Source organism: Emys orbicularis, chromosome 2, assembly GCF_028017835.1.
Source record: "Emys orbicularis isolate rEmyOrb1 chromosome 2, rEmyOrb1.hap1, whole genome shotgun sequence".
NCBI lineage: Eukaryota > Metazoa > Chordata > Testudines > Emydidae > Emys > Emys orbicularis.
The window spans coordinates 234,298,796-234,544,631 of record NC_088684.1 but is presented as its reverse complement, the minus strand read 5'-3'; the positions used below and the strand labels follow the sequence as shown (position 1 = coordinate 234,544,631).

Sequence of the window (245,836 nt, the reverse complement as noted above, 5' to 3'; positions counted from 1 at the left end):
AAAATGAGACTTCTCAAAAATATGTTTTACCAAAAGGTAACCAAACATCCAAAGCATGGTTCCCAAGGTCACTGTACTCTTTCTGTACTAAACACCAGAACTGGGTTAGTGTGGAGTCTTTAAACTTCATTTGCAGACCTTGGTCTTAGGATGGCTCAAGAAGATTTTCTTGCTGACTGGCAGAGAGGTTACTGCTGCTAACATCTGACCAAATGAATGGGTTTCTTACCCAGTCGAGTTGAGCTAAGTTGTGTTGAATGTTGGGGCAATATTGTTACCCTAAAATTTTAGACGCCAATTATGTTACCTACAATAGCACTTTTAATTTCTTAAAAGGGTAACCAGGTTTGTGGTCTGCCCTAAAGGAATTGCCAGGGTGTTACCAGGGGACTTGTCTCTGACCCACAGAGGGCTCCCCAGGGCAAGCTAGTCTTGCTACCCCCTAAAAGGACACGGATACAGCCTGCCGCTCAAGGATAGACACACAAGCAGTAATTCTTCGAAAACAAAAGAATTGTTTATTTAAAAGATAAGTGGTTACAATGTATTTAATGAAGCAAGAAAGAATACATAGAATATAGTAAAAATGCAATAAAATTACATTTAAAACATCATAATTAAAGCAATGCAATTAAATAAAAGACACAGACTGCTTACAGTATTTACACACACAAAGAATACAGCAGCTTCAGTGTAACATGTATATAAAGATCCCGCACACACAAAGGTTTTTAGTCTTAGTGTTACAATCTAATCCTGTACTTAATGTAAGATATGCGGTCTCTATATACACATATGAGAAATCATTGTCACATAACATTTAACATAAAATCTTTACTTAACATTAACACTTAACATTTAACATCCTGTAAGCGCTGGCCACGCGGTTACAAGAGGGGAAGGGAAGATCTCACTCAAGACACGGGCATCCAGCTTTATTTACAGACAAACCCATACACTCTTAAATATTAGATAGAAAAGAAGATCAGACTTATACTTCTTATTAAAAATTTCCCTGTGATTCGTCTATTGGTCCTTCTGATTTGTCTGAATTTAGAGAGCACAGTTTTCACAGCTTGCTGTTTCACTGCTCAGTCGGGCCACGGACGCAGTGGTGGCTGCTGCTCGTTTGTTGCTGCTGGTAAGATAGCTGCTGGCAGGCAGTTGCTCATTGCTACGACAGCCTTGGAATTCTGCTGCTGTAGCTGCTTTTCAGGTAGCTGCTTTCCAGGCTGTTCCGTTCTTCTTTTCAAGCAGCTTCCGTATTTCAGTTTCAGCCTGCTGGCTGAACCCACTATAAACCCACTATTTTCAGCCTATTAGCTGGAAGCCTCCTATAGTTTCAGCCTGCTGGCTGAACCCACTACAAACTCAGCCTGCTGGCTGTCAGCCTTATATACTGTTTGCTCTCTCAAGGTCAGCTCCTCTCAGCCAATCAGCTGCTAGTTTTTCAGCTCCTCCCTATGACATCATACCTATTTTTAGGTAGGAAAGCTCCTCCCCTGATGCCATCTTGGATTCTAGTCCTTTCTAAGCTCCTCCCTCTGACGCCATCTTGTTTGCTAAACTTTCCACAACCTAATTTTGAACTACGTCATCCCTGTCTCTCCCATTTTGATTAGCCATGTTGGATTTTCTAAATTTAAATTATCATTAATTTCTACTTAATTAGAGCCTTAATCTTAAAACGAACTACTATTTTATGCTAACCAAAGTGTCCTGATACTGTCACCACCTTAATTATATCAATTGGGAAAAGTGAATTTTTGCGATATTTAAACCTCTTCTGAGGTTTTTCTGTAAACCTCTATTGAGATATTGAAGGTATTTCAGAACATTCAAAGCAGAATCTCTCGCTACAATATGACTTGAACTCAGAGGTCAAGTGAGCAAAATGATCTACTATTATATCTTTAATTTTGCTCTGCTCAATTTCTCCTGTGCTGAAATCAGTGACGTACATGAAGCAGTGGAAAACAGGTAAAGTCTTTGTCTCCACATTTGGACTTCCAGAATTCAGTTTTCTTGATAAAAGCATTCACTTTGTCATAGAGATTCAGAATGTTAGTGTCACGGCCTTGCATGGACAAATTTAGAGAATTCAGTTTGCTAAGTGTATCTGCGAGGTAGGCAAGTTGAGGTAACCACACAGTATTCTCAAAACTTCAACTATTTCTACAAAAGTACACAATGCTTCATATGCTGTCTCCCTTGTAGCAAAATCAAAGAAGCCATCCACTATTGCAGAAGATCTGATTCTGCCTGCCGCTGTGGCGCTTGCAGAAAACATGCTTGATAAAAAAGCAGTTTATACTCTCAAGAAAGTACCCTTATCAAATGACACTGTATGTCATAGAATTGAAGAAATGGCTGAGGAAATGAGGGAATGAATGATCAGAATGAAACGCGTGAACTTGTGTATAATTCAGACAGTGTGTCAAGTACTTTCCGTCATGAACGCAACAGTATGAAGTGAAGCAACAGTAGCTGATGTTCTCACTCCATCTCTACGCAAACAATGCAAAACAGGTGAGCATTGAGGGGCCTGGACTTGATAAAGAGACAATTTTGACACTCATTTGAAACTTCATGCAGTTAAGAACTCATCTTGTTTGAAGCAACCTCTCTGTGTATGATAGAGTGCACCCACTGCACGGAAAGATTTTCTTTCCTGATCCTAGCTACAAGTCCATTCACTCTCTTGGTCATTGCAGCAGCCCTCTCAGTGCAGATGACTTTGCATGAATTCCAACTCGGAAGAAAAAGTCAGTTTAAAAATGTCCTCTCCGATTGAGTTTGCCTTTAAACTTTTGCAAAACAGTATGTGCTTGTTGATACCAATTTCAGGGTATCGAACATAAGTAATCAGCTGAGCTTCTCCACCAATATTCGTGACTCATCAAGCTGAAGGGCAAATGTTTTTGCCATTTTAAGTTTCTCTACAAGTTGAGAGAAAAATTCCTCAGCCATTTCTTCAATTCTACGACACACAGTGTCATTTGATAAGAGTACTTTCTTGAGAGTATCAACTGCTTTTTTAACAAGCACCACAACAGCAGGCAGAATCAGATATTTTGCAATAGTGTACAGCTTTGATTTTGCTATAAGAAGGGAGATAGCATGTGAAGCTTCATGTGCTTTTGTAGAACTAGTTGAAGCTTTTTTCATTTTAAGCTGGCAAATCTGGAACTTGGAAACCTTTCTTTGAAAAAGTTCTGCCAGTTTACCCACATGCACAGGGTGTTTTATCTTCAAATGTTGTTGCAAATATGCCAGCTTCATCCTGTTATTTAATAGACTTCTCCACAAAGGAAACACAAAGTTTGAGGTGGATCGCTATTTGTAGCTGTGAATCCAAAAGCAACATATTCCTCGCAGAACTGATGGAGTTTTTGCAGTCATTTTCAATTTCTTACAAATTTTACTGTCGCCACTACCATTGCTTCCATCACCTTGTTTTAAAAATCTGTCCATTTTTACATTGGAACTGCATACACACCATGAAAACTTCAACCTCATTAATGTGCTTGCATGCATCAGTAAATGACATAAAACGCATGTTTAATACAGTGTGTATATGCACGTTGTTACTGTATAGTATAATATAATATATAGAGCAGTATAAACTAGTCATTGTACAAAATTTTAGTTTGTACGGACTTCGCTAATGCTTTTTACGTAAAACTAGCAAATATCTAGATGAGTTGACATACCCCCTGGAAGACCTCTACGTACCCCTGGTTGAGAACCACTGCGCTAGAAGATACACAAGTTAGACTGACCTGCATAATGTACAAGTTATGATGAGATGCTATGAATGCATTAAGCTTGAAAAAATGAAAATATTTCTCCTAGCATGTGCTATATTGTTAACAGTATTTTGGGGGTTTAAAATTATAACATTTCCTATTGTCCAGAAATCACTTTTGTGTTTGGTTCATCTTCTGAGTATTAAACACTTGCTCACTTTTTCCTGGACACTGAAAAGTAAAGTAGCTAAACTTTATGCTGACTAACCATAACACAACAATGGGTATGTGTGAGTAGGGTGACCAGACAGCAAGTGTGAAAAATTGGGACGGGGTGGGGGTAATAGGAGCCTATATAAGAAAAAGACCCAAAAATCGGGACTGTCCCTATAAAATCGGGACATCTGGTCACCCTATGTGTGAGTGAGTTAGAGATGTTGCTAAATTTGTAAGGTACATGAATATATTAGTTTACTTTTATCTTTATAATAGTCGAATAGCTAGGAGGTGAATGTGTGCATGCATGGATAGTAAACAAAAAATGTTCATGTACACAATCATATTACTGATGTACCAAGACTTAATCAAAAGGAAATATTCCTGCATTATGAGATGTATTGAAAACTGGCACATATATCTCTACCTGGATGGTGGTGATTATTAATAAATGTATATTTTTTAAAATATACATTTGCTCACTCTAAAAATTATTCTGTATCTGTAACTTCTATCTATATTAAGCAGTTCATGAGGTACCATAAAATTGTGTGTTATTGAGGAAATACTGTGTTCATCCTGTGAATGATAGCTTTTTGCTAGAATGCAATCAGAATGTCATGAACCACAAATTATTCCATGGCAGGATGGAAAAAAATTGATGCTTTCTTTTAAAAGATCAAAAAGAAAAAATTGGATTTTTTAATTTAAATTAAATGCCTGTTGATTTTTAAAATATCTATTTAAATTTGAAATAGACCTTAGCATAGGTCGTCAAACTTATTATCTATTAAAATAATTTAAATACAAAAATAATAAGTAGTTCATGTTTGCTGCCAACTTTTAAAGAAAATCAAACCACTGAACTGGTGGTAATCACTGGCGAAGCACCTGGAACCAAAGTCTGTTTATGGGCTAACACAGCAGTTTTGACAGCAGTAGCCTCTTCTGCAGGTGCAGAAACAATATTTTATTTATTTCAGTTTATTCAACTAGTTCAGTTCAGTTACTAGTTCACTCATAATTAAAAAACCAATTGGGAGTTGAAAACCAGGAAAGGTTGTTTTCTTCTTCCAACTTAGGAATAAAGACTAGGTGTCAGGATGAGATCTACTAGTTCTAAAATCTTGAAGAACAAAGTGACCGAAACTATCAGTTCAATTCCAATTTTAAATGCAAAACATATTTTGATAAACTTTTTTCTTACGCGTGTAGCACATTTGATGTAGTTTTATTTAATATTTAAAAAAATTTGGTTTTGTGCATCTTTAATTTAATTAGAATATCCATCCAAATACATCTTGAAACAAATCACAAGTAAAATAATCATCTAGTAAATAAGAAATGCCTCATTCACCATTTTCTAACATAATAAAAAATGTAAAAATTAAGAATCTGAGCAAATGTATGTTAAGCTGTATAATTGCTTAAATAAATATGCGTAGATATAATGTATCCTCCTGGTTAGCAAAACACACACCAGTTTAGTGTAAAGGCTATATTTAGTTGCAAATCAACATGTTTTAATGGTTACCAGCCAATAAGAATCAATCTTTCTTTAGGGAAAATAACTAAAAAGTACACGTGCAAAACACAATTAAAATAGATTATTTAAATAAAGGTTTCCTGATTACTGATTTAAATCGCTTTGATATAAATCAATCCACCTGTTTCATAGATGGACTAATTTAAGTAAACACCAAACTAAACTTTAATGCAAATACTTCGGGTGCATAACTGATTAGTTGATAATAGCTCTGTTCTTTAAAAGTTATATTATTGATTCAATTAAGTTTCTAAATATTGTGACAAGCCAGAGTCTGTTTATGGTTCAGTGTGGTAAACCATAATAGAACCTGTCAAGTTATATGTATTTTATGAAGGGCTTTTAAAATGTTCAGTATAAAATAAAAGAATGTGAAATTAGAGCAGTATCATAAATTGACACCGGCAAGGAAATTCAGCCTTATGGGCAACATAGTATGATTGGTTTTTTCCCTTGTGCAGTGTTCTCAGATCAGAATTTCTCTATGTGTATTGAGGTGCAAGAATTGTGTGGAACAGGATGGCAAGTCAACCTTAACTTTGAATTTCTGTGCTTAAAGACACTGTCAAGGATTGTGAAGGCTCAAAATTTGACCTATTTTTTCCTGCTCGTTGCATGCTATCCTAATTGTCTTTTCAAATCAAACTTCAGTGCTTTTATTGTACAAATTGCCTGATGCTTAGCACTCAAGAGCTGTCCTAGGTTTCCAGGATGGTGATGCAAATATGAAATAGAAAAATGTTTTATGAAATATGAAAAATGCCTGGCTGGGTCCTTTTTAAAGTTTGTGTCCATACTGTTCCTTATTTTAGCTACCGCAAAGACAATGTGGTCTGGTGGGTCGGGCACTAGACTGGCAATCAGGAGATCTGGGTTCTTTTCCCAGCTCTGCTCTTGACCTGCTGTATAACCTTGCCTATGTCAGTTCCACTCTCTGTGCCTCTGTTTCCCCTCCACACTTTGTCTTGCTCATTTAGACTGTAAGCTTTTAGAAACCAAGACTGTTTCTCACTGTGTCTACATAGTGCCTACTGCAATACAGCCCCCAGCTCAGGTGGTGCCTCTAGGCACTACTGTAATACAGATATAAGGCTAGATTCTAAACTCAGTGTGGTACATAGGGGGTTTTGCCTCAAAACCCAGTTGAGAAATCCAGTGGGGAACATACATGCACCTGTTCAAAGGCAGGTTCATGCTTCTGCAATTAGAACTGTGGCCCATTCATTAAATCCTGGAGAGATTATTTAAGTATAATTTATACCGCCAAATTCAGTGTTGAAAATGTCAGGTCCTACTTGTTTTTAAAAGGGATATTTTGGTATGTGAGTTCATAACAGGAGTGGTGGTGAACATGTCCATCACCATGAGGAATCATACCCCACCATTTTTCAGCATAGAGAATTCCCAAGTAAGTCAGTGGGTGTCGTCTGTAAGAAATTATTTGCAATATGTTGTCTTTTATGTCATTTGCAGTATGTTGTACTTCTATTCAAGTTTTAGTTTAACTGTACAAAATAAGAAAAGCATCTTGACTAAAGGCATTCTGTAAAGTAAGTAGTTCCATTTCTGTTAAGTAAACCCACCTATAAACAGTTAATTACTTTTGTAGTGGGCAGTATTTATATTCTATGGGGCAAATTCTACTCAGAAGTAAATGTGAAATCATACATGTACATTAGAAGGAAAGATTTTTGGTACTCATAATTTTTAACTTCCATGCTAGTGGGCATGGATTCCCCTTCCTTTGCTGCTAATGTAAGATTGGGTCCTCAAGCGTGAAAGTTACATTGGCTATGGGGACACTTTCTCCTGTACTCTCTTTTCTTTTTAATAAGTCTCTGCCAGCTGTTATCCAGGCTCAAGGACAGGATAGTTGGGCACCTCCAAGGCTGACCTAAATATTGCTCCATAAGATACCCAACAGGTAGTTCTCTAGCACATGAAGAATAGTAAAGCTTTCTCCAGAATCCAAGTGGCTTTTCTGTACTATCTGACCTCTCAAATAAGGCATAGAGCGGGTGTCACAAGATTCCTTTTAACACTGGGTTTTGTTGGGTGGCAGTATATTGGCCAGTACAATGCAGTTTTGAACAAGTGTCTATTCTGTTTCAAAACGCAGTCCAGGACATGATACAGTGTTTATCATGTACAAAATATTACTTCCATAGACTTTTTCTTGACTTTTAAAAATGCATGTTGAGTATATCCTTCTCCCACAAATCTTACACTTCGTATGTATAATCTTTTTATATATTGTGGTATAGTAAGGGGACCCACCATTACTGAAGGAGTCTAAAATCTGGAGTTTCTTTGTCAGGGATTGTGCTAAGAAATTCAAGATTTTGGTCAAGTTAAACTCTGATTTACATTTATATTAAATATCTCTCTGTCACCTTGAATTAAGATTTGACTTACCTCGTGTGTTTTCACAAGTGGCTTTTTCTTTTGGATGTTAACGTGCATGCTTTTTGTGTAACTTATTAAATTTTAAAACTGGACTTTGTACTTGTGAGTTTTAAAAATTGTTCTCTTCTGATGTATATAGGTCTCAGCAGTGCAAAAAACAAAACTAAGAAAACCTTGTCGTTGCCACATTAACCAACTGTTGAGTTATATTTTCTAAAGCAAGACTGTGAAAATAACTTAGCAATTAAACTTTTGCCTAAGAAACACGATATTATGGAACAGGTCCAACAAATGGAACCTGTTAGTATTATATCTTTACATGGATAAAATCAGCTTACATGTCGGACTATGTTTTTAATCATTTTGTATTCAAAGATCCCCCCCATTATCATGTTGTCTTTTACACCGTTATCTTTCATGCCATGCATAGTCCAGCATAAAAATATTAATGTACAAATATGTGAAATTCTGTTAATTCGCAACAAAATATTTTTGTATATAATAAAATAAAGATTTAATATTGGGGAAAATGTAGTCTTTTTTCATGATGTTCGCTATACTGTGACTTTTAACCAAATAGTAAAGTTGACAAGATTAGACCACACTACACATTAGGTCCTACCTCAATAAATCCCTAACTAGAGCCATCTTATTCTCTTAAGTGCAGAAATTCCTCTGGTGTTGCAAGTGCACTGTCTGTCAACCAATGCACTTAATCAGTATACCCAGGGCCGGTGCTACCATTAAGGCAAACTAGGCGGTTGCCTAGGGTGCCAAGATTTGGGGGCGCCAAAAAGCGGTGCCCCCAATTTTTTTTTTTTTTTACAGCGTTCCTGGGCTGGGCTGCCGGCGGCGCGCTGACACGTGCAGCTCAGACTCCCTCTCCCAGCGCAGCAGCCGTTCCACTTCTCCCGCCTCCCAGGCTTGCGGCGCCAATCAGTTGTTTGACGCCGCAAGCCTGGGAGGGGAGGAGAATTAGAACGGGGGCGGCGTGCTCGGGGAGGAGGCAGAGCAGAGGTGAGCTGGGGTGGGGAGCTGCCGCATGGCTCCCTGGGGGGGGAGCTGCCGCGGGGGGGGGGGGGGGTGCCTCAGGGCAGTGGGGGGAGCTGCCGCAGGGCTGGGGAGGGGGGGGCGCAAGGTGGAAGTTTCGCCTAGGGCACGAAACTTCCTTGCACAGGCCCTGAGTATACCTAGAAATTCTGCTACAGTATTCTGGCAGACATTTTACAAACCAAGGCCCTGTGACCTGATCAGCACCAGTTAATCTTTTTGCCTGGGCAGAATCCCAATAAAGTCAAAGGGGTTACACATGGACTCAGAGATCCATCCACGTGGATCAGATTGCCAGTTTGAGTCCTAAGCACATAAATGTAGTAGTTTTCCTTAGTTACTAAAAATCAGTTTTAACATTCACTCCATGTGAAGTATGATACTGTTCTCAGAAGTGGGCAAGGAAAAAAGGCCAGATGTAAAAATGAAATGAAAGTCTTTGGTTCTACAGAAATGGCTTGAATCTATTTCTTCAAACAGATATTTTAAAGTTTCTATGTTTGTGTCTAAAACAGTAGCAGTGGTCCTAAAGTTCGCCTCTTACCACTTCCACTGGAAATTATATGGGAAACTAGTTTAGACATGGCCTATCCAAAACACTCTCTCGGAGGCCAGCAGGCAACTTTCCAATAAGGTAATTAACTTGAAAGTCATAACGTAGAGAATATATTGGTGGGATGTATGCTTTAAGTTTAAAAATATTTGGCGGAAAATACCCTGGGTTCTTGAATATCCACAAGCAGTTTGGTGCTTGTGTAACACCACAATCTATTCTAAATTTTTTGGGACAACCATTCTATTCCTTCCATATATTCCAATGGAAACATTTTTTCCCTCTAGAGATTGTGTTTTGGCAGGTCTTCTGGGTCTTGTGCTCTTACAGCACAAAAACATCCTATCACCTGTGGGTGAACACTTTTCACAAAATGATCACTATATCTGACCTCTCAGTCCTCATGCTCAAAGGAAATCTACACACTTAAATTCTTGTGCTCTTTACAGCACAAGAAAGGTAGAACTCTGCAAGTGACCCTCATCCTTTCCCTGTTTCTAGTGGTTGTGTGCACCACTCAGGACTCTAACCACTGTTCTTAGGCAACAAAACTACTGGAAGTTTCTTCCTTAGTGAAGGAACTTCTTCCCAGTCTTCCAAGAGCAGTGTCTGGTCAAGATTTTTTAGGCACTTTTCTCAGTTTGCCTTTGCCTGGCCTTGCCAGCACCAGCATTTGCAGTACTTTGTAGTTCCATCTTATATCAGGGTTTTGGTGAGTTGTCACCTTGCCTTGGTGCTTCTGTGTCTGTGTTTTGAGAACACTGGTGCCTTAGTGCCTGTACTTGGGCTCCTTCATGAAACATTTAATAAAGCCTCAGTTTTCTCTGTGGCTTCAGAGTTTTGGGCTTCAAAACTGCCTGCCTCAAGTATAGCTTATTTTTTAGGATTATAGAGAGATGAGGTGGGTGAGATAATTTCTTTTATTGGACCAACTTCTGTTGGTGAGAGAGACTAGTTTTCCAGCTACTCAGAGCTCTTCCTCAGGTCTGGGAAAGGTACTCAGAGTGCCACCGCTAAATACAGGGTCAAACAGAAAGTTTAGTACAAATAGTTAGCACATATTCTAAGGAACCATTCAAGGCGAAGTGGCCTGTTAACACTCCTGTAGTCATAGGACAAAAGCGGGGTGGGTGGGGGGATGGGCAGGGCAGAATAGTAGGTTACAGATTGTTGTATTAAGCCATAAATATAGTTCTTTAAGACTATGATTTCAGTGTCTAGCAAAGATATGAATTTAAGTTCCCAGGCTCATCTTTTGAAAGTGTTGGATAGGTTTCCTTTGAGGATGAGGACTGATACAGTCAGATATGGAGTGATCACTTTGTGAAAAGTAACAAAGAGTCCTGTGTCACCTTAAAGACTAATAGATGTATTGGAGCATAAGCTTTCGTGGGTGTCATGCGTCTGACGAAGTGGGCATTCACCCACGAAAGCTTATGCTCCAATACATCTGTTAGTTTTTAAGGTGCCACGGGACTCTTTGTTGCTTTTTACAGATCCAGACTAACACGGCTACCCCTCTGATACCTGATTTGTGAAAAGTGTTCACCCACATGTGATAGGGTGTTTTTGTCTTTTATCATTTTTCTGTGTCCCTTTTAAGCCTGGAACTTCTTGCTGTATATTGAGGTAGTACTGCTGTCTAAGCCTTGACTCTTGAAATTGAGTGTACTAAGCTCTGCCTTATCCAATGAGGTATTTTGTCCTTAGAAGAAATGATGGATAATGGTGCAGGGAGGAGACTAACCTGGGAATATTTAGTAGCAGTGCAAGTTAAAGAACCTGGCCAAGTCAGACCTGGTCATCTCTGAAGCTGGCTGAAAGGTTGCAGTGCTTCCATTGAGCTTTCCCCTAACCCTATGACATAAGTTGCCAGATCTCTGGGTGCCATTGGACTTTTTTTGTGTGCCCACATCAATGGCTAAGTCCTTGAATTTTGCTCTCTTGATGTGCAGAAATTGGCCCCAACACCAGTATTCCCAGCACCAAGGGTCTTTGACAAAGGTGTAGTCCATACTGACTGTGCTTATCAAGGATACAGCCGTGTGGATAACCTTTTCAGAGCCACTCACTTGTGTGCTCAAAATAAGTGAACCAGAATGATACTTTTGATGCCATTGGTAGAGGCAACTTTTCCAGAGTTTGTCAGCCAGATTTTTGAGTCCATGCCAGTCCAGGAATTTACAAGAGCTGTAGATGAGATACCTGGGCCAGGAAACACCTTCCAGTAGGGTGGCTGGAATCTTGCATCCTACTTCGGACTAGCTGCCGAAGGCATTGTGGCAGACAGCTTCATTCTACATCCCTGTCTAAAAGGCAAGAAGATGTAGTCTTCCTACCTCTATCTAAAGGGGAAAGGATGGCCTAGTGCATCAGTTCTCAACCAGGGGTCTGGGGCTCCCTGGGGGGCTGTGAGGAGGTTTCAGGGGGTCTTCCAAAATAAACCAGAGAGCAGGGCCAGCGTTAGATTCACTGGGGCCCAGGGCAGAAAGCCAAAGCCTGACTAACTTAGCTTTGCGGGGGCCCCGGGCAATTGCTCTGCTTGCTACCCCCCTAACGCTGGCCCTGGCTTTTAATCTACTGAAAAACAGTGGGGCACAGCTAGGTCATGGAATTTTTATAGCATGTGGTGGGCGGGGCCTCAAAGAGGAAAAGATTGAGAACCTCTGGTCTAGTGATTAGGCTACTAGCCTACAACTCAGGAGACCCATGTTCAATTCCTGACTCTGCCACAGACTTTGTGTGACATGGGGCATTAGTCTCTTTGCCTCACTTCTCTATCTGTAAAATGAGGTAATCGCATCCCTTCACAGGGATATTGTGAGGATAAATGCATTCAAAGACTGTGAGGCACTCAGAGAGCATAGTGATGGGAGCATAGACGTACCATAGATATTTCCCACACCCTCTTCTGCCATCAGAGCTTGGTGCCTAATTCACTGTGATTAGAGCGGGGAAATAGGACAGACCCACTACAATGTGTCCCAAATTCCTGAATTTTGGTAGTGAGAGTCATTTGAAGGGTTTACCCATCTATGGTTTAAACCCTCTAAGCTGTGAATAATAATACCTTCTAGTTCCTTACCCAGTACTAACACAAGGTGTCTGATTTTAAATTTACATAGACAGCTAAAGATGTAGTGGGATTTTCAAAAGGCCCTAGATGCCTAAACCATAAAAAGCAATGCGAGTTAGGGCATTTTGAAAAGCTGACTAGGTGCCTATCTGCATCTTTAGGTGCCTAAATACCACTAGAAATCTGGCCCTAGGAGCTTACAAATTTGGTACACAAGGCCACAAATCTGGCTCAGCATCAGTTCTGGGTTAGCTATTGGTACAGGAAACTTGACTGGGGGGGGGGGGAGGGCGGGCAGGAGCAGGAAGCTGCTGCCTCAGCTATTGGTATAACCAAAGAAAATTTGGGAAGAACATGCCTTCAACCTCTAGTTCTACCTGTAGCCTCAACATTGGAGTTGCAGGCCTCTGTGTTCCACCAGCAGCTTCAGAAACAGCTTTAGTAGCCATGATCTATGAAAGAATCCTATACCTAATCTCTAAAAAGGTTCTATCTGCAGAACAGGAAAGAGATAAAAGCTGGCTTGCATTCTCTTAGGTCTGTCCTGTGTCTTGAAGAGTTGGAGGAGGCAGGAAGAAGGTGACAGCAGCAGCTGTAAGTTCTCTGGTGTCTGCAGCTGTTAGGAGGTTCCTCTGAGCTGTTAGCTATTCTTGTGAGACTTTTTTAATGCCAACTCCCACCCCCTTCCTGTACCTTCCATCTCCCTTGTAAGGGTGAAAGGGAAAGGAAGAGAGCTGCTAGCTGCAGCTCTGTTAAGAGTGCAGGATAGGCTCAATTACATGGGCCTCCATCAACACCTAGAAATGAATCTTACACATGTCCAGAGTAAACCTTATCCTTGTGCAAGCTGAAGTCCCTCCAAGGCTCTACTGACCTTAGTCAGCTTTGTTCGGGACTTAAGGAGTAGGAGTACTTGTGGCACCTTAGAGACTAACAAATTTATTTGAGCATAAGCTTTGCTCAAATAAATTTGTTAGTCTCTAAGGTGCCACAAGTACTCCTGTTTTTTTGTTTGTTTGTTTTTGTTTTTTTGCTGATACAAACTAACACGGCTGCTACTCTGAAACATGACTTAAGGAGTCAAGTATCAGGGGGTAGCCGTGTTAGTCTGTATCTACAAAAACAACAAGGAGTCTGGTGGCACCTTAAAGACTAACGGATGTATTTGGGCATAAGCTTTCGTGAGTAAAAACCTCACTTCTTCGGATGCATAGAGAAGTGAGGTTTTTACTCACGAAAGCTTATGCCCAAATACATCTGTTAGTCTTTAAGGTGCCACCAGACTCCTTGTTGTTTTTGACTTAAGGAGTGTTTCAGAAAGTCCAAAGTGACCCAAACATGATGGGAAGGGGTGGCAGATACATTGGCCTACTTCAGGTCATTCATCCTTAGGCAGGAAAGCTTTGGAAGAGTGGGGCTGCATCTCTTGGTGTGGCCAGAGCAAGGGGTGGGGCAAAGGGTATGGAAAGTGGTTCGCTAAGTCTGTGTTCTGGAACCCTTGAAGAAAAGACATGGAACGCTTTTGCTTCTGCTGTGGAGGGCAAGCACCCGGGGCAATGAGATGTTGCTCCCACTGAAACCAGCTGCTGCCATAGAAGCCAGCTTTCCAAATGGAGCCTCTCCCTCTCCCCACCCAAAGGGCAGCACAAGGAGAGGGGGAGAGCAGCAGCTGAAGTGGTGGGTGGAGCACAGCAAACTCCTCCTGGAATGCTCCCCTCCCACCTCCTCTGCAGCGACTCATGAGACAGTCTTTTGATTGGTTGCCAGGTGAGGACTTCCCTGTCTGTTCCCTCACCTCTCTATGCCTCCTGCAGCATCCCTCGCACAACCTCCCGCAGTTACCCCTTCACATGCGATGGGAGGAGCTGTTACCTGTGCTTTTTCTGAGTCACAGAGCTCCCAGCCTGCTGTAAGCAGAGTGGGTCAAAGCTGCGCTCAGTTAACGGCTTTCTCCCCACCTTCTCCAAACCTAACCGAGAACATTGAAGGGCCTTGAGGAGTAGGGAGTGGTTGTTGGCTGAAGGAGATCCGCTCAGTTCTGCTCTGCCTACTGCTGCTGCAGCTGGGGAGTGGGAAGAAACCTAGGCAGAGGAACACCGCTCCTTTCTACCTGCCCCCAAACAGAGCAGGGGCCCTGGAGGAGGAAGAGAGACAGAACTGCAGGATTCTCATAGACTTTAAGGTCAGAAGGGACCATTATGATCATCTAGTCTGACCTCCTGCATGATGCAGGCCACAAAAGCTGACCTGCCCACTCTTGGAATAATTCTCTCCCTTGACTCAGCTGTTGAAGTCCCCAAATCATGATTTAAAGACTTCAAGTCGCAGAGAATCCTCCAGCAATCGACCCCTGCCCCATGCTGCGGAGGAAGGCGAAAAACCTCCAGGGCCTCTGCCAATCTACCCTGGAGGAAAATTCCTTCCCGACCCCAAATATGGCGATCAGCTGAACCCCGAGCATGCGAGCAAGATTCTCCAGCCAGACCCTCCGGAAAAAAGTTCTCTGTAGTAACTTTTAATATCCCATCATTGATCATTGTTACTAATTACCAGCGATGGCACATTATTGACCTATTGACTAAAATCACGTTATCCCATCAATTCTTAGGATTCTTAGGACAATTCCCAGTCCTACCCCTCTTTCAGCAACCCCTCCCTCTCAGCTACTCCCTTCCTTCTGATTCCCCACTCTGGTGCAGGAAGGAGGAGTTTACTGGTGGGAGTTGGGCTTCTGCCTCCAATCCAAGGGGCTGCAGCCTTGTCTAGACTAGAATTTAAGGTGCGATATTTGCACCTGTTCACTAATGTGCTGATGTGTTTTGAAAGCATAGTGTAGACAAGCACATTGCCTGTAGCATGCTAAATTGCTTGAGTTACAGCCAAGGTGAGTGCCCAATCCATTTTAGCTACCTCATGCAGCCATTACACGTTAAATACTAATTTAGACAAGTCCTAAAACTTTGGCTAGGGTGCCAGCCCTGCTGTTTGGGAGCTACTACAGAACAGCCCCAGCTTCATTCTGCTGCTCCTGCTTCCATCCATCCATCCTTCCTTCAACCCTCTTTGCTAGCATTTGTAAAAGGAACAGCTGGCAGCAGAAGGGACTTCAAAATCCAGCTGCTGCTGCTTCTCCTGGAGCTGCTTCCCTCAGAATGATCCCTAACTCGGGAAGGGGCTCCAGGCTCCCCATCACCCAGGTGGGTGGCTGTGGCTGCTGAAGAGGGGGAGTCAATGGGGGGGTCAGGGACACTCCCCCTTTCCTTGAGGTATATCCTAGCAGAGCTAGGGGGAAGATCCTGACCTTTCCCCCTTGGGGATCTTCTTAGCAACTGATGGAAAGCTGCACAGAAGAAGCCAAGTGCAGTGCACCAGTTTTAGTCCTGTGCAAAACCTAGGAACTATGAGCACCCCGGCACCTTTCTGTTAGCTATTTACATATAGGCATGTATCACGTGTATTAAGGCAGGGAGCAGTGGCCCCTTTGACACGAGTTGTCAAAGGAAAGTTGGAAAGGCAGCAGCAGGAACAGTTATGGTAGCCATGAGCCTCAGGAGGAGCACAGCTCTTCTCCTGCTTTCTTAACCTTCACCTCGGGGGTCCTGGTCACCCCATGGCTGCTGCTCCCCCTCCCTTCCACTGCTCTAGCAGCTCTTGTCTCCTCTTGGCCATGGGCTAGTTACACGGTGAGAGCCCTGTTGCAGTGACACAGCAGTATTTCCAACCTCTTCCCCTGAAACATTATGAAATTAGCCCCAAAAGCTTAAGGTTTTTTTTAAAAAGATGCTAGACCAAAACACACTATCCTCTTGAGCTCCTAGTGCCCATCCCCAGTGTGTGTGGGACAATTACAGTGCTACTACAGCTCACAAATTCACAGTGAAAAATGTGTTCCCCCACCCCCAGTGTAGGAGCTCTTACGGGAAGACCCAGCTGTGGTCAAATGACAAAAATTGGTACATGGTACTGTCTGATCTCTTTTCCACAAAATTCCCATGAAGGCCATACCCCCCACCACCACATCTGCCCATTTCCTTGCCTAGCAATTAATTACACAGCCCCCATGTAAATCTGTGCTCCTAATTGCCATATCAATAGTGTCCAAGCCCTTACATCTGTCCCAGTCTTCAGCCCATCAACTTTGCCGCCCCATGACGGCACCAATTCTAACCACCCTCCCCCTACACACACACTCAAATAACCCATGTCTGCCCCCAGCACTTCCACCTCTACTCCTCCTGCAGTTGTGGAGCCTCTTCTCAGCCGCCCCTGCTCTCAGGCATGGGAGGAGAGCAGGGAACTCTTCATTTCCCCCTTCCTGTCCCCCTCCCACACATATCCTTCTGCAGATTTTTTTTTGGGGGGGGGTCCAGCTCTCCAGTGGCAGGGGGAAGAGGGCAGGGCCAGAGCCCCCCCCTGGCACTGCTGGGCTCTGTCTCCCTTTCCCCTCCTACTAGTGTTGTGTGGGTTAATCCCTCCTCCCCTCCTCAGACACTTCTGTGGCTCCTGAGAGGTGGAAGGCAAACTTGGTCTAGTAGCCCTGGTTGGCTACTCTTTTTCCCAGGAGGCAAGGAAATGGGACTGGTCACCTGCGAGCTTCCAGCCATGGCTAGGCGTTATGGCAGGAATTTTCACACTTAGTGAGGCTGGCTCCAGCAGTGGCCAAACCCCTGTTCGGCGAATGGGTCGCATGGCATAGCCAAGCACAGCCCCAGCACTAGGGTTGCCAGGCGTCCGGTTTTTGACCGGAATGCCTGGTCAAAATGGGACCCTGGTGGCTCTGGTCAACACCGCTGACCAGACTGCTAAAAGTCCAGTTGGCAGCGCAGCAGGGCTAAGGCAGGCTCCCTGCAGCCGCTATGTCCAGCTCTTAGGCTCAGGGGTGACCATGGGGGATCTGTGCGCTGCTCCACCCTGAGCTGCGGGGGGGTGGCACCTGTGGGCGTGGGCAGCACGCAGAGACCCCTCCGCCTAAGTGCTGGACATGCTGGTCGCTTCCAGGAGCTGCCTGAGGTAAGTGCTGCCTGGCCGGAGCCGGCACCCCTCACCTCTTCCTGAACCCCTTACCCTAGGTTAGAACCCCCTCCCGCACTCCTAACCCCGCATCCCCGGCCCCAGCCCAGAGCCCGCACCCCCAGCCCTCACCCCCTCCCACACCCCAACCCACTGCCCCAGCCTGGTGAGACTGAGTGAGGGGGGGGGGAGAGCGAGTGACCGGGGGGGGGGGGGAGAAATGGAATGAGCGGGGGCAGGGCCTCAGGGAAGGGGCAAGGGTTTCTGACTGTGACCAGTGTTTCACCCATGTCCGTCTTTGACATTCAGGAGGCTGCTGGGTGGGGGCTTGTGCAGGAAAATAGGCCTGGCAGTGGCAACACTGTGGGCTCCACCATCCCTGCCCCACCCGGCACCCCCCCACTCCCTAAGCCAACACCTCCCGCCCCATGGCACCACCCACCCAGAGCCAGAACCACCGTCCCCCACACCCCATGCCCTCCCCCGCAGAGCCAGCACCTCCCTCCCCCATGGCACCACCCACCAAGCGCCACTGCCAGCACCACCATCCCCCACCAGAGCCAGCCCCTCCCTTCTCCAAGGGCCTGCCCCTCCCTCCTCCCATTGCACCCTCTCCAGAGCCAGCCCCTCCCTCCCCCACAGCCCCTTCCCCCCAAGCCAGCCCCTCCCTCCCCCACACATCTCCAGAGCCAACATCCCTCCCAGTGCCAATTGGGGGGGGGGGTTACCATGGGGGGGGCAGGAGGTGCTGGCTCTGGGGTGGGGGGGTGCCATGGAGGAGAGAGGGACTGGCCCTGGAGTAGGAGGCAAAGGAGAGGGAGGTGCTGGCTCGGGGGGGGGGGGGGGCGCCATGGGGGATGCAGAGGAGCCGGCTGTGCGGGGGCTAGTTGTGGGGAGGGGCTGGTGGTGCCTGGGCACAGTGTTACCACTGCCAGGCATTTTTCCTGCACATCCCCCCTCCGCCCCCGAGCCAGTACCTTCCCCCTTTCCAGAGCCAGCACAGCCTCCCCCAGGGCACCCCCAGAGGCCCCTAATCCAAGGGGCAAGGCCACTAGCTTGAGGGGCCAAAGCCTGGCACCTTCTGACTGGCGCCATCCTGCTGGCTCCAGCTGGGCCTGTGGACATCTCACACCCTAACAGGCGTCCTCTGGGAGGGAGCCTCAACGTGCAGGTGTAGCAAGCTGGCCTACCCCTGGGACTCCCGCGTCTAGGCAGCAGGGCTTCACTGCCCCCCCACCCCCGCCTATAACAAGATGGCGCTGATCGGGCTCAATAGGGCCCAAGGCTTAGGCCTCTCAAACGGGCATGGCAGCTGCCATGCTCCTGAAGATGGTAGCTTAGTTTGGGAAGGCGGGAGAATGACCCTCCTGGGTGGTGCCCTGAAGAACAAAGTGTGTGTGTGGGGGGGGGGCGGCGGAAGGACACTGGCCACTTCACGCTGGGCTGGGGAGGGGCAGGAACCGTGCTGGCTAGGCTGAGTTTACACATGAGGGTTGGGTGTCACATGGGCAGGATGGCGGCTGGGGAGAGGGGGGAGCACTGCAGGGTAGGGGGAGAGGTGTGTGTGGTAGTTGGCAGGCGTCACAAGCATCTGGCAAGAGGTGCTTCCTCCCCCAACTCATTCAGTAAAAGTTAATCCCCTGGCTAATAGTGCTGCTGCCACCTAAGAGGCCATATGGTGCCTAGCTGGTGGGGATCTTCCTACACCCCATAGCACATGGCAGAGGAGCTTGGGCAGCTGCTGGCTGGCAGGGGTAGTGGTGCCTCTCTGGGTCTGCCCACATGCTGCCTGTTGGTGCAGGAGGTGCCCATGGGCGGTGTGTATAGTAGGCTGGGAGAGGCTGTGCCTTCCCAAACAGTCCAGCATGGCCCTGCACACACTCTGTCCAGAAGCCCCCTCCCTGCTTGCCCTTCCCCCTTGGCCCCAGCCCAGGCAGGCTGGTTGCTCATCTTCACGGCAGCGTGCTGGGGCTGGGGCTAGGATAGCCGTGGCTGGGATTTGGGGTGGCTGGGGCTGTGCCGCCCAGCCCCCGGGGGGGGGGGGGGAGATGCGGGGAGCTGCCAGTGCTGGGGCTGCCTGCCCTGTGCTTGAGGGGGAAGGCAGGGCTTGCAGCCATGGGATGTGTGTGGCTCTAGGCTCCAGCAGGGCAAGGAGAGGCAGGGTCGACTGGGGGCGAGCCTCCCTGAGCCAGCAGCAAACCCACTGCCCATGGAGGTGCTGGATAGCTGTCTCTGGAGCAGTGCTATGGGGGATGGAGGGGGCAGGTGCTGCCTCTGGGGTGGGGGGTGTGTGGCATGGGGCGGGGAGGTGTTGGCTTTGGGGGGGTGCCATGGGGGAGGTAGGTGTTGGCTTGGGAGGGGTGTGTCATGAGGGAAGGAGGTACTGGCTCATGGGGTGGGGGTGCTACAGGGGCAGGAGGTGCTGGCTCTGGAGCGTGCCATGGGGGGGAAGGCGGTGCTGAGGAGGAGTTGTTGCTGGGGGGGAAGGGATGCTGCTGCGGAGCTGGCTCTGAGGGGTCTGGTTGTGGGGAGGAGATGGCAGTGCCCAGGGAATGGTGTTTCCTCTGCCAGGCCTTTTTTCCTGTGCAGGCCCCACCCAGCAGCCCCAACTGCACCACCCTCTCCCAGCAGTGCCCAAGGCAGAGTGGGGCCAGGAGGGCTCAATCCCAGCCATTGAGCCATAGCAAAGGGCCCAGTCCAGCCTGCTAGTAAGGAGGGAGCAAGGTGGTGCACAGAAGCAGATCAAGTTTGTGGTGCAGGATCACATGTGGTAAGGCCTCCCACAGCTGACTCCAGCCCTAAGGCCCCCCCTCCCCCACACACACTTGATTTGTCACATGCTCCTAGGTTGTAGGGGCCCTAGCTTATGGAGCTGATCCAACAGTTTCAGGAGCAAGGCACTATATCAGGGATTGGCAACCTTTGCCAACACGGCTCACCAGGATAAGCACTCTGGTGGGCCAATTTGTTTGCCTGCCGCGTCCACAGGTTCGGCCGAGCACAGCTCCCACTGGCCGTGGTTCGCCGCTCCAGGCCAATGGGGGCGGCGGGAAGCGGCGTGGGCTGAGGAATGTGCTGACCGCTGCTTCCCGCCACCCTCATTGGCCTGGAAAGGTGAACCGCGGCCAGTGGGAGCCGCGATCGGCCGAACCTGCAGACGCAGCAGATAAACAAACTGACCGTCCAGGGTGCTTACCCTGGCGAGCCGTGTTGCCAAAGGTTGCCAATCCCTGCACTATATGGTGTGACCTTCACCCCTGCTTGAGGCGCCAAGTGGCACCACTGGTAGTGGGGAACATCTAAAGACCATTGCTGGGGGGCTTGGGAGGAGGGAGTCAAAGCAGTGCAGAAGGGACATTGGAGGGGAGGGCAGTTGGAGACAGGTGAGGGGAAGTAGGTAGGGTTGCCAGGCGTCTGGTTTTTGACCGGAACTCCCAGTTGGAAAGGGACCCTGGTGGCTCCAGTCAGCTAAAAGTCCAGTCAGCAGCACAGTGGGGCTAAGGCAGGCTCCCTGCCTGCCTTCGCTTCGCACAGCTCCCGGAAGCAGCCATCCAAAGTCCTGAGATAAAAGTGGGCATGCCTGGTCCTGTCCTGAGATGCCACCCCCTACCCTAGATGTATTGACTTGAGCTTTATTTGTGGCCCCATGGGAGGAGCCTCACACATGTTCATTCAACTTTGCTGCTATCCCGTTTTGTCTTCTTTTGAAGGGTCCTCCCGAAGGCACAGGACCCCAGTGGCAGATAACCAGTAACATATAGGAAAAGGTCCTTGCTCCCAGATAAGAGCCATTTCCTGCTCTCCTTTCAGTTCCATTACCCCAGCAATTCTGAGTTTGTGAAGAAATGAGGTTCTTAACCACGAAAGCTTATGCTCCCAATACTTCTGTTAGTCTTAAAGGTGCCACAGGACCCTCTGTACTAGTATGGTGGCTCCTGAAGTGTCAATAGAAGAATTCTGGGTAGAAAGTTTATGCAAGTCTCTCTCTTTAGCCAGATTTCCCTCTGTTCACCAATAGATGGGGGCAGAAAGCTCCTTCCATTCTGGAGCAGAGCTGTGGCCATTCTACTCTAGGTATGCCTACACAGCATTTTAGCTCATGGGGTAGAGGCTCATGCACAAAGCTCCAGAGGTCCCTGGTTTGATCCCGCCCACTGACAACCAAGGTCTGTCGGTATTACAAGTGCCACACCCAGAAGGTGTGTGGGTTACACAAGGAAACAGTGAGACAAACGGCAGCATTTTGGAGCCAGCAGGAGCAAGCTTCCCAGCCGGCTCAACAGACTTGGGTTAGCAAGGCTTGCACTAGTGCTCTAAAAGTAGCTGTGTAGACAGGGCCTTGAATCCACAGCTCAGACTGGAACTCCAGGCTCTGAAGCCTAGGGAAGGGGGCATCTGGGGAAGAAGAGGGACTCGGCCCTCATAAAATCCATCAGTCTAACACTCCCTGAACAAAATACTGTACGCAGGTTTATCCCATTTAAAAGATAGGATTTTAGTCAAATGGGAACTAGTGCCACAGACTCTAACTGCTCAAGAGACTTACTACGTCCACAATGGGAACAAAATGAGAGATTATAAATTACGCTTCTGTTTTCACATCAAATGTTTAATTCAAACAGTTGATAACTTACACTGTTACAATGAAAATGCTTTCAAAGAGTTAGTGGTTGGCAGTTAATATTTAACCTACTTTTGCTGCTTATTAGACAAAAAGGGACTTCTGCCACTCCACTTTTTCCACTTACACGTAAACACATGACTACAGTAAATGATAGTGTGTGTCTGTAATAAGGTAATTACGTGGCCTTTGCCACCACAGAAGCTGAGCAGCTCACAATCTTAATGTACGTATCCTCTCAGCATCCTGTGAGGTAGGGCAGTGTTTTCTCGGTTTTACAGATGGGGAATGGAGGCACAGAGCCCGGGGACCAGATTTTTAAAGGTATTTAGGTGCCCAAAGATGCAGATAGGCACCTCATGGGATTTCCAAAAGCTCCAAAGCAGTTTAGGCACCTAATGGCCATTTAAATCTTAGCTTGTAAATCCCTTGGTGTCAATCTGTAATTTTAGTCACCTAAATTATCTTTGATAATCTGGCCCTAAATGACCCACTCAAAGACACATAGAAAGGGAGCAGGGAATGGAACCCCAATCTCCTTAATCCCAGGCTAGCACCCTAACTACTGAACCATTCTTCCTGCCTAGGCACACTTCCACAATGCTGCCCTTGTTCACTTTACGATCCACTATGTGCAGTATAAGAACATGATCCTCAGTCTTTTAACTGAAATCTTCCCAAACCAACATTTGCAATTATTTGCACTGTATTTTTAGAGCACAGCGACATTTTATCTCCATTCACATGGTGAGGAAAAAAAACCCAATTAGGACTGAAGAGGACAGATAGCAAAGTAATGCACTGAGAATAAACACTTTACTTTTATTAAAAAACCACCACACTGAAGAGGTCAGAAGGGTAGAACAAGTGTTTGTCTGGACTGTACCAGGGTGAAGCACATACATACACATCAAAAGGAACCATTACATTTTTAAGGGAGAGCTTAGGGTGCAATTTAAGCATAGCATGCTGCTGAAACTTGCTAACTTGCACAAAAAGTGATCAGCAAAGATGCTGTAGTGAGGTCTAATCACTAATTTGATTAGTTTTAGGAAAGTAAATGAGAGACATGGAGTATTTGCTATACTGTGGAGTATTGCCATAAATCAATCTAAACTACTATTGACAAAATAAACGCCTGATTCTGCAAGGTGCTGAGTTGAGTAGTACTTGAGGGCGCTCTGCAGGACCAGGCCCTAAATGAACAAAGAACATGCTGGGATGCGGTGCCCTTGTATTTTTCATGTTCATTTACTCACCCACTTGGTTACAAAATTCAGTGATTTGCAGTTGTCTCCCAGGAATACGAGTGTGAATTAGCAGGATTCTTAGCACTGAAAATCTGGCATTTATTAGTGCAGTATTTCAGCTATTATTCTAGGTTTTTCTTTTTTCCTCCGATGGTCCCACCTAAGGCATAAAATCCATACAATGCAATATAAAGAATGAATGGGAAAAAGCTGGGTTCTTTCATGGTTACAGCTTTCACTGAAGACTCCATCATTTCGAGGTTAATGTTTGATAGGGCGAACAGCCTTTGCACTATGTGAAATCTTCCTGTGTCAGTGAGAGGGGCCAGGGCAGGATCTCTCAGTGTCAAAGTGCCATCAGCTGAAGCGACATGAGGCTGTATTTATATAGACAGAAAGAGATGTTAAAGCTATTTTCAGAGAGTACAGTTTCTGACATCATACAACTTTGCTCTCTGCAGTAAAACTCAGGGGGCTCAGGTTCTGATTTAATTTGTAGCATATTCTGACCTCTCCTTTATTTAATGACAGATACAATCAGCCAGAGCCTACAAACTTCTCACAGTCACCAGGACTGACCTCTAAACACTAAGGTAGTCCACTCCCTTTTGGATTACTTACCAAACAACACAAGGCAGGGATTATTTGTATATCACAGCAAGCACGCAACAGAGCCAGTGTGTAGTCAGACAATTCTGAGGAAGGAGATATAAAAAAGGAGAAGAGTTAGATCTCTAAAGCAGGCTGGTTGCTAAAAAGGAGACAGCTTGTTCATATACATTCCTACAAAGCCTACACACAGAGTTACAAAATTCCATTGCTGGGCAGTGACAAGACCCACTGCTTCTCTTGAGTGCTGTCCTGATTAGCATAAAGTGCTCTGGAGACCAACACAAACCCACCACTGAAGGCAATTATCATGTGTTCTATTGAGCCCTGTCAGCATGCTCTGTGCTGCATATCCATAAGAGGCAAATCTAGCCCCTTCCTTGTGCATGTACAGGCTCTCGAAGCAGCCTTCCAAGGGGAGCAGTGGGGGGCAAAAAACCTAACTGGCTTCAAGACTGAGCTTGATAAGTTTATAGAAGGGATGGTCTGATGACATTGCCTACAATGGCATGTAGCTGATCTACTACTGCTAGCAGCAAATATCTTCAAGGGCTAGTGATGGGACACTAGATGGGGAGGGCTCTGAGTTACTACAGAAAATTCTTTCCCAGCTATCTGGCTGGTGGGTCTTGCCCACATGCGCAGGGTCTAACTCATCGCCATATTTGAGGTCGGGAAGGAATTTTCTCCCAGGTCTGATTGGCAGAGACTCTGGGGGGGTTTTCCACCTTCCTCTGCAGCATAGGTCACAGGTCACTTGCAGATCTAAACTAGTGCAAATGGGTTCTCTGTAACTTGAAGTCTTGAACTCATGATTTGAGGACTTCAGTAACTCAGCCAGAGATTAGGGGTCTATTACAGGAGTGGGTGGTCAAGGTTCTATGGCCTGGACGGTGCAGGGGGTCAGACTAGATGATCATGATGGTCCCTTCTGGCCTTACAACCTTTGAGACTATGTGGGGGGAAATGGATACTAGGAGCTGCACTGTGTACATTCTCCATGTGTTGCAAAGTCCTGTTCTGCGTGAACTCCCTGAGCAGCAGCATACCGGGCAGTGCAAGTAGGTTGGCAGAGGGGTGGAGCCAGGAGGGCCATGTAAGCCTTTGGGTGCTAAAGGCAGCTTTCCAGCCTGGGTAGGAGAATTTCTCTCCTTGTCTCCTGCCTATCCTAGTGCCAGACATGGTATTCGGTCTGGGTGCTGGACAGAGGATTTGGGCCTAAAGAAAGACAGGGTCCCTGCCCCAACATTAATATGAGACACAGACTGTACAATCCATATCATTATAATTCCCAATGGAAAACAGCTACAAAGCAGCTTTCTGGTTACTGATACTGCTTCAGGTATACATGAATGTCAGATCTAGATACGTCCAGAGCCAGGTTACATTTCATTAACTGTACATTACTTTTAATAGAGTCTGACAAGTATCATCAGTGGGTCTGTTTTGTTCAATTTCTTTTGAATCTCTGCAACTGGATCACGCTTTCAAAATGTCTCTTATCTTCCATAAACTGGTGCCATGTACAGTTGCATGGAAACTGACCTTCCACTGTACAGTGCTACATATTTACCCAATACCACACTTCACTGCCTCTCAACACCTGCCTTAATGGAATGAAGATTTTTATGAGAAAAAGTTGGATTTGCAGGTGGCTTTTAATTAATACTATAGTGCCAATTTCATTGTGAGGGTGGCATTCATTTACATTTATGTTTAATTTCCTTTTTCTGTGGCAGCAAAATAACCCTCTAATTACAGATCTACATGTTAAAGTATTTTTGCTAAATATGGTATGTACTTTAACATAAGCCACACATTCAGCAAATGCATTGTAGGTGCTGGCTTCCTTGTAACCCTGAGACACTAGATATGAAGGATTCTGATTGCACAATGAGAACAGGAATTCATTTACAAAACTGAGTGAAAAGGTTTGGCTTCAATGAAAACTCAAACCAAATGATTTCCAGGGAATGTTACATTTTACTTGTAAAATATGCAGTGAAGGGGGTTTGAATTTAATTCTTAGCCTGAATCATAAAGTGCTTTCTTCTCTATCCACCCTAGCCCCATAAAACTGAAACCGAAATCAATACATGTACTGACGCTACCCAGCTGTTACAATTTACCTACAAAATAAAAATTCCTGCTGTACACAAAAGAGGAGTTTAAGTGGGAAAGCTGCAACTATCTCCATTGTACCTGCCACTGCACTGATCAGGATGTGAGCAGCTGAGAAGAGTCCCTTATAATGAAGTTGGTCTTTCTGCAACAACAGCTCATTCTGTAAACTGTACCCGACCAGCTGCAAGAAGTCGGTTATGTTTTGCTGCTGTGGAGGTTTCAATTCCTTCAGGTCCGTGAAATCTGGCTCCTCTCCTGTGCAAATACTATCTAACTGGAAAGAGGAAAAGATACAACATTATTAGGTTCTCACATTTTAAACTAGACAGAGAAACAAGCCCTGATCTTCCTCTCACTGAAATCAACAAAAAACTTGTTAATACTTATAAAAGAAGTGTTTGAATAGAGGGACGTGTTAGCTCTATTTTTAATGTTATTTTTAGAAGGAAAAAAAAGTTCCATCCTCTTACCACCTCCTCCAGTGCAGTCACCATTTCTTCATGATGCAAGAGCTCATAAAATATTTTATTTAAAGCTCCTTGCTTGTCTTCTGGAAGCTTCACAAAGGGTTGGAACTGCATCTTTAACAGCAACAGATCTTTCCAAGAAAGAAACACAATGTTAAAAACTTATGACTCTTACAAATGCCAGTATATGCAATTAAAATTCTGTAATTAACCACTAATCTCTAGAATTCATAATGAAATGTTAGTAAAAAACACACCTGTAACCAAATTTGTCCTAATGACCTTTGCAAATTAATGAAGTGTCAGTGCAAACTGAGAGAAAAATAAATACTGTTATTAGGAATCAATATTCAGTTTTAAGATTTCAATATTTTATACTGTTTTTCACATGAAAGCTGTTCATGATTCCCAATAGGATGTTCGTTTTTAGAACCAAGTAGTCTTACTTCTCAACCAGAATATTTTATTCCTGAACTGCTTCATGTTACGGTAAAACATCATGAATAACTAAGGCTGATGGTATTGTTCATACTTCAAATTAAAATCTCAGACAGTAACACTATTTCTTACTGTCCTCATATATTTCATCACAGGCTTTACATGATTTACACCTCTTTCGCCTTTGACCAAAAAAACATATGTTTAATTAGCTTCAAGAGGATCTCTCTGTTTTACATAATATTTAATCTATTACAGTATGTAGTTTAGAAACTCAACTACAGTTTATTAGATTCCTTTTCCTGCAATGCAAACATGGCATTAAGCCAAGATGTTTTATGAGTAGCAAATCATCAACATTCCAGCTGTGAGTTCCAGTCAACAGAACTTTAGGGCTTGGGTTTTTTTATCCCTGAGGATGCCTGATGTTACTTTTAAAGCCATACCACTACATGTAACACTTGTCAACAAACAAATGATCTTTAAAGATGCCTATTTCACATCAATAATTATAAGATATTGAAAAACAATTTTACTATAGGTAGTGTCTCTACATATGGTTCAACCAAATAATTATACAAATACTAGAACAGCATGATGGGAGGAAAAGTGGGATGGGTCAAATACCTGCCCCAAATTATTCCAATATAAAAGTTTTGGAAAGCATTTCAATGAATAGGGTAGGTTAATCAAAAAGAAACCGAATGACAATTCTTTAACTAAGACAGGCACAGAGGGTATTAAGAAAGAACAGTGCAACACAGAGTCCTTCACAAAAAAATGTTATCCCTACAAAGAGATAGATTTATTTCTCTTAAGCAAGTCTACACTAGAGAAGAATAGGATTTATTCTAGTACAATAAAATGGCTATTTTGGTCAATTAATTTACTGACTAAACTGTGAACTCAGGGCCAAATTCAGAGGTGACAACTGGTAAATCACACCTTGGAATGTGGAAGTGGGTGTAAAGGCAGGACTACAGGAGGAACTGACAGGAGGTAATATAAAGGGGGATGGGGCCTCCTTTATTTTACACCTTCTTACTCCTTCCTGTTTGTTATTTTTCTTGGTACAACCATACCCTTCCACTCCCTAGCCACTTAAATCAATTTACCAACATGTAATTCACACTGCCATTTAGCTCACATCTGAGTTTAGTCCTAGTGTTCAACTCTGATTTTTTCCAGGTTTCTCAGAACTCAGAGAGGTTCAGGAAGAAAAAACAGCAACTTTGTATTTCTGGAGATGTCAAATAACCTTCCCCGAGAAGCTTTACTAAGATAATGTTTTCACATCATGTGTCAAATATTCTCAATGAACATTTTTCAGTGCCAACATAAATTATTAATCTTGTGCAGTTTAGCAGGGATATAACAAAACTGATGCAAAACCAAAATTGTATAAGGTTATATTTATGACAAAGGGTAACAATATGTTCCTAGGAGATATATATTCATTCCAGAAGTACCATATCTTCCTGTTTTTTTTAAGTGATCACCACGGAGTTATTGCTAGTGGCTATTAAAACAGGACAGCTTAATTTCTATGTACTATTTTGGAAGAATACCTCCTTCTGTTATCTTGCTTAAGACTCTGTAGTGTAATTAAATAAATAGTTTCTGGTAATACCTTGTTTCAGTACACTTAAGGAAGCACCACTGGGAATGATGTTTCTATCTCCAGAGTGCCTGTCACTATCCACAGCGTCTGGCTGATATAGAAAGGAAGAGTCTCTAAACGGTAAAGAATATGGATAAGATGAGCCTTCTGTGTTTTCTCTTTCAAAACCTCCTTCTTGCTCATCTAGCAGGCAGAATTCTGTATTAGAAACAAGTGAATAAATAAATAAATAAAACCACATGAGTGTACAGAAGCAAATATTAATGATAGTACTTTCAATGTAGGCGTTAGAAACATGGACTCAGGAAGGCTATGTATCCAATTTCTTGTAGCTGGAAAAAAATGGTTAACAGTCACTGTCTACATGAACTACTGTACATTATATGTTGTTGCAGGTTTAGAACAGTGCTGTGCACAGATCTGCCTTGATGTAAATAGGTACTAACTACAGAACTTGAGACAAGATTTTGTGGATGCATTTAATAATCTGTTCAGCAAATACCAAGAAAAGAAGCAACCTGCTAAATTAGAACAGCAATGCTCCTTGTGGACAATGAAAACCTGCATACTGTATATGAAGGAAGGATCTATAGATGTCTCACATTATCTATAAACTACTAGATGTTATATACAGTGGCCCAGATCACCCCTTCCTGTAGGAAATCCCCGTGAAAGAGCTACAGGTCAGAAAAACTCCATGAGCATCCCTCAGAGCTTTGCCCTGGTCCTTCTATCAGTGGGCTTCCCTGCTTTTGGAAGGCTGCAAGTCCATCCCTAAGCCCCATAGATCAGTGGGAGGCCAGGTCCATGCCAGCTCAGTAGCAGCCTGGCTCCCCCAGAGTTGCATCACTAGGGTCTTCCTCTGGCCATGGATGCTTCCAGAACAACTCTTCAAGGGAGACACCCACTGTGGAGGAGACTCCCTGGGAAAGGAAATACAGCTTTGAGCTGCATTACGTTTCCTGTCTAGTCTCTGTGAGTTCACGATGGGCTGATGTGCATCCTTTACCCCACCCAATGTCGGGTTGCCACCTCCCTGTCCCCAGCCAGATTTCTATATGGGGTACTGGAAAGGAGGTGGGAGAAGTGCCACAGAAGGCACTGATCCACCCTTCTGTGAAGGAGAGGGGACATTCGTGTGCTGAGGATCCCTTCTCCACTCAATTCAGAGGGTACAATCTGGCTCATCATATAGAAGACTATTGCTAGAAACAGAGTACTGTCTACCCATCAATGTTCAGCTTTACAGTTCTTCACAAACAGTAATTACACTGAGAGTTAAGCAAGTTTCATTTTACAGATGGGGAAACCGAGGCAGAGATTAAGGACACAAAGGGAGCCACTGTCAGAGCCAGGATTAGAATGTACAAGTTTGTAACTTCCAGACCTATGCTCAGACCATTAGGCCATGCCCTAAAGAATAATATATGTAAACTAATCCAAGACCCTGTATGTTATTACAAAATTTAACGGCCCAAAAAGATATTGAACCATATACTATCCATGGCATTTTGTAGCAAAACAAATGGGTAGACGAAAAAAAGGAAGTCCGTTTTAAAATAGTATGTGACAGAGAGGAAAGTCCAAAAGTAAACAGGTATTTCAAAGGGCGAGGGGGAAAAGAAATCTCTGCTTTTTTCCCCTCTTTCTGTAGCAATCTTTCAGAAAGCTGCTGTCACCTGTAAAACAACGTAAAGAGGAAAGCAAGTTCTAGAGGAACAGAAAGATTAACACAAATAAAAGCCTTTCCCAGCAAGGGCAGCAGCCAAGGCATTACTGACTAAGGAGTATAGTCTTGTCTCAATGTGCTTGTGTTACTTCCATTACTGTTAATGAGATTTACATACGCACAACTGAAGGGAGAAGCTATCACAAAAAAACAAAACAAAACAAAACCCCACATCACACACTAACTGCCCTTTATGGGAGAATGAGGCCAGTGACTGAAATACATACACAGCATCATGTGAAAATAAGTGAGGTAGTCACAACTGTCAAATCCCATAACAGATCTGGATTCAAAAGCAAACAAGGCTATGAAAGTTTGTATTGTTACTATTGTTCATTATTTTTATAGCACATTACATTTGCATGACCCTTTATAGAGGTGGGGGTGAGGGCAGGGAGGATTGGAAAGTCAAAATATCATAATGCCATTATATAAAATCAATGCTGCACCCTCTCCTAGAACACAGTGATCAGTTCTTGTCACCTTATCTCAAACATGCTGGTAGAAACAGAAGAGATCCAGAGATGGGCAATGAAAATGATGAGAAGCAGAGAGATTAAGATGATTAAGGGGAGACATGTCAAAGATATATAAAACAATGAATGGTACAAAGCAAATCAGCCAGGTGCTACTATTTATCCTCTCTCGTAACACAAGAACAAGGGGACATAATGAAATCAAAAGGCAAAAAAACAAAAAATTAAACCCTTTAAAAGAGTTTTTACATTCAGTGCATAATTAACCTGTGGAACACACAGAGACACACAAAATCACTGTGGTAAAGGGTTCAGCAGGATTCAGAGAAGGATTAGACATTTTTATAGCTAAGACCCTCCGTCGTCATGTTTTTATTTATATATACACACACCTCTACCTCAATATAACGCTGTCCTCAGGAGCCAAAAAAAATCTTACTGCATTATAGGTGAAACCGCGTTATATTGAACTTGCTTTAATCCACTGGAGTGCGCAGCCCCTCCCCCCTGGAGCACTGCTTTACCGCGTTATATCCGAATTCGAGTTATATCGGGTCGCATTATATCAAGGTATATATATTTTAATGAGAGAGAGAGAGAGACAGACAGACAGACAGACAGACAGACAGACAGACACACTTAGGGCATAAGCCAACCACTGACAAATGAGAACAAAACAAAAAACTCATGTGCAGGTTATTCCATAATTATCATCCATTATGGGATCCTGCCATGTTCCTCTGAAGCAGCTGGTACTGGCCACTATCAGAGGCAGGACATTGGACTAGATGGACCTCTGGTCTTACCCAGTATGGTAATTCTTCTATTCCTAACCAGACATTAATTCCACTCTTACTCTTACTGAAGAGTACCTTACTCTGCAATTAGTCCCACTGGTTTCCCTGCCCACTGAAAGGAAGGGAAGGGATGGATGATAACTACAACAAATACAAATATTTAAAAAAAAAAAAAAAAAAAAAAAAAAAAACCCAGACACTAGACATATGTTGTTTATGAGGTCCAACAAATAAAGGCAACATGAGACATATGTTGTTTGTGAAGATGGAAAGATTAGATAATTAAAATGAAAATAGGGTCAGGCAGCAGTGAAGAAAGACATCAGTGAATGCACACACACACACACACTATTCCCAGGGAGAGATTCCCAGCTACAAACTTTTACTAAATAATATTTTAATACACATTGTTAGCCTGTCTTATTAACACCGGATACAGCAAGCAGTGTAGTTAACTGGGAAATGCAGTTCATTTCTGAAAATTGACTATAAAATGTACAGCCTTAGGGAATTTTCCTGTTCATCGCATCTCGACGACTTTAGGCCAAATACATTTTGTTTACAAATAATAAAAAATAAAATAAAAATTATTATTACTGCCAGTCCTACAAACTCATCAGGAGATTCAAAAGTCAGTCTAGATTTCAGCTGGTCATCATCTCCTGTAACAGACCCAAATGAAATGCGTTGTAGATTTACATTTCAATTGCACCTTAAGGACATCTACAGTTCATCTCGGATGCACTTAAACTTTTCTAACTCCCTGCACTGCACACCCAACCTGGGTTCTTTCCTTCTTGCACATTATAATCAGTAACCTCACGTGGATCATCACTACAAATCCCAGACCCATAAGAAGGAAGAGCCCAGATGGAATGTCCAGAGCAGGGAGTTACAAAACAACAAACCAAAAAACCCAGCAAACCAAACCAAAATCCCCAACCCCAATGTATTTTTACTTGTAATCTCAGCGAATTTGATCTGAGTAACCAAGAGACAAAGACTGAACATGGCAAGGACATTTTTAGGGTCACTTTTCTGAGCTGATCTATATTAATTTGAATGTAAATCAGTAAAGTTCATGAACTACCAGCCTCACAATTTATTTCTTCATCATTTTTTCTAATCAAATGTTTTACAGACAGACAATATTTGATTGACTGTATCGTATTCTGGATCTGATTGACTGTTGCCCTGCATCTTATGTAGCTATTTATAATAGTGAAAAGGGAGTGCGAAGAGTGTATAAAATGCTACTAAATCAAAATACACCTCTACCTCGATATAACGCTATCCTCGGGAGCCAAAAAAATCTTACCGCATTATAGGTGAAACTATGTTATATCGAACTTGCTTTGATCCACCAGAGTGTGCAGCCCCGCCCCCCCGGAGCACTGCTTTACCGTGTTATATCCGAATTCGTGTTATATCGGGTCACGTTATATCGGGGTAGAGGTATAGTAGCAGCATTTTATGCCCATTTTGCACTGGTGTAAATGACAATGCAAGATGCAGGGCAATGAAGAACCAGGTGCTGTAAGCCTGCAGGTGAATGAAAGGCTTTACTTGAGGAGGTGGCTCTTTTCCATATCAGAGCTACATGTAAAAGAAAATGGACATCGTACTTACCGAACTGACCATCACGCTTTATATACAGTTCAATTACGCCATAGGCAATCGTGGTGGGGGCAGGAATCTCTAACACCACATTGGAATCCTTTCTCACATTCCCATTTTCGCTCACTGAAACCTGAGGGACATATTCATCCACTGTTTATTTGATTCAAGTACAGAGCAGCTTGCACACAAAATGAACTTCAAGGTAACACCATAAATTAGATTAGGAAAAGAATTAGCTCAATTCTCCACTGTGCCCGAGTTAGGGTGACCAGATGTCTCAATTTTATAGGGACAGTCCTGATTTTGGGGGTCTTTTTCTTATATAGGCTCCTATTACCCCCACCCCGTCCCAATTTTTCACATTTGCTGTCTGGTCACCCTAGCCCGAGTCAAGATCACATGTGATATTAGATGTCTGCGAACAATTATGCCAGCAAAGCTCTCCGTGTCGGAGCTCTGCCCTGTGGCAGGAGACAAGAGCAGCTCCTCAACCCTCAGCCTCCCAGCCCCAGCGTGTGCAGGGGGCAGCTTTCACTTATGCTCCTGGTGTAAAGTCCCATGACACCAGTGGAAAACTGGTCCTCGCTTTGCCATACTGCTGCTGCGCCCTGCCCACCCATCCTGACACCCCTCCTGCTCATCCCCACCCTCTTTACAACCAGGCAGCACAAGAGCTGGTGGAGCAGGTTAGCAGAGCTAGCTCTGCCAGCTTTATGCCAGTGGAGGATCCCCCTACAGTGGGGATTTGTCGGTAGTTCGGATGATTTTGCCTCAGTTTGTTAGACAGTCATTTCAGAAGCACTTGTAATGCACCTGAAGAAAAATGGTAAACAATTAGGATTCTAGTACTCCATGGAGCTGGGTGACATGGCAAAACCTGGTTTCCAAATAGTCACTTGAATTTTTAAACGAATTGGCTTCAGCTGTGCTCTTGCCCCTTTAATGTGCCATTTCTTTTAACACTGAATCACAGGTCAAGAGTATTCATGGAAACCAGGTTCGAGATTCACACCAGAAGAGCCTGCACTCTCAACTAACTAGGGAACTCTACTGATCAGTGACAACTAAACAATGTATCAAATACTTGTGGTCCACAAGTTGTGGAGAACTATTTGCAACAGATACAGTTTAAAATATTGACAAAAATTGCCAAATACTTTAAAATAATGAATACATATGAGGAAACTGATCTGTTCTCAGAAAATTCATATGGAGGAAAAAGGGCTAAATTAATTCGATAACGTTCACTGCCAATTATGTGCTTAGCTCTAGCAGTTAGAGAAGGAACAGATCTATTAGATCAATTATTAAATCAAGGGCAGGATATGGTCAGTTATAATATGGTTTGTCCAAAATCAGGAGGAAAAAAAAAAGTGGAAATTTTTTCAATTATTGTTTAATACCATAACTGAGGTTTTGAAGACATCTAATGATGTTGAAGAAATATTTGTGTGTGCTGCATGGTTGGTGGGTTGTTTTGTTTTTTACCTTTACAATTTTTGTATGGAGTCCCACCACGCCACCATATTTTGCTTCTGTCTGAATATGTTCAGATACCAAACACTTTTGAGTTGTTACTATCTTTACTGTCAAGATACACAGTACCTCATGTTTTCTTCCTAGTACTTGTTGCAGTAAATTATTGTTTAGATTTATTGTTCTGAAATAAAAAAAAAAAAAAAAGTATTAATAGCATAAACACTGCAGCTGATAAAACAACAAACAGTCTTCTTAATTGTATGCCCAGCAATCTTTGTAAGAAGCTTTTATTGTAAAGTATGAATGGTTTCAGTATGAGTATCCTCCTCAAATTATGATGTTCTTTTTTGTTATCTGGTAGCAGCACGACTGTAATTATCAGTTTGGAACAATTTAAATCCCACAATATTTAGTGAATTCTTGGTTCATCATTTCCAGCAAAAATGTCAGTCAAGGCAATTGTTTAGTTATTTTTTTGTTTAAAACAAAGCCAAATAACTTCAGACAAATATAAGACTCCTTTGTGATTTGAAAACAAATCAACTGATCTTGCAAACATAAGGGGATATCCTCAGCTGGTGGGTCAGTTGTCACTGACTTCAACGGAGCTATGACAAGTTACACCAGCTGAGAATCTGCCCCACTAGCTTCAGAGTCTATTGCTGACTAACAAGCATAGCCCCATTGAAGTAACTGAGTCACAGAATAGCCAATTCCCAAATAAGGACTGCAGTAAGTACCAAAAAAAGATATTTGTGGTCCATCCAGTGGCATGCCTAAGGGTGTAAGATTGAAATTATTGGCTAGTAGACAAGGATGTCTAATTATACGCAAAAAAAAAAAAAAAAAAAACACATTAAAAGAAAATTATTAAGGTTGCAAAGTCAAGCACTCAAATGCTAGAAAATACCAGAATTAATTTGCCTCCCCAGCCTCCCAGTCCCACCTCCAACAATCTCCTTGTCCCAATCTACTCCTTTTCCTCCCCCGCCCCACCCCGCTTGGTATTTTGTCCCCTCTGCATTTGAATCAGACAGCTTCCTCCTCCACGCTGTCTGGGTGCCAGCAGGGGTGAGATATCATTGAGAGCACAGGAGAGACTGGCTCCACCCTGGCACAGAGCAGCCGTTACAGGGGCAGTCCAACTTTGGACCATGGCTGGACCATGCTATGTCACTCTGTGTTGATGGTACATGCACGGTCTGGTCAACACTAGTAGCTGCGAGAGGTTCAAGCATGCTCAATGAGAAAAGAATCTTCCAAGATTTTAGCTGTAATGCTCTAGCAAGTCTCAACTGAGCATGTCTGAACTGCAATTTTTCAAAAGCTTATAACTTGGATAGTTTTATCAGGGGATAGCAAAAGGCACATCCTTGACACAAAGATCACCCTCCTGCAAATTTCAAGTCCCTGCTCCAAAGCATGGGGGCAACTACAACTTTTCTAAGAAAAGGACACCAGAATTTTTTAAAATGGGCAAAACAAGATGATCTTTTTCCTTAGCCTTGTTCTCAGAAACAACGCAACTGTTTTGGCTAAAAATGTTCAAAAAAATTCCGCTTGAGACAGATCTCCAACATGGAAAATTTCAGACCAATCAGTTAAAGTTTGGCAAAGTTATAAACAACTGAAAACAGGTCTTATAATAGGACGTTATCAGGCAACCTTAATAAGAAGTCATGCTCCCAACCCCACCTATAATAACTAATTACCTCCGTTTTCTAATCTTGCTATTAATAAGTCAGTTTTAGTGTCTAGTCAGACTCATGGCTGGTAAACTGGGATCACAACTAACCAAGTACTTTACATGGTGGAAGTAGATAACATTTCATAGATTTTAAGGACAGAAGAGACTGTTAAAATCATCCAGTCTGACCTCCTGCATAACACAAGTCACAGAACCTCACCCAATCATTTCTGTATTGAGTCCATAACTTTATTTCAGTGATGGCATACATCTTTTAGAAAGGAAATCCAGTTTTGACTTAAAAAGGACTTCAAGAAATGGAGAATGCTTCCGGTCCCTAGAAAGTTGTTTCAATGGTTAATTACCCCTCACGATTAAAAATGCATGCTTTATTTCTAGCATGAATTTGTTGAGCCTCAAGCTCTTGCGTGGACTAAAAGGATACCCCGATTTTATTCCGTGTCAGTTCCAATGCACCTGTGAAGGTCAAGGATATATTTTTAAAAAATCAATTACCAGAACTGTCATATTCAAAAGATTGGGGGGGGGGGGGAGGAACATTAAGAGGGAGGAGCGATTCTGCCCCCTTTACTCATGTTGAGTAGCACCTTAATATGTCCCCAATTTAGCAAATCACCTCAACTCAGCAAAGCACTTAAGCATGTCCTTAAGTCCCACTGAAGTAAGATGCTATTCAACATGAGAAAGGGTACCAGAATCGTGCCCTAAAAATATCAAAAGACCACAAGATTTTTCTAAGAAATGATTACATACTTCATTACCACATCTTCTGGGGTCTATGATAAAGGATTCAGTCCTGTCAGTGAAGTTAAAGGAACTTTTAACTGTATTCCATCAACTAAAATGTGTAAATTATACCAACCTTTTTCAAAATACTCATCTGAGGTTCCTAAAAGAGATGTCAGACCTTCTATTAACAGACAGCTCTAGCAAGATAGCTAAAAGATTAAAAGATTGCTATCCTTGACAGGAGTTATTTAATCCTCTCTTCTCCATTCTACTGTAAATGGGGTATTCAGAGGGGTTAAACTATAATGCCCAGAAAATACAATACAAAGACATGTTCTGCCTCAGATTCATTTAAACCAATCTAGCTTCTTCCTCCCCGCCCCCCTTCAATTAAAAAAGTTTAGACACCCCAGTTTCTGGAGCTTCAGAAGTTACACAGACAGCACAACATCAGATGGAAGTCAGCTTGGTTCTTTTATTTTCTTTAAAAAACAAAAAAAGAACCCCTCCCCCCAAAAAACTCCCCACACCTTCAGACAATTTTTGATCTGTGTGGAATTTAGAAACCTCTAACTGTTTCTGTGAAAGCTCAGTCATTCAGAAAGAACTGTCTAGAAACCCTAAACATTGTGCAGATGAGGAAAAATATATTATAAAACAATGCACCCAAACATTCCTGAGATTTTTGGGGGCTTTTTTTTTTTTTTTTTTTTTACAAAGCTTAGTTTTATATCTGAAAGGTCAGGCTCTGAAATCCAAGAATTTTCACATGGCAACAAACACCGCTGTTCTTGGAAGCTCCCACTGACATGCAAAACTGGGGCTACTGAGCAGCATAGTAACTATCAGAGATTACACTTTCCATATTATTACTACTATAATTAAGCTTTATGCAGTGTTCAGAAGCGTACTAGGCATCTTGAAGATCTACAGCAAGATGGGTCCATGCTTCAAAGAACTTGCAAGAGGCAACATAAGGACCAACAGGGATGCAACACAAGAACATTTCCCCCAGGCGCTCTTGTTTTCATTCCACCTATTTTGTGCCTATTTTAGGTGGTTACAAACTTACAGGACATGCTCCATTCTATCCAGTTATAGGAAAAGAAAAGAGAATGTAGAAAAATACAATCAGATTAATTTGGTACCAGAAATAGTACTAACTCAAGAAGTACTTCAAAACCTGCTTAAATTTTGTTAAAAATAATGGCCCTGCAGAGTTCAGTTTCATCTACTGCAATGGAGTTAATCTGGCTCAAATCCTCTTATACCCTTTGACTCTGAAGTACAGCTAACCAACTAAGAGTCCTGTGTCAAAAATGAAGCCTCCTATTCTCAGGTCCCAATTCCATTGACTCCAACAGGACATACACTAAATGCTTTCCTGAATATGGTCCCCGTACACTAGCGGCCTCCCTCCTGTCCTCACTGATTTTAATGTGATCAGGATTGGGAGTGTAAAAACATATCTATAATGGCAATGATTAATTTTGAAACAAGTCTCTTAAGGACAACACAGTTAAATGACTTCCCACAGAGACACACCACTCAGTTTATTTTCAAACAGCTATAATATAAACATCTTAGCCCCCAGTCCTGCATGGTGATCTGCGTGGGCAGATTGCTGAAGTCCTGGGGTGCTGTCAACTGCTCACGTGGATCACAATGCAGGATTGGAGCCCTAGAGAACACTGTGCTATTTTGGATGGAAGAAAAAAAAAAAAAAAAAAAAAAACTAAATCAAACGTTTAATAAACCTCATCAGGTGAAGTAAATGAATAGCCATCTTATCTTAATTATCTTCAAGGACACAACCTAACAAGGCAAAGGCGGGGGACAGTGTCCACCATGCATCAGAGAATTCCAATGACTAAGGGCAAGTCTACACTACAATCTAAGGCTTGGTCTACACTAACCCCCCAAGTCGAACTAAGGTACGCAAATTCAGCTACGTTAATAATGTAGCTGAATTCGACATACCTTAGTTCGAACTTACCGCGGTTCAGACGCGGTCCACACGTGGCAGGCAGGCTCCCCGTCGACTCCGCGGTACTCCTCTCGCTGAGCTGGAGTACCGCAGTCGACGGCGAGCACTTCCTGGTTCGACTTATCGCGTCCAGACCAGACGCGATAAGTCGAACCCAGAACTTCGATCCCCAGCCGCCGAACTAGCGGCTGGGTGTAGACCAGCCCTAAGTCAACCTAAGTTAGGTCCACTTATAGGCACTGCAGTAATTACTGCAGCGGCTGATGTCCACACTACCCTCCTTCTGTTGTGGTGTGAGTCCACACCAGGAGCGCTTCCATCGACTGAAGAGGGGAAGTGTGTATGGGGGGGTGAGAGCCAGGGCGCTCAGCTCCACACAGCTCCCTGCTGGGAGCTTCTTGCCTTCGGCGGAGAAATCTGTACCTGGAGTCCCAGGACCCTGGGGGGCAGCAGGGCTCCCGGTGGGGAGCTTGAGTGGCAGCCCAAGCCTGTCTTGTAGTTGAGACCTGACAGCAGCCAGGCTGGGGAGCTGGGAGCTCCCCGGCCCTGAAATTGACAAGACAGCCAACAGCTGATGTAAGAAACAGCGTTCATGTCACCCTAACTACACTGACATAAGCCCTACGCCTCTCCTGGAGGTGGAGTTATGATATTGGTGTAGTAGGGCACTTACATCGGCGGGAGCAAGGCTGTAGTGTAGACACTGACATAGGTCGACATAAGCTGCCTTGTGTCGACCTAACTTTGTAGTATAGGCCAAGCCTAAGACACCTCATTCGCTCAGTTTTACCTTAGCCTTGTACTATGAGCATAGTTAACATGAGACGCGGGAAGGGCTAGATTAAATGACTGAGGATGCATACAAATGGAGTTGCAGTTTTTATTTCACAAATCGTATTTTAATGCTCTTATTTATTGTATGCAACATATCACTCTTCTAATCACTTTCACATTCTATTTTACATGCATTATCATTGATCTGGGTTAACTTCCTATCACTCCACTGCATTCCTTTTCAAACTCTTTAAAGGTAAGCTGAAATGCCTTACAAAAGAAACATTATAAAACACATTTGAAATGCTGGATACCTCAAATCAGAGATACAGAATTTGAAGTAAATGTATGTATGTGTGTTGTAAGTTAAAAGATGAAGTGAAAGTTTTTATAAAACTCAGTGATGTTCTATGGCAATGAGTTCCATGGTTTAATTATACATTGTGTAATAAAAACGTGCTTTTATCAATTTTAAACTTACTTGGACTGATCCTGCCCCCAATGAAGTCAACAGCAAAACTCCCATTGACTTGAAAGACAGTGGGCATGATCCTGCTCCCATTGTCTTTCAATTTTACTGGATGTTCTCCTCTTCTTGTATTATAAGAAAGTGCTCCTATTTACCCTGAATACTCTCTCTCTGCTGCAGAACAGAGGCAGCAAAGAGAAAAATAGAGAAGCCAATAAAAGGAAGGAGCACGACAGGCAGATACAAATCTAGAGAAACAAACCTAGAGCCACCAGCTGAGTGGCCTCCTCAGGTCCCCTGCAGCCAGAGTTTCCTCAGGAGGGCTAGGACCACTCTTCCATCCAATCCTACCTAGATTTTCCAGGGGAATGAGATGAAAGGCCCAATCCTGCAAACTCTTTATGCTAAGTACTCAGCTAGTTGCTGGGCGTTCCAAACAGAGAGGGTTTGCAACGTTGGGCCCTTAGGCACACTCACTGATGGGCAACCTCCTATCTTCTAGCACCACATATTTCTGCTCACCATTTTAAATCACCCACACTGCTGAAGAACCGTTTCCATATGTGAACAGATTCCTAGCTGTACCAATCACAAATGGATGCTATCCCGCCCCCCACCCCCCAATAAATGTATCTACTTCTTCACTTTATAAAAACGCATTTCTCTGACCTACTCAACAGAAATGTGCTAGTCTGTTCAATCTTCTCCACCTCACTTATAAAGCACAATAGCCTATTTCTTCTATTCAAACACTGCCTCCTACTTTACAATGTCAACTCTTGCACAGCTTTATTCCTTCTCAGAACAAAAGTCTGTATAGCCTGGTGTCAGACAGCAGAGAACACCAGTCTAATCCACTGTCACATTCCACCAAACACAGTTCCATATTAGTTCCTTTATTAAGCCATTTAAAATCAGTTTTCCGAGTGATTTCTTACCATCACACCATAAACACAATACTTACTATAATCTCCTTAAATACAGTATTTCACAGTTCCCCTAAAGAGACACCAGGCAATTACTCTATACCACATCTTCCCTGAGAGTACTAAAGACTTATGACAGGTTTCAGAGTAGCAGCCGGGTTAGTCTGTATCCGCAAAAATAACAGGAGTACTTGTGGCACCTTAGAGACTAACAAATTTATTAGAGCATAAGCTTTCGTGGGCTACAACCCACTTCTTCGGATGCATATAGAGTGAACCATATATTGAGGAGATATATATACACACACATACAGAGAGCATGAACAGGTGGGAGTTGTCTTACCAACTCTGAGAGGCCAATTAAGTAAGAGGAAAAAAACTTTTGAAGTGATAATCAAGATGGCTCAGTACAGACAGTTTGATAAGAAGCAAGTGTGAAAATACTTACAAGGGGAGATAGATTCAATGTTTGTAATGGCTCAGCCATTCCCAATCCCTATTTAGCCCTGAGTTGATTGTGTCTAGTTTGCATATCAATTCCAGCTCAGCAGTCTCTCGTTGGAGTCTGTTTTTGAAGTTTTTCTGTTTTAAGATAGCCACCCGCAGGTCTGTCAAAGAATGGCCAGACAGGTTAAAGTGTTCTCCCACTGGTTTTTGAGTATTATGATTCCTGATGTCAGATTTGTGTCCATTAATTCTTTTGCGTAGAGACTGTCCGGTTTGGCCAATGTACATGGCAGAGGGGCATTGCTGGCACATGATGGCATATATCACATTGGTAGATGTGCAGGTGAACGAGCCACAGATGGTATGGCTGATGTGATTAGGCCCTATGATGGTGTCACTTGAATAGATATGTGGACAGAGTTGGCATCGGGCTTTGTTACAAGGATAGGTTCCTGGGTCAGTGTTTTTGTTCAATGATGTGTGGTTGCTGGTGAGTATTTGCTTTAGGTTGGGGGGTTGTCTGTAAGCGAGGACAGGTCTGTCTCCCAAGATCTGTGAGAGTAAAGGATCATCTTTCAGGATAGGTTGTAGATCTCTGATGATGCGCTGGAGAGGTTTTAGTTGGGGGCTGAAGGTGACAGCTAGTGGTGTTCTGTTATTTTCTTTGTTGGCCCTGTCTTGTAGGAGGTGACTTCTGGGTACTCGTCTGGCTCTGTCAATCTGTTTTTTCACTTCAGCAGGTGGGTATTGTAGTTTTAAGAATGCTTGATAGAGATCTTGTAGGTGCTTGTCTCTATCTGAGGGATTGGAGCAAATGCGGTTATATCTTAGAGCTTGGCTGTAGACAATGGATCGTGTGGTGTGTCCTGGATGGAAGCTGGAGGCATGTAGGTAAGTGTAGCGGTCAGTAGGTTTCCGGTACAGGGTGGTATTTATGTGACCATCGCTTATTAGCACAGTAGTGTCCAGGAAATGGACCGCTTGTGTGGATTGATCTAGGCTGAGGTTGATGGTGGGATGGAAATTATTGAAATCATGGTGGAATTCCTCAAGGGCTTCTTTTCCATGGGTCCAGATGATGAAGATGTCATCAATGTAGCGCAAGTAGAGTAGGGGCGTTAGGGGACGAGAGTTCAAAAGGGGGACAGTGCTCCTGAATTTTCTATACAACTTCCCGTACTCCATTTTCTCACACACACACACACACACACACACACACACACACACACACACACACACACACACACACACACACACACACCCCTGATTGTATGCAATTCTGAGTGGTGACATTTTAGGAGTTCACTTAAGCCATGTAATACTACTGATTGAAATCGACACTGAACAGATAACTGGCCCAGGTATCTTACCAGCCTCTAAGTATTTCAACAGTGCTCAAAAACGTGTTAGGTGCTTTAAAGAACAAATACAAACACACAGTCCCTGCCTTGATGAGATTACAATTTAACTTCATGCATTACTTGACAAGTGGGGGGGAGGAAGGACAAGATTAACAGCAATAAAACCCCCACCATTACTCAGTTTAGGCTTATGTATATATGTTATCTGCTAATTAACTCACTGCATAAGCAATAAAGTGAATTTTAAGGTAGAGTATACCAGAACATATTTCAATTTGGGCCTGGTTCTTTTAAAATATCTTCATAAATGATTTAGATAATGACATGGACAGAACATATATAAAGTTTGCAGACGATACCACACTAGGAGGGGTTGCGAGTGCTTTGGAGGATAGGGTTAAAATTCAAAATGATCTAAACAAACTGGAGAAATGGTCCGAAGTAAATAGGAAGGAACAATCTATTGCACATGTACAAAATGGGAAATGATTGCATAAAGAGGAGTACTACAGAAAGGGATCTGGGGGGCTATAGCGGGTCACAAGCTAAATGAGTCAACAGCATAACACTGTTGCAAAAAAAAAAAAAAAAAAAAAAAAAAAAGGGGGTAGACATCATTCTGGGATGTATTAGCAGGAGTGCTGGAAGCAAGTAATTCTTCCACTCTACTCCACACTGATTAGGCCTCAGCTGGAGTATTGTGTCCAGTTCTGGGCACCACATTTCAGGAAGGATGTGGACAAATTGGAGAAAGTCCAGAGAAGAGCAACAAAAATGATTGAAGGTCTAGAAAACGACCTATGAAGAAAAAAAAAATTGAAAAAATTAGGTTTGTTTAGCCTGGAGAAGAGAAGACAGAGGGGACATCATAACAGTTTTCAAGTACATAAAAGGTTGTTACAAAGAGGAGGGTGAAAAATTGTTCTTGTTAACCTCTGAGGATGGGACAAGCAGCAATGGGCTTGAATTGCAGCAAGGGGGGGTTTAGGTTGGACATTAGGAGAAACTTCCTGTCAGGGCGATTAATCACTTTGGAACAAATTGCCTAGGGAGGTTGTGGAATCTCCCTCATTGGAGGTTTTTAAGAACAGATTAGACAAACACCTGTCAGGGACGGTCTAGCACTATTACTTAGTCCTGCCTTGAGTGCAGGGGATTGGACTAGATGACCTATTGAGGTCCCTTCCAGTCCTACACGTCTATGATGGTATAAAACAAAACAACAATTATGATTGATCTTATTTTCTAACAAATTGATTAGTAGTAGAGCCTCATTTATTCACCCTAAGCAGCTGCAAGACAGTGAATTACTGCATTTTGTGAATTAACGACTTAGTTCAGCAAACACAGCAAAAAAGAGCAAGGATAACGTATCACAAAATGTGCTTTGTTCATATATTTGACAAGAGCATTTTAATTTTAATTATTTTGATACTTCATATTATGTTAACAGATGTTGTGTGGCATATTTTGTAAAAGTAATGATATTTTACTTACGCGGGACCTTACACCACACCATTCAGCTGTTAAAGTCTTGCTAAAAAGGGGATACACCATAGGTTTTTGTAATTTAATTATGAGCTTCACTCCGGTTCTCCTCTAGAAGGTACATATAAGGGGAGGGAAGCTGATTTTACACCACACAGCACAGTATCACATTCTGTACATTGAGGACAAATTATTTTTTAAACTTTATTTAAACTTTTGAATTATATCACAATTCAAGTAATGCAAAACAAGTACTGCATTTTTGCAAAGAAACATAATTAGAATATACATTAAAAATGAACAAAATAATTACAGATCCAGCAAACCTGGATAACAGTCATTTTATTAGGTGAAATCAAGTAAACATGCTTAAAATCAAATCCTCAGTTTGAAGGTCACCAGTGTTTCTTAATGTGATCACCTAATGTTCTATGAGCAAGATAATAGGTAGATGCTGAAGAGAAATGTGTGTCACATCATGAAATAACTAACATACAAATACAGGAAATTTCAATTTTAAAAGAACTGCCACAGCCTCAGTATGGTAAATTCTACGGGCCATACTGCTTATGACCTCCTGAGGTCCCCTCCAACCCTGATATTCTATGACCAGGGTCACAGGAAAAACTGCAAATTAATCTTGTTCTGTAATCTCCCAACTCCTAGTGAAACTAGGACTGGCTGGAATATTGGCAATATATTTTGTATCATAAGCGTTAATAAATTATGAAGTGTCTTTTCTAGAGAAAATGAGCCAGATGCTTGGGTGCAATGCAGGCATATTGCACTGGCATACTTCCAGTGCAAAATCTGCATAAACAATCCAGTGAGACTCATATACAGAGCATATTATCTTCAGAAAATTAAGGGCCTCAATAACTGGTTTCTGAGTCTAACAAACCAAGGATTCTGCAGTCCCATGTGCGTTCCCACACTTCAGAAGCCAAATATATATTTTTACTAGATTAGGGCTTGTATTAATTTAATACACTACATGTACAAACATGAGGTCTATCATTGGGATCTTAATTTTCATTTTAGATATTCACAGATTGGTGTCTACTTTATGACCATCCCAAGTGGAATACAGATAATGTTTGTAAATGCGGTTTAATTACTGTGAAGATTGTGAGCCCACAGACATTGGATTAACTTCAGAACATTTCCATTTGCTATGGGAGAGTTGCCTGTTCTAATGGAGCAGCTAACTAGCTTTTTCAAAACTCATCTTTTCCAGCGGATACTAGGCATGATCTAGTGTGTCACTGTCATGCTATCTACTCTAAATCTTGAGATTTTTCTTTATACTATATATAAATTCATTTTTGAATCATGGCACACACATTTGCCATGATATTTATGTTTTTAATCAGGAAATTTACTAGGAAAGTAATAAGGTGCCTTTCAGCAGAGCAAGTTTGATGGCTGTTTGTAAAGACTCATGACAAGTAGAACAGCAGGCAATTGTTACTGTGAGAAATTGATTACTTTTAGAACATCTGTTTAAAGGAAATGTACAGAGCTTTAGACAACTATTATGCAGCTAGCGAAAAAACTAATTCTTCCATCTCATTTCTACACCTGCCACCTCTCATCATCATCAGAGCATTAGCAACGGTTGTTAAAGTATGTTACACTGAATCCGATAGATTAAGGGCTTGATCCTACCACATGCTGAGTACCCTCGACTCCCATATGATTCATGCCCCAATCCTGCAAGGCAAAGGGCACAAGATTCCCACTGAAGTAAGTTGGGTTCCACGAAGGGGTCTGTCCATGGACAACTCATTGTAGTATGAGGCCCTTATATGGGATTTCGGGGCACGCAGAGATTGGCAGGAGGTGCTCTGTACATTATGGAACTGAGCCCCTGACTTCAGAAGTCTATTTTTCTCAGGTTATAAGTGAGTTTGTATTAGTGATAGGAAAGTGCTGTAAAATGTTTTCTTTGATTATTCATTTAATTTTTAAATGAGTTATTGTTGACATGTTTCTTTCCTTTTGTATTTCATGCCTATTAAATTTGTGCAATCAAGTTTTACTAGCGTGAACACTCAGAGAACGGATTTTAAAGCTTGCTTACTAGAATACTGGGTATTTGAAGTTTGGTTTCCATGAGCATTTGCACTAGACATCTGGTGAAGAAAATCCTCAAATGTTCTAGTTTGTAAACAATCAATATACATTAAAAGAAAAGTATTCTTACTGGATCCATCAAGACTGACAATCCTTACACAAGACTTACAACCCAAGAAACTGCCTGATTCTATTCCATATCTTTGGCATTCCCTTTTCCTCTCCCATGGTTCATTACTCCCACTGATTACAACCTGTCTAAACTCAGGCTCCAATCCTGCACCAACCACAAAACAAGCAGATCCCTGCACCCACACAGAGCCCACAGAGGGAGGATTTGGCACCAAGTTAAACATGTAAATTCAGTGTAAAAATAAGCCACTTGAAGATATTTTTAAAATATCTTCATTCTTCCTTTTTAAAAACTTTACATGGATGGCAAAAAATAAACCCTCATACCTTCCCTTGAGGTCTTTCATAAGCTGCTGCAAATCAGCCTCCTGCTTTTTTAGGTTTCCAAATGAAGACTGGCTTTCTACAAAGCCTTTTCCTCCAGCACCCAGGTTGATCTTTCCAAATGAAGTTTCAATACTTCCTCTGACAAAGTCTTCAAATTTCCCCTCATATTTCACAAAGTCAGACTCAACAACAACTTGGAAAAAAACCACAATAAAAAAAATGATTAATGCAGACTTGAAAACAATAGATCCTGAAACAGTAGCAGGATGTGATTGAAAAATAGAAGCTTGTGGAAAATATAAACAGGTAAATAAAGTCACATAGAAGAGTTAACTGGCCTACAACCCTTATTTACTATTTTTCATTTTGGCATTTTAAGGAAATGTATGATGATTATAGTATTGAGTTCAAATCCTATGAGAGGTTTATAAAGTACCCTAGAGATTTTTTCCTGCCATACACAGAATTAATACACAACTCAACTACCTATGTTTTCAGCTTTTTATTTTCCATTATCTTGGTTTGTCTTATCAGGGCCTGAGCCAAAACCCACTGAAGCCAATGGAAAGGCTCCCATTGATTTAAATGGGCTTTGGATCATGGCCTCTATGCCAAAAACATAACACACTCTAGGCACAGAACTCAACAGTTCCCAATTTTATGTGCAAGTTATAAACACAGATCACTCCAGATTACTTATATTGGACAGTCATATCTGCCTAGAGATACTGACCTTGTCCATGCTATTACCCTTTCCAATGTTAGTCTAGAAATGGTGTAACTCAATGGTGGGAACAACTCGAGGAAACACAAGTACAGACACTCCACACAGGAGATGACGACATGGGGATAAAAATGCCTGAGCTCTGTCTACACAAGCACTTCCACTGTTGCTACCCCCCAGCAGATTTTCATTGGTACACATTAGCATAAACCAGTATCAGAATCAGGCCCAGACTCCTTCACTTGCTGGTCACTCAATCAAATCTACGTTTAGTCACCTGTGACCAAAGGTCTTCAGTTTTGGCAGAGATGCCAAGGAATAAGCAGACAGGAAGACTGAGCTCTCCCTTGTATACAATTGGAGCTGGACTTTCCAAGTCAGGGTTGATAAATATTGGGGGGGCCTGTGAGAAAGCTTGCATTCCTGCTACCTGCGCTGTTTCTGTTTTGGGGATCAATGTACAATCTTGTTCTCCACATCTGAAACAAACATTTTAAAAAAATGTATTATAAAAAGCGCAGACAGCCGGCAAGACTGATTTGCCCCAAATTCATCATTTGCCCCAGGACTTGAGGATTATGAGATGCATCTCACCTCACCGTGGAGGGGCAAGAGGTAACTGCTGAGCATATCACAGTGCGCTCTCACCTAGAGTGCACTATGACTGCACAGTATTACCACACACCGGAGCCTGACAGTGACTCTGAAAGAGCTCTTCAGAATGTCAAGCCATAAAATAATATAATTTAACAACACTGTCATTTGGAGTCTCCAGCATTCAATCACACTACTCTCACTGGACAAGGCATTTCACTTTTTAACTAACATTTTATTAGTATTGTTATTAACTAAATGACAAGTCAAGTATAGAAAAGATCAAACCATTTCATATTTAAAAGTGCTGAATATTTCAGAGCCAAAAGAAACCCTGCAGTAACATGCTGTAAGAACTTTCTTTAATAATGGTTAGAACAGATTGTACTTTGCATTCTTCTTATCTACTGTAATGTCATACAAGTATAGTTTTACCTGGTTTTATAGGTTTGTCTTCAGTAAGCACATCATTCAGCGTGACTGTCAAGAAATGGTACTTCGGTTTCTGCCAGCACCACAATTTCTTCTTCTTTGTTACTAAGTTCAGAAGCTGTAATTTATCTGAGTCATTCAAGCGGGATACAGGGATCAAGTCACCGCCAGTGTCAGTCTCTCTCACAAATTTTTTTGTTGCTTTTGCAAACATCTTGTGGAATCGTTTAATACCTGAAAGAACAAATCCCCTTTAAAAGTATAATTGGAAGGTATCTGTGCTTAGTTGTCCCCTTTAAAGAAGCTTAGAGTTTTAGAGTTAACATGAGAATGTCAGTATTAGTATCTCTTTTTGTTTAAGGGCCTACCTCTACCCAAATCAGTTTATTTCACAAGATTTTTCTAAAAGTGAAACCATACAGAGGAAACAGTGAAAATGACTACATAAAGTTTATAAACAAAGGAAAATATTTTTCTCCCATCTCGGTTTTTATATGCCCATGTGTTACTTGTACCAACAGTTAAGTAAAATATTTTCAGAATGAAAGATTTTTAACTTGACAGTGTTCTTTTAAATCCGACTGCTAACGCTGAAGAGTTCAAGTTGAAATGTAAAATGTCTTATTTGTCCATTTCTTTTCTTTGAAGCTGTATATTCACACAATCTTTATTAATTATCTGTTCTGTTCCACACAGATATTAGATTTGTCAATTCGAGATGCAGACCAGGATAGGGGAGGACAGACTTCAAAGCAAGGACAGACACTCCATGAGCATCGGTGAATATTGACAGAAAAGATATAGAAGAAAAATACTGAGGGGAGCTTGGCCATAGAGCTCGTTTCATTTTTAATAGAGGGAAAGAAGAAAATATCTTTACAGACAGAAACCTGCCCTTCTGTTAACTCTCCCAAAATTCCATTTCAGATAATACTTCACACAGTGTTAACCAATTGATGTTCAGGTATTTTCTCATGAGACCCCTGTGGCCTATTCTTAGTTCTATATTTAAGCAAGGTTAGTAAAAGGTACTTCCTGACTACACAAAAAATGGAAGGAATTTTAACAAAAATGTTTTAAAGTCAAACAATATTTTACCTAAAGGTCTCAGCACTTTCATTATAAACTGCTATTGCAATGTACTTGAGGCACAGTCCAAAGCCCAATGGGAATACTTCCACTAACTTCAGTGGCTGGTGGATCAATTCCTTAGCTCTACATTTGTTCAGATTCTTGCATTCTCAAACTTCCACTCACATCCCCAGTTTTAGGCTCAATGAAAATTTAAAAATGACATCCATATGTACAAATATGGGAATACATTTTCAGAACATTTTAAAAAAAGACAATTGTTCAACTCCATTTATATTTGGAAGGGAAGACCAACCAACAACAAACAGGCAGGGTTTCCCCCATAGACTTCTACTATGGTGAAGCTGACTTCTGGAACTAACCTGACAAATTATTTGTAGTGGAGGAGGAATACCAGAGAAATTCTCACTCCCTGCTAAAGTATCTGTTACCTGTTTCTAAATGTCCAATGACTTCTCATCCCCAAGGAACATATTCTTCTTCTCCTCTCTCTCAGTACACACACATACACCTGTGGTTGGCATATCCTTTACTCATTATGCTGAAATGGAATCAATCAGGTCTGCATAGGCAGACCCTTCTACATATGAAGAGGGCCACTGACTTCAAAAAAAGAGGTTAATGCAGAAAGGAGGTTCACCAGTCACACAGATACAATTGCAGAAATGGATCCTAAAAATGACACATCATTTACCTCAGTCTACTCTACAGCACCCTCATCTTCTAGGAATTTCAGAAGTCATAGAATCATAGACTAAGGTCAGAAGGGACCATTATGATAGTCTAGTCTGACCTCCTGCACAACGTAGGCCACAGAATCTCACCCACCCACTCCTGTATCAAACCCCTAACCTATGTCTGAGCTACTGAAGTCCTCAAATCGTGGTTTAAAGACTTCAAGGTGCAGCAAGTGCCCGTGACCCGCGCTGCAGAGGAAGGCGAAAAACCCCCAGGGCCTCTGCCAATCTGATCTGGAGGAAAATTCCTTCCCGACCCCAAATATGGCGATCAGCTAAATCCTGGGCATGTGGGCAAGACTCACCAGCCAGACACCCAGGAAAGAATTCGCTGTAGTAACTCAGATCCCACCCCATCTAACATCCCATCACAGGCCATTGGGCATATTTACCGCTAGTAGTCAAAGATCAATTAATTGCCAAAATTAGGCTATCCCATCATACCATCCCCTCCATAAACTTATCAAGCTTAGTCTTGAAGCCAGATATGTCTTTTGCCCCCACTGCTCCCCTTGGAAGGCTGTTCCAGAACTTCACTCCGCTGGTTAGAAACCTTTGCCTAATTTCAAGTCTAAACTTCCTGATGGCCAGTTTACATCCATTTGTTCTTGTGTCCACATTGGTACTGATCTTAAATAATTCCTCTCCCTCCCTGGTATTTATTCCTCTGATATATTTATAGAGAGCAATCATATCTCCCCTCAGCCTTCTTTTGGTTAGGCTAAACAAGCCAAGCTCTTTAAGGCCACGGCTACACTGGCGCTTTACAGCGCTGCAACTTTCTCGCTCAGGGGTGTGAAAAAACACTCCCCTGAGCGCAGCAAGTTACAGTGCTGTAAAGCGCCAGTGTAAACAGTGCCCCAGCGCTGTAAGCTAATCCCCTCGTGGAGGTGGAGTACCAGCGCTCCCGCAGCAGAGCTTTGAAGTTCTGAGTGTAGCCACGGCCTACGTCTCCTTTCATAAGGCAGACTTTCCATTCCTCGGATCATCCTAGTAGCCCTTCTCTGTACCTGTTCCAGTTTGAATTCATCCTTCTTAAACCTGGGAGACCAGAACTGCACACAGTATTCCAGATGAGGTCTCACCAGTGCCTTGTATAACGGTACTAACACCTCCTTATCTCTACTGGAAATACCTTGCCTGATGCATCCCAAGACCGCATTAGCTTTTTTCACGGTCATATCACATTGGGGGCTCAGTCATCCTGTGATCAACCAATACTCCGAGGTCTATCTCCTCCTCTGTTACTTCCACCTGATGCGTCCCCAGCTTATAACAAAAATTCTTGTTAGTAATCCCTAAATGCATGACCTTGCAGTTTTCACTATTAAATTTCATCTTTTACTATTACTCCAGTTTACAAGGTCATCCAGATCTTCCTGTATGATATCACGGTCTTTCTCTGTATGAGCAATACCTCCCAGCTTTGTGTCATCTACAAACTTTATTAGCACATTCCCACTTTTTGTGCCAAGGTCAGTAATAAAAAGATTAAATAAGATTGGTCCCAAAACCGATCCCTGAGGATTTCCACTAGTAACCTCCCTCCAGCCTGACAGTTCACCTTTCAGTACAACCCATTGTAGTCTTGCCTTTAATCAGTTCCTTATCTACCTTTCAATTTTCATATTGATCCCCATCTTTTCCAATTTAGCTAATAATTCCCAATGTGGAACCGTATCAAATGCCTTACTGAAATCGAGGTAAATTAGATCCACTGCATTTCCTTTGTCTAAAAAAAATCTGTTACTTCTCAAAAAAGGAGATCAGGTTGGTTTGGCACGATCTACCTTTTGTAAAACCATGTTGTATTTTGTCCCAATTACCATTAACCTCAATGTCCTTAACTACTTTCTCCTTCAAAAAGTCTCTAGATTAACCTGAATCTCAATAGAAGAATCTAGAACAGCTTTCTGTTAAGATTAGTTTCTGCTACATGAAGGCATTATCTTGTTTTTTCAATTCAAATTTTAAACCTATTAATCATAGAAATATCATTGTCTCCTTGAACTTGATGCCAACTAATCCTACATACCCTTTTCACAGACTTCCATTCAGATAAAATTGTTTCAAAGGGACACTTCTAGTCTTAATGGTAAAACAATGTTCTACTGGGTTTCCTAAAAAACTTTAGGTGTGCTGGGAGGGGGGGACTGTCAGGCAGGGTACTAAGCATTGAGAGGACATTACCTTTGAATTTTCTTACTTTGGAGGTTTATGTTAGACCAGGGCTTGGATTGACAGAACTAGAGGGAAAGCTATTCCCCGTGTCTAAATGAAACAAATTATTGTAGACTGATGAAAGAAATCAGCAGAGAAGTGGAGGGGTGTTTTGCTTGCTTAACTGGGGACTTGAGCTAAGCCTTTAAAATGAGTTTGCATGTGGGATAGGGAGGGGACAGTGTTTAATAAGAATATCACTAAAAAGATGCAGAGGAAAACGATGTCAGCTACACTCAGTCCCCCCCCGCCCCCCGATGGACACCTCATTATTCTTTGGAGTAGAGATTATCTTTTTTTTCTGTATTTGTGCAATGCCTATCACAGTGTGGTTCTGGTCCATGACTAGGGCTTGTAGGGCCACAATAAATGACTAGGGCCACAATAAATAAATAAATAAAACAATCTAGTTAAATAAACATCTCCCTGTACTTCATAATATTTGTAAACATTTACTGCAATTCCATAGCTATATGTTTAGGAACATTACCCCAGTAATCTGTATTTAGGAATATTAATTCTACAGGAACATTTTACAAGGGGCAAAGAGGATTGTGAAAGTGAGTACATTTCACTCTGGGCAGCAAAACAGGAAGTTTCACGAAAGTTACCCAGTATTTCCCATTTGTCAGTATATTAAAATGTAACTACAAAAAAAATCAGTTTTGACTAAAGGACAAAATTGCTCAAAGCCTTAGGCAGCTCGAGGAGGAAGGCTGACGTTGAGGATGAGAGCAATACTACAAAATGTTAGAACATTGATTACAAATTCAAGTTGTTAAGTAAATACGTCATAGGAGGGTCCTTGTGTACCAAACAAGTCTGAACAAGTAGCTTGACAGTCCAAAGAGCTGTTAGATTTTATATTTAGTGAAGGACTGCAACAGAGGAGATATCCTTTAAATTCTAATGGAGCCTGAGTATATACTGAATTATACTGAGAAACAAGTAAAGAGAGTAGGTAGCAACAAGCAGCATATACATTTTATTACCCTTTTATAGCAAAATTTGGAACTTATTTTCATGGCCTTATTTTTCTGGATAACTTAAATTTTTAAAAACCATAAAAGCAAATGCCGAAACGTTAGTGTGGGAATTATTTTGGGGAAGTTCTAAACACAGGTCAGACTGGGTCATCACAATGGTCCATTCAGGCTTTGGAAAAAGTTCATGCAGTTATTCAGCCCTCAAAGGAATTAATTTCAGGCCCTCCTCCCTGCAATCCTTGGAAACACAGGCACATTATTTAGCAGCACTGAAAAGATGATTGTTTCCAATTCTGTTTTCCTCTATGGGCTGGTCTACACTGCATTCACTATAGCAGTATAATTAAAGCAGTAAAAAAAAAAAAAATCCCTAGCGTGGACAGAGTTGACACTGGATTAAATTGCTTATGCTAGTACAGTTCATCCCTTTATAGGCAGGGGAATCAGTGGTGCAAGGTATCCCTAGAACTATTTCAGTTACAACAACAACAAAATCACACCCCTAACCCCCCCCCCCCCACCCCACTTAGGCCTTAGGGTGTGTCTACACAGCAGCTTGCCGTTTTAACCCTGGGGCGTGGATACACACACCCGTGGTTAGCTAGACTGACCCCAGCCCGTCTGAAATCACCCTCAGGGCATCCAGACACGAAGTCGCACGGATGGAACTAAAGCCCCGCTAAAAGCAGCCGGCGTCGGAGGGAGAAACCGAGGGGGACCGAGGCTCGGACCAGCCGCTCCTCGCCCCGGGGACGCGCTGCCGAACAAAGGGAGAGAGCGGGACGGGGGAGGGCGAGTGCGCCGGGGGGGCGCTGGGTGGAGCCTTTGCAGCGCCCTCGGGAAGACGCGGGGCAGCGGCTCCCCTTCGCCTTCCCGGCATGCCGGGGCCGCCACCGTCTCGTACTCACCAGCACGCCCGTGGCTCGCCCGGCCGCAGCCTGCCCCGCGGAGGACGATGCTCGCTGCGCTCTCTAGCCCATTGGCTGGTGCCTGCGCCGCCCAGCACAGCCTCACTCGTGAGCTGAGTTCGCCGAGCCTCGGCAGCGGGGCTGGAAAGGCGAGACTGGCGTGGCCGGGGGGGTATTATCAGCTGCTTGCACGCACACACCTGGGAGGGGGGTGGCTCCCTGGCTGCGGGGGGTGTGTGTGAAGAGACAGGCGGCAGCACGCTCCGTGGGAGGGCAAGGGCGGGCAGGCAAGGAAGCTTCTTGCCTGGGGTTGTGGCAAAGCGAGCAGCTGAAACGGGAAGGGAAACACCAGCTGCAGAAGAGGCCGAAACGGTCCTTCCCATCATGGTTTCTCTCTGCACGCCAGGGGAAGCGGCTGTGAAGCGCTGGGAGTCCAGAGCAAGTCTGACTGCACCGAACCTGCCAAACCAGCGACTTCCCCTGCCACGTTCTGGCGGAGCGTTTCCTATGGCATGTGCCTCAGCAGCGCACAATTCCACAAGGGCGGTGACAGTCTGCAGAGGCGCTGAGAAGGAGGCACCCTGTGAACTAGCGTCGCCAACCCAGCTCCAGGATTGTCCTGGGGTCTCCAGGAATTAAAGATTAATTTTGAATTAAAGATTATGTCATGTGATGAAACCTCCAGCAATAGTCCAACCAGAATTGGCAACCCTAGTGTGAACACCCGGGTAATGGAGCCAAGGTAGTAGTTCCACCAGATCAGTAAGGCCCCAATCCTACAAACATGCTCATGCGAAACTTTATTATTGGAGTAACCCCTAGAGTTAAGCACATGAGGAAATGTTTGCAGGATCGGGCCTAAGGCCTGGTCTAAAATTACATCAACCTACCTACAATTCTCAAGGCTGTGAAAGATTTCCCACCCTGTTTGACAAAGTTAGATTGACCTAACCACCCACTGTAGATGCAGTTAGGGGTTTGTCTTCACTATGGGGAGATCCACAGTGCTGCAATCGATGCAGTGTTGATTTAGTGGCTCTAGTGAAGACCTGGAGGGCCACGAAAATGATCAGGGGGCTGGGGCACATGACTTATGAGGAGAGGCTGAGGGAACTGGGCTTATTTAGTCTGCAGAAGAGAAGAGTGAGGGGGGATTTGATAGCCGCCTTCAACTACCTGAAGGGGGGTTCCAAAGAGGATGAAGCTCGGCTGTTCTCAACGGCGGCAGATGACAGAACAAGGAGCAATGGTCTCAAGTTGCAGTGGGGGAGGTCTAGGTTGGATATTAGGAAAAACTGTTTCACTAGGAGGGTGGTGAAGCACTGGAATGGGTTACCTAGGGAGGTAGTGAAATCTCCATCCTTAGAGGTTTTTAACGCTTGGCTTGACAAAGCCCTGGCTAGGATGATTTAGTTGGGGTTGGTCCTGCTTTCAGCAGGGGTTGGACTAGATGACTTCCTGAGGTCTCTTCCAACCCTAATCTTCTATGATGCTATGAAATAAATAGTATTCTATTATTATTTAATAGTGCAATTAATCACAATTAATTTTTTTGATCACACAATTAATCACAATTAACTTTTTTAATTGCTTGACAGCCCTATTATTTTCATTCCTTGCCATTCAGGAAACAATATAACTGTGTTTGTAACATAAATTAACATGAAAGGTGCTTCCATCAAATTAAAAAAATGCCATGTTAACGAGGCATTACACACGCACAAAAAATGTAATGTTTTGCGCTTATGTAGTGCTTTTTGTCTATAGCTCTTAACGTTTTTAATAAGGATGGGAAACATCATTATTCACATAGTATAGATAATTGTATTGTATTGGATAATTCTGGGGACTAGAATTGCCTCTAAGGCTTTAGCTTCACTGACACAAAGGTGGTATTTTTACAGCAAGATAATTAGTATCTCGCTGTAAAATCCAAAGTGGATACAAGGCACTTGTAGGTGTGTTTTTATTTAGGGATAATAACTAATGTGTATGAGCTATCCCACTGTAAAACCTCAGTGGAGACGAGGCACTTTAATTTTATTATGAAGTAGATGAAGCAAGGTCAGCCAAAGGCCGGGTGGATAGTACTGACCTCCCCTAACTACCTCCCGCTATACTTTTTTTTTTTTTTTTTTTACCCAGTTAGATACCTCCTGATAAACACTATAAGTGCCTTGTCTCCACTGAAGATTTTACAGTGAGGTAACTATTGTGTGTGTTAGTTACCTTGCTGTAAAAACAGACAAAACCAAAAAAACCAAAAAAAAAACCCACCACCTTTGTCTCATCAGTGAGGACAAAGTCTAAGTCACCTATTCAAATCTGGCTCATGTCACTAGTGACCAAAAATCTGCTGGAGGTTCAGTGCCAATATAAAATGAGTTTGGTGGCATCTGCCCCAGTTCTCCAGGTTGTCTACAACTCAAAAGATGTCATCACAATTGGCATTTTTGTCATACTTAGCAGAGTCCAAGGACTGAATGACTCATGGGGACTGAATTACCCTCCTATTCTGACAACAAGGAGTCTGGTGGCACCTTAAAGACTAACAGATTTATTTGGGCATAAGCTTTCGTGGGTAAAAACCTCACTTCTTCGGATGCATAGAGTGAAAGTTACAGATGCAGACATTATATACTGACACATGGAGAGAAGGGAGTTACTTCGCAAGTGGAGAACCAGTGTTGACAGGGCCAATTCAATCAGGGTGGAGGTAGTCCACTCCCACTAATAGATGAGGAGGTGTCAATTCCAGGAGAGGAAAAGCTGCTTCTGTAATGAGCCAGCCACTCCCAGTCCCTGTTCAAGCCCAGATTAATGGTGTTGAATTTGCAAATGAATTTTAGTTCTGCTGTTTCTCTTTGAAGTCTGTTTCTGAAGTTTTTTTGTTCAATGATAGTGACTTTTAAATCTGTAATAGAATGACCAGGGAGATTGAAGTGTTCACTTACTGGCTTATGTATGTTACCATTCCTGATGTCCGATTTGTGTCCATTTATTCTTTTGCGGAGGGACTGTCCGGTTTGGCCAATGTACATGGCAGAGGGGCATTGCTGGCACATGATGGCATATATAACATTAGTGGATGTGCAGGTGAATGTGCCCTTGATGGTGTGGCTGATGTGGTTGGGTCCTCTGATGGTGTCGCCAGAGTAGATATGGGGACAGAGTAGGCAACGAGGTTTGCTACAGGGATTGGTTCCTGGGTTGGTGTTTCTGTGGTGTGGTGTGTAGTTGCTGGTGAGTATTTGCTTCAGGTTGGGGGGTTGTCTGTAAGCGAGGACTGGCCTGCCTCCCAAGGTCTGTGAGAGTGAAGGATCATTTTCCAGGATAGGTTGTAGTTCGTGGGGATAATGCGCTGGAGAGGTAAAAAATCCATTGCAATCAACATACTACACTGACTATGGTGAGAGACTGTGCCACACACTCTCAAAGAAACTGAGGAACCACCTGATCAGCATCCTGTACAGCAGACAGGAGAAGATCAAGAATGAGCTCTCAGAACTGGAGACTCTCATACAATACCAACCTTCCACACAAACTTCCACGTGGCTGGACTTTACAAAAATGAGACAAGCCATTTACAATGCACACTTCACTTCTCTACAGAGGAAAAAGGACAGTAAGCTATCTAAACTCCTACCTGCCACAGGGAGCTACAACAGTGGTACCCTCAACTCATCTAACAACATTGTCAATCTTTCCAACCACACACTTAGCCCAGCAGAAGAGTCTATCCTATCTCTCTTTCTGTCCCACCATCCCCACGAACATGATACAGTTCTGCGGTGATCTGGAAGCCTACTTTCATCATCTCCGACTGAAGGAATATTTTCAATGCACCACTGAACAGTGCACTGACCCACAGGAACCCTCCTACCAACACTACAAGAAGAAGAACTCTGCGTGGACTCCTCCTGACGGTCGAAATGACAGACTGGACCTCTACATAGAGTGCTTCTGCAGATGTGCACAGGCTGAAATTGTGGACAAACAACATCACTTGTCCCATAACCTCAGCCGTACAGAACGCAATGCCATCCACAGCCTCAGAAACAACTCTGACATTATCATCAAAGGGGCTGACAAAGGAGGTGCTGTAGTCATAATGAACAGGTCGGATTATGAACAGGAGGCTGCCAGGCAACTCTCCAAGACCACATTCTACAGGCCACTATCCTCTGATCCCACTGAGGAATACCAAAAGAAACTACACCATCTGCTCAAGAAATTCCCAGCTACAGTACGGGAACAAATCTACATGGACACCCCCCCAGAACCCCGACCAGGGGTATTCTATCTGCTACCCAAGATCCATAAACCCGGAAACCCTGGACGCCCCATCATCTCAGGCATTGGCACTCTTACAGCAGGATTATCTGGCTATTTGGACTCTCTTTTCAGACTCTACGCTACCAGCACTCCCAGCTATCTTCGAGGCACCACCGACTTCCTGAGGAAACTACAATGCATTGGTGTTCTTCCTGAAAACAGCATCCTGGCCACCATGGATGTAGAAGCACTTTACACCAATATTCCACATGAGGATGGACTACAAGCTGTCAGGAACAGTATCCCTGATGAGGCCACAGCACGCCTGGTGGCTGAGCTTTGTGACTTTGTCCTCACCCACAACCACTTCAGATTTGGGGACAACTTATACCTTCAAGTCAGTGGCACTGCTATGGGTACCCTCATGGCCCCACAGTATGCCAACATTTTTATGGCTGACTTAGAACAACGCTTCCTCAGCTCTCGTCCCCTAGTGCCCCTCCTCTACTTGCGCTACATTGATGACATCTTCATCATATGGACCCACGGAAAGGAGACCCTTGAAGAATTCCACCTGGACTTCAACAATTTCCACCCCACCATCAACCTCAGCCTGGACCAGTCCACACAAGAGATCCACTTCCTGGACACTACAGTGCAAATAAGTGATGGTCACATAAACACCACCCTATACCGGAAACCTACTGACCGCTATACGTACCTACATGCCTCCAGCTTCCATCCAAGACACATCACACGATCCATTGTCTACAGCCAAGCCCTAAGATACAACCGAATTTGCTCCAACCCCTCAGACAGAGACAAACACCTACAAGATCTTTATCAAGCATTCGTAAAACTACAATACCCACCTGGGGAAGTGAGGAAACAGATTGTCAGAGCAAGACGGGTACCCAGAAATCACCTACAACAGGACAGGCCCAACAAGGACAATAACAGAACACCACTGGCCATCACATACAGCCCCCAGCTAAAACCTCTCCAGCGCATTATCCATGATCTACAACCTATCCTGGAAAATGATCCTTCACTCTCACAGTCCTTGGGAGGCAGGCCAGTCCTCGCTTACAGACAGTCCCCCAACCTGAAGCAAATACTCACCAGCAGCTACACACCACACCACAGAAACACCAACCCAGGAACCAATCCCTGTAGCAAACCTCGTTGCCTACTCTGTCCCCATATCTACTCTGGCGACACCATCAGAGGACCCAACCACATCAGCCACACCATCAAGGGCTCATTCACCTGCATATCCACTAATGTTATATATGCCATCATGTGCCAGCAATGCCCCTCTGCCATGTACATTGGCCAAACCGGACAGTCCCTCCGCAAAAGAATAAATGGACACAAATCGGACATCAGGAATGGTAACATACATAAGCCAGTAAGTGAACACTTCAGTCTCCCTGGTCATTCTATTACAGATTTAAAAGTCACTATCATTGACAAAAAAACTTCAGAAACAGACTTCAAAGAGAAACAGCAGAACTAAAATTCATTTGCAAATTTAACACCATTAATCTGGGCTTGAATAGGGACTGGGAGTGGCTGGCTCATTACAGAAGCAGCTTTTCCTCTCCTGGAATTGACACCTCCTCATCCATTATTGGGAGTGGACTACATCCACCCTGATTGAATTGGCCCTGTCAACACTGGTTCTCCACTTGCGAAGTAACTCCCTGCTCTCCATGTGTCAGTATATAATGCCTGCATCTGTAACTTTCACTCTATGCATCCGAAGAAGTGAGGTTTTTACCCACGAAAGCTTATGCCCAAATAAATCTGTTAGTCTTTAAGGTGCCACCAGACTCCTTGTTGTTTTTGTAGATACAGACTAACACGGCTACCCCCTGATACTTGCCTCCTATTCTGAGATGTAGTCCTTCCGTAACATGCTGGAGGCTGGTTTTGTCAGGATGGCTTGGGGAAGCCTGTTCTGCTACTTACTTTGCTTGTTCAGTTTCCAGTGCAGTCCAACTGACACCTTTCATAAGAATTAAGATAGAAATCAATTTCCTAACATAAATTTAGGTCCAATCCCCAATCTAGCTCCAAATCTGGAGCCACATGATATAAAACAAGATGCAAGTAAATAAAAAACCATATAAAATGTAGCAGGGGGATTTATGAAATACACTGTGAAACTATTTGTATGACACCATACACATATACTTATAAGATCTTTGAATGTAGCTCTGCTCTGGGCTCCTAACTTTGCTCTTAAAGACATCAAAGGTCTGATTCAAAAGAAGTATATTTGGCTTTTACACCTGGCTGCAGAAACAGAAGGAAGTCATTTTTTCAAGGAATGTGCAACTTTGCATAGAAATCAGAGATGCCTTTTTCTCATGAATCACACCACACAACAGGTAGCTTCCTTCAGTGTCTGGGGGAAGGAGTTCTACGCTGCAGTGAAATGGGTCCAGATCCAGGTATTTAGGCACCCATTGAAATCAATAGGAGTTAGGTACCTAAATTCCTTTGAGGATCTTGGTCATAATGACAAAAATGTCAAATCACTAGCTGTTAATAGACCCAAGATTGGGCTTTGGAACAAAAAGAAGCTCAAAGTCAGATGACCTTAAATTAATGAACAGCCCCTGGTTAGGTGTAAGGGTTCCTTTAAAAAAAAAAAAAAGGCAGGCCAATTACCAGTTTTTCATTCCCTCCTACTAAATGTCCCAGCTTCTCCTATGCATTTCAGTGAGGGTTAGATCTGACATTCCATCCCTTAATAGCCCTCATTATTACCCTTAATGACTCAAGAATACTTACTGTTTTTTTTCTTTCTATGGTTCCAGCTGGCTAAAGGCTTCTCAACAAAGAGCAGAAATGCAACTAACTAAAAAATGTGAAAAGTTACAAAACAAAAACGAATGACAAATTTTTATAAAGGCAACACGGCCTAATAATATAAAAACGGAGACAGAAAAAACAAAAATCCCTACCATAGCCCATCCCTTAAAATAGAGCCTAATCCTGAGAGAGGCTCAGCATCCGCAGCTCTCTCTGACTTCAGTGCAAGTGCTCAGCCTCTCTCAGGATCAGGCCACAGTTGCAGAATCACCAAGTCTTGTGGATGACAGTAAGAATCTCCCCCACCAGCCACCCACAGATGTCATCTGTTCTTGTTGATGGGTCTCTTTGCAGTTACAACCTCTGAGTAATTGTACATGGAAGTGCCTAGTAAAGCTCATTTGAGAAATCCAGCCAAGATGTCAGTGAAATGGATCACCGTGGAAACGTCAATAGGAAAAAAAAAGTATCCACAAATTGTGAATCTTGTCAGCCAGCTTGGGGTGTCTCTTATTGATAGTCAGGAGCTCTACTGAACAAGTGAAATCCTCCTCACTCCCCCAGTGATATTTCCATCTTACCAGTGTTTAAGTTCAGCCAGCTGTCATCTATCCAATCTGCAATATGGCAGGAATCCTGACAGTTTTGAGATGCACTCACTTTGGTTGGAAGAGACAGTAATTCAGGTCTAGGTATCATCATTCTGATAGCTCAAGACCATACAGTTCTATCAGTTTTCACACATTCTACACTGGTGGCAAACCTGATCCCTGGAACACTGAATATGGAAGGATGCCTGAGGCAGATGAGTAATCACTCGTACTTCTGTCAGAATATAAATATGTGATGTTCAGACATGTAGGGCAGTTGAAACTGATGGAAGAAAGAGATCTTGGAATCATTGTGGATAGTTCTTTGAAACCATCTGCTTGATGTGCAGCAGCAGACAAAAAAGCTAACCGTGTTAGGAACCACTACCAGAGGGATAGATAATAAGACAGAAAATATAATGACACTACAGAAATCCATGATATACCCACATCTTGAATACTGCATGTAATTTGGTCATCTGAAAAACAATATATTAGAATTGGAAAAAGTATGGAGAAGGATAACAAAAATGATTGGGGTATGGAACAGCTTCCATACAAAGAGAGATTAAAAATACTGGGACTGTTCAGCTGAGACAAGAGAGGACTAAAAAGAGATGTGATGGAGCTCTATACAATCATGAATGGTATGTAGAAAGTAAATAAGGAAGTGTTATTTACCCCTTCCCTTAACACAAGAACCACGGGTCACCTAATGAAATTAATAGGCAGCAGGTTTAAAACAAGCATAAGGAAGTATTTCTTCACACAATGCACAGTCAACCTGCGGAACTCATTGCCAGCGGATGTTTTGAAGGCCAAAAGTATAAATGGGTTAAAAAAAATTAGACAAGTTCATGGGGAATAGGTCCATCAATGGCTATTAGCCAAGATGCTCAGGGATGCAACCCCATGCTTTGGGTGTTCCTAAGCCCCTGAGTGCCAGAAGCTGGGGGTGGACGACAGGGGATGGATCATTTGATAAATGCTCTGTTCTGTTCATACCCTCTGAAGCACCTGGCACTGGCCACTATCGGAAAACAAGATACTGGGCTAGATGGATCATTAGTCTGACCCAGTGTGGTCATTCTTATGAAATTACTTCACTGGTGAACAAGAAGCCAACACAGAGGCCAAAGTGCTGAGGAAATACAGCCTATCAGAGAGCCTGTGTAAGAATCTCTTTGCCACATTCTGAACCTCTTGATGGTCCTGGACACCAACAGCTAAAGCATGAAGTCCATTGTATAGAGCTGCATGAAAGAAGTGCACTACCAGCTGAACCAGACAAAAACTGTAAACATGTGGCCAGTGTGACACAGCACAGAACAACATTCAGCACAAGACAGGGAGGTAACCCAATTGGTTACATCACCCAAATGAAAAACAAAAAACAAACGAACAAACAAAAAAGAGACTAAATGAGGCAAGCTGATCAAGAACTGAAAAAGATATAGCACAGCATTTCTCCAATGGAAAATACACTTCACCTGTAAATAGTGACCCATATAACATGAGGGCAGAGAAGTATGAAGTGAAAAATTGAAAAGTATTAAGATGTTCCTCAAATGCCTTGGTGTGAGAAACCTCTCACATTGTGTCTGAACTATGGTAAGAGAGTAAATAAGGTTTAAAAGCCACCAGGTGTCAGTATTGTAGAAAGATTACTTCCTTGCACTGCTTAATGCTACAGCTTATATTTTTATTTTATATAGTAGTATGACACTGATTTATTTTTCAATCATTGATGTAAGCATAAAATTAGCTGCAAAGGGAAATTTCTTAGACAGAAAATAGTCAGTACTGTAGATCTATGGCCTGATTTGTACTTCTCTTCAATCCTTTAATTATGTGCATGTATTAATATGTACAGAATAAAAGTCCTATTAATTGTCATTCAGAGGTTTTACCATCTGCACCTATTAGACAACAATTAATATATATATATGCTGCATGATTTCTTTCTAGTAAGACTTTAAGAAATCTTGCAAAGCTCTCTCTGGTTCCATTTCAGGCCTCTCAACCATCAAATTGGCTGGAGAAGGCTCCACTGGTCTAGATTCCTTCCGGGAAGTAGGATGAAGAAGAAAGCCGGGGGAACTTTTTGGTTTTTATTTAGAATTTATGGCTGTTTTGTGGAGCAAATTTCCTGTTTAAAGATAACCAACAAAGAGATGAGCAATTGGGTGCCCCCTGCATTTGGCATTTTCATTTCATATGAAAAATATCTGAGTAGTTTTTCATTAAAAAACAAACAGTCCCCCAAACCTTGCTTGTTTTTGTTTACTAGGAAGAATCTAAGATTTTTTTTTTTTTAATTTCCCACCATTGCTGTTGGTGGTAGCAATGTTGACAGCTCTACCAAAGCACCAGCGGCCAGCAGTGTGTTTAACAAACACCATGTTACTGAAACTGCTCAGAGTATTTCTAACAGACACAGTGGTTAAAGGCCAATGGAGAAAGTTAGAGGCAGAAGACATTTAGGAGCTATTATAACAAATTTGCTTATGTGCTTATTAGCTACCCTTACAGGAGGAGGAGAAGGGAAAGAGAATTGTTTATAGATCTTTTCAAGGAGAAGGCACTTGGATACTATGGTGAAGAAGGACATAAAGGAGCCTAGATAGACAGACAGATGTGCTTCAATATAGCTTTGTAAGTTGATATAAATGTAATGCAGAAGTCACCACTTGTGTCTGGGATGTTGAACTTGGCTTTGTGAAAGAAGTTACGATATTTAGTTATAGCTGAGAAGTACATTATATTGTTGGACTCCCACATGTCATTGCTAAAACTTTTTTTCCTCTTCCTCAAGGAAAGGTTGGAGAGGATCAGAGATGGGATTTTGAGATTGCCAGACCTTTTTAAAGATCTACCCTTGAAGACCTAAAAATATGATGGTTCTTAGATCAGAAGATTGAAGAAGGAGATTGGTCAAATATGGCAGAAAGAAGACGTTGGTTCCTTCCTAGTAAGTGGCATAGTGTTTTGGTTGCTGGTTGCTTTAGGAACCATTCAGCTATGCCTCTCATATAATATAATGGAGAATATATGCAATAATAAGTCTGATAAACTCAATCCTTCAGTAGCTAAGTGATACTAAAACCATAAAACATGGACTAAATGTAAAACATAGAAATGTCTTCTTTATTTCCTGTGTAAGAGTGGTAAATTAAGGGTTAGGAATGGATAATGTTACTTGCCTACTTCCAAGGTTGCTTCAATAATACTTTATTAAGAACCATCTGGTCTTTTTAATGTTTTATTAATGACCATCTGACTGCTGCATTGTTCAAGATATTGAATATTAGGATTTTAGCATAAATAAAGCAAAAGAAATAGATATGAAGACCACAGATAAGAGCACAAAACATTTTTATGTAGGTCCTACATAAACTTAAAAAAATCCAAAGTATTTAAATATTCCACACCAGAAGATAAGAATTTTTGCAAATATAGATTAAAATTTGGAACCAAACTTCTTGACAGTATCTCTAAAAATTATAAGCTTCTGTCTTATACATTTAGGAGATTGCCTTCACATATTTCAGAGTGGTAGCTGTGTTAGTCTGTATCAGCAAAAAGAACGAGGCAACACCCATTTTTTCATGTCCTCTGTGTATATATATCTTCTTACTGTCTTTTCCACTGCATCAGGGCCGGCTCCAGGCACCAGCCCACCAAGCTTGTGCTTGGGGCGGCACCTGGAGGGGGGCGGCGCGGCGCTCCGGCCGCCGGGGAGAGCGGGGCCACAGCCGGGCTCGCCGCCCTCCCCCCGGCGCTCTGGCCGCCCTCCCCCCCTGCGCCCTCCCCCCGGCCGCCGGGGGGAGAGTGGAGCCCCCGCCGGGGCTTGCCGCCCTCCCCCCGGGGCTCCAGCCGCCCTCCCCCCCGGTGCCCTCCCCCCGGCCGCCGGGGGGGGGGGGGGAGGGCGGCCGGAGGCTTTTTTGCCTGGGGCGGCAAAAAAGCCAGAGCCGGCCTTGCACTGCATGCATCCGATGAAGTGGGTTTTAGCACACAAAAGCTTATGCTCAAATAAATTTGTTAGTCTCTAAGGTGCCACAAGTACTCCTCGTTCTTTTTGCGGATACAGACTAACACAGCTACCACTCTGAAATATGTGAAGGCAATCTCCTAAATGTATAAGACAGAAGCTTATAACTTTTAGAGATACTGTCAAGAAGTTTGGTTCCAAATTTTAATCTATATTTGTTAGTCTCTAAGTTGTCACAAGTACTCCTCGTTCTTTTTGCCTTCACATAGTTTATGAAGTAAAGAACAGACTATACTAGAATAAGAAATATTAGGGCTTGATTTCCAAAAGTGCTGAGAATCCAAGCTGTTAACTCCAGGTGGAGTTGTGCGTGCTCAGCATGTCTGAAAATCAGGCCGTTCATCTTTATATATCTACACCAATATATCTTTGGGACGCTACGTTCTTTGGTGCAATGACTGTTACAATTATGTATTTGTATAGCATCTAGCACAATGGGGCGCAACCTGGTTGTGGCCTTTAGGTGCTCCTGCACTATAATTGATTAATAATATGATTCTAATAACACAGCGTAGGTTATTACATAATTATTTTGTTATAACATTTATGTTACTAATCCAAAGAGCTAATACATTTGGTGCCATTTGTACTGATTCTGTTAACTGTGTCAATTATGTGGCACCAGGGGCAGATTTAAAGCTAAAGGCCAGTGGGCAGAAGAACTAGGGAGAAGAGGTTAGACTCAGGGTGGTGTTTGGGGATGAGCCTTTGAAACTGGAAAAGCAGATGGAGTTAATTGATCAGCAGGAGTGGAGCTCTGGCTGCTGTTGAGAAGCTCATGTCCTCTGCAGAGTGGACCACGACTGGAATAAAGACTCCCCTTCTCACCAACCTGGTAAAAACTCTGCAGGGTTGATCTAGCTCATGTGACCCTCTCTCTTTTTTGCACACACACCACAACCAAGCTAAGTCCCTGATTAGTGGGCACATGGAGTGTGGGCAGTATTTTCCAAACAGCTCACAACACTTGACTACAGCTGCTCACAATTTACCAGACCCACTTGCATATGTATTATACTGGTGTGGGGAGCCAGTTTTAGAAACTTAACATACTGTGTCTCCCTTTTTTGCTTTCCTTTTTCTGTTCCTTCATTTATTATTGCTAGGATCCTGCTGTCCCTCTTCCTTCCTCCTGACTTTCTCAATATCACTTTATGTTCAGTAAAAAGAACAGGAGTACTTGTGGCACCTTAGAGACTAACAAATTTATTAGAGCATAAACTTTCGTGGGCTACAGCCCACTTCTTCGGATGCATATCGGGTTGGATCACAGAAACCCCCTTGGGAGCTGCCACCTAATGTGCAAAGACTATCCCTGCTTCTGTTTTCCCTGCCAGCTCAGGACTCCAGTACCCTGTCTTGCTGAGCCAGACACTCCAATCTGCTGCAACACCGACCCAGGGTCTGAATCACTTGCCCCAAAGCTGCAAGTTTACCTGAAAACAGCTTACAGTAGTGTGCTTGTCTTTAGCACTCAGATGCTCAACTCCCAATGGGGTCTAAACCCAGATAAATCCGTTTTACCCTGCATAAAGCTTATGCAGGGCAAACTCATAAATTGTTCGCCCTCTATAACACTGATAGAGAGATATGCACAGTTGTTTGCTCCCCCAGGTATTAATACATACTCTGAGTAAATTACTAAATAAAAAGTGATTTTATTAAATACAGACAGTAGGATTTAAGTGGTTCCAAGTATATATGCATATATATATGCATCCGAAGAAGTGGGCTGTAGCCCACGAAAGCTTATGCTCTAATAAATTTGTTAGTCTCTAAGGTGCCACAAGTACTCCTGTTCTTTTTGCGGATACAGACTAACACGGCTGCTACTCTGAAACCTGTCTTTATGTTCAGTGTAATTTCTCCTCTAGAGCTGGCTGAAAACTGGAATTCCCATTCTATGGGAAACTCCAACATTTCATTCCGAAACAACAGAAACCAAAATTCTGAAATTTCCCACAGAAAGAGAATTTGAAAATTTAATTTAGAAAAAAATCAAAACGGTATTTGACCTTTTAGAAATGTCTCCAAGGCTGCCCGAGCTGCCAGCTGGTTGGAAAGCCTGGGAGCCCCAGTTCTTCCAGGCTGGGGCTGGAACAGGGAGCCTAGAACTCCAGGATCCCCACCAGGTGAGCTGCTGCAGAGTTTGGCAGGAGACCAGGTAGGGTTCCACTTGCATTTCATCAAAATGGACACGTTCTTTTGGAACATTTTAATTGTGATAAAATTGGCATTTTCTATCAGAAAAACATTATGTATGAAAAGCTCTATTCTCTTCACTCTCTTTCCCTTCCCCATTTTCTTTCTTTGTGTTGTTTTCTCCTTCTCCCATTTTCTTCAATAAAATCCTCTCTTTTGCTCTCTCTCATCTTCAGTCTCTTTTCTACACAGACCACAACCAATTTTTCCTTGTCACTGCAGAATTGGCATGTGCTCTGACGCCACCTACTGTCTAAAGTGTAGAAGTTCATAAGCTGATAATGTTTGCAGCATGGAGATATGGGACACGGATTTACCAATCTCAAATGTTTGAAAATCAAGCATCATCCTACAAAATTTATTTGAAATAAATAGAATCTGGTTCTGAGCCTTTAGGGGGCACTTGGGTCAAGTTTTCAAGCTTTTCTTCCCAACAATAACTCACTTATTGTTTCCTTTTATATGAAAGCTGAGATTCTTGCATAATTACATGATTCCAGGAGCTGGGGCTTCATACACCAAATATTGGGAGTCTTGCCATAAAATCAGAAGAGCTGGCAACACTGGAGACATATTGCTGAAAATTACAAGGGTTACCAGTTGTGTGGGAAATTAGATACCAGGTATGGTGAACAAATACACAGGGTCTAAACTGGAAACCAAAGAGGCTACCTGTGAGGAAGCAGATGGGGAGAGATTTAACAGCCACCTCAGTATGCTAGTGGAATATTGGAAATGGCCAAAACTGCCCAATTCCAGATAATTATTACTATTTGTATTTAGGCTTGAAAAGATAACATTTTTATTGGTAAATGTCAATAGAGTCAATTTTACCCTACACACAGAAGCCATGAAAAAAATCTTGCCATTGCTAATTGGAATGTATAGATAAGCAAAGAAAGAAAAATGCTTTCTGAGAACTTATTAGAGTTTGATGCAAATCTGTTTACTTTGTATATTTTCATGTCATGTTGATGGTTTGTGTTTTAGTGGTTATAGAGCTTTAACTTTAAGGTCATTAAACAATTGTCTGACTCCCCTCATAGTCTGATACCACCTCCACCCCCCCATAATTTCCTGGAACTGTGAACATTTAAATAAATAAAAAATAAAACATCCTTAAACCCCAGCATTTTGCACGACTGTGAAAATTTAAATGGATAAGAATGTGCTTAAAAACAGTCAATTATATAAAAAAAAATCTAATTCTGCCTAGCCTATTTATATTGCAGTAGTACCTAGAAACCAGAGCCCCATTGCACTAGACACTGTAAAAGCCTAGAGCAGAGAGAGGGTCCCTCCTCAAAGAGGTTACAGTGTAAGCTGGGCGTTCAGTCACAGGGTTCTAACAAACACTCCAGCTCTTCTCTCCTTTTGAGCTTTCTGCAGAGCTGAATGGAGGGTTAGGTTGGAAGGTAAGCAGATGAGCAGCTGCTGAGGAAGATGATGCAAGTAGCCTCCATCAATGGCTTTCTTATGGGTGGCTGTGGCCTTTTCACTTTGCAGCAGTTGGAGACATACTACCTTCCATGGGACAGGTCTAAGCCTGGACTGATGAGACTGAGCCACGGCCCTCCAGGAATTACTGGCTGTGCATCAGGACATAAGTGATGCAGCCTTTGATCGAGAGGGAAGATGAGTTATGTCCTGCTAGCCAGTGTTAAGCTAACAGGAAAAAATGATTAACTGGTCCAGGCAAAGTGAGCACTCCCTTGTTCTCTTTACCAGGACTTCCTGCCCACATACTTAATTTCCATGAATTTTATACATCCTTTCCCCCCCCCCCCCCCCTCTCATTTCAAAGTCGTGGGTAGGCACTGGCATTTGTGTGCACCCTTGTCAGCCCAGTATTAATGAAAAGTAATAACATAGCATTTCTGGAGTACTTTACATGTTCAAAGAGCTGTGCAAAATTGACTAATTACTGTCAGGGCCTCTTTTACCAGCTGCAAATTTGGTTGGAAGGAGGTGTAACAGAGCACACCTGGCCCTGCTAGGCTCAGATAAAGTCACTCAGAGACCCTTGGGGTCTGAAACCACTGGTGCTTTTATTTACAAGTTTGTGTTCCCACCACTTTCTCACCCTATAGCGTACACAGCTCTAGGTTCCTGGTGTCTGAACCCCAGGGCAGGCACTTGTGGCCTGGCCTGGCCTGGCTTCCCTCTTCCCAGCCTCTTATATAGCCCTGGGCTAATTGGGCTGGCAGCTGGCTCTCATTCCCCAATTAGGGCAGGTTCTTTCCAGCCAGCTCCAGTTTATTGACCTAAATGGGGCTGGCGTGGCAGGGGGCTGATTCTGCAGTCTTTCTGCTCAGCACCCTGTCACAGGAGGTTTAAATTATTTTCTGAATAAAGACAGTTGAACACTTTTCAAGTGCCCCTGAACAAAAGACCCTCACTGTACAACAGGGCAAAAAGGATGGGTTTGTTTGAGCCAGAGTTTCTATAGCTTAAACACACTGAAGCAGTCAACTTGTTTTGGACAAAAAGAACAGGAGTACTTGTGGCACCTTAGAGACTAACAAATTTATTAGAGCATGAGCTTTCGTGGGCTACAACCCACTTCTTCGGATGCATATAGAGTGAAACATATATTGAGGAGATATATATACACACATACAGAGAGCATGAACAGGTGGGAGTTGTCTTACCAACTCTGAGAGGCCAATTAAGTAAGAGAAAAAAAACTTTTGAAGTGATAATCAAGATAGCTCAGTACAGACAGTTTGATAAGAAACAAGTGTGAAAATACTTACAAGGGGAGATAGATTCAATGTTTGTAATGGCTCAGCCATTCCCAGTCTTTATTTAATCCTGAGTTGATTGTGTCTAGTTTGCATATCAATTCCAGCTCAGCAGTCTCTCATTGGAGTCTGTTTTTGAAGTTTTTCTGTTTTAAGATAGCAACCCGCAGGTCTGTCATAGAATGGCCAGACAGGTTAAAGTGTTCTCCCACTGGTTTTTGAGTATTATGATTCCTGATGTCAGATTTGTGTCCATTAATTCTTTTGCGTAGAGACTGTCCGGTTTGGCCAATGTACATGGCAGAGGGGCATTGCTGGCACATGATGGCATATATCAAATCTAATAAATTTGTTAGTCTCTAAGGTGCCACAAGTACTCCTGTTCTTTTTGCGGATACAGACTAACACGGCTGCTACTCTGAAACTTGTTTTGGACAAGCACTGCAGTGGATAACTAGGCAATGAGCATCCATCTTCTGCTAGCTTCATTTTGTCCTCCCTGCCCCAACATTTAATCTGGCAGACACAAAAGTCTGGATTTTGTTTATTTTCTGAAAGAAGGCTAGGTAGCAGTTTAGGACAGAGAAGGGAGTGGGTTTGCCATGTTTTGGTGTATATATAGTACTAAATCAAATAGCTACTGGTATATAATTTTATTTTCCTTTAGAATAAATTACACTTGTTGTAATTGGCCTCCTCAGATTGTCCTTACTTGGCCAAAACGCCCATTGGAATCTGTGGGGGCTTTGCCTGAGTAAGGATTGCAGGATAAAGCTCAGTATTTTAAAACCTTTAAGAAAATGCAGTCTTTTTCAAAGCTATTTAACAATTCTGTGCCTTTAGCTGCTTCCAGAAGATTTGTTTCTTTGACTAATGGGTAAGTAGCATACATTGAATACAAGAAGGATGATCTCTTGACTTCACTCCATCTTCAGTTTGACAATGACTGTTTACTTTTGTGTCTGGCACCATTTCACAATGGTAAATCACTTCTCTCTTTCAGCTGTAGACAGGATCTCGTCTAGTGATAAATCCATGTAATCTTTCCAAAATTCCAGACATTGCAGCAATTTTCTGACAAAAAACAAAGAGAAAAATACCTTTTAAGCCACCTATTGTAATACTTCTTTTTAAACTAATTTCTAGTGCAGTCTTTTGCTTAAGATCAAATCTTTTCATGCTATTTTTAAATATTCCAGTAATGATATGTTTGGTGATACAGCTAACTCAATTTTTGGTAAAAGAAAAGTATTGTTAATTATGCAAATGTCATTATTTTCTGATTACTATCGTTGGCCTTGGGGCAACAGAAGTTAAAATGGAATTACAGGAAACATTTCAAATAAAGCTTAATAAGAGAAAGTAATGTCTCAACAAGTTACAAGAAGTCAAATCACTGTTGAAGTCTATGGAGGTACAGACCAGAACTTCAGCTGGTGTAAATTACTGTATGTACAAGTTCAGGAATTCACTGTTTTGTTTTTCCAAAAACTGTAAAAGTTGCATCAGTAAATTCAAGGGGCCAAATCTTCAGGTGTAAATCAGCATAGTTCCATTGAGTTCAATGCAGCTATGCTGATTTATATAACTTGAGAATCTGACGCATAATATTAGGAAATAGTTTCTCTCAGTAACAAATAAAGAGGGGTGTTGCAGATACGGGGGGGGGGGGGGGAGGGGAAATCAAAAGTGTACGCCACATAGTGATATATTACAGCTTTCTACTTGACCTGATTTACAGACTTAGGCCCTGGTCCTAAAAATTCTTGTACATATGCATAACCCAATGGAACTAAGTCATGTGTGTCCACTTAAGCATGGACATAAGCATTTGCAAGATGGGAAACTTAAAACAATTTTATTAAAAATTTAACATTTGCAAAGAGCTACTATACAGGGCTAGTGTATCTCGAATGTCAAAATGTATCCTTATACTTAGAGGCAAAATGGAGACTACTGTAGGACACTTGGACAACATAATGTAAGTACAGCAAATGTGGTTCATGAAAGTGTTGTGTCCAGTTTAGACTGGAAGCGCCGAAGGAGTAGGAACTGTGTAGTGGGTTGTTTGTGCGCACTGTTGATGCTTGGTCTATTATAATGGCCATTGGCAATCTGTAGAAAATATACCACATGCTGTAGAATTTAATCCTATAGGATATGTGGAAATGTTTTGTGAAGTCTGACATTTTTAATGCCCATTAACTCAATACACATACTAGATTAGACAATTTATTAATGTGTTGTAAGTTAACTGCATGTTTGTCTTTTGTATTCTTAAAAAAAACATTCACCTTCTTCTTTAAATTGTCACTTTTCCCCCTACTCCCTCCCCCCATCTCTTCTTCCACATCTTCCTTTCCCCATAAGTCTTCAGTCACTGCACCCTATTCCTCTCAAGCTACCAACCTTGAAGATCCTGCTGCTGTCACCCCCAATCAAATATTTTATAAAAAAAACATTTACTTCTGTGAAATGTTCTTTACAATTCCTCCAGCCACACTGGCTCAAGTACATTGCTGATCATGTTGACAGAACATCAGCTAATGAAATAGTTACCATTTCGTAGGGCTGGTCTACACTGGGGGCGGGGGATCGATCTAAGTTACGCAACTTCAGCTACGTGAATAGCGTAGCTGAAGTCGACGTATCTTAGATCGATTTACCTCGGGTCCTCATGGCGCGGGATCGACGGCCACGGCTCCCCCGTCGACTCTGCTACCGCCTCTCGCTCTGGTAGAGTTCCAGAGTCGATGGGGAGCACGTTTGGGGATCGATTTATCGCATCTAGATGAGACTGATAAATCGATCACTACCCGCCGATCCGGCGGGTAGTGAAGATGTACCCATAGACCATCAGGGTTGGAAGGGACCTCAGGAGGTCATCCAGTCCAATCCCCTGCTCAAAGCAGGATGAATCCCCACACAGATTTTTACCCCAGTTCCCTAAATGGCCCCCTCAAGGATTGAACTCACAACCCTGGGTTTAGCAGGCCAATGCTCAAACCACTGAGCTATCCCTCCCCCAGTGATCATGAAGATGTTAACACCTCACTGATATGAACCAGGGATAGTTCACTGACGTAGGGCCAAATCCTCAATCCAGCATGTGGCCAAAGTGGCTGGATTTTCCTAAGGGAACGAGCAGGAAAGAATTCTCACTCGCTGTAGCCACACTTACCTTGGGCTTCGATGCTTGTTCTGCCTAGTGAAATGACACTAATCTTATGGCAGTGAATTCAATGATCACATTCTCCCAGCTCTACCATGGCATGCCCCCAAAGCCCTCGCTACAAGCAGGGTGTAGGAAATGCAGCAGAGCTGTGCTCCAGGCTGATCAGACTATATTCCATATGTATGGGCTCCCCACATCCTATTCCACCCACCCACCCCCTGTGCAGCCAAACTACATCTCAGGACCCCTGCACCCATAAAAGGAAGGGCAAGATTTCCACCATAGTGTTACTGATTCAGTATCTGGGTGTGAACTCAAGAAGAAAGCACTGTATTGGTTCACATTCATGTTCTCTCTGCAGCCATAAGTACTAGTTTTATGTTTAAAGGTTTTGTTGCCTCTAGAATGTGAAGACTGTGGTCTCCCTAGATGTGTTATAGCATATTTCTGGGCTGTGCATTTTTCTATTGATCATTCTCATTAAGATTAACCTTCTCTTTGGTGTAAATGTATTCCATGATTTTCCCTCCATCCACTCCTCAGCATAATATCCATGATGTGGTGTTTTACCATGTGTGCAGATAAGGGTAAACAGTCACATAACTTTGCCATTCCCCAGTGAAGTCTAAGTCCTAGGAGGATTGTGAAAGGGATGCATCAGCTCCACCAGATGAGAGTACTTCCAGCCTGTCCATTTTGAAAGTATAAAATCATAAGGCATTACAGCAGATAGAATTGTTGGCGTCTGTATAAATGACAGCTGAAATAAATCTGAACAAAAATGAGGATGTTCTGTGACCTTTCAGATGTAATATTTATTAACATCTAGCTAAACTGGTTAGAGAGAGAAAACAAGCCATAAATTACACAGTAGGATGATCCAGTATTTTTACAGGTTTCAGAGTAGCAGCCGTGTTAGTCTGTATCCGCAGTAGGTTTTGTGACTACTCTAGAAGTAAGGAAATACTCAAAGTGAGGGAGAGGGTCAGAAGCAGGCCTTTAGGCATAGGTTGCTTGGTTTAAAGTAGTACAGTGTCCACTTTTACTAACATGATTTAGCATTTGTGGACTTTTGAACAGTGAGTTTTGGGGAGGATTTTTAATGGAAAGAGAGAGAGAGAGAGAGTTAACTATGGGTACACTAGGATAGGGGTGGGTGTCCAGGCAGGTGGGACACCAGAGAGAAACTAAACTGTATGACAGACAACTGTAATTTTTGTCACTTTGGCCATGTCTACACTATTAACTAAATCAGCACCACTGCGATCGATGAAGCGGTGTCGATTTAGTAGGTCTGGTGAAGACACGCTACATTGATGGCAGAGCACTCTCTGGTCGACTCCAGTACTCCACCAGAGCGAGAGGAGTAAGGTAAGTCAATGGGAAGCATCTCCCGTCAACGCAGCACAGTGAAGACATTGCAGTAAGTCGACCTAAGCTATGTTGACTCCAGCTACGTTATTCATGTAGCTGGAGTAGCATAACTTAGGTCCACATATCCTGGTAGTGTAGACAAGACGTAAGGTGTAGAGAGAATTTTTCAAATTGCCATTTTGTTTATGTTGTGGTTTGTCCATCATCTTGGTACCCCTTCTTGTTGGGCCAGTTGGTGCCCTTTTCAGTTAAGGCGGGAAAGATGGTGCCATATGACCTAGGTAACAAGAGGGCATAAAAAGTTTGTGCATCCAGTGCCAGAGACTGCCCATCCTGTTGGCAGTCCAGTGTTTAGGGTGTCTTAGCAGAGACTACGTGTCAACAAAAGAAGAGAAGATCTGCCTGCCATTCCTGTTTCTGATCCTGCGTGTGTCCGCTCCCGAATCGTGTGTCATGTGTCTCCGGTTCCTGATGTTGTTGGTGATCCTGCTGTGCCCCTGGATCCGTATGTGTGTTCCCTGTCCATGATAGCCTGTGATCTGGTGATGTACTGACTTACCTGAGTTAGTTGTATTCCTACCTTGTTTGGGGTCCTTGGCTTAAGGCCAATCTATTGAATTAACAACCGAGTGCTTTGTGTTACCCTTCGATGTGAACTGTTATTTAGTTGGGAGTCCTGTTTAATAAATTTGACCTTGTTTGTATTTTATATCCTGTTTGCTTTGTGTTATTCCCATGAATATCACCCCTAGTGACATATACAGGAAGAAGTACGAGTCTGTAGGATGGGGGCTGGTAGCTAAATTCAGTAGCTCCCTGTTGAATACCCTTTCTGGGTTAACAAAAGAAGGTAGAATCTCTGCCCTGAGGAGCTTATCCCCTAAATAGATAACACAAGAATGTGCTCAAAGAATGCAGATCAGAGGACAGTGCTAATTTAGGACCCATTTCTGCCACCCTTACTCACCATGAACAGTACCTTACTCATTCCTGGAGTAGTCCATTGATTTTACGACTACTCTAGAAGTAAGGAAATACTCAAAGTAAGAGAGAGGGTTAGAAGCAGGACTTTAGACATAGCTTGCTTGGTTTAAAGTAGTACAGTGGGCTTAGCATTTACTAACATGACTTAGCATTTGTGGGCCTTTGAGCAGTGAGTTTTGGGGAGGATTTTGAATGGAGAGAGAGAGAGAGTGTTTGCCACTGGTACACTGGGATAGGGATGGGTGTCCAGGCAGGAGAGGCAGCAGAGAAAAACTAAATTGTATAACAGACAACTGTATTTTTTGTCACTTTGGCCATGTCTACACTACCGCCTAAATGAGCACCACTGCTATCGATGCAGTGGTGTGGATTTAGTGGGTCTGGTGAAGACACGCCAAGTGACAGAATCATAGAACTGGAAGAGACCTTGAGAGGTCATCTAGTCCAGGCCCCTGCACTCGCGCCAGGACTAAGTATTATCTAGACCAGTGGTTCTCAAACTTTTTTTTTCACAGACCATTTGAAAATTGCTAAGGGTCTTGGCGGACCACTTAATGAGCTTTCCAAATGTTGTTTGTACCATTAGGTAACTATTGAAAAGCGCTTTGGATAAAAGCGCTATATAAAAACAAACAAACTTTTTTTGTTCCACAAATAAAAGCGCACAACTCATATTTTAATATCAGTAGTCTTACCTTTCTAATGCAATGGATGTGCCTTCTCTCCCCTGCCATGGCAGCTCCCGAGGTGGGGCTGGGAAGGAGGAGGGTATCTCCCCCACCACAGCAGTCACAGAGCTGAGGCTGGGAAGGAGGGCCATCTCTCCCCGGCAGCTGCAGCCCTGGAGCTGTGGAAATTTGCCTCTTTCTCTGGCCACCACAGCCCTGCACGTCCCACATAGAATATCAGGGTTGGAAGGGACCTCAGGAGGTCATCTAGTCCAACCCCCTGCTCAAAGCAGGACCAATCCCCAGACAGATTTTTACCCCCGTTCCCTAAATGGCCCCCTCAAGGATTGAACTCACAACCCTGGGTTTAGCAGGCCAATGCTCAAACCACTGAGCTATCCCTCCCCCCCCCTTCTCATCCCACTTCCCCCTCCCACCTACCTGCTATTCTCTCCAAGGCCGCCTCACCTTACATGTGCGTCTTCTCCAGGCACCTAATTAGTGGAGCCCCACACTTGCGCGGCTTCCCTAATTAGGTGGGTGGCCCTTCATTGCCTCGTGTGCAGACCCCCAGGCGCACACCTTAGAGGGAACTATCCACAGACCACCTGAATGGAGCTCGCGGACCACTGGTGGTCCACAGACCACAGTTTGAGAACCTCTGATCTAGACCATTCCTGACAGGTGTTTGTCTAACCTGCTCTTAAAAATCTCGAAATGATGGATACTCCACAACCTCCCCAGGCAATTTATTCCACTGCTTAACCACCCTGACAGTTAGGAAGTTTTTCCTGACGTCCAACCTAAACCTCCCTTGCTGCAATTTAAGCCCATTGCTTCTTGTCCTATCCTCGGAGGTTAAGAAATTTTTTTTTCTCCTTCCTCTTTGTAACAACCTTTTACATACTTGAAAACTGATGTCCCCTCTCAGTCTTCTCTTTTCCAGACTAAACAAACTCAATTTTTCCCTCTCATAGGTCATGTTTTCTAGACCTTTAATCATTTTTGTTGCTCTTCTCTGGACTCTCTCCAATTTGTCCACATCATTCCTGAAATGTGGCGCCCAGAACAGGACACAATACTCCAGTTGAGGCCTAATCAGCGCAGAGTAGAGTGGAAGAATTACTTCTCGTGCCTTGCTTACAACACTCCTTCTAACACATCCCAGAAAGATGTTTGCTTTTTTTGCAACAGTGTTACACTGTTGACTCATATTTAGCTTGTGATCCACTATGAACCCCAGATCCCTTTCCGCAGTACTCCTTCCTAGGCAGTCATTTCCCATTTTGTATGTGTGCAACTGATTGTTCCTTCCTAAGTGGAGCACTATGCATTTGTCCTTATTGAATTTCATTCTATTTACTTCAGACTGTTTCTCTAGTTTGTCCAAATCATTTTGAATTTTAATCCTATCCTCCAAAGCACTTGCAACCCCTCTCAACTTGGTATCATCCACAAACTTTATAAGTGTACTCTCTATGCCATTATCTAAATCATTGATGAAAATATTGAACAGAACCGGACCTAGAACTGATCCCTGCGGGACCCCACTCGTTATACCCTTCCAGCATGACTGTGAACCACTGATAACTACTCTCTGGGAACGGTTTTCCAACCAGTTTTGCACCCGCCTTATAGTAGCTCCATCTAGATTGCATTTCCCTAGTTTGTTTATGAGAAGGTCATGTGAGACAGTATAAAAGCTTTACTGAAGTCAAGATAGACCACATCTACCTCTTCCCCCCATCCACAAGTTGATGACGAGAGTGCTCTCCCGTCGACGTCTGCAGTCCACCTACTCAAGAGGCAGAAGCTGTGTTGATGGGAGAGTGCTCTCCCATCGACATAGCTTGACTTACAGCGGTGTCTACGCTGCGCTAAGTTATGTCAACTTCAGTTACATAACGTGCGTAACTTAGCTAGACTTACAGCGTTAGTGTAGACCAGCCCTTTCTTTGGTCACATTATATGTGAGACATAAGTTTGTACATGCCGCTAGCACATCAACATTATAATACAGCATATAAAGCAAGGTGGTGTAATTTAGTCTTTATAGAAGATATGGAGAAACCCAAACAAGCTGGATGTATTGTGACATGCTGAAGTTGCACACCTTGTGATGTGCCTGTAGAGAAACCGAGCTGGAAGAGTCTTAGTTCACAAACTTGCTAGAAAAACTCTAAACAAAGTGGTTAGTTTACATGTGCCATTTTTTTTTGCCAAGTTTTTCACTCCCCTCAAAACAAGACTGATTTATAAGGCTACCCAGTAAGAGTACCTATACACACATATATACACACACACATATATACACACACACTGCATCAATGCTGCTGTTATGCTCCTGATTTACAGGTTTTGTTTAAAAAAAATTTACTCATAAAACCAGCAAAAATAACACTGATTATTTACTTCCAGGAAGATTTTTTTCCAGTTCAGTTCTAATTGCTCTATTGCCCAACCTGAAGGTATTTGCTGGGTAACAACCAAGGAACAACATGCTACATGACTACGGCTGTATCAATGAAAAATAAGCTGTTGAAATTCTAGGGTGCCAAATACAAGTGTGAATGAAGTCCATTTATAACTTATCAAGAGCCATAAACAAATTAAAGTGTCTATTTTGTGGGGGGGATGTTGAAAGCAGTGCCTGAACATTTTCTTCATAGTTAGCACTGTTAAATCAATACAGAGCTATGGACCTGCCTCCAGTGGATCATGCTTTAATCTTACTCCCTTCCAGCACTACATCTCAGCTTAAAATAGTAATCCTTAAAAAGTCAGCATTTGCTTGCACAGTGGTATTTGAGATACCGAGACTAGAAACCTATGGCCACAGTTGACAAATGTCTTTTTATAATGGCAATCACTCTATACCCAATAAATATACACATAAAGAGCATGTTAATGTATATGGCTGTAAATTGTGAAATTAACATTCAGTAATTTAGACCCATACAAGTGTTTATCTGGTCTTTATTTGCACTCATTAAAATAAAAACATGAATCACAATTTAAACATTAAAAGGGGACAGAAGGGTGGATTTGGGGTGTGGCATTGTTGAAAAATCCTGCTACACATTGGAACAACTACAGGAGTAGAAACTGGCCAGGGTGTGCAATGGGAAGGCTTCTCAAACACTGTAGCAATACTATATTAGGTAAAAACTAGAGATGAGCTTTAGGACTTTTGAAACCCTGCAGCCCTCCCTCCCCTCTGTCCCAATATGGGAAACAAAATAGTTTCTAACTCTAGTTTCAAAATACTTTCAGCAAAAAGTTTAACAAAAGCTGTTGCATTTTGGTCTAAAGTTGGAAGTTTTCCAACCGGCTGTAATACAGTCATGCTAAATTCCGTTAGAAAAGGCATATCATCTTTCAGTGGCTGAGGAACCTAGCAGTCCCTTGGTCCCTAATTCATTTGGATGATTGCCTCTGGGAATTTTTTTTTTTTTTAATTTTGGCAGCTATAGCTACATCTACACTATGCGTTAGGGATGTGATTGCCCTGCATGTGTACCTATGCTTGCCCAGGTCTCATCGAGCAAGCACAAGTGTAAACAGCTGCGTAGCCCTGGTAGCACACAGATAGCAGCAGCGGAGGCATGGCTTAGTCATACTGAGTACAAACCTGCCTGAAACCGGTGGCTCGGTACTTGCTCCACTGCCGCTACCTATGCTACCATGGCTACACTGCTGTTTACACACATGCTAGTTCGATAAGAGCTAGTGCAAGTATATGCAAACAAGTCGGGGAATCACACCCCTAGCTTGTAGTGTAGTGCCCATAAACAGAGCTTCAACACAAGCAGCTGGGCACCACTTCTGCAGCAGGAAGCCAAGTTTAGAGGAACTGAAAGTGTTCCTCCCCCTCCAAAATACTAACCCTTTTAATGTAAGTTAGTCCATGAAGTCCAGTATATATATATCCCAAAAAATCATTTTAGCAACCTTCTCCCACATCTTCAGGCCAGCCCCATGTCCAGGTATGGTCAGTTCAGATGGGAGTTGTTACATCTTGATAAGCAACCAAGTGTTTCACAGGCCCACTCCAAAAATGTTAAGATCTGCTCTGGTCAAAATTTCAACAGATTTTAATGAGATTCTGTTTACCAAGAATAGTAGGGTGGATTGATTTAGATCAAAGTGATCGAAATGGCCAATTTAAAATCAAATTTTATGGTTTAAATAGATAATCCATTTTAATCTTGTTTGTATTTGTACTTTTTTTTCCTAAAGAAAGGTGGATTCTCTTAGTTTAGTAACCACTAAAACATGTTCATCTGCAACTAAATATAGACTTTACATTACATTTAGAGCTATACTATAGCTACGCTATATCTATACACATTTAAGCAATTACATAGCTAAACTCACATTTATCCCAATTCTTAACTTGTACATTTTTGTATTATGCATTTCTTACTTACTAGATTTTTTTACTTGTGATTTGTGCCGAGGTCTATTTGGAAATTAAAATTCTATTTAAAATGCACAAAACAGCTTTTTTTTTTGGTTACAAAATAGTTAAATAAAACTCTTATGTGCTGGATACAAAACTCTTATCAAGAAGGTTATCACATCATTTTTTGCATTTTAAATCAACTGAATTATTAAACAAAAGTAGTAGTATCTAGTGAATTGAATGGATTGTTTTGGTTCACTAGGCCCTTCAAGTTTTTAGAACTAATAGTTCTCGTCCTCTCACACCCAGTCTTTTATTCAGAGCTTGGAAGAGGAACACAAGCGTTCTGCTTTTTCAACTCCCATTTGGTTTCTTAACTTTGAATGAACTGGTCATTGAACTGAACTAGTTGAATAAACTGAAATGAAGAAATATTATCTCTCTACTGCAGAAGAGGCTATTGATGTCAAAACTGGTTTAAACCTTCAGCACACTCTGATTGCAGATGCTTGGACATGTCAGTGATTTGACTTTCTGTAAAGATTGGCAGCATATGTGAATATGTGAATTCAAATGTTAATACATTTAGTAAGTTTAGGCCTTAACATGTTATCATAATTTCAAAAATTAATTATAAATAGGCTTGTTTTAAAAAAAATAAACTTGTAATTAATGAAATTTAAACAAAAACACTGATTTTTTTAAGGAACATTGATTTTTATCCAACCTAAAAGATGGTGGATATTTGTGAATTAGGGCCCTGATTCAGCAAAGCACTTAAGTAGGGTCTAGAAAAGCAGTTAAGTGCTGACAAGATAACTGCAACATCAAGGAGATAATCAGTGTGGGGATTAAGAAAGGAATGCAATGACTAATGATATTGTCCACTTCCATTCACAATATAATAGCTCCAAAGTACCTCTTATACTTCCAAAAAGGTTGTCCTATATAAGCTATACTACTGTTTAATTCCCCTAAAATAATTACATACTAAAAGGTGTGCGTGTGAGGAAAAACTATTTAAAGTAACAAACCAGCAACTGCAAAATGGACAGTTAAAACTTCACTCCTGAAATTCTACAAGTATTATAATTAGAGATTTTAGTTTTACGTTTACTGCTTTTCTGAAATTCAGTGTTTGTTTTACGCAATTGATTCATTTCAAAATGTCTATTAAAATTTTTTTAGAAAATCCAAAGGCATGCTTCCCTATTTTCACTCAAATTTTCCTCCCAGTTACAATATTTTAATTCAGGAGTCTGCTATCAATTAACACTGAAAGGTCGGCAAAACTGAAGTAGTGACAGCTCCTAATTTCTCATGAACAAATTAGGAGACTGAATCAGTTCTTTTCAGTGTTCATGTTCAAAATACTACCACCAGCAGAGGTAGCTTCAGATAGTTGCAGGAGTTAAAACAGAAAGCCAGAATCCCGGTCTATAGCTCATAAGATACGCAAGACCAGCTAAAGCCCCAGAATAGAGGATGGTAGCAACGATACTTGCTCTTCATTTACGTTAAAGATGGATGTCTATTTTAACAGCTTCCTTGGTTTTGTGCGCTGTCAGGGCCTTTTCATTTCAATGTAGTTTTTTTTTTTTTTTTTAAATGGACAAATATGAAAGGAAGAACCAATGTTTTGTTCTTACTATGCAGGGAGGAAATGTGACTACATTAAATCTAAATTAAACAAAATGTTTATTTATTTAGTCATTAAAAAGAAAAGCTACACTATACTTCAGGAGGCTGGTATGAATTGCATGTTCATCTTGCCATGAGTAATTGCTTACACATATGGACTATGAATGTGTTTGTATACACACACACACACACACACACACACACTGTTTTCAAGGCATTTTTCTTCCAGATCTGAATATATTTGTAATTAACTAAAGTATCAACAATTAGAATCAGCTAGCTGTATATATGCTGCAGTGGAAATGTGGTGTAAGAGAGACACCCCACAGCTCTAACTTTCTCAGTAGCTTTACCTTTCCCAATAGTTAACATTCATGCTGCAAGCCTGGGAAGCATACAATGAGGGGGGATTGTCAGGTGCAATTGTTTTGCTTTGATATACAAGGAATATTCTGGATTCCTTCAGTATCACAGTGTGTAAACCTGAGTAGTACAATATTAACCCACCTTCCTGATCTGGGAGTTTTTCCTGAACGAGGAGTGAAGGATTAGGCCTGTGTACCAAGTCATTGGCAAAAATGAATTTTTGCATTAGCTTAGGTCCTAAATTATCCAGGGGGGGTCCCAAACTGTAGTACGCTTACCCTGAGGGTACGTGAAACATCTCTGGGGGAGCAGTACATGGGAGAAATTGGTGGATTTTATTATTTTATTTATTGCATTTTCGTAATAGGCTAATCAGACAAAACTTTAAAACTCTGTGGGAATTTGTTATATACACTACGGTACTTAATTTACTTCAAGATGTACCAGTGAGAACACAGAACCCTCACCTCTAATCACCATACAGAATGGGTTCAGTTGCCTAGCGACTGTCCAGTCTAACTGAGCTCAGAATTTAGGGTTTTTACCCCCCCTCCCAGTTGTATACGTTGCACTATATCTGTATGTAAGAGTGAAATATGGACAGATGGCTAAAGACAGGTTGTTTTAAGAAGAACACACAAAGAGTCAGTGATGAGACGGGTAGGGGTCCGCAGGCGGCTGGTAGATCTGGAAGGGGGTACACACTAAGAAAAGTTTAGGAACCTCTGATCTAAAGATTTAAAATGGTCACAAATATCCCAAAACAGTATTGCCAACCCACAGTGCTCAAAAATAATGAGTCAAACCTCCCCTTCCCCCAATCATGGGATTCTCTTATACAATCACGGGATTTTAAAACAATGACACGTTTGGGGTTTAGTTTGCCTTCTGGAGTCTGAGTCTTTAGGAGTGTGTGTTTTCAAGCTTTTCTCACAATCATGAGAGCTAGAAATATTCCTAAACAGACTCATGATAAAATTGTGAGAGTTGGCAACACTGCTTAGTTGCATAAACAGCCTGTTGCTTTGGACTCCATTAACTTACGGTTCTTGAGCCAGCTTTTGATTATTAATGAATTAAGCATATTACACGGATTTGGAAAAAACCCAGACAGCATGCAGAAGGTACAATAATGGTCACATCCAAAAGCTATGGTGACACTTGCTAATTGTGACACTGAAACACTTAAATACCACCTTCATCCCCTCCTCACATTTTCCTTGAGAATTTTCTTTGTTAAAGTTAATTTTGTAGGAAAATAATAGTGATGGAAAGATTCCATTTGGAATGTCTGGTAACTATTGGCGGCAGGGCCAACTAGAACATGGAGACGACCTGGGCCTGCTGATGGGGGGGGAGGGAGGAGGCAAAGTGAGGGCAGCCGACTTCAGCAATGTTACTGAGCATGCTCATTCCATGTGAGCAAGCTCAGTACAAGCCAAGTAACTAATCTGGGGGAGCATGTGACCCCCTATGTTCTCTCCCCATGCGTCCCCTCTGATCTAGAAGTAGCAATTAATTCTTGAGCCAGCTTTTGATTATTAATGTGAAAATAAACTAAGATGGAGACGCAACAGGGGATCGGACTGCACAATTCCCACAACTCTCTCTCAAAACAGTCCAACCTTATGCCCAATGGATCAGTTTTCCTGTTGAGTCAGAAAGGCCAAGTTTCACCTGTCTCAAGCTGAGCCTGTATTATTTCAAACTGCTGACTTTAAACAATTATTGTGTCCTGCATCTTTAAAGGCCAGATTAAATACAAGAAAAAAACGCTTGAGTAACATTCTGTGCAAATGAGAGAAAGGCTGATTTGCAAAAAGAGGTAAGCTCCTAAAGTAGCAGCTGTGGCTACGAAATCAGTGGCGTTTTAAAGGTACTACCAGGCAAAATTAAATAATAAATTTAACTGACATCACAGAAGTTTTAAAATGCAACTTTTATAGCACTTGTTTCATGTTATACGTGATACAATAAACTTGCAGTAAACAGATCCAATATTTAAAGGGCTTTCTTTAAGACCGCATCGGAACACAATAAATTGGAAGTTTTTCAAAGCTGTTGATCTCTCTTAAGTCTTCATCTCCCTTAGCTGCAACTTACACCAGTAATAAACTGGTTAAACATAACTTTTGACTCACTCGTGTTTTAATTTGTACAATCTCAAAACCTCCACTAATAATTTACATTTTTTTTATTTTGGAAATTTAAACCAGTGGAAACCTCTCAGTGTTGTTACCACAGAGTCTTGCGCAGGGTTTGCATGCAATAGACCTAGATGATGTGGATCAGGCTTGGGTTCTAGTTTGGCCAGGAATGTAAATTGCTTTGAGAGTACAATTTGTTTTGCTACATGTGCTACTGTATTACTTTGATTTTGAGGGAAGAGGGAACAGCCCACCACCTCCACTCAAATGTGTAATTTTCTATACATCTATTTTCTGCAGTCGTTTGATAGACATACTTCTGATATGCATGAAAATAATACCTATATGTACAAAGAGTACAGAAAAGAGATACAACCAATTTAGTGCAAGACACTTAAATATTTATCTGAACACAACAAGCTGTTAAAGGAAGATCAAAGATTCCATACATGTAATTATAAGGCAGATGGTCTTTTTTTTAATAAAAGATCTTAAATACGCTGCTTATAATAAGAGGTAGAATATATCAAAAATTTATTTAAGAAAACATCTGTTACTTTAACACAATAATTTACTTTACTAAGTTTTTAAAAAGTATCCCTGTTGTGATTTTTGTAGATAAATAAAAGAAGTCCAGCTACGGAAGCATAAGATTTCGTGCTCTATGTCGATTTTACTTACTGGAAAAGAGAGAAAGCTCTTCTTTCATCCGGTCAGTGCTCAAGCATTAAGCAGTGCTTCAAGCCCTTTTGGGGCTGTAAATTTGAAGATTCCTGGTGAGAAGATTTGGTGGTGATTCCTGATCTTCTAGTGTTATGAGTAGCAGGGTAAAATTGTCTAAGTAAGGCAGTAGAATCACAAATACAAGCTCACTATTACCTCTTTTAATAGGCTAGTGACAAGCAAATAAAAACAGGAATTTATTTAATTTCTACAGAAAAAAATAAAAAGGTTACTCAGACTCCAGCACCAGCAGACTTGCTTTGTTTCAGTAATTAAAAGCTGTCTGAGGCAAGAGACAGCTGAACTTCTCATTCCAACCTTGGTAGCCCACTTAAAGTTAATGTAACCATGGCTTCCATTCATGTTTCTTAGCACAGCCAGGAGAGGCTGATATTTTCTCCTTTGTAATTCAATAAGGCATACATTAAATCTGAACGTGCATTATTATCCTTTGGAAAAGTAGTGTTAAAGCTTCTTTTTCTCCCCTCCTCAGCCATTAACATTCAATAATGTTTATTTTATTAAATAGTTTATAAAAAACAGGGTTTTTTTATTCATTCAGACAATCATGATAACAATCAAATAATAAAGAAATCAAATGAGGAAAATATACATGTCAAATTCTAAATTAAGCACAATTCTAGAAGGTACACAATGTATGAAGCGGTACACAGACATAAATCAGAAATACAGATGAGCATCTTCTAAGGTCCTCTTTCACCAGAGAACAGGACTGTCCAGTTTGGAAAAAACAGGGTCTTTTCTAAGATTCATGTATGTTCCATTGCTCACCCAGGAGTCATCTGTGGATTTCCTGTCAAAAGATTAAGCGATTTCCTGAATATATAGCTGGAGACGACTTTGTACTTTTGTTGCCCTTTGGTTTCTTGGTCCTGCCACCCTGCTTTAGGTCTTGAGTTGCCTGATTTTCAGAGGGGGTAAGCACTCACAGTTTGCTGGAATGGTGAGTGCTCAGCACTTTTTAAAATCAGGCTCTAGGCTTCAACCTTGCCTCAAGGTCCACAGCCAACTTCCTGGAAACCCTTGTGAGGATGGTCTTCCTAAATGATCCAGGATATTACTTTTGTCCCCATTGTGACTGTCTGAATCTGGAGGAGTCTTTAACTTCACTCCAAGAATGGCTTATAGCACTAATTTTTACTGCGGTAGTGCTTAGAGGCCTCAATCAAGGGTCAGGGCCCATGGAGATAGGCACTGTACATATAGACAGGTCCTGCCCTGAGAAGATTACAGTCTAACTTTGGTCATAAATGCTCTACATTAAATTAAACAGCCATTTATTCTAAAATTATTTTAAATAAAGCCAGGTTTACTCATTTTAGAAGAGAGAGAAAATCCAAGTAATCAAAGGTAAACCTGTATAAGCCTTATCTGATCTAAGGTTTGGGTAACAGCCTTGCTAGAGATTTTATCCTATTGATTTAAACCAAAGCACATGTCCCACATACTCTTAGAGTGACTCTACCTTCATGTTGACCTGCCCTGGCTCTCTGTTAGAGCTCACTGCTCTCATAATTACACTTCTACCAATATACATTTTACATTATATGTTCCACCTTACCCAATATTTAACCAAATTTTGTTTCTCCAAATCAAGGGGCGTTCCCGCCTGCAATCTGCCTTTGTGGAATATTGAATAGATCAACAATGTCTTCATATTAAAGGATCTGGGGGAATGCACAATTAAACAGTACTCGGGTGTCTTACCTGCTACACTGACTGGTTAGCCTGCTGGATGCAAAGCTTGCTTCCCTTTAGTCAAAATCATAAAGTTACCATCTGAGGGCATGGCTACACTTGCAGATGTAGAGCGCTGGGAGTTAAACGAGCCCTCGGAGACAGCAGCAGGGAAAGCGCTGCTGTGTGTTCACATTGTGCTCCTTGTGACTGTGCAGCATGTCCACATTAGCAGCTCTTGCAATGCCACAATGAGCAGTGCATTGTGGTAGCTATCCCAGTCAGGGCCGGCGCAACCCATTAGGGGACCTAGGCGGTCGCCTAGGGCGCTACAATTTGGGGGGCGGCGACCGTGGCGGTATTTCGGCAGCGGGACCTTCCGCCGCCTCTGTGGGGGGCGGCATTTCGGGATGGGACCTTCCGCCGCCAAGGGCGGCAGAAAAGCTGGCGGCGCTCCTGATCCCAGGGTGCAAGTGGCTGCAGCATGCTTTGGAAAGGGTTTGCAAAGTATGGGCAGAGTATGTCAGCATGCTATGTTGTAAGTTCAGACAGCAGCAGGGGAAAGGGGAAACCTGACATCAGCCCCCACCCCTCACACACACACACACACACACACACACACACACACACACACACCCCTACCGCTGCAGCAGGAGCATTCCACAATAATGGTTTGCTTTGTGTCCCGGAGCAGATAAGCATGTGGGCTGTCAGAAACTGAGCTTTGAAAGGGGATATCTGCATGCCTGCAGCCAAGTTCAAAACAATGACCAGAGTGGCCACTTGACTTCAGGGGATTATGGGACATTTCCGGAGGCCAATCACTGCGCAGTAATGCAACATGTCATCCACACTGACACCCCGGCGCTCCAGCCAGGACACAGAAAGCTCTATGCTTCTCATGGAGGTGGATTACCAGGGGCGCTCCAGCTGCATTAAGTGTCTTGCCAGTGTGGACACCTCAGGAGTTAGGGAGCCCGGGGCTGATTTAGTTTGCTCTCACTTGCAAGTGTAGCCAAGGCCTTAGTTTAGTAGTTATAATTGATATGGGATGATCAGGGGTTAACTCATCCCAACTCCTCAGACACACAAGGAATTTTTTTTAGTCATCTCTTTATATGTACATTGTAAATGTTCCTATGTCTCTCTCTCAAATTCCCCCTCTAAGAGTAAGACTCCTACCCCCACTGCAAAGAATTAATTTCTCATGAATCCCCAGGCCTTTTGCCTAGATAGATACCTGTTCTACTCTGAATCTGGCCCCAACCTTCTTACTTGACCTTGAACCAAGGACACGGCAGGTAAGCGCAATGTCCTCTCCAACATTCACTTTTAAACTTGTAGTCGCCAAAGTCTGCGTTAGCCATTTTATGTTATGAATACAAAGTTTCTCTCCCCCCCCTTATATAGGCAAAACACATTCAAATGATGTAAGTGACTTCATTGCTTGCGTAAAGTGTCAGATTGCTAGCCCAGGAAACAAGCTTGTTGCACATGGAATTCCTGTCAACTTCATTGGGAGGGTTATGCACAGAGGGCTTACACAAAGCAGGTGCCAAGCCTAATCCTTCCACTTCAACTGTGTGCTTTAACTCTTACTCAGGGGGATGAAAAGACAAATTCATTCCCCAGGCAAATTCAATCTGCAGCTTCGGTATGGAGGCTGCCAACTGAGATTTGTTTTCCGGGATTACAAACACAAACAAAAAATGTTTAGGGATGTCATGGGGAAGGGCATATTTGTTCCTTGGCTACTAATCTAACTTTGAAGCAAGTTTATATAGCCAGGTTCCAAAAAAACATGATTGTAAAAGCTGACTCATGGAAATACTCACCCTTTGCCCCTGGTGGTACAAAGCCAGTGCTGTGACACAAAAACTGCACTAAATTACAGTATCTGCAATTTGTTACATAATACCTGAAAAATCTAGGTTGATGCTCCAGGTTATTTTCTTCTAGAACCTTTCGCCGTTCTCTCTGCAACTGTTCAATCCTCTGCTTTTGCATTTCAGCTCCTTCAATATTCCCTTCCTCTAAAAACCTATAGTACAGCAATGATATAAGAGCCAAAGATTATTGGTGCTTCTGCTCTTTGTTTTTGCGATGCCCTCCCGTGGACTCAAAGTTTCAGAATCTGAACTCTAAAATCACGCAGTTTGTAGTTCAGCTATTGTGAACAATTAAATCGGCAGAGCAAGATTATTCATTCACATAAAAGGAAAGTGATGCATCAAACTGGGAGGGGTTGCAAGCACTTTGGAGGACAGGATTAGAATTTAGATTACATTCAATAAAGACAAGTGCAAAGGACCATAGTTAGGGAGGAAAAATCCAATGCACAAATTAAAAAAAAAGGTGAAATAAATGGGTAGGCAGCAGTACTGTGGAAAAGGATCTGGGGGCTATAGTTGATCACACATTGAATATGGATTTCCACCACATCTTCAACAATCACCACCCGTCCATCAAACACTCTCTAGAACATTCCCACACCAGCATCATCTTCAACAACAGAACCCTACAAACAACTATATACAAGAAACCCACTGATCACCACACTTACCTCCACAGATCCAGCCACACCAAGAAATTGGTTTCTACAGCCAGATACCACAGAATATGCTCCAGAGAGAAAGTCCAGGATACACACCTAAACACACTTAAAACTGCTTTCCCCAAACAAGGACACACTGCCAGAGAAGTAAATCGCATCATGGAATGGGCCACACAAACACCCTAGGAACACCTGCTTCAATACAGAAAAAAACCTCCCTAACAGCACAGCCCTAGTTGTCACCTACCACATAGGGGTTCCAATGCGGGGTGGTGTCACACAATTACAATCCATATTTGATGGGGACCACATACTGAAGAAACCTTTCCTGAATCCCCTCTTCTGTTCTTCAAACCACCACCTAATCTTACCAAGCTCAGCATCAGAAGCAAGCTCCTCACAGGCCAGGACACACTAACTCAGAGTGGCACCAGATCCTGCCAGAACAATAGACGCAAAACCTGCGGACATAGCTCCACTGCTATGATAATTAAGGCTGCGAGTCTTTCATGGAGGTCTCAGAAGTCACGGATTCCGTGACTTTCTGGGACCTCCGTGACTTCTGCAGCTGCAGCGGCTGGTGTGGCTGACCCCAGGGCCGCCTGAGCACCTGGAATGGCCTGCCCTGGGGCCAGCCGTACCGGCCGCCGCTCCAGCGGCCCCAGGCAACTGGTCCCAGGTGCTGTCCCAGAGGAACGGCAGCAGGGCCACGGGCCGCGCCCCCAGCCCAGAGGAGTGGCAGTGGGTTCATGGGCTGTCCCCCGCCCCCAGCGGTGGCAGCGTCCACTGGAGAAACACCGCCCCCTCCATAGCACTTAAAATTTAGTTAGGGGTATTTTTAGTAAAAGTCATGGACAGGTCACTGGCCGTGACTTTTTGGTTATTGTCCGTGACTTTTACTAAAATTACCCATGACTAAATCGTAGCCTTAATGATGATCAATACCCCCATCCCCAACACTCTGTTCAATAACCATGGGTCCTACACATGCTTATCACAACATGTGGTGTACCTCATCCAAGGCATCAAATGCGCGGACAACTATGTGGGTGAAACCAGACAATCACTACATTCTTGAATGAACTCACACAGAAACATGATAAAAGACAAAACACCATATCACCTGAGGATGAACACTTTTCACAAAGCAATCACTTTGTATCTGATCTGTCAGATCCTCAAAGAAATCCTAGAAAACACCTTCAAAAGACAAGCCTGGGAACTTAAATTCCTAACTCCACTAGGCTCTAAAAATCATGGACTCAGAGATACTGGCTCCTTACGACAAATGTATAACGCCCCTGACTGCTAACCCTTAATCGCCTACTTCATTTTAAGTGGTTTCCCACAGCATGTGTAACTCCCTTATGCTTAATATGTCTCAACTTGTTATATTTAGCTCAGGCACTCTGGTTACCTTCCCCAGACCTGAAGGAAAACTCTGAGAAGCTCAAAAGTTTGTCCCTTCCACCAACAGAAGTTGGTCCAATAAGAGATTACCTCACCTATCTTGTCTCTCTCAAATTGAATACGAGTGAACCATGTGATGCTGTTGTGAAAAGGAAAACGTCATTCTGGATTTATTACCAGGAGTGTCATATCTAAGATGCAGGAGGTAATTCCCCCCACCCCACTCTCCTCAATGGTGAGGCCTCTGCTGAGGTACTGTGTCCAGTTTTAGCACCATACTTTAAGAAGGATGTGAATGAACTGGTGAGAGTCCAGAGGAGAGTAACAAAAATGATAAAAGGTTCAGAAATCAGTGTCTGAGGAAAGGTTGAAAAAAATTGGGCCTGTTTAGTCTAGAGAAGAGAAGACTGAAGGGGAACATGATAATTCAAATATGTAAAAGGTTGTTCTAAAGCAGATAGCGACCAACTGTTCTCCATGGCCACAGAGTAGCAGTACTAATCAGCTTAGTTTGCAGCAAGGGCAATTTAAGTTAGGTATTAGGAAAAACGTTCTAACCGGAAGGGTAGTTAAGCTCTGGAATAGGTTACCTCAGGAGGTTGTGGGATCCCCATCACTAGAGGTTTTTAAGAACAGGTTAGGAAAACACCTGTCAAAGGTGGTGTAGGTAAACTTAATCCTGCCTGAGCTCTGGAGGATGGACTAGACTAGTGGCTCTCAACCTTTCCAGACTATTGTACCCCTTTCAGGAGTCTGATTTGTCTTGTGTCCCCCCAAGTTTCACCTCACTTAAAAACAAAATCAGACACACAAATACAGAAGTGTCACAGCACACTGGAAGACCTCTGCGTACCCCCAGCAGTATGCGTACTCCTGGTTGAGAACCACTGGACTAGATGACCTCTTGCAGTCCCTTCCAGTCTTACATTTCCCTGATTCTATGAAAACAAGTTCCGTAAGGCCTTGTCTGCACTAGGTTCCCCCCCCGCTTAACATTTCCCATTTTTGCAGTTCTACCGGAAACTCAGACAAGGCACTGATGGCTGTCAACATTTTTAACACCATAGTCAAGATTTTCAAAAGATTTTAGGGAGGAGTCTCAATTTTGGAGTACAAATGGCAACATTTTAGAGGTGCCTAACTTTCAGAGAATGCCAAGCACTCATCCATTGAAAAACAAGACCTTTTCAAAGGTGCCCAAAGTCAGGACCGTCAAATGAAGGCACCCAAAATCACATTGGAAAATCTTGGTCCATAATGACTAGAACTGCTCAAAGCCAGGGGTTAAAATGCTTAAATCTGATCTATGTTAGTGCTCCCACCATTGCTAGTAGTAAGTGGAGCAGCACTGGTGCGAGCAAAGGTGGGAAATGTAAACAGAAAAGTCTATTCTAAACAGCCCAAGTGTGGAATAAAAAGTGACTTCATAAAGAGTAAAGAATACTGTATGAAAAAATATATATGCAAAACATGTTACCTTTGGTCTGGCCTAAATCGTGTGTCAGTAGGTGGTAGGAATGGCCTAGTCTGTGGGTCCAGTTCATTTAACTCTAATGCAAATTGTGTAAATCCATAACACTGCTCATAATCTTTAGGCATGGGATCTAAAAAGAAACACGTATAAAGAATGCAAATTAGGCTTTTATATTTTTTTATGAAATCCTGCTATTTTAACACGCTAAGGCTTTAAAGCTGACACCACCCCAAATAGCTTCCTGGAATCTCAGTCAAAATAAAACAAAAATGAATAAATTACATATTGCAGAAGGGCAAGACTTTATAGCTTGATACCATTGTGGAGAGAGATGGATGCAAACCAAACTTTGTGGGAGTTCATATTTGAATCAGATTGCAGAACTGAACTTTTTGGGCCCATCTTTAATTTTTAAGTACAGGCATCCATTAAACATCTTCAGAAACTTAAAAATATTCCTTTTATTTTTTAGAAATAAACCCCTCATACCTAACACTTGCCCAAATGTGGAATCGAGACCCAAAACAAGGGGAATATAGTGCAGAAAGTAAAAAAAAAAAAAAAAAAAAAAAAAATCCATGATTAGTTTCTTTACCAAAAGTAATATTTGAGAAATCTAATTACACAATTTAGCTTTTCAGATTTAAGTTTTACACATTAGAAGCGGAACAGCCAATTTGTGTACAATAATAATAAACCTGGGCCTAACACATAGCATGAGATGAGGTATGAACATGGGGTAAATTCATTCTCAAGCAAATTTAAATTCTGCACAAAAGTGTTGGTTATACTGGTTACTAACTTGCTCGCCATATGCAGGTTGGTGAAGACGGGGTCCCACAGTATATACTCTCGTGCCATTTCCCAAAAAGCCGATGCACTACTTTCCCATCTCTGTCCATGACACTGCCTTCAATCTCATGCATATTAGGATTCCAATATTTTGCCTATAGTTAAAATGAACAGAAACAACATTGCTGCAAAGATAGAAGTATGAGCTATTTTGCCATTTGGATATGTTATTGTGTAGGACTCATATGAGGGTGCTTTTTCTTAAAGAATAGCTATATGTAAGATCTGGGACACATCCATTCATTTTCATCTACACTACATAGTGTTACTGACATCAAGCAACCCCCAGTAATTTTAACTAGTTGACTTGCAAAACCCCTTTAAATGTTGATAAAAATCTCTGAACGTTCCATTTTTTTAAAGGGAAAAGTTAAGGTAAAGCAGGGATTAGACTTTTATTTTACAAAACCAAAGAGATGGGTCAGATCCATGGCCTATTTATTTAAACTCGTTCACTTCTGCAAATTTGAGAGAGAGATTGATGCTCAGATAAACAGTCCCACTTTTAGCCAGTTTACAATGTAGAATACTTAAGATTTCCAATACATCTCAAACTTTAAAATCTCGGCTCCAAACACTGTATATAATGTCTTTGTAATTTTTCAATTAAAAATAAGCATTTGAAAATCATTTCAGTGCTACCTAGAAAGTGACACGGTACTCCTGGGAACAAAACAACAAAAAATGAAATTTCAAAGGATGTTTTACAGTAGTTTATTTTCCCTGCTGCAGATGCATGGTGCATGCAACAGCACTTACCATGTGGATGCAAGGGATGAAACAAACACTTGCTCCAAGAAACTTAGATAAGGAGAACCAGGATTTAGGTAAGTATCCCAATATAATATGCAAAAGTCTCACTCAGGTAGCAACCAGCCTAGTCACTAGATGCCTCACTGGGTTTCTAGTTGCCATGGGCTTCCAAGAAACCATTTTAATCCGCTGCTAATATAACTTTAAATTGGATGGTCAGGAGTACTTCATGCCTCCTACTGAAGCACAAGCCTTACACAACAGCTCAGCTAAGCTAGTACGCAATGTACACAAAAGGCAGGCGTAGCGTACTGGCTGCTCCCCTTGGACTGTGAGTGCCAGTTCTACAGCTGCTGGTAAAAGACAACTTGAGAGCAAACAGAACAGACTGCCCCACAGGGGTTTAGTGAGAGGCATGTGGGGAATCACCACTAGTGGATACCTAGTGCCTGTCTTTAGTCAGAGGCAGCTGGAAAGTACCCACTCTTCCCTTAGCCTTGTGGTTTCTTTCCATATCTCAGGAGTCTCCTCACACCAAGCAGCAACTTTTACTTTCTGCCTGGCCCTCCCTAATGAAATGCAATTCTTTTAGAGTTCTATTCTCTTCCTGATGGACAAGAATCTCCAAAACACCAGTGTCAATTACAATTAGATCCAAGGGAAAATGGAATCCATAAGCAGTCCAAGGAACAAGAGTACCCTGCTGGACATGACTCTACTATATAGCATCCTCCTTACAGCAGTGCTCATTAGAAAAAAGTATTATCAACAATGCTGCGGTGAGTGAAAGTCACACCTTTATGAAAGTCAGTCTGCAGAGACAAGTGTCGTCATTCAGGTTTTTGATAATGATCTCTCCGTAGTGTTCAATCCATCTTTGCCCACTTAAGATGTTATGGATACAAGAAGTCACCTTATTCCACTCAAAATGGTCTCTGAAACTTGAAGCAAGATAAAGAGGTGAATGATGCCATCTCTAAAATAACCAATGAACTCATAACAATGACTAATGGAGGAATTTTCTTATTCAAAAAAATGTAAAATGAGTCTTTCCAAGTGTAGTCTTCTCTCCCTTTCCCCTCTCCCTCCCAGGCAAACACAATGACACAGCAAGAAAATCCATTTCCCGGAAAAACCTTTGCACTTCTGGTGTAACTGATAGCATTGAATTCAGTTAGTTCTCTTAGCTCATCCAAAATAAAAAAAAACATAGTCCTCATATTGCATATAACAATTGGTTAAGGGAAGGAGCATTAAAATGCCCATTTCGTTAAGTGTCCACTGTTCACAGTCCCTCACCAACATCTAGGGCCTGACTGAAAGCTCGCTGAAGTCAAGGGGAGTCTATTGACTTCAATGCACTTTCAGTCAGGCCCTCACAGCTTGTGCGCTAGGTAAGAGCATAACAACACAGACTTAATTCCTGAAGAGGCAGTTGCATATGAGAGCAAGAGCAAAAGGAAAAAAAATATTAACAAATAAAATTAACTAACAAGGTAATTATATAACATTAACATCTATAGTCCAAGGAAATTCTCCATTTTTAAAAACAATGCTGAGCATTTAACAATGTCTGAAAATGAACAGTTAAAGGAAGGTTGATAAGTGTTCAAATATCCTCTCAGTTCTTATGGTCTCCAATATATATGCATATTTAAAATACCACATTGAACATTCCAAAACCAACCTAAATTCTGCCAATCTTCAACCTATAGAAACCTTCCTGCAACACTACATCAAATACCATTTTCACAGGGATCATTACTTGCAAACTGCACAGGGCCCACAGACCATCTTCCAGTTCACCAGCCCAAAACCACTGATATCTTGCCTCTTACCCTCCATCTACAGATTTCTCCCTCCCCAATTCAGACTTTCCACTATGGACAAGAGACCACGATACATCATCCCCTATTCTCCATGTACAGTCCAGAAACATCACCATTTCCATACCCATGATTCTACTATGAGGCAGAAAGTCCAATTTATTTACCTTATCCTCCCTCTGTGGAATGGAACATCATTACCCTCTCTATTTACCCTCAAAAAATGTGAGGCGAATCCCAGCCTTCTAATACTACAGAATGTCATATCTTTACCCAATCCAGTGTCCACAAACCTTCATGTACTCCATTCATTACAGCAAGCTAGTACACTGATAATCAAGGAGTGGAGAAAGGAGTTGACATACCTGTATCTGTAGAATAGATTTTCAGTTTTAGTCAATGGTTGCAAAGAATTTGAAAGTTCCAATTAAGATGTAAACTTATTCCAGATCTGCAAACACAACCTGAGATCTGAAAGTCAAACTGGATTATCTTGTTCTCTCACGTACCAGTATCATCGCTGGTAATGAAGTATCTGAGGGCCATATCATGATGTCAATAGCATCAATGAAGACTTAACCCCACCTGGGCTCTCAGATACCAAGCTGAGTTTACAGTTGGGGTAGTTGGTAAAAATATTTTTAAAATTCTGAACTGAGCAAATTTGAGATAGCATCATTGAGCCTCAATAAACCTAGAACTCCAGAATACCATTTTATGCAATCGCTTTTCAGACTAGAAATGCATTTTAAGTGACTTGACCCAAATCACTCAAAGTGGATAGAAGAACTAGGAATATTACCCAGTTATCTTGATTCCCAATCCTGTGCTTTAACCATTACACTATGCTTCCTTATCTAATATTTGCCCAAACTCCTTCCCTTTCCTCCAAATCTCTCTATAAACCCACCTGTTACATTAATCATTCCAGTGATAGTGATGCATGGTAATGAGTTTGCTTTACATGACATTATTCAGGATTGTCTTTAGAACAGAAGTTTTTGGGACAGGGACCCACACGGCAAAATAATGAAGAGGATGGCACAGTGTGCCAGTTGGACAGCATCATGAACATTTACAGTGATATATAAATTATTATGTTCACAGATTTTACAAGTTGTATTGCCAAGGAAACCTAGGACATCAAAAGACAAAGAAGAGATGAAGAAGAGGAAAGAAAGTACACAGAGGCAGGGTGAAGAGAGGAAGTTGGTAGGAGTACACTTGTGAATATTTCTCAAGGAATATTGAGAATGTTGGGGCAAGGGTGAGGAACCCCACCTTTAAGTCTTACAGTAGATTTCCAGATAGAAAAATGGCTATTGCTGCTTCTATAGAAGCCAGGGAAAGTGGGAATGGTGCTTGGGGGATCAATTCCTTCCTTTTTGCCCCAGTCTTTTCAACTCCTCCTCTATTCTCTCTCACCTTTAAAATAATTCTTCAGACTAAGATTTTCCTTTCTGTAGGTCTTAAGAGTCCTGTGCTCTACTGAGTCAGTAATTCTAGGACTCAGAAAAGAGTCACTGCTTCCAAAAGGTGCCAATTCAGCAGAACAGGGGACAAGCAGACTAGCGGGGGCAGCAACATTAAAGGACCTTTCAGTATCAAGGATACCTTTTAAATTACAAGGAGAACAAAGGAGGAGGCAGCCACTCAAATGACCCTTCACTGGGGCTGTTTGGCACAAACAAACCAAACAAAGCAAACTACAAGGAATCAGGGTAGGGAGGCAACATCATTTTGCTCATGAATTCAGGGTATGAAGAACAATTTGTGAGAATGATTTTAGGCTTTACTTTTGTGGGTTGTATTTCACAGATCTATGTATACTCTTCTTTAAGTACCACACAGTGCAGAGTCAACTTAACAGGAATAAACTAATAAACGTGGACTCAATCATCTCTTCAAGATAAACCTACTCTTCTTACTTCACCACCCCCTGAGCCTAGACAGGAACTTGATGTAGTATTTGCATTGCCAGCTAATAAATACATATTTTGTTTAATCTGTATATATGTACAAGCTTTGTGTGTCTAGCCAGAGCTTTTAAATGGCAGGTTAATTCAATTTTATTGTTTAGGAAATAGCAGGTTTAAATGGAACACTGCTCAAAACTTTAGACCTGTGTTGTGCAACAAAAGATTGAAATAGGCCAATTGAAATCACCGAGTTTTAATCTTTTGATCTAGTAAATGAGTACTCTGTGCCACAGCAGCACAGGAACACCTTGTCTATTTCTTTTCTTTTTAATCAGAGGATATTAAGCACTGAAGCTGTGTAATTCATCTCATTAGCTGTTGATTTCAGATAAGAATATGCTACTTTTGCTATTTATTAATAATAATTATTATTATTTATATTGCAGTAGGGCCCAGTAAGGACCAGGACCATTGTGTTAGGCACTGTAGAAAACACAGTCCCTGACCCAAGGAGCTCTCTCATTATTAAGGGCAGTTAACGTAGCCAAAGAAAAAAGAGTCCATGATCCCCATATACTACAAGTACAAAGCCTGCAGCCTTCCCTTAAAAAAAAAAAAAAAAAGGGGGTAAATTAATTTTCTCCCTAAGTATTTGTAAAACAATTCTAACTGTGTATGGACAGAAGAGCTGCTAAAGGATTTTAGACTTTACCAATAGCAAAGGCTCTGAGAGGTATACTACCGTACAGTAGTTGGGATTCTGTTTTGTAAATGCAGCCCTGCTTTGTCTGTGGATAGTAACGTGTTGATGCAGCACTTACGCTGGCAGGGTTACATGTGTTGTACCAATTGGAACGATTTCCATGGACTTTCCCCAGAATTTGTTTTTCCATCTCACATCTGAAACAGAAAAACATGGACACATTTAGCAGTAAACACAGGTCAATAAAACAATTTCTGAGCGGAATTATTTTGAAAAAGCATGATGTAATAAAGTGTTTGAGATCCTAACCAAAGTTTCAGCTATTGACCTGCAAAGCTCCATATAGTTTCACATTTTCCCAAGGGATGCATGTCTAATATTTCAACCAGAAAGTCAAAGCCAGAAGTAGAAGAAAATGAAGATATTCTTTTATCAGATTTTGTTCAAATGAATGGAATTTGAATGAACAATTCCTAGATAACATATACTTCATTCACACTCAATATTTTATTAGAACGAGGCCATCTCCAAAAGCAAAACTCATATTTCAAGGAGACTGACTTGTGAAACACACACAAAGATATGGCTTCAGACCCAGTGCAAGATGGTACAGTTCTGGGGTGCAAGGCTGGAGAGCGGGGGGAGGAAATTGGCTAGAGCCTCTCTGTTGTTGGTTCATGAGTGGCTGGGAGATCATTCCTGTAACTCCGTTTGGTGTGTCCCTGCCTCTGTGTGTGTGTGTGTGTCCCTGCCTCTGTGTGTGTGTGTGTGTGCGCGCGCGCGCGCGCGCGCAACACCTGTCAGAGGTTTGTAGCTTGGCAACAGCATCAAAGAAAGAAGGATACCTAGGGTTCCCAACTTTCTAATTGCACAAAACTAAATAGTCTTGCCCTGCCCCACCCCCAGTCACTCCAGCCTCCCCCCCATCGCTCGCTATCCCCCACCCTCACTCACTTTCACTGGGCTGGTGCAGGGGGTTGGGACACGGGAGGAGGTTTGGGGTGCAGCTCCGGGAGGGGGTTCGGGTGTCGGAAGGGGTTCCAACCTGGGGTGTGGGTGCGGGGTCTGGGAGGGAGTTAAGGTGCAGGAGGGGGTTCCAACCTGGGGCAGAGGGTTTGGGTGAGGGTCTGAGAGGGAGTTAGGGTGCAGGAAGGGGTTCGGGATGTGGGCTGTGGGAAGGAGTTAGGGTGCAGGGGGTTCAGACTGGGGTAGAGGGTTGGGATGCAGGACAGGGTTCGGGCTCCAGCCAGGTGGCGCTTACCTAAGGCAGTTCCCAGTCGGCGGTGCAGCGGGGCTAAGACAGCCTGCCTGCCCTGGCTCCGCGCTGCTCTTGGAAGTGGCTGCCATGTCAGAGGTGCGGACAGGCAGCTCTGCGTGCTGTGCAATGCCCACCCCCGCAGCTCCCATTGGCCACGGTTCCCAGCCAATGGGAGCGGCGGAGGCGGTGCTCGGGGCAGGCGTAGCTCGCAGAGCTTCACTGATTGCACCTGCGCTTAGGGGACGCAGGGACATGCCGCTTGCTTCCAGGAGCTGTGCGGAGCCAGGGACCCTGCCTTAGCCCTGCTGCACCGCTGACCGGACTTTTAACGAAAACCAGACGCCTAGCAACCCTAGGGATAACCCCAGGTTGGTGGGACAGAAGGCTCAGCGATCCACAGTCTAGGTTGCACTCCGGGAACCCTGTCACATTTAAAGGTGGTTACATTTAAAGACCAGTATATTGGAAACATCTCAAGAAAAATGTAGCATGAGAATCTAGAAAGTTTGGATAACATTTGTACCAAATGAGGAGTTAACTGGAAGCTATACCTATGGTAGTCAAGGTACAGATACTGCGATGGTAGGCGCTTTAGAAGAATAGAGAGCTCCAGATTCAACCAAAGATCAGCAGATATCAAAGGTCTCCTTAACATGTGACAGTGGAATAGGCAACCAAAAGTTTCAGTTTCATAATGAGGAAAAATGGTTCCCAGAATACACAGCATGGTCAGAACCCACTCTCCTGCCTCACAAAATTTTAGTGATGTCATTAAGGAGAAAGACGTGTCAGAGTCAGCTTAGAGGACAGAGTTACAATAGAAAAGGCAAGGTAAGGTGGGGACAGAGGAGCAGAAAGAGGAATATTCTTCAGAAGACCCCCACAAAAACTGTCACTCAGCATCCAGTTCCTCCAAACACACGAATGACCAAATCCCAGGAACCACAGCTCTCTCGAGAGGAAAGGAGCCTCTTAAATTTAGAAAGCCTGAAATACTCCATCCTGACAGCCTTGCCAGGCTCAGCAAACCCTGGACTAGACCAAAGTTCCCTCCTTTTAGCAAAGGAGGATGTAGGATTGGGAAACATTCACACCATACAAAGAACTTTTCTCACACATTAGCTGCTTTAGGATTAAATTTCTTGATATTTAGAGTTCCACACATGATGAGGACTGTCCTGTGGGAAGAGGTGGCAGCCTTAGCCCCTGCATTCTCCTAGCAAAATGCGAAGTGTTGTCAGAGTCTCTAACAGCTCATCTGACCACTTTTTAATGAACTACATGTGCCCTGGTTTTGTCTTCTCAGGCACCCAAAAGGAAACTTTAGATTCTCACTTACAAGGCCAGATTCTTTCTGGAGGAGCATTTTGTTCTCACAATGCACAAGATGTTATCATAGCCAGAGATGGTATTTAAAAAACCAAAAACACAACCACCCACGTGTATCAGTGTCTTCAGTTTTATTAGACCGTTTCTGCCTTGCCATGATGATACTATCCAGTCTTCACTGTACATTGTCTGGTCTCTTTTGCCTGAACTTTTAACCATTAGCTATTTCAGGTCAAGAATAAAGGACTCTTGTCTTGTATTTATTTGCAAGGCAGAGGAATATGTTGAATGATCAAATCTAGACTAGTAAAAGCCCCAATTATTTTAAATATGAGCACGGGTGTAATAACTATACTGAAGGCAAGCAACACAATTAAAAAACAGAGTTAAAAGTTGTAGCCCAGATAAGTCATGCATTGTCAAACCTCTCACAGTCAAAGGCTTTAACTCAGTTATGGGGACATGGTTAGGTCCCATCTACCCTATTTCTTACACTATGAAGTATATTGGTCAAGGGAAAACCCTGTTGTAACTAGGTCCCATGACTTTGCCATGGTTGTAAGACAGGTGAGGTCTTTGCACTCATGTTTTTTGGAAAAATTGGGAATCCCAAGACAGGAGCTAAGGAGTCAAACCACACAAACGCCTGCCAGGTCGTAATGATTTCCTTCTCCACTCATGGTCTCAGTTTTTAAAAATGGTACATAGGTTTCTCCATTGTCTTGTCCAAATCTCTTAGGCGTGGGTGGTGGGGGGAAGAGTGGAATTAAAATGTGGTAAATCCTGCAAATGAATCAGACCAGGCCAAGGGTTTAGCCGCTAGTTTTCTAGTTCTAATCACGTTTAATTTTTTTAAAACTTGAGATGCAACTTTTCCCAGTGCTTTAATTAAGCTACAGAACAACATTTCCAGATTGTTTTAGAAATGCAGACATGTGTACTGGTAAAATATCATTCGTTATTGTTCAGGAATGATTACACAAACGCTATAAAAGGCATGCCACAGTCTAGGGGCTGAAATTGCCTAGAGCAATTCTAATATTAACAGCTGGGGAAGCCTGCCTTTCTTGATCTTCTGGATGTTTAATGTTAGACATAAAATGAAGCTACTATGAAAATGACAGCAGTAAATTATAAACTAAAGAATTACCTTGCCAAAAAGCAAAATTCACAGATTCAGCATGACATGCAGATATTGGTGGGTGATGACTGACCTAATTGGAGGAAGGGGAAAAAATGCATTAACAATTTACAAGTTCATTTGAATCTGCTTACATTTTTTCATGTATGAATTTTATAGCTTAAATGCCTCGTTTTCCTTTCATAAAATTTTGTCCTCCAGGGGAGCTAGTAAAATTAACCAATAAGCACTGATGATTAAAAAGGGTTGTGGGAAGAGGGATCTCAAGCAAATATTAAAAAGAAAAGACCTGTGACATTTGTGGATTGGGTGAACTATTAACTGCATATGTTGCATAGGGTCACTAATGTGGTAATTACATATGGCCTGAGGACCCAAGAATGTATTACCAGTAGCCACAAACAGATGTGCAGAAACAAAGGATCAAGTTCACCTCTGGTGTAAGCAGAGTAAAGGGAAAATTGGCCTCATTTTCAAAGGTGCAGATACCCAAAAATCCCATTAACTTCGATGGAAACTGGTGCTGGTCAGGACCTCTGGAAAAATCAGGCCACATAACCACATCTTCTAACAATAGCTGCTACAATATATATGGTCTTCTGCACTTGTTGTTCTTAGCATAAAACCTCAACCACAGCATTTCCTCAGTACTGGGCATGTGTAGTTGCGTAGACCTGAATTAGGGCAACCGCCAAATAACACAGCCAGGGTTGTAAAAAATAAAATAAATGTGATGTTGCAGAGAATGAAAGAGGAGTGTGGTAAAGCGACCACACAGAGTAGAAGCAGCAGCCATCACATTCACATTCATTTCTCGGTAGATGTGAGTAGGAACTGTGCTAAATGACACACACATTCAATGCCAGACAAGTAACAGGAATGAGACAAAGAGAAATTTATTTCTGTCAAGAGTAAATGCATGCTACTTGGAGTCGCATTTCTGTTTTAGCTGGACATGTAAATAATGCAATTTATTTTCTCCTCTGTTATAATTTCTCTTATTCCTTATTAAATCCTTCTCTGTGTTTTCTATAAAGGCATTCAGGTCCTTATTGAATACCCTATTGCGGGGAGTCTCAGATACAGCCAACCTTTAACACTGTCCTAACCCACACTGGGGTGATAGTCTCCTTCTCAGGTGGCACTGCATAAACTATATTTAAAAACTAGAGTGAATGGGCTAAATATTTACACTGGTTACAGAGCAGAATTATCCTCATTTGTTATCTGTATTATAGTAACACCTAGAGGCCATAACCAGGTGCTGGCAGACACCCGGCAAGCAACAATCCCTGCCCCAAAGAACTTTCAATCTAAATAGATCAGACAAGAAGTTGGCTGCCCTGCTTGCTGCAGGTTTTGTTCTTCCTGTATTTCTCTGTACCTGCCAACTGCTCCCTCACCCTCTTGCCAGTAAATTCACTCTATTACCTTTCATTTATATTTAACATACTGCACATAGTGGAGTGTCTCTGTCAGATAAAGCCTCCATGATGGTTCTTAGATTCCTACCAAGTTAGAACAAGCAGTTAGTGTTTTTATTACTTGCTTTATTAGAGTTGCCAATTTTGGTTGGATGTATCCCTGGAGGTTTCATCACATGACATAATCTTTAATTCCTGGAGGCTCCAGGACAATGGCAACCCTATGCTTTATACATGGTAGCAGGGCAAATCCTTACACGTTAACTCAAATTACTGTGACATTGCAACAGCAGGCCTGATTCACCGCTTCATTACTCTAGGTTGGTTTTATGCCAGTGCAATTTACACGAATCAATGGGTTTCATTGCCATAAAACTGGAGAACCAGGAACATGAATGGAATTTTAAATCTGATTCTTGCCCTACCCATTCCCATATTTCCATCTCAGTAATGCCTGTGACTCATTTCCTGGGGCTAGGTTAAGATTACATAGCACTTTTTTTGGTCGTCTGTTTAAGATCTAGTGTTCCAGGTTCTGCCTTTACAGTTTTTTCTTAAACTTGTTTCTTAATGGATTCTAATTTAGGGCTACCTATGACCAAAGTCCTACAATATGCACAACTTTTTCCCAAGCCTTTTTATCACATCTAGATGAGCTGAAACAGTTTTTAACCTGTTACTTCAGTGAATACCATAGTAACCAAATCCCCTCCCCCCCTTTTAATTTAGTGCTTCAATAATCCCACGTGCTTTTGGTATAGCCCAGTTTTCAACCTGGTATTATACTTCCTATACTTTAGTCATCTTCCTGTCTGGAGATTATTTGCAGAAATACTCAGACTCTCTTTGCCTAGCTGTATACGGCCTACAACTACATGAGGTGAGATCCCTGATCTTACAGGGTAAGGACCCAGTCAGTACCTGAAGATATACAAAGACAAGCCAGCAGGCCACCAAAAGTAGTGTTGCTGGTTGGACAGTTGGTTTATTGCAGTATGAGAGGGCACCATGCTGAAAATACCATATGCAATAACAAGGCCTGGACTATTACTGATTGTTAAAGATCACATGAAACTTTTCACAGGAATATGAATATTTGCCCTAGTCCAGGCCAGTTTTCAATATAGGCAGCTGGATTTTTCCTAGGGAAGTTCTTCTATTACTTCAAGTAGATAGGCTGTTATTCTTTGCTTCCTGGCCATAAACTGGTATGTAATGTTAGTACTTCTATAATGGCTGCTACCATGTTCCACCCCAGAGGTGGAATTTTAGCAGATAGTGAAGTGCTCTCTATAGTTCATAATTCTGCAATGTCTTCTGAAGATGCTATATATGACTTATGCCCACATTCTGTGGGGAGTCCCAGAGGACTGCTGCCAAGCATACAGAATTAAACAGTCTATTAAGTGAATAGTGGGACAGTTAAATGCACAATGTACAGTACCTGTTCTGAAAAAAATTGGAAGCCCTTATCTTCCCGGACACATTCATAGGTTTCTCCAAGCACTGGATTAAATGGCTTACTCCCAGCCCTGTAGTAACTGGATGCATATGCAGATGCTGCAAAAGCAGCCACGTACACCTGAGAATAAACAAGATTTTGCTTAATTGGTCACTAACAGTTTTCATTATACATCTTTATCTTTTAATTTTATGCACAAAAGAGGCCTCATACAGATGCCAGATACACACATTTGCAAACTGCAGAAAAATGTAGTGTATACCTATTGCAAGCCAACCTTTAACACGAGCATTGAGGTGTGACTCAGCTTGCAGAGTCATTTCAAGGCCTTTATTAAAAATAGGAAGGATCCAAATCCATAAAAGATTTAAAATGTACTTCAATTTCTCCTTTCACAACTATGCAGGAAAAAACTGAAATCAGAGGCACACACCAAAAATGGAGAGAGAGAGAGAATGAATGAGAATGCTGGATCAAAGAATACTAGAGCTGTTAGTCTGCAGTGTTGTAACCCTGTTGGTCCCAGTATATGAGACACACAAAAGCTGTGTCTATACCAGCACTTTTGTCAGCAAAACTTCTGTTGGTCAGGGGTGTGAAAAAATACCCCGACTGACAAAAGCGCCGGTATAGACTGCGCTATGTCAGTGGGAGAGCATCTCCCACTGACATAGCTACCACCACTCATTGGAGGTGGTTTAATTATGCTGGTGGGAGAGATTTCTCCCACTGGCATAGAGCAGCTACACAGGAGACCTTACAGCGACGCAGTTGCAACAGTACAGCTGTGCCGCTGTAAGGTCCATAGTGTAAGAACATAAGAACGGCCATACGGGGTCAGACCAAAAGTCCATCTAACAAAGTATCCGGTCTTCCGACAGTGGCCAATGCCAGGTGCCCCAGAGAGAATAAACAGAACAGGTAATCATCAAGTGATCCATCCCCTGTTGCCCATTCCCAGCTTCTGGCAAACAGAGGCTAGGGACACCATCCTGGCTAATAGCCATTGATGGATCCATTAATTTATCTAGTTCTTTTCTGAACCCTGTTATAGTCTTGGCCTTCAAAACATCCTCTGATTATGTCTACACAGACAATGTTGCCAATGTGGGTGAGGTAATATCTTTTACTGGACCAACTTCTGCTGATGGAAGGGACAAGCTTTCAAGGATTGAGAGGTCAGATATGGAGTGATCGCTTTGTGAAAAGTATTAGTCCATGGGTGATAGCGTGTTTTTGTCTTTTATCATTTTGCTGTATGAGTTCTTTTGAAAGCATAGTGATTATCTGGTTTCACCCACATAGTTGTTGGTACACCATATATCTGACCTCTCAATCCTCACCTTCAAAGGAAACCTACATGACACCTTCAAAAGACAAGCCTGGGAAATTAAATTAATAACTATGCTGGACATTAAAAATCATGGGCTTAACAAAGACACTGCTTATGGCTCGTTTTATGGCCTAGGACTTCATTTTAATTGGTCTTCTATAACACGTGGCCCCTTAATGCTTAACAATCTGTCTCACCGTGTCATCTTCTCCAGAGCTGAGAAAGAGCTCTGTGAAGCTCAGAAGCTTGTCCCCTCCACCAACAGAAGTTGGTCCAATAAAAAAAAGATTGGAAAGCAACTCAGACTATGCCGCCAATTTAAAATGTACATAAAAATGGTACTTCTAAAAAATTGCTTTAAACAAAATGCCATTCCAAAGAACAGAAGCCAGTAAATGAGAAACTGCTTAAAAATCAATTTCAAATTTTATATTAGAAAGTGTCTCAAAACATTAACTCTACGGTAGACAGGATACTGGGCTAGATGGACCTTTGGTCTGACCCAGTACGGCCGTTCTTATGTTCTACAATTGTGGTCCCTAGAAGTATAAAACCATATCCTTTGTCCCCCACCCCTAAAACATGGGGAAAGGGCTCATCTCTCTGTAAGGCAACAGTTTACTGGTCTGTTTAGGTTTCTGTGTGGGGTCACTAAGGCTATGTCTACACTAGAGAGCTGACAGCAGCAAAGCTTGTGTAGTCACTCTATGCCAATGGGAGAGAGCTCTCCAGTTGACGTAATTAAACCAACCCCAATGAACAGCAGTAGCTGTGTCAGTGGGAGAAGTGCATGCATTGCACATTATCCCTTATGACGCTTGGGGGGTGGAATATTCACGCCGCATAGCAACATAAATTTTGCTGACATAAGTGGTAGTGTAGACATAGCCAGTTTGCACTCCCATTTGTCTATTGTGTGCTAACTTTTATCTTGCCAGTTTCCTTTACAATAGCTGGGAGATACTAATCCCCCAAGATAATTATTAGCACCTCTGCAGAATTGAACAGTCTGGAGAATAAAAACTTGGAGGTTATTCTGTGGACCTTGATTCATCTCTCCTTTCCTTCACTGCCTTCCTCTAATGAAACTCCCTCCCCTTTTCCTTTCCGTGGGAAAGCCCTAGACTGTGCTGTAGATGTGCTCCCTCTCAATTCTCAGTACCTCAATCCGTAAACGAAACACTCAGAAGTGGACTACAAGGTAGTGGGATTTCAGGATAGTCATTAACATTAACCCTGCTTTGGGGGTTCTCACGCTGGAGAATTCCCTATCTCTCTTCCCGAATGTAATTTCCCTGAAACCCGAGGACAAAAAAAATTGTCTTGCTTTTACTTCCTCCTAAAAAGGCAATTACTTATTTCCTTTTTTAATACACACTCTCAAGCAAAGAGGAGAGAGAAAAGAATGTCTATTGATAATGGACCTTAAGGCATTACTTACTTTGACCCAGACTCAAGTATACCTCTAGCAAGGACAGCAGAAATGAGGAAGGATCTTTAAAATGGGATTAAGTTTTTGTTATACAGAATTTAAAAGTTTCTGTTCAGGATTGTTTGGATACAGAAGAGAACAGTGACACTTCACCATGAAAGCCATTGAGCTGAAGTGTTTATTCACTTCAAGGGAAACTGCAAAGCATTAGTTCCAAAACATTAAGAATGCTAATAAGGGATTTTAAACCAATCAGAATATATTTATAGACTTAAACATTAATATGAGATTACACTTAGAAACAAGGTATGATTGAAATCCGTTTCTCCCCCCCTTACCTGCCAAGTTCTGAATTCAGAGTTCTGTCTTTCCAATAGTAGACAGCACATGCACACCCTAGCCAGCCCAGCAGTGCTGAGTTAGGTGGTTAGCCCAGGAAATGAAGAAATGTGAAGTCCCGTCTTGGCCGATAAGTAAAGGAGAAATGGCTCTTCAAAAATTTCATTTCAAAAGGGCATTTGTGTTTTGACCAAATACGCATCTCTTGCCCAGTTTGAGATCTCAAATACTTTATGGTGACTCAAAAAGCTTTACACAACAAGTCTGATAAAAAAACGGTAGTTCATTCTGTTAATACTATTGTAGTTAACATTGTGTTGGAAGACCCAGCACGTGTCCTCCCAGAGGTGATGCGTGGGGGGAGGGGAGGGGGATGAGGGGGAGAACATGCGGGATCACAGGCCCCCCTCCTGATTTGCTGTTTGACTTGTACTGAGCATGCTCACACGGACTGAGTATGCTCAGGTTTCAGAGTGGTAGCCATGTATCAGCAAAAAGCAAAAAGAATGAGGAGTACTTGTGGCACGTTAGAGACTAAAGATTATTTGGGCATAAGATTTTGTGTGCTAAAAACCCACTTCATCGGATGCATGGAGTGGAAAATACAGTTGGAAGAAGCCGGCTGCCCTCACTGTGCCCCCCCTCCCCCACTAATTGGCAGGCACAGGTCATCTCTGTGTCCCCCATGCACTGAAAAAGACGTTGCCAAAGCAGAATAGATATTGTGCCATTTATGTTAATCGGGGAAGCATATTAGTTCCACAACAAAACTAAAAAAAAAAAAAAAAAACCCACACATTTTAAACCTTTGAGAGAGAAGACAGCAACACAGACCAGAACTAAGCTTTTCCTTAACTAAATTTGCAGGAGAATCAGATACCTGAGAATGGCTACTCTGTTACGACAATGGAAATTATGTCAAACAGAGATCACAGGAGCTAATTATGTTTTCTTTTAAAAACCTGCCCCTCTGAGCTGTAAGCACAAGAAATGAAAAAGTACTTTCTGGATTCTTAGGCTTAAGAAAATCCATTGTGTTCTGTTTCGGTTACATCTCATGTTGCTCAGTATTGGAAAGTTTTTTTTTTTTTTTTTTTTACCATCCTTTCAAATGAATTCGGGGTATGTGCTGCTTTATCCAGTAGTTCGCTGTATTCCAGTTCTTCACAAAGTCGCTGAAGAGTGTTAAGTGGCTCATTTAACTCAACAGGCATAGCCACCTTGGAGAGATCCTTCCCTATATTGTTTCTCAGGATATTCCATAGGCTGATGTTACTGGTGTTAGGACATGGAGCCGGCAAACACGTTCTCCGCTTGGAATGGCTTCCCATCCCACTTTCAGCAATGCAATCTGGAAGGAAATCCCAGGAGCACATTAAGCAATTCATTGTTTTCTTACAGTATCATCTCTTTTGAAAACACTATGGATGTATTAAAGCATCAGCAATTTCCTTATCTTTCAGACAATACTTCACTCCCCATGTGACTCAAATATTGACTTGTGGTTTGAAGATATCTGCTGTACACTGAGCATTTAAAACAAGATTTTAAACCAAGCAAGTTTTACTGAGATATACATGAAGCATAAATGCTTAAAAAGAATCCCTTGAAATGCTCTGGAAAAGCCTAAGAGTACATCTACACTGCAATAAAACACTTGCTGCTGGGCCATGTCAGCTGACTTGGGTCATGGGGCTCGGCCTGCAGGGCTATACAATTACAATGTAGACATTTGGGCTCAGGCTGGAACCCAGGCTATGGGACCCCAGGAGACGGGAGAATCCCTGAGCCCGAATGTCTACACTGCAATTTTATAGCCCCGCGAGTCCAAGTCACTTGCCATAGCCCAGCCACGGGTGTTTTAGTGCAGTGTAGACATATCCACGGGCTCTTAGAAGTTACACCTCTACAGAGCACATATTATAACTATCTTGTTTTACAAGAGACGGATTCATGTACATTTAAGTAACATAAAAACGCCTTCCTGACAGATCTTCAATTAAGCTGACATTCTTTTCAGAAGACAAAAGTGTGCTTTACAGAACCCAAGTGTGAAAATACCTCCCTCTTCATCTCTTTCTGCTGATTTGATGGACTTCTCGTATCAAGAAAAATCTGTTGCTGTAGGCAAACACCAGATATCTGTTGGCAGGCTTTTCCATGATGCTCAAATACCTCACAAACATTACTGAATTTAGCTTCACGACACACCTATGTGCTGGAGGAGGCCACAGGAGGGCTATGAGTTTACTTAACATTCAAAAGGGTAACTCGCACATCCAAGAGAATGGCTGAGCTCTGTGTTGGGGTGTCAGAGCAATCTGGGCACGATAAATAGTTCCAAGTTTTATAGTAAACGACTTGAGATAGATTTAAAATAAAGCCCCACCACAGGGATAAGCCTTAGCCAAGGGGTGTGTCACAAAATGAACTGGCCCGAGTAGATTACTTGATTTAGCTATACCCTCATCCTATTTGTCTAAGCCATCAGGTATATTCTCCTCTCACCCCTCCCGCTATCTTGCCATCTTATTTTCAATCACGCTGAACAGTGTCTATGTTTCTACAGCGCCCATCTCTGATCCTGGGGCATTTGGGGGCTGCCTCAGTACATCATTTCCTCCTTTTCCATGTTGCCTTCCCCACATGAGTTTTCGAGGCCATGTCCCACTCACAGAGGGATGGATACGACTGCCTCCGTAGTCTGTCTACATTTTGCCTGAAATAGCCAGAGAAGCGTTGCCCATGAAGATAGAGTCAGTCCATTTTTAAAAAGTTTCCCTGCTTTGTACTAACACCAGTAAAACTCCACTGGTGCCTGCAATGGTGAGATGGTGGTAAAAACATAATGGCCATCTACATTACATTATCTAACTCTGCGTCGAGCATGCCAAAATGACACTGTAGAAAAGTGGCACCTGGCTGGACTAAGCTATTGCTGCCAACTTTGCCAGCACTGTTCTATGGGCATCAGTGAATTTCCAGAAAATTGTCAGTGCACACAAAGTCACAGTGCTGCACAGAGCACTCTGCCTCTGCAGTTCTACCAGACACGGATTACCCAAGAATGAAGGACTAAGTTTGAACTCTCATCCCTGCATGGTAGCTATGACAAACAACACACAATAGGTGAATTATAATTTATTGCACATTACTTTCCTGCCTACATGCAATCTGTCATAATGCTAGTTTGCATAAAAAACTGCAAGCATCCAGAACTTGAGAGCCCACCTGGGGTAAGGAAACAATTAACATACTTGTATGACTTCCCTTTCAGAAAGAGGTTGACTCAGACGCTTCCCATGGGGGAGGAAGACAATTAACATCCAAAAAAAAAAAAAAAAAAAAAGACTCAGCCCAAAGGGAAACTGTTTTCCTAGACCCCAGCAGGGAGGAGATATCCTTTGAATAGGCAACAAAAGTGCTAAAAATGTATTCTGGTTCAAAACAGCTCTTTGAAATGGGATGCTGTCACACCCTTTGAAATCCTCAGATTGCATAGCAAGGACTAATCAACTGAACTAAATAGTTTGGGCTACATCCTCAGCTGGTGTAAATTGTTGTAGCTCCATGGAAGTCAACAAAGATACGGCCTATATAAAGCAATATAGACAACTGTAAATACATCAGGGCATACATAATCTGAGATAAACAGCAGATGTCTAGTGTAACCATGCTAATGGAGGCTTGACACCAAGGCTAGCTTTTTCAGTTGGGCACTTACATCCATACTTTGGGTGCCTACATACAATGTTCTATTTCCAGAAGTGCCGATTTTTCAGTGGCTGATGGTTTCCATTTAGCATTCATAGAATCATAGAATATCAGGGTTGGAAGGGACCCAGGAGGTCATCTAGTCCAACCCCCTGCTCAAAGCAGGACCAATTCTCAACTAAATCATCCCAACCAGGGCTTTGTCAAGCCAGGCCTTAAAAATCTCTAAGGAAGGAGATTCCACCACCTCCCTAGGTAACCCATTCCAGTGCTTCACCACCCTCCTAGTGGAAAAGTTTTTCCTAATATCCAACCTAAACCTCCCCAACTGCAACTTGAGACCATTACTCCTTGTTCTGTCATCAGGTACCACTGAGTACAGTCTAGATCCATCCTCTTTGGAACCCCCTTTCAGGTAGTTGAAAGCAGCTATCAAATCCCCCCATATTCTTCTCTTCTGCAGACTAAACAATCCCAGTTCCCTCAGCCTCTCCTCATAAGTCACGTGCTCCAGCCCCCTAATCATTTTTGTTGCCCTCCGCTGGACTCTTTCCAATTTTTCCACATCCTTCTTGTAATGTGGAGCCCAAAACTGGACACAGTACTCCAGATGAGGCCTCACCAATGTCGAATAGAGGGGAACGATCACGTCCCTCGATCTGCTGGCACTGCCCCTACTTATACAGCCCAAAATGCCGTTAGCCTTTTTGGCAACAAGGGCACACTGTTGACTCATATCCAGCTTCTCGTCCACTGTAACCCCTAGGTCCTTTTCTGCAGAACTGCTTCCAAGCCATTCGGTCCCTAGTTTGTAACAGTGCATGGGATTCTTCCGTCCTAAGTGCAGGACTCTGCACTTGTCCTTGTTGAACCTCATCAGGTTTCTTTTGGCCCAATCCTCTAATTTGTCTAGGGTGTTGTGGGTGTTGAGTACCTGTGATAATCAGGAAGCTTCTTTCAATGTCTAACTTTAGGAATGTACATTTGAAAAGTGTGGTGATGGTTTCCTAGAGCTGTAACAGATGGTTTTGCTACACAGTGAGGGAGATAACGGACATGCTGAGCTGTCTTGAGAGCTAGATTTTAAGACCAGATAGGACAATTATGATCAGCTAGTCTGATCTCCTGCAAAACATAGGCCACTGAATTTCACCAAGTGTCTCTTGTATCAACCCCAAAACTTCTGGTTCAGCTAAAAGCATATCTTCTAGAAAGACATCCAATCTTGATTTAAGCTGAAGTGGCAGAGGGAGAACAGGGAACCAGGAACTCGGCATGCACAGAACTGCTAATACAAAAGTTATAGTTCCAACCTCTAACCCTTGTAACCAAATAATAACTCCTTAGTGCAGCTTTCCATGGTCCAGGACAAGAGAAAAGCATATTGATATGATTTTGGTTTTATGCATTTCATGCAATCAGCAAGCTATTTAAATGAACACAATTAGGGCTGTCAAATGATTAAAAAAATTAATTGTGATTAATCACACTGTTAAACAATAATAGAATACCATTTATTTAAATATTTTTGGATGTTTTCTACATTTTCAAATACATTTATTTCAATTACAACACAGAATACAAAGTGTACAGTGCTCACTTTATATTTATTTTTGATTATACGTATTTACATTGTAAAAAAACAAAATAAATAGTATTTTTCAATTCACGTGATACAAGTACTGTAGTGCAATCTCTATCATGAAAGTTGAGCTTACAAAAAAACCTGAATCCAAAAATAAAACAATGTAAAATTTTAGAGCCTGCAAGTCCACTCAGTCCTACTTCTTGTTCAGCCAATCGCTCAGACAAACAAGTTTGTTTACATTTGCAGGAGATAATGCTGCCCGCCTCTTGTTTACAATGTTACCTGAAAGTGAGAACAGGCATTCTCATGGCACTGTTGTAGCTGGTGTCGCAAGATATTTACGTGCCAGATGCGCTAAAGATTCATATGTCCCTTCATGCTTCAACCACCATTCTAGTGGACATGCATCCATGCTGATGATGGGTTCTGCTTGATAACCATCCAAAGCAGTCCGGACCAACTGACGCACATTTTTCATTATCTGAGTCAGATGCAACCAGCAGAAGGTTGATTTTCTTTTTTGGTGGTTTGGATTCTGTAGTTTCGGCATCGGAGTGTTGCTCTTTGAAGACTTCTGAAAGCATGCGCCACCCCTTGTCCCTCTCAGATTTTGGAAGGCACTTCAGGTTCTTAAACCTTGGGTCGAGTGCTGTAGCTATCTTTAGAAATCTCACATTGGTACCTTCTTTGCGTTTCGTGAAATCTGCAGTGAAAGTGTCCTTAAAATGAACAACATATGCTGGGTCATCATCCGAGACTGCTATAACATGAAATATATGGCAGAATGCAGGTAAAACAGAGCAGGGGACATACAATTCTCCCCCAAGGAGTTCAGTCACAAATTTAATTAACGCTTTTTTTTAAACAAGCCTCATCAGCATGGAAGCATATCCTCTGGAATGGCGGCCAAAGCATGAAGGAGCATACGCAAGTTTCGCATATCTGGCATGTAAATACCTTGAAATGCCGGCTACAAAAGTGCCATGCAAATGCCTGTTCTCACTTTCTGGTGACACTGTAAATAAGAAGAGGGCAGCATTATCTTCTACAAATGCAAACAAACTTGTTTCTCTTAGCGACTGGCTGAACAAGAAGTAGGACTGAGTGGACTTGTAGGAGCTGAAATTATGTAACGAAAAAAAAATATCTACATTTGTAAATTGCACTTTCACGACAAAGAAATTGCACTACAGTACTTATATGAGGTGAACTGAAAAATACTATTTCTTTTGTTTATCATTTTTACAGTGCAAATATATGTAATAAAATATACAATTTGATTTCAATTACAACACAGAATACAATATATGTGAAAACGTAGACTAACATCCAAAATATTTAATAAATTTCAATTGTATTCTATTGTTTAACAGTGCAATTAAAACTGCGATTAATCGACTGCCCTAAACACAATCATTACCACTGCAATTAGGAGAAAAGAACACAAAGGCTACATCTACACTACAGACCTTAGAGCGGCACATCTGTACTCCTGCAGCTGCGTTGCTGTAAAGTCTCCTGTGTAGCCACTCTATGCTGGGAATAGAAAGCTCCTCCCCTGGCCTAATTAAACCACCCCCAATGAGCGGCGGTAGCTATGTTGGCGGGAGATGCTTTCCCGATGACATAGTGCTGTCCACACCGGGGTGTGTGTGGGTGTGTGTGTGCACGCGAGAGTGTGAGAGAGAGAAACTCATGTCAGTCAGGGTTGTGACAAAGGTTTGCCGACATATGTGCTAGTGTAGACAAAACCAAAAAGAGGAAAGTACTATGGTCATACACCAGGCCGATCAGTGTAGAGTTATTCTCACATTTCTCACGTAACAAAAGCTGCGTTTTGTTAACCATAACTATTATTTGTATTTGAATGGTATGTAAGGGGACAAGTTCGTACTGAAGATCCAGAGTGATGAGAAAATATCTACCTTTCAGTGAAGAAGAGATAGCACCCGGGGTTAGCTACTCCATAGGGTCCCAATGTCATGGAAAGAAGCTTGGGAGCAGCTGCAGGTCTCTGCGGGGAGATGACACAGACAGCAGACAAGTGTCTGTGCTGATACACAGCAACCCTCACACCTTAAAATGATCAGGGCACAGTTGACTGCACTAAGAGTATCCAAACTACACTACTCCAAAAACAGTTCAAATCTTAAAAGAAAAGCAAAAACTAGCCAATGTCTACATCTTGAAATCTGTGATATCAGAGTGATTTCTGGTAAGAAAATGCCTCTTCTCAGAATAGGATACAACAAAACACCAATCTTACCCAAAGTTTGCCTTTCATTCTCAATGTCGTTACTTAGGTTATCCTCAGAGATGTTATCACTTAGATCACTGGCATATGAGTCATCATCCGATACCTGGGGGAAGGGGGGGGGGAAGGAAACAACGTACATTTATATATATAAATAAGTTTGCAATATGCTACTCCTGACAACTGTTACGATCATTTGTGAAATTAATGGAAGAAAGGTCTGTCATTTAAAGAGATCTGTATTGTTGGCACTGTTTCTGTGTTGTATAGAAGCAACAGGCAAGCTTAACAATACAAATAGGTGTGCAGATCAGAGATCCATCCCTAAAAAGATTTCATAAATCACTATTAAATTATTATTTTATTGAAGGCAAAACTCATTTTCTTTGATCCTGAAAATTTAGAGGGGCCTTTCTTGAAATCGGGTCATATCAACTTTTGGGAATTTCATGAAATAGAAAAAGTTTAAAATTGCATGCTGCAAAGTAGCATTTGCCATAGGTCAACCTACAGGTGCCACAAGAAAAAAAAGTGTACAAATGCACAATCGTTTGATAAAATTTCTTGCAGCTCCTATAGGATGACTCAGGACAGATGCTGCAAAACTACATTCCTTATTCTTTCTATTTTAAAATCAGGCGTGCAAGCTACATTGCCTGTTTTCCCTCTTCAGCTACCTCCCTTACGTACTTTATTTTTTTAAGAGCGTAGCAAACAATTAAGTGTATGTGACTTTGAAATCCTCCAAAATATTTCATTTGTGATGGATCAGCAAGTTTGCAATTACCACGCAGAAAGATAAAAGGTTAAATATGTTGAAATAAGCTACATCAGAGAGATATTCTGATATTTGTGCTCAGACCTCGTTTTCTGAAGAACTTGCAGACAGCAGGACTTCTTGAGCATCAAAAAACTCTGAGAGAGAGTCTGTGACAGACAGCCTACTTTCATTGGAGAGCTGGTGAACCAGGCTTCGACTTCCTTCTCTTGAATTTTCCTGTTTAAAATAAATAAAAGGCTTTTAGGGAAAAGTATGGTAATTAGCAATGTGCACATGTAGGTACAAACCAACAGATACACGACTCAGAGACAGGGCTGTAAATGTTGCTACAGATGAACGCATGCGCCCTGCACAGTTTACTGTAGGAAGCATGCATTTCAAAGAGGGGACAAGCAGCAAAGTGCAGAAGAAGAATCAGACACACAAATGACAAAGTGAAGCTCAGTAATGTGTATTTTGCAGAATTAGTTACTGCTTTTGCATATGCATCTTTTCTTCTAGGAACAGCTGTTAAAATGTTGCAACAGTCAAGTGATCTGTTTAGCTAAATGTATGTGTATACATAGCTTCCCCCTGAAAGGAAAGCAACTACAAAAACTCCGTTTATTGATGTGGACACAACAGCAAAATGGGGACAGATATATGCATGGAATTAAGTGGCAGGCCACAACTTTTATTAAACTTTAACACAGGGGAGGGGCACTAGCCACCCATCACCCAGACTCTCCTATAGCAGGCACTTAATCGGGTCCAGTGCAGGGGTTACAGGGCTCCTTACCATATAACCAACAACGTGGGGTGGCTCTCTCCTCAGCCTACCCTCCCCCCCACACCCAGGAGGCAGCTCTCAGAGTCCTAGTAGCCTCCCCACCACAAGGGAGAGGGACTTGGCTGCAAGGTGGGGACCTCAGCCCACAAGGCCCAGAAGGTCTCACCCTATTACATGAGCCCAAGGTCCATCACCAAAATCCCAGGACTTTTATCTCTGGGAATTCTTTATTTTATTCTCAACTGCACTAGAAACCAGCCACAGGGGGCACCAGCAACTAGCCCCACCCAGTCATGCAGCCTGGTATCACAACCGTTGCCCAATCCATGCCTGCACGTGTTGTAGCCATATGTCAGCGTCTCCATCTGGCAGATGTAGGCCATCATCCCCAAAAACTTCTGGCCAATTGTAATGGATGTGACACTAAACGTAACAGACTCTCCCCTAGCCTCTGCAAATTAGTCAGTTATTTCCTCCCAAGCCTTGTTTAAACACAAAATGTTCAGTGCATTGGCATACAAAGATTTATAGGAGCCAAAAAATATTCTAATTGCAGGTCTTGCTTTCCTAGCTGTCTTTCTGCTGCTAGGCCACTTATGCAGCGGTAGTACTGCACCCAATCCTCATGTGCAGCACCCCGTTAATGAAGAATATCATACTACCAAGGCTACTTAAAAGGAAATAGCCTTTGCTGCGGGATTCATAGCAGAGTTTATACGTTATAATGGGGATTTGAGTGTCTTGTACCACAGCAAGTCTTGAACAGTCTTTGTGTACTTGGCACAGTGACGCTATTGGCAGGCTAGCGATGGCAGGAGAAGCACCAAGAGACTCATTATTTTAGACTATCTACTGGGTATAGAGAGGGGAAAGAAGTGGGTAGGAACAAGTGTCCTTGTTCTCAGCATCTCCACAGCTACTGGGGAGAAGGACAAGGTGGCTCGCTGAGCATGTTACTGCCCTCAAGTTTCATTCTGCATATATCTAGGAGTATTGTAAGATCCAATATAGTAGAACCTACTTAACTAATTGGTAGCCTAATAAATGGCTGCCCCTGCTTAGATAACTGTCAGGAAACACACTCAGTGCAATGAGTGCTAGTGACTGAGCACAAGATAGATAGCACACATCTTCCCCTTATCCCATCATCCAGGGCTGAGGTGTGTTGCAAGCATCTACCACCTTCGTCTGATCAAGGCAACACCAACATCCACCTGCTTACCACCTTCTTTGATGCAATTCAACCATTGCTTCCTCAGGGTCTCTTTTCCTACTTCCCTCTCCTGCTATGCTATCTTCCCCAGGTCCTCTTCATTCATTATCAATATGTATCCAAACCAGCAAAGTTGTGCTCCCTGGATTCTGTCAGCCACATCACAGACTTTGACTTCCATCCTAATGCTTTCATTTCACAATCTCTCTTTGTGCGACTCTATTGCGTGAAAACATCTCATTTCAAACACCTGTAGATATTGGTCCTGCCATCTCTTTACAACCAATGCTTCTGAATCATGTAGCACTGCACGGCACACCACTGTTTTATACAATTAGGCTTTTAGTCTCAGTGGCATGTGCTTGTCATTCATGAGCCCCGAGATGTTATTCCACACTCTTCCAGCACTCTCCAGTCTAGAGTGGATCTCACATTCAAGCTTGCCATCTCCTGTAACACAGCCGCCAAGGTACTTGAATTGGCCAGTTTGGTTTAATGGTACTCCATTAAATTCTATATGGACCTGTGGCACTTTATGGATCCAAGTGACTTCAGTCTTAGGCATGGGATGGAAATGAGCATGACTGCTTAGTTGGTCATACCAATGGTTTACTATTTCCCCATGGTCTTATTTTGAGGATGCCCTTATTGATGCATCATTTGCATAAAGTAGCTTCTCACCTTTTCCCGCTGGGATGCTTTTGCTGATGTAGTCCATCAATATGGTAAACAGGAGCGGACTGAGGGTCAACCCCCGATGTAGTCCAACTTTCACTTCAAAAGGAGCTTGTTCCAAAACATGTTTGGATCATGTAAGGTATTCTATATAGTGCAAGCACCATAGTTATTAAATCATCAGAAACTCCATATTTTCTCACCACTGGTACGAGCATCCTTCTGACCACTTTATCAGGTGCCTTTTCTAGGTCTATAGAGGCCCAGAAGCGATCCTGTTGGTACTCTAGCCCCTTCCCCTTCAATTGCGGAATGACAAACATGGCATCTGTGGTTCCTCATCCTTTCCTAAAGCTGAACTGTTCTTGTATGAGGATGGTTTCCACCACTCTCCTAATCCTAGCGTCTAAGATATGTTTCAGTACCTTCATCCCATGCAGCAGTAACTTTAATCCTCAATAGTTTCCACATTCACAGATGTTTCCCTTTTTATGTATTGGGATCAAGATAGACTTGCACAAATCTTGGGAGAATCTCGTCTTGCCAGACTGTTTTAGCCACTCTGCTCATCTATTTTATGCCTCTCTCTAACCCAAGACTTTCACCAGCTCCACAATCACCTCATCAGGTCCCACTGCTTTACCGTTCTTCATTTTCTGGACTGCATTTCTCACCTCTTCCTCAGTTATGTCAGGCTCAGGCACCACATTAGGCTCACATATGGGCAACTCCACCCGAAAGGGGTTTGCCTCATTTCAGAAAAACTCAGAGTATTGTTTCCACCTCTCCTTTGCTTGTTCAGGCGTTACTAGCAGTCTCCCGTAGTCATCATTTACAAATGGCATTGCAGCACCATCCTCCTTCCCTCCAAATCTCATTTTTGCAATGCTACAGTAGTCTTTTTGCCAGCCAACTGCAGGTAGTTTACAAGCTCATTTTACAGGCTGTCTAGGGCATGGTCTTTGGCCTTCACTGCTTGCTTTCCAGCTTGCTTTGCTTCTCTGTATTCACTTTCATTTGCACTCAGTGGATTCGTTTCTTTTTCTTTATGCACCACTTTCTTATTTCGGATTGCCACCTGCACTTCAGGAGTCCACCACCACTTCTCTTTCTCCCTTCTTCCCTCCCCACACCCCATCTTCATTGTCCACAAACCTCTTCCACCTCCACAATCCATGTTCTTTTGAGGTGATTACACTCCTCTTCAGATGATGCCAAATCTGTTTCCAGCTACCAACCCTATACTGCTTGCCCAAACTTCACTGCCATACTCCATTAACTCCCCATACTTTGTTTCTTTTGAGCTGATCCACCTTTTGAGGATAAAAAGCATCGACTAGCCCAGTGTTATCTGCAGACATATTTGCAATAGTTTCCAGGTGTCTGACAGTATGAAGTTTTCATTCTGCAGCTTCCCTATTTTGTTCTAATAATCAAATCTCTTATGTTTAATAGAATGTTTTAGTGCTTTATATTTTTAAAGCAATGCATTAAGTACGTGAAATGCACTAGTGCCACATATCCATGATGCTCTGATGAATTTGGAGGATTGCTTAACTGAGGTGTGTTTCCACGGGAGCTTATGCCAGTCAATAAGATTCTACTGCACTATGAAATTCTGTACAATATCAATGAACTAACATACCAAAAACAGCACAGATTTTCCTTATACAATTGTGATAAACAGAAAACAAAAAAAGGGTATAAACTTCACAATAGTTAAAGCTTCATAATCTTCTCCTTGGTCAGGAGGTGGAAGATATCTAATAATCAAAGTCTTACAGGAAGACTAGGATAACTGTTGTTCCTGGGATTGCGTATATGACTGAAAACAATATTAAAAAGCAACAATCTGAACTAATTAGTCCCATCTGAGAACATGGTAGTTTCTTACAATTTACCATGTTGGAGTTTTATTTTCTCTTCTTTACTTCATAAGACGCCAAGATGAGCAATAAAGTAGAGTCATGAGCTGCTATATGGACAAACTAAACTTTTACCCTAAATCTTGAGGAACTAGTTTTGTTTCCCCCCACTGGTTTGATTTCTACAGGATCTATCATCATCATTTGTTACCAAAGTGCCGTGATTATAACTGGAGAGCGTAGAGAGCATAGAGAAGCTGTCACTGAGTCAAAACCCTGTGACACCATACAGTCAAAGTAAAAATAAGTGGCATATTTCTGGAGTATAACCATGGCCAGAGTGCAACTGGAGCTTAAGTAAGACATCCTGCCAATTTCTGGCATCAAGAGAGTTAGGATGAATAAAGTTGCCCATGCCGTGAAAATTCAATACTTTTCAGCATGATAATAGCAATTGGCACCTTCCAAATAAATTAGATTTACCCTGAAAAATGACACAGGAAGCTTGGAATGGCAAAGTAATAGTGTCCTTGAGTGCACTTAAAACCAAATTTTGTACAGCGGCCCTTTCTCACCACTCCCACTGCTCTAGAGTACTAACACAGTCTTCAAGAACACATTTAACTAGAATGAAACAGGCCCAGTGTAAGTGCCTTGGTCCTTGAGCTAACTAGGATAAATCCTGAGCCAAGTTATGGACAGTTTGTGAATGAAACATTAAGGTTCCCCCCCCCCCTTCTTATTTATGTATTTAGGCATGTACTGCATGGTATATACATTGCTTCAGCACTGACCCATTGTCACAGCAGGGCCTTTTTTGTATTAATAAGAAAATCTTTTCAAGAGTTGGTCTGTGATAAGCGACTATCCAGAAGAGCTCTTATACTTTTTTGAAACACTGTTCAAATTTTCAGGGGGATAAAAAGCAAAGGCCACTAGCACAATCAATTACACTTTAAAATCTACAAGTGTGACCAAAATCCAGCTCAAATAGTACACTATACCAAGACAGTTGAACCGACTGAATGATGAAAAAAAATGTCTTAAAAAAAAAAAAAAAAGAGGAAATTAATACATTACAGAGGACATGAAACAAAATGCAATCTCCCATTCAACTTCTAATGAAACATTTACTATACAATCACTACAGAAATTTCTTTGATTTAACATTTAGGAAATCCACCAGAAACAGAACACATGCGCACACACTCTGTTTCCTTCAAGGGGTAACTTTTTAATTATTTAAGTGACATTTGAGACATGTAGGGGACATCCTAGCTACATACAAGGAAAACTAAATTGCTAAAACTGCTCATATCTCTCATTTTTTCATTGCTTTTTAAAATTATTATTAAAGAATGACCTATTTTTGCATGTTATTAGCACTTATTTAAAAATATAATTAGCCCTTAATGAAACACCCTGGCAGCTGATGTTCGGTACTAACAAGGAGTCAAACCAAATCCAATAGAACAAAATACATCCAAAGCACAATACCTAATGTATTTTACAGTAAAGTTACCCTTCCCCTTCTGCAATTATTTGGGTTCTGTGTTAAAGCTGCTATACAGGTAACAGTAGCGACTAGGGAACATGAAAATGATCAGGGAAAACAGACAGCGTTGAGAGAAAATAATGCCAGATAGAATGATGGGGTGACTTTGCTCATGCCTAAGGTAAGGGGGAAGTAACAGAAGGAGAACAAAGGACCTGCCAGCAAAAAGCAATGGAAGTGTTTAGGAAAACTGTTCTAAATTAATACCGCACAATGCAACACCATGTGAGCCACACGCATGAGGGAAGAGGCGCTCCTTTTGCTAATACAACTCACTGTATGGGGAACAAAGGAACGGGACAGTACGCAGCTATGCAACAGTCTGTTGCTGCAAACCCTTACACTTAGACACCACTGAAACAGGAAATCCATACCCACCTTCACCAAATCAGGACTTGATTTTGCATTAGCTGCTGAATCAAGGAGCATAGATTCGGCATGTATTCTGTGTAACCGGTCTTTAAGATCTGTGTTTTGTGCTATGGCCTGGAACATTTAACAAAAAATATGGGGCTATAAAGTTTTCTTAGCTAATGTAGACAGTGGCTTCATTGTGCAAAAGGGGCAGAAGAAAACGTCACTAGATACATGATAAATAAACAGAATGGGGAGATGGGAAATCTTAGGCCACCAGAGGCTATATTCTGGTTTTTAAAAGTTTAGATGTTATTTTATGTGTTCTTTTTCCCTTTGAGGTCTCTTCCTCTATCCCCTTCCACAACCTATCCTCTCTAATCACGCACTGTTAACTCAAACTATTTCCCCCAGAACTATAAAGCTGTGCAATTAGAAACATGCATTTCCCTTTCAGCCCGACATAAAACACTTCCCTTCGCTTGCCACTGCATCACTGACAGCACATCCAGACTACTGGCACTTTTCCTAAAAGTCATCCCCAGAGCAGCCATGCGATTGGCTTTGCTCCTATAAAACTGCCCCAAATCAGCTTCCTTCTGCTGCATCTCAACCTGTGGGTTATAAAAACTATGCTACTTGGGCAGGGATGGAGCAAGCAGTGTTACAGAGCACAGGACAGCCCTTATGCACCAGAGGCCAAGCGTGTTTCTCCAAGAAAGAACTCTAGTGATGGCAGAGGGACAGTTCCACTGGCAGCGGGCTGGAACACTGGGAAACAGAAGTGAAAGTGAGGAAAGGCACTTTTCATATTTTAACACCTAAATTCAACAACATTAGGTTTTGTTCATGTAGTTTGCGCAAGATCAAACAGGATTACGAAGTGAATAGGAGTAGCTCTGTCTTCCTCAAAGAGATACTGTGACTTTGTTTAGTGCAATTATTTTATTACCAAACATTTTGAAATTATATAGATTTTTAATTTTTGAAATTACTTTTCATTAGCAGTTAAAACACAAATTTCTCCATAACAGTGATAATGGAATGCCCCATTCTATACTCCATTTCAGAAGCAGATCTCTTCAAATAATAAATTAATAAATAATACAAAGGTGATCTATTATCCAGAGAGATCGGAAAAGAAACTTCTTATATAGCATGACGACACTGTATCAAATGGGAATGTTTCCTTTACATTTAAACATGAGTTGGTAGTTTTTAAATACTGAAGTAAAACAGAAGGGGAGGCTAGTTCACTTGTTTCAGTCAGGATGCCTCAAACAAAAACAAAAAACCCTTATACCAGGTGCCGAATACCCTGACAAGTATTCCCTCACCATTTCATAAACAAGATGAGTTATTAATTTTAGGAAGGAAACATTAAAAGGTTTGCAGAGGCAGTGTGAAACATTTCCTTCCTGATATTTAGCCTTCTGGTAATAGGGCCTTCATTAATCATGACTTCCGAGCATGTGCTTTCACTGCAAAACTGGGATGCCGTTGAAACTCAATACCTGGCAACCACATCTTTTTGGCCATGGCCCTGGTTAGTTCCCAAATGAGTGCTTCTGAAACTGAACTTACAACACAAAAAGCTTTAACCAACTTCACTAATAAACTTGATAACTTGGAAATAAACTTTCCCTTAAGCAGCATATAGAACATTTAACTAACTATATAAAATTGGTTTTGAGGAGTTACAAGGGGAGCATCAATGCTGGATAAAATGTGAAGTCTACAGCGTAATCCAAGTGGGTGTGATGGACTAAAGGACACACCATTCCCCAGAAAGGAAGTTTTCAGCTAAGAACATTCAATTCTAGTTCTTAGCATATCCACTAGCCCTGAACTGTCTGGGGAATAACAAACTATAAGTAATAAGATAGGGCGGGCTCAGATAACAAAAGCATATATTCTATATATTAGTGCAACCCAAAAAATAAAGTCATTTTAAGGAGCATATGTATGGACTGCCTATTGGACACACTCACTTTCATATGTGGAAGACTATATCAGCTGCATAATGTGTGGTGAATGTAGACATGGATAGCTAGGTGGCCTCTGCATATATGTCACGTTGCCTGAGACCTCCCAACCCCAGTGGTTGATACTTCCCTGGTTGAATGGGTTGTGATCCTTTTGGGAACTGGATGCACAGAGATGATTGCAATGGTGTAGAAAAGAAGCTTGCATCATCACAGATGTCTCAAAATTTTGAGACATGTCTGAGAACTGGTCTTTCGGGGAAGCTGCATGATCTGATTCTGGAGTCTGATTAACCCATCCTCTCTTGGTCTGTAAGTATTATGAAGCCTCCTGTGGTGTCTATTTCCATTCTGAGGCTGGATAGTCTCTTTTAGTGTCCTTTCTTCAGGTTTGTGTGGATACAGTACTCCGAGAGAACAATTAAGGCTTTGGCTGTTGGTTCCCTAGATTCTTGAACAGATTTGGTTCATCCTGGAATTGATAGAGCAGGGGGCCTGACAACCTCAGCTTAATAATGACTGCCACCAGTGCTTAATTTGTAATGAAAGAGGTGCTGGGGCTCAAGCAATTTTTTTATAGTCATAACTGATTCAGCAAACTGAGGTGTGCCGGAATGCTGCCCTGGCAAAAAATCATTACTGTCTGCCCCTCAGTAGCTTCATGAAGCCTTTGGGGTTTTGTACAGGTATAGGTCTAATCTGTATGAGAAACAGAATCTCATAAGGATCCCCCTGAGAACTGGAAATGCTTCTGCCAGGCACCCTGGAGCAAGGTAATAGTCTCTTGGGATTTTGCAGTTACTGCTGATCTTGCAGTTTCCTATTTTGAATATGGATTGCTTTATCCACTTAATAAGGTATTGGGGGTTTAGTATAACCATCACTCTCCTGGGTCTCTTCCCATATAAATAAGGTGGAGCAGTGCCAGGATATTCTTTTGATCAGATGGGTTCTATGGCCCTGAGAGGAGTAGAGACCATCTATCTTTTGGAAGGTTTGATGTTTGTTAGGGCTGAGTGAAGTATGGAGTGGGAGCTGGGAGGAGGTCTAGCACATATCCTTGCTACAAAATCTCTAAGACCCAGGTGTTTATTGTTGAGGCTGTCCAGCTGGATCACAAAGAAGAGAAATACCCTCAATTCTGTGTTCAGCCTCAGTCATATTCTCCAGTTACTGTGCAGCATTTTTTAGTCAGGAGGCGGAGGAGGGAGAAAGACAGCATCAGCCTCTGGTGTTCTTGTTCCAGGATTTTCATTATTGGATACCAAACATCTTCTGGGGGGAATCTCGGCTAGGAATACAGCCAAAGGACTGCTTTCTATAACTGGATTTGAAATATTTCCTTTGGCTCTTAGAATAATTTGACAAGGGTCATTTGCATGTTTCTATATTCCCTGCCAACATTTTCTCCAGTGTTTCCTGGAGATAGCTGACTCTTTTCAGTATCTCATCCAGGAACAGGTGCAGATGGATTCCTGACAACCCTATTATGGAAATGACCACCAGGCAAGCTTACAGGAATAACGATTGGCTTTTTCAGTGAGTCTCTGTTGTCCATGGTCTCAGCGACAGTAGCCTCCCCTAACTACTGTTTTGCAGACCACAGCCCTGGGGGTGAAAAACACTGCATATATTTAGTGTCTTATGAAAAATGTGGACACTGACATTATCCATAAAAGGGCAAAAAAATCCTCTGGGTTGATGAGAGGTCTGTATTTTTGAGATGATTTCACCAGTACAACACCACTCTTGCAAAGCAAGTAGGTGTCAGTATTTGATTATGAAGGCCGCAGAGTCCTTAAAAAGCATATTTTCAGTTCTTGTGTGACTGTGTTTACTAGAAAGAAAAATCACCTTCTGATGGGAGCACCATAGCCCCAGCTACGGAAACCATCACGGAGTCTTCTTTCAGAATCTGGACCAGATTTTTTTTCCCCTTGATCCTGGATTTCAGAAACCTCCCTTGTTTACTTATCTCTCTCCTCTCCCACCAAGAAATTCCTTCTCGGATCTATTCATGATTTTTGGGGGGTTGGGAAGAAATGGTGGAGGAGGGAAGACAACACAGACACACCACCAAGAATCAACAAGTTTGAATTCAGAAGGTAGGTATTTATCTTTCCCCAACTGGCTGGATGTACAGCACTAGCTATTACTAGTCTACAGTGTCACATAAGCAAGGGGCAGAAAGAAAAAGAACTGACACCTTTGCTATGTATCCTCTTCCTGATTTTCATGGTCTGCTGCAGAATGTTGTCCTTCCTGTAGTGTTCAGCCCAAGGAGACGGATTTTTCTTTGATTATTTGCTCTTCTTGGTCTGTTTGTGAAGGACAGGATTATTGCCTTCTCAGCAGGAGAGAGTACCTTTTGTTTGTGAGCGGAGTGCCTTTTACAGGATTTAAGGTAGGAGTGAGTTTGTCTTTCAGCCTCCCTCTCTCCAGAGCCAGGAAGAAAGAAGTAGAAGTGACTTATTTCTCTTTAAATCTGCCTGATCACCTTCAGAGCCTAGTACTCTGAGCACTTAGCTCAGGCTGTCCAGAAATCCCTTTAAACATCTTGGTAAGGACTGTGGGGATTTTGGCTGGCGCTCTCTTTAAAAGGAAGCAGATCTTAGCCAGGAAGAGTTTTGGTACTTGGATCATAACTGCTGCGCTCTTGATGTGTACATCCACCCTTCCAAATGCCTGCAAAGGAAGCGCCTGGCTTCTTCCTGAACATTCCCTGCTGCATGGGATGATCAGGTTACTGCTGTAGCATCACTTTCTCTGGCTTTACAGGCTGGGAACAGGTCTCACAGTGGATTCTGAGCTGAGGAGTGAGGAGTTTCACAGACGGAGCACTCTTCGGTGCAGCGTTCCTTTTTTTAGCCTTATTACACAACAGCAGGGGATGGGAGCTGATAGAGAGTGTTTCACGGGGAAATCCAAGAGGAAGCAGCTGAAGATCAATATTTAGCCTTTTGGGAAAAGGTTACACAGTCAACAGACTGTTCACTCTGCGCAGAGAGCCTAAACTAAGTATTTTTTCCCCTTGCAGATTTAAAAGTAGTAAGAAAATAACTCTGGAAAATGACAGCTTGTACAGCTGTGACCTATCTAGCGGTCAGAAACAGGCCTCCTGGGAGTCAAACAGAAAGGTGTGGTCAAATGAACACAGCTGGCCTGCAAGAAGCTTCAGTTGCCTCTGGTTTCTGTGGAGAGAGGAGGCAGCTAGAAGTTGGACTAGTAGAGATGCTATGAGCTAGAAACTCTTTCCATAAATGGAGATTCTGGAAAGCGAATGGTAGTTATCACCTATGCTAACTCTAGCTGTGCACCCAGTTCTATCAGTTCACCCATAGCAGAGTCACCACTGCCTCCAACTAGAAGACTGCAAGATAAGTTACAATCTAAAAGAGTGGCAATGACAACTTTCCCTTCTCTGAAGATCAACCACTGTGAATCTCGGGAGTTTGATCACCAACAGTCTTGGGAGTGGGAATCTCAAAATCAATCTCAAATTGACTGCTTGAGACTAGGCTGGTGCCAGTCCAGGGATTGTATTTTATAGCAGTCTTTTCTTCACCAGAGTCCAGCAAAGAAAGTTGATCAATGCTGAATTATAAAAAAGCATTAGAGAAAGCAGAACTACTGTTTTTTAGTTGCATTTCAATTCGTTTAGCAGAGGCAGCCAAATTCTTCAGCCACCCAAGAAATGACTTTAGGCCAAAGCATGTTGTGCAATGCCTGACTGCTGTAATACAAACCTCCCCACACCTTGGTGGTAAAAATAAAATAGAAATTTTAAAATTAGAGTCTGCTCTCTGACCGTTCTGTTTATAATGCCACATGGCTTCATAATTTCACAGCTAGGATTATAAATAATTACACAGCTATGACCAATCGGGTTATGCAGTTTCCAACAACCATTTATATTGTTAGTATAATATGAAGCACCAAATTAGAGAAAACAGTAACTCTGGATCACTGTCAAACAGCAGCTCTGATTCAACAGAATATTTCCAATACTTAATAAAATACATGATTGATAGATTAACTCTTCACAGTAATGTTCTGTTGATTTGCGGGCACATCCACACCTCCAAGGTTTGGAATAAGTGGATTATATGAAACACCAAAATACATAGTTTGTTTGCTTTAGTATTAATAAGATACAAATATAACCCAAGATACTGAAGAATGAGAGATCTTATGAACGGTTACAACCAATCCCTCTGAATTTCACTGAACTCGACATATTACTTACGGATGATAAGGCATTCTTCAACCCAGCTATTTGTGCAGATGGAGATGAGGCTGCATCATGTTCCAGCAGCTGCTTCAGTTTCTCTCTTTCAACCGAGATTGTACTAAAAGCCGACTTTAAGGTGAAGTAAGCTAAAATAATTTTTTTTAAAAGCAGACAGTTAGAAAAATTCCACCAGTTGTATAGCAAGTTGTGAAACATTTCAAGGCAGCTTAATATACAGTGACAAACAAGACTTGTGGGGACAGAGCACTAAAGATAACCTTGGGTAACCTTGCCTAAGACCTGGTTTTTTACTAGGAAAAATGCTTATTATTAAGGCCCTACTTGAATTGGATGATTGTCAAATAACTGCTGCTGAGTTACGGACAAGACATAGAAAAAGTAAAGTAATAATGGACCTTTATTAATTGTGGTAATTTGGAAAAGCCAGAAAAGACTTTTTTTTAAAAAGAAAAAAATTTGCTGGAACAATATAAACCCTCAAATGTTATGTTATGCCTGCTAATTTTTTTGATAACCAGACATTTTGCTGCAACTATATTACAGTCAATGCATGGGGTTGATAATGGGAGTCCTGGCCGTCAGCTGCCTGGGATGGCCGGGGTTCCCGCCATCAGCCAGCTGGCTGGCTGGCAAAATTGCCTGGGTAGAAGCCTAATATTGAAGGATCTGCAATTTCCACAATATTGCAAATTAAGTATTTATTAGATGACAAATGCTCTGTGCTCCTGTATTTTCAGAGTCAAAGTATTATGATTCTTTATTATAAATGGTAGCGTTATAACTGCATGTACTACATTAACTTGCTTCCCTTCCTCAGTATGGATTTAGTCTCCAAACACTTGAGGATCTATCCTACGTTCCTTGAATAAGTAACATTTCCAGTGAAAAATGAAGGAGACACGCTAACCTGGGCTAACTGATTCACAGGATAAGCAATCCAACTGTGGACAGGCTAATAGTTTGTTCATGAACAGGGCTCTGTGGTGTTGGGCCATGCTGTATTTATTGGTGTGGGGATATTTCAATTTAAGTTACAAGAACTAAATGGACCAAACAACAAGATATTGAATTTGTTTAGTAGGTAACTTGCATGCTATGCAAACTTCACACTTCTATTTCCATTCCTACCTCTGTGTTGCTAACCTCAAGTGTTCACAAATCATGAGCAGGCCCCAAAATTTCATGAGATCAGCTTAACAAGCATAAGACTTCAAGTAATACATTTTGGAATCCTTTTATTTGCCTTCTGGTTTTTGAGGGTACACAGGTTAATTTTTTTCAAGCTTCTTTTCAACCATGTTGGCTAGAAACTTGTTAAAAACACTGCATGAGAATTACAGCATTCATTTGACTCCAGGAACTGGGGATTTATGGTAGGACCAAATATCATGAGACTTGCAACAAAACTGTGAGAGTTGGCAACACTGCATTCACATGCTCACAGAGGAGGTGGGGGCCTAAGATTTGAGAGAAGTGAGGGTGACAGAGCCAAATGAAAAGGTAAATGGAGAGGAAAGCAACTAGCTCTACCAAGGGTACATCATCACTGCAGAGTTAGCTTGGGCAATCGGCACCCGCGTCAGCCTAGCTCAGGTGAGAGTGGTCACATTGCAAAGTTGTACTTAAGTTACTGAGTCAAGACTGGTGCTGCACTCATCTGTATGTATCACTAGGACTTCTGGGCACACGATTCTGAGCACTGCAGTATGTTAAACTGCTCAGTGAATCATGGGAGAACTTGTCTGTCCTTCTGGGCATATGGGGAGGGGGAGGGGGGAGAAAAGAGAAACTGTGGGAGGCATTGGAGAAAAATCAGTCCCTGACTGGCTTAGCCTGTGTCCTCACTGAAAAATGGACAGGTTACCATCCCAAGAGAAAGCTTAACCCAGGCCTATACCCTGGATAGACCAGTTAGCTGGGGTGTAAAACACCAACTCAGATCAGAGGTTTGTAGGTGTGGATGGGAGAGATGTTGGGGCAACACACGAGTAAGAGCCCAGGTTTACGCTGCAGTGAAAAAAAAGCTCTAAAAGGGCTTGATCATAAAAGGGGATGAACGTTCACAATTCCCAGTGACCATCAAAACGGAATGCTGTAGGCTCAGCCCCTACTGGGAGGAAACCTACAGTGCTGTACAGCCAGCTCTGTCTATGCGGTCAGTGAGTCTTTTGAGTTAAAACCAAGGGATCAGACTCAGGTACTGGGTCCAAGAAACTTGCACTCAAGATTTACAAAAGGGACTAGTGGTTTTAGGTGCCTAACTTGAAAATCATTGCCTATAGTTATGACGTAGAGAAGATACTCTAGTCATAATTCTAATTACTTTTTGTGTCATATGCAGTGCAAAGCCTATGGAAGCCATTTATGAAATACCACTCGTAATTTTATAGTGGTAACTAAGAACAGAGGAATAACTTATCACATGGAAAGAAATGGAATGTAGTGTTCTAACAGCACTGTGCAAAATCTGATTTCCAACCCTCGTGAGATATACCAGAGCAATCTTCTTAGCGTATGCGCAGTGTGCCTAAGATGGTGCTGTTTGATGTTAAAAATCCTCTCCTCCATTCAAAACATTATTTTCCTATTTCAGAAGTATAGATGAGGCACTAATTTTGCCCACATTTGATTTTGCAAAGCTCAATGGTGAGAGAGTTCACTTATGTAAGTACAGTATCTAAAACATACGTCCACCACAGGGGAAAAACAAATGAGGAATGTTTATGATAACATTGCTGCATAGCCAGGGAAAAGTGGGTTTTCTGTGAGATGTCCTTATTAATGGTGGAATGCTTCAAAAAAAAAAAAAAAAAAAAAAAAAAAGTCATTTAATTTCCTGTTCATAAAAGCCTGCCAGATACTTACAAGGACTCTCCTTACCACCCCCCGCCAAATAAAAAGATACTGCTAGGGGTGACAGACAGACAGACAGACAGACAATTTCATGTTAGCAAAGTATAGCTATGGAAAAGAGTTTTTGCAGAGAAGGCTGTTCAGTGACAGCTTGAGCTAGCCCTCTGGTTGCTTACCATGAAATTTTACTCTTCTGTATTCACTAAAAATAGGTTACTACCATAGCAACCCTTGCATCACAAACAAACGTTAGCTCTGAAATACTGAGAATCATCCTGAATGCATCCTGTGTGTGCACGCGCGAGTGAGAGAAAACACACACACAAGGCAGTGAGCAAGTTGGCACTCTCTTGCTCATACACACAGGTACAATATACTGCTGCATTTATAGAAACTGATTTTAGGACAACTGCTTCTTCCCAGGATAACAGAATTTGGAGCGATTACACATAAAATTGGGGGAAAAGGGAGGCCACCATCATTCAACAGGAAGTGAAAATTCCAACCATTCCATTTAGACAGGCTTATTACTCTGAGGTCACTGGGTTTGATGGGGATCTGCCCTTGAAAAGACACCACTTGGAGTGTATTATGAACTGAAAAGCAGCTAAAGGAAAATCGAAGTCAATTTAAAAGGAATCAACTTTTTAAAAAAGTATACATAAAATGAGTTTCAATTTACGTATTACGTGTCGAGCCCTGCAAATCTGCAGATATTCGCGTTATAGTTGCAGATCAGATGTGGATACACATTTTGCATTGCACAGGGCTCTAATTATGTGAAACCGTAACATTTTCTGGACTTGGACAGGGCTGAGACTGTACTCTGGTTCCAAATCTGAAGTTTTGAAGAAAAGAAAATAATTTGATAGTTAAGCTACTATTTTAATGATCTGAGCCCACCAGATTTCAGTGCCTATCACATCTTGGGAAGCAGGGGGATGAGATGCGAAGTTATCCAGGACTTAAGAATTTTTACATAAGCCAGCCTCAGATGTCACACTATTATTTTAGCTGACACTTCACATAGCCATACAAGAAACGCACAGAATCTCACTCACCTTTATGTGCAATGTGACACAAGTCTTCTTGCATTTTAGAAAATTCTGATGTTTCAGAGCCATCAGAGTAATTTTTCTCTTCCCCAAAATCTATTGTAGATAAATTAGGATTGGAAGCATGCAGTCGCATGGGGGCAGAGAATACTGTAGGTACCTACAAGGAGGATATTTACAGTTGGTAAAATATGACAAGTCAAAGTTTTACATTTACATTGCAGACAATATAAATCAGGCCTTAGACAACAGCATGGGAGGAACAGCTGTTGATCAGAAATGGTTTTTTGCATGCCTCCAAGAAGATGGGAAGATGACATTGTTAAACATCTCGGACGAATGTGGAGAAGGAAGGCAAGAGTGCGAGAAGAATGGCGGACGTGTTGTGATTGGCGCAGTCTTAGTGACAGCTGAAGACCGATCGATCCAAGTGATCTGGGTGAATACATTTGGCAAACCAAAGAATAGGAGAGACCATGCTCAAAGGTTTCAAACTTGGAGATTTGGCAAAAATTTAGTGGAAACATTATTTTTGGTCTGGGGAGTGTTGTAGAGAATTTTGTTGTACCATGGTTTAAACTTATAACTCCCCAACAACATGCTTTGTGGAAGCCATTAGGTAAACAGACAGTTAAATAGTACTGTAAGATTTGCAATGGCTTCTGGACCCAGAAATGGAGGCTCAGTTGAGACCATGTGTGAAATCTTGGCCAGTTTGAAATCAATGGGAATTTTGCTATGGATGTCAAAGTCGTCAGGATTTTGCTCAATGACTATTTTGAGTCCCAGGGGACTGTGAAATCCAATCTCACATATTACCTGATCTAAGGAAATTGGAATCCTTCTAAAAGTGCTAGAGCAAGAAAAGATCAATAAGCAAGTTAATATTTTGAGGAAGTTGGGATGGGGCAGGAAAAAGACTGTTCCAGTTACCTGCAACATTCCTTTAGCGTCTTTCCCAATAACTCTAGACCGCCACCTCCTGTGAGTTCTTTTTTCCTTTTTTGGACTTTCAAAAGATCCACACTTTTAACAACACAGGGAACAAGAGTAACGGTAGGTGTCGTAAAACAATACTGCTAAGAAGAATCAACATCTTGACACCCCTCCCACTTCCATGAAGTACAGTATATACTCGTACATAAGCCAATTTTTTTTAGTAAAAAAGGGAAGCACCAGAGAAGGGGGTCAGCTTACCAACAGGTATGGAGAGGGAGAGGTGGGACACAGCCCCTTCCCCCAGCAGAGGGAGCAAGGAGAGGCAGCACAGCCAGCAGAGCCAGAAGGGAAGAGGCAGGGCCAGTCTCTCTCTGCTTTTGGCTACGCTGCTCTCCCCCCAGCCTCCAAAGCAGCTGCAGGGCCACTTGGCCCCGCCCCCCAGAGCAGGCTGGGGCCGCTCCGCCCAGCCCGCCGGAGCATGCTGTAGCCGTGCTGCCCAGCCCAGCCCACTGGAACATGCTGCGGCTGCGCCACCCGGTCTGACCCGCCGGAGCAGGCTGCGGCCGCGCTGCCCGGTCTGCCGGAGCAGCTCCAGCCAGGCCAGAGACATCCTCCCCTGGCCCTCCCCAGATAAGGTGGGAAGGGATGGGGTGAGTGTGGGGGTCCCAGGCTAGGGGTGGGGTCATGTGGGGGGTGGTCACAGGGGTTACTCCCCTGACCCCCAGCTTCTCCCCCCCAAAAAATTTCTCCACCAGTTGCTGTCCCGGCCCATCAGGAGCCAAAGTTTGCTGACCCCTGAATTATAGGGTTGGCTTATGAACAGGTCATAAAAATTTTCCATTTTTACTGATCCATGTTGGGGGGGGGGGTCGTCGACTTATAAACAAACAGGCTTATGATCGAGTATATATGGTAATAATTTTCACAACTGACCTGCATGGCATTTATAGCAGGTGCTGAACATGTCCTATGGAGAACTTCCATGCTCTGTAACAGCTGGCTCATTTCCATTAAATATGTGTGACAATACGAGAGATCTGTTTTGAAAGAGAGAATATTTTCAGTTGCTCCCAAGAAATGGAGACACGGGAAGTAATTTTTTACATGCAGTTAAAGTCTTACTTTGATTCACTTGTTTTTGCAGTCTAGTTTGTAGCGGATTGGTGTCAGCAGCACAAAGACTGTTACCACAGTTTGGCATTAGTCAGCCCCCTTAGTGGAGAGGGCAATGATGTCACAGGCTTGGAGACCGTACTATCTTCTCACCCCTAGAGGTGGGTCCTTCTAGGTCAGGATAGAGGCATATTGATGGGGCAAGCTTAAACTGCTGCTTTTCATGTATTTTTGTTCTATAGAGAAATAACTTCAAAAGAACCTCAAGCTCTTGGACTGTAAATATGTCTGGCACTTGTGATGTTCACTAAGGCCCAAATGGCTAGGAATTTTGGATGCTTCGATTTCTGGGTGCCTAGTTTGAGACACCTCAAAGCCTGGTCATCAGAAGATTGGTGCCCAAAACTTTCTGAAAAAGTCAGGCCCCTTTAAGAGGTCTCATGTTGGCCACCCAAAAATGGAGGTACTCGAAAATTACTATCCCTATAAAATGTGGACATAATTCACAAAAAAAAAAAAAAAAAAAAAAGCTACCACCACCATTTTCAGAGGTAAACACTACATGAGGACAGCCCTTACACAGTCAGTCAATTCCAGTTACATTCAGGAAATCTGAAATAACCTAATAGTTTACAGTTCCTTCAGATAACATTACCTTTTGAGCATTTTTCCATATCCTCAGAAGACTGTAGCCAAGGGGGAATCCTGGACTCACTACTTGGACAGGAAAACTGTAAGCTACTTCCAATTCGCAATGAATTCTGTTTTGTCATGCTGCCTGCCTGTTCCAAAGAAACAGAAATGAATTATTAATACAAAGGCAATCTATTATTGTGGGGAAGATACATTATGGCATCCAGATGCAGAGGACCAGGTTCAGACGCTGGTGAAGATTACATGCACCAAAAGGTGTCACAAATATATGAGCCAACAAAGAAATGCACATTTTTTATTTAATACCACCCCTTATGGACATGTGAAAATCTGAATAAGGGAGTGAGCTGACTAGCAGCTACCAGCAACAGAAAGCCAAATACAGAAGAAAATCAACAAGAACTAGGTTTGCTGAAAAGTAGATTTAAAAAGGTTTAACACTTGAAACCAGTTATGTCAGAGTAGTAAATTGAATAACACATCATCTGCCTTTAATGTTCTCTCCATTTCCGACTCAGCAAAACAAGGAACAAACCACGAATAGTTTAAATGTTAGGAAGATTTTAAAGAAAGGGGGGCAAGTTTCACCAGATGTTATCTGAAGACCTGACTAATGTTCATATTCCTATGATTATTCCTACTCTTATCCTATCTAGAATAACTACAGAGGAACTTAAACTAAGCAATACAAGCCTTACATCTATCTTCATATGAAAGTCTCTTCCATGCCTTTATATTAATAAGCTTGTTCCCTTTCTTTAGTCCTTTTTACTTATGGGGGTGGGAAGAAAACTGAACACTATATCTATTGATACTATTGATTTTATATACTGGCATTAGAATAAGTGTATTAAATACAACTTGTTTAGTCAGAACCAAGACAGTAAATATCAATTAGTAACTTTATCATTAATTCATGTATACAGCTGCTCTAGTTCTTTAAATCACTGCAGAAAGCTGTAGCCAGCCATATGTAGTAAACAACAACATGTTATCCACCTTTTGGAATGTACAGATGGAGTTTATAAAGATGTACAATTTAGAACTTTGTACACATTCCACATTTACTTCTCCAAAATTCATAACGTGAAACTTACTTTTGCTCTACAATTCATATACAAATGGGGGGGAAGTTGCCAAAAGGAGGCAGGGAAGGAAGCAAGCGCTTTTATAGCTCAATCTAGCTGGACAGACTGACTCACAAAAAGAATGTTAATCCTTAGAATGCAAACATTCTACAAGCTATTAAAATGTGTAACATAGAACATTGATCATGGGCCAAATCTTCAGCTGGTGTAAATTGGCATACCTCCACTGACTTCAAAACTGGGTTAATAAATTGGAAGTACACTAAAGTATTTCATATTAAAAATAAACAAGTTACGTTACTGTACCTCTGGTTCTTCAAGTTGTGTTATCCACGCAGGTTCCACTCTTGGTATGCATGTGATCGGATTCTTTCAGGGAGCGGTGCCTGTTGGAGGAGCCTCTGTGCTCTAGATATCCTTACATTTGCCCCACCCGCGTGCATAAAGGGTGGAGTGGATCCTCAGTTTCTTTGCCAATACAGAATCCCAGAGGAGTAGGTTTCTGTAGCAGTGGGGAAGGAGGGCAGTTCGTGGAATCCACACAGATAACACATCTCAAAGACCCACAGGTACTGTAAGGTAAGTAACCATTCTTTCGAGTGATCGCCCATAGCAAGCGGTTGTCTCTGCTCGGAGGTGGGTAGTAGGAGTCCTACTTAAACAAGTGATCGCAGGATAGCCCTACCAAAGCAGGAATTTGATCTTGACACCGCTACAAAAGAATAGCGTCTTGTAAAGGTGTGGACTGAGTTCCCTGTAGCTGCCTTACAGATTTCAGAAATAGGGATACTCTTCAAACAAGCAGCAGAGGCTGCATGAGCTCTAGTGAAATGAGCTCTAATGTGCTTAGGGGGTTGGCTCTAGCCTGGCTAACTCATAACACATCCTTATGCAGTTAGAGACCCACTTACCTAGCCTGAAAGGACCCTCCCTGCACAGGGCCGGCCCCAGGCACCAGCGGAGGAAGCACGTGCCTGGGGCGGCACATGCTAAGGGGCGGCATTCCGTCCATTCGTGGGGCGGCTCAGTCCGGGCCGCTTTTTTTTTTTTTTTTTTTTGCTTCGGCAGTTCGGGTGCCTTTTTTTTTTGGCTTGGGGCGGCAAAAAATGGTAGAGTCAGCCCTGTCCCTGCAAAGGCTACAAACAGTCTAGGTATGTTTCTGTATCACTGTATGGCTTTGTCCCATCATTGTAAAGAAACAGTGCCCTTACTCCATCAAGTGGGTGAAGTTTTGCTTCCCCAGAGGTCGAGCGAGGCCTGGGGAAGAATACTGGGAGATGAATGAATAGGTTTACCCAGACTTCTGAAATAGCTTTGGCGCAACGGGGAAGGGGAGGGGAGAATCCAACAACCCTGCTAATAGTATATTGAGGTCCCAAGGGGGAGGGAAGCTCCTGAACTGGGAGAAATACATGAATGAGGGTTCTTAAGGAACCTGACCACTGTAGAGTGGGAAAATACAATATGACCCTAAATAGGAATGTAAGTGCAGCTATTGCTACTGCATGTAGCTGATAGAAAGTCAAGATTGTTTCAGGGCTAGTAAATAGTCCGATATTGCTGAAATGGGTGTTGTCAGGGGAGAAAGCTGGTGCTGAAATGTCCAACTGGAATACCTCCTACACTTTGCTTTAAATCAGTCCAGTGGAGGCTTTTCTATTGTGCAGCAGATTGTTCTGAACTCCAGCTGGACAGCTTCTTTCAAGGCTGCCAGATGTAAGGAGGTTGGGTCTGGATGCAGGATCTGACTATTGTTCTGTGAGATCATGTCAGTCACAGCAAGTCATGTGCTTGGTGGCTATGTTGAGAGATTCATCAGATCCAAATACCAGAACTGCCGGCTCATGCTGGGGCTATCCTAGTCCTCAGTCCTGCCTTTTTTCTCAGTTCCTAAGAATCCTCCATACCATGGGGATCAGCAGAAGAGCATAGATCGGTCCCGGTGTCCAGGGATGGGGGGGGGGGGGAAATGAGGGAAGTCACCGTCCTGAACTTGAAACAAAATTACTTTGTTCAGACATTAAAGGTCTGAGACACCTCCTTTCTTCTTTGGGACGAAAAAATAATAGAAATAGACCCCCTGAAGGCACCTCCTTCACTGCTCCGAGTTGTAGAAGGCAGTCCACTTCTTGCTTTAACAGTATCTTGCGAGACAGGTCCCTGAAAATTGATGGGGTGGGGGGCAAGGGGTAGGAAGGGTTTGGAACTGGAAAGAAGATCCCTTTTTTGCAATCTCTAGGAGCCACCTGCCCAAGGTGATCCCAGTCCAGGCTTCACAAAAATAAGATGCGATTTCCTTTTTTACCCCCCTTTGGCAAAGATTCCAGATGATTCTGTTGGGCTCTTGACATTGGCATCAGACCTGCTGCCTGGTGGACACCACAGCGTGTTCAACAGCAGAGAGAGGGGCAGAGGGTCATCTCTAGTGGAACTTCTTCTACTTCTCCTGCTTCAGCTACATCTTTCTTGTGTCTCTGACATCCTCTGGGGCTGACAACAGTACTAGGCAGAGAAGTACTGCTTGAAGGACGATTGTTGACATGTTTGCTTCCTTCTTTGGGCCGCTGTGTTCCAGTCTCAAGAACACAGAGTTGCCCTCAAGTCTCAAGGAATGGAGGGTCTCATCCATCCTAGAATTAAGAGGTTCACTGCCCGCCAATGGAAGGTCCTCGATTGTTGTTTAGACCTTCCAGGGGATCCGTACAGACTAGAGCCAGGAAGACCTACTCATGGTCACCAATGTGGCCATATTACATATGTCAAATGTCTTCAGCACAGTCTGTCAATTGGTCCTCCAGCAAAAGGACCTTCAGCTTCTCTTGATGTGCTTTTGGAAGCTTATCTACAAGCTAGACAACCTATCCCATACTTGGAGAGGAGGGCCTGATAATTAGTTATATGCATCTGGATGCTGACTGATACGTATACTGACACCTAAAGAGGTCCAATTTCTTTGGGGTCTTCTCTCAGGGTATTCATTTGGGAGGTCCCTGTTTTTGTGTTTCCTGGACATTGGCCACTGCAAGCAAACCCAGTAGTGGGTATGAATAGAAATATCTAAATTCCCTGGAAAGGAACTAGTATCTGAAAATGATCTATCGGCTCACTTGGGTGTGACCAGAACAGATGTTGCAGGCTCCAATCGCCCCTCATTTTATGGGCCTGGTGAGCCTGCCAGATGTGGAAAGGTGTTCGATGTCCATGAGTTGATATGGTTTCCTGTACCACCTCCAGTAGTATACCCAGGGTCTCTGCCATTTTCCTGGAACACCCTGAAGCCATCCACTGAGGAAAACATAGCAGGATTCACTGCCTTGTCTAGGGAGGATGCGGAGATGGCAAGGAGGACCAGATGTTTCCCCCCTTGCAGCTAATGCTCTTCCTCACTTTCCAACTCTTGCCTTACCAGTATTTGAGACTGCACTAGATGGCATGGCTGAATCGACCTATATTACCTCTTCGGGGAGGAGGATCTAGCTCTGGAGACAGTAGAAGATGCAAAAACCATCAAGGAGTCTGGTGGCACCTTAAAGACTAACAGATTTATTTGGGCATAAGCTTTCGTGGGTAAAAACCTCACTTCTTCAGATGCATCTGAAGAAGTGAGGTTTTTACCCACGAAAGCTTATGCCCAAATAAATCTGTTAGTCTTTAAGGTGCCACCAGACTCCTTGATGGTTTTGTAGATACAGACTAACACGGCTACCCCCTGATACTTGACACCATAGAAGATGCAGCCTTTCTAGAGTATGGCTGCCCACCCCACTGGAAATACTTTCTTAACATGATGAACTGATAACTCAGAAGCCGGTGGCTTGAAAATCACCACCTTCAATCTTTTAAGGAGGGGTGACTCGGGTACTGGGCTCACAGTTAAGTCACTTGGGTACAGTGTATGCTTTGGGTAACAAGATAGCTAGTACTGGGGAACACTGTTTTGAGATGACTGGTATGGAGGTAATAAGTACCAGGACTCTGGGTACCGAGATATTCTGTGCCAAGGCTCTGGATACCAAGGTACCCAGTGTTGAGATTGATGCCGAAGAACTGGTAGAGAGAGAGGTCCATATGGTCTGGGAGTACTGCTGATGCGGTCTTGGTAATTGGTACTAGGGTACTTCAAGAGGCCTGGTTATGCTTTTGGCCCTTACGAGATTGAGCCTAAATTTAAGCTTAAACCAAGCCAAGCCAAGCCAAAAGTTTGATGGCTTATGTCTCTGCTTGCTAGGCCTGGGAGAAGGTGACCTGCACCTATCTTGGCCCTGCAGTGGTGCTCTTTTCTGCCCATCAGAAGTTGTCAACGCTGGAATAGCAGGCGAAGCCTCTTAGAAGAAGTGGTCCGGGAGCGCAGATTAGAATCTTGGCCCACCAGTGCACTAATAGAAAGGGGCTGCCCAGATTACATTGGTCCATTTCCGACCTTCCTTCAGTGTCCCAGGCGGAGTGGATCGAGCTCTCAAGGTGGAACAGCTTTAGATGGGCTTCTCTAGTTTTCCGGGTGTAGCTAGAGAAAGAGTGACATACTCCCCAAAACATTCTGCATGTCCCTATCCTACGCAGAGTAGGCACCAGAAGTGCCCAGCATTGACGGGTCTTAAAGTTTCTGCTATATTGGTAGGATGAGTGTGTCTAGCCTAAACGGATATTTGTTTTTAAAAAAAATGGGCAATAACTCACTAATTATTTACTAGTTAGAGTACTAGCTAATTAACACTAGCACAGTATACAGAAAAGCAGGCAAACACTGCAGGACTTTTGACTTGCTGCCACAGGTGGTACGAAGGAACCGAGGGACCCATTCTGCCCTTTATTCCCTGAGGAGTGTGCGCATATGGGGCGGTTAGCACAAGGATATCTACGGTGCAGGCATGGCCCCAATAGCCACTGCTGGCCAAAAGAATCCAATCTCATGCACATGCGGTGCATACATGCTAACACTAGAATCTCTGTGGACAACTCATCTCGAAGAAAATTGTGTGTCAATTAAACACATTGGCAAATTTATGATTTACAGTTTTATCATCACTGCACATTTTTAAAGGAAGCCTAAATACTTATCATAATATTGGATTGCTAATGTTTTGTAGTTCTTCTAGATACTTCATGAAATTATTTGCTAAGTTTTAATGTTAAACCCACAAATTTTCACCACTGTAGCATGAATGGACAAAGCTTAAATTTAAAGTAAAAATCTAGTTACTTTTCCCATTCTGACAGCAAAACTCATGTGTACCAAAGATATTTATTATGCAACCATTAACAGATTAGAACTTTTCCAATATTGGCCTTGTTACCATTTAAATGAAGCAAACGAAAATTATATTTTAATAAAACTTTAAACAATGATATTAAAAAAAAACAGGATAACTTTATAGTATTCTAGAGCAGTGGTTCTCAACCAGGGGTCCCGGGCCCCCTGGGGGGCCATGAGCAGGTTCCAGGGGGTCCACCAAGCATGGCCACTGTTAGACTCACTGGGGCCCATGGCAGAAAGCCAAAGCCCCACCACATGGGGCTGAAGCTTGGGGCCCTGAGCCCTGCCACCTGGGGCTGAAGCCAAAGCCTGAGCAACTTAGCTTCGCAGGGGCCCTTGTGGCATGGGGGCCCCAGGCAATTGCCCTGCTTGCTACCCCCTAACACCGGTCCTGGCTTTTATATGCAGAAAACCAGTTGTTGTGGGACAGGTGGTCTGTGGAGTTTTTATAGCATGTTGGGGGGGTGGGCCTCAGAAAGAAAAAGGTTGAGACTGCCTGCATTAGACCATTTTACTGTTTACATCTTACACCAAACCGTTACCCAACCAAAAACTTAAATTACGGTCTTTACACAAACTGATAGAGAAATCAAGCTACATTAATCCTTGATGAAAGCTCATCATTACCTTTCTACTTGAGACAGAGTCGAACACACCGGGTACAGAGTCTGCAGTAGAGGACGCTGGGAAGAAATGATTATTGATATCATGTGGAAACATGGCAATTTCATTTTGACGATACATTCTGTGGTGCCGCAGTTTTGCTACCCATTCGTCAAACAGTTCCTGAGATTTCACCTACAGAAAATAGTTAAGTTATATGACAGGGAGTCAACCTTAAATTACTAGACAAAACTAGATCTTATTTTTTCCTATTTCTTACAAGGTGGCCACAAGGGGTTCTGAATTCTTGACAGAGCATCAATAAAGTGTGCCTGTTAAATAGTACTGTTCACTTGCCTGAATAAAACATAGAAACAAATTCATGGAGCAGCTTAAGAGGAAAACTATGTTAACTGAAGAAGTTTATCTCTAAGGCCCCAATTCAGGAAAGCACAAACAAATGTTTGAGTCCATCCCTATTCAGGGCAACACTGACGCACATGCTTAAGTCTCATTGACTTCAATAGGACTTAAGCAAACACTTAAGTGCTATCCTAAAAAAGGGGTACCTTACTAAATAGGGCCTAATATTGTGAACTTAAATACAAGTCTTGTAAGTCTGTCGTCCAGAGGACAGGCTCAACTTAGACCCACAGAAGCATGGCAGCATTAAATCTTCATACATGCCATAGTTGTATATATATATATGTTTTCAGTTTTACTTCCAAACTTATTTGCTTTTAAGGTTCAAAAGACTTTTAATCTTAGTTAAATATAGGTTTGGTGGTTTTTTTACATTTAAAAAACACTAGCTATATATTTTAAGTCAATTTAGACCATTAGATCAATAGATAAACTTACAACTTTAAAAGTACAGAATATAGTCCACAGATAAAATAAATACATTCCTTCTTAATTATGTTCTATTAATAGATTAGATAAGTGCAAGTACGCTCACATAATGGAAAAGATGCAAGAGGGCACAACAGTAGCATGTAATTACTCTGGTCCATTTTTTCTCCCCACATTCGTCTCACAAAAAGTAGTAACTAAATTTAAGTATAAAAAATTGCTGCCAACTATGAGACTTTGTGTTTGACAAAATTTAAAGTTAGAGAAAGGTTGTACAGAAATTACGAATTCCAGAAACCAAACTACAGTAAAATAAAGGACATCATTTGCTTCTCAGCAAACTATAACGTTTGCCCACACTTGACAACTGCTACAGAATTTAAAATGTTTTTCCTTCAAGTTAACCAACATTTCCAGCACCCTTTATTAAGAGGCCAACAACACACACACACCCCCCCCCCACTAGGTGCATCACAACGTTTTAATATTTTTACAATTTAATTGGTAAGATACAGAATAAGATTGCCTTGAAGAATTACCTTTAGATGGTATATGTATTCTTCGGTATCCAAATCTATACATTTTGTTGATTTCTTTACAGACATCACTGAAAGTCCAACATCAATGCAGCCATGCAGCTTCTCTCTCTCTACCTGCAAAAAAAGATTTTACATAGAAAAATTAGCATTAATGCCTGAGGCAGGATAGGAGAAGAGATGCATTGGTTGGCAGGACCAACATTTTTAATTCATCTTGTAGGTTAGAAATTCAAAATCTATCTTTCCTCTTCACAACATGACCCAAGTCCTGGTATTCATATGAAATACCACAATATCGAGAGAGAGAGAGAGAGAGAGAGAGAAAAAAAAACAAAAACAAACAAACAAACAAACAAAAAACTTACATCAGCTTGACACTTGGCATACTTCAAAATTCCTCTGTCCAAGAAGAAGTATCTCTGTAATCAGAAATGCAAAGAAACCTTTTATAGGAGAGCAGGAAATGATACAATATATTCCACTAAAAGGGCATCTTCTGCAGTTAACTTTTCAACAAGGACAACACACCAAGTGAGTTGGCAACTAACCCTAAGACATACTTCTTTCCTACCTTGTGCCAGCCTTTCAGCGGCCATTTCCTCTTTTTCAGCAGGTAGCCTTCCTGTTTCTGTGGTTCCTGGGTATAATTTATGACTCCTCGCAGTCCTTCTATAACTTCCCAGCTGTCCTATTAAAACACAAAATCCAAACCTGATTTTTTTTTTTTTTTTTTTTTATAAAGGAACAGAATTAAAACATTTCTCTGACTAAAACCCAGGGAGACCAGAGTCTCAGACTGAGACACAACACAAAGTAAATGAAATGCAATTTTTCTGACACCATGTCTCATTGAATGTATGTGCTCACCAGGATTATTTACATATAGTACATAGCCATAGGGTATGCCACAGTTTAGTATAAAACCTTTATATCAATATGGGCAAAAAACACCTCCTACTGAAAAAGATCTCATTAGTGCATCATTGCCTGTAAAGCAGACCATAAAAACCTAGATTTCTGGCACGTTCTTCAGCACACTGTTCAATCATTTAATTTCATTCTAGCTTCATCATTGTAATCTGACTAGGTCACTGTTTTGCACAGTAGCTGGACATAAGACCATGTAACTGGGCAAAAAGCAAACAATTATATAGTGTAGTTAACTGAAACACTGCACGCGACAAGAGTGCAAGTGCAGTAGTTGACAGCAAGTGCTGTTTTGAACAGGAAATCAGTGATTTTCAATTTACATTAGTTAAGTAACGGGAATACATTAAAATGTCACAATTATACTAACTGTAGCAAAAGGTTTAGTGTGTGGATAAATTTTCCTGTTAAGGAGGAATTTTCCACCAAGTTTGGCTTGACAAAGGTTGCTTTCAGATTTGGTGCTCAAGAAAAAAAACCTAGAGAAAAGCTGCTGGATTTAACTGAAGCTTTCCTTGGCTGGAGAGCCTACCAATGTAGCTAAAAGACTGTAGAAATATCAAGTACATTTTCAGATTTTTATTCTTGGAATGAGCCAGTCGCTTAAGAGTTTTATTGGCTTCCCCATCAATTAGATTACTCCCGTCAGAGAAAAAAAAATTCTCAAGCAAGCATTATACATGGCAACTGTCGCCCACTGCTTTAGCCCAAACATACTGGATAGCAACCTATAATGAAAAAGAATAAATCCGATAACAATTACTACTGAACATGAAGCCTTCTTAATGCACTACAGATTGTTTGTTTTTTTGACAAGTGGGGAAGTCCTCGATCATCTGGGTTTGTGCATTTTTGTTAAGCATAAGCAGAGAATAGATCTGATGGATAGGTCTTCAATCTTTTGGAAGGCAAATAGTTTCCCAAGTGTAGGTGGTTTAGAGTACTTTCTACTGATCTAATGGTCATAGAAGAAAACAAACCAAGCATGTTCACTTAAGCTCTTTAGCAAACCACAAACACCTTGACTTGGGATGGGTGGGAGAGAAGCTGAACCTTATAATTTCAAATTAGTTATTCATAGTTAAATCTGCACTCCTCCAACCAACAAGAACATATTGAAAAGGATCAGAGCTCATGCCTGATCTTTTCCTCAAAACACTATCCAATTTCCAGGTTGGAAAACATCTGAGCACATTCAAAGGGCTAGGAAGGGAATCAGGACACTTGTATAGGGGGAAGGTTACAAAGAAGTGGAGTCCACAGGTGATGAGAGGGTCATATCAGATGGGGGCACATGAGGTGATAAGGAAACAATAGAAAGAAGGGTCATCAAGCTGCATCAATTTGGAGGCGTAAACTTGTTTGCAATAGCTCAAATAAATGCCTTGAGGGACACCATACACTTCTTGGCATGCTCTTTGGGCTCAGGGTGATTGTTTGAAAAGCTGAAATCAGGAGAGGGGTCTTCTCAGATCTCATATTTCTCCAAATTTGAACAACAGTTGGAACTGGCATCAGCTCCAATAGGAATCTGGATTGGCAAATGCAAGAAAATGCTTTTAAGGTCACAAGGCTTCTTGTTTGAACTTTCAGAGATATGTAGGGTGACTGGATGTCCAGTTTTTAAAGGGACAGTCCCGTATTTAAGCCCTTCTGCAGATGTCCTGACTTTTTCTTAAAAACAAATTGTTCTGTATTTTCTGTCCCCCCTTCCCCTCCCTTCAGTACTAGTGGGTCCTGCTGCTGGCCAGATCCCTGCTCGCCAGCCACCCGCCCACCAGGGGTGAGTGGCGGGGGGGGGTGGGGGGGTGGGTCCAGTGGCCGACAATGGGGGTGGGTGTGTAAGGCTGGTGGTGGGGTGAAGATGCAGCACGCGGGGCCAGCTGCTCCCCCTGCCAGTCTGTCAGCGCAGCCTCCACTGCGTGCTGGCTCTCGGCCAGTAGGGCCCTGCCCCCATCCCATTTCTGGCTGGCACTGGCTGCGTGCTGCAGTGGCTGGTGAGTGTGGGCCGGCGCCAGCTGGTTATGTGTTGCCTCTGCTGCTCACCCATCGACCCTTTACATGCTCCTCCTCTTGCTGTTCTCTCCCTGCTTTACCTCCAGCCCTGCTGCTCCTACATATCCCACTCCCAGTAGGATGCGTCTCGCTCCCAGCGCTGTGCAGAGAACCAGTCCCTGGTCAGAGCGCTCAGCTTACTAACAGCCTGGCCGGCAGGCTCCTTCCTTCCCCCACTGCTTTTGGCTGGGTCGGTGCTCCGGGAAAGCCCAAGACCTTCCGACCTGGGGCACTGACCAGGAGGAGCCAAGCCCTGCACGTGCCAAAGCCCCACATAGCGCTGGTACAGAGAAGCCTCTCCACCCCTCAGCTAAGCTCTGGTGTGGTGGGGGGCGGGGAGCGATTTCCAGCCTGTTCACACTCCGGACCTGCAGGCTCCACAGCAGCTCCCAAGGCAGGGGCTTAGCACCCTCTTCACCCCCCAGCCGTCCCCCCCACTGCCAGGTCCTGTCCCTATGGAGCACAGGGCTGCTCCATCCCCTAGGCACCCTCCCCTGCTGAGCCACCTCTCTGGCTGGGTTAGGGTGACTAGATGTCCCGATTTTATAGGCACAGTCCTGATAATTGGGGCTTTTTTCTTATATAGAGGCCTATTACTCCGCACCCCCGTCCCGATTTTTTACACTTGCTATCTGGTCACCCTAGGCTGGGTTCGCTGAAGTCCCTGCAGTCAGGCTCCCTGGACCCTGGTGCACAATGCATCCTTAGGGGTTAACCCCTTCCTGCCCACACTGTAGCCAGGAGATGGCTGGGTTACGTTGGTGGCCAGCAACCTCCTGGAGGTGTTAGCTGCCTTTCAACACTGTGCAGGCAGGAAGGGACAAGCTGCTTCCAGCAACATGGGAGTGGTGGGGTGGGGGAGAGATGAGCTCTGCAAAGACACAGGCCAGGTCATCCCTCCCCCCCACCCTTCTCCTCCCCTGCGGCTGGAAGCAGCTCCCGTCCCTTCGCACAGTGCCGAAAAGCTGCTGCTGACCACATTCTGGCGGAACTCTGGCAGAAATCGGAGCGGGGGGCATATGATCCTGTGTGCCCCCCACGTGTTACCTCAGGAAGACGTGGTGCCAGGTACCAGAAGAGGTGGCTCTGTCCCGGGGGCCCAGTCAGGCATGGAAGGCAGAAGCACTGGGCAGGGAGGGTTGGGTTGGTTGGTCACTCCCCTCCACCTCTCTCACACAGCGGGAGTATGTGTGTGTCACCCCTCCCCGTGTGCGCGCATGGGGGGAGGCACGTAGAGGTGTGTGTGCCATCCCTCCCCATGTGAACCCTAAAGCCTTAAAGATAAAAAGGTAAATAAAAAAAGCCAACTACACAGTATTTCTTTTTAAGAGGGGCTCAGTCAACTTAATGTTAATTTGAATGTTTGTACGATTGCCATTGGACTCGCTTGAATAGAAGTAATTTTACAGGTGTCCTGTATTCATCATAGGGAAATATGGTCACCCTAGAGATATATGGCAATAGGAAAGGGCAGCTTCTATAGTCCCCAAATGGTTAGGGTGAGAGAGGTGGGCGATCACACAGGCACTAGCAGGTTCTTGTCCTGCAGTAATAATCAACACTTGAGCAACTGTGCAAGACCTCAGACATGTAGAAGGTCCAGGAATCAAATAACTCCCAGATGAACCCTTGATTTCCTTTGTCTCTCCTTTTCTTTTGGAAGATGCAATTTTCCTTTGATCTGAATCTTATGCCCCTTAAAGAGCACACCATGCTGAACAGAATGGACCTGATGTTGCCTGCAATTTATCCACAGCTTGTCTGATCTCAAGAAGAAAGAAAAGAAAAAAGGATCTGTGGTTGTATGCTGCTAGAAGGAAATACTGCAGCTAGACAGATCTGCTCAGCCAATGAACTTAAGACGAAGGCAAATAAATCAGTCTGGCTTCTGTCTGTCTGAAATAGTAGAGGGGGAGCATGAGATTTCTTCATAGTTGCAGGCAGCATTTATAGCATGTTCTCTTGCTGATTCTTACCCCTGCTGGGGACTCAAAACTAGGGTTACCATCCGTCCGTATTTCCCCGGACATGTCCGGCTTTTGCGTCTCTAAATAGCCGTCCGGGAGGAATTGGTAACAAGGTTAAAATGTCCAGGGTTTTTTTCTCCCTCGCCTCCCTCCCTCCCTTCCATGCAGAGTGCGGCTGTTGATTGGGCAGCTGGGCCGATTGACCCGCTCCCATTGGCCTCCAGCAGCCAGAGCCCTCCCCTGCTCCCCCCTCCCTCTGTCTGCAGCCCTGTGTAACACAAACCGACCCACCGGGCAGCGTGTTTTGCAAACCCGTGGAGCCAGAATGGTAAGGGGAGTCCGGGGGGGGGGGGGGGGGGGGGGAGTCCGGGGGGGGGGGGGGGGGGGGGGGAGTCCGGGGGGGGGGGGGGCAGTCAGGGAGCGGGAGAGTGTTGGATGGGTCCCCGGCCTCCACCTGCCAACCACCCTCCGCGGGCCCCCCCTCCCTCCCTGCCTGCCTCTCCCTTCCCTGCTTGTACTGCCAGAGCCAGCAGCAACTGCTGTCTGCTGCCCCCGGGTCCTAGTACCCCCATCCACTAATGGGAAGACAGGCTGCCCTTACCCTGCCCTTCCATCCTAGCCCTGAGCCTCTCCAACGCCCCAAACCCCTCATCCCCAGCCCTCATCCCCCCACACCCTAATCCTCTGCTCCATCCCTGAGCCCCCTCCTGCATCATGAACCCCCCATTCTCAGACCCACAGCCCTCACCCCTGCATCCCCTCCTATCCCCAAACTCCCTCCCAAACCCCCTCCCCCCTTCCCACACACCCCCTCCTGCCCTCAAACTCCCTCCCAAAGCCTGCACCGCCTCCCTTTGCACCGCCTCCCACCCCCAAACTCCATCCCAGAGCCTGCACCCCTCACCCCCTCCTGCACACCCACCCCCTGCCCCAGCCCGGAGCCTGCACCCAGCACCCAAACTCTATCCCAGAACCTGCACCCTGCACCCCTCCTGCACCCTAATACCCAGCCCAGGACCTGCACCCCAGACCTCCTCCCCCCACCCAACCCCCCTCCCAGAGCCTTAGGCAGGTGTGGGGGGGGGGTTCTGGGCACCACCAAAATTTCTACAACCCTGCCACCCATGCGAGTGGATAAGGGTCGGAGCAGTCAGGGGACAGGTAGTGTCCTAGGGGGGTTCTCAGCAGGGGGCAGTCAGGGGACAAGAAGCAGGGGGGGTTGGGGTTCTGAGGGGGGCAGTCAGGGGGTGGGAAGTGGGAGGGAGTGGATGGGGCGGGGGCGGGGCTTCCCCCCCCCCCCCCCGTGTCCTCTTTTTTGATTGTGGAAATATGGTAACCCTACTCAAAACTAAGGTTAAAGTTTGAAGAAGCTCAATTACATTAAAAAAAAGTCAATAGCAGCAGCACAATCCGTGTCCAAACTGGTGGGGTGCAAAAGTGCAACGCTGCTGCAGAAAGCGACTACAGTTAGAACAAAAATTGACTTTCTTGTGGATCAGCATCAACACAGAATGAGCAAAACCATCATCTCTGATAGCAGTGACAACAAAGGCCAAGGACTGAGGCAGGCCAGCATAGGAAATTTGCACTGCTGCGGTCTGGGTGAGCCATGGAACAGGTATGAAGGACTTTGGTCTCAAGGACTGTTAACCTGGCATTAAATTAACTAATCAGATAAAAGCCCCCCAATTTTCTACAACACAGCGCACCAGAAACTCCTCAAGGCTAGATTTTGTTTCTGGGAAAAAAGAATGAAGTAACGAGTTTGAATGGCTCTCAGACAGATGCTTGAATATAGCTGATGACAGTGCCAGACTTTCTTCTAGTATAAACTGCAGTCAGATGTACTGCAGGTTTTAAAGTGCCAAAAATAGAAAGTGGCTTCGTGGAGGATAAGGTTTTGCTTCAGCAGCAACTAAAGCATGTTATGGTTCATAAATTTGGCAAAAAGTTACTGAATTTTCTTTTTAGTACAAGATTTTTTTTTTTTTTAAATATAGCTCTCTCAGTGCCTTTCCTTACTGTATCTGCTTATTTCACAAGTTTATTTATTGCTTTCCCATCCACACTATTCATTTTGAACATGTCAATTTTAAACTTTAAAAAGATAATGATGTTTTTTCCTCCCTCACAAATATTTAAAATTATGGCCTAGTGGCACATGTTATATTGCGATACCGGGGGAAGGTGTGGAAATGGAAATCACTTCACACCAACTACTGAGCCTTAAAGGTGAAGGTCAAGTCCCATTTCCTGGGAAGGGATTAATTGTCAGTGTTTTGAGGGTAATGCTGCAAATGTATTCAGGCTGCCAGAAACAGGGCTCTAGGATTAGTGAGGGAAGGAAGGGTGTCCTAGAATGAAAGTTCCACAACCCCACTTGAACCAACCTCTCAAGCCATAACAGTCTCTGGCCTGCATCACGGGGATCTTTACATAAGTGTCGTCAGTGCCATATGCTGCTCTGTGGGGAGGAGCAGTCACACCACATCAGACTAAAATACTCTGATCCCAGGAGGTGCCCTTATTCCACCAGTGGCACAATACCCACACTCCCAAACAATTTTCCTTTCTCTGGGGCCTGAGTGCACTTGCAGTAGCACTCCCTGCTTGCCTGAGTTTGAGAAACTGGTAACACGTACCCCACTACTCCACAAAGTGTCTGCCAAGATCCCTTTCTCCCCTGTGCTTTGTAACAGTTTCTTTCCACTTAATCTGATTAATGAAATGTCCTGTCCTGTGAGATCAGCTGCAGAGACACTGAGGCAAAGGGGAAAGAGGTGGCCGGCCAAAACTGTCTTGATATAGCAGACAATAAAGACAACCGTTCTGACTGAAGCGGATCAGGAAGGGGCACATGGGTGTACGGGGAGAAGGGGGAATAAATTCCTCACTGGAATAGAAGAAGAGGAGAATACCAGATGATTAGAAACAATATTTTTCACCTCCCCACAGAGGATCTGAAATTATAAGCTATAGTTTTGGGGCTCCTTCTAATAAAAATAGTGGAGTGTACTCTATTTGTCCCTCTGGGGCTCTGCTGGATCTTTTCTTTCAGTTTTAGTTCCTATAGTTTCATAAAACTACCTTGTTTAAAAAAAAAAATTGTTTTACAAAAAACAACCAATGTAAATGCTGTAATTTAAGCAAAATTGCATCAGTGATGGAGAAGAAACCTAAATGCCTAGTAAAAATAACCAGCCTCTTTCATTTAAGGACTGGTGTTATCTCTAGAGATGGGGTAGGAGGGGAATGTAACTGATGTCTGGACAGTGGCAGGGATGGGAATGCAGCAATTAATCACCAGTTAGAAGGGTTTGGGGGAGAAGAGGGCAATTAGTTAGCAATGTGATGTGTTTTCTGTCAAATCCAATTGACAGTACCATTCATGGGAAACTCCCCAAATAATCCAGCCTCATACATTTCTACTCCCCCACAAGTTACCAAAAAACCCACCAAATAACTTTCAGCGTGGCTATCATCAGCATCACGTTAAAGGGTGAATGAGCAGATTTTGTGAAGACTCATAACTCCTTTTCTTTTCTGGGCTCTCTCCCTCTCTAAGGGAGAATCAACCTCAGAACCCATTTAAATTGAGCTCTATAGCAATTATTCTCTCTTCACTAGCACCAAAACAGTTAGAGAACAGAACACATTTCTATTTAAACATGAACAGCAAGTCATCTAGCAGCATACCTCCCCCTTCTCAGTTGCTCTACAATGTGTAGAATACTGCACTATTTGGTCCAAAGTGTCTGTCTTTTCCCATAAGCAACAGAAAGAAAAGAAATATTTTCCATAACATTGCATTATTTTTTTAATTTCATGAACACTTGACAGTCATACTTAACATATTAACTTTTAAAAGTTAGACATGATCAAGCCATCTTTCTTAGTCAAAGCAGATGTCCGCCCCAATTTTATATTTCTTGTATTTCACACTTATTGGTTATTAGCAGGAAATATATCCAAACGGGAAAGACAATGTTTGTGTATAATCAAAAAAATATTTAAAAAATATTCCACAAAACAGATCTTGATTTGTACAGTCTAGTATAGAATCAGTCATTTATGGCACACCAACATCATTGTGGAGTTAAACAATGAGCACCAGTAACATAGGAGGCAAGACAAGCTCACTTCCGGGAACTCTGACAATTGATGCTGAAAATCCACCAATTCAATTCAAAGTACTGCATTTTTGACAGGAATAGACTGTACTGGGAGAAGGCCTCCTGATCTCCTGCTTGTATCTGGCAGTTGAGTAGAGCTTGCACTCTAAGTGTCAAGTCTACAAAGTTATTATATTTGCCCCCCCCAAAAAAGGGGAGAGAAATTATATTAAAAATATCTGGCAATAAGTAATTACAAATCCACATTTAAAAAAAAAATCCTTCAGAAAAGATTTCACTGCCACCCACAGTTGATAACACATGCTCTTCAGGAATACATTTCTAAGAAATAAACAAACAAACAAACAAACAAACATTCTCATTTCAACTGTATAAACACAGTATTGGCCCCAGCTTTCAGCATTCCTCTTCCATACCTCAGGTTGATAGCATGCTTTAATGGTCACATGTTCTACCAATTATAGCAAAAAAACACTGCTGAATTCTGTTTGACTCTGACATTAATTTTCTCTGAGGTTTTGGGCAAGTCACTCAACTCTCATGCTCCAGTTTCCCCATATGTGAAATTGGGATAATATTCACTTAGAGTGTTGTGATGACTGGAGGGCCGGCTCTAACTTTTTTGCCGCCCCAGGCAAAAAAGAAGAGCGCCGCCCCGCCATAATACCCTCCCCCACCCCGAGTGCTGGGCCGGGCCGCCGAAACACCCCCGCGCTGCCCGGCCAAAACAAACAAAAAACCCGTCGAGCGCCCCCCGCCACCCCAACATTGGCTGCCCCTTCTGAGGTGCCGCCCCAAGCACGTGCTTGGTCGGCTGGTGCCTAGAGCCGGCCCTGGATGATGGACTACACTTATCAGATTCTTTGGAAGAGAAAAGGTCTAAGTATTAATCAAATCAGGAAGATGGTATATCATAGAATCTCAGGGTTGGAAGGGACCTCAGGAGGTCATCTAGTCCAACCCCCTGCTCAAGCAGGGCCAATCCCCAGACAGATTTTTGCCCCAGATCCCTAAATGGCCCGCTCAAGGATTGAACTCACAACCCTGGGTTTAGCAGGCCAATGCTCAAACCACTGAGCTATCACTATGTCTCATTCTTATGAGGAGGAAACATGAATTGTGGTGGCATCCAGCTTTATACCTCCATCTCACCTGACCTGATCGGTGCAGTTGAGCAATTTAGCCAGTGCCTAACAGACAACATGGCTTGGGTGAAGGCTAGATGGCTAAGACAACCCAGACAAAGGTTTGTAGGGTGAAGGTATGCTCCATGTGCTAGACTTGTAATCTTTCCACACTCAGAGCTAGCTTCTAGCTTCGACTATATGCCCATATAAGAAACACTCCCTTCCCCAAATCCCTGTGTGCAGGCTACCCAGACTGAGTCAGTAGACATAGGAGTAAGAGTACACAGCAACTCCCTCGCACCCCCCGCCCCAAATAGAGAAGGTAGGCATGGAGTGGGGTGAATAGTGAGTTCTACCCCAATGCTCTGGCCAGCAAAGCTGAGCCATGCCAGTGGGTATTGTAATTTAAAGCCTTATTGTGCGTGTTCTTATAGAAATTGTACCTGCAACTGTAGGAATGCTTTTAGTATGCAATACACTTTTAGCGGGATTTAGCAATGCTCACGTAAATATTATTAAGTTATAACTGAAATCCAGTGCTAATAATGCTTGCCTGACATTATCTCTAAGAACAAATTTCATTTATATCTTAAAATTTTTTTAAGTTAACCTTATAATGAAGAAAGAAAAAAAAGCTTGAAAGAAAAAAAAAATAGTACCTTGAAAGCAAATGCTTCCCTCACTCAAAGCTATAAAAATGCGATTCTTTTGCTTACAAGCACAACCATCTTAAAGAGGCACAAATCATTTAGGAGATTAGACTGCCTCGGTCTCTTCGCATGAAGGAGTAACATTTCAAAACATCGTGGCTGAGATTTCAAAGCTGCCTAATGGATTTGGATGCCCAATTCCCAGTGAAATTCAATTAGGGCTGGTCTACACTGGGGGGGGGGGAGGAAATCGATCCAAGATACGCAACTTCAGCTACGCAAATAGCGTAGCTGAAGTCAAAGTATCTTGGATCGAATTACCTGGGGTCCAGACGGTGTGGGATCGACGGCTGCAGCTCCCCCATCGACTGCGCTACCGCCGCTCGCTCTGGTGGAGTTCCGGAGTCGACGGTGAGCGCGTTCGGGGATCGATATATCGTGTCTTAACAAGACGCGATATATCGATCCCGGATAAATAGATTGCTACCCGCCGATATGGCGGGTAGTGAAGATGTACCCTTAGAGGCAGCTTTGAAAATCTCAACCAGCCTGTTCTGTGCACAAAAAACTTTACTGCAACAAAGCCACTCACACTCGCTTATAGGGAATAATGGCTCAAGTGCACATAAGCACACATTTTTTGTGAGGCTGCAGCACAGTGTCTGTTTCTCCAAGAACAAAGCTGTGCTTGGATATCTGCACGCTCTCACTTTGAAGTTCAAACACTTGTGGGCACACTTTAAAAACCTACTCCTACATTTTTTTTTAAAAATGCACAGTTGATAAACTCTTTGAAGCACAGACTGTGTTTTTTTGTATGAATTTATCAGGGCTTTTGGGTGCCACATGGGGTTGCCAACCCTCCCGGTTTTGCTGGGAGTCTCTGGAAATTGGGCTCTATCTCCTGGAGACTACTGAAGCCAAACCAGGAGATTTTAGGCCACTAAAAGTCCAGTGGTGCAGCGGGGCTAAGGCAAGCTCCCTGCCTGCCCTGGCTCTGTGCCACTCCAAGAAGCGGCCGGCACATCCCTGGGGGGGCAGGGGGCACTGCTCCAAATGCTGACTCCGCAGCTCCCATTGGCCAGGAACTGCAGCCAATGGGAGCTGCAGGGGCGGTGCCTGCAGGCAGGGGCAGTGCGCGGGGCTGCAGGGACATGCTGGCCGCTTCTGGGAGCAGCGCGGGGCCAACTGGGAGCCACTCAAGGTAAATGCTGCCCAGCCGGAGCCGGCATCCCTCACCCCCTCCCGCACCCCAACCCCCTGCCCCAGGCTCAGCCCGGAGCCCCCTCCCACACTCCGAATCCCTCGGCCCCAGCTCAGAGCCTGCAACCCCCATCACACCCCAACCTCATGCCCCAGCCCCGTGAAACTGAGTGAGGGTGGGGGACAGCAAGCGACGGGGGGGCGAGGGGGGGATGAAGTGAGCAGGGTGGGACCTCAGAGAAGGGGCAGGGGTGTATGGGTTTGTGTGATTAGACAGTTGGCAACCCTAATGCCACAGCAACAATCTGCACTCATGGGCAGATTTTCAGTATCAATATTAGCAACATATGCAGATAAAGAACGCTCCTAACTGAAATACTATTACTACACACACACACACACACACACACACACACCCACACCCACACCCACCCACCCTCTGAAGGCTTGAGTAGGCAGCTACACAATATGCTACCACTGGGGTGACCTTCTCTACAGGAGATTTAGGGGTTCTAAGCACCAAACCACAGAAGCCAAGCATTCAGCAGCAGACTATAGGCCACGAGTGGACAAACGACGGCCCGGGGGCCGCATCCGGCCCTTCAGACATTTTAATCCAGCCCTTGAGCCCCTGCTGGGGAGCGGGGTTGGGGACTTGCTTTGCGTGGCTCCCGGAAGCAGCAGCAGCATGTCCCCCCTCTGACTCCTACGCGTAGGGGCAGCCAGGGGGCTCCAGACACTGCCCCCACCCCAAGCGCCGCCCCAGCAGCCCCCATTGGCCAGCAAATGGGAGCTGCAGGGGTGGCGCCTGCGGACGAGGCAACGCACAGAGCTGCCTGGCTGCGCCTCCATGTAGGAGGCGGAGGGGGGACGTTCCGCTGCTTCCGGGAGCTGCTTGAGGTAAGCGCTGCATGAAGCCTGCGCCCCAATCCCCTCCTGCACTCCAACCCCTTACCCCCTCCCACCCTCCGAACCCCTCGGTCCCACCCTCCTGCACCCCAGAGCCTGCACCCCCAGCCAGAGCCCTCACCCTCTCTCACACCCCAACCCCCAATTTCATGAGCATTCATGGCACACTATACAATTTCCATATCCAGATGGGGCCCTCGGGACAAAAAGTTCACCCACCCCTATAGGCACACTGCATCTAGAGAGTGAGAGCACAGTATTAACTGAATTCCTGGTTGCCCTTTCCAACGTTATAAGTATCTGCTACTCAGTAATGTGTGTTTATTTCACTTGACTGAAGACAAGATGCTGCCACTGGCAAAAAAAGAGGAAAATGGAAAAAGAAAAAGAAAAAAAAAAAAAAGGACCACCAACAACTGCACAACAGACCCTTAAACACATAATTTTGTTCAACAAGGTCACTAGAACGGACCATTTCTCCTAATACTTTGAAGTCCCCCTCCCCACCCTAAACAAACAGGAGCTAGTGAAGTTTACTTTACCTGTCGACTTCCCTGCTTAGAGGAGCAACTGCTGGTACTTCTTGAAGGTGACAATACTTTCTGGGACACACCCAAGCTCTTTTCTTCACTCATGATCCCAGAGACAGATTGTTTTGTGTCTATTCAGTTAGAACACCATCCAAAGGGAATTAAGCAAGTGTATCGGAAGACGGGCGAGAAAGGCAAGAGTCATTGTTTACCCATATGCATTCCAATGGCATCTTCTGGGCCCCAAGGAGATTCCTAAGAGAAACAAACCAAAAACACATGAGCATTGGATATAGTCCATGTTATTTGGTTACACGAGTCAAGAATCTATAAGAAAGCCTTTGGTAATGTAGCTGGACTGCACTGCTATATGTTATCAGAAATTAACTTAACTGCTTTAGGATAATTTTCAAATGTCAGAGAGAAACAGCAAAACGGTGGGTTCTAAGTACTTGTTTTAAAGTCATACCACTATCTGACTGCTGGTAAAGAACACAGTTTAAATGCCGCATCAAGCGTCTCTTTAAAGATTAAATAATCCCATTCCTTAAGAATTTAGATACAGTGCACATTTGCAATTCCAGAAGTTGCTTTCATTTTTAGCCAAGAATTGTGCAAACGTAGCTACCTACAGGTGGGCATGACTAACTGTACCTGGAGTTAGAAATTGGTAACTACGTCACTTCTGTGACTAAGTGAGTGGCAGGAAGATTAATTAATAGCTTGTCTAATAACAGTGGTGGTTGCAGTGTGCACAAAAAAACTTGATGGAAACCCTGAATGACGGATTTGCAGTGTCGGCAACGGTTGCCATGGCAACAGTTTTTCACCCAACAAAGGAGACAACAAAAACAAACATTTTTTTTTTTTTTTCAGGTTTTGAAAAGTATTGTGCAAGTTGTGTATCGCTTCAGACTTGACTGCTCATAGACAAAGCAGCCTAAGAATTTCCATGGTAGGAGGAAGGGCTTAGAAAAGTAAGGAAGTTTCTACACCATGGAGGAAGATTTTATTACTGATGTAAATGCATGTGACTCCACTGCCTTAAATAAATCACTGCCTTAAATAAATAGTTGTGCCAGCTTACACTCCAGTAGTGTTTTAGTCTCCTTGTGCATTGAGCAGGTTTTTTTTGTTTTGTTTTAAAGGCTTGAAAAATACATTCAGAGACAAGATGGATTAGAACAACCCTAGTAAATGGAGAAGCTTAAGGCTCACATTTTTAAAGAATTCAAGCTTCCTTTTTGAAAAAGCTAGTTCTTTAAAATAAGTGTCCAAATATAACCTAATACAGTACTGTCTTCCCCAGATCGTCAGACAACACCTCTCTGTGCTGCTCTAAACCGGAATTTAGATGTGCTTATCAGAGGATCTTTTCGAAAATCAATCGTGTATTTTCTCTGTAAGACAATTTAATGGAAGACTTACTATAAGGTTTCTACCAAAATATCCCCTTTTCCATCTAAAACACGGTATTTTTCTTACCTAATTCACCTTATATTTAAATGAGATACTTAGCTTAAAAAAGTTATAGCAAAAATAGCCCTACCATTCTTTAAAGTCAAATTAAAACAACTCCCCACCCACCCCCCAAGACTGGATGGCCCAGGCATCGGATAATAGTGGGGGAGGGGGGGAGGAGAAGAGAGGAAAACTTTCCCTTTTATGTGACTACTTCATATATGAGCCAGATTAGTAGTGACTGAACATTGCTACCATCAGATGCTACAATAATGAGTGAGGTATAAGAAATAATATGGCATATAGAACAGCTGTGTGGTGAACTACATGACAAATTGGGCCTGGTCTATACAGTTTTATTACTGATTTAACAGTTTTGATTAGGGATGTTGCATTTTGAAGAAATTAGGTTCTCCTGCTCTTATTTTGGGTGACATTTCCCCCCTTTGCCTTTTCATCAAGGTTAGTGCTTTTAATATCTATAAAGCTCACTTTACCTTGGTTTTAAATAGTTGACTCTGAGTTCACACAAAATGTGTCTCTCTTGATCAGTTTCCAGCTCCTTATTAAATCTTTTAAATAGCCATCTTACAAAGATGGCAGTCTCTCTTTACAAGCAGATGCTTAACAAAATATATTTTTTTCCAATAAAAGGAACTTGAAGCTGATTTAGAAAAAGTTAAGCATTCATGCACCCTTCTACCCACTCTGAAGTCCAATGCAGGAAATGTTTTGTAACACTGTTTACAGGGTGACCGCTGCCCACTTGAAGTTTCCCACTCTTGTGGTTTGAAATCACCACTTTAACTTCACTGTTAGTTGGCTGACATGCTTGCAAAATGGCAACGTTTAACAGTTCATGACCACAAGCAGGCTCTAATTTATAAAGTGCACTGAGAGTCTATTGAACCATCACTGTCAGGACCCAGCCAGGATATTCTGGGCACATTAGACCTAAATTCTGTGGCAAGTGCTCCCGGATTTCTAAGGCATATTACTAAGCACAGCTGTGCTGAATTCTGGGGCAGCTTCAGATAATGTTTTTTTAATTCAATAAGAAAAGGGATAAGATAATCAGTACCATACTCATCATTTGGTTTGGATCAGGGTTGCCAACTTTCTAATGGCACAAAAACGAACAACTCTGCCATGCCCCTTCTCTGAAGCCCCGCCCCTGCTCACTCCATCCATCCTGCCATCGCTTGCTCTCCCACATCCTCACTCACTTTCACTGGCCTGGAGCAGGGGGTTGGGATGCAGGAAGGGGTGAGGGCTCCAGCTGGAGGTGCGGGCTCCAGGGTGGGGCCGGAAATGAGGGGTTCAGAGTGCAGGAGGGGGCTCTGGCCTGGGGCAGAGGGTTGGGTTGTGTGAGGGGGTGCGAGCTTCATCTGGGGGTGTGGGCTCTGGGGTGGGGCTGGAGATGAGGGATTTGGGGTGCAGGAGGGAGCTCAGGGCTGGGGCAGGGAGTGGGGGTGCAGGAGGGGGTGAGGGCTCTGGCTGTGGGCTCTGGGGTGGGGCTGGGGATGAGGGATTTCGGGTCTGGGGGATCTGCGTGCTGCCCGTCCCCGCAAGTGTTACCCCCACAGCTCCCATTGGCAGTGATTCCCGGAGCCAGCACTGGGGGCGGAGGCAGCACAGGGAGCTTCCCTGATCGCCCCTCCACCTAGGGGTCAGACATGCCGGCCGCTTCTGGGAGCTGCCTGGAGCCTGGGCAGGCAGGGAGCCTGCCTTAGCCCTGCTGCACCGCCAACCAGATTTTTAGCAGCCTGGTCAGCAGTGCTGACTGGAGCCATCAGGAATCCTTTTCGACCAGGCATTCTAGTCGAAAACTGGATGCCCGGCAACCCTAGTTTGGAGTCCTGAGAGAAATGAGAGACTCTACAGCAGTGGTATTCCTCAAACAGCAAGTTTTTGTTTTTTTTCCTCCTTAAATTTCCCTGATTTAGCTTATTGAGAAGAAAAAACCCAAACAATGCCTCCACACACAGCAAAACAGGAGCAGGCTTCTGTGATCAGCTCTGAACAAGGTAGAGCTGTGGGGAAGATTGGAAATAAACAGTGTCCTCTGCCTCAAATCTTTTCTGTTCTTTGACTGGTGCTTCCAAATGATGCTTCACAATGTCATTGACCAGCTGAGGAATTCCAGATTTGTGCATGAGAGATTGCAGAAACCCCTGCATCTTTTGGTAATCTTCTGCACTCCTCTTTAAACTCTCTCCTTCATGAAGTTTAAGATGATTAGTATCTCAAGGTCTTGTATTGACATGCTCTTCCTCCAAGACTTGGCAGTCAGTATGAAAGCGTGAGGGAGAGAGAAATCAAAAACATGCCCAACAACGACAGGGCTTTTCTGTGATGTTTTGTTTTAGACCACCACCTATGAAACTTACCACCGCAAAAATATTAAAGAGCCAAATTGTCTTACTAAGCTATCAGTCAATCAGTACTTCAGTTACACTAAGGAATTGTCTATACAAAACAGTTATGTCACAGCAAGCTGGGGGGTGCAAGCTTTGGGTGGGCAGAGACCTTGGGATTGTTTTTTTTTTGCCTTCCTCTGCAGTGGGGGATGGGTCACTTGCTGATTTGAACTAGAATAAAATGGTGGATTCCCTGTAACTCAAAGACCTTAAACCAAGATTTGAGGACTCTAGTAACTCAGACAGCGATTATTGGCTTATTACAGGAGCAGGGGGTGAGGTTCTGTGGCCTGTGATGTGCAGGAGGTCAGACTAGAGGATCATGATGGTCCCTTCTGGCCTTAAAAATCTATGAACCTACCCTACATTAGCCTACCATGGAATAACTGTCTGTGTGGACCCTGCTGACATGCATTAAGAGTTTGTTAATGCACTTTGATCTAGTCCCGTTTCAGAGGGGACTCTCTTCTGTCTGCTCCTAGAGAGGTTATAAAATAATTATAATTTAAGAATAACCAGTCTAATTGTTCCTATATTAAAACTAAAACAATTGGTAAAAATACGTCAGCAAATACAGTCGATAGACTTCCACTTCCCTTACAAAGACACCAACTTGGAGATTCTAGTGCTACTGCTGAAGGTTTCACTAATTCACGACGACAATTTACTGTTTGGTTCTTACCCACGAAAGCTTTCCCAATACTTCTGTTAGTCTTAAAGGTGCCACAGGACCCTCTGTTGCTTTTTACAGATTCAGACTAACACGGCTACCACTCTGATGTTTGGTTTTATTTCTTGTATCTCTCAATGTTACAAAGTCACTGCAGAGTCTCAATGTCCTTATAGCTCATGGCAGAAGAAAGGGAGAAGAGATTAACGTTAGAAAAAGCTGGAAAACGGCAGTATGAAAGCAACATAATTAAGAAACTTTGTTATTGTTTTGAAAAATGAAGACTTGCAGCTGGCGCAGAGTTAATTAGGGTAAAAAGTGCTATTGTGAGCATTTAAATGTGGAGACAGAATAAGATGCAAGTTTTGTCACTAAAGTCCACTTTATGAATGTAGGAACAGGGAAGGCAAAAAACAAACAAACAAAACAAAAACAAAACCCAACAACCCCCCAATGGAAGTCATTGCAGCACTCCTAGTGCACTAACCTTTGCACATTAAGTCAGCAATTTTCTGTGTGGTATTTTAAAATAATACAATACATTTAGCTGGCAAACAAAATTCTCAAATAATTTTTTTGATAAATGTTGTATCAGAGATGAAAAAACACAAAAACAAAAAACAAACCGATTTTCCCCTGAAAGTCAGTGTTAACCCAATTAAAGTGCTTTCATTTCTACCTACTCTATTTGCTGGAAAATATGTTTAAACTAATTGTGGACTTCTTTTCCACCATTTAAAAATTTAAACTGTAAAGTGTGTCACAGAAAATGATGAAAACATCAGCTTTAATCTCTCTGACAGTCTAACATTGTTCCCCAAAGATAAGAGTCATCTATATGGCAAAAGAATTGAATAAAAACATGAGAAATATTGGTAGTGTCTTTTTGGAAGAAGATATCTGTATTTCCAAGGGATTATAAGATTCACAGTATTGAAGGAGAAAAGACAAGTCATAGTAATATGTATATACTGTGAAGCTTCTAGGTTGCCCTTTTGAAGAAAATGCGTGTAAAAGCAATTCTGATGGTTAGAAAGTACCAGTTTATTAAACACCACAGCAAACAAAAAGTTCAACAATAATTTAAAAAAGTGTCCGTATTTATCAAAACAGGTTTCAACTAGATCTCCAGAGTCAGACTCTGGAGATTGCTTAGATCAGGGATCGGCAACCTTTGGCACGCAGCTCGCCAGGGTAAGCACCCTGGCGGGCCGGGCCGGTTTGTTTACCTGTCGCGTCCGCAGGTTCGGCTGATTGCGGTTCCCACTGGCCGCGGTTCGCTGCTCCAGGCCAATGGGGGTGGCGGGAAGCGGCAGCCAGCACATCCCTCAGCCCATGCCGCTTCCCGCAGCCCCCATTGGCCTGGAGTGGCGAACCGCGGCCAGTGGGAGCCGCGATCAGCTGAACCTGCGGACGTGGCAGGTAAACAAACTGGCCTAGCAGGGTGCTTACCCTGGCGAGCCGCATCCCAAGGGTTGCCAATCCCTGATTTAGATTGTAATCTCTGTGGGACAGATACTTCTTTAGTTAGGTGTTTGTACAGCATCTAAAACACGGGGGTTCTGGTCCATGACTGGGGCTCCTGAGTGCTACTGCAATATAAATTTATTATTAATTCCCCTTGCCTAAACCCTTCCTTCAGTCCTGGGTCAGGCTTTCATAATACCTAGGCACACTATTTTAATGAGGAAAGTTAGTTTGTAAATAACCTACTTATCTTCAAAAAGCAGAAACCATTTAAAGCCCATTTGGTAGCTGATAGATAATGCTTGTAGTTAATCACCCATGAGAAAAGTCAGTGCCTATTCTAATCCAAAATGAATCAGGAGAATTAGAACCTAAGGAACATTCCACTAGAATAAGTCATAAGGAAAATATCAAAGAAAAATTTGCCTCAATGCCAAGCTTGTTCAGCCTCTCGTGGAGCCAGACAAGCATGTCTACTGTTTCCTTAACCCTTGGGTTTATTAATTCAGTCCTTCATATTAGCAAGTTCTTACATAAATTCAAAAGTAAGTCAATGTGCACTCTAAAAAGATTTTAAAAATTACCTCCTTCCTGCCCACCCCAGAAACTGAGTATTCAATGTATGGTGTGACAAGGATAATTGTCATGTGAATGTATCATACTGGCATTAATTTTTATCCAAGGAGATATCCAGCAGATATTTGTATGAAACATATTACATATATAGTCTGCACTAATAAATCTGTAAATGAAAAAAAAAAAAAAAAAAAGCCATGACACTAGTGACATACCAAATTGCAAGTGGTAATGACTGTATCATACATCTAATCAACTCACTCCTACTAGCCATGTGATCCCATTGATAAATGTAGCTGAAAATGAAAACACGTTAAGTAATATGAACAAAGTTACCTCCAGCCAGTCTTCATAGGCCTTTAGAGTTTAAAATATCCTCTTTAAGACTCTTGCCTAGTGGTAGGCACCACACTGCACATAATGTAGAAGGCCACCAGAACTCAAGAAAAGCCTCCAGACAATCACTTGACAGCCGATACACAAGATACATACAGCGCTCAAGGCTGTTACATAAATAGGGAACCCAGACAGAATTATTCTGAAGCACTCCCTTGCAACCAATTAATGCAGAGGTACCAAAGATAGCTGCAGCAGAAGGTGCATTTCTTACCCTCAGCTAGAGGCAGTGCCTTCCTAGTAGCAAGAAACAGAGAAGATAAAGGAGCATATTGGAGAACAGTATTTGTAGTTTTCAGTGAGGAAAGCAACATTTGAAAGCGATGTAACTCTTTATGGCATACATCCACCACATCTCACTGCCTCATCTACAGTAAGAATGCTCTGAAGTGATCACTTACGATACTTAATGATTAGAACCCAGAGATGGGGTTACGAATGTAAAATGTTTACCACCAAGCTTCCAGATTTCAGCAGTGGCTGGTTGCTCTCTTTTTTTTTGGTTATCTTACTGTTTAAAACTTTGTTCTGTTCATTAAATACACTTCTTGCATTATTTCCCAAGGCCTACTCCTTTTTAAAGCAGCAATCTCTCCCTCATCCCAGATTTCTAAAAAGGAGTTCTCTCTCCATTTCTACAGGGTTATTTTAAACACATATCCTCTAGCTCCCTTTTCCAATATGCACAGCCTGATGAAAACATATCTAAACTTTGATGTTCAGTGGCATGCCTTCCCATGGCCAGATGCCAGCAAAATAAATCAGCATGTTAAGCTGGTAGTGTCTGTGCATTGAGACAAAGCCACTTCTCTGCTGCTAGAACTCTGGAAGCATCAATGTCTCTTTATCAGTGGACAATGGAACAGACTGCCTAGGGAGGCTGGAAACTCCTTTACTGGAGGTTTTCAAAAGGAGGCTAGATAGAGCCATTTGTCTTGGATGGTTTCGACACAACAGATCCTGCATCTTGGCAGGGTTAGACTAGATGATCCTTGTGGTCCCTTCTAACTCTATGATGCTATCATTTCACATCAGAACCTACTGGAAAGCCTTAGAGAAAAGGGGGTGGAGAATTCTCTGAAATTCTTCATGAAACTCCCAGTCTACATCTTGATGTGCAATGAGAAAAGGGGGGGGGGGAAGCAACATGGTGTGATAATGACACAGGTAGTTCCAGGTTTATTAAAGGTAAGCCAATCACAGCCTAGAGATGCTTCAGCCACTTCAGGGAATTGCATATACTTACAAAAAGGTGCTGGGCCCTACGGTAACTTGCCTAATGAACCCCTCTCTTAAGCAGTAATATTGGGCATCACTCTCAGTAGCACGGTTTACTTTTTCCAGCATGTCTTCTGGAGGCAATAATTCGGAAATAGTGAGGGAACATGAAGGTTTAAGAAGACTGGGCTATCTATCCTAGGAATTAAATACTGCCAGGGAGAATGTATTTTCTTCCAATTCCTACTGGAACTCTGCTACATATCTGTCTAGTGGACATCACAGGAAATTTTTGAAAACATTGGAATTTCAATGAAAATAAATTAGGAAAAGAAAAAACTGCACTTTTTGCAGATTTTTAGTTTTTCCATTCTTTGAGCAGCTCTATCACCACCTAGGGTTTTAAAACCTACCACCAATGGGCATGATAACTAGACACAGTTCTTCCTTTGATCTATAGAAGATAGTTTAATCCTCCACAACTCAATATGCCATGGTTTCATTTCTCTCTTTGCTCTGCTCACAGAGTGAGGGAGTTACTGGAGGATCTCACCATTTCAGTCAACTGCACTCATATGTGGAAAAGTTCCACAGCTCTTCCCTTAATGCCAGGAAATAATTTTTTTTAAAAAAAGCAACAACCCTCTAAGAACTCTAGTTCAAATACAATGATAATGAGATAAACATGACAAACAATGGCTTGAAAGAGTTCAAGAAATTGTATCTGAAAATTTCCCCCTTCTCATTAAATTAGTGGACCATGGGAAAATTGCAACAATACTGCAGTTACAAAAACATTCTCCTTGGGGAAACGGGCCAGCGTGCACATTTACTCTCCGCAAAGGCCCCAATCATGCAAAGTATTGAAACACATGCTTAAATTTAAGCATGTGAGTAGTTCCATTAAATTTACAGCAACTGGACTCCAAGGGACTTCTCATGTGCTTAAAGTTAAGCATATGCTTAGGCTTTTGTGGGACTGAGGCCTACATGTTTTTGGTCTAGTTATGGGTGGAGGGGAGTTGCCCAGAAGCATACTTCAGAATAAATATATATTCTGTAAACTTCATTCAACAGCACTCAGGCAACGACAAATGGCAACAGGAGGACATTTTCCCCTCCTCCAATCTAATTATGGTCCTTCCTTCCCGCCACCACACACACTATCAATTTCCCCACTCATCAGTTTTATTTTAGTGCGATTACATCTCTCAAATTATGTTTCATAAACTGAAATAAGAACATAATTATACCAATTACATAGCCTTGACTGATTCTTTGTCATTGTAACCATGAAAAACCCTCTTGCTGGATTGTAGGATTACTAGATTATTCTGTACTATTAAATTAATGTGCTATAAATATAGTAATTTATTAGATAAAGGAACTAAGTGCCCTGGGCCCCATCTCATCTTTATTTTGTAAGAACACTGGAAAACCTGCAAAACAAACAGCCACAAGTTATAGAACTGCATATATATGTTCAATTTACAAATATTGCCTGATGGAGCAAATATGATCTTAAACAGAAACAGATAGGGGAGGGATAGCTCAGTGGTTTGAGCATTGGCCTGCTAAACCCAGGGTTGTGAGTTCAATCCTTGAGGGGGCCACTTAGGGATCTGGGGCAAAATCAGTACTTGGTCCTGCTAGTGAAGGCAGGGAGCTGGACTCGATGACTTTTCAAGGTCCCTTCCAGTTCTAGGGGATAGGATAGGATAGACATTAAAAGGAAGGGAAAAGTCACAATGACTGTTTTTATGCAGTGGAACACAGAACCCATTTCAGCTAGATGATAAACACGTTCCTGCACACCAAATTGCCTAATGACAAGCAGGATGTAAAACAAAGGGAAAATGGTTTCACGGTCTCAAAAGTCTTCTAACCAGCTGTTGCGACCTCACATCGGATTGAAATTCACTCTTTTCTAAAATAGGCAAGGAGATGGAAGGCAATTCCATTTTATTGATCCAGAGGATCTTTCACTCTTTTCTTCATGGTTTGTGACAAGACTGCCCACCGATATATAGTTACAGTAATGTACAAGTCTGTGAAGCCTTGGTTATAGAGTCTTTAGTTTAAGCAAAGGTTATAGTAAGTGATGCTGTACTGTTTTTAAAAAATAAACTATTCAAAAGTACGTAAGTGACTTGGGAGCCTAAGTCACTTTTGAAAATGGGAATTAGATGCCTTTGAAAATTTTACTCAGAATTTTGTCTCTATTAGTGAAGGACCTGCCTTTCCTGAATTTGGGAAAATGTGTTAGTGTAATTTAAAGAGATTTACTTAAAAAGAAAAAGAAGGACCCCTCACTGCCACTGCCCTTTCCAGGACGCCTCGGAGTCCCACTAGGGAGATGCACTATTTGAAAAGATGATGGGCATTGTTAGAATTTAATTCAAGTCTGATACTCCTTTTTATATTGAAGGTGGCAAATTCCATGATTTTGAGAAGCAAAAATTTTTTTTTTAGCTAGGTCAGTTTAATACCTAGATGTCTGTAAATTGTAGATAGGAAATTGGCCAACAAGGAAGGATTGGAGTTAATAATGAATAATTTAGCACTATTGCAGACAGACCAGAATATGAAAGATGTACGTGAGTCTTAATGGACTTGCCTTATTCCCCAAGAGTCAATCCTTCCAACTACAGTATAGCACTCAAATGCAAATCATGGCGCCGCTCCAGGAAGAGGAGCCAGTGGTACAAATCCTTATCCCTATGAAAAGTTTCATGGGTTTCCATGAGGGTCTATGGTCTGCTCTGGTGGCTCACTTTGCAGAATCAAGATCTATATCAATTATTGCAGCCTACTGGATAACTGCCTTTTCTTTAATTAAGTGCAAGTAATTGAAGAAGCTGCAGATGCGCTCCCCATTTCCAAGTATTTCTAGAAGTTAAGATTTGAGTTATTCTAAAATGAGTTACCAGCACTGGGTTAGAACAGAGAATTTACAATGCACCTCAACTGAGTTGGGCGCGTCAGTACTATAATTTAACAATCTGTCTTATTACTGCTAGGGAGCGCTCTATCACTTCAATTCCAGCTCCAGTCACCGCTAAATGGGAATACTGGCAGCAGAGTCGTCATGGACACTTAATTCATGCACAGTTTACTCTTTTTCCTCGCTGCTTAGCATTTCCATGGCAGTTTTAAAATTATGGTTCTACTAAACTCAGATATCTGGGGTTTATTTTTAGATTATATAAAAAGAGCAGCTATAAATGCAACCTGCCTCATAATTCATATAATTCCTGTTTAAACTTGCACCTGAACACCAACAAAAAATGGAAGTCCCACCATTTTGTTTTTCTTCCTCCCTTCCTCCCATTTTTCAAAATGTGTGTGTGTGGGGGGGGGGGGGGGGGAGAAGAGATAAGCAAGATGGCTTTCTAGATAATCAAGATTGTTGCCACAAAGATAGTTACACCTATGGTTTTACACTTTTCTAAAGCTTTAATCCTGACCGATTTAAAGATTTTCCTTTATTTGTACTAATCCATTTGACTAATTCATTAAAATATGCTTTGGCAAAAAGACCTATTTAGTAGAAGCAAAGAGCTAAAAGCACAAAAATAATTCCACGCAAGAGAAGACTAGGGTGCAAAGCTGAGGAAACATTAACATTAAAAATAAATAATTTCTAAGCAGGTGCTGATTGTGTCCATTCTAGTAAGGACAGCAACACATTTTTTTCATCACCTCTTTTTTAGAAAGACAATGTTCTGAAACATTCATGTTTGGTGATTATGTTTTCTATGCTTGGTCTTTATCTGAAGAGAGATTTGTTTATGTAATAAACAAAACAAAAACCCGCAAACCAAACCCAAAGTGTGAGAGATTTAACCAAACAACTCTCTCTCACACACACACACACACACACTTTGAGCAAAATCTATTCCGGCATTAAAAAAATAATAATGGAAGAGTATGTAGAAGGAAAGGGGGAAAATGTTTAAAAAAACAAAACACAAATGAATTTTTCAGACAAACATGAAGTTTGAAACTTGTTGCATACATAGTTTCCACTGAGGGTTATTGCCTTTGCTTGATTTAAGGGGGGAAAAAATAAGGTTCCTCTCCAGCAAACACTTAAGCTTATGCATAACTCTTGCACTGACTTTGTCAGGAATAGACAATATTACGCACATGCAATGCAGGCAATTTAACATTGCTGTTGGAACCTTAGCTTTGCATTTATTGAGATTGTTGTTATTTTAAACAATGTGATATTAACATTACATTAAATATAATGTATATTTAATTCAAAAAATGTTTAATTGTGAAAAAGAAAAATGAAACTTCATTTTCAGCAAGCAAAGATGCTGAAGAGTAAAGGTAAAGAGAAAATTACTATGAATAGTAACATAAGTAAACAGAATTCAAAACACTAGTGTTAAAAGCCACTCAATTCTCCTTTCAAACACTAAGCTCTCTAAGAAACTTAAGTGTCTTTGAAAAGACAAATTCAGTTTCTGCTTAACAAATCTTGTGCTGTACTGTGTTGGGAAGAGATCACAAAGTATGCCAAAAAATGGCTCAGAGCTTTTATTTTTATCATCCCAAAATGGCAAGCATTGCTGCAGGAAGCTTGTTTAAATATAACTGTTGAGAGATGAGCGATAGCTGAAAAGATTACATTAGAAGTTATATGAATCAGCATTTGTAGTTTCAATAGATCTTCCCACTTGCGTTCAAACCGAAGAAAGCAAGTCATATGCTTGTCGCTGCAGCAAAGGAAAGGGTGGGGAGTCCCACTGAATTCAGATTTCCGATTACCAACTCCCCCACACTACTACTCGCCACCACCCACCAAGATTAGCAACTGGAAGGAGTTTGAGCAGATTTCCCGGGTTCATCTTTCTGGGCTTTCCTTAAAGATGAGAAAAAAGGTTCACTTTGACAGATTTCTATAGCTGACATACACCAAACAAGTTTTGTCATTAGCAGCATGCGGATGTTGAAAGGGTACTGTATGCATAGCAAAGAACACACAGTGTATCTGTGTACTTCAGTATGAAGGAGGAGAGGGTCTTTAATTAGACTAGAATTATAGGCCAAGCAGTTCTGCTGATGACTGAAGGCCATGTACATCCAGAACTTTGTCAGAATGACATTTTGTGCTTTAAAACTGGCCCTAATCTGGAGAACTACCAGACAGGCTGCTGTTGCTGCAACTACTACTAAATTGGTCAGCGATTTAGAGCCTAAGAAGGGAGGGTTCTCCTCAGGGGGGTTTACAATGCCAACTGCTAAGGGTGGAGAGGATAAGTAATGAGACAACGCCTGCCAAATCATTCAGTGGCCAAGAAGCTGGACCATAAAATTGATGAAAAGCACAACAAGCAGCAGGCCTCCTGCATCACTCTGGCTCAGCATTTCTCAAATGCAACCACTGTGACCGCATGCAGCCAGCAGCAGAGTTTATTGCGGCCATGACAGCCTTCAAAGGATGGTGGAGATTGGGAGGCAAAGCTGTGGCCCCTCCCTGAATCACTCAGGTGCTGCTCTTGGATACACTGCCTTGGTGTTTGCACTGGTGCGGCCAGCAGAGATCTGCACATAGCCTCCTAGCTGGCTCTGGGCAGCGCCTCTGGAGACACATGGGGCCAGTGTGTGGGGGGCACCAGAGGCAGCTCTGGTGTTCAGTTGCCAGGGTGCTCCCCTGGGCAGCTCCCCTGCTCCTGCTTGGCTGTGGCATAGGGCACCTGGGACTCCGCAGGCAGCCAGTGAGTTCCTGACCCCACTTTCCTGGGGCGGTGGGGCTCAGGCTGGTGGGGGCCCACTTCTCAGTGTCAGAGCGGCCACCAGCAAGAGTTGATGGCTGCATTCTGAGGCCACCAAAAATTTTGTTGTGAGAACCCCTGCTCTAGTTCCATCTGTGACTTCTGGAGAAGACAGTTAAGGTATAGGACATTTCATCACGTTAATAGGTTATCATTGCTTTCAGCAGTTTACAAAAGCTAATAAAAATTACAGACTGCTGCAGGAGACAATTCTTGAGAGCCAGTTGCACAATTTGGTGCCTTTGGTTTGGATCCACCTTAGTAAACGGACTTCTGTCAACAATAGTAACCTGGCTCACCCTGAAAGCCTGCGATTCAGGAGCAGGAAGAAATCATTGTATTCTGCCAAATACCTGGACTGAGAGATTCTGGTATTTCACACTGAACTTTTGTCTTTGTAGAATTAGGTTTTGGCTTGGTTTTTTGTTGTTGTTGTTGTTGTTGTTTTTTTTGGGGGGGGGGGAAAGAGATTTTTCAAAGGTATGAATGGGAGGGAGTTGAGTGCCCAACTGATGATTTTCAATGAGAGCTGGGCACCTATCTGCCCGCTGTACCTTTTGAAAATCTCCCCTTAATTCTAGCTCAGTTTTCAGTTTGTGTTAAACACTCTTCTGACCCAAGAACTGCATTCTCTCCCCCACTTTGATTTTTAATAGGTTGTGAATGATACCATGTTCGTAGGCACCCAAATTCTCATCCATCTCTGCATTATATACAATTTCTTTCTTGCTTCCAAACACTAGAAACAAAGTTGCATTTATTCGTCCTGGTGTTTAACAAGCTGATTTTTAGAGAGCCTACATCAGGCCTTGCACATTGTTTATGCAATTCCGGTACACAGCCCTTCAGGATAATTAGCCTCCAGTAAGTGCTGTAACTTACTGCCTGTGCTTCATTCCACAAATTGTCTGTCTTCCTGTTTGCCTGGGGACTCCACATGCAATTTTAATAGTTTCTCACGTCTGTTACTGCCAGTCTGTACACTATCAGCCTCATTTTTCCTCCTCCCCAAATACCTAATTTTTTTAATTCTTTCTACGGCTAGGCCAAAACACTGGATACAAAAGTGTTACAGGCGAGTGTTACAGGTAGCTACATTTCCCAAATGGAATAGGTCAGACCACTTTCCCCATACTTCCCAGGCAAATCTAAGAAGCTAGCAGCACTTGCACAAACAAGCACACGAGGATTGTCAATTAGTTTGATGCCACACAACGTGCATAGGAAAGTAAATCAAGCATGGTAATCCAATTATTGTTCATTTAAAAACCAAGCATTCCATCTTCTCTCTCTCAGTAAATGAAACCTAATACACATAGATTGGCTATGTCTACACCTGGAGAGCAAGAACATGTGTTGGTATGTTTATAATTTGCTAGATTTTGTACATTGCAAAATCAATTCTAGAAATGCCATGGGCCTGGTTTTCCTTCCTTCAACACTGATATAAGTAAGGAGTTACCCTGATGTAAATGAAAAAGGACAATCAGGCCTCACGTCCTTATGCAAGAACATAAGTTTCTCCTCTAGGTAGCGAGTTAAATACTAAGGTCTCAAAGTTGTCTACCATTTAGCCCAAATACAATAAATAAATGCCATTGTATCTGAGCTTTTGTATAGCTACCTTGCACAGGCTAGGTGTTACTCTCATATTTTAGTAGCAAAATGAACATCCTGTGTCTCAAAATTTCAAGGGTGTACTTCATGGTGTAGGTAAGGAAGTGTTAACGTTTGTTTTGTTGGTAGCTATGAAATATTCCCTACAAGGAAAGAGGGGCAGGGAATCCTTAAATTGCATTCATTAGCACTGTAGGATAAATATGAAATTAAAGAATTAGGGTTAGTGTGTGTGTGTGTGTGTGTGTGTGTGTGTGTGTCCCTGAGTAGCAAGTAGAAGGAAGGCCTTGAAAATAATGAGTTACAAGGTCAGAAGGAATGAAGCAGGGAGAAGGTCTAGTTCAAAGATTAACTAATGAAATATGAGGAGTGCGGTGGCACTTTAGAGACCAAGGGATTTATTTGGGCATAAGCTTTCTGGAAATACGGGGAGGTTTCTAAAAAGAAGGCCTCTGACCAATAGGGGTAACTGCAAATTATTTTAAATTAAAAAAAAAAAAAATCTGCTTAAAATGAGCCAACATGGTCCTACCTACCCCACATACCAGTGTTATCTCAAAAATTAGGGCCTATGTGAACCCAGATGCAAAGGAAAAATTGTTAATCAACAAGAAGAAGAGATAGCAAGGAAAGGAGGTTGCAAATCTTATCTGGGTTTAAGTCTGGAAAAAAGGGTCAACTGTCTCAAATAGGTTTTTAGCTGAGGTCAGTACTTGGCAATGACATCACTTGTTTGTTGAAAGGTATAAAAAAAGTAAACTCTAAAAGGGTTCATTGCCAATACCCGACTGGCCACTTTGGAGCAAGTCAATATGGGTCTAAGCACCCCTGGGTTTCGCCCATTTGTAAGGATCTTGATCAAATGCGGATAAGTGTTTTGTTGCTGTTTGGATGTAGTAAATTGCTTATTATTTAGTCTTTTTATGCATGTTTACAGCAATTGCATAAATACCATTTGGCCTTTGGGTTTAATAAAGGTATTTATGACTAAATTAGTGTTGTAGCAATACCTTGCATAAATAATTCCAACAAGCATCTGTCCCCTGTTATAACAACCACATCCTAACTGGAGACCATGTTAAGGCTCCTAGTTGGATCACAAATAAAGCCAACCTTTGAAAAGAAAAATTAAACATTATTATGTTCTCCATCTCCAGGTCAAAGACTAGAATTTCATTAACTAAGCAATACTGAAGTCTTGCACTCAATCCCATTCCTCAGGGCCTAAAGACAATTAAATGTCACTATACATTAGATGATGCTGGTCAGAGAAAGTAGCACATATTTCAAGTGTTTAGCTAAAAGGCAACTTACTTATGAATTAAGACTGTTTGTGTCATTGAAGAGTCTGAACATATTTTAATATTTCACTGAACATCTATGAAGTCTGTTCCAATGTTGGACTCAGCCCTAGCGGCCGTGCAGGAACAGACCAAATGGCAAACGATCACGACGGCTGACTGTTCAGTCGTCATCTTCCATGCTTAGCCGAACATCTGTATCAATTTTTCACATTTTTATGGCCCTGACCATTGTTCTTGCAGATCTGCCACACTCTTACCCCTGCCTACAAGAGAGACAAGCTGACACTACTCTTCCTCTAGGTCAGCTTTTGGTTACCAGAGGACTTTCGACGGTGCTACGTTCTACCCAATCAACAGGAGAACTTTTGTAGTAGCACCTGGATGAAGTCAGAGGGTCAGCATAACTCATACTGGCAATAAAGAAACTAGGTGTGAATTATCAGAGGGGTAGCCGTGTTAGTCTGAATCTGTAAAAAGCAACAGAGGGTCCTGTGGCACCTTTAAGACTAACAGAAGTATTGGGAGCATAAGCTTTCGTGGGTAAGAACCTCACTTCTTCAGATGCCAGAGGTGTGAATTAACATTCACAATGTTTGATTCAAAGTGCAGTTAACCCTTTCCAAATCAACAGTAACTACCCTAAACTATGGGGTGGTGCCCTACCAGAGGGGCACGGAGGAACATTTTTTTTTTAAGGGGGAGGGTGCAGCAGAGCATGGGACAGCCCCCACGGAGGGTGGGGAGGGAGCACCACACTTCCAACCCTGCTCCGCCCCTGACCCTGTTCAGCCCCCAGGCCCAGCTCCATCCCCCAATCCCACTCTGCGCCCCCATCCCAGTTTTGCTCTGCCCCCAGTCCAGCTCTGTCTTCATTCCCTCCCTGCCTCTAGTCCCAACTCCTCCCCCAGCTCTGCCTTCAGCCCAAGCTCCACAGTGGAGGAAGCCTTGGCTGTGCAGTAATGGAGGAAGGCACAACTGGAAAAGTTTGCACACCACTGACAGACTGTAAGCGGTTAGTGGCAGGGACAGTCTTATCTTACATGTGTGTACAGTGCCTAGCACAATGTGACACTGATCCTAACTGGGACCTCTAGATGCTGCCACAATATTTATAATATTGTATATTACAATATATATATTATATAATATAATATAATATAGTCAGCCTCTATCTGAGGAGGGTTAGGAAGAAACTTTTCCTAGGGACAGGTTATTCCATAACCGTCCAGTACAAGCATTCTTCTGAAGCATCTGTTATTGGCCACTGCTAGAGACAGGATCATGAAATAGATGAGCCACTGGGCCGATCCAGTATGATAGTTTCTATGTTCCTGTGTCACTGTCCTCCCACCAAGAAGTTCATAACCTAGGCAGGGCCGGCGCAACCCATAGGCGACCTAGGTGGTCGCCTAGGGCGCTGCAATTTGGGGGGCGGCGACCGCGGTGGTATTTCGGCAGCGGGACCTTCCGCCGCAAGCTGGCGGCGCTTCTGAACCTAGGCTAGGCAGAAATCTTCACAAAAGATGACGAAAGGGAGTCTGAACAATAAAAAGGAGATACACACTCAGGAGCTATCACCTGTTGTCTCTGCAGTTATTTACAATTATGTATGTTTGTTTTTATTATTTCATTTTAAGTGGTCTGACCAGGCACTAGATCATGTGAATTAATGGATTTGAAGGAAGAAAGCAAGGATGTTCCAGGTTAAGGTGCAGCACAAAAGAAGGTGGTGGGGAGGGGGAAGTACACAGTTTTCACATTTTATAGATTTATTAGAAGCTCAAAAAAGTTTCAAAATTACTGATTGAAAGGACTTTGCTCATTTTCATTCAAAGCCATGCACTAACCACTCCCACAAAAATAGGTGCAGCATTCACTACTACCGAGTAGATGTGTCAAATTAAAAAAAAAAAAAAAAAAAAAAAGTATTACTTTGCAGATATAGTCCATGGTTCAGAAAAACAAAAAGGAGGAATAGCGAGACAATGCATTTCTAGCAGATATAATAAATAAAACGTGTAGACTTGGCCACACAAAAGCAACAACTAGTCTCCTTTCCACTTGCTAATTTTCTAAAGCAACACACCATGCTGTAGCCCCGCATTTCAAATTAAGACAAACATTTTCATTCACTCATTGTGCACAGCATATACATACATACTGTATGTCTGAGAAATCATGCAACAAATCATTCTTGTGCCCATTAGTTCGCTGTAAGAGAAACTTCCCCATAATCTACATTTCCATTTTTCTAGAAGCCTTACTCATCACCATTCTTTAAAGAAACTCATTGTACTCATCAGCTCTTCCTCAAAAAGCAACTATGCCAGTTTATATCACTTAGATCTAACTAGCTCCAATGTAAGAGCCTTCTATAGTTTCCACCATTATAATATACTCTTGGAAACCAAATAACTGGCTCATTCTTTTATTTGTGTGTGACTGTTAGAGCTTTTGCATATTTTATGACCTGTTTTCCCGTCATGTTAACAGAAGAGACACAGGAGAGCTTGTGTACCATACGTCTCAAAAACGAGTAGATGCTGGCACCCCAATCTCCTCCCTCAAATGCCTCCTGTTACTGTGACCCTCCATCTGGATATGACCATTCCTAAAGGGAGACAACAGTACTTATGACATTTACCAGGAGGATGAAAGGGAGAGAGAATGGGAGTCACTAGAGAACAACCAAATGTATTTCCTTCACCAACTAACATTCCCATGCCAGGAGCAAAATTTCAGTTCCCTGTCCCCACACTGCAGTACTTACATCACTACAAAACTGCAAGGGGAAATCTAGCAATTGCACTTGTTTCTAAATCTAAGCCACATTTGCTTTGCTCCTTTAAATATCTTGTACAGTCCAATAAGAGGTCTTGTTTTTCTGAAAATTCCAGTGAGACAATTATTCATTGTTGATATTTTTCTAAGACCTACACACCTAGAAAGTGGCAAATCTCTTCTTTTCTAATACATCCATTCTTGGTAGACAAATAAGGCCAGGTCTACACTATAAACTTACATCGGTATAACTACTTCACTTGGAGGTGTGAAAAATCCACACCCCTGAGCGATGCAGTTATACTGACCTAACCCCCAGTTTAGACAGTGCTAGTTGACGGGAGGGCTTCTCCTGGCAGCATAGCTACTGCCTCTCACAGAGGTGGATTAACTACGCAGACCAGAGAAGCTCTCTCATCAACATAGTCACATCTGCACTGAAGTGCTACAGTGGCGTTTTAAGTGTAGAGCTGCTTTAAGCAGCTCCTCAGAATCTAGGCAGATTTAAAAGAACATGGAAGAGTTGGGTAAATATTCATTCTAATAAAACAAGATAGAATGTATTCAGCCTACCATGTTTACTAGGATGTAAACCTATTGAAGATTGGGGTTCAACCACATGCAAATGAGGACATCTTTGCACTACCCAAGGTACAAGGAACACAAGTTGTTGCTATTTATTTGTATTATCACAGTGCCTAAGTACTGCTGGCTTCTTTAACCACAAAGTCTATCTAATCATGGGGCTGAATTAGAGGATAAGCTCAAGATAAAAGGGAATCCACAACTTCAGTGAGAGGTGGAAGAATTTTGAGTGGGAACAACTTGGGCTGCCCCCAAAGCCTTTAGGAAAGGTGGTGCATAGTCCCATGTTGCACAAGTCCTACTGTGATGCTTTCAGAAGTTAACTAACTCCTGTTCCTAAAGTGCAGGCCAGCCAAGAAGACTTCCTTCTAAACTAATCAGACACTACTTTTCCACAGTTTTCCTTGCACACAAACTTTACTGCAAGAGTTTGCAATGCAGTACACAGGGCTCATATTCTTTATAGATCTATTATGTTTAGTTATGTTAATTACCACTTCAACCACGCTGTTACAAGCTCTTTGTTCCTCCCTACCTTGTGACAGAATATGAACAATTGTAGGGCACTGAAACGGGAGGGTTTAGCCCAGTTGCCATCCTTCCTGAATCTAGGCACTAGTTTGTTATAGCCAAATATAGAAGGATCAAGAAAAAGTGTTATGGCCTTGATTAATTACACAGGATCCTGGGCATTGGGAGCAGCTTTAAACAAATTTAAAACTACCCAAAAATCTTAGCCACTTGTTCTAGTTAGTACCAGCCAAGAGAAACAACTGTTGATAAAAGAGTAGCAGCCATTTATATACAAATTCAGGAATTAAAATATTTAGACTTTTTTTTGTTTTTAAAACAGGCTAAAGGTAGGATATTAGTGACCCTACTATATCAGACCTCTTCCAGTCTATTTTCTTTCTTTAAGGTAAAGAACTGGGGGCAGAAGACTTAGGGATTGCCCTGGCTCTGTCAGACTTCTTGTGTGACTTTGGGTACAAAACACTTACTCTATTCCGCATTTCCTCCCCTCTGTAAAATGAGACCATTTACTTGCCTCATAGTGGGGGGAGGCTTTTTTATTAAATGATGTTCATTCAAATTCTTGATTAAAAGGCATTAGACCAATGCAACATTACTTCTTTCCTGCTAAACCATGGAGTGCACAAAAATAATCTCTCTGTGATCAATACTAAATGCTAGTATCACTTTCTGTCAGGGTAAAGTGCTCATGCAGCACCCAGACATTTCCCTCAACAGAATCAAGGTGTGCCATTCTCACTATGTGACTATGCTTTACTGGACTAAGAGTAAAAGCCATGGCACTCTCTGAAAGTAGGTCTCCGGTTGCACAAGCCAGTGAGATCATGTAGTCAATTGATTTGATTTTACATTATAATTTTAACTTAATATAGTTGCTATTAAAATTTACTGAACCAGTGTTTTTAAAACAGCATGTGTGTATGCATGCATTTATACCAGACTGAGTCCTGTACTTTCCAGTCTTACTAAAAACCACTGTGCACTTCTTGAGATGAGAATGCTCAGTGTACGGAGGAGAGAATTGTCCTTGCTTTAGAGGAAATCTTGATACTGTGCATCAAACTTGGCGAGTCTGAGATACTAAGTGACCTGTTTGCTGTAGTCCTGGAGAAGAGTTTTTATATGAGGAATACCTGATACTTAATCAGATAAAAGTTCCAGGCTGCTTGATGTTATGAGCACATTGGAGAGAGAGCCAAGCCTTAAGGGGAGTCAATAGCTCAAGATAGCGGTTTCTAGCTAAATAGATCCCATTAGTGATTGGGTCTGAGGAGCCTTGTCTTGTCCCCCTGAACTCAGAAGGTTGGTGGCTGATGGCTGTGACACAGGGGCCTCAACAGGACAAAGTCTCCATGGAGTATATCGGGTATAAGGAGGCACCCTCCTTAGAAAATAAATGTATAGCTATAGAACACCACAGTAGGGAAGCATGGAGGAGAAAAACCCAGCACCTACTTATCAATTTCCCTTAGGCCAAACAGCTGAGAATGAGGCAGTCATCACAAATTCCTGAGGAAAATGGGGATAATGATACCAACCTTCTTTGTAAAGTGCTTTGAGATCTATGGATGAAAATGCTATAGGAAAGCTAAGTATTAATTCTTAGTATTATAAGAAATAGTATTCGCAATCTTCACGTGCCTTTCCTACAACTAGCAATAAAATTATTGAAAATTTCTGGTAACATCTAAAAACAAAATATATGCACAATTAAGGTTTCCACCCTCTCCCCCCCCCTTCAGCTATTCTTTGTCTTGTAGCTTCTGAGAATTGAAAACAGACTCAAGGCATATTTTCTTTAGATGGGCTGTTTCCAGGAAAGATGCAATAGCTCTGGCATAGCTGGGGGCATGTTACATATTTATGTTTTTCATTACTCTTATCCGAAACTATTGAGGACAGAATGTGAAATAAGCTCTGCCAGATCAGGTAGGGGCTAACAGTCCTGCACATGCTCACAACTCAAAACACATTAAAAAAAAGACAGGTTTAGCACACCACAGAAAAGTTTGTCCGTTATTCTTTCATTTGCTGAACTTCAGAACCATTGGTTAATACGACAAAAACATTGAAATAAACTAGCTGAGAAACTAGTAAAGCAAGACAGAAGTATATACACTTTTATGAGAAGATGATACATGGAGCTATTCTCAAAGATTCCAGAACACTATCTATATGCACAATATCTTCCTAGTCAGCTCTGGGAAGTAATGAATCTTAGAAGATACCTTCATGGGTGGGAATTGAACAATTTCCCTCCCACTGGCAGACTGTAAAATACACCCAGTGTGCCCCAAGGTTACGAACAAGCTCATTCCTCCTCTCCACACCAGGCCTCCATTTTAGGCGGCACCACTAAGTATAATGCATCATCCCAAAAAGAAAATGAAAGTTCTCCCCATGTCTGTAAGATTTTCCTCCCCGTGTCTATTTTTGATGGTAGAGAAAATTTAAAGCCTAGTTGTCTCCAGCTCTCTATGTATGAGGAAGTTTCTTACTATATGAAAGCTTGTCAGAGCAACGAAGTCCATCCTCTGGGCTGAAATTATGCTCCCTAATAACTTGCCTTCTACTTAGAGTCTGGAGAGAGAATTCACTGGATCACTTCTCTACTTGCACAAGTGCAAGGAATCTAAACATCTGCTTTCTCTAGCTATTCTGAGTTCAAGCAATCCCGTCGGGAAAGTCTGACAACCTCATTAAACTGACTTTAGGCTAGAAAGAGACATCACATAAGAAGAAAAGAAAAGTTGATTCTCACATCTGGCCTTTGGGGCCCATGAAGCCTTTGACCCACTATGACTCTGGTGGAAGAGGAAGGGGAAATCTACAAATATCAGTGTCAGCTCTCTCTCTTTTTTTTTTAATAATGTAATGAGCTTCTAGCTCTTTTCCTTATGAATATCGGTTTGCATTTTCAAGGCTATCACCAAGGCTGAAAGTACATTACTGACTTTTCCTAACATATTCTGAATCTTTAAGGTCCCCTCTCCAATCATAATGCACCAAAGCACCAAATTAGCAGAGCGCTGCCATGAAAGACAGTGAAATTTTAGCCTGGAGTGAGATTAAAGTCAATAAAATAAATAAGTAATAGATTTCTTAATGGAAGCCATCCCTGCCCCCCAAGGTTCCAGGGCACTGTACAATGGCTTCAGGGTTATATTAACAAACAGAGGGGGAAATCCACATAGGAAAGAAGGAAAAAGTGACCTATGTTGACCTCCTCCACCTATTATTAAATTAGTTACCTTAAAATATACCCAAGGTTTTCAGTTATGACCTTTAGTTAAAGCTACCCCTGTTGATAAGACAATCACATTTTGTAGCTTTAGGGGCTTGAAGAGTGGCACCCTTGGGTACATCTACACAGGGATAAAAGACCCACAGCATGGCCATGGGTGGCCTGGGTCAGCTGACTTGGGCTGGTGGGGCTAAACCTATCTATGAAGGCATTCAGTCTTGAGCCTGAGCTCTGGGACTCTGCACCCTCGCAGGGTTCCAGAGTTTGGGCTCCAGCCTGAGCCCAAACATCTACACAGATTTTTCACCCCAGGAGCCTGAGTCAGCTGACTCAGGCCAGCCACAGGATTTTTATTCCTATGTAGACGTACCCATAGACACACCTGTAGAGTAATGAAAGCCCTGTGCCAAGAGGCTGTTTCTGACAAGGTCTGGGGTAGATGTTCAACTGGAAAGCTAAAAAAAGTTAGTCTGCAGATTGAAGATAAATAATTTTAGGTTGCGTCTATATTCATAGACTTTAAGGCCAGAAGGGACCATTATGATCATCTTGTCTGACCTCAATAAGACAGACCATAGAACTTCAAAGTGCTTCCTGCATGAAGCCAATAATGTTGCCATCCTATATCATCCTTTTACCCAGGATCAACATCAAGCTAGCCAATCTACCTGAGTCATCCCATTTACCCTTTGTAACTCTTAGAGCAACATTCGCTTTTATCCTGTCCTCTGGGACTTTCCTAGTATTCCAAGATTTATTAAATATTAACATCAATGACTCAGAGATCTTTTCATTTCTCCAGTCCAGCAGACTTGAAAATATTTAGCTTTAGCCGTTGCTGTTTCTATTTTGACAGACACTAAAGAAAATATTAAAGTACTTCATTATCTGTGAATAGTTTCATCTAGCTTCTTCCCAAATACACACTGGAAGCATTTATTGAGCACTTCTGCCTTTTAGGCATCATTATTGATATTACCATCCCTGTCTAGTAATTGGTTTACATCATTGCTGAAGGCCAAGAGTTCTTTAAAAAAATCCGTATCGTCATCAACCTATAGACTTTAGGTTTTCTTACCAGTTGTCTACACTTCATAACTGCTAATTTATAGCCATTGCTATCAACTTCTCCCTTTTCCCATTTGTTATATTGTATTCCTGAAATTACCACCACCGAGTCATGAGCTGCCTGTAAAGCTAGACTCCTCAGTATTTTTATATTAGCTGTTTTACTTCATTAGTTCTTAATATACTTTTGATAAAGCAACAGTTAAATACCAGGGCTGGACGTTTTAAAAAGGTAGATTAAAAAAAAGTGATATATGACAGGATCCTAGTTATAAAATGTTATCAATCCAAACTTTTGTTCATTGTGTTGTTGCCTTACAAAATTAAATAACTAAAATAGCTAACAAACCAAAAGCCCACCGGCATTTTTCACTTGCAGGAACTTGCCGTGTGTAGGAGTGGTTGAAATAGTGTGACGTAAAAGTTATTAGTTAGACACTCCTAAATCCATTGGTTAGCATTTTTTCCAAATGACTCACAAATTAGACTATCCCATGTTAAATACGTCTCACTGTCTAGGTAATAAAATTCCTTCTTGAGAAACCAAGAAGCTTGTAGCTTCAAATCCTTGTGCCATTTATATCTGTAAAAATTAAAACAAAAATATTCTGATTAGAAACAGGCTATTTATCAAATTATAATTGAGATATATTGTTGTATACATTCCATTAGATACTCTGATATGGATCTCAGCAAAGTGACACACATGCAGAAGAGTACATTTTAATGCACTTCTAACACAGAACTGTTTGGTGAATTAACATGGCTAGTGAAAGTGTTCAAATTTCCCACAACCAAAATATGTAGACTTTTGGTGTGATTATTTTAAAATAAATAAATAATGAGCAATTACTATTGGGGGGGGGGGGAGGGGAGAAAGGATCTTTCCTGCCAAAACCTAAGTCATCCCTAAACCAAAGCAGGAAAAAAAAAAAAATGGGAGAGGCTTAAGTAGGGTTACCATACGTCCTCTTTTTCCCGGACACGTCCGGCTTTTCGGCACTCAAACCCCCGTCCGGGGGGAATTGCCAAAAAGCCGAACATGTACGGGAAAATGGCGGCTCTGCTCCTCCCCTGACTCTTCGGCTCTGTTTAAGAGCCGAGCTGCCCGAGCGCTATGGGCTTCAGGCAGCCCCCATGCCTCCGGACCCTGCGCCGCCGGAGCCCGGGCGGGGAAGTGCCCGGCTGGGGGCACAGGGTCCGGAGGCAAGGGGGCTGCCCGAAGCCCAAGCGCTACCGGCTTCACGGTTTGCCGGGCAGCCTCCAGACCCTGCGCCCCCGGCTGGGCGCTTCCCCTCCCGGGCTCCAGCTGCGCTGGGCAAGCGCCGTCCGGGGGCGCAGGGTCTGGGGGCTGCCCGGCAAACCGTGAAGCCGGTAGCACTTGGGCAGCCCTTTCCCCGTGGCTGGGAGTGGGAGGGAGGAGGGGGCAGAGTTAGGGCGGGGAAGGGGCGGAGTTGGGGCAGGGCTGGGGGTGGGGAAATGGGCGGGGCCAGGGCCCGTGGAGGGTCCTCTTTTTTTATTTCATAGATATGGTAACCCTAGGCTTAAGCCAAAAAAAACAAAACAAAAACAAAACAACAACACGATCAATAATTGCAGTTTTAGCATGGCCTACAAGGTCCAGGCCTTAGACAGTAATTTCATGGTTCAAGGGAATAGAAGGGAGTTGCAAGTAGAAAGCTTCACTATTTTGCTCTCCAAAAAGCTGCTTTTCTGCCTAAAAACCAAAAATCCCACTTTACTAAAAGCCACATAAAACAAAATTGGATAATTTCCCACAGCCCTACAGCGGTGGCTTTCTGAGCAGACCTATCTGCGTAGGAAGGACTGCTCAGCCTTGTCTTTACTGCAAAGTTAACTCGAGTTATAACTAGAGCATTGCTCCTAATTTGAGTCTTGCCCACACCCCGGACCAACAAAAGTTTTACCGACAAAAGTGCTAGCGTAGACAGCCTTATTCAGCTGTTAGCACAACCACTCTGTAGCATGGATGCTGGCTAGCACCACGTGAGTGCAACTAGTTCTCCAATCCACCCCTACCCCTTGCTACTATGCCCAGAAAGAACAGACAAGTTCCCCCACAATTCAATGGGAAAGAATTCATAGAAGAGCTCACCTTACTGCAGCACAAAGAACCATGGGTCACGCCCCAGAAGTCCTAGCAACACACACAAGTAGTGCAGCACCAGTGTGGACACAACTTGAGTGTTGCCCTGCAGTGGAGTGATTCTCATTTGAGCTACACGAACGGGAGAGGAGTAACTGAAGTCTACATCACTACAGAGTTAACTCTGTAGTGAAGATAGACTCTTCGTCAGATACCTCAGCACACAGTGCATTTCCTCCATTCAGCCAAGCTCTGCTCTCTTCTTGGCATTGTAAGCAAGACCCCAAAACTTTAGCCTGTAACACAGAACATGCCTGTGTGACACACAAGTTATCTGTTGCTATATCAGCCAGCCTGATAAGACTATAGAGTTTGCTCTTCATCTCCTGAATACCTCAGCAAATTCTTTCCACAAGTCACTTTGCTTGTTTTTTGTTGGCCCAATTGATAATCCACGTTTACACAGACTGAATTCCTGAATACTGTTGCAATGCAGTGCACTTCTGGATCTCCACTGAAATATACAGGCTAATTTGACCCCATCCCCCTCCAAACATTTTGTAACTCTGAATGGCAGACAATTTTTCAGCTTTTTTTTTTTTTTTTTTTTTTTTTTTTTAAGTTTTAGGAAGAAAGAATTCCACACAAGTAGTCACTTAAGTCCTGTGTCTTACCTCCCAAAACAAGCCCTCTACTCTCAGCTCACCTATGGTCAGAGATCCCGTGGTGGTCAGAGGAAACGCTACAAAAAGACACACTGAAAGAGCATCTCAAGAAAACTGATATGGGCATCACAAGCTGGGAAGAGGAAGCCACCAACTGACCTCAATGGTACCACATCATCCATCAGGCAGTGGCCTGCTTCAAGGAGAAGCACTTGGCCCTCAAAGCTGAAAAGACAGGGAGAAAGAAGGGGGGGGGGGGGGAAGAATTTTCTCCCAGCAGGCAGCTGCCCTGACAGGAAATGTCTGTACCTACTGCAGGCAGATTTGTGGATCCAGGATCGGACTCCTGAGTCATCTCAGGACCCATATGTAAATCCGTGGTAAAGATCATCCTCGAACTGAGGGATCGCTGACGTATTAACACATCTGTATGCCAAGTTCACAAGTTTCTAAAAAGATTTCAGAAGAATTTAAGGTATGAGTCACTGAAGAAGGGAAAATTAAGAAATAAGAAAGTATGTTTGCCCATGGGTGACCACAGCCAAGGACAGAGATACAAAAAAAAATTGTTTGGTACCAAAGAAAGAGGAACCAGCAACACAACTGCCCATTTCACAACCACAAAGCAATCAAGCTTTTTTCTACAGTGCCAGTTTCACAGAAACTACACATTCCTGAAAGTATTTCTGGGGCAAAAGAGTCTACCAACAAAACAAAGTCAACATTAAAAATTAAACACTGCGCAGTAATAAAGCAGACATTCTTCAACAAGTACCTGGAGTGATCTAAGTGCATTCTAAAAATCACACTAAGGCTTATGTATCAAAGCCATAGGTACACTCAAATTTATTTAAGAGAAACTGCACATTAAAATAGTTTGCATGAACTGCACCACAGATAACATAAGACCATAAGAATGGCCATTCTGGGTCAGACCAAAGGTCCATCCAGCCCAGTATCCTGTCTACCGACAGTGGCCAGTGCCAGGTGCCCCAGAGGGAGTGAACCTAACAGGTAATGATCAAGTGATCTCTCTCCTGCCATCCATCTCCACCCTCTGACAAACAGAAGCTAGGGACACCATTCTTACCCATCCTGGATGATAGCCATTAATGGACTTAACCTCCATGAATTTGTCTAGTTCTCTTTTAAACCCTGCTATAGTCCTATTTACAAAACGTCAGTATATAGCACTACCCATGCCACCCTTATTTCTGCACTGCTGCCGGCAGCGGCACTGCCTTCACAGCTGGGTGCCCAGCCGCTGCTCTCCGCCAGCCCAGCTCTGAAGGTAGCACAGAAGTAAGGGTGGCAATATTGCAACCCCCCTACAATAGGCTTGGGATCCCCTTTTGGGTCAGGACCCCCAGTTTTAAAAATGCTGGTCTACAGGTTGCACTGCAATGTGCACATCTGTCCTTCTCCAAACCTAGTCAGCCATTCATCCTCTCTATTACTTAATGGAAAAGCACTAAAGAGACCTTTGTCTCACGGCACAGAACAAAGATTTCTGTAAATTCCAGTTTTAATGGTAAGTTTTACACATCAAGCTCTAGTTTCCCCATCTCAAGAATTCATAACCAGTACCTAGCTCTGAAGATTTATTTCTAGCTGTCAGCTAATGATATATGGGTTCATCAGCATTTCTGGTGAGCTAATTAAAAAAAATAAAAAAATAAAAACACAACAACAACAACAACAACAAAAAACACATTATAAGAGTTGAAGTGAGACAGCAAGATACCCTACCACCACCTCTTCTGTTTTTCAAGAAGCACTGGCACCCAATGTTTTTCTTAAGAAGACCCCTTAAGAAAAACTGACAGATAGGTACCCCTTTTATTTCCTCTCATGCATGCATGCTGCAGCACAGTTGTCACCAACTTCTCCCCACTGCCTATTTTCTCTCCTGTTTCACCAACCCACCTCTTCTTCTTTAATACGTTGGACTTATTTTTGTTCTTTTGCTCTTGTTTTGTGGCTTCCCCTCTTTGTTCCCCACTCACAGAAGGCGGAAAGCTACCTGAGATGGGCGTGGACATTCACTGGGGGCTCCATGAGCTTAGTTGCATACAGTTTTAGCTGAGTACCATGGGAGCAGAGAAAAAACCATGAATTTGTGGGTTGCTTAAGAGTGCAGCCCTGCCAATGCCATGGGGTTGTGGTCATCCACCTTAGGGACTACTGTGGGAGCAGCAAAGGAAGGAAGGTGGCTTTCAAGGAGCTGTCAGCTGCATTACACACACTAACAGCAGCATGTTTGCATTAAGAAGAGGTGGATCCAAGATGCTACAGCTTACTCTGTTCACTGCCCTGGCCCTTCCCCCCCACCCACAGACCGGACTGGCCAAACATTCAGAGGAATGTTGTTTATTCATTAATTTCCCTTTAAAAAGAAGGAAGCCAAGGATGCACACTGAGAACTTGCGCAAAGTTCTGCATTAGAGCATAAAAGGCTACTAAAATTGTTTAGGTCAGTGGCTCTCAACCTTTCCAGACTACTGTACCCCCTTCAGGAGTCTGATTTGTCTTGCATACCCCCAAGTTTCACCTCACTTAAAAACTACTTGCTTACAAAAACAGACATAAAAATACAGAAGTGTCACAGCACATTATTGAAAAATTGCTTCCTTTCTCATTTTACCATATAATTATAAAATAATCAATTGGAATATAAATATTGTACTTACATTTCAGTGTATAGTATAATAGAGCAGTATAAACAAGTCATTGTATGAATTTTAGTTTGTACTGACTTCACTAGTGCTTTTTATGTAGCCTGTTGTAAAACTAGGCAAATATCTAGAGGAGCTGATGTGCCCCCTGGAAGACCTCTGTGAACCCATGGTTGAGAACCACTGGTTTAGGTGGACTTTGTTACCTCAATTTACTCTCTGAATAAGGGAATTATTACAAGCAGCTAGGACAGTGACCTAGTAGTTTACTTTAAATATTTAAACAGTTTCATAAAATAAGGATCAGTATATAGTTCATGGGCTCTGTAGGCTTCTTCTACACCAGTTGTTCTCAACCAAGGGGTCCATAGCCCCATGTTGGCCTCCATGGGGCTAAAGCCAGTAGCTGTGGGGCTGAATCCCACAGCCCTAGTGCTCTCCCCGGGGCAGAAGCCTTGAGCCCATGTGCGGAGTTGGAGGGCACGGGGAGCGTTGCCACCCCAAACTGCAGTGCCTTACCCAGGAGCAGCTCCACCCCTGAGACCCTGCTCCCTGGCCAGGTCGGAGGCAGGAAGCCAGAGCTGGGCAACGCAGGGCAGCTGCTGCTCTGCATGGTGCCATGGAGTGGGCAGCCGCAGCATTCCCCCGTCTCCTGCTGCTGCCCAGGGTTGTGGCTGCTCCTCAGCTCCCAGCCTCCTTTGACTGCTCGGGCAGCTGGTAAGAGCCTCCTGGGAGGGAGGACCTGGCTCCAGGACTTGCAGAGCCCTTGGGAAACAGCAACCACAAGAGGGGACCCTCCCGGTACACAGCCCCTAGCTACCCCCCTCTCTGCACACAGCCCCTAGCTACCCTTCTCCCTGTACCCAGAGGTACACCCTTCCTGCACAGCCCCTAGCTATCCCTCGCCCTGTATCCTGAGCTATGCCCCTCCCCACACAGCCCCTAGCAACCTTCTCCCTGAGGAGTTTTCAAACTTTTTGAACTGCGCCCCCGTACCCCACTTTGAGTTATAATTTTTGGTTGTGCCCCCCCCACACACAACCCAGACAGGCTGGGTGGCCTGCTGAAGTGAGTCAGGGGGTAGAGGTGGCACTCCCCCCCCCGGACCCCAGCATGCAGAGCTGGCTCGAGCGCCTCTGTCCTCTGTCGTCCCCCCCGCCCCCAAGTCAAACTATACCTATGCCTGAGGGCAGGGCCGGCTTTAAGCCAATTCACCCGCTACCACGGAATCGGGCCCCGCACCCGCGCCTAAGAGGGCCCCGCTCCGGGGGTCTTCGGTGGCATTTCGGCGGTGGGGGGTCCTTCGGTGCCGCGGAAGACCTGGGGCAGACCCCCCGCCGCGAAGTGCCGCTGAAGCCCCGGACTGCCGCCGGGTATTGGAATCGGGCCCTGCGGGTCATAAAGCCGGCCCTGCCCGAGGGCCCCTCCCAGCCTGGAGCACTGAGTCCCCATTCCCCCTGCCATGGGCCCTGGGGTTTTTGTAGCATGTTGCGGGAGCCTCAAAAAGAAAAAGGTTGAGAACCCCTGTTCTACACTGTAATTTCTTGTATCACACTCTTACAAACTACTCTGTTTTGGCAGGAGCCATTCCTGTTTTAAAACCAGTCCCAGCCAAGCCTGAGTGGCCGTTTCAATGTATTTATTTATATATTTTAAAATAATACACTGAACATCTATTATAAGTAGACACTTTTAAACAGTGTACCAATAATGCTGCTAAGGAGTGGATAGGACTAGGAGGCTTGTGACCCAAGGGCTTTCCACTCTCCTCCCTGCCTTACATGCTCTGCTATCAGAGACCAATCAGATATGAGCAGAGCAGCTAAGTAAGGAGTGGATGGAGAAGAGTCAGACAGTAGCATGCTTTGTATAGTGACCTGAGAACCCAAGCACCTCACATCCTTCCCATACCTAGTACCAGAGTGGGCACTTCAGACTCTTCCCGCCCCAGTGATTAAAGAGATTGACAGACATTTGGGGAGTAGGAGTGGAAAGAGAAGAGTACACACTGAGGAGAGAAACAGGTGGATCTCAGCAGGAGTGAAAAGAGTAGAGTGCAAAATTGCAGATATCCGCTTTCTATCCATGTGTAAGGGGACTGTTGCCCCCTTACTAACATTCAGTGGGGTGTTTTGGTTAGCTAGCTCCCAGCACTAAAAGGGGAAGGGTTGATGGGAAATCAGGACCCTGAGACTGACAGTCGCCAGGAACAATGAGGAGAAGCCAGTGGTCCAGGTCAGCCTGAATGACAGGGTGGACAGGCTAATCAGGGAGTCAGGAGGCCAGGGGGGTCCCGTCCTCCGTGTGAGCTGGCACTGCCTGGGTCAGACAGAGTGGGGCCGAGCTAAGGAGAAAGCAGGGGCCCAAGGTGAGCTGGGAGCAGAGCCGTTCCAGATCCAGAGGGGCCAGAAAAGCAGCCCAGGAAGCAGGTCAGAGGTGGGAGCAGAGTCACAGAAGCAGCACAGGGAGAGAGCAGATCCTGTGCTGGGAGCAGAGCAGCAGCCACAGGGCCAGGTGTGGTGAGCAACTGGGGCCAGCCAAGGGGGGACCTTGGGCAAAGGGCCCAGCGCAGAAAGACACCCCCAGCCAAGGGGTGGGAGGGGGCCCTTTGGCCAGACTGGGAGGGAGATCTTAACCCGACAGGGGGTTGACGCTGGGAAGAAGGGTCCCACCACCCAAAGCCCGGAGGTGTGTGGCCACCACCATTGCAAGTGTCTAACCCGCAGCATCCCTGCAGCACAGCCAGGGCCTGAGAAGGAGACCTGGGTCCTACAAGGAACAGACTGTGAAGTGCCCTGACGTCCAGAGACACTGTTTGTAATGTTCCCTGCCACGGAGCAGGGTGATGTGTTTTCCTTTAACCTTTCCCGTTTTTCCTTATTCTTTTTTTAAATTAATTGTTAATTAAACAACTTGTATTTGCTTTAAATTGTATGAAATGATCAGTGGGTCAGGGAGGTGCCCAGTGCAGAGAGAGTACCCTGGAGTGGGGACACCCTAGTCCCTGTCCTAGGTGACCACAGCAGGGTTGGGGGTCGAGCCCCCCAGGAATCCTGGGCCCAGCCTTGTTGATGACTCTGCCAGACAGGAGAGTGGAAGGGGAGTCCTCTGGGTAAAGGAAGTGGGAGCAAGGACTCAGGTCCTTTCGCTAGCCCATTTCACCGGGGTAGTGCAGAAGCCAGGAAAGTTCCCCACAATAGCGGGACCATTCCCCCGCTTACACATGGACCATGTTTGCGGATTGCAGATCAGCTGCAGATACAAATTTTGTACCCACCAGGGCTCTAAAAATGAGCAACCCCCACCAGGTAAGAAGAAACTGATCTGCTGTCCTGCCTGTGAACACACCAGAGAGGATTTATCTTCCTCCTCCAAGTTTGAGTCGGAGGGTGGGGGAAATGAATCTTATGAGTCCAAGCTCCGTAGGCTTTGATAAGTATCTGGAAATCTGGAGGATTCCCAAGACTTTATAGAAACCCCCCATTTTTTTACAATGTTAAAATAACCTAAATTTCACCAGTATGTACAAACCACCCTCCAGTAGCTGGGGGCTACTGATATTAAGCTTATTCAGAAAATTGTTCCTGGGGAAAAAAGTATCTAATGTTTCCAGCAATAATACATACACATCCCAGAAGTTGTTCACTTTCCAGTTCCTTTTCTTAATATTCTTACAAGAATGCCTGAACTGTAGCAATAGCTGCTGAATGCCCCAGCAGCACCGATTACTATGTTTTGAGGCCACTGTGGAAAATTTATAGGTCATTTTTAAGGAAAACTTTTACCATCAAATTGAACAGCTTGCATGTAGTTCAGAAAACACACATTAAAATAGTCCCTCTAACTAGGTGTACAGTTATTTCCCTCCCCCCACCCCTCCAATCATGTGTGTGTCTTGTTTGGTCCAAACTATAAACTAATTAATTCTACATCCCTGTTCATGTGCATGGTCACAGCTATACCATGCTCATTACGTCACTGCTCTAGAAATCACATGAATTCTTTCTTCCACTCCTTAATGGAACAGTTCGATACACTAGAAGGTCATATCCATATACTATCTTCTGTGCACCTCCTTACAGTCCATGTCTCTTGACAATATACAGTTGGATGAACCCAATGTCCCTTGATTCATTGGTCACATGCTTTCCATACTGTCACTGGATATTTTCTGTCTTAGATTTGAGCCTTTACAATCTAAATTTATAACTGCTGTTCTGTCCTAAAGTTATTTTTAGTTACAGTTCCATATTAGGTTGTTTTTTTTAACCTCATCCATATTATAATTAGGGCTTGTTTTTTTGGGGGGGGTTATTAATTTCATTTTTCAGGGTTTATCTTTAATTATTTTTGAGTGTTATGTAGATTTAAAAGAATTGGGGGCTTTCGGAGCTCACTGAATCATAGAATATTAGGGTTGGAAGGGACCTCAGGAGGTCATCTAGTCCAACCCCCTGCTCAAAGCAGGACCAATCCCCAGACAGATTTTTGCCCCAAATGTATATTACGTATATTATATACACATTACAGTAGTGCATATTGTAATGTGTAATCTTATTGTAAGGTTCTCTAGTGTGCTTTAACATAGTATTGTTTCAAACAGCACTATGTTCAAGTGCACTAATGAACCTTTAGTGCACACCAGCAGGGTCTCCATGGACCAATCAATGCACAACATGATAGTGTTCTTTTAAAAAAAAAAAAAAAAAAAAAAAAAAAAAAAAAGTACACCCCAGTAGTCCACATTACTACTCTGTGTAGACAAACCCTTAGATAAAAGTAACCATTTCCAGTGTTTATTGGATAAACACTGATTTCATTTTGCGTGTGTTTGTTTTGTGGGCGTTTTATCACTTAAAACCAAAAATCAGAAGCCCTAATTGTAATACACATTTCTTTATATCCACTAGTATACCCTAGGGCAATTTTAGCACTGGCATCAGAGAAATACTTTATTTTCCTCTCCATCACTAGTATTTTTTTTAATCCCGGCCTCATGATTTGTATCTGTTGTCTATAATGTGCTCCCTAGTACCACAACCATTGTCATTTTCATGTTGTTGCTTCTGGAGGGGCTATGTGCAAGAGCAGCAGAGTCATCCAGATAGTGGGAAAGAGAACCATACAGTTATCTAGATAGGCCAGAACACGCAAATGCTTGCAGAGAGGGAGGCAGAGCCATGGGGGAGCGGAAAGAAGGCACTCACTCAGTCAAGCAATATGAAAAGTACATTTTAACAGAAGACAACAGTTCTAAAAATATTCCATTTTGATCCCTTGCTCCTGCCTTCCCCATCTCCCTCATTTCAGGAATATCAGTCCACAAATACAGAAGCTAATTAGTCTCTAGTTACATAGGCACACAAGTGAAGAAGCATAGTGCTCAACAACATATGCCCACATGTTCCCTCCTACAGTTCAGAAACATTGTCTTATAGTTGGGCAAGTGGCAACAAGTTTGGCCACTGTTGAGCAATGACACTAGGAAAGAAATTCCCTTCAGAGTTCAACCTTAGTGATAAGGTCAGCAGATAACAGACTGCACTAAAACAGCATTATATCCTTGCCAACATGCAAGAGACGAGTAGAAAAGCTTTCAGCCCAAGCCCTAAAGAAATAGGCATTCCATTCTGCAGTGGGTTGAGAATAATGCATATGGAATGGCTATTCAGATTAAACTAGTTTAATAGTACAGCTTGAGAGTACCAAAGGTAAACATTTGTCTTTCTGTATTAAACAAAGGACTGTTTTATGCTACCCCTATAATCTAATTATAGGAAAATAAATAATGCAAAGTCATTTTGCAAGGTATGGTTGGTAACATAATATGAATGGTCATTATTGTAGTGATGTTAGATCAAAGTTATCAAGGCTATGAAGTGGAATCATTAGTTAAGAATCTTCACAGAACATCTTCCATCACAGACACACTTTATCCTTCTTGTAGTTCTGCAGTGGAGAGTACCTGTTGTCTCAGGCAAGTGGCATAATACTTCCAAAGATGAGAAAATTCAACTCATGACAGACCAGGATATTAACAATACCTTACAATTCAACTGCAATGAAACATTAATGAGGCTGTTTGTTTGAAAAGAAGAAGATGGATGAACCCACAGCTAGATCTTAAATAGGAAGTTGTACTTCTTTCCAGTTACAGCTAATCAAGCTAATCAACTCAGACTGAAAGCAGCTTTTGTAAAGCCTGACGGACAAATTTTTTTGATGCATAAGAAAACATTAAATGATGCCCTAGTACTTGAAATTTGATCTTTTAAAAGAGAAGATCATCAATAAGGGTTCTTCAGTGCACTAGAAGTTACATACAGAAGTCATGGTGGCAGGCAACCAGCTTGTACACGTTATTGTTACTTAGTACAGAGGGAAAATGTTTCATACATTTCCCTTAACATACTGTATTCCGCAAAAGAAAAGTGACTGCTACGAGATTTTTTATTTTCAAGAAGTTTCATGCGAGGATGCAATCCTGGCACCACTAAAATCAAAGGGAGTTTTGCCATTGACTTCAACGGAGCCAGTATTTCAATTTAGGACTTTAAGGTGTCATTCAAAGTGTTACAATATAGAGAAATGTTAGCTGTGAAATACAGTGAAAACACAGGCACAGATATCACACATGTAAAGTTCTAACGCCTTATCTAGGAGACTGAAATTAAGTTATGTTTACCCAGTTAGCATATTTGTAAAGAGAGAGAGAGAGAAATCAGATTAAACACTCGAATTACGGTAGTGCAAGCTCATAACTGTTACAATCAAATATTTTTGGTTGGAAAAAGATAAAGCTGATTCCACTGAAACAGACTTGTCATCAGTTAGTGCAGGGATATACTGTACTATAGTTACTTGTGCAAAATTATAGTTCCCTCCCCTGTCCCTATGCTTTCCCCCACTTATGACGTTCCTTACCCTCACATTGCCAGTGGGAGTCTGATATGTGAGTGTTTGTGCTCAGTGATTTATGGAGGTTATTTGTAATGAGGAACATTTTTCTTTAAAAATAAATAAAAAATACTTTGCAGACAAGATAAATTGGTCTGATCGGGGGGGGGGGGAAGAGTAGAGCTGTAGCAGAGCTCTGAGGCTGCACATCTGTGTCTGGTGAGGACAAATGCGTGGGATTGGAATTTCAACAGCTCTGGTGGTACCAGAGGAACTTCAAACGGCTACCTGTGAGTACAGTTGGCGTGCCACCAGTGAAAGTGGAGTAGATTGTCAGCACCACAGTTTCCTTCCCTGCTTCCCATCCGGAAGCATTGCTATACCGTGGTTCAAGAAGTCATCACTTGATGCTGAACAGTTCTCTAACTGTTGCACTATTTCAAACCTTCTGTTTATAGGTAAGATTGAGAATGTTGTGGCAAAGCAGCTCCAGTCTCCATATCTTGAGTTCCCAAGTCTCTAAACTCAACCAGACTCGTTAAACTCAGTCAAAATCAGGTTTCGGCTAGATGTGGTACTGAAACTGCACTGGTTTGGTTGGTTGGTTGGTGATCTCCTTTTAGGGCTGGCAGAAGATGAGGTGTCCATGTTAATTATTGATTTATCTGTCCGTTGCCTTGGATACCATTTACCAACAGTATTCCTGACCTGCCAATGGATCATAGCAAGGGTAAATTATGTTGCTTTTTGAGCTTCTAGAGCAGTTTCCTGAAGGCAGGCACCCTTCACAACCTGCCATAAGAGCACAGCCCTTACACTATGTAAAATCCAAGCTCATCTCCTTCCTGGAGCTTGGCCTTATCAATCAAGAAATCAACAATCAAGTAACTTTCAGCTCAAAATTTTCTTCAGACTTGGCCATTCCTAGTGTTCTCTAGTAGGTCTGGTCTGCCCACAGCTTGATCTACCCTTCCCTTAGAGCAGTGTTTTTCAACCACTGTTCCGCGGCACACTAGTGTGCCGCGAGATGTTGCCTGGTGTGCCGTGGGAAAAAAATATTAAACCCAGGTTGCGCACTGAATAAAGTATTTTATAATTTTTCATATTTCTGTTTACTTACTATTTCATAATAAAGTAATTATAAAATACTTTCTTTGTGTTTATTTGATTCCTATTCAAGAGAATTACTTTATATATAGTCAATATAGGCACAGAGTTAAATTTTTAAACATTTTCTAATGGTGGTGTGCCTCGTGATTTTTTTCATGAAACAAGTGTGCCTTTGCCCAAAAAAAGGTTGAAAAGCACTGCCTTAGAGAGTCACACCTACCTCTCGGATATCTAAGTGGGGTAATAAGAGACCTGCAGCAGTGAGCCAGCAAAACCCACTTCACAGTTTTCCACAAGGATCAACATCTGGTTTCAGGCAAACACCCCCCGCTACCCTGCCACTATCTACAGCTGTACCCAGGGCATGCACTCTGGTTTCTTCCTCCCTGTGCAGTCCAGCGCCAATATTTATTTAGATTGAAATACTAATTATGTATAAGGATGCCTCAAGCCTTGTAATACAATAAAATCTCAGTAGCACTAAAAATAAGTCATTTCAAGGAGGAACTCAGCCAGCCAGCCACCTACAATAAAATCCTTCTATCTTTCTGGGAAGAATAGTCCCAGGGGCCTGATTCACATTTACAGGAAGGCCCTGGTAGAAAAAAATACATTTACATTCACTCTATGGCTTCCTTATACTGCCAAAACAGTGTAAAAGGGCTTTTGGGTAAATGAGAATCTAGTCCCATCTGTGCAACAGACAAGTGATGGGGAAGCAGAAGATAAAATACACAGCACTTTAAAAAGCCTTTGATTATTAAACAAGCTTTTTTGTAGCAAGATATGAGCCTCCTGCTTTTCTTGCTATTCTCAACCCTTTGCAACATAATGGCTCACAGGACATTTCATTCAGGAAGCTAACAGGGGAGAGAAAAAAAGAGGGAAAGGAAACTCACAAAGGTTCCCACTTCATGGGAATGACACAAGCACAGATGAGTGGAGTCTCATGCATACACGTGGCTCCACTTGTGGCTGACGTGATGTTAGAGAGTCTGTGTTTGCATATGGGTGCCTCTATTGTTTGAGCAGAAGCGTGTACAAATGTACGTCAAGTGAGAAGCAACAGTGTGGGTGTGCTTTGTGTGTGGTTTGTTGTAGGGCTTGCATGACGGAAAGCATATAATTAGCTATAACATCCTGGAACTTAACACAACTCTACCAGCAATTAAACAAATACAAGCAAAAAAAAAGTAAATTTATTTTTCTTAAAAAGTGACAGAACAGATTGAGGTCAGAACAATAACATTTATAGAAACTGGGATGAGGAAAAGCTCCAGAACAATGGGAAAACTGCATTATAAGAAATCACCAAAGAAAGGTGACCTATGCAATTGCAACAACTGGCAAAGCACAACAGTCCTTTCAGGTGACAGGTAAAATTTTCTGGAGTATCATCTTAAACAGAATAAAGCAAGTAGGTGAGACAAAGCTAAGGGATGATCAGGCTGGATTTCAACCCAGAAGATCATGTGTTGACCAGATTTTAACCATAAGAACAATCATTGAAGAGAGCATTGAATGGCAAAAACTACACCAACTTCATAGATTTCAGGAAAACGTTCGACAGCCTCCATCAATATTCACTCTGCAACATCGTGCAGTGTTACGGTATGCCAACAAAACCCAACACCACCATCTAGGCTTTATAACAGCATGTGGCATGTTGATAAGGTAAACAAAATTGAGCGAATGGTTCAAAATAAACACTGGTGTCAGAGATGCTCTCTCTGACCTCAACTGTCAATAGCAAAATCATAGTTCATTGATTTTGCAAAAAGTGTAGACAGATGCAACACAGTCTTTGAATGGCTCATCACAGCACACTAGAAGATCTAGATTTTACTGATTATGTAGGTCTTATACGTGAGAGCTTAGTGAACATGCATGAAGAGACCCAAAGATTGTCCACCATTGCAGCAAAAGAAAAAAAAAAAAAAGAAAAAAAGAGACAGGGTTAATGATCAGATGATCAGTTATGCTAAAAGAAATCTAATGAGAAACCCAGCAACTCACAACTCAAACATTATGTCAGAAGACAAAGGAATACAAGAGGCAAGTCTATTCACACACCTTGGCAGTAATGGACAAGCTAATAGGGATGTCCACAAGGAATAGGGTGACCAGATCGCAAAATGTGAAAAATTGGGATGGGGGTAATTGTTGCCTATATAAGACAAAGCCCCTAATATAGAGGCAACTGGCCACCTTAAGAAGGAAACAGTATCACAAATTGGCAAGGCAGCAGCTGCATTCACCAGCTTAAACAAGATTTGGTCACCGAAAATCTACAGCTTAAAGATCAAACTACAAATCTTCAACTCAAATGTTATTTCCATCTTAACACATGGATGTGAAAACTGGAAATCTCCTGAAAGTAAAGACTGTTGTCTAAATACCGTCAAAAGCAAATATCTTAGAAAAATGCTACGTATTACATGGAATTAAATGTATAACAAATGTGGAGATTCATCAGAGAGTTCAACAAACCTTCTCTCTAAAGTTATCCACAAAAAAGATGGAAAAATCTGGGATATGTTAAGAATTAAGCCAGTGTCTGCCATGACAGGCATGCCATTAGGCAGCTAGAGGAACACAGAAAAGGATCTGACTGAAAACTGTATTTGGAGAGGGAAAACGTATGGGACTTAACACAGAGGACATGCAAAGATCTGGCCAGGATAGACAGGGACAGCAGAACCTTGTTTGTACCCAAAGCAACATCTGATGGGGAGGGGAGGATATAGATTCAGTTTAAACTGATACATGTGATTTTTTTGGCTTTTAATCATCATCATGCATTCCTTCCTATGTCTAACAAATGCTACTGTTGAGCCATTCTTGAAAGCATAAGGAACTTGAGACAATAATGAAATGAGTGAACATGAGATTTACTTTGAAATCCAGAAATTCACAATGGGGCTAGCTACTCTATTTCAAGTGATGCCTTAGATCTCAATGAAAGTTAGCTTCCAAACGTATTCTAGTTTCCATCTGTACACACCACAGATATACAAGATTTTACTTAGGATTGCGTAGTAGGGGTTTTGTAGCTAAGGGCTGAAGAGCATTAGCAGAATTGCACAGTAAAGCTTGCACAGTAATACTAAAAACTAAAAATACCTGCAATACTAAAACTGGATCAAGTCACTAGCTCTTTACTTTCATTATTAGTATTGTGGTAACACTCAGAAGCTGCAAAAGTGTAACATTGACTCATGTCTCAATCTTAAGTACATCAAGATACTTTATTTATTTATATAAAATAAAAAAATAAATAAATATGAGAGAGAGACTGAGATGAGCAGCTTCAAGAACTCTGCAAGAATAGCGGACTAAGAACTGAAGCCGAATGAGTAGGAGTTAAGGAAATGCAGCATCTCTCAGGATCAGGCCAATAGTAAGAGGCATATTTTCTGTTCTGTCCAGATATTTATAGCACACTCATCACCATAATATCCCAGTTCTTTTACTTTTGTTGATTTGTATGTCAGTCTAGTGCTGAAGGTTAATTTAACCAAATTTCTCTCTTAGGTTATTTCTATATTAACACACACACCCTTCCTCCACTCCCAGAGAGGTTATTGTTTCATTATTTTAGCTTCCTCTTTACTTCCAGGCACCTCTGTGGTGTGTTGGGATTTAAATGCCTCCACCACAAATGATTAGCTGCACAAGTCTAAATCCACACAACCCGAAGAACGTACCCCCTCCAAATACCAGTAGGGGTTGAGATTTTTATTATATATATATATACATATACATACATACACACACACACATATATATACACACAAATATAAATATAAATATAAATAAAATCAGACACACACACACACACTTGCAGCCAGTTATATATATGTAACTGACTGAAAGTGCCAAACCAGCTAAGTTTTGGTCCGGTAACATTTTGTAAGAGACAAAATTAGTTTCAGAATATGTGCTACTGTTTTATACAATCTAATTCTGCATTAATCACATGATGGGGCACCTTCCCTAAAGCCCTGAATAAAGAAGGTTTATGATTGGAAAATAGTATCTAATTATAAGGCCCTTATAGCAGTCCATACAGCAACAACACTAATTCTACATATGACTATACTGCAGAGTTTCCAGGCCTTTACCACTAACATCAGATCCTAATGCCATTGCAACCATGGCAAAAGTTTCCACTGGCTTCAGTGGCCCCAGGTGAAGTAAATAAGCCTCTTTAAGAGAAAAGCTAGCCATAATTTTATAACCTACTGCAGCCCTATTCATCATAGCATTCCTTTGAACTGAACACCACAGCAAGCTGAAATTTAGCTAAAAGGTTAATTGCTACAAACCAACAGAAACCTTGATACTCAAACACTAATTAATATGTAAACTGCTAACACTGTAGCAACTGAGAACTCATTTTTTTTGCCATTAGAATCCATGAAATCTAAGTGTACCAGAATAATGCAACCTTTCATCCGTTCTCTAGATAGTATGCAACAAAAGTACATATAATACAGCAAATGTATGCAGGGGAGGCCCATTACTATAGAAAATGTACTCTATTTATACTCATGTGCTTTTAGCTACTCAATCTCTAGTGAGAGGACAAATATCAAATACCTAGCATTTATACATAGTGTTTGCATTTGCAAGTGCATCACAAAACTATCTATATGTTAATCATTGTACTAAATAAACCCCACCTGAAGTCTCACCAGTGTTTCCTGTCTTTGGTAAGTAAGCTATAATTCTCAGCTGTGACCTCCTTGTTCTGGGCCTGATTCTGCACCAGCCCCTAGCATGCACATGCACCACTAAGTCATAGTTTATTCCATGAGTAGGCCCACCTTCCCTGTGGAGTAACGTGTGACATCGGCAGACCCGGTGCCAGCTCATGCTAAGGCCCCCAGGCCTCACTGAACACCGACAAATGCATAGCTAGAAACTAGTCTGGTTTATCAGCACATTAGCATTGTTAGAATGTATGTTAAGTTGATAAGAATGTGTTTAGTGTTATAGGACACCGCATTATTGATCTCACTTATAACCTCGGTAGCCCATGGTATAAGGTTATATTGAGTGTTTGCATTGTAAACCTCGGTAACTGTGGAATTCAAACAGGAGAGAAGCCTTCTCTAATGCAAATGCTGGCTTCCTCCAGAAGACTTTAGGCCCTGGCCAACAAGAAGGCCTTTGAAACCAAATGAGCCAATGTGAGGGTCAAAGAACAAAGACTTTGTTAATTGCATTCTTCAGCCCCTCCAGGAAGAGACCTGTTCATGATCTCATCACATCAGCTTGGACAATGGGGAGAAATGGATAAAAATCTCTGATAAGGAGAAACTGGGTTCTTTTTGGCTGCTTGGACTACACTGTATGTCTACACTGCAATTAGACACCTGCAGCTGGCTCATACCATCTGACTCAGACTAAGGGGCTGTTTAATTGCAGTGTAGATATGCAGGCTTGGGCTGCAGCCTGAGCTCTGGGACCCTCCCACCTTGCAAGGTCCCACAGCCTGGGCTCCAGCAAGCCCAAATGTCTACACCATAATTAAACAGCCCATTAGCCCAAGTCAGCTGGCATGGGCTAGCCACAGGTGTCTAATTGCAGTGTAGACATATCCTAAAGGGGCAAGAATTACTAAGCATAAGAAAACCACCACCCCACCCTCCCCAGTTTAGTCCTAGAGGACATATGGAGTTTGCTTATTATAGAAGTTTCTATTATCTTTTGGAATCTAAGATTGTAACTCATTTGTGTGTATACATCACCTGCTTTAACCTTGTAAATAACTCATTTCTTTTCTCAGTTAATAAATCTTTAGTTAATTACAGGATTGGCTACAAGAGTTGTCTTTGGTGAGAGATCTGGGTGCGCAATTGACCTGGGGTAAGTGACTCCTCCTTTGGGACTCGGAGTAACCTGAATATTGTTGTGATTTTCGGTGCAAGGGATCAGCTACAACAAAGGCAGGCTTGCCTGAGTGGCAAGATAGACTGAATTGTCCCAGGGGCCTGTCTGTGACTCCATGGTAAGGCTGTGATAGGGCTTGCGGAGTTTACTCTTGCTACTTGGTTGGTGAAATCTAATTACAGAACATTCAACCAATTCATTTAACAAGAACTACATTAATTTTTTTTAAAGTTCTTACTAGAATAGGAAATAAATGTTACATTTTTCAACCAAGAGATGGTCCTAATAATTACATTAAAGCTCATGGAAATTAGAATTGTGGTTTCCTGTTTGCCTGAGTATTTCTTATACTTTAAATACTGAATTACACCTACATGCTCTTCTGAAATTCAGTAGGGTCAAAATTACATTATAAAATCTGTAGTTAATAAATGAAAAGATGAAACAAATATAAACAGCCCCCCAAATGCCTTCATCTCAAGAAAGCCGAGGCTGAACAGCACTCTCACGATCATTGGGGGAAAACAGGGAAGCCAGATACATTACCTCCCAAGGAAGAGATGGATGTAGTTAAATAGCCTTTTCTATACCCATTCCACATCATGCACAATATTAAACTACTGGAAATCAGCAAGTGAGAGCTGAGAGTACCAGATGGATTTCATGCAGTAGAATACTTAAATGCTCATTTACTAATTTGGACTCAGTCCTGATGGAAATTACAGTGGCTTGGAAATTGGACTGAAGTGATTGGATTTAATTAACCTATTTTCCTTAGAGGTGGACAGGAGAGAAGAAAAATCATGGCAACTTTGTTTTATACTACTAAAGAAAATCACAGAATTAGCTGAGAGTGAGGCACTTGCAAATATCCTCAAGATCTCTGAAGTTACATTTAGCAGCCAGCTGGCTTCCAGTTATATTTTCCAAAGTACACAGCAAGAGGGGAAAATCTGCAGTGGCTCCCTGCTGAATGACTCCTGGGGAATTCACCTCTCAACCCTGAAGACTTAGTAATTGATACAGGATTAGGTTTTAGAAACAGATGCTTAATACTATATATCAATTAATCTAGAATTAGGTCTATTTCAATGCCACAAAGAAAACACCATGAACCCACCAAATAATGAAAGTCTTGAATGGTGCACAATTCAAAGCAGGTCAAGATTTTTTTTTTAAATTGTGTAATCAAAACAAAATAAATATTCTGTACTGTAACCGCACATGTAAGGATCTCAATGGATTTCAAGAGATGACTAAACTGATATATAAATCCTATTTCTTTTTAGGACACTTTAGTAGAGGGGACAGAATATACATAGACTGACATGGTAATGTGTTTTGTTTATAGTACACTAGAGGAAGAAAGGAACTATTCTACCCTATTGGCTGCATTTCACAAGAGGGAACAGTCTCTAAACCTTCTTCAGACATTTGCACTGAAACTTACAGGAAAACTGAGCTCTCACAATGCAGCGACATGAAGGCTGAGCATAAGTAGCTCACCCCCAGGCCAGTTATTTTCTCCCAAGTCTCCAACTAACCTTAATTCCCAACGGCCTCACACTGAAAAGTGTGTGTGTGTGTGTGTTTTTAAAAGCCACTTTGTTGTTACAAAGTTTTCTTGGTGCCTCTTCAATTTCGCAGCCTCTTCTTCACTCTTTCACCGGGCTGGTAGGGGACACCCCAAAAGGCACAGCTCCTCTTTTCCCAACAAGCCAAGCGAGCTCGTCAGCTTGAGGGCGAAGGGGAGCACGGAGGGAGCAAGAGGGAAATCTAACCAGACCCACTTACCTGTACCGTACGACTGATCCCTGGCGCGTTGGGCTCCTCGGGCGTTAGCAGCAGCATCATCCCAAGCCCCTTGGAAGCCCCCCGGTTCACATCCCCGGGGGGAGATGCAACAAGCCCCCACCCCAGGAAGACCCCCTCAGGGGCAGCAATGCACCCACCAACCGACTGGGGAGGGGAACAAGGTCCCTTCACTCCCAGGGCGCCGAGCCCCAAGGGCAGGCAGGGGGTGCCAGACCCCAGCCGGGTGCCTGACCCGCCGCAGGGTCACAGCTGGGTGGGAGTCGGGCACCTACCTGAGCGCTTGCCCGCAGGCAGCAGCCGGGCTAATGGAAGCTCCCAGGCGGCAGCGGCGGCGCCTTAGGCAGATACAAGCAGCTCAGCCCTTCTCCTCAAACGGCCGCTACAGGCGCCAGCAAAAAAGGAGGTAGGCGGGGAATTGCAACCAGAATCATAAACTCAGCGGCTCCACCTGGGTGCCTGCTGGCGCGGGGAGCAGAGGGACCGGCTCTTCGAGTCTCTCGACTCCAAGGGAGGTTCAGAGTGGGCGGGCTTCATCTCATTGATTGACAGCTGGGCTGACCAAAGAGAACCTCTTACTCTGGGCCAAGCAAAGGAGGCGCTAGCGCCCGCTATCCCGGCTGGTCTGGGGAGGGCGGGTGTTTCCATGATGTCAGCGAGAGGCGCCTCTCGGACAGGTGGAGAGAGAGGATGGGGTGCGGGCGGGCAATACCCTGCTGCCAATAGCGTGGGGAGCTGTCAGCACAGCAGAGCCAGGTGCTCAGCAGGGTGCTGGGTCAATTTATACACTGGGGGTGCTGAGAGCCATTGGACCAAACTCTAAGCCCTGTATATAATAGAAACCTCTTCAAGCGGGGGGGGGGGGGGGGGTGGCAGCACCCCTCGTTTCAGCGCTTATGGTGCTCAGCACCCAGCTGGCTGGGTCTGGGGCCCCTAGCAGCCGGGCGCTGAAGGCTGCAGAGCCTGGATTTCAATGGACCAAATTGATTCCGAACTCGTTCTGTTGCACCTTTGTCGGAGCCAAGAGACGGGGGTTTCCACAACAACTGGTGCGGTCTGTCCTGGCCGGAGCATGCCTGCTGCCTATGGGGTAACAGGCAGATCTAAGCACCCCTGGCACGTGTGTGGTGCCCTTCCTCCCGTGCAACCCCCGCTGGAGATCTGCCACCGTGCCCCCAGCAGGCGGTGCACGCGCGGGGACGGGGCTCTCCCCCAAGGGCGCTTACAAGAAGTGTCACTCGAGCTGTCAGGGCTCCGGTCCCACCCACGAGCAGACAGGACCGGGCTGTCCAGACACTGCCAGGCAGCTCCATTTACAAACACGCCCCGGAACGTTCAAACTACACCAGGAAGGTCCGTGCGCTGAATTACCCATGGCCGTTCACACGTGCAAGGATCGCACCTCCGCCTTACTGCGCACACTAACAAGTACAATGCAGAGATAGAAAAGAAGAGCAACGTAGGGGAAGGAGTCAAGATTATACCTTAATTCTTAAAGGGAGGCAGGAATGGTCCCCAGCCCCTGTTAAACTGTTTCAGGCATAGATCTAACTTCTATCTGCTCCGAACAGGCTCCGTCCTTGCCCATCCTGTGGTTCCGCTTGATGCACTAACAAAGGACAGCCTTAGCCAGTCCCTCCTCCGCTGGGGCGGCTGCCGCTAGTGGCTGCTCGGAAGGAGGAGGAGTTGTTTGCACATTGCATTCTTCTAGTCATCGCATTAAAAACTTGGCGTCTTTGGTGACAGGACATAAATAGTCCATCGTCCAACAACATCATGTTGGATGCTAAGGTTAAGAGCTGCTCCGTCAACTTCCAGATTCAGAACTGCTGGGTCAACAAGGAATCTGAGTTGTATGGCTCTCCCTAAAAGGCAGTAGACTCAATTATGAAAAAAAATCAACCTCCCCCGCACAGAAAAAAGCCATTAACACCCTAAAATTAACATGCTTGTCTGAGTTGTATTGAAAAAGAAGCAACCTGAATCACTAATGAGATTTTTTTTTTTGCTTCAAAGATGGTTAGAAGTGCTAAGCTGATTCTATGTACTCTTTAATGTGTGCTCCAAATCTTTCCAAAATTGTTAGCTCAAGGCTTCTAGGGATGTAGGCAGGTGTGTGCCATGGCGCCCAATTTTTATTTTCAAAGTACTTGCTATGCTCTTGTGTACTCAGCTTTCTTTGACCAAGAAATCAGATACTTTCAATTTATGTTCTGAGCTTTGTATTTTCCTTAACTGGGATGATTGTGGTAAGTGGACAAAGTTCCTGCTCATATGTGCCACTATACAGGGTTCCAGGGCTGCATGTGGGGGAGAGCAAAAGGCCAGTTTGCCCCGAGGTCACCCCGTTTGAGAGGGGCCCACTGGCATTGCGACGTAGCACATGGTGGTCATGATGCCACTCACTCAAATTTGGCTCCGCCGTCCTCTGTCATGACGGAGGAGCAGCTGGGCCAAACCCAAGTGGCCCTGTGACCCTGTATGCCAGGTTGCACCCCCTAGAGCTGGAAGCCAGGCCCAACCCCACAGGACAGGAGCAGCCACTATGGGGTGAGTGAGTGGCAGGCTTGCTCTCAAAGCCCCCTCAGTGGTAATTTTTTTTGGAAGGGTGTGGGTGGGCTCAGTTTCAGATTTTGCCTGGGGCCCTCGAACACCTCTGTGCAGCCCCGCAGGGTTCAATGCCAAGATGTTAGAGAAGAGTAAAGGCAGGCTGACAAAATGGGCTTAATGTGTCCCAACGTGGTGTCCTTTAAGTTAAAGAGGGATGGAGGGAGAGGAGAGGTTTTCAGGGCCAGGAATCAATGCAGGCAAAAAATGAGAGTGTGGCAATGCCCCTAGTTTTGGGGGGAACCTTGCTGACCACATGAATGTGAGAGAGCCAACTCAGTATCATATTTATGTCAAATAATACAGCTTAACTATTTGTCTGCAGTTTAATGGAAAACTCATGCAGCGCTGTGCTATGTACCTTCTGAGTTTGGTTGAAGTACGTACATCAGAGAATGCTGGCTCTTTAAAGACACAGGCAGCTGAAAAACTATGTTGTAACATTATATATATATTTACCTATGCCTCTAATATCACCTTAGACTACGCAGAATATGAGATAGAAATAATTTTTAGAATCCTACTTATTTATCACTTTTTATGGCCAATTTTTACATTTCTTGGCCAATGAAAAGCAATGAGGTCAGTTTCACTTTTGTTTATATTATTCCACTTTTAGGTTGCAAGTGCTGCAGTGTATGGGTTTCAAACATTGCAAGGAAATGTGTATTGGTCTGAAAACAACTGGAATTTTAAAATAACGAGTAAACATTTCTATTGGTTTTAGGTCATATAAAAGCTTGTTTTCCCCCCCAAATAACGCTACACAAAGACAAACTGAATTCCGGTCTAAAATATTAATTTTCAGTCTTGTCTTAAAGGCAGGGAATATTCAGAATTCCAGATATTCTCACCAAGATTTAGTGTTCGCTCACTCATCATGGGAAAAAATCATGGACCAAACACATCTCGGGTTCATGTCACTGCATTTCTACCAGGGAGGAATGTGGCCTACATGTGTAAATCTGGTTTCAGAGTAGCAGCCGTGTTAGTCTGTATCCGCAAAAAGAACAGGATGCATCCGAAGAAGTGGGCTGCAGCCCACGAAAGCTTATGCTCTAATAAATTTGTTAGTCTCTAAGGTGCCACAAGTACTCCTGTTCTTTATGTGTAAATCTGTCCCTCTGGACAGTAATAACCTTGGACAAGAAAAAGCTCTCTGAGGGCTCAGGTGTCTGCCTCTTTCTTTTGTTCTACCCTACCGTTTGACAGAAATAATGAACAGATATTTTAGGTGATCCCTTTTGTGGGACTAACTAAAATAAACATTAAATGGACACACTTTCAAGAATCACATTGTTATCTCCCCCAGATATGGGAACATGGAGATATAATGGCAGTATGTTAATTCAGACCACAACATTAAAGTTAGCTGTATCTATCGTTCATTAAAGGAAACTGCGTGGACACATAAAAATCAGGTACACATATAGACTGGTGCTTTTCTTCTTAATAGAGCTGTTACCACAAAACCATCCCATTTATAATAATGAAAGGAAAGCTGTGGCGGTATTCCTCGGTCTTGTGCTCTTAACCTTCACTTTATCCTCATGCTTTCATAGAGCTGTATGCCACTTTAATCCTTCCCGAGCTTTTAAGAAGAGGAACTTCATTCTACATATTCCTTGTTCAGTTTCCCTTTGATCTAATGTAATTCCGAATTAAATTATATGGTCTGAATTAAGACCCGGACACTACGTGTGTCTATCTATCTTGCTCTTTCCCATGGTTTGATAAAGAGAGTGATTCTCAAAAGCACACAGTTAAATTCCAGTTAGTCCAATGAAAGAGACGGCCTTTTGATTTTCAGCCTTTCCAACGCTAACGCAATCATCTCTCCTGTATCCTACTCCATGAGATGTTATGATTTTTCATTTTTGTCAGACTTGTGTGTTACTAAGTGGGCCAAAGACAGAAAAAGGCATGGTGGGCCGGGTGCACATTACGCTCCCAAGTGTAAGTTAGGCAACCAAGAGAAAGAAAAATGCACCAATGCAGAGCATCTACACTCAGTGCAGTGTCCTGGTGGCTTAGGCAGTTTGAGTAGTAGCAGAGGTGTGTGAACAGTGAAGTGACTGGCTTCATCACTGCTTATTGTCTGAGAACTTTGCATGTTACCCTTTTTTATAGCCTCCTCCAGGCTCACTGTCAGAAATCTGTTCACCCTCCCCTAGTAATTCTCCTTTTCCTCCTCCTCCTCCTCCCTGGAAGTCTCATCTTAACCACCTATTGGTAGTGTTACTTTCCAGTATCTGTTGGTGACCATCGAGAACTGGGAAGGATAACATCTTATCCACACTGTTCTGTTAAATGGTTGGACATGGTAAGGTGTGTAGTCACTCTGCTGTGTTTACAGACTAGTTTTATACAAGATGGTGGAGCTACTTAGTTTGCATCTCCCCTTCAGTTATGTTTCCAGCCATTTGCACTTCTGCTGAATGTGGCTATCTTCCTAATCTGTCTGGCCCTCTTTTCACCTGGCCATGACCTCCTTCACTTATTCCCCCTGCTCTCTAACAAGTCGATATGCAGTTATACTCCTGTTACATTCCTGCTGAATGTCTCTGGGGTGCAAGTTATCCATCTTGAGCACTTATGCCACAATGCCTTTGGCCCTGCTGCTTACCCATATTTCATACCAGTTAAAAAAAAAAAAGGACTCTGTCTTTGCCTTACAATGTTAGCTATGGAAGTTTCAGCTTGTCTATAGCTGTGGAGGCAAAAAAACAGATCATCTGCTGCAGCAGCCCTTACTTGCATGCAAATCACCTGATTGTCCTCCAGCTTTCTAATGCAAAAGGGGGGGAAACCTGTGAAATTTCCATTTTGGCAAGGGAGGGGGAGGGGAACATGGCCAGAAGTGATCAAATGAAGAGGGAGGAGATGAATGAAAGAGAAAAATCACTTTCTTTTGGATTGGCCCTTACCCATAGGTTAGACCTGCTGATCAGAGGCGTAGCGAGCGCCCTCCGTACCCTCCAACCGGAGGGGGCCCCGCAAGGAAGGGGCCCCCTAAAAGTGGCAAAATAAATACCGCATTCCAGTTTCTGCATTGTAAGGGGCCCCGCCCGGACATATGTTTGGAGGGGGCCACCGTTCGGAGGGGGCCACGTTCTTTGTTGCTACGGCCCTGCTGCTGATTCCTCCACAAAGGAGACAGCTTAGGACATTTTCCCCCTTCACGTTCAGACTCCCTCTGCTGGAGTCCTGCAGAACTGTACTCTGACCCCAGGAAATGACTTCCAAAGCTGGAACTATATAAACTGGGTAGGAAAGTTAATAACCCCATTGTAGATAAGATTTAATTTTTATCACATATGTTTTGATATATAGAGAGGGTCTGTCCAGACCAGTGGATGTCTCCATTATGAAAAATAAGTTAATTACATTTTTTAATTAATTTTCACATGCATGGTCTGGACATTACCTCTGGGAAGTAGGAAGCAAGAAGAGCCGATTCCTAAGGAAGGAATCTCAAATAAAATGCAATATAAATCCCTTTAAAAGAAACAAGAAATGGAAAGTGTACTCGTAAGCTCTTTGAGGCCAGAACTATCTTGGTGTTCTGTGAATGGACAGGGCCTACCACCATGGGGTCCTGCTCCTTGACTGGGGCTCAGAGGCACAACCACAATGGGATAGTTTACTGACTGCCTGGGACCTATTCATCCCTGATGTATGCCGAGTGAAATCAGTGGTGTTACATCAGGGGTACATTTGATCCGCAGTGGTCTAAAGAATGCTGAAAAATCACATGTATAAGCACTGTTAAGATGCAGAATCTTTTTCTCCTTTCTCTTATACCAGTGTAACCCTGTTGACTTTAATAGCGTTATTTCTGATTAACACTGATGTGTGAGAGCACAGAATCAAGCCCCCACTATATAAAATAGATACTCTGGAGCATGTAAACTGGAAATGGGATGCTGCTATGGTGTATTAGTAGCCCGAATCAGTGGGTGTGGTTAGCTACCAAGACTGTCAGGGAAGATGCTCAGCAGGTTAATAAAACCCACAAGAATGACATTTTCACACACAATCCAGGGGGCATCTGCAAAGGCAGCAGGTGAGAAAGCAGTGTTGAAATATTATGGAATGCCTGGGCTTCATTGGTGCTGTGGAGAAGTCACTGGTGCCAGCTCTTGTGGTTTTATCAAGTAAATCACAACATGACATTTTTCTTCAGACCCTAGCACCTGGATCAAGTGATTTTGTGGGAGTCACAGCTTCCATTTTAAAAAGGAGTTTCAACCCTCATAGTTAAAGAGAAGAGCTGGCAAACATGAACTGAGAGCACCCTGAAACCTCAAAACTGAGATGAAAGATACCTTCCATCTCCCCAGTTTATTATTTTTAAAATCCCGTTATTAAAGCCATCTCATGATTTTGGGGTCTAAGTCATGATGTTTGTATGCATGGCGTTGGCAATGCTGCAAACTGTTGGCTAATGCTGTCATTGCCTAGACTGCATGTTGTGTGTGTGTTGTTGAGGGCTGCTCATATGTCTCACATCTACTCCTGGCTTGCCATTCTGATGACGCCCTTTGTGTTGTTCAGTGCATTGTGACTTTGTTCAGCGTGGAGACCTCCTATGTTTACCATTGCTCCTGGAGAACTGCTGGGCTACTGAATGCTTGCTTACCTCTGCACTGTGCTGTGTATAGCCAGTCCCTATAAGGAAGCAGCTGAAGGCTGTGTACTTGGCATTTGTTCCAGGCTCGTGCACATGCAAAGTCTTTGATACTTTCTGGTAAACAGTGAACTGCTGCAGTAGCCACGGCTCAGAACATAGTAACTGGGCTGGTATTTGCACTGGATCAGTCCTCATAGTTTTCCTGATTTTTGTTGGTTAATTGTGGTGGTTACTGGCTGGTTGGGTGTGTTGAATTCATGCCTTTGCTGATGACTTCTGGGATGGGAATGTAGCCACACCCCTGCTTTGACACTCCTTCCCTTCCTCCACCCACACTAGCTCACCTTTTTTTTTTTTTTTTTTAAATAACAGATGCACTTTCTGACTTACATTTTCCCCCTTTCCCCACACAGACCCTTTATATTCCCTTTAGACCAGGGCTGCATTATAGGGAGTCTCAGCATGCATGGGCCACCCCAGCTACACCATGACACCTGAATAAAAAGATAATACATCTTGCCACTGCCCCCACATTTGGACCCAGCTCTCATAGAGCACCGTATAAGAACCTCACTAGAACAGACTGGAAAGGTTGCCCACAGCTTAAGTAAATGAGTGGAGTGTTCTGTTAGGAAACACTTTCAGTCCAGCCTGAACCTTGCTGCATTAATGCAGAGCTGCAGTTAGTTTTTCAGTGGTGGAAAGGTGAAGTTAGGTGGACAGAGTTCTGCTATTGTCCAGTAGAGAGATTCAGAAGTGTGCTAGAATGGCATATTTCCCATTTTAATGCATAGTGGTAGACCTTAGGGGATGGGAAAAGTACAAATCTTCCTTGATGCCTCAACCCTGACTGCACAGAACAGGTCAGTTACCCCAGGCAGTTTGTTGCCAAAGGCAAGATACAGCAACAGGGAGGGGGAAAGAGGCACCCATTTTATTCACACTAGCATTACAATTCCAGGCAGTTACTTAGGCCCAGCTCCTGAAAGATATTTCATTAATATCAATAGTAGTTATGAGCCTAAATACCTTTGAAGATCTGGGCCTTAGAGGCTGGTCCAAAACTCACTAAAGATAATGGAGAAAAAACCTCACCATTTGACATCAATGAATCATAGAATTGTAGGACTGAAGGGACCTTGAGAGGTCTTCTAGTCCAGTCCCCAGCACTCATGGCAGGACCGAGTATTATCTAGACCATCCCTGACAGGTATTTGTCTAACCTGCTCTTAAAAGTCTCCAATGACGGCAATTCCACAACCTCCCAGGGTGATTTATTCCAGTGCTTAGCCACCCTGACAGTTAGGAAGTTTTTCCTAATGGCCAACCTAACTGTCCTTGCTGCAATTTACGCCCACTGTTCCTTGTCCTATCCTCAACAGGTTAACAACAATTTTTCTCCCTCCTCTTTTTAACAACCTTTTATGTACTTGAAAACTGTTATGTCCCCTTCTCTTCTCCAGCTGAAACAAACCCAATTTTTTCAATCATCCCTCATAGGTCATGTTTTCTAGACTTTTAATCATTTTTCTTGCTCTTCTCTGGACTTTCTCCAATTTGTCCATATATTTCCTGAAATGTGGTGCCCAGAACAGGACACAATACTCCAGCTGAGGCCTAATCAGTGCCGAGTAGAGCAGAAAAATTAATTCTTATGTCTTGCTTACAACACTCCTGCTAAAATGATCCCCAAACATCCCAAAATGATGTTGGATTTTTTTTTTGCAACAGTGTTTCACTGTTGACTCATATTTAGTTTGTGATCCACTATGACCCCATGTTCCTTTCTGCAGTACTACCAGTCATTTCCCATTTTGTATGTGTGCAACTGATTGTTCCTTCCTAAGTGAAGAACTTTGCATTTGTCCTTATTGAATTTCATCCTATTTATTTCAGACCATTTCTCCAGATCATTTTGCATTTTAATCCTATCCTCCAAAGCACTTGCAACCCTTCCCAGCTTGGTATCATCCACACACTTTATAAGTGTACTCTTTATGCCATTATCTATATCATTGATGAAGATATTGAACAGAATTTGACCCAGAACTGATCCCTGCAGACCCCACTTGATATGCCCTTCCAACTTGACGGTGAACCACTGATAACTACTCTCTGGGAATGTTTTCCAACCAGTTATGCACCCACCTTATAGTAGCTCCATCTAGGTTGCATTTTCCTTGTTTATTTATGAGAAGGTCATGTGAGACAGTATCAAAACCCTTACTAAAGTCAAGATATACCACAACTGCCTCTTCCCTCTCTATCCACATGGCTTGTTATCCTGTCAAAGAAAGCTATTAGGTTGGTCTGACATGATTTGTTCTTGACAAATCCATGCTGACTGTTACGTATCATATTATCTTTTAGGTGTCTGCACATTGATTGCTTAATTATTTGCTCCATTATCTTTCCGGGTACAGAAGTTAAGCTGACTGGTCTGTAATTCCCTGGGTTGTCCTTATTTTCTTTTTATAGATAGTTACTATATTTGCCCTTTTCTAGTCCTCCGGAATCTCACCTGTCTTCCATGACTTTTCAAAGATAATTGCTAATGGCTCAGATATCTCATCAGTCAGCTATTTGAGTATTCTAGGATGTATTTCATCAGGCCCTGGTGACTTGAAGACATCTAACTTGTCTAAAGTAATTTAGACCTTGTTCTTTCCCTATTTTAGCCTCTGATCCTACCTCATTTTCACTAGCATGAACATTGGATTAGGCACCTCATGCTAATGGATCAAAACAGTTAACAGCTGAAACTTCACCAGTTCTCCTTGTGTTCCCAACCCTCAAGGAGAAACCATCTCTACAGTCAGGTACTGGAAGCTGGACCTTCCATTGGTGATAATTCAGCCGAGCCCTTCCCTGGCCCAATACCATACAAACCAGGGCCATTGTGCAGGCACACCTCCATCATAGAATATCAGGGTTGGAAGGGACCTCAGGAGGTTATCTAGTCCAACCCCCTGCTCAAAGCAGGACCAATCCCCAGACAGATTTTTGCCCCAGATCCCTAAATGGCCCCCTCAAGGATTGAACTCACAACCCTGCGTTTAGCAGGCCAATGCTCAAACCACTGAGCTATCCATCCATGCTTTACACTGTAGATGCCATTCGTGCAGCAGTGTGGGCTGCTGAGGGATGGGCCTCTGTGTCCCTCTTGGAGGAAAGCTGTAGCAGCAGAGCCGCAAACACCTCCAATTGTATAGAAAGACATTTATCGGTGGGGAGGAGAGAAAAAGCATACATGGTACTGTGAAGGGAATACTCACCAAGGGTTAGGCAAGGGCATGGCAAACGTTTCTCTTCCCAGGCATTCCCCTTTTTATGGCTGCTCTGGCCCTGCAAAGATCTGCCCCTTGAGCCAGGTCCTGTGTTTAAGTCCACCTCTTTCAGGGTGTATGTAAAGAGCCCAACAATGGGATAGCCTTCTGGGTTAGGCAAGGGACCCTAGGCTTCCCCTGGGGTCACGGTCTCATGAGCTACACTCTTCTAGTTGAGGGAAGGCCCTGAAGCTAGATTCCCCACACCAGCAATAGGCTTCTATAGTCAACTCTTCCTTAGGGTTTGGTATGGAACCCAGGCCCAGCCTCTCCACTGGGTTCCAATCCAGGGCCCAATGGTAAGCAGATGAGTCCCACACCCTAGAGTGCAATGCACTGCCTCTCTGGATCACTTCCTACCAGCCTTCTCTCTTTCCAGTGGGTAAAGATCTTACAGAACTGAACACAAAGATAAACCTTCAGAGAGCCACAGGACCCTTCTTTGTTGGCTTGGCAAACTCACTACCGCCAGGCTTCATGCAGCAAGACTCCTGTGGGACTCCTTCCCAGGAGCTCAGAGTGCAGGTCAGCCCACCCCCACTCTCTACCATTACTGAACTACGCTATCTACTCCCCTTTTAAGCTCCTCCTCCAGTCTGTGCAAGCTTTGCATGTGTAACAGGGCAGAGTCACCTGACCTGGAGCCGCTCTTTAACCCCTTCCTTTCCATAACAGGCACATTGTGCCAGAATTTGACACAAGTGACTGACAAAGCTAACACAGGAGCAAAGCAAGCAAAATAAGCCTCCCACACCCTGCCACTGGTCCAGTCTGTGAGCAAGCAAAGATAAAGGTCACTGCTTACAGGTTTGAAAGGGACTCATTCACCTGCAGCCCAGAGAGAGTCAGGTCAATGTGGTCATCCCAATCCAGCCAATCACTGACCTGGCAAATGGTTGCTTGGAATGTGTCCAGCCACACGTCCCTACAGGCATAACAGTATGTACAATGGACTTGCCATTCTGCAGTCCCCTGGACAAGGGGTGGAAAGCTTTTGAAACTATTAGCTTTTGAAGCCCGATAATTGCTTGGTTAATCTCAAATGATACCATTTGAAATCACATGAGCATAAAAAAACCTACCAGCAGGAAAGTCTTTAATGATGGGAAATGTAATTTCCCCCTGGCATTAAACCCCCTCAATCCCATTGTGCAGCTATACTAAATCCAAGGGCAAACATTTGCAATGCATTGCTTTGTACATATTTAAAGAATGCAGAAAAGAACAAGTGCATTTTTAAAATCTTAAAAATCGTGAAGTTCAAAACACCTCCATTTACACTCAAAGAGGAAAAATAAACAGAAGGAAAGCCAAATGATTTCTTTGCACTGATCTTCACCCCAGTCAACAGTAGGGGAGAGGGAGGCAATATCTACACAGAGGTTACTTTTTTACAGGTAATGAAGGTGACACACTGTCAAAGGTATGTGTTTAAAAAGGTAAAGCAAATGTTAGCGAGATTAAATTCCATTACATCACTGGGAGCAGGTTATATGAGAGAGTTCTCCGAGAACTAAAGAACGAAGTAACTAAACTTCTCACTACAGTCCTGATCCAGAACCAAGTTAAAACAGTGGAAAAGGGTTTTGGATCAGGCCCTATACTATGTAATTTAGAAGGACTAAGAGGAAGGTGAAAAATATAGTGCTCACTTTTAAAAGAGGAGCCAAGGTTAATTGTTGGAATCATCCATATATACTTGTGAGCCTGACCTCAGCACTGGGAGAAATAATGCATTTCTAAGGCAGGTAGATGAGTATATTAGGATAGAGACAAAACCATAACATTTATGATGGCAAATCAAGTCTAAGGTGTTAAAATTATTTTTAAAATAAATTAAAATAATGGATAAAGGAGAAATGTGGATATAATTTATTCAGACCTTCAAGCTTTTTATAAAGTCCCTCTCAAGAGACTATATAGGAAACTTGATAACCAGGGGTGAGAGGTACAGTCCTGTCATGAATTAAAAACTAGTTAGGAGACAGAGAGAAGGAATAGATTACTAGTTCTCAGTGTAGAAAGAGGTTATTAACAAAGTGCCCCAATGATCAGTGCTGGAACCAATGTTCAGTATATTATTTCTGGTCTGCAAGTGATGATAAAGAGTGAGGTAATAAAATTTGCTCAAGATACAGAATTATTTCGATTTGTCAAATCTAGAGAGGATGATTAAGAGCACCAGCAGGATCTAAGGAAACTATTGTAAGTAGTTAGAAGACATAACTGTAAATGAAAGTGCAGAGAAAGTTCAAGAAGATGCTCATTGGAAGGAACTTACTTGAACTACAGCACACTGACACACAATGAGTTCTGAATTAGCTGTACCTCTCAAGAAAGAGCTGTGATATCATTTTCAATGAGCTGTCAACATCTGCTCAGCAGATGTCAAAGAAAGAGTGAGTGAAATGTGGAAGTGTATAAAGGGAATCATTAGTAAAAACCCCACATAGCACAATGCCATTCAGTGCTCCCCTCTATTCTCTTTCTAGGATAGGAACAAAGAACTGCTACAGAAAGAGTTTGAAACTAAAAGGCAATTCAGGAAAACATCCCTATTCATGAAAACATTCAAGCACAGGCTTAAGTGCTTTCCTGAATCGGGGCCTATGAGTGCAGTTTCTCCCACTCCTTTCATTCCATCAACCCCTGCAGCCACTGATTCCCTCCCCACCCCCATTCATTCCATAATCACATTCGCTGCCTCCCCTCCACCAGCCCTCTCCCTCTCACCCACTCCTCTCAGACACTCTCTCCCTCACTTCTAAGAGAGACTTCACTTTGAAAGACACCTTGATTTAACAGGCACGTGAAAAATCCTAAACTTTTAAAAGCAGTTAAACTTCTACACAGAACAGATCTACAAACCAGACATTACAGATGTATTGTCAATGGACTATATTCAATAATCAGGAAGGTCATCTGAAGTGTTGCCAAGTTATACACTTATAAAATGCATACTCTGTGTTCATTCTAGTGATGATTTACATATGAAATATGCCCTGTATGCCTTAGATCCTGCTTAATTTTTCCTTTGCCATTGCAAAACTGCCAATTTAGCTTAAGTGCAGAATTGGCTAAGCACAAAACGTGTGTGTGTGTGTGTATGTGTGTGTTTTTATGTGTGTGTATGTATATATGTATGTATGTACACACATGCTTCCAGAAGCAAGGAAGAAAGAGGCATGAACAATCAGAAAAAAACAAAAACAAAACAAAAACAAACAAAAAAGGTGAAATATTCTGTGCGGTCTCCCCCAGTGCAGTTCAGGGAGATGGCGCAGGTAAAGGTGGCTTTAAACAGTTTTCTGCAGACAGGAGATGAAATCATACAGGGACAAATACGTCCGCCAACAGGTAGTAAGGAAATCTTTAAGCAGTGGATAATGCTGTAACATTATACAGCCACAAAACGGTCTCTTCCCCTTCTATGATACGTGTACAGTCCCCATTACCATAGTATCTGAGCACCTCACTGTCTTTTATATATTTATCCTCATAACCCTGCTGCGAGGTAAGGAAGTGCTATTGTCCCATTTTACAGGTGGGGAACTGAGCCACAGAGAGACTAGACCCCAGATCCTCAAAGATATTTAGATGGCCAACTCCCATTGAAATTAATGAGAGTTAGGTGCGCCTCTCTCACTGAGGATTTGGGCCTCAGTGACTTGCCCAAGGGCACACAGGAAGTCTGTGGCAGAGCAAGAAATTGAACCCAGGTCTCCGTAGTCCCTGGCTAGTGCCCTAATCGCTTCCACTCCATTGCTGCACATTAATCTTGTCCACTGAGGAAGAGTAAACCAATGAAGGAAAACCAGCATCCTCTCTCTGCTAAAATATTTCCCTTGAAAATGTGTTGGAAGAACTGAGTAGCCTGCAGAGGATTTTATCCAGAAAACAAAGATCTGATCCCTGTCTGAACAGCAATGATTTCCTCCAGACTTCCAACCTAAAAGATCAAAGTCATTCACGTGAGATAGCCTTGCTAACCCAGCGCGAGTAAAAAATAGCAACAAACTCTAAGGGAAGAAACCACAGAAGGCAAGAGAAGAGTAAAAAACAATGCCCCTCTGAATGCTATGGGCTGTTGTATTGTAGTGTCTCTTTTCAACCTGAGTACATGACAAAGGTTTCCAGGCATTGAGAAGATTCTATTTTAAAGGGTGCAAATTCCTGCTATGCAACCCACTGTTATCCTGCTGAAATAAGTGTTTAAATCAGAACCCAGCAGGACAGAGGAAAGAAAAGGCAAAAGGAGAGTGTAAATGCAGCAGCAGAGCAGACTGCAGGTGAAATGCTGCCACCCTAGCAACCAGATCAATCAACTTCTGTCTTCCTTTAGCCAATGTCAAACACAGTGAAGTGGGTTTTAACCAGTAATAAACATTACAAAAAGAGTAATGTGCTTTTGGGTCTGTCCCAGCAGCCCCCTCCCCGAGGACGGCCTACATACCCTCAACTGTGCCCCAACGTGGAAGTTGTCAAATTATTACCAGCTAAAGGTTTTCCTCTGAAAGAGCCAGCAACAGTTCTGCAATCAGATCTTCATTTTTTCCATGGCTCCTCCCAGTTTTCAGTCATAAGCTGATCGCAGCCAAAGAACACCCCCAGCAATTGCCATGGGGAGTAGATGGCGAGCCACCACCCTGCCAAGAACTTGCTAAAAGGTGTCATTTAGCGCCCAGTTTGGGCAGACAGAATAGGTTACTTCTGGGCCTGTTTGCAAAGAGCCTGCACACCACTCTGCGGAAATTTTTAAAAGGTGACATCATTACCCACAAGCAGATGTGCCTATTACCTATTGAGCTACCTGGCACAGAAAATTCACCCGAGAGGCTTGTCAACAAATGCATTAGAGACAGTGCATCTCTTAACAGGGAGACACTGACCGAGACCTTTATTAATCTTTAAAACAACTACCTACATTGTGACTGTAACACAAGAGGTAAAAACTGGAACAGTTCCAAAAGCTTGTAGAGTTCTAAGCAAATATTTCCGATCAACCCCATGAAGCACTTTTTCCAGATGTACTGAAATGAGCTTAATAGTAAGAAGTCTGCAAAATAGTTAAGTCATGTCGGATTAAAAACAATTTCTCAAAAATTGGATTTACAATGCAATAAGATGGATCACACTGTGCTGCTGAGTCCATGTAATTTTTTTGCTTTAACAATTTGCTAGAGTTTAACAATATCTTGTAATTGGAGCAGAGTTAGGTCTCCAGTTCCTTAAATTACAGATCTCCTTTCTCTGGCAGCAGTGGAGAGGCAGCTCATTCTCCTGAATATGTTCCAGGAATACATAATAAAAGTCATTACCAATTATGTCCAGAGCTGTTTAGAGAACATACTGGACCAACCTTCGCTGTCAGAAGCTCTCTCATTACACAGATAAATAAAAACAATTGATAATTCAGATGGGAATTACAAACCAAGGCAGGATAATTCTGGGTGCAGCTCCTCCATTGCCAGCGCGTCACAGTCCTGAATCAGCATGGGCAGCTTTCATAAATTCTGCAGCACCAACTCTCTCTGGAGCACTGGGCAGCTTTCCATGCTTTGTGTTCCAGACTTTCCAAACCAGTCAAGAACCCTGCTGCAGCACATCTTTCAATTTGGTAAAATGGGCCCTATGTGGAGCCTTTGGTACCTCTCCAACAACAGACTTCCCCAAAGTGGTTTCCTCTAAGGTCTGGTATAGCCTCATACTATTCTCCCGGTTTAGGGTCTTGTCAAGTTCCAGGGTACCCCATTCCAGACCTTGCATGACATGAGTCAAGTAAATTTGTGAACAGTACATCTAGCTTACCACGAACAGTTGCATTTGCAGTTTCCCTATAGCCCACCACTGTCTCAGAGACCCGTAGAAGTGTTTCTGCTGTTGCCAGTTCTTCCCCAGAGTGTGAACACTTCTATGAAGTTGAAGTCCTTAAACAACATAACACTGACCTGCCAAGAGGGAGAAAGACCACTGGCCTCTTATTTTCAGAAATACAGAGCTGATCCAGTCTAGCCCCTGATATCTGACTGGAATTAACTTTGAAACATGAGTACTGCCAGGTGAGAGAACCGTCACACATCAATCAAATAGGAAACAATTCTGTGCTGGATACCAGTGTAGTGCTTCAGCATTTCTGCCTTATAACTGCACTGATGCTCATGGTTTAGTCTCCTGGAGAACAGTATTCTCAAGGTCACCGCTAGATAAGACCTGTGCAAATTAGCAAAAAACCTACACAATACACACCATCCTAACCCAGAGTAGGAGGATGTGCTAAATACACTACTAGACTCTATTTCTACCTGTAGGAGGCAGCTCTGTACAGCCTGCTGTAAGAAAAGGAACTGTGCCCCTATACCAAGATGAATAGAACCACCACCCCAGCGCTCCCCTTAGAGTCATGGATCAATAATACTTTCTCTTCCCATTCTCTTAGCCTATTACTCTGGTTTTCAGGATGCAAAGTTGTTTTCTTGCAAGAAAACACTGGCTTTTATTGTGTTAAAAATTCAAACAGCTTTGCCCTTTTGTGTCTGTCCCTCCTGCCACTGCTGTTAAAGAAGCCAATATAATAGAACGGAAATCAGGATTTGGCAGGGGGGACAAGAAAGGAGAAGTAGTAAAAGAGACCAAGTCATTAACAGGTGCATTACTTCACTGTTTAGCATGCAATCCAGCTTCTTTAAAAGAGAAGTATTTTGGGCATTCAGGACTGCCAAATGAAACATCTTTTAAAATAAAAGAAACACCACTATAAATTTGGGAAATAAAGCCTCAATCTCAACACTATTTCTTCTTACCAAAGGCTGCAGACATTGTCTCAAGGGCCTCAAATATCATAGCTTTATTAATGTTAACAGTACTGATCAATTCTACTCACTAGGGTCCATCTCTGCTTGATCTACCAAGTACAAGTAATTGGTGTATACTAGGGAGCCCCTCCAGAAGAATTGATCCCAGAGTTAGTCCCACTAGATAATCTTGCTAAGATGTTTCTCTTAATATTAAGAGAAACATTAGACATTATAGGAGTGAGTGAATCACCTCCAGTCACCCTAGCTAAGATCAAATTTGCAAGAGCTCTCAATCTTCATGTTTCACAATGAATCCTTACAGCATTAGCACCACTACATCCACAATTCATTGGAGCTCTGCACAGTGAGGTCTGTCCATACAGAACATCCGACAGGGTTGGGGTCTAAGCCTGAAATTCCTATGCCAACACTGTAAGAAATGAACCTTTGCTCCAACACTGGTAGTCAGATGTACTCCAAAAATGCAGAGGCACAGAACAATAAGATGGGACTCGACTGCTGGCAGAGATATGTCAGGGCTGGTCTACACTACCGCTTAAGTCGATGTAACTTACGTCGCTCAGGGGGTGTGAAAAAGACATCCTCCTGAGTGACGCAAGTTACAGCGACCTAAGCGCTGTCCACACAGGCGCTATGTTGGCAACAGACACTCTCCCATCGGCATAGCACATCTTTACCAGACACGCTACAGCGGTGCCGATGTAGCGCCATAGTGTAGACTTGCCCTGAGTGTTAGGAGCAAGAATAGGCAAGGATCATAGTGTATGTTTATAATACACTACAGATAAGCACATAGCAGTGCTGTCAGGTTTTTAATACAAACAATCAGTGAACTCATTTCCAATGCGAAAACAAAGGCTGCACAACTTTTTAATTAAGTCTGTAAAATTGGTGAATAGTCCGATTATTGACATAGCTCTCATCTGGTGCTCCAATTTTTATAAATTCAGGATGTTTACACATGGATTACAATATGCAACTTGCAGAGCTGTCATCAGCCAAAGGCAGTAAATAAACTAAAGGCGAAAGGAACAATATGTGGAATTGTCATAAAGGAGAAAAAGCCATGTCCTATGGCACTGCTGAGTAATAAATACTGAAGTGCCGTGACAAGAGCATCCTCTGGATGCAACAGCTGTCACGCAATCTTTTGACTTTTAGAAAGATGGGAAAGACAAAATGTACCTGGAAAGGCCAGTGTAAATAACTGGATTTAACAATGTTTTACTTTCTCAAATTGCAAACAAGTAGATATGGATTTCTTTTCAAGAAGAATTTCTAAGTTTTAGAAACATGTACTACACTTTGAAGTAAGCCCAGACAGATCTGCTTTGGTTCTGTTAATGCAAACAAAATGAGAACCGAAGTGGATTTGAAATGTTTCATTTTATCTTCCACTCTCAACATAGGCTCCTGGCAGATCCTAATGGAGCCCTCACCAATTTGCACCAGCTGAGGATCTGTCTGTCAGATGCCATAAACAAATGCTACAGTCTGGGAGAATTCTGATATGCAGTGGATAATGGTAAAAGTTTCAAAGAGTTGCTAAGTGATTTAAGAGCCCCGCAATTTTCAAAAGTGGCTTATCTGCTTTTTGAACTTTTTACTCCAAAACTTAATCCAGGAAAGACAGAGAAGTGATGTTAGTAGGAAGAGAAAAACATTTGGGAAAATGTCAGTATTCTTACCTCACCAGTGATTAAGAGCATATGACTGCAAATCATGATGCCTCAGGCCATGCTTGAATCATCACTGTTCCTGGATGTGCAGATTAGCACAATAGCAAGGCATTCCTTTATGAATCTTCAGTGTAGCCAACTCTAGTGATTGTATTGCGAGTCATGCAGTGATTAAGGGGGAAAAAAACAAAGTCCCAACTCCTGGAGTCCTGTGATTATGTGAGAATCAGCATTCATTAAAAAAAAAATGTTTCTAGTTCTCGTGATTGTGAACAAAACAATGAAGATGTGACCCAAGCCTGAAAGGCTCAAAAACTACAAGTAAAATGAACCAAAATGTGCTTTTTGTTGTTTTTTTAAATCTCAATTTTTAAATTGATCTCATGAGTGTTTGCGTCCTGACTCAGGATTTGTGAATGTTTAGGGTTGATAATGCTGCATCTTCCAGTGGTCTGGAAACTGCACTGCTGTCTAAGGAGAAGAGCCTAACCACTGTAGCGATGCTTTTGTCCTTCATGTTGGGCTCCAATATCAGGTAGAAACAATTGCAGTACCTGAAGGGAACACAACAAGGAAGCCAATACATGAGGAGAGAGGCCAATGAGAATACAGCACACCTAGGTTTAGCAAATCCCATTGCCTCCCTTATCCATTTCAAGAGAAATTTCAGTGACCTAGTCTTAGGCCTTGCCTACACTAGAAAGGGCTTGCCAGAATAGCTGTGCCAGTATATCTATACTTGGAGGCAGGGGGAAAGAGTGCTTTTACCAGTCCCCTGAGCAAAATAAGCTATATCAGCAAAAGGACTTTCTTGCCAGTATAACTGTGTCTACACCAGGGCTTTTGCCATTATAAAAATGTTGTTAAAAGTGACATTATACCAGCAAAAATTACTAGTGTAAACTAGACCTAACTCTATCCAGCCTATAATGCAGATTTTCAGTGTGGACCACATTTTAATACAGAGCTGGTCTCATTGACGCATTTTCTCTGAATTGTGATCACATAGGCATGTACATGAAGGAGTAACATCAGGAAAGTATTCGGCTGTATTAAAAGAAGCTAAAAATACATTAATCTCCTGAAAATGAGGAGAACTGTACCTTGTGACCAGTCAGCGCCCTATGGGCCCTCAGCAAATGCTCCATAGTTTGTAAATCTCTGCTTTAATGGATTGGGACCTAGTTACCTCAGACGTCATCATCATCCATGACCGTCCAAAGCAGCTACTCATGGACAGTGCAACGAGACACCCAAAGTTCAGATGATCAGGCTGGGAGGCAGCGTTTGCATTGGCAGGACTTCAGCTGTAGAACTCCTTGCCAGAAGAGGCTTCCACTGATATTATCTATAATTATCATTTTTACATCCTTATCACAACTGCACCACAGACGCACAGCTGATGTCAGTTGGTGTAGCTCCCCTGAAGCCAATGGAGTTATGCGGATTTACACCACTTGCAGCTCTGGCCCTATAGCCACAGTTCTGTCTGACTGTCCACCCACTTGTTTTGTATCATAGCACAAAAAAGAAATATAAAACCACCATCTCTTGGCCATTTATTTTCAGATGTGTTACTTTTCTGTCTAATTATAGTGAACGAGTTAATTGAGTCTTCAGTTCTACGTGAAATATGCTAACTATAGCATCCTCTGAATAATTTCAGAGAAAATGATCGAGACTGAATAAGGGAACGAATGAATGCAGGAGAAAGACATTTGGCGCATACAGCTGTCTCAAGCCATTACATAATCCCTCTAAGGCACCAGCATGAGTCAGTCTTTTCAGAAAGTTTGAAGGGTTTGGTAAATTGTTCCTAATGCTGAACTAAAGAACCAAAATAAAACAACAATCAAACAAACAGCCTGTTTGCTAATACACTTCAGTACGATTGGTTTCCTTATATAGCATCCAACACGTAAAACTATTCAGTGAAAGCCAATGGCTAAAGAGAGGAATGAGTCAGTGTCTTAGAAGATGGGAGAGAATTTCAGACAGATGGGGTAGGAGAAGTGACACAGGGGTCCTTAATTGTGCATGCGAAACAAGAAGCCCCTCTATTCACACCCTACTGCAGTAATATTTGTAAAAAAAAAAATGCCAGAGTCGGGCTTATGGGCTGCTGGTGGGGTCAGAGCGTTGGACCAAAGCTGCACAGCCCCAAGACACCCCGGGTTACAAGTCAGATGCTGACTGAACCCTTTACTGGCCTGGGTGAACCCCAAAATGTCACACTGCAGCACAGGGAGGCAAATGAGATTAAGGGTATACCTGCACTGCAGACTATACCTGACTCACATGAAGGCAGGCATATGTTAGCCAAGCCCGCCTCAGAGCATCCACACTGCAGAGCAGCACGTGCCTCATAGCCTACATCCACACATGCATTTAAGGGCTTTGAGTGTGGATGGTAAGGGGGTTTGGGCAACAACACATGGCAAGCCTGCAGGGTAGATATACCCTAAGTTTGAACAGGATGTATAGATGTGGTACTCAGAATGACAGGATAGAGCAAGTCTCTGGTAAGTTACACACATGCTTTTTCAACCCAGTGCTAGAGTAAGGAACCCTGGATACGGCTTAATATTAAATAGTCATTCATAGAACAGGTACAACATGGGCAGCAATCATGTTAGCTTCCACACTTTGCCTCCTGCTGATGTGTCACAGTCCTGACCTGAGACCACCACCTCTGGGGAGGACAGGGCACTTCAGTCCCCAGGCACATCCAGTTTGTGGGCCTCACAGCTGAGACTGCAGATGAGGGTGCCAATGAGTGCCAGTTATGTTGATTCCTGCATATGAGCACCTGTCCACTAGAAACTGGACTGAGAACACATGTTAATTTCACATAAGCCAAACAGCTGTCAGGGGATAAGGACTGTCTCATGAGCAGCCAGCAAATTGAAATGGACAGAATCCAAAGGGTGAGAATTCCACGCGCTTCTCAGCCACCCAGGGCAGAGGGGGACTATACCTGGCCCACAAACACCCCCCTCCCTCTCAGAACAAACTCAGCCTCCTGCGTTTGTTTTGGGTAGTGTGCACAGTCTAAGAGTTGCTGTTTTAAAGACTACAGACCTAGGCCCTCATTTGGAAGGGCTGATTGTTTCAAAACAGTCCAATGATAAGAAATTAACACATTATTTTCTAATGAGGAGTGACCCAAACTTGGGGCCTGTCAACCGTGACATTACAAGAATTACAAAGGCCCAGATCTTTACTTGTGGCTAGGGAATTTCACAGAGAAACTTTGGAGGGGGTTGGGATTCAGAGTGGCATTAAGTCATCTCAGCACTCCCCAGATTTGGGCTTGCTGTGCACCACGCCAGTTACCAAGGGGCTGTTACGGCAACCAGGGATTGCTGAGGTACCTGTTTCCCCATATCATATCCCCAATGCTAGCCACTGATCAATAGTGGGGTGTGTGAATGTGGAATATTCCTGTGGCTAGCCATGCCAATTTAGTGTGCCTATAGTGCAAAGGAGCCCTAAGGCAGAGGAGAATCTGGGTCAAAAATCTCTCAACAAGTGATTCCAGCTACAAATCACAACCATTCTCATCTCATTAGATTCTGCTCATCACTGAAGAAGAGACTGTCTGGAACATTTGGTTTAAGTTTCACAGTGGAGGTTGTTGAAGGTCAGGCAGGACTGTATATGTTCTTGACAGTGGGTTTATGAGATACACAGATAAACATATTGCTCCCTTATGAAACTGGCTGTTACCTGTATGTCTAAACATTAATTGTGGTTGTCCAGGAGAAATTGAATCATAAATCTAATTCGGTGCTTGGGAAAACTAGTATGGCCTGCAGCCTGCTGCCCTATGTTAAATTAGATTTTCAAGTTGTTTATTTCTGCACTGCAAAACTTGCATGGTCACTATCCTATTGCCCAAATTGAATTTCTACATGTTTGGATGTATGAAAGTAAGTATTCCTCAGAAATGAGTTTCTATGTTGACTCTGCATATGGTAGAGCAGTAGTTCTCAAACTTTTGTACTGCTGACCCCTTTCACATAGCAAGCCTCTGAGTGCGACCCCCGCCCCCCTTATAAATTAAAAGCACTTTAATATATTTAACACCATTATAAATGCTGGATGCAAAGTGGGGTTTGGGATGGAGGCTGACAGCTCGCGACCCCCCCATGTAATAACCTTGCAACCCCCTAAGGGGTCCCAACCCCCAGTTTGAGAATCCCTGTGGTAGAGGGCCATGTTTGGCATCATGTGCCCCAGAATTTATATGGTACATAGCAATACACAGAAGGCAGGGATGTCTTGCTAAGTTAGACCTGTCTTTCCTGCCTTAGACCTTGATCCAGCCAAATAATTATGCCACTTGCACCACTTATGAAATACACTTATGAAATTTGGCATGATATTCAATCTCTCTCAGAAGAGGCTCTGACTGGAAGTGGAGTGATTTAAGCAAGATAGAAGGGGAAGAGAAAGACTACATTTCCCTGTATAAGGCCTGGCAAAAGGCATTCCTATCAGTTTGATGAGCACTGCACTAATTTCACTTCATTGGACCTAGACTGCAGCAGATCTGCTTATTTTCTTTAATGTGTCTTTTTGAGGAATCTTGACTTGGCTTTATGATGTCTGTGAACAAAAACAGAGTAAAAGCTTTTCTTAAAATTCCTAATAGGAAAAAAAAAAGTTTTGACAAAGGAGGTAAAACAGTTTTTAGAAGAATTTAAGTTCATGTTGCTACAGGGGGAATATTTAGACACCACGAACATTGTCAGTGCCTCGGAACTCACTCATTATGGGCCAGATACTGCTACCCTTACTCACGCTGATTAGTGCTTTACTCCATGAGTTGGCCCCAAATCAATGGGACTACTCATGGACAGGGCCGGCTCTAGGCACCAGCAAAACAAGCTGGTGCTTGGGGCGGCACATTTTTAGGGGCAGCATGGCCGGCGCCAGAATGCCGCCACTAAAAATGTGCCCCGGCCGCCCTAGCTCACCTCCGCTGCCGCTTGCGCGCCGCTGCTCCCCCTCCCTCCCAGGCTCTCAAACCTGGGAGGGAGGGGGAGATCCCGAGCGGCCGCGGCGCGCAAAACAGCTGTTTCGCGCGCCGCTGCTCTCCCTCCCAGGCTTGAGAGCCTGGGGGGAGGAGGCAGGGCTGGGGATTTGGGGAAGGGGCGGAGTTGAGGCGGGGCCGGGGGTAATTAAAAAACAGGGGGGGGGGGGGCGGCCAAAATTGGTTTTGCTTTGTGCGGCAAAAATCCTAGAGCCGGCCCTGCTCATGGAGTAAGGTACTCCCAGGGCCGGCTCCAGCTTTTCTGCCGCCCCAAGCGGGGGAAAAAAAGAAAAAAAAAAACCCGACAAGCGGTGGGTCCTTCACTCCCTCTCCTCCTCAGCACTTCAGCGGCAGCTGAAAGAGGAAGAGCGGGAATGAGGGACCCACCGCCGAAAACCCGGACGTGCCGCCCCGATACCAGATGGAGTGCCGCCCCTTTGAATTGGCCGCCCCAAGCACCAGCTTCCTTAGCTGGTGCCTGGAGCCGGCCCTGGGTACTACTCACTAGGAATGAAGATGGCCAAATCTCACCTTATCATTTGCAAACCACTTGAAACAGCCACAGGTTGCTTGTGGCTCCTGCAGAGCCAATAAAGGAGAGCATACCCCAGCTCTGCTCAGTCTTAGGGCACGTAAACAATGCTCAGATTAAGGTTGCCAATTTTCACACCCTCTAGCCCCTCTTCCCCTGGGATAGTCAGATAGGGCACATAGGAGTTCCAAGGTCTCCCTGCATGCACCACTCTCTTGGAAGACAGGTAGGACCATATCCACCTTTTGAACAAGTCTCTTTCTCCACCATTATGAATGGGTTGCTAACATATGGACTGACCTGATGACTCAGAGGGAAGACTATGGAAGCAGTCAGCAGTGTTTTCGTCCCAGAGCAATATTTGGAAACAAAAAAAGAAAATAAGTTAAAAGCAGACAAGATCTCCCAGCTTGGGGTTCAAGTCAGAGCCCAGAGCCCTATTGTCCCAGGGGTATTTTCCTCTGTTTCTCCAAGTAACAATTCTTAGATTCCTTCCTTTACGCATCTGTGCCAGGGCAGGGGGAGAAGCTGAGCTGGCATTAACCCACTGTTCACCAGAAACCGAGCCCTGCACTGTGTAACACCCAAGAGTTTCTTTAAATAATTTCAGATGGGAATAAAAATAATGCCCACCAAGATCACCTCAGACATTACATATTATCAGGAGACATACAGCAGCATACAAACTGTACACACACATTTTTACTTAATGTCTCATTACTGGCCTATAGTGTGGTAAGTACTTTTAAATAGGAATAATGACACAATGTATTGTCAACTGTTTGAAATGGGCCATCCTGATTATCACTACAAAAGTTTTTTCTCCTGCAGATAATAGCCCACCTTAATTGATTAGTCTCGTTAGAGTTGGTATGGCAACACACATTTTTTCATGTTCTGTGTATATCTTCCTATTGTATTTTCCACTGCATGCATCTGATGAAGTGGGTTTTAGCCCATGAAAGCTTATGCCCAAATAAATGTGTTAGTCTCTAAGGTGCCACAAGGACTCCTCGTTCTTTTTACAATGTATTGTGTCATTTCCCCCCTCTTCCTCCTCCCCCCATGTTTTTCTCAAATCTTTCTAATGAGACTTTAATTACAGTAGACAATTGCTAATTTGTACCAATGGTTGGAAGATCCATTGACAATTACTAGATTTCTACAAATTTGCAAGGAAGGCTTCAATCCTATAGGGCAGCAGTTCTCAAACTGTGGGTCGTGACCCCATTTTAATGGAGTCACCAGGGCTGGCATTAGACTTGCTGGGTCCTGGGGCCAAAGCCCAAGTCCATGGGCTTCAGCCCTGGGTAGGGGGACCAGATTACAGGCCCCCCCACCTGAGGCTGAAGCCCTTGGGCTTTGGCTTTTGTCCCCCTGCCCGGGACGGTGAGTCTTGGGCTTTGGCTCCCCAACCCAGGGTGGTGGAGCTCGGGTCCTCCCTCCTGGGGTTGTGTAGTAATTTTTGTTGTCAGAAGGGGGTCGTGGTGCAATGAAGTTTGAGAACCCCTGCTCTAGGGTGTTGTGCACCTCCAGATACCCAGCATGCTCAATTTCCAGTGGAGAAAATGGAGTCAGGAGTGATCAGCAGCTCCCAGGATTGATGAAGCAACTTAAGGATCAAACCTTCTGTGAACAAACATGATACAAAAACAAACTGCATCAGCAAAATGTAAACTGTTTATTTTGACAAGTGAATTATTTACTCTTGGAGTTCAGCGTGCCGGTAAGTATTCTCCTGTAGTATATTTTGTAGGAGTAATGAAGCTTTAGTAATATTAGACTTCTCGATAGTATTCAGCTATTCCATCTTTGCTGACAGGCAGGGTAAGGCCACAAGTGTCTGAGACTGATCACATTTTCAGATGAGCAAAGTGAGAATTAGGCTCCAATCTTACAATTCATTGCCTGGGGGCGTGAACTATGCTGTGCCCATGCAGAGCCCCTTTTCCTTCTATGGGGTTCTGTGAGGGTGCGGCAGGCCACCCGCACACAGCAAATTGCAGGATTGGGGCCTTAGCTGAGAGCTGGTGCCAGTTGTTGCCACCACAGTAAGAGGTCTCATACTGCAAGGAGCATCTCAAAAGCCCTTTACAACAGAAAAGAACAAGTACAATTCAAAAGCTGTATTTCAATTTGAGTTTCCTCTGTAAGCAGTGGGGATCTGTCAACTTTTCAGAATGAAAAATGAGGCTGATATATATGGGGTTTAAAGCAGGCTGAATCTATGGAAGGAAACAACCAATCAATCATTAAGTCACAGGTGTAGAATGTTGAATAAAACAAACATTCAATAAAACAGAAATAAATAACTTACTGAGGCATTGTGGGATCTTCCTTCTTTGTGATTGTCAACCTCAAATTCTTCATTCCCTTTGAAGATTTATTCCTTTTTTCTCTACTCCTTCAAGAAAAAAAGCCTTACCCTTTCTTTAAAACTTTATTCTCTTTGACATGACATCCTTCAGTGCTGTCCCGCATTAACAGCACCACTCACTGCTCTGATTTCTTAATTAATTCCCTTGTGTTTCTTTTCTGCTCCATGTCCCTTCTCCACACCCTCTGGTCCTTTCCTTCCCTTGGATCCCCTTCTTCCTCATGTCGGTCCCTAGCCTTTCCCCCCTCCTTAAGCCTGCCTTTGCTTCTTTGTCCTCTTGGTCCTGAATGCCCCCCCACCCCCCAGCCAGTCTCTCTCTACCTTGGCATTGTGTTTCCCCCTACTCCTGTTCATCCTGCCACCACCACAACTCCTAGCATCCCTCTCCTCCACACTTGCCAGCTGTCAGACATTTAGCAGATTTCTCAGGCTCCTAACGACAGCCTCAGAAAAATCTTGGCTGTTTCATCACTGCTATGGATGTCACAGGGGCCATAGTCCAAAGACATTCATTAACATACAGAAGTAACAGAGAAAGGGATTGTGACCTGGTAAGCTGCAAAGACAATTCTTCAATAGTTCCCGATAGTGCTTCAGCCCCATTATTGCCCATATCCACTTAAAGAACAGGAGATATTATTTCCACAGTAAGTGACATTTTAAAATGTATTTTGTCCATTTTTAATAGCAGCAAGAAATTGGATGTGAAAGGGAAGTTAGCACTGAAAACACAAAATGGAGGCATTTCAATTTCCCATTGGAGATGCTCTCCTCCTTCCATGGATCTCTGTCTTCCTACTGCTGTCCATCCCATCTCGTTGTAGCTAGCCTGCAAGATGACTTACTTGTACCTTTCATGTATTTAAATTTCAGCATTTTTTGCCTTACTCTTGTTTTACATAATTTTTCACTCCTGTCTGCATGACAGTTGCAGAAGCCAACACTGCAAAGCGCTCCAGGTGGGACTGTCACTCCCCCCTATGGTCCCTTCAAGCTGCTGTGGCAGCAGACGAGGGCCATCCAAGTTTGTTAGCTGAAATAGGGGAAAGACTGCTCTCTGCAGGACCCCTCATAAATCCCAGCCTAAAGGGTGCGTCAGGGAGGGCAGGATGTGCGCAGCATTATGGGGACGGTGGGTGGTGCAGAAGGGGGGGTGCTGGAATGGACAGCAGCCCCTAGGGAACCATCTTGGCCTCAAGAGCCACCCAGAATCAGAGAGGGCACAAAAGGTTTAAGTTCTGAGCTGCACCTCCTGGACACGCATCACAAACTCTCAAGCTATTGCTCTACCCCATTTCCCTCTGTCAAGTGCTTTTATAAATAGCTGGTCTGATGGCAGAGGCTGACTTGGAACATAAGATCAACCACCCACCCCAACCTAATTTGGGAGGCTTTGAATTCAAATTCCTGTATCAAAATCCATCTTATTGTTCTGCTTCTTAGGTTGGGTCCAGAATCAGAAGTGTCCCTTGTTCTACCTCCGGTTCAGATCTAAAAAGCTCATATGGTCTTACAATATTTCATCAGCTTCAGGCCAAGATCTTACAAAAATCTTGCAAGCCAGTTTTGTACTTGCCAAGCCCCAACCCTAGGTCTGGCTTGGCATTGGCCATATTTTAATCTAAACCCAATACTGATTCAGTATGGCCTCCTTGACTCCTCTCGGGGGTTGATTCTTTTCAGACTTTACACCAGTGTAATTAAAGTTATGCTGGACAAGAAATCCCCTGAGCTACGATACAGCACTTATTAGCTTTTATTCATTCACAGGCAAAAGTTAAGTAGAAAAGGTTAACTGAAATTGGTGCTAATTTTCTCAAACATTGTTGCCATCTTAAATCAAAGTTGTTAAAACTACCAGTGTAACAATTATACTGAATTGCAAGAAAAAAAAATAACTTGGCAAACAAAGAGACATTATCAAAACCACTGGCTGCAGATGTGGCAGCCTCTATGGGCACTAGAGTGGCACAACTATAGGGCAGCAGCAGTGCCCTTCTAGTGCCACAATGTAGGCACTTCCTAGGGTGATGGAAGGGTCTTTTTCCATCACTGTAGCTAATTTACGCCTCCAAGCAGCGGTAGCTTGGTTGACAGAAGAATTCTTCCATTGACTTAGCTGAGTCTACATTGGGAGTTAGGTTGGCTCAACTCTGGCACTCAGGGGTGTACATTTACACACACACACACACACACACACACACACACACACACACACACACACACACACACACACACACACACACACACACACACACAGCAATGTATGTAGGTTCATCTAATTTTTAAGTGCAGACCAGCCCTGAGCTGCTGTGTGAAATATCCAAGTGGTGGAGTGACATTGTAACTCCAACTCTCGGTGCAGAGGAGAGGGGGGGGGGGCTGCAGAAGTACAACCAGTTTGTCCCCAGAAGGAGGGACAATGCCATGACAGCTAAACTTCAAAGCTGCAGCAGCAGTGAGAACAGCCTTGGAGAAGGCTCTCAGCTAGCTACAAGTGAGAGATCATAACCAAGGTCAGTTAGCACTGCGGGGAAGCAGATAGGAAGATTATGTAAGTATTGTGTGTAGAGATGGGGATGGAAGAGAAACAGAAAGTAATCAAAAATTGAGAGATGACCCTGTGGTCACAAACTTGAGTCAACTCACAGTAAAATGAGACGAGTTAGAGAGCAACAAAGCATGTGTGTCCTTTTAATGTTGTTCTCAGAGCATCATTTTAAATAATCTTTTAAAAAGAACTATGATACTTGGCAATATGATTAATGAGGATGCTTATGTTCTTGCCTACGGTTTAATTATAGATCAACATTAGTGATATATAATTAAAACCACAGGCAAGAACATACGTCTCCTTCTGTGGTTTTAATTATACATCAACATTAGAGATCACACTAGATGCAGAGATGTCATTGTCAGATACGATGGACAACCAGCCATGCATAGACATTAGTAATACTGAATACTCTGCAATTTGCCTCCTTTAAGTAAAAAATGAAAATGATAATGGCCCCTCACATCATTTAGAGAATAATGTTATAGTTTTACAACTTGGCTTTTAGAAGAGATGCTTTGAGCTCAATTCTGCTAGAACATTTCATTTGAGTTTCATAAATAACTAAAAGGTGTTCATTACAGAGACAAGGTGGGTGAGGTAATACCAGAGTGCCACAGCTAAATGCAAGGTGGAACAGATTAATCTTGTATTTAATTGAAAGTACCTTTCCGAGACCTGAAGAACTCCATATAAGTGCGAAAGCTTGTCTCTCTCACCAACAAGTTGGTCCAATAAAAGGTATTACCTCACCCACCTTGTCCCTCTAACATCCTGGGACCAACACAGCTACAACACTGCAAACATAAAAGTTTTTCCATGTTCACTGATGTTTGCCAGTCTAATGCTTGTCTTCCTGTAAATACTAACTATTTAATGCTTTTGATGAAGTCACAATTTGCTAATGCACTTTCAATCAGATACTTGGAGCTAATGCCACAGCTTTTTTGTATTTCAATCTATACTTTTGGTGCCATAGCTTTATATTCTAACAGCTATGCCTAAGTTTTAGATTAGCCATGAAACTTGAACACCAATGACTGCCTAAGAGAACAGTCATACTGCACATTGTATATGATTTCTAAGCATCTGAGCAATAAAGGTTTTGGTAAAGGATGTAGTGTGTAATGACTAAATCCCAGAAAAGCCGATTTATTTTTCCCTTGAGCGTCAGAGACAGATCAAGAAAATGGAAATGAGTAATTATGAACTGAGTGACACAAACAGGGGAGCCAATTAACAATCCCACTGTATGGATATTTTTACTTGAATACATACCCTACCCTATTTATATATGGGCATTCTGAACTAGTAGGGGTAATTTTTAAAGAAATAGTAAATGAGAGAATTTTAAGTATAATAAGATTTCAATGTATACCCATGTTTTTGCAGACATTTACTCTCAGACCACCTATATGTATGCTGTAAAGCACCTATGTAATGTAGCCATATCTGGGGTAGCAATCCCTGAGCATACAGCACAGCAGTAGGGAGGGGAAGTTATAGCCAAAGACACTAGAACAAACCCCAGTTCTTGCAAGAAGAGACACATGGTTTGTAATATCCATTGAGAGCAAATAGGATCTTATTGGGCTTCTATGATCTCACCTAACAGAGTAAACTGTATAGGACTCCATGAAGGAAGGATGAAGGTCTGAGCTGATCCTTCTAGGATGTTAACCTGCAGTTCCAGGTACTCTAGGTGATTTTTAATTGCTGCTTAAACTACCCTTCTGGCTAGAAGGTATGTAGGAGAACAATAAAACATTGACCAGTCTGCTGTATCAAGATGATTGGGTCTTCCCCACAGTTCAGTGGGAAATATAAAGTACATAATCCTTTCAAGGTACCATCTCCTGGCTAAACTTCTGTGGATCAATACTTGTTTTATTTTTCTAGATTTGGCATCAGAAAAGGGGGGTTAGAGAAAGCACAGATCAGAGAAGACACCCAAGCTTAACGACTAAGGCCTGGTCTACACCAGGGATTCTCAACTTCTTTCTTTCTGAGGCCCCCACAACATGCTATAAAAGCTCCATGGCCCACCTGTGCCACAATAACTGGTTTTCTGCATATAAAAGCCAGAACTGTTGTTAGGGGGGTAGCAAGCAGGGCAACTGCCTGGGGCCCCATGCCACAGGGGCCCACACAAAGCTACATTGTTTAGGCTTTGGCTTCAGCTCCGGGTGGCAGGGCTCAGGGCCCTGGGCTTCAGCCCCATGCGCCGGGACTTCAGCTTTCTGCCCTGGGCCGCAGTGAGTCTAATGCTGGCCTTCCTTGGCGGCCTCCCTAAAACCTGCTCATGGCCCCCCAGGGGGCCCCAGGCCCCTGATTGAGAACCACTGGTCTACACTACAGAGTTAGGTTGACGTAAAGCAGCTTATGTTGACCTAGTTGTGTCAGTGACAGTGTCTATACTTGCTCCCGCCGATGTAAGTGCCCTACTACACTGACATAACAAGTCCACCTCCACGAGAGGCATAGTGTCTGTGTAGACACTGCGTTACTTACATTAGCTGTCATTCTTGTCAATTTCACGCCTCCCAGTGGGGAACCAAACTGAGACCCAGAGCTCTCAGCTCCTCCCACAGCCCCTCTTAAGTTGGTGGAAGTGTTCTGGTGAGGACGCGCACCACTGACAGAAGAAGAGCAGCGTGGACACGAAAAACTGCAGTAATTACTGTGGTTGCTGTAAGTCAACCTAACGTAGGTTGACTTAAGTTTGTAGTGTAGACATGCCCTAAGGCCATGGTCAACATTTTTTATTTTAAGCTTGGGTACCTACCAGTGAGCCCCCACATAGTAGAGCACCTTAAATGGATATAGAGGCCTAACTTTAGGTGTTTATGTTTGAAAGATTTGGCCTAAGCAGATGTCTAGTTGAGCTTCTGAAGCATTTCCCTTGGTTCACTGTGACTGACAAGCAAGGTAGGTAGTCAATTCACACTGATATTTTTACACACTGTCTGCACCTGCTGATTCCTGTTTTTCTTAGGAAGTACATTATTTGACATCTCTGGCAGATTCACACCTGTTTCAGACATACCCTACTACAGCATTAAAAAAAGTCTCCAAACTTCTGAACGAACCAAAATCTATTCAACATGCAAGAATTGTCACCAGAAGCTTCATGGAGCGCCACTTTATAATGGCTAAAAAATGCTGGCAAGGGAGTAGAATTACACAGACTTTGAAACAAAGAAAGGAAAAGGTGAAATTTCTTATCAGTGGAGGGTTGTTGAAAAAATGTATTGGATTTATGGTTTCAAGAGAAAGCCTGCTGTGATGTTAGTGAAAGTTTGACCTGTATTTGTCCTTTAAATATTTTTTTTTTAAAAACTCATTTTCAAAGGAAGGCATAAATGATGCACACACAACACATTCCTGCCACCTTACTAAATACACATACAAATTTGTGCGTGTAAAGATGTGCTAACAAAATGGATGTCCTAAACTCAGATTTTCAAAGGAAAGTATAACAAAAAAAGGATAGTGATACGTCTGTGACGTGGACAGATTTTATTTAGCAGTAAATCAAAGACAAAAATTCCCAATTGGAAAAAAGCCCTAGGAAGGAAGTGATTAGAATTAGGTAGTGGGGGGTCAAGACTCCCCCACCTCCCCATCCTAGTACCACTAACTTTAGGTTCATAGAAACAGATCTGGCATATACAGGAACGTTCTCAACAAAATATGTAAGTTTTAACCTCTGTAAACTGAGCACAATGTTTGCAGTTTCTACAGCAAATATTTTGGTATATTAACAGCTCTGGAGAAAGGTTACCTGTAGAAGCAAGAGGCAGAGAAAGAGTTGAGAGGGGCACTGGAGGTTCCAGGTTCTTGGAATCTAATGAATATGTTCTTATTTTTAGATGAAAAATCAGAGTGGTGGATTTCTCTCTTCTGTGGCCCAAAGATTTTGTTTATAATGATGCACCTTCTCCACTGAAACCATTGTGAGTTCTCTCTTTCAGGCCTACTAAAACAAGTTCTAGCTGTATGTCTGTTGGCAGCAACTTGGCCAATTTGACTTCAGGCCTGGTTGTTGCCTCAGTTTACCTTTCTTCCCCAGTTAATCAGATTTCACACTGCATGTATTTTCTCAATAATCCTTCCATTTTAGAGGCTTGGCTCAAAACAGCCCAAATCTTCCACTCAGCCTTCCTGGCTGGCTCACACTCTCAGGGTCTTAGGCCTGTCCCTGCTGAGGTTTTTCTTCTAAACACATACCAGCTCCTTGAAGTGTCTCTCCTAATGACTTCAGGATGCATCCACATACCCCAGCAGGCCTGGATTTTAGTCACATGCTTCCTATCACATGAAGCTTGAATTAATTCCCTCTACCCAGTGAAGGGGGCTAAGCCTGCCACAGGTGAAGCTGAGCCCCAATCCCTTTGAAGGGCTAGCTTACCCTGTGACAGTTGGCCTCCAGACATTAGCTAGTGCCAGAGGTGAAACTCATGCAGGGCCAAATCCTGTTCTTCCACACGACTGGGTACAAACCAAGCAACGACCTCAATTTGGCCCTCAGCATTTGCATACATCATTAGAAACCATACGACTCACGAGGCAGTATTTTGTGTTCCGGAAAAGTTCTCAAGCGGATATGTAAATCTCAGCACAGTAACGAATGTCTAGGTCTTGAAGTACCATGCAAAAACAGTTGGCAGAATGACAGATAAAAGGAAAAGAATTTGAGAAAATTCTCTCATTGAAATCCCTTTATCTTGAATGCTATAGAGAGATTTATAATTAGCTTTAGTGAAATTAGGAGCTTAAGGAGTTGTATTAGAAGCTTAATTTCTTTCAATTTATCTATCATATCATGCTCACTGCCAAAATGAAATCCTGCAAATTGAGGAATGGCAGTTTCTTACCTGATAATTTGGTTTCTTCAAGTCCCTCTTTGCCAAGGCTGATAAGAGGGGTTCTCCTACCAGCACAAAGAAAAAAATATATAAGTCTTTACAATATAATTCCTTTTTTATAGGGAGGTTTGGCTGAACCAGATCATGAGTATGTCTATACTGCAAAAAGTGTGCTTTTAACTTGGGATAGCTAACCTGCACTAGCTAAATGGATTTAGAATAGCAATGATGATACAGCATTTAACTCTGGTTAGCACCTCAAGCTAAACCTGTAGGGTAACCTAGGGTTGAAATTCAGCCTCTAACCCAAATTAAAAACCAAGTTGCCATATCTTCACTGCTATTTTAACCTGGGTTTGCTAACTCAAGCTAAGAACACACTTTTTTTGCAGTCTAGACATATCCTTAGAGACTGCCCAAGCAAAACAAATTTCATTAATTTTAATACAATATTTCAGGAAAAGATGGGCTGAACTCTACCAACATGTGACAGGGTTCACTCACCAGAGTGGTGCCTCCTGGTGGTTGTCTCAAGGATTAGATCTCTGTCATCAGGATGCCCTCTCCTGGGTGGTGCCTTTCCCGCCGCCCTCTCCACCTGCAGATCCATCTCAGCCCAGGAACTACAATGTCTTTTTCATGACTCAGCCCTCCAGCCATGCCACCATCCATGTTTTCCCCCTTTCAGGGGCAGGGGGGAGAGGGAGTGTCTCCTGGTTCTGTAGTCCAGACACTTCCCCAATGGCAAGGGGAGGGGGCGGCCCACCCACCACTCTGGGTCCCAACCCAGGGACTTTGTAGATAGTAGCCTCCTGCAGCCTCTCCTTAACTTCTCCACCAATGCTACTTCAATTCCCTGGGCCACTTCACCTCCACTTCTTTGCCCCCTTCTCAAGGACTCCAGCCCACAAGTCCCAGCAGCCAGCCAGGAGCTCCCTCCTGCTCCCCCAGTCCATGCCAGTAACTGCTCTGTCAAAGGTGTTACCTTCCTGCAGCCCCCTAAGAACACAGTCCTTGCTCCTTAGATTCCCTCAAGTAACTGCCTGTCTCTGGCCCTGCAGCTCCTTTTATATAAGCCCACTGGGTCCTGATTGGCTGTGGCTCACGCAGCCTCTCTAGGCAGCTTGGAGGACTCACCTCCACTCTGGGGCTAGGACAGGGTTAATCCCTTCCACACCTGCGTGGGGCAAACATCCTATCACACAACAAAACAAAAAACAGATGGGATAACTGGGCTTGCCTAGAAGGACTTAGAGAAAACAAATGAATAGAAAAGAAATTGGTATTCTCCAATATCCTACTGTGCCAGTCCACACAGTGAGAACCAAAACAGCAGTGCCCAAGGCCAGAACAGGCATAGGCTATCTGGAAAAGTCAAATGAGTACAGCATACAGGACCCAACGTTCAATTGGGGCATCAGCAGAGACTGCCACCACAAATCTTTAATGGAAATGATATGGAATTATGCTTTATACTACTTTAGGTGAGAAGCACCCCCTTTCTTGTCCTGAGAGACAGAGACTGCTCTCATGGAATTGGCCTTGAAAGAAAGTGAAGCATTTTAATCCTGAATAGAATAAAGTTTTGAACCCAGTGAGGCTGAGAAATCTTTGTTGAAGCCCGTATTATCAGATTAATATGCAGACCCCTCTTCACATAAAGGGTGTTTCTCATTTCAAGATGACAGACAGAGTCAGGAAAGAGGCTTTGGGGAGGAAATGAAAACAGGCTTGATTTCAAGTTTGTTCTGAAGACAAGACCAATGGCCCTGCACCCCATAGTAGCCTATATGGCTTCCTCTCCCAAAAGGCTCATTTCCATCATGGTGGACCAGAGAGATCCAAGGACAAATCCTGGTGAATATTCTCATCATGTAAACCACAGATGAGAGCAGGCTTCATCTGTAGAGGCAAGGAAAGGTGAGCTAGTGGAGCGTGGTTGAAGAGAAACAATGGCTGAGATGCCAAAGCAGGACTGGTTGCATATACCCGGGGCAGTCACACCAGAGACATCCCCATGTAGCCCAGCACTTGAAGACACAGCCAGGCTCTCAGATGCATTGAATCAAGGAGATGACTTCAATCTTCAGTTTCCTGATGAGAAGCTCTGGAAGGAACCCCTTGCTGACCTGAGTATTGGACTTGGCTCCAAGACAGTTGAATACCTGAGACAGGGAGAGTTCTTGGCTCGATTTATCACCCCGTTCTAAGATTCCAGAAAAAATGGCACCCTGCTAACTGCCAGGTTTGCCTTTCTTTTTGATTTTAGCTGCCCCAACCAATCATCCAGGGCTGAGTGGACAGTCGCTCTCCTGGAGAGCAGTGACCAGTGCCACCTAGTTTATTGTGTGGGATATTGTGGCCATGAAAAGAAATCAGGGTCACAAATGGAGGCTGCTTGCTCACTAGTTGATCTCTGACAGCTGGAAGAGGTGGGACATATAGGCCAACTGTCTCCATTTAGATGACATAGCTTCTATTTGCCAGTAAAATACAGACCATTTTCCTATGCTTCCCCTCCAAGATGCTCATTAGTCCAAATGATTGTGATGGAGGTAAAGAGTATGTGCCAGTTTCCTCCCATACCAAAATGGCCCTATATTTACAGTGTTCAAATATAAAAAGGTCTTAAACTTCTTAGAGTACTCTGAGCAGAAGGAAAAATAACAACAACCTCTTCACTACAAGAGTAGCCTACTCAAAACCTAAAAATAAAAGTGTTAGGGAAAAACATTTATTAGAGAGAAGGGTAACACCCCCTGTAACGATGCGGTTCTGGCGGGACCCAACTGAGAGTGCCAATTCAGGACAAATCGCTTAAAACAGGGCAGTTACAGCCCTAGGCTGGGGTTTTTTCACCTCTAAGGCAAACCAAACCAGCCAGCCAAAGAGGACTTTGGTCTCACCCCACTGGCTAACCACAAGTCACACAAGCAATTCCCTTAGACACGCCAGTTTCCCAGTATCACCACCAGTGCCACTCGTTATGGGGACAAATGGTTATGAAAACCAATACCCCATTAAAAGAAAAAAGGTTCTCCTGATCCCAAAGGATCAAGCCCCAGACCCAGGTCAATATACAAATCAGATCTTACCCACAAATCACGCTGTTGCCAATCCTTTAGAATCTAAAATCTAAAGGTTTATTCATAAAAGGAAAAAGATAGAGATGAGAGCTAGAATTGGTTAAATGGAATCAATCACAGACAGTAATGGCAAAGTTCTTGGTTTAGGCTTGTAGCAGTGATGAAATAAACTGCAGGTTCAAATCAAGTCTCTGGAATACATCCCCAGCTGGGATGGGTCATCAGTCCTTTGTTCAGAGCTTCAGTTGGTAGCAAAGTCCGTCCAGAGGTAAGAAGCAGGATTGAAGCCAAGATGGAGGAGAGCCATCAGCCTTTTTAGAGTCTTTTCCAGGTGTACGGACACCTCTTTGTTCTTACTGTGGAAAATTACAGCAAAATGGAGTCTGGAGTCACATGGGCAAGTTCCTGCATATTTTGCTGAGTTACAAGGCGTATCTGCCTTCTCTCCATGGATCAATTGTATAGCTGATGGTCCTTAATGGGCCATCAAGCAGGCTAGGCAGAGCTAACACCAACTTGTCTGGTATGTCTCCCAGTAGCATAGCATAAGTTTGAAATACAGACAGTATAGAGCCAATATTCACAACTTCAACTACAAAATAGATACACACATATAGACAGCATAATCATAATCAGCAAACCATAACCTTGTCTTAGACACCTCATTTGACCCCTTTTTACAAGATTTGGTGCCACTACAGGACTTTGGTTGCAACCATGTTCTATATGGTCCCAGATTATATCAATAACATCACCCCGCCCACACACACACACAATCTAACCTGATTAGCCAAAAGAGCTGCCTTAATTTCCTGGAAATGGAATAACAACTAAGCCGAGTCAATTGAGAAGTGAGCCAGACTCTGCTGTTTTGGGGAGTGAAGTCACAAGAGCTATGGTGTTTTTTGTCTTCACTTATAGGTAGAAGGACTTATATCTAATACCTGGAAATGGCACAAAAGGACATTGTAGGATTGGTATTATAAAAATTGAACTCGGCAATAAAAAGGTATCCTTTATCAAGATCATGGAAAATAATTTTTGATAAGAACCAGAGGTTATTTTTCATATTAATGCTAATGTACGACTCCTTTCTACTGAGCTGTGTTCCCTCTTCTGTCAACTATTTCCTATAAACTAATGACAGCCAGTGGATATCACTGTCTGCACCACACAGGTAAAGATCTGATCCAGAAGAGAAATCTAAAATTATACCATCAACTGTAATGTAACTCAATCATGGGGTGTAAATGGGGACATTAGACTCTAGCATTACAGAGGAAGGATCAAAGTCTAAGGCTCTGCAAAACGTCATTTGATACATGCAGCAAGTAATAGTCATACTATCTCTGAACCAGCTGATTTACTAATGTGGGATATATATCACCAAAAGGTGGGATAAAAGGGAGTAAAATATGAAACACTGAGCCAAGATGGCTGATTTCAGAGGGAAATCTGAACATAAATAGAAACAGGCAACTGATAGAAGGAAGATGTAGGAATAAAACAGAAGTCCCCAAACTATGGGGTGTGTCCTCGTGGTGGTGGCAGGGCGGGGGGAATTGGAGGAACATCCAGGGGGGCAGGGCAGGGCAGGGCCCGGGCCAGCCCTCATGGGAGGCGAGGAGGGAGTGCCACCCAGCCCTTTCCCGCCCCCAGCTCCGCTCTGGCCCTGCCCACAGCTGTGTCCCCAGCCTCAGCACAGCTCCGCTCCCAGCCCTGTGCCAATCCCTGGCCACGACTCTGTTCCCAGCCTGGGGCCGAGGCCGGGAGTGAAGCTGCACTTGGCTGCAGGCCTGGTTGCCAGCCCACACTGCAGCCTGGCTGTGGCTCCATTCCTGCCCCCAGCCTCAGCCCCCGGCCATGGCCCCACTCCCGGCCCCAGACCCACCTCCAGCTGCATCCCCAGCCTCGGCCCCCTTACCCTGTCCGTTTCCCCCCCACCCTGAAGCCATGGCCCCACTCCCGGCCCTGGCTCTGGGGGGACAGGGAGGCATGGACAGGGGTAAGGGGGGCCACAACCCTCAAAAGTTTGGGGACTGCTGGAATAAAAGAACAGAGAGGGGGGACAGAATTAAAGAATTCAACCTAATGGGACCTTCATTTAACACATGCTGAGCTACCAGAACCCTCAGTGGGAAGAGAGATGTGTGTGTTACTGCTATGAGTGCTTCCATTGGTTCTTATATTAGGTTGTGATATTTGGCACCTTCCCAATGAGCTAAAGCACAAGCATGGTGCTAATCTTTACAGCAGCAGGGTACATAATGTGATGGAATATTTCATCCTGCGCCAAACTTTATTTTACCTTGAAGTCCTTCTCTTTTGAGCATGGGTTTTACCTTGATTTCAATCTTTTCATCCCATTCATGTGCAGAGAACCAACCTCCTCTTCTTGATTGGCTTTCTGACTTAGCACTACATTTTACTGAAAAACTTTTCTTTCTTGGGGGGAGGGGAGGAAGGTGATTTTGTGTGTGTCATAATATTATACTGAGATGTCATATCACTTTTGCGAGGGCTCAGGTTAACACAAGCACATGTT

General features: G+C 42.9%; 2 protein-coding genes across 2 annotated transcripts; both read right to left on the bottom strand.

The window, feature by feature from the left end:
* Positions 1 to 23,599: 23,599 nt before the first annotated feature.
* On the bottom strand, positions 23,600 to 49,225 carry GSDME (gasdermin E). The gene is made up of 9 exons (XM_065398420.1): positions 49,015 to 49,225; positions 47,262 to 47,454; positions 34,847 to 35,018; positions 33,368 to 33,488; positions 28,746 to 28,934; positions 26,681 to 26,808; positions 26,289 to 26,484; positions 24,099 to 24,172; positions 23,600 to 23,854 (listed from the first exon to the last, which is right to left on the bottom strand). The coding sequence occupies exons 1-9, from the start codon at positions 49,223 to 49,225 to the stop codon at positions 23,600 to 23,602; spliced, it is 1,539 nt and encodes a 512-aa protein (XP_065254492.1).
* Positions 49,226 to 87,839: 38,614 nt separating this feature from the next.
* OSBPL3 (oxysterol binding protein like 3) lies at positions 87,840 to 207,295 on the bottom strand. The gene is made up of 23 exons (XM_065398601.1): positions 207,261 to 207,295; positions 159,498 to 159,740; positions 146,556 to 146,672; positions 146,350 to 146,403; positions 145,985 to 146,098; positions 144,618 to 144,788; positions 137,650 to 137,776; positions 136,815 to 136,918; positions 135,876 to 135,968; positions 134,949 to 135,102; positions 131,029 to 131,159; positions 124,822 to 124,929; positions 118,448 to 118,582; positions 117,598 to 117,691; positions 111,130 to 111,380; positions 106,908 to 107,045; positions 104,049 to 104,112; positions 100,430 to 100,508; positions 96,660 to 96,804; positions 95,061 to 95,205; positions 94,262 to 94,388; positions 90,739 to 90,861; positions 87,840 to 87,936 (listed from the first exon to the last, which is right to left on the bottom strand). Exons 2-23 carry the CDS (start codon positions 159,588 to 159,590, stop codon positions 87,840 to 87,842), a joined length of 2,664 nt encoding a protein of 887 aa, XP_065254673.1. The 5' UTR covers positions 159,591 to 159,740; positions 207,261 to 207,295.
* Positions 207,296 to 245,836: the final 38,541 nt, after the last annotated feature.

Coding starts and splice junctions, on each gene's coding strand:
- OSBPL3 (XM_065398601.1), bottom strand. CDS start 159,590: ATGAGTGAAGAAAAGAGCTTGGGTGTGTCCCAGAAAGTATTGTCACCT. Junction 118,583..124,821: donor CAAGTCCTGATTTGGTGAAG/GTGGGTATGGAT, acceptor TATTTTAAACAG/GAAAATTCAAGAGAAGGAAG. Junction 107,046..111,129: donor CGAATTCATTTGAAAGGATG/GTAAAAAAAAAA, acceptor GTTTATTCTCAG/GTGTACGTGGCTGCTTTTGC.
- GSDME (XM_065398420.1), bottom strand. CDS start 49,225: ATGTTTGCAAAAGCAACAAAAAAATTTGTGAGAGAGACTGACACTGGC. Junction 47,455..49,014: donor AGACAAACCTATAAAACCAG/GTAAAACTATAC, acceptor TTTTTTTCCAAG/TTGTTGTTGAGTCTGACTTT. Junction 26,485..26,680: donor TGACTGCACTGGAGGAGGTG/GTAAGAGGATGG, acceptor TCCTCTTTCCAG/TTAGATAGTATTTGCACAGG.